The sequence below is a fragment of the Vigna unguiculata genome, chromosome 2 (assembly GCF_037176805.1).
Source record: "Vigna unguiculata cultivar grain cowpea cultivar isolate G323 ecotype 2 chromosome 2, ASM3717680v1, whole genome shotgun sequence".
NCBI lineage: Eukaryota > Viridiplantae > Streptophyta > Magnoliopsida > Fabales > Fabaceae > Vigna > Vigna unguiculata.
In genome coordinates this window covers 33945655-34187687 of record NC_140793.1, presented here as the reverse complement: position 1 = coordinate 34187687, position 242033 = coordinate 33945655, and the positions used below count along the sequence as shown (strand labels likewise).

Here is a 242033-nt window from a genome sequence, read left to right as displayed (position 1 = left end):
GTCATCTTACTGACTTGACATGTGGCACAATACTGACGTGACACGTGGCATGAATAATTTTCAAAAAAAAATTAAAAAAATTAAAAGAAATTAAAAAAAAAATTTAAAAATTTTAAAAAAAATCAAAAAAATGTGGAGTTGACACGTGACACATCTTTAACACCGTTAACTCTATACTAACGGAATGAGTCTAATTGTTACACATTTTAAAAAATATGGACCTAATTGAGACTAAAAAAAATCTTAGGACCTATTTGAGATTTTTCAACAAAAACATGGACCAAGGGAATATTTTAACCAATTATCTTTTCAAAACTTAAAAAGATAATTAAATTGTAAATAATTAAAGAGGTGTGATGGATGAAAGGGATACAGTTCCAGTAATCTATAGTAGTCTTTACAAGATATATAATTATTATCATAATTATTGTAGATCGTCTTTACATTTTTCTCGTTTTAAACTAAGAAAATCCTTAAAAAAAAAATATTTTCACTTAGATGCATATGTTGTTTGTATTTGGTATCACCATCTTACGATATATTTCACTGAAATTGTGTGAGAGTAATTTCTTACAATCAACAATCCATGAAAAACCAATTACTCAGTGTTTTATTCACGTCCATAAATATTTCTTTATGCATGGTATCACTGTATAAGTAGGGTGTGTTTGAAATTGTCGACGACCTCCACTCATGATATATCCAAATGTATTATAAAGAATATATTTTTTATATTATGTACTTTAGAATGTAATTTTTTTATTTTACATACCCACATAAATATATAGATTATGAATTAAACATCGTACATTATACATATATTACAAATTAACCCATCCAAAATATTAGACGAACAATTTGAACATTTTCCACATCCATAGTAATGGAGGAAAAAAAAAACATGTTGATGCAAAAAGTAAAATTTGTATTTTCGAGTACAACTTAAAAAACCTATGGCTATTGCTTCCTACACCCCATAATAAAAGAAAAAGTTCAAATATCCTTAATTATTGCCAACGCCACTACAATACAATCGTATATCGCCGTGCATTTGCCATCATCGTTGCTTGCAGATAAAGAAAAAGAGAGGAAAAATGTTGCAAAAGGAAAAGAAAAAAAAAATACAGAAAAAAACTCATTCCAAAAATTATGTTCCGAAAAATTTATTTCAAAATGTTTTTCATATGTTTCCATGATTTTATTTCGAAAATCATTGTTCTGAAAATTTTGTTTTAAGATTTTCAAAAAGCTTGTTCCAATAAAATTCTGAAACATGAAGTCAATTTCACAGAAAACAAAATACCATTATGAAGTTTTGAAGAGTGTACAAATAAATTGTGGGATGTAGAAAGTTAAAACCTAAAGCTTCACTGTATAACAAGTCTAACCTTTTTAACCATAATACCATCCTAAAAAATAGTATACTTACTCCAAAAAAATATATGCGTTATGAACTAATTTTAGAAATCAAAAGTTGTTAACCATTATAATTATTAATTTAGATATTAATTTATAAAATAATTTTTTTTTGTTATTAAAATAATCAACATTATGAATAAAAAGTTATAATTGATCGCTATATTGGTCACTAATTAATTGGAGACTAATTTATAAATCAATTCTTTTGATAGCAAAAATCAAAGTCGCTAATATTTAGTGACCAGTTTACTTTGTTAGCCAAAACTTTGGTAACTAAATTTTAAAAACCAATTTAGATATCACTTATAATTTTTCATTCATAATAGATTAACCCAACTAAATATTTAGATTAAAAAATTGAATTGAATTTTTTGGATTATCTATATTTGAAAATCTAGATTTAGAAAATAAATATTCAATCTATAAAACTATAAAATGTAGATCAATAAATTTTTGTAACCAATAATTTTTTATTTTGTAAATTGGTAACTAAATTGGCCATTATAATGACTAGCAATTGTTGGTCACTAAAATTAATTACTAAAGAGTCATTTTCTTGTAGTGTCTCACCATCCCTAATCACCTAATCAACAACCGCTCTCGTAACTTTCATCTCTCTATTGTACATTTTCTTTATCATTTGTACAATTATTTACTCTCATGGATACAATTATCACAATTAAACACAAACACAACATATAGAAGGATAAAATAACATAAACAACACATAACCTTCATATTGAAAATTACATCACACATAATATCAAATTATCCACATAATTTCCACAACAATTTCCAACACACCCACAATAACACATACTCATAAGAAAATAATGTCTTAGCACAAAGATGCCAGACTCCTAAGTCATATGTTACCACATAATCTCGTATAAAGTTGCTACCAAACTCTAAACTATCAAATATTTTGCATATGTTAAACTACAAACTATTACTCTCTCTCATAGAGTTTTAGTTAATCGTTCCTACAAAACCATTTATTATTTGCTCACATAGAGCACCTACTCACTCACACAACAAAACTTGCTAGATATCTCAACCTATGTAGGGCTACTTGCTACGCCACCTATGCAGAAAGATTACTTATACCCACACAGACACTTATAGAGTCCACTCGTGCTCACACAGAGACTTGTATAGCCCACTCACACAGAGATTTATATAATTCACTCGTGCTCACGCAAAGACTTACATAGTCCACTCGTACTCACGCAGAGACTTACATAGTCCACTTGTGCTCACGCAGAGACTTACATAGTCGACTCGTGCTCACGCAGAGACTTACATAGTCCACTCGTGCTCACGCAGAGACTTACATAGTCCACTCGTGCTCACGCAGAGACTTACATAGTCCACTCGTGCTCATACATAGACTTACAAGACTCATTTGTGTTGACACAAAGACTTACAATCGTGCTTTGATAGAGATATATAAAGTCCACTCGTGCTCACGTAGAGACTTATACAAGTCCATAATATATCATGGTCCACAAAGGATTTCTAATAAAAAACACATAACACATCCATAATATACAAAGTTTTTCACACAAACACATAACACATCAATCATACAATCATACACACGAATTTTCACACAAACACATAACACACCAATCATATAATTATACCACATATACAATTAAAACACAAATTCCCAAATAACCATTAACAAATTCACTATGTCTACACACACAAAGAAAAAAACCAAAACAACCAACAAACAAGAAAGCAATAAACCAATAATCTAATAATATTAGGCCCCTAACTTACAACCACCATAACACAATATTAAGACATGCACAAACAAGAAAGCAAGTTATCTCCCTTTACAACCACCATAAAACAATTTAAACACAGGCACAAACAAGAAAGGAAGTTTGCTCCCCCTACAACCATCATTAACGCAATCTCAACATACCTTTAGAAGCATAAAAACAAACCAGAAAAAAAAATTTAAATTCCCTTACCTATATTCAAATGTTTGAACTCAACCATTTAACCTTCACTTTTAACTTCATACCTCTTCTTTACGTTTTTTTTTTCAAAATCGTTTCAAAATCACTAAAGTGTCTCTTTAAAAAACCTCCTACATTTCAGTCTTTAAACCACAAAAAACTTTGAATATGAGTGCCTTACTATTATCCCAACTTACATACTTATAGGAAAACTCTCAACCTAAAAATTTATTTATCTTCTAAGAGAATATAAACTAAATAATCAATTTACATATATTTCTATATTTATGAAATATATTTTCGAAATCTAATTATGATTATACAACCCTTATAACTACTTTATCAATTAAAAAATCTGTTTAATATTTTTTTAACTCAAATATTATTCACCAAATTTCATATATTAGAAAATTTATTAAATAAAACAAATCTTTAAAAATATTACTAAACCCTTTTATTTCTTAGAAGATCTTTGAATATAGTAAATATTTTAAAATAATTACTAAACCTTTTTATTTCTTATATTTTTTAAATAAAATAATTCTTTTATCATAATACTTTGAAAACATTTTTTTTAAATTTAAAAACCAAAACAGTTTTAGCATGTGCATATTAGTCAGTTAACAAATTAAGTTAAATCTTAGAGAAATTATTAAATTTAATTTCACATTTTAATAATTATCAAACATTGACATTACAAATTATACCATAATTTTTTTTTTAAATATGAAACACCATGTTAAAATCATCACTATATTAAAATCAGTTATTTTAAACAATAAAAGTAATATTTAAATCATAAAGAAAAATAAAAAAGTTGAATAAGTATTTAAAGAAAAATGTAAAGTGTATTTAAAATTTTCACTTTTTTTGTCTTTAGTATATTTTGAATTAAAAAAAATTATTATACTTCATTCCTACAATAATTTGAACATTGTAACAAAAAGTGAAGTAAAATTATTTAAATACCATTTAAAAAAAACTTATTAAAAATGGAAAATAAAAACATTAAAAATTATAAACAAAAATGAAAAGAATACCATGAATAACTTTGTTTTCTTTATCATTGTTCAATAACTTTCATTTAAGGATAATTTTTTTATAATTTATCTTTGAAAACAACATAGAAATTAATATATATATATATATATATATATATATATATATTAAAATTAGTGTTAAAATCTTTTTAATATAAAAGATTGTATTAAAACATCTTTTTATTTTGATATTAACTATTAGTGTTAAAATCTAATATAACATTAAAATAATACATGACTAGCAGATTAACCATGTTATTTTTGATAGGAAGATTTTGATATGTATCAGTTAATCAAAATCGTACCGTTACAATTTAATGTTTTTGAAAAAGATCAGGAATTATCAAATATTTAAACATTTTTAAAATATAGTAAATAAAAAATAAAAAATACAAACCATATAGAAACACCAACATGTGTCTGTCTACAAATTGATCAGAGCAGGTATGAGACTCTATGAGACTCTTGCATTCCTGATTCTCTATCTCCCATTCCCAATAATTTCATAATTTCGAGGGTTCCTCTAAGTAACCATCTTCATTTCACACAATCTTTGTTTTCGATTTTCTCTCTCTGTTCTTCCGTCAATTTCAATTTTACTGTTGCAGGAAGTCATCAGAACTAAGAACTGCGGCTTTCTGATTTTCGGTTTTCATCGTCCACACTCGTAGGGACCCATCCTTATTTCTCCTCTCAACCAGGGATTTCGTCCAAGGTATCATGTTTTTTATATCATAGCATTCATCTATTTTGCGTTTACTGTATTTTTTCTACTATTATCTCTATTTTTTGATCGTCTTCCTGTTTATCCGCGCATAGATTACAGGGTTTTACTTCAATCTTTTTAGAAGGGGAAAAATGTATCCCCGAGAATTGAAAGTACAATGCAGTGTTGAATGATGTTCAACTGCAATTTTGTACGCCTTTTGTTCCTTTTGTTTGTTTTAGATGACAAGGTTGTGTGCATGAGTGTATTGGTGTGGTAACCTTTCTTGTATTCTGAATACCCGCTATCCCGCACTACTTTTCCACCACTTTTCCACCCTCCGACTTTATCTGCTGACGCTGCTCTCAGTCATGGATTTGTATCCCGACACACTCACTCACAATTCTTAAGAGAGATTGTAGAGGATACAGAAAACTAAAATACTTATTGTTTATAAAACAAAACAAATCTTATGTATAATTCTGGCTTCCAACACAATTTGTTTTCCTAAGCCAGAATTACCTAACAACTACAGGATATAAATTTTGTTTACAAACTCTTTATAATGCTTTTCACTAGAGATCTGTCATCACCTAATTCCTTGCGAAGCATGAATATCCAAACTATTTGCAATCATATCAGTGTCTTGTTCACTATCTGCATCGCCTGAAAGATTCACATACATCTGATCTTGTGCCACAGATATAACATTTAGCTTATCCCATACTTTACAATTGTTTGTGATCTTTATTCATTTTTTCCTACAAAACCAACATCGATCCTTGGCAATCCTTTCACTCACGTGTTTACAGAGTTAAAGATTGAGCAGTTGATCACGTGCAACCTGTTACAGTTGCAGAATGTGTTCCACTCAAAGGAGATTGTTGATTTAAAGTAGTATTAGGATAATTCCTGTTGGGCAAAGAGAAAGATGATCATATCTGTCAGCTTGGACTGTCTTAGGACTATGAACATGGACTGCACTTTCTAACTCTATTCTTAATCCAGACTTATACAAACATTAAAATAGAAGGGCAAATTAGGAAGGCCCAAAAGGTGTACAAGAGGAGAAAATGGAAGCCCATTACTTGGGGTCCACAGACACACACTCACTGATTGGGTTGCAACAAAATTGCCTACGTGGCTGTGAGGAGGGAAGGAGAGAGGATCGGGGGTATAGGAGAGAGAGGGTCATAAAGGAAGAGGGGGCTGGTATTTTGGAAGGAAAACCAGAGTATAGGTTGGTCTGGGATGGGACAAGAGTTACTAGACCTCTCTGTTTTGAGAATATTGAAATAATACATTGAATTTTGTCTTTCAAATTCCTTTTACTGTTTTATTGGGTTCTTTCAAGTGGTATTCAGAGGAAGTGCATGGTGATTACGAGAAACACAATGGAAAAGCGTATGGAAGGCCGAACAACAACTAGTGGAGTTGAGAAATTTAATCATCTCACGTAACAGGTCTCGTCGGTGTTGATCTTACAAAAGATGAAAACATAGGCGAGGACAGAGGAACGATGACGGAGATGGCGAAGTCGAAACTGAAGGTGGTTCGCACTCCACTTCACGAAGCATGAGTGATGAATTGTCCAGACAAAAGAAACTTATCTAATTCTTTTGAAATGACCACCCTAACTAACAACATATCATACTTTTCCAAATACTCTAATAAGTCTTCTTCTTGCTTTAACTTTGCTAAGTTAGCAATAGGATCAACAATGCCAGATCAAAACAATTACCAGCATCTTGAGTAATGTGCTGCTACGATTTGTATTTGTTAGTGGGACTCTGTTTGTAATGTTGCTGCCACACAAAGGCCTTACCATCCATGGATAAAACAACAACCTAGTCTGTTGCACCTCTGGTGTCCGTTCCAGATCAAACTGCCTCAACTTTCCATTCGCGAAAGTTTGACCCATAAAAGTTAGGAAATGGTATTTGTGCACACTCCATCATTGAAGATCCTACAATCGACATCTTTTCTCGGATTTTCTCCTCACTGGATCCGTTCTTGGATGTCTGCAATGCCTGTAAATCCATCAATGGACTTCTGCATTTTTTCATAAGAATCCATGTGGTTTTCCAATTCCTTGATTGTCACCATCATCCCCCAAGCTAATTGATACCAATGTGATAACCTTTCTTGTCTTCTGAACACCCACTATCTCACAGTACTTTCTCCCTGCTCTAACTCTGTGTGTCTGCTCTGCTTTGTCTATCCACCACCACCGTTCTTTCACCCAACACTGCTTACAATTGGACATGGACATGACATGACCTTGGGAGAAAGGGTTGTTTGGGAAAAGTATCATGGTTGCTCATGGTCTTTATTGTGGGTAATTGATGGTCCTCTAAATTATTGAGGTGAGGTCAGCTCCTGTTTGGCGTGCCTTCTTTGTGCAACTGAGACTTGAATCTAGAGCCTTCATTCTACGGAGCAATAACGCCTTAGCGGTGTCTAGTGTTATTAATGAAATGAAAGGGAGAATATGGCTATCCGTATGATGAGATGGCCATATTATTTACAAAGAAGGTTCAAAGAAAGAAGAAGAAGTCCTCTACTATCCCCTCTTCTATCAATATTTTTCATGCCCTAAATGTTTATTTCCAGTCCCAAACAAAATTGTTCAACTTGGAGTTAGTTATTTTTCCCTAACACTTTTCCTCCTTTCTGCAGAAACATGTCAATTAGGTCATAACAGAATTTCCCTGATCATTATCATTTTTTCCCACTTTTGCCCTTGCTCCAATTGGCCTCATAACATTACTCTCTCTCTCTCTCTCTCTAGAGTTTATATTAATTTTTTTACTTGCAACATTGTTGAGAAGTGTCCAACATATCATGAAGGCATGTTGTGTCCAACAAGTATTTGACTTCTTGATAGACTGCTTTTTAGATGTGTCCGTGCTTCCTAAAGCAACTAGTTTAGTTTTTTCTAAACGACCATTTTGCACTTTAATTCTTCCCATGAAATTTATGATTGAGTTGTTAATCTATATGGAAACATTCGTTGCTTTCTTTTTTCTAATTTGAACACTTTTTGACAGTGCACTTTCTATCTCTTGTTGAGAGAATGGGAGTTTGAAATTTTGCTCTATCCGAAGTCATAGAGCGAAATGGCAACTCCAGAAAATAATGGTCACTCGAACGAAGAAAGATATGGCTCATTGATGAAAGGTGGGGCCACTTCCCCCGTTAGGCCAGTGTTTAAGCGGCGTAAAGTTTCCGCCACTCGTGATTTTCCTGATGGGTGTGGACCATATGCTTCAAGGATTGATGAAGTATCAAATATAAATACTGCAGGTTGTGGTCCTATTAATGGTACAATTGTTGAGGTTAAGAATGGTGAACATTTAGCGGGCGTGAAAAGTTGCACCTGTGAAAATGATGTTTGGCAGTCGGAGGTAAAAGGTTTTCTTCTTATGGAGACTCTTGGCCCAACAGCTGACAGTGGTTTGGATAAGGACAACCACATGGTCTCATCTTATCATGTGGATGGATCTACTGCTAAAGATAAACCGGGAATAGTGACTACTAGACAAATAAATGATTGTGAATCTACTGCTGAAGATAAACCGGGAGTAGTGACTAATAGCCAAACCACTGATCGTGGTTTGAACAAGGAAAGCCCTGTAGACACATCTCATAGAGTGGATGAACATATTACCGAAGATGAAGCTGCAAAAGTGACTCTTGGGCGAACAACTGAATGTAGTTTGAATCAGGAAAACCCTGTGGTCTCATCTCATCAAGTAGATGGGTCTACTCCAGAAGATAACCCTGCAGAAGTGAAGCTTGGCCAAACAGGGGACTGCAGTTTGAGTCTGAAAAACCGCGAGGTCTCATCACATCAAGTGAATGGGTGTATTGCAGAAGATAAACTGGCAAAAGTGACTGGTGAGCGAACAACTGACTGTGGTTTGAATAAGGAAAACCCCGTGGTCTCATCTCGTCTAGTGGATGGCCCTACTGCAGAAGATAAACCTGCAGAAGTACCTTTAATGGACCACGAAACTCTGAATACAGAATTTGCAAGAACTGCAAACACTGGAAAATGTGACTCCTCATATGTGTTGGAGTCGTCTTCACCAGTGGTTGAGATGGCTGTGCCTGATGATTCAAAACACTTATTATCCATTGATAATATATCTGCTTCCAGTGCTTGTATGGTGGAGCCTATAACTAGAAGGTATCTTCCACAAAGAAAAGTTTCAGCTGTTAGAAACTTCCCTCCTTTATGTGGACGTAATGCTCCACGTCTGGGTAAGGACAAACATGTGTGTCTAGAGGGGACCTCTTCTTTGAATAACAAGACAGAAGGTCAACAGAACCTGGCTGTAGATGACAATCCGTTGAAAAAAGTAGCAACTACTGATGTAAAAGAAGGTAAAAGTAATATTCAGGATGAATATAATTGCAAGAGAAAGCTTGTTGATATCGATCAACTTGATTCTGAAAGACATTCTGCAGAGAGATTGAAAAAGCTGCGTGCCTGTAGTCCATCGTCTGAGATGAAAAAGTCACCTGAAGTTGAAAGAGAAAAGTATGCATCACCCCCTGAAACAAGTAATCATCATCAGATCAAAATAAATTCTAAGACGGTGGTAAAAGAGAAAAATAGGGATGAGACAAAGCCTTCGAGTATATCTCAATCTAAGCATAAGTTGAAAGGCAATTTTAATAGATTGCAGGTCACATCACAGAGGAAAGTAATACTAGGTTTGATGACTGATTCAGAATGTCCGTGGAGGTCTGATAAAGGTACCTCCAAATTGAAGTTGGTTGCTGGTAATAGTAAAGGCAAGAGAAAGAAAGGGGATTCTTTTGCATTGCCTGATAGTTCTAGAACAGAGTATAGTGGCTTGTTGAATGATTCTGAAAAGAAGCCTTTGAAAAAGAAAAAGGGAAGTCCTGCTTCTGAAGGTATGGGTGAATTAGTACTTTGGGAAAAGGAGGATTATCTTAACCCTAATGAAAATGTTGACCCTCTTCAAATTGTTCTGAGATCAAATGAGTTTGATGTAAACCTTACTCCCTCTTCTCATTCTAATTTCACTGGTGATGAGAATGACCCAAATGTGACCCGAAAAAAAGTGAGGGAAACATTACGGTTGTTTCAAGTTATTTGTAGAAAGCTTCTACAGGAAGTAGAATCAAAGTTAAATGAGCGAGCAAATAATAAGAGAGTTGATTTAGTTGCTTCAAAGATCCTCAAGGAGCATGGGAAATATATCAACACAGGCAAGCAAATACTAGGCTGTGTCCCTGGTGTTGAAGTTGGCGATGAATTTCAATATAGAGTGGAGCTTAATATAGTTGGCCTTCATCGTCCAATTCAAGGTGGCATAGATTATGTGCGACACAACGGTAAGGTCCTTGCAACCAGTATTGTTGCATCAGGGGGCTATGCTGACGATTTGGATAATTCGGATGTATTGACATATACAGGGCAGGGTGGAAATGTGATGAACAGTGATAAAGAACCTGAAGATCAGAAGCTTGAGCGGGGCAATCTTGCTTTGATGAACAGTAGTATTGAAAAGAATCCTGTTAGAGTAATTCGTGGCTGTGAGTCAGTGGATGCAAAATGCAGGACTTATGTTTATGATGGGCTGTATGTAGTCGAGGCAGGTTGGGATGAACACGGACCACATGGGAAGAAAATTTTTAAATTTCGACTGCTAAGAGAACCTGGTCAACCAGAGCTTCCTTTTAGAGAAGTGAAGAAATCTAAAAAGTTCAAAACTAGAGAAGGTGTATGTGTTGCTGATATTTCTCTTGGAAAGGAACGAATTCCAATATGCGCCGTGAACACCATAGATGATGATAAACCTCCTCCGTTTAATTACATAACTAGCATGATATACCCCAAATTCCATCTCCTTCCTGCCGAAGGATGTGATTGTATTAATGGATGCTCAGATGTGGAAAAATGTTCGTGCGTAGTGAAGAATGGGGGAGAGATTCCATTCAATCACAATGGGGCTATTGTACAAGCAAAGCCTCTAGTCTATGAGTGTGGACCTACTTGTAAGTGTCCTTCAACGTGCTACAATAGAGTCAGCCAACTTGGCATAAAGTTTCAACTTGAAATATTTAAAACCCAGTCAAGGGGATGGGGTGTGAGATCCCTGAGTTCAATCCCTTCAGGAAGTTATATCTGTGAATATATAGGGGAGCTTCTTGAAGAAAAGGAAGCTGAACTAAGGGCAGGTAATGATGAGTATCTTTTTGATATTGGAAATAACTGCAGCAACAGTACTCTCTGGGATGGACTTTCGACTCTCATGCCGGATGCACAGACAAGTTCCTGCGATGTTGTGAAGGATGGTGGTTTTACTATTGATGCTGCTGAGTTTGGCAATATAGGGAGATTCATTAACCATAGTTGCTCACCTAATATAATTGCACAGAACGTCCTTTATGATCACCATGACACCAGAATGCCTCACATAATGTTCTTTGCTGCTGATAACATTCCTCCTTTGCAAGAGCTGACCTACGATTACAATTACCAACTAGATCAAGTCCGCGATTCTGATGGTAATATAAAAAGGAAGTATTGTTACTGTGGTTCTGCTGAATGTACTGGCAGGATGTATTGATCAATAGAATCGTGTTTTTTGTAGCCTAGTGCAAACTTCATTAATATCAAACAAATTCCAACTTGAATTTCAGCAACTACTGTTCTTGATGTCTATATCTCTATCCACAGACTCAGTTTGAATAAACAAGTATTTACTAATCAAAAATAAAATAAAATAAAGTTGTTTTATAAATTAAATTACAGTTACTCTAATTATATTGTTATATTAGCAATACCACCACGTTTTTGTTTAGAGGATAATCAATAACAATGCATGCTTGTCTGAGTGTCGGGATTTTTTGTACGGGTAATAGAACAGGGAGATTCACTTACAATGATGTATGAGTCATATGAGATCATAAAGTCACATTAGATCCAAAACTTTTTTTTTTTATTTAATAAGGTTCTTATTTGAACGATTAATTTAAAGATTTACTTAATTTTTTTATTTAATGAGATTGTTAATCACGGAACTCATTCTTGTAATCTTTTGGAGGCATTATATATTAATTTAAGTGACAAATTGAAGTAGCATACTTTGCCAATGTCATATGTGCATGGCCTATCAGTTTAATTTCAACCATAACAATGTTGAAGGAATTCTTATTAACATTAACAGAGCAAGCACTTTTTATTTTTATTCATATTATGAATTCCCACAGTTCTTGTCCCCAACACAAAGGAACATTCTCAGAATTTCACAATCCATAAACAACAAAACACTAGTAATCTAGTCACCATCTACATTGGTGAAATCAGAAAGTGTGCTTTCCTTTCAACCAAGTTGAATTTGTGAGTCATAAACAGCTCCAGCCTCCCAATCAGCAGAGATAACATTCTTGGATTGCACCCAATACTGTTCAGCATTACCACTCAATTGGAACCTTAACTTTATGTCACCCCTTGGAGGGTTCTCAGCATCAAACACTGTCCCAAATGCTCTGCGCATTCGCCTCCACTCTTGGCACTCTTCCTACTCCATTCACATTTCATCAACCCAATTCAGTTTCAAGAAAACTTTATGGTACAATTGTTGTACTTTAAATCCTTTAATATCCAATTTTTTGACATTTAACAATTTTTTCTTATAAATTGAAGTGTCTTTTGAAATATAAAGAAATAAAAAAAATATAAAAAAATGAAAAATCATTTAAAAGATATCATCTTGTAAGAGAAAATTAACAAAATTTAGTTGTTAAAAGATTATTTTACTATTTGTTTATACCTGCCACAACTCAACAGCAGTGACGTCGTAAGTTCCACCAAGATAGAGAATGAGAATGGCCAAATAGTGAGGGTTTCTGCTGTGTTCATGGACCTTCACCAAGAGGTTGTAGCCACCGTATCTACAGGGGACCCTTCTGTATTCTACATCCACTACACCGTATTTGAATAGCTCTGTAGATGCATATGTATTTCTCCCTAATTTTGAGTAGCCACGTGGACTCATTATAAAGCCTGTTCTGTCTCCCTCACCATAATCTGTCACCACCACGTATGCTCCATTCTCATCGCAGAGTTGTGCTATTTTACACCTAACCTGATTATTCATCACCATCACCCTTTTTATATCACAAATGAAGCTGTGGAGATTGTCAAATTTTTTCATTTATATTGTTTAAACCAGTTTGTAAGATGAAGTTTGCAATATAGTATAAATTGATCTTGTGGAACTTTTATCAGATCATTGTATGTGTACAATTTGAAGGATCCAGGTAAGTAATTCTTAGTCTACTATTTCTTTTAAACTGAATATTTTACTTGAAAGAAGCATGTTTTTGAGGTGCTAATATTTTTAAATGAAAAGGCTACAATAGTGTAATTTTTCTTAACTAGTCCATGAAACTAAAATGGTTCATTGAGTGCAGTAACCTGATAACATGCCCCACAGCCAGATCCATTCTTCCATAGCCAGGACACGCCTGCAACACTGCCATCGTTTACTGTTTTTCCATATTCACCAAAGCCACAAGCTCCCCCTAAAACATTACTAATTTATCAATCAGATCATGTGTGTCCAAAAGTAATATAGTGTCTATTTTATAGTAATCATTATGAAAATGAAGAACTTACAGTTTTTATATATTATAAACATGGCACTCAATTAAATAGTATGTAAATAAGATATACTGTACTGTTTATTTATCTAAAATTCTGTAGCACTTGTTCAATAGAAGCTATTCATTATTGAAAATAGCATAACAATATAAAACTGTGCATGGTACATACCATACATGTAGAAGTGCAAGAATAGATAGAAAAGAAGGTTCATACTTGGATTTCCATAACAATCTGGGCTACCATAATAGGTTGCTCTTGAGCAAGTAAAAGAGTCCTGAGAGGAACATAGGGCAGGTAAGAGCAGTGTGACACAGAAAAGGCCAAGTTGGTGCTTAGAATTGAGTTCCATGTTAAAACAGAAAGAACAGAGGAATGCAACAAGTTTTAGAAGTGATGAATGGTAGAAAATGTAGCATATAAGTGAAGCAGGAAGAACTATGAACAATAGAAAGCTTGATGGAATAGAAAGCAAAGGTGTTGAGTGATATATATAGTACTTTTTTTCTTTAACTGGGGACTATGGAATATGCAAGAGGATTGGAATAATGATGTGTAATGTAGACCCTATTGATGACCCCTCACGGGACAGGGTCATCATTTCTTATATTAGAACCAATTTCTTATTACAATGGAAAAAGGCCTAACTTTGTTCTATTACAAACTGTTTTTTGGATGATATCTGCACTTGCAGCTTAAACACAAGGTTCAGAGGAATTTTAACCAAACAAAATAATGAAAAGAAGATATTGATCGATAGAATATTCTAATGAATTTTAAATTTAACTCAATCCTATATTTTTATATATCGCGTTATCTTTGATCTATGTAATTTCCAACAACTCTTTCATGTAATGTATCTACCTTATCACCATAATTTTCTTTCTTCAAATTCCATTTTGGTAATACTGATAGATTCAAAGGATAAACAAGAAAGAGGACTATGTAAACTTAAGCTATGTTCACAATTTACTGCGTGCTAGTTCAGGATCAGATGATAAGGCTTTGATGTTCCCCTTAATTAAAAACAGAACAGACAAAGAGATTGAAAGAATAACAACCTCTGAAAATGTTTATTAATGGTTAATAGAGACGAGTTTTATGGGAGTATTCCAAGACCGGAGTCAAATTTAATATTGCATAGTTTTGCAAGTATTATTGTTAAAATGTCGATTTAAATCTAACCAACTTCATAAAATTGAAATAAATTTTAATAAAAATTTTGATATTATGTTAAGAAGTAAATTTTAAATTTAACTTAATTTTATAACAGTAATAATTTGTAAATATCTATTTATATATTATTATGAAATTATCTTATCGTTCTTCTTACAAAACCTAATATTGATAAAATTTTAGCATTACAAAATGAGTTAATAAGTGAAGGAATGAGATTAATGTGATAAAAAATGGATTAGATTTTTGGTTAGAAGGAAGTGACTTAAATATCAAGCTGCCATGTTTGGTTGTAACGCACCAAGTCCACTCAGAAGTGATTCCTTATTTATTTTATTAAAAGCACAAGTAGTAACTGGATTCAACTTTGGACGCTGTTGGGCAAATCAAATCTTCATAAATATATATACCAAAAAATAATCTTAACCATAAGCATCAGGTTTTGTAGTATAATTCATCTAGTCTCGGTGTTTTTAAATATATTTTATACAGTGACATTATTAGTTAGTACAGTGAAAGAGAGAGTATAATTTTTTATTAATATTTTTTAAATATATCTTTATCTCACTTCAATTCGCAATAGTTACGTAATATTTGATGTAAAAAAAACAGAGGAGTATTTTGCTGTGGGTAACAATAATTTTTCTTAAAGAAAAATAGTCCTTTGGTTTGTTAAATAAGTTAGGTTAATACTTTAAAAAAAAATTGTTAGCTAAAACTGCATATTTTGTCAGGAAAAAGGGAGAGTAATAGCTAACTATTTTTATTTTTTATTTTTATTTTAATTATATATATGCTTTTAAATATTTATAAAAAATGAAAATATTATTTTTTTCCTACTTTAAATATTATTGAACTAATAGAAATTTTTTAATTGGGTTTCTTAATTTTTTTAATTGGTTCCTTAAATCTATATTTCCTTTTAATTGATGTTTCTATCTAATCACAATAACGAAAAATTACCTGTTTGATTTGGTTGTATAGTGAGAATATTAACAAGGAGAAGTGACAATACTGAATTTATGACTAGTTAAGTTTATATGGTTAATTCTTTTAATGACTATTAAATAAAAGATATCATTAAAAATAAATAAAAACATAAAAATCTATTTTAGAAAATAATTTAAAATCGCTCAACCTTAAGAATAACTTAAATTTTTTTGAGTAGGATATAAAGTCTAATTTTACTTTGTTAATTTTATAATTGGTGCAACTAGAGAAAAAGCAGTGGCATGAAGTGAGTGTGCATCATTATCTATTCTTATTATCACTGCTGAGTTGTGGGCATAGTATTATATAAATGGAGTAGGTGCTTCTTAATCCAACCCTATTTCTCAACACTTTTTTTTTTCTCCACCAACGTAAATATAAATAGAGAAATGAACAATGCATAATCTGATGCATCATGCATATGCCATACATAACCTTTGGTTTGAAACATTATTAAATTTATTATATTATTATAAATAAATGTTATTTATTAATTTAAGATCCATATGAATCATGTATTATACAAAATAAGTCATATATTATGTGCAAGTGATGGTCTTTTGATGTATATATATTGGAGAGACATAATAATGATACGTGAATCAAACTTATATAATAGAATAACATTATTTTCGATTCAAACTTTTAACATAACAGATTTATAAATATTAATTTTTATTTCTTATTTCATTTTTTTTTTATTTTTACCCGATATAAAACTTCAATTTATATTTTAACATCTAATAAAAGAGTGATTGATAATATTATAGTCTACCAACTTAACTCTAACCAATTGCATAAGTGAATAACACTTCTTGTCTATTTATTCAACTATGCTATTATCAGTTTTTGTATATAATATTTTGTGGATGTGATTGTGAAGTAGAAGATTAGTGTTGCATCATTATCAAAAGTGGTTTTAACAGCTTAGAGAGCATGACGTGTTCAAAAAGTTCAATCACTTAATTGGCTGCATTTGGGTAAAACCCTTAAATGCTAATTTATTTCATACTCACCTAAATTCTAACCCCACAAATATGGAAATTAACAAAGGTTTTATTTTTACCAAAAAAAGAAATAAACAACTTCAAATAACCTCCATTTTAACATATTAGTAGGTTTAAATAAATGATTTTTAGTTTCATCCACTATTTTCAAAAAAGTAAAAATATATGCTAGTTTTAAATTTATATTTATGTCGTAGTTTTTTATTTATAAGTTCAACGAAGGTAAACTATAAAGAAGAAAACAATTAATCAATTTGATTATAATTAAAAGTATTAAGAAAACGCAGTGAAGGGAAGAAGTTATAAAAAGTCTTATATGTATGAGTTGGGTAAAGTTTGTAATTGTTTTGATATAACCCAAAATTTTCACCACTTAATTTAAGTTTGAATTCAATCTAATCAAAATATAAAATAGGGGAAACGAGAATATATATCAATTTAATCACTACATATCCTTAATTTGTTGAATAAAGTAAATATAAAACTTAAACTAAGGTATAATTTTGTAAATATATTTTAAATATAATAAATTTAATATAAAAACAATACCAATATAATGTCATACATAAACTTCTTTATTAAATAATTATTTTCATTATTAGCATAAAACATTTAAAAATTTATATTTTTAATAGAATACTAAGACAAAATGGGGTTGGGATGAACCCAAACGCAACTTGAACTCTTCCTGAAAAATACACAGAATCCATTTTAAAATTAAAAGTCATCTAAATCAACTTTGGACTGGGCCGACGGGTTCTGTTGGGTCAGGCCCACATGACATGGGTATTTTGAGAGAAATGTAGTGAGCGTTGAAAAGATAAAAAGGGTAGTGCAATAAATTTATTTTTCGGTTTCTGGACTGAAAAAACTCAGAAGTGTAATAAATTTATTTTGCCTTGATTTATCATGATCATAGTGTTTATCACTTTATTTAGTTTTCTTATTTTGAAAGAATTTATATTTTAAGACTCTAAATACTCTAGGCATCAAAAGTAGCGGATCTCATGTGCATGAAATTGTGGCTCTTATTTGAGGTTTCTGTAGGTTGAGATCCAAATCTTTTTTACCCTAACATGCATAATAATTTTACTGTTCCTTTTACATTGACAGTGAAATACAAAATCAAATCATTCAATCGAATCCAATGATAAACACTCGTATCGTAACCCATTATATTAGTTTAGGAATAATTTGAGCAAGGTCTTAAATATTTTAATTTAACCTAAAAAACTATGGTTAAACTCACCTAAATTTTATAATATAAAGGTAAAGATTTACTAAATAAAAAAAAAATCACAGAAGTTAAAAGCAAACCCCAAGCTTTAGTGTATATTCAGTGACATTCAGATGGTCAAAGAAATTCAAATATGAATTTAAGTTTTATAATTAAAAATGAAAAAATGAAAAAGTTGATAAAGATGAAAATTCATAAATTTATTAAAGTTTTTGGTTAAAAATAGTATAACTTCTTATATGAAGTATAAGTTGGACTCTCATTGATGCTATATATTTCGGGTGATCTCTCTCGAAATACCTGACACAAAGCAACCATGTTCGTTTTTAATGCATATGATGACATTTGTGGGAGTTAGCAGTGAGAACAATCACGGCCTCATCTTTTGGTATCATTTGGAACACCTTCATCACTCTCAGACCCAACAACGTTTTCTTTTACCTTCTCAACGAGGTTACAACCTCAGTTTCCTACCTTGTTCTAGTTGACAGTGTTTTGTGTATTTTCCTTTTTCTATTTTTGTTTCTTTAAGAATGAGTACACATGATGTTACTTTCTTATTTTTCCATTGCTCTTTTTAGTACACACTCCCTGATCTAAGTTTTTTTCTTTTTGCATGTAAGAGGTTAAGAGAAAAAAAAAAAAGGCTTGGTGGGGCATGGATAAAAAAGGTTTTATCTTCCTGAAGCTGAACTACTTAATGCTTAGTATATTTCCTTCTGATTACTGTTATATTAAGTTAAGACTAAAATAAAATCCATCTTTCTATGAACTACAATTTGATTATTATGCAGGTCGTGCTGCAATGTTCGGATTTTCAAGACTTGCAGGATGCAGGATGAAGACTCAAGAACTCACAAAATAGATTTGAGAGTTTTCTGATTTGTCTTTCTTGTTTATAGTACGCATAATTATATACTTTTGATCCATTCACTCCCTAGAACTTTGGCTTTTGTTTAAGTTAATTGCTAATGAAGAAATAATGATTTCCTATGGAATATGCTTTCCTTTTACAAGAACTACTTTATTGAACCTTGAAGCATGACAAACTTTTGGTATGGATGCATGAACAATCTGACATAATAATGCATGTTATAGCTTTATGCCCTGTAGCATGAAGACTTAGAGATAGGTTTAATTCTTCCTTTGGCTGGTGATCACAATTCAGAACCTAATGATTACACATTAAAGAGTGCTAAGTTATTATTAGTAGGAAAACATCTCAAATTCCACTCCCCAACCTAGCTATATATAGCTACTACTATTGGGTCCTTTCTCCTAATATAAATATCTCAATATGCTTACCACTTTCTTCAATAATGTTTATAATACTCTCTCTGTCACCCCAAATGCAAAAACCAAAAGTTATCATCACACATCACCTTTTTGTTTTACATAATGCAATGCTATTTAAAGCTAGTTATCTATTGCATAGATTTTGGGGGAAGAGATATAGATAAGCCAAATCATCACCAAAAGCAAGTAATTATCATGTTTCTATTTTTCACAATCAAAACAGTTACTTTACTCCGTCACTGTGCTTTAAGATTTACAATTATATGTATTATTACACCTTTACATCTGTTCATAACAAGATACTCCTTCAAGATATTACTTTAAATATATATAAAATATATATATATATATATATATATATATATATATATATATATATATATATATAAACTTTCTAACGATATATATCTATATGTTGGGTTATATTTGTTTTTTCATATATGATTATAGTTATGTATGAGTTATGGTCATTTAGAGATTGTGGTTTCATATGGTTATATGACATTAGTCTTACACATATAAGGCCTTTAACACCACTTTAACCCCAAAACCTTAATGATGTATTTGGATGAGGTATTTTAATGAAGTAATTCATTTTTTTGAAGACTTTAAATTTCTTTGTAATGAAATGCTCTGTTTGGATGTAGAAATTAAAAAGCATTTCAGATGTAATTATTTTTTTGAAGTATTTCAATTAGCTAAATTAGTAGAAATTCAAATACCCTCAAAATTGATGGAATTTGAATTTCTTTTCACTCAACCTTATCCTCAAAATGACCCAAACAGGTTGGACGGGTTCAATGACCAAGACATATCGGGTGGGCCCAATGACCCAAATCGATCAGGCAGGCCCGACGACCCACATGGGCCGAGCAGGCCAAACAACCTAGAAGTGTTGGCGGGCTTGACGACCCAGACGTGTTAGGTAAGCCTAACGACCGTACAGGCCAGACCAGCTCAACAACCCACATGGGCCCGACTGACCCAACGACTCATATGGGTCCAACGACCCGTACATGCCTGACCAACCCGACAACTCAAACGGACCCAACTAGTCCGCCAACCCGACGTCCTAGACGGGTTCGACGACCTAGGCGTTGAGCCCGTTTGCAAATTTATCATGAACTCAAAACATAATGAAACCTAAAATAAATATTGTTAAAATGAAATTTTATCTCACAAAAAATTCAATTGTTTTATTCAAACAATAAATTGAAATGTAAGGTATTTTAATTTCTTTATCCAAACAAGTTATTTAGAAAATGAAGGAAATTTAATTGTAAGCAATTCAAATACAATGCATTTCAATTTCTCAACATTGTTAAAATATTCCATCCAAACACAAGGTAAGGCAATGGTGTTATGGGTCTTTATTTTTATATAGTGTTTAACTTTGTCTATTCAATCCAATGTGATATCTTGACTCACATTTGGACTATTCTTAACACTATATTATTTTAAAGTATTAGTTATTTAAAAGATGATTATAAGTAAGGACTGGTTTATTTTAAATAGATTTATAGATTCATTTTAACAAGGTGATATATAACTTTATTGCAACGAAATACATTAATAGGGTTGTTCTTACGGATAACTTGGAATAGAGTGAGTGCACTTAAATGTGAGAAGATAGATCCCATGATCTTTTGGAGGTTGAAACGTGAAACTTTTATTGTTAGGTGTGATGTCATCTTCCAAATTGCGATTGAATTGATCATAGCTAGCTGCGGATTAGATTAATTGGAGTGTTCATAGCATGAGATAGTTCTCGTTATCTTGTTCTACAGCATCCAAAACTTGACCTTGTAACACTGATAACGATGCCAATTTTTCAATGATAAAATTAATGATTCAAACGCAATAAGGATTCTGAGGTTTTCCATTGTGACACGTGGTGGAGATATCAAGAGTGATGGACCATCCTAAATATATACACTTCATCTGAGAGTAAGATTCACAGCATACATGAATACTGACCTTACCCTTTTCCTTTTCATACACAAAATGCACAAAATATCTTGCTTGAGTTGAAAGTAAAACAAATTATTATACCTCTAACTGTTAACTGCTATAACCGATTTTCATTTATTTATTTATTTTTCTCAGAAAGTTATCAAGTGCTCTAAGCTTGGTAGTGCACTTTGGATATATATATATATAGGTTGGTTCAACAGGCTAACTTAAAGACAACGTCAAAAGCTTTTTGATAAAGTTCCTTAGGTCGTCTTCACTAAACTTTTTAACCAGAATCAAGAATTTCGTACACTGTAAGTAACTAATAGAAGTGCACATAATAGAATTTCATATGTAATCATCTTCACGAGTGTAATATATATATATATATATATATATATATATATATATATATATATATATATATATCTCAGAATTCGGTGTGGGGTAGGTAACTCATACATTCATGCAGATCATAAATGATCTATGTAATGCAGATCATAAGGATCTGGATTCAGATTCTGCATTCTGGTAAGTCAAATGCCAATTACCAGCATTCTGATTCGCCTAAAATTTTTAAAATAATATTTTCTTCTTTACAACAAGTTGATATATATCGAATCCCAACAGTGCTCGCAAGAAAAATCTTATGACACATTAATCTTTGTCAAGTTACTGAGATTGTTTAAAATAAGATGAAAAGGAATGAAGCATATGAAAATTATCGTTAAAAATCCACGTTAATTAAAGATAAGACGATTTCATATTATATATATAAATAGGTACAAATCTCAAGCTCTGTAATTTAAATTAGGTTTAAAGTTAACTTATATCTAATACCTATAAACCTCCACTTTGGATATGACAGTATAAATCTAGTTTTTGCTAAGGTCTTTACCATTCCATTTACTTCCTAAATAACATGATGAAACCTTTATCCTATTTCCTATTCATTCTAAAATATCAAATGTCTAATCTTATTTTATCCATTTGATTTATCATTAAATTTCCAAAAAGTCAAGAGAATAAGTATATACTTTCAAGAAATGCTAAATACATAAAGGAGATAGGATAGGCCTCTTATCAACTCAAGAAAGAAAGCAATGTTCCCCTCCCAAATGCATATTTAAAACCTTCAACCCACCTACTGCAGCAAAGAAACTCGGTGCTGATACAATAACAATGGCTAACACTACAACCAACAAGACAAGTTTGTCAAGTTATTTCCATTCCCTTTCTCAAACTCCTCAAAGACTGAAAAAGAGAATGCTGGCCACTTGGACCCCTGATCAGGAGCTGAACCAAGTGAGACAAAGGTCTGGAGCAGACATGAAAAGAAGTCTCAAGTGGTATGATCTGGTAGCTCTTGGACTTGGTGGAATGCTAGGTGTTGGTGTGTTTGTTACAACTGGTTCTGTAGCACATCATCAATCTGGTCCTTCAGTTTTCATATCCTATATTATAGCTGGATTATCAGCTCTTCTCTCCTCCTTATGTTACACTGAATTTGCTGTTCAAGTCCCAGTAGCAGGAGGAGCTTTCAGCTATTTAAGAGTAACCTTTGGTATAAAGAACCTTTTTCATGAAGTCTTTTCACTTGATTCTCTTCCTTGTCATTGATTTTACTTCCTTGTCTTTTGTATGGTTGTTGGTGTAGGAGAATTTGTGGGGTATTTTGCTGGGGCAAATATACTAATGGAGTATGTGCTTTCTAATGCTGCTGTATCAAGGAGTTTCACAGAGTATTTGAGCTTTGCATTTGGCGAAAATGATCCAGACGTGTGGAGGGTGAAACTGCATGGATTGCCAAAGGACTATAACATGTTGGATCTCCCAGCCGTTTCTCTTATTCTTCTTCTCACTCTCTGCTTGTGCTATAGGTGCTACAAAATTTGTATAAATTGACTTATTCCCTTTTTGTTCTTTATTATTAGAAAATTGTCCAAAGATTGTGATTATAAAAGGAGTTTTGGTTGATTGCAGTACCAAGGAAAGTTCCATGTTGAACCTCATCATGACAGTTTTCCATGTGATTTTCTTTGGATTCATCATTGTGAGTGGTTATTGCACCGGAAGTGTCAAAAACTTGGTGAGTCCAAAAGGGCTAGCCCCTTTTGGTGTGAGAGGTGTAGTAAATGGAGCAGCTAAAGTCTACTTCAGCTACATAGGTTATGACTCGGCTTCAACCTTGGCAGAGGAAATCAAAGATCCTTCTAAGAACCTACCCATTGGAATTATTGGTTCAGTTCTGATAACCACAGTGCTCTATTGCCTCATGTCTCTATCTTTGTGCATGATGGCTCCTTATAACAAGGTCAGTGCATGAATTCAACAGTTCTCTATGTTACATTGCATACACATACTAGTATAAAAAATGTTGGTTTTTGATGAGATTGATAAGGCATTTATTGGTGTTACTTTAACAGATATCAGATAAATCATCATTTGCTTTCGCTTTTGCTAAGATCGGAGGGATGTGGGAGAGCAACCTTGTTGGGGCAGGAGCAAGTTTGGGAATAGTGGCTTCTCTCTTGGTTGCGATGTTAGGCCAAGCTAGGTACCTTTGTGTTATAGGAAGAGCACGATTGGTGCCATCTTGGTTAGCTAAAGTTCATCCTTCTACAGCCACCCCGTTGAATGCCACAATCTTTCTGGGTAAACTTTTTTTTTTCTTTATTTCTTCTAATTAATTAATCATTATCCTCTCACAGTTTTCTAAAAGATTGAGCGTCACCAACTTTAATGTACTTTGAAAGCAAGTTTTTGAGAAAACATATTTATTTATTTTGGTTGATGTAGGAGTTTGCACCGCATGTATTGCTGTTTTCACTGATCTTGACATAATAATGGAGTTGATAAACATAGGCACGCTGGTGGTGTTCTACTTGGTGGCCAATGCTGTGATATATCGTCGATACGTAATCAGTAGCCACACCCCTCCTTTCTACACTCTCCTTTTCCTATTTCTCTTTTCAGTTAGTGCTGTGGGCTTCTCCCTTTCGTGGAAATTCAATAAGCTATGGTGGGGTCTTCCACTCTTTGGTGGGGTCATGATCACTATGACAGCATTTTACCACCACCAGGTGCCTCAGAACCATGCCCAACATCCTCGTACTACTGATTGGTGTGTGCCATTCATGCCCTGGCCACCTGCCCTCTCCATCTTTCTCAATGTTTTCCTCATCACCACTTTAAAGCTTCTCTCTTTCCAAAGGTTTGCTATGTGGGCATGCTTCATTACCCTCTTCTATCTACTCTATGGTGTTCACTCCACTTACCAAGCAGAAGAGATTCAGATTGCTGCTAATCAAGTCAATTCAACCTCAACCAACGCACAAACCAATAAGGTGGAAGTTCAAGTGCTATAGTTATTGAAGCTTAGTTGGTGTGGCTTTTAAGTTTAATTTAACCCTTCTCCCTTTCCTGCTCTCCAAACAACACTAATATCAGTTCAGTTTGTTAAAAAATTACAGTTAAAATTGTATGGGATTAATCTTCTGTATATAAGTAACTGGTGTGATATAGAAAAAAAGAGGGAATCAATTTTCTTGATTTGATGATATTAGAATGGAAGCTCTTGATAAAATTAACCATAGCATTCCTTAGAAGTGGGGATCAACTCCGAAAAGGATGGGAATGGGCAATGGTGGGGACAATATTGTGAGGAGTGCTGAAACACTTCTTTCATTGTATCTTTTCGGCGGCACAAATCACACATATGGGTGATGGGTCTGTATCTGGGTTAAGACAACTTGGATATGCCAATGCTCAATGTACACATCCACATCAATGTCACTTCAGCTCCTATGATGCCAAATTGCTCATGCGCCGTGCCTAATGAACACTCAACTGTCACTCTCCGATTTAATATTTAGCCTTTAAAATCTAACATAATTTAAAAAGTAATAATTGAAAGATTAGATATACACTGGTTTACTGCGACTAGTTCTGTTCAACCAATTTTAATTTTAAATCAAGGCCAGGTTAGGCTGAAACTTATACAGAGCTCTTTTAATTTGTGTCATACTTTACCAAATGATATCAAAGAATTGAAATAGAATGCATAACAATACCTCCCGTACAAAAAGGAATTGTAAAATTAATTTCATGTAATACTAGAGTAAAATAAGAATACATCAAATTACTAGATCACACAAAAAAGTTATTTAACTTGTATTTAAGTACGCAAAAGGTCTCAGAAGATTATTAAGTCCGTTACGCACTTCATTACTATGGCATTGCCCATAATCTATATGAAGACTCGTCCCGGTTTGACTTCAATATAATTAATTGTTCAAATCAATAAATTAAAAAATCGATTAAATTAAAGTAGAAAAAAGAGAGAAATGGTAATATAAGAGAACAAAACTCAACATATACAACATCCCAGACTGAACGATCTCACATTGTGTAAAGTAATAGTATTAATATTACAACAGAATGAACCACGAGAAAGGGAATTTTTTTTATCACAAAAATTACAACAGACTTGGCCACGGCAGCAAAATATTAAATAACTGAATGGCCTACTATGGGTTGCCCTCGTAACCAATGATGTAGAATCGAAATAATAGACCAATTGAATAAATTGATAGTACCTTTTGTATTAATGAGTCATTCTAATTAGCCTCACAACAAAGTTGGGTATTTAGCATCTAGAAAGTCTCTAAGAGTCCGAGCAGCTTTATGACCACCCATTAATTCCGCTAGTCTCTCCACAGGAAGAAGTGCAAGTTCTGCCAAGCTCTTACACCCATCCATTATGGCCCGGTAGTTTGAGTCTGTAACACCTGGAAGTCGTCTTAGAAACTCCACAGCCGATGTATTGTAATTTTCAGCCCTGTGACGGCAGTAAAATATATATATTGTGACGAACAAATTAATAACTGCATAAAAACTCACTGATTATTGCACAATTTGATACCAAAGACTCTGAATTTGAGCTCTTCCCCTCTCAAATTAATATAAGTAATAATGCAGAGACCGTGCATATTTATAAGCAAATACAGGACCAAGTTGAGCCCTGACAATGCTTAGTAGTTAAAATCAATTCTAATTGAAGTCAAAATGTGTTAACAAATATATGCCCACGAATCTGCGATTAACAATGTCATAAATCCATATCATTTTACATTTCAGACTTGAAGGCTGGAGGTGCGCCAGCATGCCTTCAAAACTATGGAAGAAAACAACTCGTTGAAGTTTTGTACAGTTACAGCACAGTGCGATCCACTACCTAAGAAAACATGTTTTCACTTAACCGTTGGAAGCACATTTAAACTATCCAAAAGAAACTTACCTCACATCATTTTCCACAATGCCTTCTTCTGAGGGAACACCCACTCTGATCGCTTTTGTTTCATCTGGCTCGTCTTGATTTGCCTTCAGTGAAGCAAAAATTTCAGCAGTAGCATGCAAACTTCGAGACCAGATTATCCGTAGCCTGGGGAAGTGTAAAGCAAGCAGAGACAACTTTGATATAATGCTATTTGGTGTCACATCATCACCAATATCACTAGCAGACTGCAAAAGATATCCATCAAAGGTTTAATGCCACTGATAATTTCACAAAAATATTTTATATTGGATTAAGCACTTCAATCAAATTCCAAAAAAAAAAAAATACTTTCTATCAGTATGGCCAAGCGGTAATAAATGTGAAGCCCAGGAATTAATATACATATTTGGACAGAAATATTAATGGCAATCCTTCCCAGAAATGGGCTGCCAGTCAAAACAAACTCCGATCCTCATCTAGACATGCCAGTGCGATTAAATAATACTAACAGTACGGGCAATTTCTCAGACATGGTCACTGCAGGGAAAAGGAGAAGTAGAAGTAGAAGTAGAAGGTAAGAAGAGAGATAGTATTAAGTATTGCAGTCAACAAACCTGGAATGAAAAGCTCTTGTCCTGTGAAAACTCAATCAAGAGTACAGGTATTCTGTAATACCGTACCATTGTCTCGACCTGGTGGTATAGACGACCTGATGTGAAGCTCATAAAGAGATCTTGAATACTTTTTCTTTCCACACAAATTAACGGTGATAAGATATAGTCACCAACTTCTAGGGTCACTGGAATGATGCGCATTCCCTTCTGATGAAGAACATTTGGAAGGCTGCTCATGAACTCCCGCATGTCCACAATAACCTGAGATGTTGAAATTCTTAAATTATAAATTCCGTCACAGTTATATGATCATCATGCATAAAAAAATAATCACAAACCTGCATTTCTTTATCAGCCTCCTTTTTCCCACCTGCTTTTCTGGTTACTGAGTTTTGAGGAGTATTTAAATCTGATTCTAAAGTATAATTCAATCCTAAAGAGTGTTCACCCTGATTCACAGCAGAATAAATGCACCATAATAAGAACAAAATAAGGCAAATGAAATCAGCAAAACAATGGACACAAGAAGCAAACAACAGCATAAAGATGAAAATGATCCAACAAACCTGGTCAACTGGAATCATCATCATAGATTTTTGCCTAATCAAAGATTCAAATGCTCCATTCTCTCTACGTATACTCGCCTCAAACTTCTGAACCTCAGTTGAAGCTTCATAGAAAAGAAAATACACTTTCAACTTTTTTGAGGAATTCTCGGCTTTGTAGACTTCGATTTCCCTGACAAAGGCCATGTCTGGATGGTAAACAATTACTATTGAGGGCTTTAATATATCCAGTATAGGCTGATCACTTTCTAGGGCATAAAAGTGCACTGGTGGTAGTGGCTTCCCAGTTCTTGCTGCAACATCAGGATTAGTATGCTTCCGAAGAACTATGTTCTCCATAGATGTCCCTTCCTCCATGATTTCAGAAAATCTACCAGCACTGACAGTATTACTCTCATCTTCATTGACTTCATTTTTTGAATCAGACATCCCAATTTTATCACTCACTGATTCCTCTTTATCGTTGTTCTGAACTTCCACGCCATCAAGAACAACTGGAACCTTTCTAACCCCCACTCTTCTCTTTCTTTTACCACTTCCCTGTCCACCAATATCAGGCTGTGGAGAATCCTTAACATGGTCATTTTCAGAAATATTTCTTAGTTTTGAGGCAGCTGCCAAAAGCGCATCATGTTCCTGCTTACTAGTGCTGGTTGTTTCTGCATTCTGAGCAGGTGTTATGGGAGTAACTCCATCAAGAATCCCAAAACCTTTGGGTTTGGGATCCTTGGGCTTCTTTTTCTTGTTCACTATGTCACGTAGCTGTACTTTGTTTAGTAAGTACTTCTTCCATTCTTCACGCATGACCTTCACAAATAACAAGAGGAAAACTCGGTTTCTTCAAATCTTGTTCACTACAAAGGAACAGAAGCTATAAAAGGAAATTTAAGCCAGCAAACCCACATCATAATTACAAAAACAATGTTTCAAGCTACATCCAACATAGACATAGCGTGCATGATATAGTAACTTCTAATAGCAATCTATTACAAGAATAACTAAATTCATCGAAACCAACACAAAATCACATCTAAGATAAATATACTGCGGCTGCTTAATTGGTCTTATCTAAATATTAAAGTCAATAAAAGCTGCACAAAGTTGAGTATTATCATGGGAAAAGAAGTGATTTTGTTTGCCAGCCCACTAATATCTTGTAGTAACTTAGTTCTGGTTCTGGCTGTATTTGGTAGCGTGCAGTGAATCTAATGAGCTAGCTGACCATATAAAGTTTTATTACTAATACCTCTTAAACTATGTGAAGAACAAAGTTCACATATTGACATTCAGATTACACTTTATAAGACAACCTATGACAGAGAAGTGGGAGACAAAAACCTTTTCTGGACTGCCGGTGATGCATTCTTCAAGTTGCAAGCATGACATTTCATCTTTACATGCCACTAGTACAATGCCATTGTTGGTGTCTTCACCTTCGGTGAACATTTCTCCCCTCAACATACCTGCCTTTTGTCTTTCCTCTTCTACTTCCTCAAGAACCTCCTATAAAGGTATAATCAAAATCACGCCTCAGTCTAAAATATCTAACAATCATGATTAAATTCAACTTCTTTTCTGCCAATTTTGTTTTTCAGTCTCACATATCAAATCTCATAAATTGAACATGAACCAAAGACTTTCTAGAATTGGAACTCACTAACTCACACGTAAGACCTTCCACTTTGGTGCTTCTTCCAAGACTTCCTCCAAAACTAAGCCGGCATTCAAAGTAGAGTGCGAAGTACCATCAACTGTTACAGAAGCATATTCGAAATAAAATTAAGCTGACAAAAATGGCATGCCTACATTTGGAAAGTTGGCATTGCATATCTCATTTACTCTCTCCCTATTGTTTACATTAGTAATCTATTCAACTAATCACACAACAGATCAAGACATATGCCAGAATAAGAACACCAAACATCATAGTAATAACATCTTACCTTCTTCAATATCTTTGTCATCAGCCTTACTTTTTCTCTTTTTGTTTTTTACACCCTTACTCAACTCATTAAATTTCAAGCCGTCTGATCTCACAAGATGAAAAACACGCTTCTTTGCATAATCAAATATCTTATAGCTTGCCTCTGCAAATATCCAAACAGACCGAAAACTCTCTGACACTCTCAATGTATCCAGATATTTCAAGTAAGTTACCGCATCATACCTGTCAAAAGGAAGTCACACAATCAGTCCCTATTACAACAAAGACATTACATTTTCAGATAAACGTTTTAAATCTAAATCCAACAAGCTAACAACGTTAATATACGAAATTAATAAAGATATTACATTTCGCAACTAAAATCTCCCATGTATATACGCAAATATCAAGGTATTTTATACTCACAACTCACTAATTGAAAATCAAACTTAATATGAAAAACTATAAACATACATCTACTTTTTCTTCCATCTCTTATCAACCAAGTTTTCTTCCCATCTCTTTTCTCATGACATCACTTGTTGCATCTGCCACCCTCCCCTTTTCTTTTCTTTTTTTCTTTCCATTTCTCACTTCTTTTTACATTTACGCAACCCCAACATGAGATGCAAATACTCATAGTTGTAAATAGTCTATGTGATTTATAAGCTGTCATCCAGTTATAATTTGCCATGTATGATAAGTTTCTTGACTTTTAGAAAAACTAGTTTATAAATCAAATCATCCATTATTTCTGATTAACTGAACGTGTAAATTATACTGACGATGCATAGAAATTTAATTCTTATCATAACGCTCTTATTGTAGCTTATTAAAGTCCAAAAGCATGCAACGAAAGACCTGACTAGATAATCCAACAGTTTCCTCAATGTCTTAAGGTCTGAGACAAGCTGCTTGGTCTTCTTCCCTAAAGTGTGCCAAATTGGATCCAACTGTCGCCTCACAATCTCATCAAAAGACTTAAACAACCCATTCTCCACCGTCAAATCCTCCACATCGACCTTGTTCGTCTTCCTCATCTCTTTCAAACAAGCATCCATGACCTCAATAATGGCCTTCTGAATCCCCACCATATACTTGCTCATCGGCACCCTTATATCCACCACCTCCGGGGGGTCCCTCTCCAGCTCCTGCGACACGTAAACCTGAAACCGCGGCCACAGGTGAAGCTTCCGCACGTGCAGACACTTCATCGTCCGCTCCGCCTTCGCGAACCCCGACACCATCGCGTGCGGCTTGTCGGAGAACGCCCGCACATACGCGCTGCGGTTGAGCGAACGGAAAATCCGAACAATGAACGCTTCGGTGGACGTCTCGGAGAGCGAGTGCGCGTTAAGGAGGAGGATACCGGCGATTTTGGAGGTCGGTAACTTGTTAGTCAAGAGGTCGACGATTAGGATGCGCGGCGTGATAAAGAATGCATTGCCGGAGGAGTAGAGCGCGTGGCGGTGGTGCGCGGGGAGGTCGGCGGTGATTTCGGCGGGGATTTGGTTGAATTGTGGGTTTAGGGTTTTGAGGTGGAAGGTGATTTTAGATTTGAGTGAAGTGGAGGAAGGAGAGAGAAGAAGGAGCGTTCCCTCAGATGAGGTGTGTAGAATAAGGAGAGACGAGACGAGTTTAGAGAGAGAGAGGCCGGACGATAGAACCACGAGACCGCCATTGGAATCTTCTAGAAGCTCTGTGATGATGTGTTCGTGAAATTGAACCATCGAATTGCAGGGAATGCTTTTCGCGCCACGAAAGTTCAACTCTCAACTGTCTCTTCTTTCACCAATCAACTGCCCACAAGTAACGACACTGAGAATGTTAATTTGGGCTGACCCGTATTAATTTAGGGCTTTTACTTCCTTCATCCTCACAATTTCTTTACGTACCCCCTAAAGTTTTCAAGATGATATTTTACTCTTCATAAAAGTACTTTTCTGATTTATATATTTCAGATATTTTCTGGAATAAATTTTTTAGAATGAGATTTTCAAAACAAAATTTTTAGAATAAATTTTTCAGAACAAATTTTTCTAAACACATTAAATACATTTTGAAATAAATTTTTTGGAATGAAATTTCCTGAATGAGTTTTTTTTTTTCAACATTTTCTCTTTGTTTGCACTATAGCGTTTTTATTCAGCAGTGCGGCAATAGTAGTGAGAGTGATAGAATGGCGTGGTGTGATATAATGGTGAAGAATGTTTGAGTTTTTTCTTAATATTTTAGAGGCGTAGTTAGTAATTATGGAGGGTGCAGGAAGTAATTATGATCAATTCATTATTTTGTCTTTTTAATCCTAATTAAAATTTGTACCAAATATATATCCTCTTTGAATTTCACACACGAACGCAACGTAAAAATTAGAAGCGTTAAATATGTTTTTTTTGTCTATTAATTTTTAATTAATTTGGAATTAGTGAATTTCGAAATTTTGGATTAATTTAGTTTTCATCTTTCGAAATACGCTGATTTAGTCATTTTAATAAAAAATTATTAGGTTTATTTAATGTTTTATACACATTTCATTTTATGATTATATTTGAGTTGTTTAAAATGTTAAATAAACTTAACCAACTTTAATTAGAATGATTAAATTCACGTATTTCAAAAAATAAAGGACTAAATTGGTCAAAAATTTCAAAATTGACTAATTCTAAAATTGACTAAAAATTAATAGACAAAAAAATATATTTAACACTTCTAATTCTGACGTTGCGTTCGTGTGTGGAAATTCAAAGAGTATATATATTTAGTGCAAATTTTAATTTTAGGATTAAAAAGACAAAAAAAAATGAATCGATCATAAGATAAAAAGTTCAAATAAGTATTAACCGAAAAAATATTAATTTTAAGATAAAAGATGTGCTGCGACCTCGGCAATATTTAATTTTATATGGCTTGCATGTTCATCCAAATATTCAATCAAACTCTTGCTCAAGTTTATTTTCATCAGACCCACTTAAAATATCTTCTCATCTCTCCTGATGTAACTCACCATCACAATAAAAATAAAAATAAAAATATTAAAAAATAAGGCTAAATTAAATTAAAGACTTAATTACATTTTAAATACCTTCTTAATATTTTTAATTGATTACCTACGCAAAAATCAATTATATTTATCTAAAGAATTTATTTATTTATTTGATCTTACTTATATATTCTTTTTATCTTTTCTTTTTCAACTCTTAGGTCAACTTTTTTATTTCCTTTTCAATTTGTTTATAAAAAGAAAAAAATGATTAGAATTTGAGATAAATTTAACGGAAATAAAAATTATACTATCTCATTGATAATAAAATTATATGATAAAAAAAAAATATGTGATAAAAATGAAAAAAAAATAATAATAATTCAATTAAAAGTATCTAAAGTTACGAGTTAGCTAAAGGTTAATTAAATTATTCCGTTAAGCTTTGATTTCTGTACTCACCTAACATTAAATTTTGGCCCCAAACATTGATTATGCTAATGCCATGTTTGGAAGTAATCTACGTTAAACATATCCAACTTTTGTTAAAAGAACATTAACTATAACGTTTTTATTTCTGAATCCCGTACAAAATTTTCTGATGACAAAATCTCCGACAAAAACCTCTTAGCAGAGCAAAATTACTAAAAAAATGGATTCAAATCCTTTTTTTTGTTTTCTTTTGCAGTTTTTTTTTAATGTTTACATTTGAACTGGTTTTTAAAAGCCGTACATAAGATATATTTGGTAAGGTTTAGTGGTTAAGCAACGTGCGAGGAGCTAAAAAAGCACGTGAAAAACAACAGCATTGCTATTGGGTATTTGAGAAGGGTTTTTTGGGTATTTCCTAGGGACGCAAATAACACGTTGTGGAATTTTCAAAGGAAAAGAAAACAGACATCAAATAAATGACGAACGAACCGATGTACCATGCAAGTTGACCTGACAACCCTCATGACCTGTCCCTCTTGCACCAGATGCATGCAGCTGTCCTTCAAAAGTTAAACCACAAAAATTAACATAAAATTACACACATGTATTCCTCGTGCCTAAATTCCACAACCCCTTTATAAATTAAAGAATCAAGATAAGGTTCACTCTCATCATCACAAATCAAGTATTCTCTATCTTCACCTTCTCCATTGAAAACATACCACTCTGTATCTCAACATGGATCCATGGAACCTTTCATCATCTTCCAAGTTTCTCTCTAAACAAGTTGCGTACGCTTCTCATCTCTACGCAGAAGAGATTCGCAACATGGGAAATTCCAGGTACCATTCTTTTGCTTCTTCAATTCATGACTTTATGACTGTTTTTTTTTTTTTTATTATTGAGTAACTGATGTATGATTTTCCATCATCTGTGCTCAGAGGTTCGCAGTTGACAATCTTGTACGATGGCCAAGTTGTTGTCTTTGATGATGTTCAAGCGGACAAAGCCAAGGATATCATATCTTTTGCCAACACAGGAATGTCTCAAAACCAGAACGGCTATGTTTGCTCATACCCTGCTGCAATTTCTGCTAGTTCCAGCAGACCGTTCCCTTTTCTTATGAATATCATCCCTACCACTGCCAACAATTCGGTTCAGGAGCACCCTCAAGCACCATCTAAATCTGTTATATGCGGTAACTTTCTTTTAATCTCTGGTTTTTTTCTGAGATGGATGGTTTTTGTGTTTCTGATCCTTTGCTTTGTTCTTCTTTTTATTCAGATCTACCTTTGGCTAGAAAAGCTTCACTTCATCGGTTCTTGGAGAAAAGAAAGGATAGGTAAGTGGGCTGAGTCACAGAAATCAATGCTTCAAGAGCCTTCAATTTTGTTTAAAATGGGTTTTAATCTTTACATTTAAAAACAGGGATATTGGTCTATGTATTTTCTAAGATATGGTAAATTTAGTGTGGGTTATAAAACTGCAGCAGATTTTGATCAAATCTTGGGGAGAAAAATATCTTCTTATCAGAGAAAAACTACGAAGTTTTCGAGCAATTGATTTATATACCATTGATGTTTTGCAGAATTGCTGCCAGAGCACCATATCAAACAAGCAATCACATGGAAGCCCTTAATAAGCCAGGTGAATCCACGCCATGGCTCACCTTGGCATCTAAATCGCTACAAGATGAATCTGATTCTGATAGCAGCTCCAGCTTTGGGTTATTTTAAGTGCTTTTCTTGGACAAGCTGAAGAAGATTGCACTTTCATATAGCCATCGTGAAAAAGAGGACTTCGTGGTTTTCCTATAAGCTTAGCCAAGAGTTATAAGGGCTTCTCTATAGCCCTATGCTGATTTTTTGGGGGCCAATGATCAATGTTGTTGCTCATGGCTACTATTGTTGTAATTTTAGACAAGAACTGTAAATTGAATTGGGTTAGCATAGTTTTGGTAAAATATTGAAATCAATTCTTCTCAGTTCTCACTATCACATATATTGTATCTAAGGATTATCTATCTCTTCCTACAAGTATGTAAGCTACATGTAATCACATCCCATCTTTTCAGTAGATATTTTATTTTTCGTCTCAGACTCTTGCACATCTTCTCTCAAATTATCTTAGTTCCTGCCATGAACCAATGAACCAGAAAATGAGGTGTAGTGAGCTGCAATATGAACAACAGTCGAAAAAATTAAAATTTGAAACAGTATGTGTGCAATTATCGTTTAACATAGTCGCAAAAAATGTTTCGGATATCATCATTGTTCTTCCTAAGATTTCTTCCAGCTACATAAAAGCTTTGTATTGTATTCCCTCTTTTACAGCCTTTCTCAAATTAAAATTTCATCACCTTAAATTACAGCGAACAAAGATGCAAAAAAGGAGTAATAATGATAAGATGAAGAAAAAGTCTAGACAGAACAAAAGTGAATGCAAACGTTAACTATAAGCTTTGGAACAAAAAAGAATTGCAATCTACATGGTTGCTCAGCGGGTTTCAAATTTCATCTACGTGGCTTTTCTGGATTCTACGAACCAACAGAGGAACAGGTTTTTCCAAAACCGTCACGTTGACATTGTTCCACACATCAGCTATTGTGGGGAGTGCAGAGATTTTCTCTGCAATATGCATGTCTTCTGGAAGAACAGAACCAAATACAGTGTATTCATGTTTCCACTCTGAATGATCAGCAAGGCTAATGAAGAATTCAGGACCAGAAGCAATCCAAGCAACAGAACCCCTTCTAAGAATTGGACAATCTTCCATAGGAAGTTTATTGAAAGCTGTGCCTTGCGCTTCTAGTGTCCCTTGAATTAATGCATAAGGGGGACCAAAACCAGCCTGCAAATCAGGACCATAACCATTTATTTAAGGTTACATATAGTTCTGGTCTTTGAAAATATCATGTATTCTGATTTAATCCTTAAAAATTGTAAAAAGTATGTGCAATAGGAACTCGCATATTATGGGATGTCAAAGCTTCACTTCTGGAAGTATGAGCTTCTTAATTCTTCATTATGGGTAGTTCAGCTTTTTAGGCACGGTTTCTCACGTAATAAATGTGCTTTTAAGTTTCTAGTAAGTGGCGAGGGTCTCAAAAGACACAATTTTGTTAATTTTTAGAAACTAGAAACAATAGTTTTTAAGAAACTAAGAAGAAATTGTCAATGCTTGAGAATGAGGTTTTAATGCAGAAATTCATAACAAAATTTGCATCAGATGTGTGTGTATTCAATCATGCATCAGATGGGAAAATCAGTCTTACATTTTGTATATGGTTTCCTTCTGAATCCCATGATTGACCTCGGCTCTCTGCACGGTAAAATTGGCAGCCAGCACAATGGTTCAAAGACAACAATTCCAGAATGTAGGCAATAGAGTGCGGAGCACAGTCAGGTAAAAGCTGCAGTGAATAAAGAATTATCATAACCAACAAAATTACAACATTGATGCATTTCCTTAGTGCATGTTTCTAATAAACATTTTGTATTCAAATAACAGTTTCACGATCTGCAATTTAAACTAGACATACAATTAGTGGTTCCCAGGACAAGGACATCAAACAAACATAGAAGTACACAGGGTGCTTCCATTTGCCACTAGAACTCTTTTTTCATCAAGTGTACCCTTGTGCTTCTATATGTAATACACAAATACTAACTTTACACAAACATGTCAATAGTGCAACAGCAATATCAAAACATTTGTATTTTAGATGTCGAGAGAAGAAGCACTTACTTTAATATGAAGAGTTCCGTGTTCAGTTTCCAGTCCAATAATACCCTGAGAATAGATGAATTCGAAAGAACAAGGATAAATAAGATAACCCCTCAGAATTTGATAAAGTTCCAAATACATGATACATCAAAACAGGGGTGGGAGAGATATAACATAACTATCTTACTTAACACCACAGTTGTTAAGTAAGACATTTCTACAAAAAGTTAGTGTGTGTAGTCAAAGCACACTAACATAAATAGCAATTGCTCATGTGAACATGGTAGGTGGCTACTATTGGATCTCCTCATTCCTAGTTTCCAATGTACTACCACTATCTATTACCCATTTCCTGAACCTGTCTCTCTAATCAACCTTCCATAACTACTTCAATCAGATCCATATTGTACACATCACAACACAGAATCGACTAAATTGTTCAAGTAGAAAAGAATGGGGAAAAAAACTTGATACAAACAACAGAAAAACATGCATTTTGGAGATAGTTAGCACATTAGTAAAACTATAGACAAATTTGTTTTTGGTTCAGGATGAATTTCTGAGCCATCTGAACAAGAATATCAGATCACACACCAGTTCAATGTAAACACTTCACCAACACAATGTTCATCAAATTGAATTTGCAGCTAAACTGACAAACAAGCAACATTTTAATAAAGATAAAAATGGAAAAACCAAACTTCTCTCTTACCTCTCCTTTCCCAAAGATAAGACCAGAAGTCCAACCAACCACTTCCCCTGGAGGCACTCCTTCTTGCCGTTCAGGTGCCAAGCTGTCCTTCTGTTTCTTCAACCAACACTGAACCAACAAAATCGAATGCTATTATGCTATGACTTCCAAGTTCCGTGTCAAAGTTTTGATCAAAAGAATAATAACTTTCAAAGAAGCCCTCCATTTTTTTATGCATATGAAAGTTATGCACTCGTGAAAGTGGTGCACTCTAACTTCTACGAAAGCTATGAAAGCTATGCAACTCTAGGTGACAAGGACATTTAACTTAAAACAAAAATTCAATACGTTTTACTTGTTATTTTCTTCTGTCATAAATAGTAATAAAGGAGTTTGGCCGAATAGAACTCAAAGTTCGAAGTCAACTCTAAACAGCAAGAATGAATCCAAAAAGATCAACAAAAATGGGAGATCTTCATAAGCTAAGGCAACTGCAAAATTAGCAAACCTGATCTATCATAAACTAAAAATTAACGTATATCTAAGTTAGAAATCATTTTCTAAAACAGTTAACACGAAAAAACTCTGCAAACGAACTTCTTGTAAATAAATTTACCAGAAAAAAGGATTTTCTTTTCTTTTCATCTCCTTCTCCCAGAAAAAGTTTACAGAGAATGTTATCTAATCACACACCACGTAACTTACCTCACCGAACTTGGATCCACAGGCCTTACGATCCCCACAAAAGACCCAAGTATCACAGAGACAAGGTCCATCTTTTCCTGAACACATTGATTTGCATGCGTTGCAGCATCCTTCGGAATTGTTGAACTTAAACTCAGAACCCCACTTCACAGCTGCACCCCAAAGCTCCAAATTTTCAATCCCCCTACAGCACCCTCCCTCGTTCTGCGCCGCCATACCCTCTTCAACCAACCTCCCAAAGTCTGAAACTCTGCTTCTGGCGTTTGCGAGCACCGCAGAGAGAAGCGCGTAGACCAAACCGCCCGAGGCCAAACACACGAAGAGGAGTATCAAACGGTGAGCGAGAACAGAGTTTAGTCCATTGTTCCTCCGACCCATTGGAGAGTTTAGCAGGAAAAGGATAAACTTGTAAGCAATTGAGTCAGGAAAATACCAAGACCAGCACCGTTGACCTTGAAATGAAAGTGGGAAACAACAGTGACAGTGCAAATGAAATGGAAGAGAGAAGGGTCATGCCACGTCGTGGTGATTCAAAAGCTTGGAATGGAAGAAATGGTGGAAAGAGTTTTGAATTGGACGCTCTGGGTTCAGAGTTCAGATCGATGGCATTTTGTCCATTTTCTTTTTGGTCCCAAATGAGTCTTTGACAATGTTACAAGAACGTGTTGTCTCGTTTGTTTGGGATGATTTCGATTCGATGCTGATACCAAACATTAAAGAAAAACAGAAAGTGGTGAAATAATTGAGCTCCATTATTACAAATTGTTATAATATAATAAAATATAATAAAATTAAGGCGTAACTAAGTTTTTGACAGTTGAATAGTATAACTCAAATAATAATGAACCATGTGGGTAAATTCAACGGTTGAAAATTTATTAAAGAGATAATATTTTAGTCCATATGTTCAATTTATTAAATAATGAAAAACAAAAAAGGCTTTTACTTGCACCATACAAACACTTCTATGTGAAGTAGTGCTGACTCTGTTTTCATCCTTCACACAGAGCAAATAAGGGTTCATGCAAAGTGACATATTAGATTTAACTTATTTTGGAAAAAAAATTTAGTATCTGAAAATCATCTAAAAAAAGTATCGAATTTATTATTATCTAAAATAAATTAAATAAATGTTAGAAAAAATATTTTTTGACAGCATTTGATTTAACGATCATTTGACTATTCTTTGTAAAATAATATTAACAAAGAATAATTGTTATATTTCTATAAATAAGAGAAAGTGAATAATAAAAAATAATATTAAATGATAATAAAAAAAAATGTAGTGTCATAATATCGATAGCTGTACGATCATTATTGTAAATAATTGGCTAATTTGAATGCCATACAATACAAGAATGGTATATTTCGGACATGTCAAAGAAAATGCATTTTAATTAAAATAATAAATTGAAAAAATATATATTTCAGTCAAATTTTAGATTTTTTTTGTTTTATTTTTCTGTGATGTAGTCTCTGTTATATCTTCAAAATACACCAATAAACATTTATATTGATGTTTTAAAATATATTAATTAAACAAAATATATTAACTAAACCACACATTTTAATTAATATTGTAATTATAAACAAAATATTTTATTAATATAAAATTCGTTCAATTAGTATTAGATTCTATCATTTAAAATAAAATTGTACGTTTAAATTTTGTAAATGAAAAAGAAAACGTGGTTAAAAGATGATACTTTACTAATGTTGAGTGAGTCATAAATTTATTAGTCTCACACCGATTTAAAAACAAAAATGAGACATTTTTTTTTCGGACTCCCAATATTTTATTCAATATGCGATCCTTCTGTAATTGTCTTAAAAAAATTAATATATTTGGATTCATCTCTTTATGAAGTTATGATCATTGGTTTCTTTTGTATCAATTGAGATGTGGATTTTAACAAGGGTCCAAAATGAAAAATTCGTAAAAAAAAAAACGTTCTAACACCTTAGTTAGTAGACGAAAATAATTAGTACAAAGTAAATATCAATATTGAATATAAATTAGTATAAAAAATAGTAAAAAACTCAATCTAAATATAAATTATTAACTTTGACATTTAGTTTTGAATATTATTAAAATGATTGAGTTCGATATTATAAACCGAAAATAAGTGAATCGATTATAGTTAATAAACTTATAATATAATCTTTAAAGTATACTATGATAAATTTGTAGTTAAGGTATGTAACATTTTTTTTCTCTTTTCATTTTTTTACTTCATGTTATAACTCGATATTTGAGTAAAGTTCAATGTTATCATATAAACTTTTTCAATTTTATATTCTAATTAATGTAATATTTTGTTTCATATTATGTTAAATAAATTATTGTGATGAAGTAATATAAGGAAATAGGTTATTTTGTTAGATTTGATCTATTGAAATAAAATAACTAGTTATTTGAATATATAAAATAATCACTAAGTTATATAAGATACTTAAATGAAATACGTTAATGAAAGCAAGATCATTTTTACACAAAACTTGTTTTTCAATTTGGTGTTTTAGAAAGTGTGAACTTCAATTGGAAGTGATACAAATTGTTCCATACCCAACCTATATACCTCACACACACGAAGTCGTCATAGTAAATTTGGTAAACAAAATTATATAGAATCTGCTCAACCGTAAATTACTCAAGGACTAGATATTTGGCAAAGTGGTCATCAACTTCCTCGTTAGCCTCACCACCACGTACAACGTTCGACGGTCCTGTCGAAGTTTGCTCACTAGTTTGAATCTTTGTCCTTGCTTCTTCTATGATCTGCATTATTTCTTCCACACTCTGGCTTGGTTGGTCCTTTTGTGTTTCCTCGTAACCTCTTCTTTCAGCCTCAATTATCTCCCTCGGTAAATTCTTCCTAAACCAAAGGTGCTGTTTTATCTCCGACATGGTGATCCTCTTTCAACAACCATGAAAATAATACAAATTACTAATACTAATACACTTCAATTATTACAAAACAAATCACTTCAAAAAAGATTAGTCACAAACAAAATGGATAAATGTTTTATATCAACGACATATTGATAACTTGCTAAAATGTTTTCATGACAATTATAAAGTATGAATTTAGTCAGGTACATTATGATATGTAGTAAAGTGTTAGAAACTTAAAGACAAACTAAATGATGCGTCTTTCAAGGAAAGATGTTCAATGGTAATTCACAACATTAATGACACCTGAATCTAACTCTAATAAGGGATTGATTTTTCAATTTAAGATTTAAGACAATAGATATAGAATCTTCTATCTTATATTGTTTAACTTTTTTATTTAATGTGAGACTTAGACTCACTTGGATTTTCAACATTTCTAAGAATGAGTCTCTTCCATACTAGTACACTCCTTCTCAATTGAAAGCATTTCCAATGAAGAGTATTATTTTTTATTTTTACCTAATATGAGACTTAGACTCATACCGTAAACAATAAACATAAGATGTTTTGGAACACCTGATGATTTCTAATTACAAGCTTTTAGCCTGTGTCTGAAGATAATGATTTGTAGTTTTGTATATATGAGAGTGACGGTATTAATGATAGTTACGTACCTTGGCAGGATTGGCAACAAAAATAGAAGAGATAAGATGCCTGCACTCCTTAGAAACACGAACGTAGTCGGGTATGGCGTATTGAACACTCATAATTCTCTGCCAACGAGAGAATCAGAGTTTAATCTTGCTGCTATAGATCAAAGGTATTAATCATAAAGGATCTCTTTTAAGTCAAGTAAGAGTTCACCCCAATACTCTTTCTGAAATTCTTAGGATCTTCTGGATCTTCAAATGGGTATGCTCCAACTAACATCACATAAAGAGTCACACCACACGACCAAACATCTGCAATCTACAGAATTCCCAATTTCAGACCCAAATTCACCATGTTTTCACAATGTCATCATAGTTTCACTTTGCAGAATCATTAAGCACAGTTCACAATACCTTTCCATCATATTCCTTTCGTGACAAAACTTCTGGAGCAATGTATGCAGGAGTTCCAACCGTTGACTTAGGCTGAGAGTGCAGCAAAGCAGACTGCATTTCAATGTTAAATTGATTACCGAATTCAACAGAAAAATATATGAAAAAGGGTTCACTTTGGTGAGATGTTACAAACCTTGGAGAATCCAAAGTCACAAATTTTAAGTCTAGGAGCTGGATTTCCGTCAAGTAGAGTGTTTTCTAGTTTCAGATCTCTATGACATATTTGCTGGAGTAGTAGGATACATAAGATGATATAACTACACAGGGCTTTAAATGAACAAGAAGAAAATTTTCTGAATGCCTATATATACCATGGAATGACAATAGCTAACTCCAGATATTAGTTGCTGGAAGAAAAATCTTGCCTGCGATAAAGGGAATTCATCAAAACCATCACTTGATAATTTTTACTTATAGAGGATCTACTACTACACACACACGCACACACAAACAAATGATCAACCTCATCTTCACTCAATCGACCAGCATTGCATATCCTATCGAAGAGTTCACCTCCAGCAGCATACTCCAAGACAATAGCTAAATGAGTTTGGGTCAGAAATACCTGCAGAAAAAAATCTAACTTCCAGAATGAGAATACAACTTCAGAGAGCTTTCAATAGAACACACCCTATTATGAGTTACACCTGCATTTCTTTATGAGCCAATAACATCAATGAACTACACAGTTTTGTTTTGTTTTGTTTTGTTTATAGTCTAAAATCAAGTCTGAAGCAGAAGCAGTGTTTGTATGAAAGCTGTAAGAGCAAAAAATTCTTACAACTATCACATAAGTTGAAAAAAACAAATCCTAATCAAGGAACAGCTTGAGTACGGAAACAAACTCTTACCTCTTTGAACCTAATAATATTGGGATGCCTTAGAGATCGGTGATTTACTATTTCCCTTTGGACATTCGCATCAATCTGAAACGGCAAACATAACTTACTCAGAGGAATGTAAGATGAGAACAAATTTGGGGAAAAAATTCAGCAAAAAAAAATGTGAGGCTGATCTAAGGATAAGGAGGATCAGGTGAGGTGAGCTAGTTATTTTGATAAATATCTTTCCGACAGAATGAGATCAGCAAAGGATCAAGGAACTGGATTGTATCTGGAAATTGAGGTGAATAGAGTTTTCACAAATCAAACTGAGAATGCAAAGCAGAAGAGAAATCTGAATGAGTCAAATTCAGATTGCTGAAGGAAAAAACTGAATCATCAAATGTTTCATCATAAAATTTCATGACCTTTTTTCCTCTTTCTATGTATTTGATAGCAACAAGTTCCTCTGTCTTCTTGTCTTTGGCCAACCTCGCCACTCCAAAGTTCCCCGAACCAAGCTCCTTCAGAGTCTCGTACCGTTCTTCTTCCATATCCACTCTCACCAAAGCCTCAAAAATCAGACCAAACCTTTTCACAATAGAAAACCCAAATAAGAAAATGGATATGGCTTTATATACTCTTTATCACCTTACATTAAAAGTCCAATGAGGCCAAATATAATAAACAGTTACACAAGGGAAACAAAGAACACTTCAAATTAAATTAAATAAAATCGAAAGCCAAAGCCAAGAGGGAACGAAGCATGTGCAGTTATCATCAATGGGGGGAAGCGAAAAAGAGTTAAAACTCAATAAACTGAACTCACCCTCTTTACCTTTGTTGTTCTTCAACTGTAAAAGCAATTTATGTTCATTATTTTTGGGTATAAATTCTTAGTTCTGAGTACCAAGTACGGTGATGAGGTTTGTTCAAAACAGTGTAAAAGACAAGGACATTTTGAAGAGGCAAAAGTAAAGTTTACTCCAAAGAAATTAGTCGCTGCTACGAAGCTAACTGTGCATTACGACATCCTCGTTCACACCAAAAGATAAGGAGTGCATTTATGTGATTGTTACATAAATAGATGGACAAGAAGATATGGATTCATTACATACCAAAATTTGTTAATGATTGGTAACTGATAATGATGATTACTCCGATCCAAGCAACATACATGTCGTGAGAAAAAACCAAAAAAAAAAAGTGATTTTTAAGTGTAGATGGTAGTATGAGCCATACCCAAAAGAAAATGAGAATGACCAATACTGTCTGATAAAAATTTAGATGAGAGAATTATAAACTAGGTGTGAAACATAATCCTGTGAGGTTTATCAAGTTATATTAAAATAACATTTTAAACATTAAGTGCATAGGTTAAAGACTTGAATTTAAAATTAACGGGTTATATATCAATTTTGTAAACAAACTGAACAACTTAATTGTTATGTATTGTTAAGATAAAAAAATTGCATTATTCTCTTAAAAGGTATATTTAATTTTCTTCCTAGAGTATTTTCAAGTCAGAAAACAAAAACTGTGATAATTGAAAAGAATCTGATTTTTTTCTTTTAATCATGTTAGAAGTGGAATTAACAAAGTCGATTTATAAGGTGATTGTATTTTTTTATATATTGTGAATTAATTTTATCTCTAGTCGATATGGGATTTTCAACACATTCCTTTTCACGTTAAGGTATATTTATCTCATATGTGAGACTAAAAATTAATAAATGATTCGTTAACTGTCCAATTACATATGAAAAAAATCTCGTTAGGATAAAATCTAAAGTGGATCTTAAATAGAGACGAAATTGTGTTGAAATATATAAAATAAAGGAAAGAAATATGTTTTAAGCGTGTTGGAATGGAGGCATTATAAGGTTGCTTTCGCTTTGAAATTTGGAGAATAACGTTCGCGCAGCACTGGGTCCCACCTGATTAAGCTTTCTTCTGCTATTACTTTTCTTACAAAATTGACGTTTTTATTTTATTTTATTTTATTTTAAAAGTCAATGCTAAAACACCATAAATGGATTCATCTCCGCCGTTAAATTTGTTGCAACGTGTTTATCTGAACGGCCCACAAAGCAACTCCAGTTATAACAGTTGTTCTATCTATATATTTTAGTTACAGTATCATGTAAGAAGTATTTTGAATGATTATTTAACTTTTATTTAAAACGCCAAAAAAAAATCTCTAGAGTCATTTAAGTTTTATTATTTTACAATAGTTTCAATAAAATTCCCTTTTAATCCATGTTGTGTACGAAAACATTATTAATAAAATAAAGAGATTAATATATATAAAAAAATGCTTAGCCTTCACCTCACTGGTGGGTGGTTGAGCCATCAAATTAGAATTTTGAAAAATAAAGAAGAAACTGTCTTTGTCTAACTCAACGCATGGCTCACGGTGTCCCGTTTTCTATTTTATTTTTAATCTTAACAGGAATTTTATTGTCTTATACCACTATTTAAAGTTATTTATAATTTTGGATAATATTTTTTTAATTACCGTTCAATTTATAATTATGTTTGTTTAAATAAGGATGTGTCGAGAAAAATCAATTTTTATAGTTACATAAAAAAGACACTCTTAAAAGTTAAAAGGAAGACCGCACGCATACTTCTTTACATATTGGGAAATTGAAAACACCAGTTTGTCCAACAGCTATTATGTTTACAAATTTTTTCAAAAAAAAGAAAAAATAATATTAATATATATTTAGCAACACTTAACCATACCATATAGCACAAAAGTAAATTATGTAAACCAATGTTAAAGTAAAGAAGTACGAAACATTTTGCATAAAACTACAAAGTACGAGAATTGTGAAAGCTATAAAATATAAAATAATTTTATCTATGTAAGATAGTTAAAAATTAAATTTATGATTTAAAAAAAATTGTAATTTAAGAATTGAGTCTAAAAACTATATACCTATTAATAAAAATTAGTGGTTTATGTAAGAATTTCATGACTGTTTTTGATGGACACATTTTCTTACTAGTTTTACTTTTATTAATATAAATCTTTTTTATTATCTTAACTTTTAAATTTTATAATTGTTTTTTAAATTTAATTAACTACTTAAAATAAAAAAAAATAGTTATAATAAAATTATAAAAATTATCTTATTTATTCAATAATTATGATACAAAATATATTTTTTTATTATCATAATAATAGAACTGAATATAGGAACATTTTTTACGCTAATTTGAAATAATGAAAACATGAATTTTGTTGTTGGACTTTACGATGTGTGAAGTTATTGTATAGTTGTCTAGTTTATTTTAAGAATATGTCATTGGTTATATGATTTGTTTCAAATGATTTTGATTGGCATTGCCAACCTTACTTAGGTTGAGGACAATATTGGCACCAACATCCTTCTATATAACCCTTAAATTTCACTCTTAGATTTCACTTTCTTCTCTTTCAATAATAATTTATCTCCTTTCTTTTCTTTTCTTTTCCTTATATTTCCATTAGTAATATTGAACCAATGGCCACATATATTTAGTTAAAACATCAAACGCCAATTTATGTGGCCAAGTTTTGAAGCTGGTGAGTCTTTTCTCCCATGTCATTTTTCACGACATTATGTTTCAACATTTGTGTTCTTTCATGATAAATTAAATGTTTTGTTTAGGGTTTCACGTTCATTGCTATAAGATTTTTTTGCATGCATGATGAAGAGAAATTAGTTTCAATGTCTCAAAATTTAACGGCTTTTCGTTTGACAATTGTATCATATGTTTCCTTGTTTGATGTATGAGTTAAGGATACAATGTTGGTTATGGATCTTAATTTATACAATCTATCGATTAAATCTGTGAAATTGTTGTTTTTATGAGTTTGTTTGTTACATATCCGAACCTTTTGTAATTCAATTCAATTCATCGTTCATACCTTCTCGTAAATATCATCATGATAAGCCAATGTTAAAAACCATATCGTTTCTTGCAATTTTTTTTCTTTTTCAAACAAACAAAAAATTTAAGAGTTGGTCTTCCAGAAATTGTCGTTTTGTGATTAAATATCATGAGATGCTTAATTTATTTTCATTTGCCTCTAATGTTAATTATGTTGATTTATTACTGACGAATTAATTCTTCTTCTTATGATGTTTGAATCTGGGTTTGCAATTGGAAATTATAAGATGTTTTAGCAACATATTCAACTAAAGCTGGAACACTACTATTCTAGTACGTGTTCAATTGCTTACATTCCCTTCATAAATGGGTTGTTTCCACTCCAAAGTAAGGGAAATTCCCATGGAAGATCCCGTTGCTCTTGCGTCAGAGACAGCTTGTAAGTGTTCTTTTTCCTAAGATCATAATGCTAATGATTCTTTCGCAATTGTAACATTGTTTTTGTTTTTGAGATTTTTATTTTTGTGATGTTGTCATAAAGACAAAACCAACCTTTATTTGTGGGAAAATAAATTTAAAGTAACACAAATGATATTGTTACAGCACAAATCAAATGCATATGCTAGTTTCTTTCTAGAGTGAAACTTTAGTCTCACTTGGGTTTTTGTTCAACTTGAAAACAACCAATAACCAGAGCATTTTTTGATGCATCAACAATTTTTACTCTATCCTGGTAGAAAATTTGAAAGATGATCAAAATATCAAATAATTAATTGAGTTTAGCCTATTATGAATGTATTAATGCATTCATTTGAGTCATGTTGCTTGTTATATAATATTTTTTTAAAACAAGACACACTCTCTTATAGCTTTAATCTTATTTGTTAATTTTTTGGTTTCCCAGTTAGTGTCAGTGATGTTGAAGCACTTTATGAGCTGTTTAAGAACATTAGTAAGTCTGTCATTGATGATGGTCTAATAAGCAAGGTAACAAATAGAACCTCCATTCTTTTTACGACAACTTTGTTATTACTATAATTTTCCTGCTTTATCATAATTCTAATAGGTTTCATTTATATGTTGTTTGAATTAGGTTATCACTTCTTTAGTCATACCTATTAAGTAAATTATGAAATGACATTATCACACTTTATGTTAAGTAGTGAACTTTAAGTCTAATTCAATTTCACAAAATCGGCTAATTTCACAAAATTGGTTTTGTAAAATGAGGTTTGCACCCACTTATATATTATGAAATTATCTTATCTCTAGTCAATGTGCGACTTTCTAGACTTTAAAAGAATTTAAATATGCACAACATACTTTGCGTCTAATTAATAAACTGGCTCTCTCTCTCTATATTTATCTATCTTTTTATCTATCTATCTATCTATCTATATATATATATATATATATATGTATATATATATATATATATATATATATCTTATTCAATCATATTTATGTTTGTAATATTTTGTGCACAATTTCTCTTTTAAAAAACGTGTGGAGGCTCCACAATTTGTCTATTTTTGTAATTTTTTAAAAATTTGCTCATTTTCGTAATATCAGAATACAAATTTACTTACATGTGAACAAAAACCTCGACCTTCAAGTACCTAATCCTAACAATGAGAATAAGTATTTTTTTCAGGAGGAATTTCAACTAGCAATTTTTAACAAGAAGAAAAAGGAAAACCTCTTTGCGAGTCGGGTACTTTAGAATATTTATTTTCTTTTTAAAATAATTGTTTTATTATTGTTAATATTGTTTGCAAGCTTGTTTAATTCGCCACATATTGCACTTTTTATAACTTTAAATAGATGTTTTGTAATACAAGTAGTATAATTTTTATTTTTGGAAAATCTTTTTTACAATAATTCAAAACTCATAACTAATCTTTCTAATTACTTAGATTCATTTAATTAAATGGCTAACTTCTAATTACTTCTCTTAACAATTTTCTTTTTTAACATGTAGATCTTTGATCTATTTGATGTAAAGAAGAAAGGAGTGATTGACTTTGGTGATTTTGTAAGAGCACTCAATGTTTTTCACCCATCTACACCAATTGAAGTCAAAATAGCATGTAAAAAGTCGAATTAAAACCTATTTAATTAATTTTAATATTTTGGTTTATTCTTAAATCAAATGATATAATTTCTTGTGAGTTTTCCTACAGTTTCGTTTAAGTTGTACGATTTAGATAACACAGGATTCATAGAGCGTCACGAGGTAAAATGTTAAATCATTTTCTTTCATGCATTTTTTTTTGTATAAATGAAATTATAATCTAAATGTTGTTATATACACAATTTATCTATGTTATGATTGTTGACAGGTCAAGCAAATGATAAATGCACTTTTATGTGAAGCAGAAATTAAGTTGCCAGAGGAAATGATAGAAATGATTATTAACAAGGTGAGTTTAAGAATTTGGATTTTCTGCTGAGTTTTTTTGATGTTGTTTATTTGTTGTGTCTCCATAATACATTAATTACCACTAATTTTGACGTTTTCAAATATATTAAAAAGATAACTAAAAGGCCAACACAATATATTTTTAATGCTTAGTAAAAAACAACACAAAAAAAAAATCAGTAAAGAGTCTAGACTCGTGAGTTTACGTTTGTTGAAAACGCTTAAACTTTCATATTACTTCTATTAATTTCCTCTTAATCTTTCATTACTTGTTAAAAGAAAAAAAACTTATGTTGACTTTTATTTTTATGAGTAGACTTTCATGGATGCTGACCCTAATCAAGATGGGAAAATAGACAAATATGAGTGGAAAAACTTCGTTTATGAAAACCCTTCATTGTTGAAAGTTATGACGTTACCTTTCTTGAGGTATGTTGAAATAACTTTTTTTATTGAAAATTTTCAATCACTTTTGTTGAGAAATTGTAATTGTTATTGTTTAACTCGTGAATTATGGAAATAATGCAGGGACGTGACAACTGCTTTTCCAAGTTTTGTGTTTCATTCAAAGGTGGAGGATGAAATGGCAGAATGAGGGCATATTGTGGTTCAATATTACTAATATAGTGGAAATATTAGTAGTTTAACTTATTTATTTTGGTTGTTGTTTTTCTTTTCTTTTCAATATAATGAATTTAGATGACTATCACTTGTTTTTATTATTTTCAATAAATTGAAATCAAATAATAAAATGTATATTAAAAAATATATTTCTAACACTTTTCTTATATTGTTTTTAGATTTGAAGATAAATTTTAGATAATAGACTTGATTGAAAAATGAGATGAAGACGTGATTGTTTAGATTAGAACAATAAATTAATGAATTTGAGTTGAAAGTTTATGAAAATTATTAGAAGTATAAAAAATGTTTCAAATGATAAAAATAAAAGATTATTACTTTGCACAATGATAAAATAGTTTCAAATAAAATATAATAATAATAATAGTAATTATTATTATTTATACTAATTTTATTATTATTACTTAATTAATTATTATTTATATTATTATATATTATTTTATTATATTATATAAATATAAAAATGATAATATATATATATATATATATATATATATAAATCCAAAATCCATTTTTTTTTTAACTTTTGGCGTGTAACACTATTAAAAAATCTTGTTTCGTGTTAACAAATGTATTAAATTGTAATATCTTGTAGAACTAATATGGTGTAAATTAATGTTATATTTGGAGAATAGTAGCTAAATATGTAACACCCCATTTAATTAAGTACATGAAATTAAAGGAGCGTCATGATAAAGATAACATAAAAGCACGGTTTGGGAGTTTCAAACTCAACTCCATACAACCTATGGCACACCACGATGCCCAAAAGAAACCAGAGTACATAATACTAAGGATGAACTGGTACATGGGTCGTAACCCTAACAAACTCATGCAGTCAAGTAAACTAGTTCACGTGGCTATGCAGCGGAATCTCCATCTCTTTGCTGACCTCTGGAACCTCGCCCATCTGTTCCCATCAATTAAATTGATGATCATCGCAAGAAAGAAGAACCACATACAAGACAACCATGCAATACACAGGGTAAGCTAGAGCCAAAGGCATAATCATCATATAATCAATCATATTTCATCATCCAATATCCATACAACTACCAAGCATGTTATGACTCTTCATTCAATACACTACGACTTGACTCGACTCATCCGGATACGTATAACTTAGTCAGATTCAGTGGATGCTTGCACTTGTGGTGGATACCTCTGCTCGAACCTGAGCTGCTCATCCCCGAGCTATGTGTTACAAGTGTTACGATGAATCAAATCTCCCTCACCACAAGGTTAGCCCTTAATGAATTTCAGGCCTCCTGCTACTCTCACCACAGGAGTCAGTCCGCTCTAAGTGAGACTAACTGGCCCCTTAGAGTGTCAAGATACAGTCCTTACCTTGAATCCTTACTTAGTTATACAGATGGGGCACCACCATGGACACCCACTAACAGGGGCCATGGGATTACGTCCCGACCACTGAAGCGCAACCCTGAAAGTCCCACCTAGAGACCCCAAGAAATTATGCACTGACATGGACCAACGTACATAAACAACCAATAATTTATACATATGTTACACACAAGATTTCAACCCAACACCCATAACAAGATTCCATTTCTCATATGTTGAATCGCTACCAACTCGTTATTCCCAAACATGAGTAAAGTGTTTCTCCTCATAGCATAACCATGCCCCTGGTTTACCAACCATCAAGATTTATTGTTACTCACACTAAACTTGTCACTCCAATTTCATGAATCATCTCATACCGTTATCATGTTCCCGTCACGTCAAAACTCACAACTCACCACTCGCCCGCCACACCATTTATACAGGCAATCCAGTTCATAAATTTAAAGATAAAACTCATACAAGCATGTTGTTCACTTTTTAAAATCCAAGAAACATCGAGACCAAACCATTTTTCGCCCATCATCTCGCTCAGGCAGAAAGGTCTCGCCCAAGCGAGGAGGACCCTCGCTCAGGCGAGCTCCCTTCGCCTAGGCGAGAGCTCGACTTCCAGCCTGGGAACCCTGCGCGCGTTCTCGCTTAGGCGAGACTCTCCTCGCTTAAGCGAGACGTTCGCTCGCCCAAAACGTACAGGGGGTCGCCTGGGCGACCCTTCGCGGAGAAACACTTAGGCGAGTCCCTGTAACTCTCGCCTAAGCGAGACAGGTTCGCCTGGGCGAGTCTATCAGACTCTGCCACTGTTCCTCTCTGCCATCAACACAGTTCCATTTTCAAACAACAAATCAATTCACACCATACATTCACAGTCACATATAAGCACGAAAACCACGAAAATGACATCCAAGCAAGCATTTTTATACCGAACAAGAGGGTTCTAGCTTCCCTTACCTGGGAATAGCTAGCAAAAAGACCTGACGCGCCCTTTATACCGAACACACGAGCACAGCGACTAAAAGAGTGAACGTAAGAGCTGAAAAGGTGGCTGAACAGAAGCACGATATGGTCACTAGGAACCCTAGTTGGGAAAAGAACAGAATGAGCAAAAGAAACAAGTATGGGCTTGCCACAACACTTACATGGAGTAGGAAACAATCTCGAACTAGTTCGAAGACGGCAGAACCCTAACCCTAGCAGAGCGTCACGTGAGAGCAAGGGGATGACGGCTGGTTCTTTTCTGAAAGTGAATGAAATGTGGAATTAGGACAACACTAAGGGTTCTTATATCATGGGTCAGCCTTTAGGCCCACTGTTGCAGGACAACCCTCAGAATTAAGGACAGAGTTACGTAAACAGATTTTTAATGGGTCTTACAAAATATATAAGCAATCATTTCAAAGTTATAATAGTGGCAAATTTAAGTAACGATACCTCACATAAAACTTTTTATTTCATTAAAATCCTCTTAGATTAAGTGTATATTGTGCATTAACTATTGATGAAATCTTGTTTAATTGTAGAACAAGTATTTGAACTCAAACAAACTTAATTACTCAAAAAACAAAAATCTACAATAGAAAAGAAAACTACCAAATATGTTACTTATACATAGTATTCATCCCAAATCTTATAAAATTATGTACACGACAAACTCTGATTGACTAATTTCATAATCAATTATTACTATGTATTCTCAATGCTTTTGTCACTTTCATAATAATTACTTTTATGCAACTTTCTACTGTAGTAGAATAACAAAAGTCATTTTTAAGACCTTTACAAGAGATTTTTTTTTTTTCAAATTTCATGATTAAGAAATTTATTCTAAATTATATAAAATTAATAAATATATCCTAAATTTCATATGCATATTATTAGTTGTAGAATTCAGAATATATTTATAGATTTGAAAATATATTTTAGGTTACATAATTTAAAATAAAATTTTAGAATTTAGCAGATACATTTTAGGAGTGTAACTCAGAGATGTGAAATATATTTATGGATAAGAAAATAAATTGTGAAATATGTTTTCAAATTTTATAATTAAAAAAACTAAAGGATGGCCATTTTAAGTTTTTTAGAAGATGGGTGCAAAAAGCAATCAGTGATAGTACTGTAAGTTGTGGCCCAAATAAAAGAGAGAAAAACTGGAAACGAAGAATGCTTGATGAGCATTGCATCCCACTGAAACGCGAAAAGCGTGCTCAATGGATTTCACGGAGAAGGACCTATTCGGCGAAGATTCCGACAACGACAATGGGTCCCACTCCTCCCCCGCTTCCTCTTCCTCCTCCTCCGCCGCTTCCTCTTCCTCATCCTCGTCGTCTTCCGCCTCTTCCTCTAAATCCAGCGAGGGCGCCGCTGACTCCTCCTCCGCTAGCGGCAGTGGCAGCAGCGGAGCCGAGGACGAGGAGGAGAATGGAGACGTTGTAGACAGCACTAAGGACCGCGCCGATCACCCTCACGACTACGAAGACAAAGATCTGTTTGACTCCGATAACGAAGATTACTGTAAAACCCTCGCCAGAAGTCCTTATCCTATTCCTGGTAAATTCTCTTTCTCTCTTTTGGTTTGAAGTATGCGCTGAACAATTGTTTTTGCTACTTTTTCGTGATTTATGGATTGGAAAATTAATTAGTGTGTGCTAGTCTTGTTGCTCCGTGTGAACGAATCCTGTTATGCGATGATGAATTACTATGTCTGATAGCAAAAAACATAGCATGTATTACTTGTAGAGGAATGTATTGTAGTTAAAATTCGGGTATGAAAAAAATTTGTAGAATGTTGCATGAGGTTGTTCGGGTATGTGTAGAGATAAGGAGTAGACGAATAGAGAGTGAATGAGGCGGAGGACAATCCTATTACTAGAAGTTGAGGGAGACCGAGAAAAATTATGGGCGAAATCATTAGAAATGATTTAGAGGTTAATGTTTGTACGTAAACCTGATATGATTCACTATAAATCATTGTGGGTCGTTTGACTTTTTTAGTCAGCCCTACTTAATAGAAAAAGGTTTGATTGTTTGTTGCCAGGAATTTTAGGTATTCGTCCCATAGTGGTGCTTCTGTTTTTCGGCAGAAGTTAAACATGTCGGTGATTTAAACAAAATATCATTGTTGATTTTATTTCTCAATTCGTTTTATGGCAAGATGTGATTTTCTCTGGCAGTATTGCCTGCCACCCGCAATGCAAATAATCAGGGTAGAGGGGGGTTTGGCCGCGGTCGTTGGCAGCAAGGGTATCAAAATGATAGAGGAGCCGGCCTTCTTCCTCGTCCCGGACCTTATCCTCAGAGGCAGAATTTTGGATACGGAAACAGGTTTCAGAATGGTCGCCATGATGAGCGCTTTGTCTCTGAGTTGAAGCTTTCAAAAAGTGAAGAAACTCTGTCAAGAAAGTGCATTGCTTTTCAGGAGGTAGGGGAATGCTATTTTCCCATATTTAACTGCTGCTGCATCAAGCAATTGATTGTTCAATTTGCTTTGAGAATTTGGGAAATTACCACGAAGATAGAATTTGTGTCAATATTAAATTTTACTTATTATGTTTAAACCGGTGAGCCAAAGAAAATGAATTATTGGTTGTATTGTAGAAACAAATCACTCTGTTTGATTTAAACATTGAAGCTACTGTTTTGTATTTTACCTGTGGTGGTTTCTTGACGCATTGGTCTAGTGTAATGTTATAAATTACCCTTTTGGATTTGTGTTCTGATTACGGCATTATGTTTTCTTGATTATTCTGGTAGCCTTGTGAAATTGCCTGCTATAGTCGTATAGAAGGAGGAGAAGTATACTTCGATGATCGTAGCCTGGTAAGCTGTTTGATGTCCTCAATTATTTTTTTCCTTTTTGTCTCGTTCTCTTTTCAATACTTATTATGCTCATTTAAGTGCTTTCTTTTTCCGGTTGTTTTAGAGACTTTTTAAGCGCCACATTACTGAGGATGTTGGAGCTGATTTGAATGAAGGTTATGATACATTCATTCCCAAAAAAGGCATGTGGTTTGTCTATTAATCTAATCTTCTGGTTTGTGAATTTTTTTGGATTATGGAATGCTACTTGGATGATTTGTGCACAAGAAACAAAGTCTAGTTGTATTGTACACCACTATTTTATGTTACCAATACTTTTGTTCTATTAATTTGTAAAGCAGACTTAGGCTCAGAGGGCTTTGGTGATCTTCTTGCTTGCATTAGAGACAAAAATATCCCTCTTCAAAACATTCATTTTGTGGTAAGATATGTATTATAATCTATATTTTCAAAACATTTTATGTTACTAAATTAATTTCTGATCATTGTGCATCACTCTTGTTTTGTCTTTGCAGACATTCCGTAACAATCTTAACAAGGTAATTTATACATTATGAATTGGTTTGTTTTTGGTCAGAATCTTATCTGATCTTTGATATTTAGAAAACTCTAATCCAATTACTGATAAAATTTGTTGTTAAATTTAATTGCAATGGACAAGTATATGAACCATTTTTTGGTATTGCCACGGGTTTTCCCAAACCTCACTAGGTCAGACACAAATTCCGGTTATGGTACTCTGATCACCGCATATTAACTAATACTTGTCTCAGCAGATACTGGCAACAGCTTATATCCGTCATGAGCCTTGGGAAATGGGAGTGCACAAAAGGAATGGTGTTGTCTATCTTGATGTGCATAAGTTACCAGAAAGACCGCAAAGTGATTTAGATCGTAGGAGGTAGGCTTAACCTTTGAATTTCTAGATGCATGGATCTGTAAATATTTAATATAATCAACAGAGAAGCAATCAAGGTAGATTATTTGGGTATGTTGACTTTGCTAAAGAGCAGTAATCAATATAAAAAAGAGAGAGTAGATGTTAGGGAAAATGGAAAGAATTTCGCTAAGGGGACGTGTAGTATCAAGCTGATTGAAATGGTTTTGCATCCATGTCACACTACCTTTTTACCTCTACATGGTTGGAAATAATTCCTTATATTGTAAAAAAATATGATGTTTTGCTTACTGTTCAAGCTTTAACTGGTATAAAAAATAAAAAATTTCTCCCACCTTTTCACTTTGATTTTATTGGGATAAGCCTTAAACTTAATAAGTTTGGCAATTAGATGTTATGTAGGATATTGTTTTGAGAGCCTTGCCACCGAAGATCCTAGAAGAGCAGATGGAGAAGGGATACATCATGTTGATGCCAATGTTGAATTCTGTTCTGTGATTAAGACAAAATTAGGAGCTCACCGCATCTTAATGGGTGCTGAGATGGATTGCTGTGATTCGACTAATGACGGAAAGAGATTCTATGTGGAGTTAAAGACTAGTTGTGAGGTTCACATAGTTCTGTCTTTCTTGTGTTATACTTCAATTTGGCTCTTATTTTTCTTTTCTAATAACACCTTTATGTTGGCTTAATAATATGAAATTGTCATTTTTGTGATCCAGTTGAATTATCATACTGAGGAAAGATTCGAAAGAGAAAAACTGTTGAAGTTTTGGGTACATTTCCTATATTTTGAAACCAATGCATTTGTTTTTCATCTCCACGTGTTCCTTTTTCAATTTTTATGATATATTCAACAAGACTCTGTTTTTGCTTGCAGATTCAGTCATTTCTGGCAGGTGTTCCATATATTGTCATAGGATTTAGGTAACTGTTGGTTCTGCTTCATATCATTACAAAATCTTTGATTTTCTCCAAACATTGTGTGGGATATTTACTCAATTCAACTAGGTTTTTCTGCTCATTTTAACGTTTTGTTCTTACATCTGGCATGCATTACAACTGAAAATTAATACTGCTAATGGTTTCTACTTTAGTGTTTATATTGTTTATTTTCACTGTGGAACAGGGACGATGCAGGTCGTCTTGTTCGGACAGAAAGACTTAGAACCAAAGATATAACTCAGAGAGTAAAAATGAAGAACTACTGGCAGGTATAACTGCTGCTGTAGGGTGCATGGGGGCTAATCTTTTATGTGGCTTGATACTGCATCATTAGTTAATTAAAACTGCAGTAAGCACACCTGTGGCTCATGGAGGACGTTCCAGATGTTATTTCCTTCTCTAACATCAATGATAAAAAGTACATACTTATACGTGCAATTAATCATTGCATAGCTAATTAAGGATCATTCAATATCATCTTAGGAGTATAAAATATTAGAAAATCCCATTTATATCTGTAAGTTCTGAAGTATGATCACTTTCCTTTTCATCATAATTAACAAAATCTGTTGGCGGCAGGGAGGAGTGTGCTTGGCTTTTGCAGATGAGGTATTATGCTGGCTCTATGGAACAGTGAAAGAAGGTGAGTAGTATACTAGACGTACAACCTCTCTGTTTTTGTTTAGTTGAAGTAATGACCAATTGCTTTTATTCGGTGTGTATTTTTGGTTATCAGATGAAGATTACATTTTGCAGTTTGCTCCACCTTTCAACCGTCTGGAGCTTCTGCAAGCCCAGTCCTGCCCAGATGTAATTACTAGTCATTTGGAGCTGTTGTGAAAATTTTGAGACCTTAGCAGTTATCTCTTAAACAATCCGGTACGCAAAGTAAGGGGAATCAACTCTGGTGTTTTCCCCGCTACTTTGATCATTTCACGAACCTTTTTAGTATATAGGGTTACCCTCTGTGAGTGCTGACAATTGCATTCACAACTTCATAGAATTCTGCTGAAATATTGTGTATGCCCTTGTTTAGTTGGAATATAGTTTTTCATTTTTACTGTTCTCATCTTTCTGCTCTTCCGTTTTCTAAACTTACCGGAAAAAACGTTCACTTGAAGTTTACTTTTTAAGACCTAGATATTGGAAAACACTAACTACATAGAGAATACATTTATATAATTCAGCATACAAATAAATTTTGAATTATATAACTTTGAATATATTTTTTGAATATATTTTTTGGTTTTGTATTTAGAAATATACAATCTGAAATATAAAAAAAATATATATATATTTTAGATTATATATTTTGGAATATAAATTAGTGTGAAAATAAAGGTTGAAATTATGAAAACCTAAGAAGAAATGGCCATTATTGCCACTCAGCTGAATCTAAAATTCTTCCAAATCTCCTTTTACGGAATGGAGTAGTATTTATAGAAAGTTTAATGTTTTATGATAAAAAAATATAACGTTTAGCTAAGAAATTCTAAAAGAAATTAAGTTTTAGAAACCTTATTAGCAGTTGCATTGCTTGAAATTATATATTTTTTAATTTTATTTTAAAATGAAATTTGAAAACTAGTTTATACTCATTTATGTCTCCTCTTTTTGATTATGATTTTTTTCCTATTCTCAGGGTTTAATTATACTTGATGTTAACTAAGATACTGGTATTTTTTTTCCAAAATGTCGATTAAATTTATTTCTAATCAATGTAAATTGGTTATATTTTTCCAACAATATCAACCAGAGCTTTTTTAATCAAGCCTTGATTATAATTCCATTTTTTGTTGATATTTATAAAACTTTTTTATTAATATAATTGAAATTGTTGGGATTATTTTAAAACCATCTAGATTGGGGTTATTTAGTGGTCAATATTGACCAAGAAACCCATATTAACGAACTATTTTTTTGATAAATGTTTTTCAAAAAAATTTATACTGTTGTCTTTTTCAAAACCAACATCACTACTTTCTCTAAAGTTAGTTGTCATCTTTTGTTGTTAATTTGGGAAGTGTTTTATCAATCTTGAGTATAATTTTTTTTTAAACTTTATTAGATCCCGAAAGTCCGATTAAAACTGTAAATTCTAATTAATATTGGTCAAAAATAATTGTGATCAACATAAATTAAAAAAAAAAATAGTTGTTATCAATTAAGAAAAACTCGTATAAAATTTAATTTATTTGAATTTTGTAAAAATTGTAAATATATTAATGAAATGACAGCTAAATTGTTATAAAAGTTTGGTGAAATTTGGTCCTCGATTTGTTGCAAAATCTCAAATTGGTCATCGTATTTTTATCAGTCTCAATTATGTCTTTATTTTTGCAAAATCTCAATTTAGTCCTCATTTTTGTTAATTTGATTTGATTTCAATCCCAAATATTTTTAAAAAATTTTAATTTCATGTGCTCCAAATTTAGAACAAATTTAATTTTTTTATAAATGTAATGATGATACTTTTATTACAAGTGATATTTCTATTACATATTTTTAACAATATTTAATTTATTTAAATTTATATTTTACATTAAATTTTATTTAAATTTTATTTTAAAATTATAAATATATAGATTAAATTTATATTCAAAATATTTGTATAATATTCAATATGAACAATATTTTAGAGTTGGCTTAAAAATAACAATTTTATAAATTCAAAAGTAAAATTTTAAAATAATTTTATAACAAATTAAAATAAATATATTTAAAATTTTAGTATTAAATACAATTAATATTATTAAAATATTTAATAAAAATATCAATTTTAATAAAAATAATTATAACATTATATAAAAGTAAATTTTGGTCTAAATTTGGAGTGTCTGAAATTGAAAAATTTTTAAAAAATTTGGGACTCAAATCAAATCAAATTAACAAATATGAGGGTCAAATTGAGATTCATACAATAATTTGACACATGTCACCATATTAGATTGACACGTGACACACTACAGACGTGACACGTGGCATAAATATTTAAAAAAAAAAGATTTAAAAAAAATTAAAAAAATTCAAAAGAATAAGGAGTTGACATGTGACACCTACTTAACGATGTTAGTTCTTTACTCACGGAAATGACCTAATTGATACTAATTTACAAAAATGAGGACCTAATTGAGACTAATAAAAATATGATGACCAAATTAAGATTTTGCAACAAAATCGAAGACCAACGAAGTATTTTAACCAAAAAATTTTAAAATGTCTAGTGAGAGAGTATCTTTGTCAAAGTGGTATGTTATGTTGTTCTTCCATATTACGTTCGGACTTTAATATATTGTTAATTTCTCTTCAAGTTTATTTAATCCTCACAAATTCTGAAAGTTTCGGAAATGATTTTAATATACATTTATTTAATTATGTAATATCAATTATCATTTTAATAGATATCTATTGAACCGGGATACTTCAGTCCAATAAATATGGGAAATTTATAATTTTTCATTAATGTACTCCAGCAACGATTACAAGCAAAATTATTTTATTATATACCTTAAGCCATTGGTTAATAAAATAAGGCTTACTAATTTATTTGAAAAATTACAATCATCAAAACAAATAAAAGAAACAAAAGATATTAATGTAAAATAAAAAACATATATCTTATTTTGTAATTTTCTAATGTTGAGAAGGGAAGGTGCTGGGGTAAGAGAAATTTTTTTAGTCAAATTTTGACATTACATACTGGGATGGTAATGGGGTGGGATGAGATCGAGTTTCGTTATTTCATACTCATTTTTATTAAAAAAAATTAATCTTCATCCCTATAGCTAAATTTGACAGGTATCAAAATTTTGTCTCATCCTCATCCCCACCGAGTAACGGATATATATTTGTACACATTTCTATACATATACTCGTTTTCTTACTCTTTCAATATTAATTAACTATTTTTTATAAAATAATAAAAAATTACGGTAAAGAAAACATAATATTATCAAATATTAAATATTAAGAGGAGAGTTGTTTCTCTTATATGAAATATTTAGAAACAAATTACAATTGTATGCATTTTAAATTAGAATACCAAATAAAATCTCACGAGAACCAAAACATTTATTAAATTTGCGAACATTAATAAAACCCAGTTGATAATATTTAAAAATATTTTTTAAAAAATATAAAATGTAAACAAATATTCAAACTAAAATATATTTTAAATGTTTGTTTACTTCAATTTTTTAAAATTATAATGAATATCTTTTTTATAGACTACTAAAAGTTGTAATAATAATAAAAGTTTAACATAGATCTTGTATTTTTTGAACTTCAATATATGTTGGAGGGTGATAAAAGAAATCATGACAATTACATTTAATTTTTACATTATAGTAAATAAAATTTATTTATACAATTATAGTGACAAAATTATAGTATAATAATAAGTTAGAAAATAAAAAATAATTAATCTCAAAATAGTATTCTACGTGACAAAAATAAACAACAAATAATAATATTAAAATATTATCAAATGTGTCTTAGAAACAAATTGAAAAATTATTTAATGAAATCGTACAAAGAAAAATAAATATATAATTAAAAGGATGATAAAATAAATATTTGTTAGGTCTATAAGGAGGCCAACACCAATGAAACCTAAGTCTAACCACATAAGGCATTGACACCACTCTCAACCCAAAACCTTAAGGAAGACTCATTTTACCTAGGACCCTTACCAAGAAGACTTTCGATACTAGGACCATACTACACTCGTCTGAGCCGGTTTTAACCATCGGCTCTGATACCACTTGTTAGGTCTAAGGCAATAAAGAAAAAAATAAATGAGAGAAAAATAGACACGGAGAATTTAACATAGTCAATGGTGAGAAATAATAAAAATTATTTTAACGAAATAAAAGAGTTTTTCAAATGAAACAAAAATTAATAGTAGTAGAGTAAAACAGATTTTTTTTTATATTACCTAACAAATAAAAGGTTTATGCTATTGAACACTTCAATCTAGAGTGTTATAAATTTTCACGTGAAAAAAAAAATATACAATAAGGAGAAATATTAAAAAGGAATAGAAACATTCATATGTGAGACATAAAAAACATTTAATTGACATATACCAATTGAATATAATTGCATAAAATTTATGATAAGATGAAAAATATATTAAAAATGTGAATGAAAAAATAAAAATATAAAGTGTGTAATATTATGCCGGATATGAAGACAGGAACCGACCGAATATGGATATTCCCATACCCTGGTAGAAAATGTCATGAATCTTTTTTATCTATACCTATACCGGATTAATGTGAGAATTCCATCTCAAAACAGAAATGAATTTGTTTGACCTAATTACAAAAATTCATTACTGTCTATCTTAACTCTTAAAAGAGGTGTTTTTTTCTTCTTATATTTTGGATTCTCTTTGTTTAGAAAAGAACAAAATATCCTGAACAATAGAGTAAAATCAATTAAAATATATATATAAAGACAACCGGGTGTTGTCCTGTTAAATTAGTGTTCATCAAAGTTTGGATGAAAAAAATAAACAAAGAAACAGCTCAGTTAGTTTTCATCAAAGATCCAATTTTCTTTCTTGCCAAAGCTGGCGCCAAGTCACTAATATAATGGAAAATATTATTTTCACAAATAAATTTGTGATAAAATTCATAGTTATTAAATAGAATACTTTTTTACTTTTTTATAAAAGTTATAAAATAAAATAATAAAATTTTAGAACTTTTTTTATCAAAAAAAATTATTTGTCAAACGAAACTTTATCAAAATATTATTTCCCTTATATAATTCGCTACAACTTTATGTGGAAGTATTCCATTTGCAACTTTATTGTTGTGAAAATCCATACACAATCTCTCTCGTTCCCTCTTTTAAACCTGCGACCTTTCATCTTTCTTATATTATTTAAATACATCGAGAAAAATCTAATGAAAAAAATATCACCATTTTACCCTAAATCAGTTTTAACATTAGTGTGATATATAATCTGAACTTTTTCTTTTCTTTTCAAAACTTTTTTTAGCGAAATAATTGTATCATTAAACTCGTGTTTTTTTAGTGGGAAAAACTGTGTTTTTTACTTATCTAATTTTGTTTTGAGAGGAAAAACATGTCTACTTCAACTTAAATTGAAGTACTTGAATTAATTAAGGAAATGAAGTTAACTGGAGTTGTATATATTTATGAACTTACTATTTATTTATTTATTTATTTATGTTTTATGATTATGATTATGATAAAAAAGAAAATACCTTCAAGAATGAAAAATATGCTGTCCAAAGAAAAGCACTAAATGTAGAAAAGAAAAAAAAAGAAGAAAATTATTTGGAGGGAAAAGAAACGAACCGACGGGGAATCATTGTTTGCGCCTGTAAATTGAAAATTGCACTCCTCTCCCTGAAACTCAACCTCAAAACACTAGCTTCCTGCAACACGAGCCACAACAGCGTCGTTTCAGTAACGTTGTTATGATTAGGTGATTATCGTACCGAACCGAATCAAATCGAATCGCGGAGAGGAAGACAGCACCGGCGTTCGTTATGTACGGTGAGCGAGGAGTAGGATCCAAGTCGGAGGTAACTTCCGCTGACCGGAAGCAAATCAATGACGGCCTCGATAAACAGCTCGAACAATCCTCGCCGTCCACATCCAGAGCCGCCGGCATCAACGGCAAGGACCGCTCATCTTCCTCTTCCCTCTTAGCCTCTGCCAAGGACTCCCGCGCTGCCTCCGACACCGTCCCTATCTCCAAGAATTCCAACGCTTCTGATGGTTCGAGATTTCTCGTTTTCTCTTACGATGTGATCTCTTTTCAGTGTCGCCAATCTCGCCAAACGAATCCTAATTCTTTTTGGAGCTGGCCGTATCTTTACACAGACTTAGGGTTATGTTTATCCGCACTTTGTAGAACTCATGGCTTTGTTTTTGCTTTTTTTTTTTATTGTTGAAATAGCGTAGAGACGCTGAATTAGATTCCGGTAGGATTTTTGAGTCGTCGTAAGGGGTAAAACACGGTGAAAATTGGACGAAAAGTTTAGAGAGATAAAGTTGACGTAGAGTGAATATTGAGCTGTCTTTGTTCTACATGCCTTTTTTTTATTTATTTATGGTTTAGGGTTTAGCAAGAAGTACTTATCCTATTCCTTGTAAATTACCTTTCTCTCTTTTGGTTTAAAGTATGGATTGAACGATTTTAGGAACTTATGGCTAGTAAAATTATATAGTGAGTGCTAGTCTTGTTGCTCCGTGTGAACGAATCCTGTTATGCGATGATGAATTTTTATGCCCGATAGCAAAAGAACGTCGCATGTATGTATCACTTGCAAAAGGAATCTATTATAGTGAAATTTCGGGTAGCTTATGTAGTTGAAAATTTTTATAGAATGTCGCATTAGGTGGTTCGGGCATGTGTAGAAAAAAAAAAAGGAGTAGAAGAATAGAGAGTGAATAAGGTGGAAGACAATCTTATTACTAGAGGTTGAGGGAGGCCGAGAAAATTTATGAACGAAATCATTAGGAACGATTTGTAGGTTAATGTTTATATTTAAATATGATGTGATTTAATATAAATCATTGTGGGTCGTTTGACTTTTTTAGTCAGCCCTACTTAATAGAAAAAAGTTTGATTGTTTGTTGCCGGGAATTTTAGGTATTCATAGTGGTGCTTCTGTTTTTCTGCATAAGTTAAACATGTTGATGAATTAAAAATATATATATATATATATATATATATATATATATATATATATATATATATATATATATATATATATATATATATATCTATAACTATATATAAAGGGGATTCCCTCTTTTGTGTCCACATTTCATAATTCCAACTTTACCCTTTATAATTTAATTATTTATTAAATTTTTAAAAATTAACGGTTACTTTTACAAGTTTTTATAAAATTATTTACTTATCTCTTTTTTCTTTTTTTCTCTTACTATTCATCAACAATTATTTTTCTCTTATTTTTTCCGTACATTTTATTTTATTTTTTATAAATATACTTTTATTTTGTTTATTAAATTAATAACATTACAATATCATCAATTATTAATATAATTTAAAAAATGCGTACACACAGGCGCTATCGCGCCTGTGTTTACACTAGTATATATATATATATATATATATATATATATATATATATATATATATCGTTGTTGATTTTATTTCTTAATTCGTTTTATGACAAGATTCGATTTTCTCTGGCAGTTTTGCCTGCCACCCGCAATTTGAATGATCAGGGTAGATGGGATACCGGCGGCGGTCATTGGCGGCAAGGGTATCAAGATGATAGAGGAGCTGGCCTTCTTCTTGGTCGTGGATGTTATCCTCAGAGGCAGAATAATAGATGGGATTCTGGCGGCGGTCATTGGCGGCAAGGGTATCAAAATGATAGAGGAGCCGGCCTTCTTCCTCGTCGTGGATGTTATCCTCAGAGGCAGAATTTTGGATATGGAAATAGGTTTCAGGTCGGTCGCCATGATGAGCGCTTTGTCTCTGAGTTGAAGCTTTCAAAAAGTGAAGAAACTCTGTCAAGAAAGTGCATTGCTTTTCAGGAGGTCGGGGAATGCTATTTTCCTATATTTATCTGCTGCTGCATCAAGCAATTTATTGTTCAATTTTCTTTAAGAATTTGAAAAATTATCACAAAGATAGAACTTTATGTGTCAATATCAAACTTTACTGTGTTGAAACTTTTGAGCCAAGGAAAATGAATTAATTAATGGAGAAACAAATTATTCTGTTTGATTTAAAAATTGAAACTACTTTTTCTTTCCTGTGATGGTTTTTTGATGCGATGCTTAAGTGAAATGTTATAAATCGCCTTTTTGATTTATACTTTCTGATTATGACATTATGTTATCTTGACTATTCTGGTAGCCTTGTGAAATTGCCTGCTATAGTCGTGTAGAAAGCGGAGAAGTATACTTTGATGATCGTAGCTTGGTAAGCTGTTTGATATCCTCAATTACTTTATTGCTTTTCGTTTCGTTCTATTTGAAATACATTGCCATGATATTATGCTCATTTAAGTGTTTTCTTTTCCCTGTTTATTTAGAGACCTTTTAAGCGCCATATTACTGAGGATGTTGGAGCTGATCTGAATGAAGGTTATGATACATTCATTCCCAAGAAAGGTACATGATTTGTATATTAATCTATATTCCTGGTTTGTGAATTTAATTGGATTATGGAATTCTAGTTGGTCTGTTTGTGCGTGAGAAACAATGTCCAGTGTTACACCACCATCTATATTACAATACTTTGGTTCTGTTTTTTAATTTGTAATGCAGACTTCGGCTCAGACAGCTTTGGTGATTTTCTTGCTTGCATTAGAGACAAAACTGTCCCTCTTCAAAACATTCATTTTGTGGTATGATATGCATTATGATCTTTATTTTGAAAATATTTTAATATGTTTCTAAAGTAATTTCTGATCATTGTGCATCACTCTTGTTTTATCTTTGCAGACATTCCGTAACAATCTTAACAAGGTAATCTTATCTGATCTTAGTTTTTTAGAAAACTCGAACCCAATTAGTGATAACCTTTGTTGTTAAATTTAATTGCAATTGACTAGCATGTGAACTTTTTTTGGCATTGCCCTGGTTTTCCCAATAATCACCAGGTCAGACACAAATTGTGGTTGTGGTACTGCGATTGCCGGGGCGTATGAGTATTAACTAAGTACTTTTGTCTTGGCAGATACTGGCAACAGCTTATATTCGTCGCGAGCCTTGGGAAATGGGGGTGCACAAAAGGAATGGTGTTGTGTATCTTGATGTGCATACGTTACCAGAAAGACCAGAAAGCGATTTAGATCGTAGGAGGTAGGCTTAACTACCTTTGACTTTTTTGATTCTTGGATCTGTGAATATTTAATGTAATCAACAGAGTGGCAATGAAGGCAGATTATTTTGGTATGTCGACTGTTCTAAAAGATAAGTAATCAATATAATAAAAAGTGTTAATTTATCTATTTATATTATTCATTGGTAATAAAATTTTAATTTATTATTTAAAAAATATATTATAAAAATTATATTTGATATTTTTAATTTAAAATTAAATAAATTAAAAATTTATGATTCAAATGAAAGAAATATACAAAATAACAATAATTGTATAAATAAATATATGACAAATTACATTTAAACATAAATTAGAAAATATGATTTAAGTTTTAAAATTACATAAATAATAATAATTTGATTGAGAAAGTGATTTAATTAAAAAAAAAAAAACTTTTGGAGGAGCATTCAAACAATAAAACGCTTAGATCCTATGTTCCATAATCTTCTCTTCCATTTCTCTTTCTTCTCCTTCCTTCCTTTCTTTCATCTCAGAAGCTTACTTTCCATCATAGAAGATGCTTTCGTTATCAACAATTTACAGCAAAATATGTTTTCGTGCGTCTTCTCTAACGTGTCCCCAAGATAAAGTTGCGTCTTTCTTGTGTATCCAAGAACAGGGTAATGTCTTTTTTGTGTGTTCAAGAACAAGGCAATGGCCAGCTCAAAGGAAGGTGTGTCCCCAAGATAAAGTTGCGTCTTTCTTGTCTATCCAAGAACAGGGCAATGTCTTTTTTGTGTATTCAAGAACAAGGCCATGTCTAGCTCAAAGGAAGGTGTTCGATGCGATGTCGTACACACTTTTGTTGTGTGGACACGGAAACAACACTTTATAGCTGCTCGTTGGATTGGAGGATGTTGATAACTCATATCAGAACCAACCCACACGAGGCACGAGTTTCACGACCTCCATTATTGACACCACCGATACACTCTTGATGATCATTGCATTTGCACTGATCGACGGTTGTTGCCTTCACATTCTTCTTCGCCCTCGTAATCCCCTATGATTGTTGCTCTTGTAATCCCATGTGAGTGTCGCTCCCGTTGTAATCGACGCTTTTCACCTTGATCGTTGTCACTGTCGCTGACACTCTTCATCCTCGCTCGTTGCCCTCGCTGCTGCTTATGATTTTCTACTCCGTTTTCTATCCACACCTCTGATACTTCTACTCCACTGCGTTTTGTCTAGGATTAATTTAGAATTTGAAGGCTTTTGCTCTTTTGCAATTTTACTCTTCATTTTGTTCAGTTTTTATGACTCTATAAATTTATTAGTTGTTTTCTATATTGAGCATTTTATGAATTATGAGCTTTTTTAATTATATTACTAATTATGAACTTGTTTTATGCACTTAGTTTTTTTTGTTTATATTATTTTTAATAATACTTCTTTTTTAAATATAATTTTTCATCTGTTCACTTCCTAGTTGAGTTACAATTTTAGAGCTACAATTTTTGTCTCGTTTCAGATCTTCGAGTTTAGCAACATTGTTCATGTTACACTACATGGTCGTTCTTCTTGCACCTCCATCCTCTTGCATCCCACTAAATTCTAAAATCCTCCTTATCCTTATCCTTATGAATTTTGTTCCGGTTTAGGAATGATGGCCAAACCAGAACAATAAGTCTCTCTCTCACTCCTGAGTTCACCCCCCTTTTTTCCTTAATCCCCTATGTATATATAGAGTCCTTCAGTCTTTAAACTGCTATTTTAATGCCAGATCTTTAGCTAACCAACCTACCCACTTCTCCACTATTCTCTCCTGAAATCTCGCATGTGGGTGGTTATTCCTAAAATCCAGTGATATTTGTTCGTTACCTCGGCCACCTCGGCCCAAGTGCTCGTTACCTCGGCCACCTCGGCCCAAGTGCTCGTTACCTCGGTCACCTCGGCCCAAATGCTCGTCACCTCGGCCTATGACTAAAACTCGTTGTTTTATGAAAAATATTTATCAAGTCGGAATCCTGATGAGCACGTTGAGGTCGGCCATTCCTTGGACGGTACACAGTCCTCCAACCTTGAGTCCTCAACTTGCTGGGATGAAAGGTTGTCATAAACTGTCCACATATTCTAGTATAGGACAAGTAAATATATAACATGGTAAAGCTGAGGTCGGTCCGAAGGAGACCTCGACATAAAATAAGTAAAATGATCAAGCTGAGGTCGGCCTAAGGGAGACCTCAACATAAGACAAGTAAAATAAAATGATTAAGTTGAGTTCTCAACGTACTGAGGTATTCTCTCGCTCGTAGCGAGGTCGAATCAAGTTGAATCCTCAGCGTACTGGGGTATTCTCTCGCTCGTAGCGAGGTCGGATCAAGTTGAGTCCTCAGCGTACTGAGGTATTCTCTCGCTCGTAGCGAGGTCGGATCCGAGTTGAGTCCTCAGCGTACTGAGGTATTCTCTCGCTCGTAGCGAGGTCAGATCAAGTTGAGTACTCAGTGTACTGAGGTATTCTCTCGCTCGTAGCGAGGTCGGATCCGAGTTGAGTCCTCAGCGTACTGAGGTATTCTCTCGCTCGTAGCGAGGTCGGACCGAGGAGAGCCCTCAGCGTACTGAGGCATCAACTCGCTCGTGGCGAGGTCGGTCAGGTCGGCCAGCTCTCAGCGTACTGAGGCTTCAACTCTCTCGTAGCGAGGTCGGACCGAGGAGAGCTCTCAGCGTACTGAGGCTTCAACTCGCTCGTAGCGAGGTCGGTCAGGTCGGCCAGCTCTCAGCGTACTGAGGCTTCAACTCGCTCGTAGCGAGGTCGGACCGAGGAGAGCTCTCAGCGTACTAAGGCTTCAACTCGCTCGTAGCGAGGTCAGTCAGGTCAGCCAGCTCTTAGTGTACTGAGGCTTCAACTTGCTCGTAGCGAGGTCGGTTAGGTCAGCCAGCTCTCAGCGTACTGAGGCTTCAACTTGCTCGTAGCGAGGTCGGACCGAGGAGAGCTCTCAGCATACTGAGGCTTAACCTCGCTTGTAGCGAGGTCGATCAGGTCGGCCAGCTCTCAGTGTACTGAGGCTTCAACTCGCTCGTGGCGAGGTCGGTCCAGAGCCTACCTCTCTGTCTAGCATTGTGCTTGTGGGGGAGATTTTAGGCTGACTGATGTCGAACCCCTTCTTGCTCGAGGTCGGCCTAGAGCTCACCTCTCCATTCAGTTTTGTCAAGACTGCCACCGCTAAAACCTCGTTAGAGATCATCATGAGCCCTTGTCGTCGAGAATCAAAAGACCTTTGTCGTCTCTTCTACGTTGCCAACTCCGCCGTAAATGCTTTTCGTGGAGTACTTTATCATCGTGATTTTTTTTACGTTATTATGGTTGGGACCTCGTTTTACCGGGTCCCACGGTGGGCGCCAATGTTCCGGTCTAGGAATGATGGCCAAACCAGAACAATAATTCTCTCTCTCACTCTTGAGTTCACCCCCCTTTTTTCCTTAATCCCCTATGCATATATAGAGTCCTTCAGTCTTTAAACTGCTATTTTAATGCCAGATCTTTAGCTAACCAACCTACCCACTTCTCCACTATTCTCTCCTGAAATCTCGCATGTGGGTGGTTATTCCTAAAATCCAGTGATATTTGCTCGTCACCTCGGCCACCTCGGCCCAAGTGCTCGTTACCTCGGCCACCTCGGCCCAAGTGCTCGTTACCTCGGTCACCTCGGCCCAAGTGCTCGTTACCTCGGCCACCTCGGCCCAAGTGCTCGTTACCTCGGTCACCTCGGCCCAAATGCTCGTCACCTCGGCCTATGACTAAAACTCGTTGTTTTATGAAAAATATTTATCAAGTCGGAATCCTGATGAGCACATTGAGGTCGGCCATTCCCTGAACGGTACAAATTTATATTGAAAAAAAGAAATAATTAGTTGACCTTATCCCTTCTTCTTCCTTCTACGCATGCCTTCACTGAAATCCTTTCTTCGTTGTACGCTCGTTGCACCTAAATCTCTCCACTTTAGGTACTTTCTTCTGCAAACTCATTGCAGTTTGCAGTTGTGATGTCACCAAAGGACGGTAAAAATGCCCTTGCATGTGGGTATATTAGAATAAAGTCCGTCGGTATTTATTATCTATGGATAATGAATATTTTAACACTTCTTTCACGAAAGAGTTGAATGTGAATGTCACAGACTTTTTTTAGTATATGTAAAAAATTAAAATTTAATTCATATTTTATTAAATTAAATTTATATTTAATTTTATTTTAAAATTTATTAAATATATATTTTTAAATATTTGTTAGTATTCATAGATACCGTTACCGTTGTGAATATTTTTAAACGTGTATCGATAGGTAACAGTTAGATTTATTTTTGTTGTGAGATAGAGACTACTTTTACCCGGTCTGACTTGTTGCCGGGTACACATTATCCGTTTCTAACTTTGTTGGCATCCCTATCGATACCGCACCATGTTAAATAGAATGCAAGAAGCCTTCCTCCGCGGGAATGAGTTTACTACAATGGGGAATGTGGTCAACGTCTGTACTAGCACGGGGAATGAGTTTTCTCTCTTGCTCAATATTGGAAACTATGTTCCGTATTGGAACAGATAAAATGAGCACGTTCTAGATTGGCCGTTCCCGAAGACATTTCCGGATCTGAAATTCTGGAATGAGTGTTTTGGAAGATGTTTCTGAATCCGGAACACTCATTTTTTCGTTTTTGTATTTAGGAATGGTAGTTCCGAAAGGTATTTTCCAGATTTGGAAATATCTTTCCAAATAATCAATCCAAAAAATATTAAAAATAAGGTGTAAGTATTTTTATTATACTTTTAATGAGAGATAGTTTGGGAAGTACCACTCTGATGGGGTGCAGGAAGAAAATCGTGGAGATGCAGGAAGAAACACCCTGGTCGAAAATATTGCCTAATATTATTGTAAATAAAATAAGATATTTTGCTTTCTGTGCTTTGATTTTATTGGGATAAGCCTTAAACTTAATGAGTTTGGCAATTAGATGTTATGTAGGATATTGTTTTGAGAGCCTTGCCACCGAAGATCCTAGAAGAGGAGATGGAGAAGGGATACATCATGTTAATCCCAATGTTGAATTCTGTTCTGTGATTAAGACAACATTAGGAGCTCACCGCATCTTAATGGGTGCTGAGATGGATTGCTGTGATTCAACTAATGATGGAAAGAGATTTTATGTGGAGTTAAAGACAAGTCGTGAGGTTCACGTAGTTTTGGCTATCTTCTTTTGCTTTTCTAATAACACGTTTGTGTTGGCTTTATAATATTCAACTGTCATTTTTATGGTCCAGTTAAATTATCGTTCTGAGCAAAGATTCGAGAGAGAAAAACTGCTGAAGATTTGGGTACGATTCCTATATTTTGAAACCAATCCATTGTTTTGCATCTGCACGTGTTCCTTTTTCAATTTTTGTGATATATTCAACAAGGCTCTGTTTGTGCTTGCAGATTCAGTCATTTCTGGCAGGTGTTCCGTATATTGTCATAGGATTTAGGTAACTGTTGTTTCTGCTTCATATCATTACAAAATCTTTGATTTTCCTCAGCATTGTGTGGGAAAGTTACTCAATTCAACTAGGTTTCGAGAAATTGATTTCTGCTCATTTTAACGTCTTGTTCTTACATCTGGCATGCATGCATGACAGCTGAAAACTCATACTGCTAGTGGTTTATACTATCGTATTTATATTGTTCGTTTTTCACTGTGATACAGGGACGACGCAGGTCGTCTTGTTCGGACAGAAAGACTTAGAACCGAAGATATAACTGAGAGAGTAAAAATGAAGAACTACTGGCAGGTATAACTGGTGTAAGGGGCATGGGGGCTAAGCATGTAAACGCATCATTAGGATAAAATATGAGAAAATCAAATTTATATAGAGGAAATTTCACCGGTGAAATCTAACACTAATGAGACTTGAACTCAAGGCATTCACATCACTATTAACCAAAAACCTTAAGACAATGGGTTAATGGTTCTTTATCTTTATTCAATGTTCAACCCAAAACCTTAAAACAACAGATTTCTATCCCATATGGAACTTAGACTTATATTTGAATTTCTAACCGATCTGTCATAATTAACGAAATCTGCTGGCAGGGAGGAGTGTGCTTGGCTTTTGCAGATGAGGTATTATGCTGGCTCTATGGAACAGTGAAAGAAGGTGAGTAGTATACTAGACGTACAGCCTCTCTGTTTTGATTTAGTTGAAGTAGGGACCAATGGTTGTTGTTTCGTTTCGTGTGTAATTTTGGTTTTCAGATGAAGATTACATTTTGCGGTTTGCTCGACCTTTCAACCGTTTGGAGCTTCTGCAAGCACAGTCCTGCCCAGATGTAATTACTAGTCATTTGGAGCTGTTGTGAAATTTTGGAGACCTTAACAACAATTATCATCTAAACAATCTGAGTTTGTTACTGACATAGTAAAGATGATTCGTATTGTGACACCTGGTTAACGTTCTAACAACGTAGTACTGTCATAGACCAGTCAAAGATAATTTTTGAGACATTGGGTTTGGTAATGCCCCACTATCACAATCTGGTACGCGAAGTAAGGGAATAGGGTTACTTTGATCATTTCACGAACCTTTTTAATATAGGGTTTACCCCTGTATTAGTACTGAGAATTGCATTCACAACTTCATAGAATTTCTCCGAAATGTTATGTATGGCCTTGTTCAGTTGGATTATTGTTTTTCATTTTATTGTTTCAGCTTTATGCTCTTCCATTTTCTAAACTTATTTGAAAAATCATTCTCATGGAATTTATTTTAAGAACTAGGTAAATAGAGGACATAGGTATGTTAACTAGATTTTATAGGACATGGACTGACACAGGAAACTGTTGTGTTACATTTATATTTTTGTTGGGTTTGCAAGGATATTTTTAATCAATATCACTGATATTATCTTTTTCTCTAAAGTTGCGGGTAAATTTTACATGTTTGTTAATTTGGGCAATGTTTGATCAATCTGGGTATAAGTATTTTTTGTTTAAATTTCATTGTATTTATATTGAAAAGTTGTTTAAAATAAATTATTACGAACGATGTAGAAAAAAAATAATGATCGGATTAATATTAGTAAAAATAATTAAGATTAATATAAATTAAAAATATATAAATTTTGTATCAACAAAATCTAGTTGATGTGAATTGAGAAAAAATCTTATCAATAAATTAAGGTTTTTACAAATTCTAGTCCCAAAAAAAAGTAATTCTACCAACACCAATAACTCATGGTTTTACATTATGAAATATGTTTCATATTAAAAACATTTAATATTTAGTGGTAACTAAATTTTTTTATCTACATAAAAACAATTTAATTTATTTGAATTTCTTAAAATTTGTAAATATATTAATGGAATTATAATTGAATTGCTAAGTTTTGAAATCTCAAGTTACCAAAATTTCATGAGTCTCTTTACATTCTTCTTTCATGGTTTTTTCAACATTAATCTCTCTCAATCCAATCATGTAAATATGAAAATTTTATTTAATTTTATTAAAAATAGTATTAATGTGTTCTAACAACAGTAACGAGCATTCATTTCATTATATTGGTTAATAATAACGCATACTTGACCACTTATCACTTCGATGTTGTCTAGGTCTTCTACACATTCATGTGATCACGCAATACCTTGACACTTTAGTTTCTCGGACTCAACCACTTGACACCTCTCCTTTTCGACTTCTTGGTCTCTCAAAATAGTAACATGCCCGAACGTATTTTGTTAGCCGAGAAAGTCCTGACATAAATATATCTTCAACCTTACAAATACTACCATTGCACTTTCTTGGCCCACATGAACGAGAAACAAACCGATATTTAACATGACTAAATGGATATAAGACACAAAGCAAAATACAAATCATGATTAGGCCATGATTGTGTCCTCCTTAATCACCTTAAGTGTAAAAGTCCAATAAAAAATGTTATAAAAAGGTAAACTCCAAGGTAAAAAGGTGTTGAGTTTTCTCTAAACTAGATTACCCCTCCGAAAACGAACTACTAATATAATATTGAGTTTAACATCGAAGTGTCTTTCCAAATACTCACACCACTGAGATCGACAGCCGAAACCAAAGACCAAAGATAAAGACAAAGGAAACTACAACTTGTTGGTTGAGGTTCATCCAACCTTGTAAGAACACTTACTAATCTTTTAAAAAATTACAATGATGAAACTAATAAAAAAAAACATAGATATTCATGTAAAATAAAAAAGAAACAGATATATATATTTTTGTAATTTTCTTATGTTGGATTTTGATGGGAAATTACACAGTAAGAAAATAATATCTTCAAATGCAAGCACACCCACAAAATAAGAGCAGAAAAATAAATAAAAACACACAAGAGATCTAATGTTGTTCGGCAGCTAAAAGTCTACATCCACAAATACTCAACAAAAACTATTCTCACTCAAGTGCAATTTTTTGTGGACCAATCACAAACCTTTCATAGTGCAATTTTTGTTCTAATGACACATAACTACCCAAACCCCCCAAAACCATTAACCCTATAACCATATAACTTTATACACTCAAGAGACCTATTGAGTTGTGGTTGTTGGGTTATATTTTTTTTCAGATGGGCTATGGTTATAGACATGGTTATGGTCATGGTCATTGAGAGATTGTGGTTCTATATGGTTGTATGACATTAGTCTTACACATATAAGACCTTAGACACCACTTTACCCCAAAACCTTAAGGCAATGTTATGGGTCTTTATTCTTGTATAGTGTTTAACTATGTCTTTTCTATCCAATGTGGGACTTTGACTCACACTTGGACTATTCCCAACAATCTCCCCTCAAGTGTGAGTCCCTTGTTTTCTTTTTCTTCTTTTCATATGGATATATTTCCCTTCATGTGTATGAGTGACCCCTTTTTGGTAATGGTTATGCGGTCAGTTACTTCGGTGACCCCTTTTTGTTATGGTTATGTGGTTATGCGGTCAGTCACTCTGAACCATCGGCTCTGATACCAGTTATTGGGATTTTTTGGGCTTTTGAAAATATGAGAAATATGAGAGATATGTGTGATATGTTATACGAAGGAACATGTTTTTGTATTTTATTGATATACTTTATATATAGAGCAAAATATAACAAATATCAAGTATAAAATATTTAGAATATCTCACTCCTAATCTAAAATAATAACAAATTTCTAAAACGACACATATCTCTAAAACTGAAATATTTTCTAAAAAATAATTTAAATAAAAAAGATATTAAGTAATATTCTCAATAGTGGTGACAATTCCAAAAACAACTATTTATTTTTATAATAATTTTCTATTGTCCTCTTCTTCATATTATTCTATATGAAACTTTGACGAATACTCACTTAAGAATTAAATAGTTGTTTAGTACAGTCTCACATAACAAGAAAACAAAAGAAAAATACTATAAAAATGAATAGGTATTTTTAAAGTATTTATTCAATATATAAAAGACTTGAATGTTTATGCGTCACACCAAGGTTACAATTTTACTTTTAGAAAGAGTATCTGAGTTTCGTAAAAAGAAATTTGTACTTTTGCAACTTTCGTAAAAAAAAATTAGATAACAAAACTTGCAATTTTTGTAAGAAAATATATGAAAAGTGTATGGTTTCCGCCAGAAAAATTACATACTAGATGATAATACTTTTCTTATCCGTGAAACAAATCTTCACATTAATTAAATTTATGATTTTATTTGTGCTCTTATTTATGAATATATTGGTCAAAAAATTATTTTTCTTTTCCGTAATCCTCCAACATCTTATTTGGAGAAGGGTAGGTGACAGCGAAATTTGATTATAGGCCAAATTGTCATATTACAAAATTTCACCTTAACTCTTAAAAGAGGTGTTTTGTTCTTTCGTATATTTTTGCTTTTCTATGTGTTTAGAAAAGAACAAAATATCCTGAACAAGATTGAAAAATGAATAACGAAAAATATACGAAGACAACTGGGTGGTGTCCTGTTATGACATTAGGAGACAAGGAATGCAAGTTTGATGAAACCAATAACAACAGTAGTATTATTTAGATTTTTAATTATAGAAAAATTTGTTTAACCTCGTAATTATAATGCAAAACTAAAGACTTATTACCCTTAATAAAAGATTGTTTGACTTACAACAATTGAATGCAACTATGCAGCAGAGTAAAGAACTCGTTTAATTGAAATTATTTTCTTACACAAAAATACACAGTGAAAAAAATACAGAAAATGAAAAAAATGCATTTATATAAAATACTAATACAGTCTTAAATTACGAGTCGAAGAAAATAATACTTATTGGCAAGCAGGGTTGGACAATAATATTCAGTAGTACGCACCATTTGAAATTTGCTTAAATATTCTTATTAGGTAGAAACTAGGTCACCCTAATTGTCGAACCTAATGAAAAAGAAAAACACCATTTAACATCAATGTGAGATATAGTGTGAACTTTTTTTAGCTAAATAATTGTATCATTAAACATGAGTTTTTTAGTGGGAAAAACTGTGTTTGTTACTTATCTAATTTTGTTTTGAGAGGAAAAACATGATCTAGTTCAACTTAAATTAAGTAAGGAAATGAATTTAATTAAGTTAACTGGAGCTGTATATATTTTTGAACTTTTTATTTATTTATGCTTTATGATTATGATAAAAAGAAAATACCTTGAAGAATGAAAAATATCTTCCCCGAAAGAAAAGCACTAAATGTAGAAAAGAAAAAAAGAAAATTATTTGGAAGGAATAGAAACGAACCGAAACGGGGAATCATTGTTTGCGTCTGTAAATTGAAAATTGCATCCCTCTCCCTGAAACTCAACCTCAAAACCCTAGCTTCCTGCAACACGAGCCACAACGGCGTCGTATCAGTAACGTTGTTATGATTGGGTGACAATCGTACCGAACCGAATCAAATCGAATCGCGGAGAGGAAGACAGCACCGGCGTTCGTTATGTACAGAGAGCGAGGAGTAGGATCCAAATCGGAGGTAACTTCCGCTGATCGGAAGCGAATCAACGACGTCCTCGATAAACAGCTCGAACGATCCTCGCCGTCCACATCTAGAGCCGCCGGCATCAACGGCAAGGACCGCTCATCCTCCTCTTCCCTCTTAGCCGCCGCCAAGGACTCCCGCTCCGCCTCCGTCACCGCCCCTATCTCCAAGAATTCCAACGCTTCTGACGGTTCGAGATTTCTCCTTTTCTCTTACGATCTGATCTCTTTTCAATGCCAATCTCGCCAACCGAATCCTAATCCTTTTCGGAGTTGGCCGTATCTTTACAGACTTAGGGTTATGTTAATACGCGCTTTGTAGAACTCTTGACTTTGTTTTTACTGTTTTTTATTGCTCGAATAGCGTAGAGACGCTGAATTTGATTCCGGTAGGGTTTTTGAGACGTGGAAGGGGGTAAAACACGGTGAAATTGATTGGACGAGAAATTTAGAGAGATACAGTTGATGTAGAGTGAATATTGAGCTGACTTTGTTTTACATGCGTTATTGGATGCAGAAGAGTCTGAAACAGACAGCGAGGAGTCTGATGTTAGCGGTTCCGATGGTGATGACACGTCTTGGATCTCGTGGTTCTGCAATTTGAGAGGAAATGAGTTTTTCTGTGAGGTTGATGACGATTACATCCAGGACGATTTCAACCTGTGCGGATTAAGCAGTCAAGTGCCTTACTACGATTATGCTCTGGATTTGATTTTGGATGTTGAGTCCTCCCATGGTAAGCTTATGAATATGTGCGTTATACTTTTCAATTGCAAAATATCACTTTGTTTGTTAGTGAAACTATGCAATGCATGCTAACTCCTTGTGATTCAAATTGTGCACTTGCATGTCTGCAGTGTGGATTATGTATTTGATCATTTTTTGTACTTCGGCCCTGTTTGGATAAATTTCTCAATGAACACTTGAGAAGAAATAAGAAGGTAAAATGAATAAGCTTCTTTCATGTGTTAAAATTAAGCTTATGCATAAGTTAATTTATAAAACTCTTCTTATTTAGCTTCTTCAGAAGCTGATTTTAATTTATGCATAAGTTAATTTTAACTTATGAGAAAAGCTTGATTCATTTTATGTTTTTATCTCCTTCTCCTATAAGTACTTATAAGAAGTTTATGCAAACAGAACCGAATGTTTGAAATCTAAATTGGATTGGTGAAATTGTGTAGGTGACATGTTTACCGAGGAACAAAATGAGTTAATTGAATCAGCAGCCGAAATGCTATATGGTCTGATTCATGCCCGGTATATATTGACAAGCAAAGGAATGGCTGCAATGGTTAGACCTCTCTCTCTCACTAATTTCTATCTTAATGTAGTCTCCTTCAGTTAAGGTTTGTATTGTTGATGATATTAGAATTTCCACAGCTGGACAAGTACAAGAACTATGATTTTGGCAGATGCCCGAGAGTTTACTGCTCTGGACAACCTTGTATTCCAGTTGGTCAGTCAGACATCCCGAGATCCAGTACTGTGAAAATATACTGCCCTAGGTGTGAAGACATTTACTATCCTCGGTCCAAGTATCAAGGCAGTATCCTTTTACATATTATATTATTGAATGGGTTTTAGTTGATTATGCATCCACATCCCTCTAGAAGTAACGCTCGTTCATCTTTTCTCTTGGTTTTTACTGCAAATGCATATATTGATCTTTCTAGGGTCTAGGTTTTGCATGTAGATGTCAAATGCCTATAAGAGCAAGGTTGGGGATTCGTGTTACTTATTCTTAAAAGATGACTCTCAATTGAATACATGGCTAATCTACGCAATACTAAGCTGATCTATAATGGAATTGAGTTTAACTTTAAAATATGAATGATTTATATGGTTTGGGGTTTATTATTAATCACTTTACAAGTGATATTAGATATCTGAAAAGTGTTTCGTGAACGTCTGGAAACACTGTTTTGTTTTCTTTTTTGAGAATGTGTCTATATATAAAGGAGGGACCAGGTTCATCCTAGAGGAACTTCATGAGAATAATTCCTTATCGTAACCATTCATTTTCTTGAGATCTATTGATTCTAATGAATAATTAATCTTCACCGTCAGATTTCAAAAAATAAACAGTGAAAATGGGAGTGACTTTCTTGGGAGTAAATTGGTCCCTCCTCTCGCTGTGTGTGTGTGTGTTATATCTTTCAACCTTTACGCCTGTCGAATGTTGTTTATCATAATCATTGAAATCCTAGTAGTTTCCAGGATAAAATCTGCAGAACAAGGAACACTTTAACTGATAATTAAATCGTGAAATGTGTGAATTCAACTAAGATTGCTTGTCTTTTATTCTCTATATATTTTGCAACTTATAATTGTGGCTTATATTAGTAGTGGTACACTATCCTGTTCTCAAATCCTTAATTCTATTTTAGACATTGACGGAGCTTATTTTGGAACTACATTTCCTCACCTGTTCCTCATGACTTATGGACAACTAAAACCACAGAAACCATCACAGAGCTATGTTCCAAGAGTTTTTGGCTTCAAACTTCACAAGCCTTGAAGCTGAAATTTTAAGCTTCCATTAAAGTAAGAGTTTACCTTCTTTCTTAAAGTCTTTCGCAGTAGTTTTGAGCCATGCTGCTGATCATAAACTTTCAGAATCAGTATAATATAGAGTTTCTGTTTTTGCTTTAGGAGCATGTTGTAAAGAGAATTGCAGGCGACCTGTCATGCAAATGCTAGTTTCAATTTCGGCTTGGAATTCAGTGAGCTTCAAGTTCCATGAACAAGTGCTTAGGTACTTCAATGCACTCTTAAGTGCTTATTGCAAATTGTATTCTTGCGGTTAGTTTCACTTAAAGTTGTTTATGATTGTGTCAGATTACAGATACTCAACTATTTTATATTATTTTATTCCATTTGCTCTCTCCACGTTTACGAAGCGTTTAAATATGTGGATTGGACCTAAATGGTTCATACGTATTAATATTATGTTTAATCTAATTGCTATAATGTTTAGTGGGTTCGCCTAAAACGTGATAATGGTCATGGCTATGTTTTGGTAGATGTTGGAAAAGTATTTTTTTGAAATTTCAACCAAATTGTTTTATTTCATATGCAAAATTAAATACGGAAAATTGGTTTCTGGAGTAAAAAACATTGTTGAATTCTTCCACATTATTTCGAACGTGCTCTGTATCTACATCAAATAAGAAATAGTATATAAGGATAATTTGTGCATGCATCATTCAATACTTATGTATGGGTGAAGTAGAGGACTGACATGTCAGTTAGTTGGACCAAACCAAAGGATCTTAGCTGAACAGACAGCACATTTTAACTTTTTTTACTTTATTTTACTGAGTCCATCATAAAGTCTGGGATCTCACTATCCCAGCTAACTCTGTCAACGAGGTTTCATGCTACCCCTTAGCTTCCAGTCAAACATACACAACCATTGTTTATTACTGTCAAGTTTTACTTCAACTAGTCACATGTTTAAGGATTAGTTGTAAAATCTAGATTATGAGAATGTTTAGGTGCAAAGTTTGAACGACTTTTAAAAGGTATATGGAAAAGGTTTTATTTTTTGAAGTAGGCAAACTTCTAAAAGCATTTCTTGCTAGTATCAAAGGCATAACATGAATCTGGAAGACCATGGCTGGATCTTTGATTTGGGATAATGGGGGCATGGTATCAGTAAAAACGGATTAAGCTTTTTCGGCTTACAAAATTCACCAAATTTAGTTTCGACTTTTAACATATTTTAGTAGTTTAAGAGGTGCATGACCTAGTGAAAATTGATGAAAATGGTCATACTTTAACATAGTTACTACTCTTGTTTTTACTACTCTTGTGTACGTTGTTAACGGCTGTCACTTAGAAATCACTCAGTTTTTTAATTTCAAAATTTTAATGAGCACAACAAGATCTTCAAAAATGAAATACGCAGATAAAGTCCAAACTGATCTTCAAGTTTATTAATTATTTATATTTTTGTCTTCGTGATTAACGATTATCACATGGGAGCGGAGCAATTTCGTTTACAGAATACAATTTCGTTTACAGAATTTTATTGACCGATGTTTTTAAATGCAGGAACCCCACCCGTGTGCTTCATGGACAGATTCTTATTTTCGTAGATTGTTGTAATCATAACAATGACCGGGATGATTAACAACTTTTTTGACCAAATCTTCAAGTTTGTTTATATATGATTAATGATTAACTTATATTTTTAATACTTATAAAAAAGGAAGTTTAAATATAAAGCACACAAACTTGAGTGAAAAAAAAATCAACAAAAATAAAATAAAACTTGAACTGATGTCAAAATTAGCGTGAGAGAAAAGGAGATTGGAGAGAAGAAAAGAACAAGTGAAGCTAAATATGAGAAAGGAGACCGAATAAAAGATTGTCTGAAATAGTATAAGGTCTGTCGAAAGCACACCGTTTGTACATTTGAAAAACTGCATACATTTCTCCTAAATCTTGGGTCTCTGTGTCATTTTGTTTTACTTTTAGCTGTAACTTTTGAATAGCAAAAACAAAAGTACATTAATCTAAAAAGTAGTATTTTATTTCAAAATTGCATGTTAATACATAAATTATTTTTGTTATTAGTAATATTAACAATAAATTGATTTAAAGGTATCAAAATATGTTCGAATTAATCAGATTTAATGTAAATTTAAACGAAGTTGAATTGAAAAAAAATTTTTTTTTGAATATAATCAAATTAAGCCTAGTTTACTCCGAGTTAAATGAATTTATGTAGTTAGTTTGCAACCCCTCAACACAATTTTTATAATTTATTTTATCATTTTTATTTTAATTATTTTATCATATTTTAATTATATAGGTTGATATTTTATTTTTCTTAAGACTAATATATTATTTGAATATTTAATTTGTTTATTTAGTTATATCATTTAACACTTATTAATCTATGATGAATACAAAATTCGTCTCACAACAAAAAAAAATGTGAGTGAGTTTAATTGACTTATTTTTAATTTACGCGACTTACTTTCACACTTCTTATTCTATTTGTGAAAAAAAAAATGAAATTAAAAGGTTTTCACATAATTTTACTCGATAAATAATTTATTTTTTAAGAAATTGTAATGTTAATTTGTTTTTTACTTAATTATGTTTTAAGTTCTTCGTAAATTTAAAATTTTTGAATTAAATGATTATTATCTGTTCTGTTATTTTTTATTTCTGTCAACATATCATTTTATTATTTTTAAATTTTATTATTTTAGTTCAAAATTACATAATTATAAACTTATGATTTGAATTAAAAGTTGAAAATTGAAAATATATCATAATTTTATATTTCATTCTAAAAACATAATATATATATATATATATATATATATATATATATATATATATATATATATATATATATATATATATATATATATATCCGATAAACACTCTTCTAATTTTTATGCACTATTTAAATTACATTCATTGTGCTTGTCTACGGCTTCCTTTACATGGTTATCTTAAGATTAATATCACTCAAACTTATATCTTGATTTTACTTTAATTCTAATTCTATTTTAATCATAACAACACTTTTTTAATTTATTCAATTATAAAAGTCTCTTATCTATTTAATTTAATTATATTTGACAGAATAATGTCATAAAACAACAACAATTTTAACATACTTCTGTTTCTTAAATTTTATTAAAATTAAAAAAAAATTGTTACATTTATGGAAACTTGTAGGTTATCCTATAGATTTATATTGATTACAGATCCGACTTTAGGTGATGCTGTGAAGTGATTAAATGAAAAACAAATAAAACATCACTAGATTCTACCTTGTACTTGTAGAAGAAAACCATGTTGTTTATGACTAAAACTGCAATCAAAAGCAAGACCAGACAAAAGTACAAAATTATCGGCATAAATTTTTTTAAGATATTTGCAAGTAGAAATGAGATCATAAAACATTGTTTATCAGCATCACATGCAGTGTAATTTTTAATTTCGAGGCTTCAGTTACCATATAGGGGATAACTTTTAATGGGATAAATATCGAAACTCAAAAGATAATTGCATTAAAACAATTAGGCTTCCTAAACAAAAACGAATAATTTCTCAAATTAATTTACTAAAAATCTTACATCAACCAAAAAGCTCAACCCTCAGTTTGTTCCCTCAACCTCCGGATGGTGCTCCTCACAGTGACAGCACTCGCAGTACTGTGAAAATAGTAAAGAACAAAATCAGAAGCTATCTCAAAGGAGGAAATGATTGAGTAGAAAGAAAGCACAGAAAGAACATTACTTCAAAGTGTAGGCACCACCAGCTTTTACTTTACCGCAGTCTTTGCATCCCCATATTCCCACAGCCTTTCTTTTCACAGCATACTGCAACAAATAACTTCATTATCAGAAGATAAAAATATACATAAAAAATTATGTTTCACTTAACCTACTAAAAAACCATGCTTGGATTTTCATGTGAATTCAGCATTAAGAGAACATGGAGATGGTGTACCTTTCCACAAAATTCACAAAAGAATTTGCTATGCTGACTCACTTCCATCTTCTTAATCTGCTTCCGCAGACTAGCACCATAACGGGTACCTAACATTAACCCAATGAAATAGCTTCTTATAAATTTAACATGCCAGAGCTAATTTGTTACCAAAATTCATGTTTAATGGCCTATACTTAAATCCAAATCTCTTGTAGTGAGGTTTATAGATAATGGTGAGGGAAATGAAGTGAAATAAAATAGAACATGATTACCATTTCATTGTTTAGATATTGTAATGATGGAAGAAAGGAAACAGACATTCGTTTCACCAAAATTACCAAATTACAACGAAAGAAAACAGAGATATATTGGATAGAATAGAACGTGGTTCACATTCGATCCATTATTCAAACAATCTAGTAATTGCAGAGTTGCACTACACAGGGTGCCTAACATAAGAAACAATGACTGGTAACCTAACCCAACAGAAGTATCTGTAGTGTCTTCTCAAATTGCATATTCAATGATCTACACTGAAATCCAAATTCTTGCAGTTATGGTGAGTGAAATGAGTTTATACACTAATAGAACAAAAATTACCTTATAATGTTATGACACATTTATGATAGAACCACCAGAAAAATTATAAAAAAAGACTACCAGAGAAGAAAATAGACAAGGAGAGAAGAATCGATTCCATCCCATATACCCAAATTGAAGTAAAGATAACAAAGATAGTGATCAGAATAAAATTCATTACCATAGCAACAAATTCTTATCTCCCTAAGTGATGGAATAAAATGCATTGCATTTCGTTTAAACAACTGAAGTAATCAAACGTCACATTATTCCACTCCATTATAACCATACCCATTCATCAAAGCATAAAACACTTAATATATAGTGTCCGGAAATTTTATCAAAATTACTCAACTATGATCCTATCCTACCACCGCCTATGCAAAATGCACTTCAAATGGCAATTACTTTAGCAACACTGTCCCAAGTATACATTCAAATAATTACATATACACGGTGTTAGTACCTACACAAATTTGATGAATCCAACACTGTACCATTATTATTGCGAGATGAAATTACCCTTGTTTAGCTTAATTATTGTTTAATAGAAATGTGATTTGGAGATATGACATAATTGATTATAAAACTTACCATATTTTCCGACAATGCCTGCCTTCTTCGTTCTCTTAGTCTGCATCAAGGGAGGAAGGGTGAGGCAGAGAAAAGTGAAACGTTCATCTTATGAAGTCAGAGTTAAAAACTGATACAGAATTCAAATTTTTCTTACAAAGGTTGCCTGAAAAAAAAAAAAGTTACACTAAGAATAAGAAGCATACCATTGTCTCTGAGTCGAAGGAGAAGGAGATGCGGCTCTGCTCGGTTAGTTAAACAAGACAATCCACAACAATCTCACAATCCCTAATCTTTACCTTTCTTTTCACTTTTCTAAAACTAAAATTCTTATAAAACATATGCACATGTAAAATCAGAATTCCGTTGTAGTCTAGTTGGTTAGGATACTCGGCTCTCACCCGAGAGACCCGGGTTCAAGTCCCGGCAACGGAATAATTTTTTCGTTTTTTTGTATGTAATATTATGATAGCACTGACAAATAATTTACCTTCTCTCGTCTACTCATAAACATTGAAAAAAGAATTGCTTGGGCTTTTTCTACTACCAAATCATCATTTACTATTATTTTTTATTTTTTTTTCAATTTAAATTATTTTTACATCGAATATCTCTTTTTATAATTTATTATTATTATATATATATATATATATATGTGTGTGTGTGTGTGATGAAATGAAATACAATACAATGTTAAATGTTTTCTTGATTTGAACTGAAAAAAAAAGACAATTTTATCATTCTTATTAAAGGAGATATTTTATTTTTGACTAGTTAATAATCATCTTACTAAAAACATATTATATTATTAAAAAAATTACTGATAAAAAAATTTATCGATAAAATACAGTAAACATTCATTTAAGTTTTCATTTATTTAAATTTGTATCCCGTATAAATTCGCATTTGAAAAGAGAAAATTTTCAGATCAATAATTTTGTGACTTTATTTTCAGAAAAAATCCATAAAGTCATTTAATGATTGTTTTTTATTCATTCATATGTAATTGTCGATTAACCATTCTATAAAATGAGACTAAAGATAAAGAAGACACTATTAGCTTGATTTATTTAACTGATGATAAATAAGGAAAAACTTTCAACTCACTCACATTGACGTCAATGTTTATAACACTTTCTAATGAGTTGAAGATAACATTGTGTTGGTCAACTTCAACTTCAACTTCGTCCAGACCAATTACTTATATTTTATATTCTGTTACATTTTATTATATATAGAGAGAATATGAATAAAATAAAATAACACTCATAGTATCTACCATATCTCTCATATTTTCACAATCCCTAAAAATTCTCAGTACTCACAATATTTCATATTATAATTATATGACCCGTAATATTTTATAATATAATATAACTTCTAAAATTTCATAAATTTACATCCCAATTAAGTTCATATCAAATATTTCAAGATTGAAACAGTTTTTGGTAATAAGTCTTTTGATAGTTCAAAATTTTTAATATACACACATTTTTGTCGATAGATTTAGTAAAAAAATAATGTCAGAGTTCTCGTTCTAACTTCAACCATGTCACAATAAAATTAGTTGATAATCTAGTAATGATTTTTTTAATTGATTAATAATTGATCTTCTTAAAACTTCATCGATAAATCCGTTATAAATTAATTTTTTAAAATTTTTCGATAATTGTATTTTAAAGAATTCGTCAATAATTTTGTGATTAAATCCTTTAATAAAATGGCTGTTAATTTTATGGTCAAACTTAACTAAATTTTTATTGTAAATTAAATGAAATGAAAAAAGAAGAATGTGAAGACAAAGAGAGAAAGAAGAAATAACAATGACCACAACAACAATACTAGTTGTGACAATATTAATAAAAGAGGAAGAGGAAGAGAAAAAAATGACAAAGTAAGAAGAAAAAGAAGATCAGTATTTATTAAAAAATCAATCAAAATTATTAATGAATATTTATCAAAATTATTTTTATCATCGATAATTATAATTATCAACAAATTTTATTGACAATTATTTTACTTCTAAATTTTTTATTATCAATAAATCATAAATAAATTTATTTTACGGATAAATTGTTATGATTATCGACTAACTTTCGTGTTGGTAATATTTATTTTTTAATAAATATATTATTTTTGAATTAGAAATAGTTTATTATGAAAAGGAAAAGAAAAGAAAGTGATGAATGTGAATGCCTCGCCTCTTCGGCCACTTGCTTTATAGTTTGAACGTGTTCTTAGTTTCCAAACATGTCTGCAAGACTAAGTCACGGCATGGTCATCTTTAGATAACGCAGCGTTGAGTGGCAACAAATGTAATTTTACAGTGATTATTTGACTAATATTTAAAGTATTTTTTAATACTTCATCACTAAATTTTTTACATTTGTGTGAATTTTATTTTCAACTTTCAACTACCTAAACTTTATTATATGATATATTTCTTTTAATTGTACATAAAATTATAATATTATTATGGTGTAGTGGTTAATATGGGGTGATTTTTAGTCTAAAATGGAATGTGTATTCAATTAAAATTAGATAAAAAAAGAATTAAAATATCGATCGAAAAAATGCGTGGTTTCTTCTTTAACGAATAAAGATGTATACTCACTCACTCTCTTCTTCTTCTTCTTCTTTTTTCATTTGTTCATAATGATAAAGTGATTATTATCGTTCTCTCTATAAATTTGCTGGTTGTTGAAGACGCCAGAGTCTCTTCCAAGTTTGAAAGTCTCAGTGCAGTCAATTCAACTCTTCTTATAAAATAATAATAATAATAATTATTATTATATTATATTTTATAGACGTGTATCCACTTCACATAGTCTCCACTTCAATCTTTATCACTATGATTATTTTTTTTTGCAGTTTTTTTTTTTTAAATTCAGACTAATGAAACTCATTTTCTATTCCTATCTTTCACTCAAATTTCATATAAACAGAATTGATGTAGCTTTACTAAGCCTTTTATTTTTATTGTTGTTTTTTTACAAAGATTCATCAAAATAAAGGAACAACTACTTTTTGGTTGATAAAATCTAATGTTTCATTCATTCATTCACACATCTTTATCATCACCAAATCAAAAAGATTTTTTAATTTTTTTTGTGTGTTTTAAGAGTTTTAACTTTGTTGGTGTATAATTTTCTTAATTTTATTTTGGTTATTGGAAAAAGTATGGACGAACAAGTGGGTAGTGTCTATATTTTCACTAGAAAATTTAATAATTCATCTTTAACATAAGTTTCTTTCTTTTCATCACTCTTCATCTTTGACAAATTTGACTGAAAATATACTCCAAACAAAATTGCAATCAACTTTATTTTACTTTGACCATGAATTGGACTAAAGATGTCCCATAACATAATCATCAAATCAAAGATTTCCTTTTTAACTGTTAATCTTGTGTTTTTCTGTATTAGACGCGGATTTTCACGCGGTTTTCCTCTTAATTCCCCTGTTTCTTATTCTTCAATTTCCTTCGCTACACGGAACAAACCCGTTTCCATTTCATTAGTTTTCGCATTTTTGAAACATAACTTGCTTCATTTGTTTTCATTGTCTCTTGAACCCTCTCTGTCTTTCTATACTCTGTTTTTCTGAGAAATATAGAAACTTGGATGTTTAGAAAATGAACTGTTTCTTCTTCAAAAAGAAATCAAAATCCCACCCAGAACTCCCAAAGGGACGAAAGAAGAAAAGCCAGGTTGTGAATGGAGCACCAAAGTCCCCAAGCTCGGTACCATCGCCGAGGAGCATAACAGAATTGTTCAAGGAGAAGGAGCGGAGTTTCAGAATTTTCAGTTTAAAAGAGCTTGTAGATGCAACAAATGGTTTCAATAGGATGCTGAAGATCGGAGAAGGTGGGTTTGGAAAAGTATACAGAGGAACCATTAATCCTCACCCTAAAGATGGAGCTGCTCCAATTGTAGTCGCAATAAAAAAACTTAACGCGCATGGCTTACAGGTATATACACACCCTTCTTCAGATTCCGAAAAAACTAAATGAGAAAACTTGTATTAATCATGGGCGAGTTAATTTTTGATGCGAGAAAAAACTTCTTTTCATGGCTGTTAGGAACTGCTTTCAATGGAAAACGAGTTTCACAGAGTCTCAGTCAATTATGTCATGCTGTCTCTGAATTATGTCAACACTTGACTATTACTTTAAAGATATACTTGGTTTGGTTTCTCATGTTTGTCTTATTTTTTTTTACATTAAAGGGGCATAAAGAATGGCTTGCAGAAGTTCAATTTCTGAGCGTTGCCAACCATCCTAATCTGGTTAAGCTTCTGGGATACTGTTCTATAGACAGTCAAAGAGGAATCCAACGGTTGTTGGTGTATGAGTTCATGTCGAACAGGAGTCTGGAAGATCACCTTTTCAGTGTTGCTCTACCTCCTTTGCCTTGGCCGACAAGATTGCAGATCATGCTCGGTGCTGCTCAAGGATTGTATTATCTCCACAACGGATTGGAGATTCAGGTACATTGTAGTTGAGACATGTTTCACATTTGTAATCGGTTATCCTTTAAGGTAGTTGTTTTAATCGATTATAACCTGGTCGTGTTTTAATGTTTTGTATCGGAAGGTGATCTACCGAGATTTCAAATCCTCAAATGTGTTACTGGACAAAGAATTTCATCCCAAACTTTCAGATTTTGGTCTCGCAAGAGAGGGTCCAATAGGTGATAAGACTCATGTATCTACTGCGGTAAGTTGAAGTACTAAATTGCCTTAATTTTAGTATACGTGAAACACAACAAGAACCAGTGTTGATTATGTGTGATTTACAACGAAAGTGATGATTGTGAAAACTTATCAGGTAGTGGGGACACAGGGATATGCTGCACCAGAGTATGTTCAAACGGGTCATCTGAAAGTTCAGAGTGACATTTGGAGTTTTGGTGTGGTGCTTTATGAGATTCTCACAGGGAGACGAGCATTGAATAGAAACCGTCCAATAGGGGAACAAAAGCTTGTGGAATGGGTTAAACATTACCCTGCTAACAGTAGCAGGTTCAGCACCATCATTGACCCACGTCTCAAGAACCATTACTCTCTTGCTGCAGCTCGGAAACTAGCAAATTTGGCAGATTCTTGCTTGAAGAAGAATCCTGAAGAAAGACCCTCCATGAATCAGATAGTGGAAACCTTGAAGCAAGCATTGCAGGATTCACAAACCCAAAACACTTCACCTAATACCACTTCTAAATCCACACCATCGAGATTGGTTAAATAAATGAAAAAAATTGAGTTTCTATAAAACTGCAGTAGTAGGGGATCTTTAATATCAGTGAATCTGTCTTTAAAATCTGTTTCTAATTGTATATTACCATTCTCCTGATTTAGATTGTAGTTTTGTCAAGCCAAAGCCTTAATTAAAAGTGATTTTGGAGTTGATTACGTCAATGTTTCTTCTTCGTTAGATTGGTGGGTGATGTGTTGTGTCAATGGAATTATTGTCGGAAAACTTTGAAACAATTTCCAAAATTCTGAAGTGTCTGGTTAGTGCGATTTAATCCCAAACAGTATACGAATAAACTGAGGTTTGATTTCAGAGAAGAAAAAACAAAAATAACTCAATCATTGTTAGCCTTGACGTGATCATTCTATTCAATCTAACACAAAAATTGTGTTTATCTTACTAAATTTTTTATTTTTAAAATTATTTTCCTTAATTATTAAGTAGTACACACTTCAAATAATTAAAAGAAAATAATAATTGAGCCCAATTAGGAAATATAATATAAATTTCAATATAAGCACTGATATTAACTATACTATTATTTAAATTTATTTGTTACCCTTCTAAAGTGAATAGATAGAAGTGAAGACAAAATTAATGTACATTGCTTACTTATTTAATGAGTTGACTTTTAATTTCGTTAAAGTCACAGTTTCATTCATCTTAATAATTTTTGTCAAAATAAATATCTAATTGTAATTAATGAATAATAATTGTCAAAATACTCCTGACACGGCACCTACCATTTTTCTTTACGAATGGTTTAATGAACCTCTTTTATATTATTTTTTTATTTTATGAACATAGAAGAAAAAGTATTTTATTATGTGTTTTTTATAATCAGATTTTAATTGTGGTTCCATTATATGTCTATATTCTTTTGTTTCTCAAGAGAAAAAGATATATTATTTTTGCTCTCATATCTTAGTTATTCTCCTCTATTCTCAAAGAAATAAAGAAGAAGGTAATTATCTTTTGTCTCACTTGATAGTGAAATATTAGTTTAATAATTTATTTAATGAGTCTATTGTATATTAATTTTTTATTTTATGAACATAGAAGAAAATGGATTGTACTCTATGTTTTTTAAAATTGGATTTTAAGTGTGGTTTGATTATTCTTTTGGATTTTAAGTGTGGTTTGATTCTCGCTAATGATGTAGTTTATTGTTATACTAAGTTATGTATTCATTTTTACGGTATTAATGCCAATAATTAAATGTATAAATTTTGAATGTATTATTTTGGCTCCCCCAACCATGCTGGTCAAGATCCGCCACTGTTTATAGGTTGTATAATTTGATCTTTTAAGAAAACAAATATATACTGCAATACACTCTTCAAAATAGTAATTTAGACATTAATTTTGACTTTTTGGATTATGTAATTAAAAAATTAATATTATTTGTCGAATTACATGGTTTAAAAGTTATTACTTTGTATAAAAAGATTATTTTTGAATTATGAAAATCGACACTATTATTAGCTAAAAATGTTTTAACTTTATATATATTCACTAAAAAATATGATTTAACTGTTATGTTCTCTTAATAATAAGTTTTAAATATATAAGTTGACACAATTTATTTTTATTTGTTCTCTCGACTAAAAAAATGTACAATAATAATGAATAAAAAAAAGTATATTCAAAACATAATATTCAATAATAAAAAAAAAAAACACATCATAAATTAATTGAACGCGTTTTTTCTTAAATTCAAAGACTTAAGAGTGCATGTTGTGACAACTTATTATCTTTCTTTTAAAATTAAAAATGTATCAAATTCAATCATTTTAATCTCAAAATAAAAAATATTTAATAACTGTTAAAATTAATTATGTGTTTTAATTAAAATTTTAATAAAATTTAAAAATACTGAATGAGTTAATTTGAATGTCCTTCTAAATTATAAAATTGAAAGTTTTGACATATTGTTGTTTTAATATTTTTGTTATCAACATATTTATCAAATTTAAAATAGTAAAATAATAATAATGACCAAAAAAATACATGAAGAAATTAATTAATTAACTAGAAGTACATCTTTATTAATTTGTTTTTCAAAATTTATTAACTTTGGTAATTCCTTTTTTTTAAGAAAATAAATAACGAAAATTTGTAAAAGCTATTTTTTCTCGTATCAGACTTTACCTAATAATAATAATAATAATAATAGTAGTAATAATAGTGATATTTAATTTTTTTAAATAATAAAGTATATTAATATTTATTTAAATTAATATTTTATTTATTTTAAGATGAGACAAATATTTTAAAAATATAAATAATATTCTTAATTAATTATTGATAACCATCTTAATACGTTAACACCTTTTCTATAAGTAATAGATTTCCAAACTTAAAAATTTAATTTCACATATCAACAATTTTAAATGATTTTTTAATATTTTATTGCTTGTTTTGTTTTCCTTTTTTCAGACCTCTACAATTTGGACTTTTTTTCCCATGAAGGAAGAGGTTACCGAGTGCTAAAAGATGTTCTTGCTTAAAGATTAGTGCTAGGAACTGAATGCTGAAATGCCACCGGAACAAGGTTTTCCTTTCTCTTATTCAAAAGTTTGAACATATTTAGAAGAGTGGAACAAACGAACTACATAAGATGGGTTTGTCGGAATTATCCGCACAACACTTCTGGTTTTTTGGAATGAAGTAAAACAACATTTCACTAAAAATCTAAGGAATTTGGCTATAATATATGCCATTTTCCTTGCGTATACCCATCATAATTCTACATCCTTTTCCCCGTTTTCACTTCTATAAAAAACCATGATGCTTTGAATTTAACTACATGTGTTCAAACGAGAGCAACATCTTGAGCCTGTTCTTGCTGCTTCTTAAATCCTGCGATGTGTCCAACGTAAAGACGAGTGCCGCAGGAATCAGAATGTGGAAGGCTTTGTCTCCTACCACCCTCGGACATGTTTTTCACAAACTCCACAAAGCGCCTCCAATTGTCTCCCTCAAACAACTTCTTGTTCATTCTCAGAAAAGTAAATGCAGACAATCCAGAACCAGAGTCACTTGTTGCCAGAACTTGAGAAAACGCACCTGCATCATATCTCTCAAGAGCATTCTCCCCAGCAAGTTCTGCTCCTGCTCTTCTGGTTGCCATCTTCACTTGATGAACCAACCCCTCTGGGGAGCAACTACCATGTTCGGGTTGCTCTTTGTCCCTCATTTCCATGCAGGTGAAGTTCAACACTGCACCATGCTTTGCCAGCATTTGTGCTATTGGTAGGTACCCATCACGAAACCGAGTGTTGTAGTAGCCTGCAGTTAGTTCTGCTGCATGTGACCTTGCCTTGTAGTGCCAATGAATTCCAGCAACTTTCGCAGATAATTTCACCCCACACGACTTGAATATGCCTTTGGCTGATACAAGGATTCTCTCACCATGTTCAACGAGTTTGGTGGAGTACCAATCAAGGAAGAATTTTCCATATTCTGAGTTCCATGTTCCTTCCCTGCTGAAAAATCCAGTTTCCTCAGGAAAATTGTTGTACTGTCCTGAGTCATGAGGTCCACTTCTTCCCCAATGTTTCTTCCCAATGGCCTCAGCTGATGCTTCCAAGGAAGCTCTCATATACTGCATCACAAACAAACAAGTCATTTTAGTAAAGCCAACAAGAAAAAGAGGGAAATTCGTTTCTAGATATTTTGCACTTTGTCACATTTGAGATGTCATTGTTATCACAAAGCCATAGATTTAGGAGTCTAATTGTTATGTAACAGTGGAAATGATTCTTCACCTTGTCGTAGCACTGGAATTCTCCAATGCCAGGAAATCTCCATGTTCCATTGCTTTCAGGATAAGATGGATATCTTAGCTCCCCACAAGGACCCATCCCCACTTGAATTTCCTGCAAATCAATTTACTCTCAGGACTTCATATCTCAAACAAATTCCTCATTTCCTACTTTCCCTGCATCCCCTTCAAACTAGTCTTCTAAATTTATGAATATGGTTGAAAATTTAAGGGTGAGTAAAGAACTAATTTTAGTTACATTTAGCCATGTTTCTTTCATACTCTGACAACAAATTAGCCCCAAAATTGAAGCAGAAATGTGTGTGGTGCTTACAATGATAACACTGCCCAAATAGTGTCTGAATTTGTCACGGAAGCTCCTCATGTAATCAGAGTACACTTGAATTGGTGTCCTTCCCCGCAGAACAGGCATTGAATCACAGCCCAAGGATATGTATTCAGGATTCCTCCTCCCTGATTTGTCTGTGTAAACCAGTTCAGGGTTCTTGCTCATTTCTTCCAGCACCCACGAAGGAAGAGGAATACTACATAATTAGAATCAAAAATCAAAATTAATCATCTTTTCATTTGCCCTTTCATTATTAGAAGTACAAAACAACGTTAATAACTTTTACGTTGTATACAACAAATTTCACGAACTCTCTTGAACAAAAATCAATGTCACAACAATTTATCACCCCTTTCTCTGTTATCACCAAATCTAAATACAGGACCAGTAGTTTTAACGAGTAGCGTATGATACCTGCAGGAGTCTCCGACATTTCCACCACATTGATGGAAAGACATGACAACCTGAAGCTTCAAGCCATGTCTTTGAACCATTTGCACGAGTTCAGCATACCCCTCCCAATTATACTTCAAGGGTTCCTCTTTTTCCACCAAACCCCACCAAGCATCCACCATCACTCCTTCCACTCCTGCACTCTTCAAAGCCATCAAACTAGCATTCATCGCTCTCGGTTTATTCAAATTCCCCCCCATTGTTACAGTGTCCAGTGGCAGCATCACAAACACCGGCACTCTCATTGAATCATTATGACTGTGACCAACCAACGGCGCGTGAAGCTTCTCTCTTTTCTCGTTTTTCATCGTAACTTCGGCGTTGAAGTTGTTGCTGTTGCTGTCTCGTGTGACATGTGTATGTTGCATGGAACTCTTGGTTCGGAGACGGAAAGATTGGTTTGGTTTTGGTTTTGCAAGGTAAGAAACTTTTGTGGAAACGTCTTCTTTGGGATTTTGGAGTCTGGTTTCTTTCTGGTTGACGAGGGAAACCGAAGAACGAAGTGTTAGAGCCATTTTTGTGTGTCTGTGTTTGATAGAAAGGAAGAAAATAATATAGGATTGGTTGCAGTGTTAAGGTGGTTTACTTATGTATCAAAGAAAGCGTTGGTAGGTCCCATATCGAAAAGTGGAAAAGTGCAAAAAATCAACACTTACTTGGCCGTGTATGGCACGTGCTTACGTGTTCCCACCTCTTCTATTCTTATCCAACCAAATTCTGCTTAGGGAAAGATTTAAACGTGATTTGCCTGGTAGAAGTAAAATAAAACCAATGGTATAAATATAAATAAAGAAATAGATAAGGAAAGCAATAACCATATTTGTATATAAATGAGGTACTAAAATCAAATATAAACTTACTTACAAAAATCATACATCGATATATGACCTGAAACAATGATTTTTTTTTGTTAAGTATATGTTAAATACCAATGTAATTTAAGTAACAATATGAATATAGTAAATATTTATGCTTAGAGATCCAAAACTACAAAAGCAATAATACTGTTATTTCTATCCTTATACTTTTCAGACACATAACTTAAATTGATCCAACTTTAATATATTTTCTTAATACGATAGTAAAAATTATCTTGTATCATAAATATACATCTCACATTTGTTTGATAGGTGTTATTTTATCTAAAGATAATGATATTTTGACTATTAAATTTTGACAACTTTTTTTTTTCAACACAAGGTGTCATCTTCTAAGTGATTTTGAAATATTGAGAATGAGAAAAAGGTGAAATGAAAAACTACTTAAATGATGACAAGGTTGTGAGAGAAAGTTGTCAAAATTGAGTAGTCAAAAAATCATTTTCCTTTATCTAATCGAAAAATACATGTTTCGATAGACATTCAATAAATGGGAGTCATGTTATCATCTGACCATAACTTATATATTTGCATAATTTTTTTTTTAAATTTCTTCATTTTTATCCAATTTTAGAAAACTAACCATTTTAATACTTAACCGTATATTGCTTAAAGGGTGAGCGTACTAATTTCAATAAATAAGGGGTTTTCTGTAGATTTAGGATTTTTCTGGTTTGTGGTGAAAATTAGTGTATGAAAATATCTCTTTCTTATAGAATAATTCAAATGTTATTTTTTATATATAATAATTTGAATATTCTCTTGGTTCTTATTTTATTGGAACAAGATAAGAAAGGGTGAAGGTCCATTGTGGAAAGGTAAATGTGTGGTTTGGGGAAAGTCTTTGCTCTCATGAGTCTTCCTTCTGCTAGATTTTGCACAACTCGATTCTAAAAACTACATTGTTCAACTTTTCACACCAAGCCCTTTCTATTTTCCAAGTTAACAAAACAAAAAATAATTAATTAAGATATAAATACACATTTTGTACCCAAACTTTTTCGGAAAGTTCAATTTGGTACCCGAACTTTAGGAATATTTATTATGGTATCCCAATTTTCTAAAGAGATTCAATTTGGTCCTCTCCGTTAAGTTGGAGTTAACACCGTGTCCGTACAGGACACGTGTCAAGCCATTAAATTTTTTTTTAAAAAAAAATTAAAAACTGCCACGTGTCAGTTTATCATCGTGCCACGTGGCAGCTTACAATCATGACATGTGCCGGTGTAATAGTTATTTTCAATTTAGTACCCTAATTTAAATTTTTGGTTAAATTTAGTACCCAAATTTTTTAAAATGATCCAATTTCGTCCTTTCCTATTTGAGACCAAATTAGTAAATAAGCTTAATTATAACTTATATAAACATGTTAAAATAACTGTTTTGAATTTATACATCAAATCACTACACCTAAATATTCAAATTATTTTAATCATGACAAGTGTAAAAAATTTCATGTGTAAAAAATTACAAAGGTTAAAATGTAAAAAATAAAATAATTTAAGTATTTAGGTGAAATGATTTGATGTATATATTAGAAAAAGTTATTGTAACATGTATATATAGGTTGTAATTAAGTTTATTTACTAATTTGGTCTCAAATGGAAGATGACGAAATTGGATGATTTTAAAAAATCGGGGTACTAAATTGAACCAAAAATTTAAATTGGGGTACTAAATTGAAAACAATTATTACACTGCCACGTGTCATGATTGTAAGCTGCCACGTGGCACGATGATAAACTGACACGTGGCAGTTTTTAAATTTTTTGAAAAAAAAATATTTTTTTTTAAAAAAAAAATTAAATAAAAAATAAAAATTTCATGGCTTGACACGTGTCCTGTATGGACACGGTGTTAACTCCAACTTAACAAGAGAGGACCAAATTGAATCTCTTTAGAAAATTAGGGTACCAAATTGAACATTCCTAAAGTTCGGGTACCAAATTGAACTTTCCGAAAAAGTTTGGGTACCAAATGTGTATTTATACCATTAATTAATTATGTTTGTTTGTTTGATTGGAAGATAGCATTGAAAAGTATTTGTACTATCTCAACAAATTGACGAGCAACATTAGATTGGGTCAACTAAATTATTAAATGGAAATTTTTAGTATAAAATATTAGTTAATAATATAAAAAAGTATTTTAACTCAATTAATGTATACCTTGTAATTTCTCTCACGAACATGGTCAAAGCCAACAAATCCTTTCTTCAATTGTCTTTATTAGAAATTCATCTAATTGAAAAATATATTTCAAAATGTATTTTTTATTTTTTAGTATGAAATATACAATTCAAAATACAAAATTATATTACTAGTTATATAGTTTAAAACGTATTTTTTATTTTGTATTTTTGAATATATAAATTATATATTTTTTATATTTTAGATTGAATATTACAAAATACATAATACTAATGTTTGATATTTTAGATTATATAATCGGCAATGTCTCTAGACTACACAATAAGATGGAATTTAAATTGAAAATCCTAAACTATAAAGTCAATTTGGAACTTTTCAAATTTATGGGATGTATTATGGGGGTGCAGAAAGAAATGTCCAAGAAATAGCCATGCAAAATTGAATCATATACAATGGACGGACTGATTGTCTACCGCAAGTAGATATTTGCTCCCTACACCCCTCCTAAACTTTAATATATTATTTTATTTTGATTAAATATATTTTTAGTCTTATCCATTTTTAAAATTTTTATCAAATTTAATTTTAATTTTAAAAAAACTTAAATGTAATCATTTTAATCAAATTTTATAAATTTAATTAACATTTCAAATATATGTGTTTGATAAATTGATAAATTAATAAAATTGATATTATTTTATATAATATCATAATTGTTTAAATTGCTTACATTTTTTTTATTTTAATGTTAATTAAAAAATTTATTTAAAAATTAAAAAAATTTAAAAAAATTTGGTTAAAAAAATTACACATTTATAAAATTAAAAAATTAAATTAAAATTAAAATTAAAAAAAAGAAACTAATATTAATTTTTACCGAAAAAAATATATTTAACTTTTCTAATTTATATATTCATGGTATCTTTTATACATATATAAAAGGGACACGAAAGAGGAAAATAATAACTAAATGACATTAATTACGTAATCGATGTTAGTATTTAAATGTAATTCATTGATCTTATCATTCCAATAAGAAGGTTTGATTTCTCTTTTTGAAATATTTTGTGTATACGTCATTCATTACATCTGTTGCGCCTTCTTTATGTCATGTCATTCATTAATCTACGTCATCATACATAAATAAGCACTTAATATTATTGTTTGGACAACTATTCATATGATCAATTTTTTTTTTCCAAGCTATGGTCCTCTTAATAAAGTTAAGCAAAATATTAATCAATATTCAATAGTTACATGTGCGTGTCAAATGCCATGTATCACGTGAGTTTGCACGCAAATCTCATCAAAGGGTAGGTGGTGAATTATGTTAGGTAAAATGCAACGTTGCTTATGTTTAGATATTTGCTTATGTCTTAAATATGTTGATAGAAAAAATTTAAACAATACTTTTTTTATATTATCATTATTTCCATCGAGTCTAAAGCAGATGAAAATGAATACTTCCTTTTTTTAGTAGTAGAACCGTAAATAAGTTTAGGTTTTCTATTTAGTTTTGTTGGTGTTGTCTTACGTTAAATATTCAAAATACACTAACATTAATACATTATAATTTTTAATATTTTTAAAATGTTAAAATCAATATTAATTGTAAATGCACTTATGAATACACTCATTGTTTTCAACATATTATGACCTATGATGGAAGTTTACCAAACGAAAAATTTTTATATAGTTGCGCACACGTTCAATAGTGGATTTTTTGTGTGGGTTTGGTGCAACCTTTATCAGCCTTCCCCACTTACCAATATCACATTTTTTTGTTGTCATAAATAGATTAATGAAAAATAATACAAAAGTTTAATTATTTCGTATATATGTAGCATCGAATAGTATTTAGCAGACTTAACTATATTTTCCTTTTATTGATAACCTTCAATCTATAATTGTGGTTCATTTATTTGGCTGCACAGGTTTTATCTTATAATTTTTTAAATTAAGTAGTTTTGGTTCACTCGTTAGTGACCTGAAATAATAATAAAAATAAGGTTAATTAATTGGAGGCTATCCATTTTCATTTAGATGTTTCAGTTTTGTATCTGCTTTTAAAGAGGTGTCAATTGAGTTTCGACTTTTGAAAAAATATCTCAATTAGGTAATTTTTAGCAAAAAATTATTAACATCGTTAACGGTATTAATATTTAAAATGACTTACATAATTAAGTATTGATATTTATATTAAAATTTAGTGGTAAAAGTCATAATTAAGTTAACGATTTTAGTCATCTTTGTCTGAAAAGACATGATTAAGACACTTTTTTAAAAATTTGGACTAAATTAACACATTTTTAAAAATTGATACCAAATTGACACATCTAAATAAAAGTGAGTATGATCCGACTAATTAAACCTAAAAATAATAAATAAATAATTATGAATAATGTCTTAAAAAGTTTCAGGTACATGATGCCCCGAACATAACCAAGCTCTGTGCTGGCATAAGTTGACCACTGTATTATGAAATTGATAAATGTGATGAAGAAAATAAAAGATGAAAAGAAAATGATACATTAATGTTGATCACACTTATAATAAAGTTATTAATAAAGGAATATGTTGTTTAGACTCAATTTTAATGCATATCCTCCTTCCCTTACACTCTTACATTAAATAATTAACTTTATATTATTGTTTTTTTTTTTACTTTTTGGGGTGAGACGTTGCGTTATTTTTAATAACACATAGAAACTTTAATATTGTTATTATAATACTATATTGTTATTTTCTATTTTAAGTTTTTCTTTTAGTTAAAAGCAAGGAACATGATGATTTTTTTCATTTTTTATAGAGTAGTTATTAAGCTTATTTTTAATTTTTTTTGTTCGTTTGTATTTTATAATAAATAAATATCATCTGTTTTTAACTTTTTTTGATAAATGTTTAAGTTACTTCAAACTTATAAAATTATGTAGGAAACAAGAACATAATTGGGAAGAATGATTAATTTTATCTTACACTTTAAAAGTGATAGGTAAAATAAAAACAAAAAGATTTAAAAATTTTAATTATAGTAGAGAGTGAATAAAAACTGAGATAATTAAAGAATGGTGAATTTTGATAGCTTCAAAATTCGTATCTACATGAGATTTGTTAAATTTTTAACTTGTGTGGTATTTTTTATCTCTAAAAATACTTAATGACCCATTCTATTAAATTGACATTATACCTTAAAAGTGTCTCAGATTAAAATCAAGATATTTTACTTATCAAAATTCATATCATCAACTATTTTGTAATCCATTTGAATTTTGACACGCGATATATTTCAATTAAATAATAAATTAAATTTGACAAGTGATGCATTTTAATTAAATAATGATCTAAATTTGATAAGTATCAGACTCATAACATAAGTAGTTGAAATTGGAATGGAAGTGTAGCATAGAAAAGACGAATAAGGAAGAGAAAAGAAAATGCATGCAAAGATAGAAAATTAGAAGCAAAAGCCTTTGCTTAATCCTTATCCATGGAACACCGACAAGAAAATTGTAATGGGGTTTTCACATTCTAAGGTTGGAAAAAGAGTAGTTGGAACAAAACAAAATGACGCCAATATTTATACCTTTTCATGTTACGTGTTGGAGGCTGGAACGAGCCAGCTAGCCAATAAGTTATGGTTTGTTTGGGAAATGGAATTATTCCAATACCAAAAGTTGCCAAAATATGTTCTTTTTACAAATATATTTTAATAATTCGTTTTTTATTTTTCTATTCTATAGTCTATTTATATAACATTTTATAATTTTTTTGTATGTCAAATTTCACAAGAGTATAAAATTATAATATATTTTTATGTGAAATTTCACGAGAGTACAAAATAATAAAAAATATGTTTTTCTTTTATATATTTTCCAGCATGTGCCCGAAAAAAAAATATTAGCATATGTATATCTAGTTCGTCAATCCTATGTAATCTGGTCCATTTAGTCCGTCAGTTTAGCAGATCAAGGGTCAGTCTGTTCTGGTTTGTCAACTCGTTTTTTTTTTATGTTTAAAATTAAAAAATAATATTTTTTAATTATATAAATAAATTTATATATATATATATATATAATTAATTTATAAACAAAAATTAAAAATTAAAAATTAAAAAATTAAAAAAAAGGCGGTCCAACCTATGGTCCATCAGTCCATCCTAAGACAGGACAGACAACAATATCCAACCCGTTTATCGGTGGTAGGCTAGCCCGGTCCAGCCCAGTTTTGACTGGTCGGGCCAGATTGACCCATTTTGCCACCCCTAAACTTTTTATTAAATTAAAAAAATAATTTTAAAAGGTGGAACAAAATTAGAAAATAACTTTTTGACTGCTATTATTAAATTCATTTTTCTTGTTATCTAGAACTCCATCTAAAGATTTTATCTCATTAATAGCTGCACATTACACAACACCAAGGATTAGTGATTAACGAATAATTTCTTTTTTGTACCTCAATGACAATTATTTTAAATTATTAATCATAAATATTTTCATCATTGGAAAGAAATCTTTCAATACAGATAGGATTTGATTTCTCTAAAAGTTGTACATATTAATTATTTGAATTTCTATTTACCCCATAAAAATATAAAATAAAATTGAGTTAATTTGTTTGTGAATACAAAATATAATTTTTAACACCATGAACACGTTATAAAATTAAGGAATTATGGACTAAAACTAACATATAGTTTAATCATATTTTTCTAAACATATAGTACTGAGTTATATTAAAAAAAGTCTTGCATGTCAGAGTTATTCATCTTTGTTGCTAAATCGATTCATAATTTTAATGATAGAAAAATTTAATAAGACTTATTATTATATGTTTTCTTACCGTAACTCATTATAGTATGCTAAAGATTTTGAATTAAATATCTTCCAAACACTTTATTTTTGGAATGAAACATTTTTGTAACATAGCCAACATATATAAGTGTAAGGCCCATCAAAGTTGGTTGGCCATTTCTGCCCTAAAGTTAAGGGTTGCATTCTTATGTTTGGGCCTAGGGTTGACCCAATTGATAAAACCCTTTCAGGATGTCTTAATCCTCACTTTGCACTCTTGCAGAAGATCCAACAACCGTCACTCTCCTTTCCCCCTCACAGAACGCTCTGCTAGGGTTTGCCCTAAGGTCCTCTTCGAGCTAGCTCAAACCCAGTTCCTACTCCGCGTAAGTGCCCCTTCTAGCTTGTATGTTTTTTTTCCATTGGCATTATGTCCAGTTAGGGCTTCGTATTAAATTCTCCTTGGTTCTGTTCCTCCACTGTTTTCCAGCTCTTTAGTCGTTCTCGGGACAGTAGTGGTAGCTATCGTGCTGCCAAGGCTTCCGTTAACCCTTCCTCCAGGTATGGGAAGTTAGGGTTTCTAGTTTCCAGTCGTTTTGGTCTGTGTTTGAGTTGGTTGCTGCTTGTATGGTTTAATCTTTGGATTTGATGCGTGGGAACACTCTGTATGCTTGGTTGATTTGAAAAACATGGTTGTTCCAGATAAACCAGTGGCGAGACCTGTTAATCTCGCCTAAGCGAGTCAGTCTCGCCTAGGCTCGCCTAGGCGAGATGAACAGGGAGCTCGACGTTTTGAGCGAGCGAGCATCTCGCCCAGGCGAGAGGGGTCTCGCCTAAGCGAGATCCCGCATGTGCTCCTGCTTCCCTTTTCGAGCCCTTGCCTAGGCGAAGGGGACTCGCCTGAGCGAGCACGTCTTGCCTGAGCGAGACCCTTCGGCCTGAGCGAGGGAATGGGCGAGACAATGTGATGGTTGGTTGTGTGCTTGCTCTCTTATGATTGGAATTGCTTGGGTATGACTGCCATGATGAAATACATGTACATATGTATGGTTATATGCCTAACGAATTGATATATATGCATGACATGATTCATAAATGATGAATAATGGGTATTGTGGGAACTTGGCATGTGAAATGAATGAGTGGTGTGGAACTAAAGGAACATGGTATTAATATGAGATGAGGCCCTAGACTCATGGGGTGGTGATGATCAGAGGTATGAATTTGAAACATGATGCGTATGAGGAATTAATCTCAGGGATTGATATGGAATTGTAAATATGATTTAATATTCTCTTATTGTTGAGTTATGAATGTTGGTCCGTGTCAGCGTGTAAATTCCTTGGGGTCTCTAGGTGGGACCTCCAGGGTCGCGCTTCAGTGGTCGGGACGTAATTCCATGGCCCTTGTTAGTGAGTGTCCATGGTGGTGCCCCATTTGTATAACTAGGTAAGGATTCAAGTTAAGGTTGCATCCTGACACCCTAAGGAGCCCGTTAGTCTCACTTAGAGTGGACTGACTCCTGTGGTGAGAGTAGCAGGAGGCCTGAAATTCATTAAGGGCTAACCTTGTGGTGAGGGAAATTTGATTCATTGTAACACTTGTAACACATAGCTTGGAGATGAGCAGCTCGGGGGTGAGCAGAGGTATCCACCACAAGTGCAAGCATCTGCTGAATCCGACCAGGTTATACATATCCAGATGAGTCGAGTCGAGTCGTAGTGTATTGAATGAAGAGTCATAACGTGCTTGGTTGTTATATGTATATGGGATGATGATAATGTATTTGACTATATGATGAATATGTATTGACTCTAGCTTACCCGTTTTGTTGCATGGTTGTATTGTATGTGGCTGTTCTTCTTGCGATGATCATCAATTTGATTGATGGGAGCAGATGGGCGAAGTTCTCGTGGTCAACAAGAGAATGGCGAGTCCGCTGCTTAGCCATCTGGGCCAGAGTTATTTTATTCACGATTTCTTTAGGACTACGACCCCTATATCATTTTATGCTTTCCTACTCTACATTCTCTGTTAGAATTGTATCTGGTTTATGTTGACATCGTGGTGTACCCAGGTTGTAGGAGTTGTGTTAAGGACCCCAAGACTATGCTACTATATTTTTATCGCGTGACATTTCCTTTAATTTTGTTTAATAATTAAATGAGACGTTACAATAAAAATAGTCAACAAATAAAAAAGCACAAAAATAGACGTAGAAATTACAAGGACTAAATATACAAAAAATACGACGCACGTTTAGAATATGAATAACATCTTTTATGTTCATGTCAAAATATGTAGAAGAAACTTTAAACTCTGCCCTCATTTTCAAGTTTTTCTACAAAAACCTTAAAGATCAACAAGTAATATAAAGATTAAAGATCTTATATTAATTAATCCAACCTCATTTACCTTGCAATAATATAAAAATAACATTCTCCGTGATATTGTAAACACTCTATGAATACGTAGAAATAATTTATTTTGTTGTGAATTCTAGGGTTTTAGGTTCATAAAAATTAAAGATATTTGCGTCTGAAAGCAAGAGAACATGCATGTTTTAAGTTGTGTTGGGGAGGGAAAAGTCTAATACGTAGAATTGAATAAACGTGTGAAAAACTTTAAATGTGTATTATTTATTTTATTGCAAGTAAGTAATAAGTCACATTATAAATCATAATTATTGAAAAAAATATATTAAAAGATTATGAAACTTTGGACCAAGTCTTGAAACTCTTTGTAGTCTCAATAGATAAATTTAAGTGAATTAATACAGTTATATTGAAGGATATGTTCCAAAGAGTTGTCTTCCAACAACGCGTTAATACAAGTGTTTCTAGAATTTGTTTCTTTAATCTCTGATCTTTTCACCATATCAAAATTTAATTTTTCAATTGAAAATATTAAAAAAATCATGAAAAGTCAAAAAACAAATTATATATATATATATATAATTTATTATTAAATATATTCATTTATTAATAATTTTGACTACAATATATATTTATAATATATATTAGGGTTAAATATGTTTTTGGTCCCTTAACTTTCAGTGAATTTTGGAATTAGTCCATTTTGAAACTTTGAACCAATTTAGTCCTTCATCTTTTAAAATACGTGGATTTAGTCCTTTTAATCCAATTTTGTTAAGTTTATTTGACATTTCAAGCACGTTTCACAATAGTATTTGACTTAACATTAAAGCAAAAATGTGTCAAATAGTATAAACAAATGAAATAGAATCCTAACATGTGTACGAAACATCAAATAAACCTAACAAAATTTGATTAAAAGGACTAAATCCACGTATTCCGAAAGATTAAGGACTAAATTGGTCCAAAGTTTCAAAATGAACTAATTCCAAAATTCACTAAAAGTTAAGGGACCAAAAACATATTTAACCCTATATATTAGGCTTAATTAAGTTTTAAGTTGATAATAAATATAGGATTTTAATCAAGTCTTTCTTAAAGAAAAGTTCCTACTAGGTACTAAAAATTTTTAATTTTTATATTTTTTCAAATGATGACATAATTATAATATTTTCTATCATCTTTTTATTTTCTTTTACATGTTAAGTAACATTAAATAATTTTATGGTTAATATAAAAATAACAATATAATTATAATAAAATGATGAATGACTTTTATTATTTTTATTGAAAATATATTTATAACAATTATGATTTTACGATGACTTCCACATGCTCATCTATAACAATCAAAAGATTGTCTCATTATTACTATTGATGTGTTTTTACTATCCAACATGTATTTTTAACAAAAGTAATAAAAGTCACTCGTCCTATATTATTATACAAAGTGATTTCTTCTTTTTTATGTATATATATATTTTTTTCCAATTTTACTTTTTAAATGACCTTTTTTCAAATTTAACCATTTTCTAAATTAATTAAATAAAAATTATCTAAAAAATAAATAAAAACTATCTATAGTTAAATTAAAAAAAATATTTATTTTTATTTTTATCATTATTATTTTTTATTTTTTTATCATTATAAAAAACAAACACGTATGCAAAACATATATTTTCATTAGTTTTATATTAAACATATTTTTTTTTGCATTATGACAAAACAAGATAACAATCATAGCATCCGATTAACAAAAGGTTAAATATTATGAAGTAAAAAAAAAACGTTAATTAAACTTATTTCTTAAACAATAAAATGTATTTACTTATTGGTTATGAATTTTAAAACATTTATCACGTGTATTAGGCATACTATTTTTTTTTTATCCAAATCTTGTGCAAAAGACACTTATTTTAATTTTCTAAAACTAATATTAATCCATGTTAACTTTTGTGCTCAATGAATTAGTGGAGAGGATATAAACCATGGGTGTTTTGTTTTATGTACATATATGATATGATGATGGAAATGTTGAAGTGCCTTGAAAATAGCACCTACTTAAAATAAGAATGGGAAAGTTTGGCAGAGATGTTTGTAGTGTTTTTGAAAATGAAGAATAAAAGTTGAATAAGATGAGTTGGAAAGGGACAAAATAAAAAGAAGATATTGGTTTGGTTTGGTTTGGTATGAAAGGCAATAGCAGCTTCCCTTGTTTGCATCCAAACTCAGTATAATGCCAATTATCACCACAGTCATTCCAAACAATGCCAGCCCATCACATTGCCATGCCTTTTTTTTTTTTCATTATGGATTCTCCTTCTCATCTTTCCACTGGTCCCCATATAAACCAATCATCAACATAATTATCAAACCTACTTATTATTTCCTTAATTATCATTATCTTTACCAACAAATATTAATGCTTCAATATGTCTTCTTCAATGTCTTTAAACATACCTATTTCTTTTCTTTTCTTAAAACTAATACTTGTAATCTAAACTTTAAATATCAAAGTATTTTTATTTAAGTAATAGTATTTATAAATCGGAGATTTTAATTTAATATTACAACGTTATCGTTGGAAGTTCCACGTTGATCAGAGATAAGTCAATTTCATACTTGAATGTAAACCTTATCTTACAAGTCAGTTTTGTAAAGTTGAATTAAGCTTAAAGTTCAATTTTTAACACTATCAGAGTCATAGTTAAAGTTTATCTTAGCGAGATTTGTGCTTTGGTATCAGAGCCATTATTTGTTAGAAGTTTTACCATTTTTAACATGGTATCAGAATTATAGTTAAAATTTATTCTAACGAGATTTGTATGTAGGTATCATAACTATTATTTGTTGGATATATAATTTCACTAATTGTCAGATTATCCATTAGTATCTAGTCTCACTCACACATCTTTCAAATTAATTTTGTAAGGTTGAGTTAAATTTATAATCCGATCTTTAATAATTATTTATAAAATCATGATTATCTTTTAAGTATATATTGTAATTTGGTCCTCTATATATAATATTTAAGTATATATGGTTGCTAGCTAGCTAGGTACAACCACACCAAAACCAAGCCCATGAGAATTCAGAAGATGGAGCAGCCTAGTGTGTAGCAGTGAAATAAATGGTTGGGTTGGCATCATAGTCATGCTGCTAATAATAATAATCCTTTCCTTATAGCAGTAGAAGTCGTTTTCTCTTGTGCGTCTTCGCCCTGAATCATGTTCCTACTTTCTATGCATCACATAATTTGTTTCTTCACCAAGAGACATTGAAAACTCCACACAATCAATTTTAGATTTTCAATCTTTCTCCACATGCTTATCTCTTTGCATTTATATTATATATCCTCACTCACCGTCTTCAACAAAAACCTTCTCTGCCTCCGGGCCTGTGGACGCTCAATATAATTATATTACCAAAATTACAGAGCCATCAAATTTCATTTATTATTTTCTAACCAGCAACCTTTGACTAGACACACACAATAAAACCATAACCACCGTAGTACCATACGCTGTCAAACGTCGTGGGGTATTTCTTAAATTTAAGTAAAATTTGAAAAGCTAAAATGATAGAGAGAAATAAAAATTTAAATGTTTTTTTTTTTTTTCTGTAACAGTTCACAGAAGTGCTTTTTCATTTGCTTTTTTCTTCTTCTTCATCTTCTACTATAGTTGTCTATTTGTGTGTGGACACCGCAGCACGTTCTCTGTGGCATTGCCATTATCATGATCGAAAATGGAAGGCACAGAGCTTGTTGTGGCTGCCAATAACATTATCATCATCCAAAGGGAAACCCAACCACTGTACCTATTAACACATACATTGTTGCCACATAAATTATAACATCACCGACCCTCTCCATTTTCTATGCTGACAACCTCATTAATTTTCACGTACCTATTTTACCATCTCTTTTTCAACGTATCTTGCTTTCAATTTAAAATACATTAAAAAAAATACCTCCATTTCTCCATTTATAAATATGAATATTAGTTTTCTTTTTATGATTATTTTTCATTTTTTTAATTTAATTTTAATGCTAACAAACATATCAATAGTGAATATAATTAGTTTATTATGAACCTATGATAAACGTTAATTGCAATTTATTAGTGTTTTTTCTTTAAAGGATGGGACAGATTCAAATGGTAGTTTTGAATGTTTGAAATCATCCTACGTGAAATCTTCTTAAGATGGAATAAAATTAACATTGAAACAAGTTAATAATATTTTAAAAGGTTGATCAATTTCTAAGACAAAAAAGAATTGTAAGGGAGCGAGTATGTTTATTTCAACAACTCATTTTTTTCAGTCTTTTAAATCAATTTTTCTATTACACGAGTCACATAAAATTTAATATGAACTTCATATTTATTATTTATATTTAAATGAGTGATATCAATTTAACGAGACACGTATGAAAATTATATATATTTAATGAGCGAAAAGTATTTTGGTTGAATAAGAAATAAAGAGAATCTTGATGTAAATTGAAGACAAGGAAGAAATTTATTTTTTATTGGAATGTAGCAAAAAAATCTTACAGAGAAGAATGTGATTTGATCAAAGAAAATTACAAGACTAAAGTTATTTCTCTGTGGTTCACACAATATACATGAACATCCAAATCATAAAATCAATTGCTTTACTGCTATATTTTTATGCATCCAGTATTATTTAAAACTTGTTAATAATTAACCAGAGGCAATGCAATTAGTGGTTATTTGATATTTTATAAAAAATATTAACATAACAATAAATACTAAATCCTCTCCGACCATTGTATGGAGATGCAATCTTAGAATCAATATCAAGTAAAAAATCTTATAGATAAATAAAAAAAATGTCTTAAAAGATATGATAATTAGTGGTTTAATAATATAAAGAATAATAAATATAGAAGTAATTATCCATAAAACTGTAACAGCATGTTCTATAAATAGTGAAATTGAAATTGAGAGATACGTTGTCTGGAAGGAGCGTGTGGCATATATTTCGAAAAGTTCCGACACCTCTGTAAATGAATATGAAACGAGTAATGAATAGTTTACTTAAGCATATACTTGTTTTTGTGTGAAGAAAGTAGAAGGGTGTGAAGAAAGCAAAGGTGAGAGAGAATATCGCAGGACGGAAACCTGCAGAACTATTATTACTGGTCTTATTATTAGTAAATATTGGGATGAAGGGTTAATTAATTATTGTTGATGAGGATTTTGTGAAATGAAAAAAAAGGGACTAAATTTGGGATGTGATGTTAAAATTAAAAATAATTTTGGCATTGGGAAAGTAATAATAGGTGTGAAGGAAAGGCAAGTAAACATAAAACTGAAGGCGAGGAAGGGAAGCAAAGAAAAAAGAGAAAGTTATTGTGTTATTGTTTTCTCTCTCTATCTGTGTTTCTTTGTTGGACTCATTCGCTTCAAACGCATCTATCGCTTCCCCACCTCTTTCTACTACCACTACTCGAATGAGAATGGTGCTGCTTCTGCTCTTGCCTTTGCTGGCCCTTTTCTCAAGAGACACCGTTTCTTCCATTATCTTTTGATTCCTTCTCATCTTATTTCTTCTATTTTATTTTATTTATTTTATTTATTTTTTGTTTTGGTTTTGGTTTTGGTGTTGGTTTTGGTCCACCCTTCTATTGAACACTCCGCCTTATAGGCCTTCCCCATCTTTATTTCTTTCATTCTTGTTCTGTGCTTCTCATTATTATTGCCTTCTCCTTTCTCTCTCTCTCTCTCTCACCTCTGCATTTCTTGTCCCATTAATTCTTCACCTTCGCATTCTCTCAAACACCATGGCTGTGCAAGCTCAATATCCCTCCAATGTACTCTTTCTAAACTGCAGGTTTGCATCTTCTTTTCCATTTCAATTTTTTCATCCATCCACCTTCTTTCTCATTACTATTATCAATATTCATGTATTTGCAACTTGCAACTTGCAACAGCAAAACCGGAAAAGAACCATATGACTATTCTATGGCAGGGGAACTCCTTGATCATCATAATCAATCTCCTATGTTATTCAACAACGGAGGTAGTTTTTTTCCTTTTTCTTCTCTTCTGTGTAACATGAGTGCATGTAGTTCTTATTAGACTATTGTAGAAGAATCACCAATTTCAATGATTCATGAAACAGGTAGTAATTCTCGAAAGAGAGGAAGAGAAACAACAGCAGCGCCAAACCTTGTCAATTCATTCTCTTTACAATCACAATCTCAATCTCAATCTCCACAGTTCATAGACCTCACTCAACTTCATAATCAAAATGTAGTCTCCACAGGGCTCGGCTTATCCTTTGGTGACCAACAATTACAACAACAACAGCATGGGTGTTACTCCTCTTCTCTCCTATCTCTTTTACCCGATGCTTTCACCTTGCAAATCAAACAACACCATGATCAAATCGACCAATTCCTTCAACTCCAGGTACCTTTTTACAACACTTGTACTGTTAACAATGGAGGTTGTGTTATGATTGAAAAAAGGTTAGTATATCGATATTGTTAATTTAAAAGTAGCGATGCAGGGCGAGCAATTGCGGCGGGCATTAACGGAGAAGAGGAAGAGGCATTATCGGGCGCTGCTGAGGGCAGCGGAGGAATCGGTGTTGCGGCGGCTGAGGGAGAAGGAGGTAGAGGTGGAGAAAGCGACGCGGCGCAACGCGGAGTTGGAGGCACGCGCGGCGCAGCTTGGCGTGGAGACGCAGCTTTGGCAGGCGAAGGCGAAGGCGCAGGAAGCGACTGCGGCATCGTTGCAGGCGCAGCTGCAGCAGGCCATGATGAGCGGCGAGGATGGCGGGGGAGGGGTGTCGTGCGCCGGGGGCGAGGCCGAGGATGCCGAGTCAGCATGTGTTGACCCGGAGCGAGTTGGTCCGAAATGCAGAGGGTGCGCAAAACGCGTGGCTTCAGTGGTGGTTTTGCCGTGTCGCCACCTATGCATCTGCGCTCAGTGCAACACACATTTTCGGGCGTGTCCCGTTTGCCTCACCGTTAAAAATTCAACCGTTCAAGTCCATCTTTCTTAATCTTAGTACCCATTCACATGCCTCTCCTTCGCAACTAAACACACCCAAATCAGTATCGCATTAAACAATAATAGTAATAATAATAATAATAAGAAAAAAAAATCAAATGTTTTTATTTATTTATTTATTTTCTCTCACTAGTGTTTATCTTTTTAATGAATCCAAGGGGGATTTTTTTTTTTCTTTCTTTGTTGTTGTACATCACTGAGAAGAGAATTGAGAAGGTTGGGCGACTCATTTTTGTTTTTTTATAAATTCTTAACCCTCCTTGAATTTTATATTTCTTCATTGGAGCACAGTAAATTTATAATTGCGTAGGTGATGTACTTGGATGGCCACATGGTTATTATTATTATTATTTTTTATAAATACAATCCAGTAAATACTTTTATTGGATAAATACTTTAATGTGATGCCTTTCCAAATTCAGAGTGTCTATGTGTTGTTGTCTCCATTTAAATGTCAGAATCTTCCATAATTAGAAAAAGCTTCGTTAATTTGGCATCCATGACACGAATATGATGCTAACTAATTGCACTAGAATTTTTTTCTTTTTTTTTTTTCTGGGGGAGCGTTGAGTTGTGATAATTTGAAATTTGGTTTCATTTGAAGAGTGAAGAACAGTTTCAGGTTCCAAGCACTACATTACAAGGGCACAAAAATTGAATTGAATTATGGGATATGGTTTTCTGGTTGTGGGAAGGGAACGAATTGATTTCTGAATGGACTCAAATGGCTGTCCACATTTCATGGACTCCATTGTCGGGTGGAAAGAGTGCAGTGCACATTAAATATCTTTTTCTCACTTTAAACCTATGGATTTTTCATTTTTCATCTTTCAATTTATAGTTCATGTTTAATTTCTTTATACATAGATATTTTCATTTTCAAAACTAAATCACTTTTTTTTTTCTTCAAAACACATTGTTTTACGAAAACTATTTTTATTTCAACTCTTCCACTTTCTCTTCCACTTTCTCCTGCACAACCACCCTGAAATCTTGAATCGCCACATGGGATACGATTCGATACGACCACTTTCTTGTCATGATCTCTGCCAACCATTTTTCTTAACTTTAAATGCATTTTTTTTTTCTGGCATTGTTTCTTGGTATTGTATAAAGAAGTTTTACCCTCACAGTGCATGTAATTTGTATGTACTTTCTCACTCTGTAATTGGTTAAGATCAAAAGTTAATTAATCGGGATAAAACTTTTTTTTTTTAGTTTTAATCAGTGAAATAACATCCAACTTTTTTAAATTTATATTTTTCATTTCCTCAATAGTACAATAATTGCATGAAATATCTCTTCGTTGCATATTAGCCAAAAAATAAATTGGAAAAGTTGAACATGAAAAGGAAATGGCAGAACTGATAGAGTAAGAGACGTGATATTTTAAGATTTGGTTCTTACAAAATAAATGGTGTACTTTGAAGAGAAAAAATATGTAATTTCAAAAGATCAAGCTTACTTTCCAACAGTTTAACGGTCATAAAGCTAACCCTAGTATCACTTGTCGTTTAGTGCACGGAACTGGGCAATTATCGAGATATTAACTTGAGCAGAAAAGCCCAAAACACGTCATAAAAAGGCCCATGTGAGTTTTGGAGTACTTGTCCAGAAAACATTGACCCCATCGTATCATACATAATTCTTCTCAAATCTCTTTCCAAAAATGTTATCTTTTTTAACACTTAAAGAATGCAGTAAAAAAATAGTGGTTCATGATTCCTTCCACTCACAAATTGATTTCAGATTTAAAATATTTTAAGTCTTTTGCAGTATACAACATGACTAATCCCTGCTTTTCTTCTTTTTTCTTGATTCTTCTACCCAAATCTAACCTTTTAATTAAAGTGAGTTAAAGTAGTGTACACATAAGGACGGAAAGTTCAAGTGATTTTCATGAAATTTTTCTTCATTTTTTTCATCCTCTTTAGCACAAATTATCTAAACTTTACTATTATCTAAGCATTAAGCCAATCCATGTAGTTCAAAGTCAATAGAAAAATGACAAATAAAATCCCTCAGTTTCAACTTCCAAGATTTGAAAAAAAAGAAGAAGCAATCTTAAAATACTATTCGGCCAAACAAGAGAATTTGGACAAGTCTGAGCATCTCTTTTGATGTGAAGTCGTGTATTAAAAACCACTATTTCTATTATTATAAATAAGGGTGGACACACAAAGTTTGAAAGCTTCCCATTTCAAAAATCTTAGTCTTGAAGATGGTGATTAGTATTGTGTAATTAATTATGAAAGATATGGAAGACAAATTGAAAACAAATTGTAAGCCAAAGAGAGAAGAGGGTGGGTGTTATTAATAGAATAGAGTCTAAATTCAAATACGTGTTCGAAAAGAGATTGGATCTTAGGTCTATGTATCTATCCATGGAGCATGTATTTTGTTTTCGCTATTATATGATGATAATACCGAGTGGTTATGGCACTGACTCGTATGGATACTACACAGACACCATTATCAGATTATCACCACATGTGATCACGCTCCACTTTGTCCACGATGCTCCCCCCAAATTAATTATCATTTTTCTCAATTATTGCTGCCCAGATATCATATTATTATAAATCTTTTCAGCATCATTTATACAAAAATCAATATACTACTTTAACGAATGATAAATTTTGACAGAAAGGTTAAAATTTCTTGTTGTGTGATACCTTTTTATTGTTGTTGTTGTGTGAAGAAGATTTGTATCAAACATGTGGTGTGCAAATTAATTGCATTGAAACGGAAGAAGGGGAAAAGATTACATCAAGATGGTTTGGTTTCGGTGAGAGTACGTAACATGTAAAATTGTTTGTTGTGAGTGAAAGGTTTAGATATCAAACAAGTTTGTGGTGTCATGAATACGTGGATTGATGCAATGTCATATTCCTAACATTTCATTCAAGAAGATCATGATTTGCTTTTGTAAAATTTAATTGGAGTGATCCGTATTGATGATTGCATTCAAATTAATCTTAACCAGTGAACCTTATTAAAGCCTTGTCAGATTTTTCCTGTGAGTGAATAAATAAATGGCACAGTTTTGTATGATCTAGAAAGTGGGGTATAGATGGATGACAAGAAAAATATGATATTCATAAAAAAAACTATTTCAATAAGGTAAACTCTTCACGGGAGGACTATGCTTAATTAGAGAAATTAAAACATTATTGATATTAATGCATATTAATGCATGATATCAATAATAATTGGGTGTGTAAGTAGAATCTACATAATTCACGTGTTTTTAAAGTTTTGGGCCCGGCTCTGCTCTGATAAAAGACAGGCTGTAAGTCGATCCATTTATTTTTATTTCAGAAAACCTTACGGGTCTCTCATTCTTTCTCTCAAATTTCTCTCTACTATTTATTGCCTCTCTAACTCGTTGTTCCCAGTCATTCAAGCAGAGACTAAGACTGAGTTAGATCTTCTATTTTTCTCCTTGTAAGTTGAACTCCGAACTTCTATTTTTCTCTTTTTTCAGACCTTGTGTGTTGGTTCAGTTTTGGGGTTTCTTTTAGAACATCATTCTCTTCCCTGTGCCTAATTCTTTTCAGCTCGTTAGCTGTTTCTGGAACAATGGTACTGCTTCCGTAAGGGCTTTCTCGGTGCAAGCTTTTTTTGTTCAGTTTCAAGGTAAGGAAAGCTAAGATTTTTCACGTTTTTTAAGTATCTTACCTGTTTTTGGTTCTGATTCGTGATTAAAATGTTTGGTTGATGTTTGTGCTTGTATGATAATAAACTAGCTGTGATTTGATGTTGATTTCTGGTTTGCATGTGTGAGCAGAGGAAGGATCTGTTATTTTTTCCCAAGCGAACAACCATCGCCTAAGAAAAAATAGCAGAAAATTCACCCAAGCTCTACTCAAGTTAAAATGTTTGGTTGACGTTTGTGTTTGTATGAGAATGAACTATATTGATTTCTGGTTTGCATGCGTGAGCAGGGAAGAGATCTGCTATTTTCGCCCAAGCTAGCAACCCTCGCCTAAGAAAAAATAGCAAAAAACTCACCCAAGCTCAACTCAAGTTAAAATGTTTGATGTTTGTGTTTGTATGAGAATGAACTGTGATTTGATATTGATTTCTGGTTTGCATGCGTGAGCAGGGAAGAGATCTGCTATTTTCGCCCAAGTGAGCAACCCTCGCCTAAGAAAAAATAGCAGAAAACTCACCCAAGCTCAGCTCAAGTTAAAATATTTGACGTTTGTGTTTGTATGAGAATGAACTAGTTGTGATTTGATATTGATTTCTGGTTTGCATGCGTGAGCAGGGGAGGAATCAGCTATTTTCGCCCAAGCTAGCAACCTTCGCCTAAGCAAAAATAGCAGAAAACTCACTCAAGCTCTGCTCGAGTTATCGCTCAGGTGAGGAGCTTCAGTTTTGAGCGAAGAGCAATCTCGCTCAGGCGAGAAGGTCTCGCTTAAGCGAGAACTCGCAGAAGCTCACAATGCTCACTGCTCGAGCTCTTGTCCAGGCAAGAATACTTAGCTTAAGGGAGGGAACCTCTGTCGCTTAAGCGAAGACTTCTAGCTTGAGCGAAACTGGCGTAAGGATTTATTTTCATTACCTCTTTTTTATGATTGGGTGTTTTACCCCTTAAATTTATGATAAATGATGTTGTGTATGTATTATTTGATATTTTGAACTGAAATTGATGTGCTTGGTATTAAATTGAGAATGGATGTGTGAGAATATGTATATGATATGTGCTTGACGTAATTCCATGAGTCTCTTGGAGAGACTTTATGGTGGGGTTATTGTAGTGTATGTAATGAAATAAGGATTCAAGTAAAGTTGCATCCTGACACTCTAATGAATCACTCATACTCGTAAACTGGTTCAAGTGGTGAGAGTAGCATGAGGTCTTAGTCTTTGGCATGATAATAGCCTTAGATAATCATGGACTAACCTTGTGCGTGGTAAGGTGAAACTCATTGAAAATGACTCTGCAAAATAATAAAGACCACCACAAGTGCAAACAACTAATAAATCTAATTTCACTACATATATCTAAATACCAATGTATCACTGAGAAAACTATCAATAAGAATAATTAAACTTAAATATATAAATAACTAAACTAAAACAATATTTACGTCTTATAGAGGTAAAAAAACAAAACTATCTATGTTTATTTACATTGTATAAAATACTATATACAGATAAGTTACATTTCAGTGACAATATGAAATATAACTTATGTGTTTAATAAAATAGATCGGATCTATTAATTATTTTAGCTAGATTATTTTGTTTCAATTTTTTTTTTAATTTTAAATTAAATCGAATGTGGTATTGATCTAATAGATCTAACTTAAGATATGTCCTACTTGATATAGTCCGACCCAACATAAAGGGAACCTAATTACATAAACATTTTGCTGACCTATGTTATAGAAAGTTTCTAATTATGTTGTTGCACTTCAAGATCCTCTCATTCGCTCACTGAAATTAAATCCATGACTCTAATTTTCTAACAACTTGCAACCTATTTTTTTGTCTCACCACCGACATTTTATGTTTGTCTGATCAGTCATCATCCCTGGTCCCCAATGTTACACACTCCAACATCATTTTCAACTTCTCAAGAGTCTTATAGATTTTATTAAAACTATTCACTAATATACATCCATATAATATAATGAAGATCTTAAAATTTTAATTTTAGTGTTATATAAGATTCTAAATTTTAAAATTAAAAAAATAATATTAGTAAAATACTTGTTGAATATAACTAATATTTAAATAATTTTATTTTTAATAATTAAATTAGATTAATTTTTAAGAAGGTGTGGGAAGAAATGACCATTCACGTACACCACCATTCTAGGCTATTTCTTTATGCACCTTCTATTTCCTTCCTGCACACCCCTAACTCAAAGTAAATGACTAAAATACCAATAACTTAAAAGGTATTAAAAATTAAAAATGTAAATATGAGAGTTGTTTTTCCTCCTTAACCTAGCCGTCGCACACTTTGCACCTCCATACACAACAACTTCTGCAACTCCATTTAAAGCTTTTGTGTTTCCATTATGTAAGGCTGCGACAAATTGCATTTCCTCCATTGATGTGTTGTCTATTTCCATTACAGGAGTGTCGTTCTGCAATTCCTTATCTTCGCATCTTCAAGACGTGCACCATTGCTCAAAGCCTGTGAAGAATAATAAGTGGTTTGTTCGAGTCCGACACACATTTTTGGATGTGAAAGATTACTGGATTGGACAATTCACGACTCCTTTATATCCAAAACTGTGTGTCGAGCTCTAGAATCCAGTGTGTATTTCATATCTGAAAACACATTATGGATTGTCTGATCTCATATTTATTTACTATTTGTTTTTACTGCAAATGACATGACGGTCAATGTACAATAATTTTTTTTTTTATAGTGTCTTTGAATTTGCAGCGCATGGTTGATAAAGATTCAGATGGAAGAATCTACAAGGAAGAATCTGAAGAGATAAAGTACAAAATCATACTTTTCAAGTTTGTTCAACATACAAGATGGAGAAGAAAGGAGAAGATGGAGGTGCAGGGAGATGGGTGCAGGCGCGGCGTGGAGAGAAAGAGAAAAATCAGGGTTTTTAATGCTAGGGGTAAAAGAGGTTTTATGAAAGTTAGGTGTGCAGAAAGAAAGAAGGAGGTGCAGCAAGAAATAGCGTGAAAATCAATGTAAGAGCCCGGTAATTACTTGCTATGGGCTTGGGCCGTTTTACATCCTGCACTCTACACTTTTCCTCGTACACCTTATGTACTTTTATTTTAATTTTGCTTTTTCTTTAACACACATGAAATTGTCAACATATTTTGTAGAGTATATATTTTGGTGATTTTTTTTCCATAATATGTCTTATTTAAATTTTTAAAAATTATGCTGATTTTGCATAATTTCGAAATGTACATTTAAAAATGTCTTTTTCTTCATTGAGACATTTTGATTATTCAGAATTATATACTTTTAATTTTTACTTAAAAGAAGTAACATTTTGAAATTTTGTATGCTCTTTTTATCTCTTAAATCTTTGTATCTTGTTTTTATTCTCTTTCCTATATTCAAATTCGACTCAAATATTCTCCACTTAATTCCGATGAAATTATTATTAATTTTTTTTTAGACTGAGAGGTCAGTTAACTTATCATCGTTAACTTTTCTTTTAATTTAAAGTTGATCTTAGCTTTTTCAGCCAATGTTAATTAAGATTAATGTTGTATCAATATAAGTTAATATGTTAATTTCTTAACTCAAGTCAGAAGTTTGTCAACGTAAATAATGTTTTTCAACTAATATCAAACATATTTCTTTTATTGACAAAAACTTTTGAATTGTTTCAGTGTATTTTAGCTACAGTATTTTTTTCTTCTAATATTGACTACAATTATCTTTTGGCCAACATAAATTAAGGTTATTTCTCAACTATTTTCATTATAGTTTTCTATATTAACATTTAAAGAACTATAATTTGATTAATGTCAACCAAGTTTTTTTTATCAATGTCTCTTAAAATATTTTTTTGTTTTATCAGTCAAGTTTTTTTGAGTTGACGTTTTGACAGAAATATTTTAATTTGTTTACATTGTTGTGATTATTTTTTTTATTGATGTGGATTAAAGTTATTTCTCAATCAGAGGAGTTTTCTTTTACTGATATTTGTTGGATTAGTTTTCAATCGTAATGACTATAGTTTGATTTTTTTTTTTCTATCTAACTTAAATAAATATTTTTCTCTTACTCGAGAAACATCGCCTTGAAATAGGACTTAGTCATATATTTTTAAATACTCATTCAATCCATTTTCTGAAGACAAGACTAATAATGTGTTTGGTTCGGTTTCAATTTGACGTATAATTGATTTTAAATAAAAAATTGATGTTAAATTAACTAAAAAATTTAGTTCAATAAAAACAACTAATATTTGATTTTACATAAAAGAAATCTATTCGATCTTTGGGAAGGCGTTACCAAATACACGCTAACTTCATAAAGAGATATTTGTTAATTTTACTTTGAGACAATAACTCAACGCGTAGTGGCAAAACCAAACAAAGGAACCGCAAAACATTCTTCAATGTATTGAAATTGAAATCATATCATGGACTCAAACTTTTCACAAGCATTCTTAAAGTGTTTAAACAAACTACAATGAACTTATTTTTGATAGGTTAGATTTAACTCACTTCCAACTTATTTAACTCACAAATTAATCGAACAAAGTTCAAGTTAATATATATTAAAAAATACACCTTTTACATATTCCAAGTACAATAAATACGTTTTTATACTTTCATATATGCATCAACATTCATTATTATGTTTTCCACCTAGGAACAACTTTGTGCCCATGGCTTTCTCTTCAATTTGAAAATGGTTTTGGGATCCAATTCTGTAGAATAGTAAGTGTTGTGCTTTGGTTGTTGTCACACATGATATGAACAAGCACAATAAAATACAACGTAAAGTCTACAAGAACACCAAAAGGGAAGACAGGACTTAAAGTGGATACTCATTAGCTTTAATTGTTTTGCCTTTAACCGTTAATGATCTTTCAGTGCTACAAACTTTATAATAAATAATTCTTCTACATTAACTCAATTCAGTGCCGCTCTTTAATCATGGAAGAATCTAACAACATATTTTAATATAACAAAGTTTTATTTAAAACCTTTCTTCATATTCATCATTTCTAAACTTTTCATTGTGAGAAAAGTGTTCCTAATACGTTTAGGTTTAGTTTTTGTACTGTATGGTCCATCGATAGATCAGTCTAACGGACCAAGGTCAAGCGGTGGTCCATTGGCAGATCAGTCAAACATATCAAGGTCAAGCGGTCGCAAGCCGCCCGCTACAGGTGAACCTCACATTGGACGCTGAAACGACTGTTCCATCGGAGTCTCAGTTCTGAACACACTAAATCGGTTAACCCGTCGGTCAGACGGATTAAACACTCCCTCCGCCTTCATCTCCAATTGTACTTTGTCTCCACTTTTATGGAGACCCTTACCTATAAGGACACCCGTCAGGCCGAACGACGGCCAAACCAAAACCTGAATCAATCAATTAGACATTAATTAAGATAAAGCAAGTCAGTAATCAAAATTAAAAAGCAATTGGATTATGATTAAGGAACCTTAATCATAGATCCACACCGGAAACTATAAATGGAGGTCTAAGGTAAGTTGATGATAATTTTTAATTCGCATTTATTACAACAGTTATAATTATGTACCGATCGGTCTCATCCATCTGACCAATCAAATGAGAAGGAAGACTATTGAACGAAGGATTCAAGTTAAAAAGAATACATAAAAAGAATTAAAAAGTAACTTAAGTATTGACAGTAGATACTTGGCTATTACACCCCGAAACGGTTTCTATAACAACTTTTTTTTGCCCAATTAGTTAACCACATAACCTTAAAATTAACCCATCTGGTTTTTATATTGGTCTTCCTTTACTTCTAGCAGTGTGAAGAAGAATCCCGATTTTAGAATCTCTATTTAAATCTCTTCTTTTGTTGGTATTTGGTTTGTCTTGATGCGTGATGTAAACACGCACACTTTACATTAACTCCCAAAAATGAAGTATGAGTATATAGTTTGTTCCAACACATGTTGCATCAATAATTGAGAAGTGATAAGAAACTAGGAGCAGTGTACACTGTCCTAGAATGTTCACCGACCCAGGTGAATGGACTAAATATAGCATCTTTACAAAGTAGCTTTAGGTTTTCCTTTTCTGTTGTAGTCTGCATTTTTTTTTATATTATAAGTATTTATTATATTCAAGAAACATTTATTTCAATAAACTTATTTACTAGTTGTTCTCCATACTGACCACACAATAAAATAAAATAATTAATTTAATGAAATGCACTTTTTTTCTCACACTAGTCACCTGACTATTTTATAATGTTTACCCATATTTGGTTTCTATATTTTAATATTTATTTGGTCCTCGAATTCATTTACTCGAATTTATACTTCGTAAACTCTGGATGGTTTGAATTAATTTATTTTGCTGTATAAGAAACAATGACGATGAATATTAGTAGTTGAATATTCCATACGGAGTTAAAATATAATACATTATTAACAACTAATTTTATATAATTATCAAAATAAATTAATCACTAAATATTAACTACCAAATTTTTATTTTTAAATTAATTTGATTAATTAACGAACAATTTAACGATGAATTATAATAATTTTTTCTTTCATTGATATTTATATTTTTTATCTGTACTTTTTTATCCTTTTGTATTGTTTATGAAACCATTCAGCGTTGAATACGTGGTCGAAACTCGCCCTCAATGGTTGCTCTGTAATTTTCATTGATTAAAATTTATATTGAACACCTTCAATCAATCACAGAATTTCAATTTTATAACTGTTTGGTCTGGTCTTATAGGGTTGCTAAGTCTTTCTTTTGTTTGCTTCTGTGTAGACTACTGTTCATGGAAGAAGAAATGGAGAAGGAAGAAAATTGTGCCCAATTTTAATATTTTATCTTTAACTCCGATATTTTGATCTATTAAATTTTTTATTAATAATTTTAATAAATATATTAAATTTAACATTTAATCTGACTAAAACAAAAATAAATCATGTCCACAAATAAAGATGAAATAAAATAATACAATTCTTAAAAAAAAAAAAGACTTGAAAACCAAAATTATAGATAACAACTAAAAAACGTTAACATTACAATTTAGCTTTTAATGTGTAAAATAGTAATGAATTAATTAGAAATATAATCTTGAAAATAACTATAATAAAAACTAATGTTTTTTCGTAGTTTTCAAGTAAAAGATAATAAAAAAAAGTATTTAGGCTATTACGCATAATATGATTTCTTTTTGTAATACGTTAAACATGTTTTTTCAGCTGACATTTGGTGAAAAGATTCGAAAGGTAAAATCGAAATAAAATTGAACTTATTAAGCAATACAACTGATACTTTTTTTTCTTTTTTTTTTTGAGTGAGTTTTATTAAATCACATTATTTTAAAGTACTTTTATAGTTTTTGTTTGAACAAAAGAATCTTACAAAACTTTTATTTTTATAATTTTTAAATTTAAAGTAAAATTTTCATTTTGTATCATGATATTTTGTATAATAGATATAGTTCTGATATTAATCTTTGTCACATCATACTATCTGATATTAATTTTATTAAATCTAAACATTAAATTTATGAACTTGTGACAAATCTCTATTAACGATATTTTCTAAATTCAAGACTTTAATCATAAAAATATATTTAATTAAAACATATTAATCTACACGTAAATCTAAGGTTTTGAATTTTAATAAAACTATAAGTTACAAAATCAAAACTTTAAAGTATAAATAAAAATTATTAAAAATATATTATATAAAGCATTTTATGAAAGTATTTATAAAAAGTAAAATAATGTGACAGTAAAAATTAATAAAATAAAGTAAAAAGTTCACAATGTCAACTTTAACCATAGTTTATCACGCCTTGTCACTCAATCAAATAAATAGTATTATTTCAAAATGATATTTTTTCTTTTCTTCATTCACAGTGAAAGAAAAAAAAAACATAAGGCACAGTAACAAAGGACTTAAAAACGAAAGTTTAGCAAAGGTAAAGAAAAAAAAAGGGGGAATAGATGCAGTGAAATCAGCAAGTCAAGTGGTGAATGATGAGGGTACAAAAGTGTGGTGCGTAGCAGAGGATTATAGCCAGTGTCATAGTTTCTGATTTGTGAAGAATCAGGGATCGGGAAAGAAGTAACGAGGGAAAAGTTACGTGTGAGCATTGGAGGCACGTGGCGGAAAATGAATTGTGATGTGCGGCAGGATGGCCACGTGGTGCACACGTGTTGAAAGTGAGGAGCGGTGAATGATGGGTGTGGAAGGGTGAGAGGGGAACACTGAACAGTGGTGATTGAGAAAATGAGGTGTGTTCAGTTGATGACTCCATTGGGCATATAATAATGGTAAACAACAAATCCCGAAAAGGGCATAGAAACCATTTTAAAAAGGAGCCACGCCATCATATGATTACGCTGTCAGTGTTGGTGGGCCCATAGGGCTTCGAGGTTAGCGAAATTGGGCCCACTTTGATTTACGGAACGAAACGACGAAAGAATCTATAGAAAAGCAGTAGTGACGTTGGAGAAACTGAAGTGAAAAGCAAGGTTCAGAGAAAACGCGGAACCGTGGGTTTGGGTTTGGTTTTGGTTTTGGTTTTGAGAGAGTTTTGGTGTTCTGATTTCCAAAGTGAACGTACACTTGGGCAGTTTGGTGGTTTTGGATTCCACACTCTTCCTCATGGCGCGTGTCTTCCACCACTTCTCTGTCCCTTTGTAAATTTGCACCAATTTGAGAATTATTTACACAACCTAGAAAAAAAAAAATGCAGTTACATGTGGGAGTTCGAGCATTGACATTGTCGAAGAAAGTTCAACTTCAACATTGCCGCTGAGAAACCTGTAGAACTGACAGCTGTTAGAAGAAGACGATCATTGATATTTTAAGAATTTAATAATTACTATTACTATGGTGTAACGAAGATAAAAAGAATGAACTGGTGTCCTTGGTATACTTTGGTCTTGTCTAAATATAAAGAATGAGAATAGAAAAATAACAATACTTTATTAAATTATTTGATGTGAGCACATTGATTAATTAAAGTCTTCAGTTATTATAAATTGAATTTTATGTAAAACTTATTATTTATCTTCAACATATTAATTTGATATTGTAATGTTAGATCATGATGATTTTTTAAAGAATAAATATGTTTACAATTTGTTAATTTTAATGTGAAATTAAAATTGATTCATGATATTTTTATCTAAAATTTAAAAGCTAAATGGACAAATTCAATAATTTTTTTAAATTTTATTTATTAAATAATAGTGTTCAAACTTACGTTTGAGATATAAAAACTTAAATGTTAATTAAAATTACGTAAAAATATAATAATTAGAATTAGAAGAATTATATTTACTTATTTTATTTTTAAAATTCAATGATTAAACTAAATTTGAGATAAAAGCATATTATTTTAATTTTACATCAAAATTGTCTGAAAGCATGTTTATCTATTTTTAAAATACATCATAGATAAAAATATTGTATATAGAGACAAAAGAATTCCCCATTGTATCTTTCCTTAAATAGTAATTGTATACATTATTTTCGGGATGAGATAATTTACTTAAAGTTGTCGGGAGGTATGGATTAATACAGATTAATACACAATCAATAGTTAAATTTTCCCCGAGAAATTAAGTAATTAAATCTTGACTAATATATTATTTGAAAAGTTAAATAAAATTTTTAAACTGCGTTTAATTTTTTTTTTCAGTCAAAGGAAGAGGCTCAAACTCCCAAAACATATGAAATTTCAAATTTGTTATGGTCAACCGTGCTAAGCGCGATTTAAATATGGTAGGTTTAGTTTTTGAAAAACATCACACAAAAAAAAAAAAAACAATTCGTATGTTTAAAATAGTGGGAAATTGAAAATATTGAGTGCTCTGGGTGACCGTTAATGTCAAGTGTTGAATTATGTGAAACTTGGAAAAAGTCAGGAACAATTAAATGTGTTTTTGCAAGTTAGAGAAAAACAAGTCAACTTTAGCATGGGCTAAGTAATCACCCCGTTGATATGTTTTATTTACAATATGTGAGGAAACAATTATAATATATCAATAAAAGTTGTATGCAGTTAGAGAAATAAAGCTCTGAAGTGAAGTCGTAACAAATTAAAAGAATAGGTAAAGTCGTATTTACGTATGTAACCTCTACATTGTCAAGTATTGTATGCAATTAGAGAAATAAAGCTGCAAATTGGGCTTTACATAAATAAATTTAACCTATATATTAAGAAATACTAAAGCCTTATACGTTCTACTAGGTACTATGAACTTTAGAAAAATACGATTTAATCTTTTATTATGAATTTAATTTAAGTTCTCTGGTACGTGTTAATTATATTGGTTATCTTTTTATGTTTAAATAATGCATTAATTCATTAAATGACATAAAATAAATAATATAAGGCTCAAACATAACACTAAGTTCACTAGGTTGTAGTTGAAAAGAGAGATCAAGAAAATTATTTATCCTATATAAATATATCACTCAAACATTAGAGATAATATTTGAGTGATAGAGCGTTGGACATTTAAACGTGACTAAGATGGTCACATGTGTCTTAAACATAGAATTTGAGATATATTTTGAACACATAAGTGTTGGGTTATGTGCTTAAGTTATCAAAGGATGACACATAAAGGATGATGTTTTGGGTTACATTGTTGAAGGTATTGCTCATGCGAGATGGTTGAATATTTCTTAAATTGAAGATGCTACTCAAACAAGTGAGACTCACTCAAATGTAGATATGTTGAAACACAATGATTTTGTTGATGATGTTACGATAGAGTTGATGTTGTTTATTCATGTTGTGATTATTTTGTCATACATATTTATGACGATAATATAATATAAAAAAGTGTAATATGTTATATGTGTTCTAAAGAGATATATAATTGATGTTAAGACTAGAGATGTAATGAATGGATGACATATGTCCTTTTTGAGTGGTCGTATGTGATAGATATTGTTATATTACTGATGACAAACACTCTAGCAGTGGCCAAACACATAAAAGGAATATTAGACTTCATCAAAGATAGCTGAGTCCAACCTCTTATTTTTTTTGGGTTAGTGATTTATTATAACTAGTATAATATGTTTGTTTGTGCCTTGTATAATAGGTCAATTAGTATAAAGTTTTCTTTGAGCCTTGAGTAATACTGTAGGGTTTATGGGCTTATAGTTTGCAATAAATAAGGCGCTTTTCAGGGTTGATCCTAAACCCTAAATCACAAGTCAACTCTCATTCACGCTTAGCTTACTATCCAAAAGTGAGGATATGTTGGTCTCTACTCCCTTCGTGCATGAGACACATGTTATTGCTACTTGGCAAGACACTTTTGGCATATGTGTCTCCCTTGGTTCCCAGGTTAGAGAAAATTAGGATTTTGGTCTCTTTTTTTGTGAGACACCTTTAGAGTTTCTTAGGTTATAATATAAGTCATCTCACAATATAAAAACTATTTTGAGATTAGTAAATAAATGTTGTCAAATTTATGTTATTACTTGTCTTTAAACTCACTTAGGCTAGAGTACTTCTTCTAGGTTTTCTCTAACCACCATTTCTCTTGAGTTGACCCAACCTCTTTTGAGAGCACCAAACACCGACTCACCAACATCATAGTCGAGCTATTTCATCCATTTTCATAAAGCTTCCACACCCACCATAACTTTTACTCCTTGTTTGGAACTTACGACTTGGAGGAGGAGTAATCAATTACTTATATACATGTTTATGTTTTGATTTATATGTATATAATGTTTGATCTGGGTAGTTTTGATTGGATGGTTCCATTACCCTTCATAGGTGATGCATGATACCTAGGGAGGTGACAAACCTTATGTGATGATGATAAATTTGAAAATCACACTAAGAGATTTATCAATTGTATTATTGTTTAATTAAGTAGATCGTGAAGTCATGAGAAGTTGAAAAAAACTTACATTTGATTTAGTAACAAATGTGTCATATCATATGTTTAAGATACGTCAGATATTAGCATTTAATAATAATTATATATAATGATTTTTACAAGTTTTATAAAAGACATTTTGCAATTAGTCTTTGATGATGTTTAGTTAAATGTGTGTTTACTTAATATCACATGCTTATGATATTGAAATATAAATCATGAACTAAACATGATAACAATATATGAATAATAATTACACATGATAATGAAAAGGATGATATATGATGATAATACATACATGATAATATTCATATTTGTTTACATTATCTTACTTTTATATATATATATATATATATATATATATATATATCACTTGTGACAATTATACTTAACACAAAAATCTATCTCATTATAAGTGGTGGTAGAAGGAAGTAAATTTTTAGACAGTGTAATGGTTTTATTTAATTACGTTGAATATGTATAATAGCTTGAAAACTTGTAATCCTAATCTATATATAGTATGTCTATAAATGTGATAAATATAACTCTACATATATAATTTACTTATTCCTTTAACATGAAAATATTTGTGCATGGTGCTACTTTTTAATTTATAAATACATCAAATATAAAATTGTGATGCATGTATTAAATTTTATCTATATATATATATATATATGTGTGTGTGTTAACGAGCCTCAGAGTTTCAATTGTTGATCATATGAAAATATGTGTCAACGAGCGGTCAATCGCCTAAGTGGTGCCAAATGGACCCTACGTTGGCCCTCAGGGTCCCAATTGTTGATCATATGAAAATATGTGTCAATGAGTGGTCAACCGTCTCAGTGGTGTCGAGCGGATTGTACGTCGACCCTTAGGGTCTCAATTGTTGATCATATGAAAATATGTGTCAACAAGTAGCCAATCAGCTTAGTTGCGCCAAGCGAACAATATGTCGATCAAGTTGTGATGTTGGATATATATATATATATATATATATATATATATATATATATATATATATATGTAAATATGTGTCAGAGAAACAACACTAGACATTTATCGAACAAGGTTGTGCAACCATCAATGTCGAATGGTTATTAAGATAAACAAGTTAGTTGGTGGTTAAGGATCAACAAGTCAGTAATCAAATTTTAAAAGTAATTAGGCCTTGATTAGACCAAATAGAAAACTATAAATATAGGTCAAAGATAAGGTTATTGAGACTTTTCTTCTGCATTTATTACAACATGATTTGATATTACCGATCAAATTATTACTGACTTAAATATCAAAATCTCTTCGGTAAGTACACTAATCGACATAAACACTTAAAAAGAAAAGAAACTCGAACGAATGAACGAAACGTGAAATCAAAGACTGAGCAAATTATTTAAATACAAATTATTTAGCTCCCTACACATTGAAACATATATGATATGAGCAAATATAAACCCGTAAATGAAAATCTCCTTATTCAGAAAATTGTGAATTAAGTAAAAAGTGACAGCAAACTTGTATTCTTACAAGCAATTTGAAGAATAAATATGTAGCAATTTTGTATTAATATGAAAGACATTTTTGTAAAAATAATATAAAGTAGTTAACAAAATTAACATTTTCAATTAATTTAACTAATTTAAGATGTGAATAAATCAGAAGAAGTCTTTGAAAGAGGGAGAAAGTATTAACCGTGTCTTCATGTATAATTGAGCTAGAAATTCAATGCGCTCTGAACGCCAGAGGCAGGTAGCCCGTGGTCCCATTAATTAACTCTTGGAAAAACCAGAGTAAGAAAGCAGGACATGGTCACATATAAAAGGTTTTTGTCCTTATTTATTTATTGTTTTAAGAGTTTGGTACAGTATCTTTAATTTTGTACTTATTTATTATTAATATAAATACTTATAATTTTTCAAGAATAAAATAAACTAAAGTTTAATAACCAAATACATAGACAAATTGTACAGAATTATTTTAAATTTAATTAGAAAGCTTCAAATCTTAAAATATATTACAATTTATTGAACTATAAAATACATATATAGGCGTTGAGAGTTACCGTTACTCTTACGCGCAGTGCGCGAGTTTGGGCCCTAGAGCTTACTTACACCCCACCACAATTTGCAAGCAAGAAGAGAGGGACATGTGAGGTTTGGTCCAAACTGGGTCCCACCACTTCTCACAGCGCAAACAAACTGTTAAAGATCTCCTCCATTTCCGCTTCAAACCCTAACATTTTGTTCAAATTACAAAAATGCCACACCATCATCGTTCACCTCTCCCACACTCAATGGCATGCCTGTAATTTTGGCTGCCCCTGGAATTAATAAGAATAACCAAACTTTTTAAAAGCTAGATGCAGGTATTTGGGCCAATGGATGCACCCAGACGGGTTAGTTTTTGTAATTGCAAGTTATAACCTGTTACCTGCCTCTCTTTATTATTGCCCTCTCGTTTCCGCATTCAACGACCAAAACAAAAACAATTTCACCTACCACTTTATAAAACCCTTCCTTTCTCCTTTCCCCCAATCACTCTCTGTTCATTTTGTTCCTTCATTCCTTCCACGAACCAAACCCAGGGAAACACTTTTCCTTTCAGTTTCCGAAGACAAACAAACACTGAAAACAAATCATGGCCGGTTCTTCCAAGAGACATTGTTTCTCCGATGAGGATGGTTGGATTGCTCCCACGGACCCTGGCTTTTCTGGGCACAACTACTCCCATCACAACCAACACGGTTTTGTTTCTAGAACATTGGGTTTTGGCACTTTCTACAACAGAGGGTTCAGGAGCCCCTCTATTCTTTCGCCAAGATCTGGGAGATTTTATGATGCCAGATTCGAAGATCACCAACCGCACTTTCTTGAAGCTTGTTTTCTTTGCAAGAAGCCACTCGGGGATCGTGACATCTTCATGTACAGGTTAATTTTACAGATTTCATCTTCTTGCACCTTCGATTACTAATATATATTACATTCCTCAATCAATTCCCTTTTAGATAAATTAGATTCCTTCGGCCTTCCAGTTTTTACTATGATTCTTAATCTAAATCTTTCTTTCTCTATCTCTTCATTCCTGAGAAATTATTACATGTTTCTTGTTCTCAACAGTCTGTTGCTATGGTTAATTGAGTGATTTGCAATTGCAGTGTCATGAATTTATGGTAAATTGGAAATCTTGATTGCATGTCTTGAAACTTGCGATGCTGGGATATCTTGATAATTTATATTTTTGTTAGAATTTGTACCCTAAGCGTTTTTCCATGTCAGGATCTAATAAAAAGAAGTTTTTTCCTTTTTTCTTTTCTTTCTTCAATGCTTTTGATTAGGTTTGATTTCGATTTGGTAATTTAATTGTGGTTTTCATCTGAATGTGAATTTGAATATTGTTGGATCTCTATGACATGGCTCTGACGGTGTGTGAATTATTTGTACTGCAGAGGGGACACGCCTTTTTGTAGCGAAGAGTGTAGACACGAGCAAATAGAGAGAGACGAAGCCAAGGAGAAGAACAAGAACATTTCTTCTATAAAGGCTTTGAGAAAAAAAGAGCAAAGAAAATCTGTCTCCCCAAACAAGGCCCAGAATTACTCGTTTCGTGCAGGGACGGTTGCTGCCGCTTAGATGAAACTTGTATGCTAATAGAATACAAAGAAAAAAAAAACAGTTAAACCGCTTCAGAGTTCTCTAAAAAGAAAGGAAAAGAAAAAAACAATGAAGAGAAGGAAAGTAGAAGTGAAGTTCGGAGTTTGCTTTCTTTCCATGAAAAAGGGTCAAGAGAGAAGAGATCCTCCTCTGAAAGGATTTTTTGTTCATGAAGCTGTATATGGTAATACGTATAGAGAAGCTAGTTGCGTGTTGGATCCTCTCTACCAAATGACTCATTTTTCAGGATTCTTATTTTTTAAAATATTATATATATATATATATATATATATATATATATATATATATATATATATATATAACTATATATAAAGGGGATTCCCTCTTTTGTGTCCACATTTCATAATTCCAATTTTACCCTTTATAATTTAATTATTTATTAAATTTTTAAAAATTAACGGTTATTTTTATAAGTTTTTATAAAATTATTTACTTATCTCTTTTTTCTTTTTTTCTCTTACTATTCATCAATAGTTATTTTTCTCTTATTTTCTTCGTACATTTTATTTTATTTTTTATAAATATACTTTTATTTTGTTTATTAAATTAATAACATTACAATATCATCAATTCTTAATATAATTCAAAAAATGCGTAATCACAGACGCGATAGCGCCTGTGTTTACACTAATATATATATATATATATATATATATATATATATATATATATAAAGCTATTAGATATAGTATCCTATGTGATGTGGTGGTGTCAAACAGTTTCGAAGTTTTAACGAAGAAACTTAATTGCTACCACATGTATTTCTATAACTTGTTATACTGTTTTCACCTTTTTAAGTGAACATTAAATAAGAATCCATGAAAGGAGAGTTATATCTGCTGTATCTGTGGCCTGCGAAGAATTTGGGATAGTGGAATTTTGAGGTCTGAAACACACTACCATGTTATTGATACTTTACAGAAGAAAAAAATAAAATTTTGGAAAAAAAGAAAAGAAAAGAAAAACCTGCTACCGACCTATGATTTCGTTTAGTTATTAATGATAATTAGGTTTTAAAAATTTTTCCTTATGACTTTAGTTCATATTTTTTAAAATTATTGATCTTAGTTTATTTATACTTATAGAAAAATTCAAAGTCCTCTCTCCCTCCCTCTCCTTTCCTATTTATTAGTTTTTCACAAGCATTTTGCTATTTTTAGATACTTTCTGAACTGGTTGGTATATGCGTTTCTTTAGCTTTTATTACTACTGGTGATCGTTGGTGTATATGTTGTATATATTCGCCATTACAACTATTTTTATATGTGAATTTGGTTTCTTTTATATTACAAAAGTAAGAAAAAAAATATGAGGAAAATTTGATTTTTATAAATATTTTTCATCAAGAAAAGAAGTATGAGATAGTTTTTTTAATCTAAAATTAAATTTGATTTTAAAAATATGTAAATAAATAAATAAATAAATGATGTAAGATATAAAAAATAATAAATACTAATTAAATACTAAAATGGAAACGGTATATTTAAAACAAAGCATGTTTGATTTAGCGATTTTTATAATTTATAATAGAAGTCCTTGTATTGTATTAAACTTGTTCCAAATTTAAGTAATAAGTTTCAATTAAATTTTATTAATATTAACATATTAATTTAAAAATCATTATATTTTAGTGATTTTATAATAATTAAAACATATTTTAAAATTATTGTATTGTAAGCTAGGACATTAAATTGATTAGCTTATTACTTTAGAAAATTATCATATACCAGTCAACTGATGAGAAAGAGCGTTGTAAACATAATTGATCCATATTTATGATATAGTAGAACCTTTTCTATTCTATTGTTTTTTTCTTAATTTTTTATGAGTTTATTTTAAGAAGGCGAAATATGTGTCAAGTTTAATTATTTTATTCTTATTTCAAAGTAAAAATTTACGGGTCTTTCTTCTTTCACTTCCCTTTTTTCCAGATTCAGAATGCAAAAAGATTTCCGAAACAGTGAGGGTAGTTTGGAAATTCCATATTTTTGAACGTACAGGCAGAAAAATGTGGGGTGCAGGAAGAACCATCCAAATTATTTAACAACAATAATACCATTTAGTAGCAGCCCATTCCAAATTCATCCTCTATCTTGTTTATAATTTTCTACACATAATAGTGAAACTTAAATTAGGAGAATTTATAATTCATTGTATAACTTATTTCATTTAATTTTAATAAATAGTAAAACATAAAATTAATGTATAGATGAAAAAAATTTAAGATATTTTTTATATTTCTTCTCTTATTTCTTCTCTTCACCTATGATGTTTATTTTCTATTAGTAAAATACAAACTTGTGGTTAAAAACAAAAAAAAAGTTAAACATAAAAGTATTATTTTTACTCATTCTCACATGTCACCATTCATTAAGAAAAAAAATATAATTATCTATTCACACAAAAAAATATTTTATATCTGTAAAAAATATTTTAAATATAAAGATTTAAATATCTTGTCTTGTTTTTTAAGTTTTTGACACTCTAACTAGTTGAAGTGTAAAAGTATTTATTTTTTGTAAGGAAATTCTTTCTAGGAATTTAAGATGGAGTCTTAAATATTACATGTATTTTTATAGCGATTTTATAACTGTGACTTATTTTTGGTAATTTTTCCTTTATGCAAGCATGTCTCTCCAGCTTTTGGTTATGATTCAACTAGTAATTAATGAAATTAAAGAATTTAAAGAAACGACAATCCTTTTTGTTATAAAAAGAAGTACAAAAATTATGCAATTCAAACTGATCATTAAATACGCATAAATCAAAACTATATCTTTTGATTCGAAAAGCATTTAAAATTATACAAGGCCAAATATATTTTTAGATTATATGATTTAGAAATATATTAACACAATATTTTTTTACAGATTACACACTTTAAGATACATCTCCAAAATTATAGAATACACTATTTAAACTGTATTTATAAATCATCTAATTTAAAAAATATTTTTCAAAATTTACAATTTGATAATATAATTCATACATAATTTAAACTTTTCCAACGAAGAATGCGAAAGAAAGATTGGGCTTAAAGGAAGAAAAACTCTAGAATTTAGATATCACTATTTGATGATTTGATTTTCATTATTTCTGACTTCAGATGTCAGCATAGGCAGATCAAGCCACCTGGCAATTAATTGCATACTTGAAGGGCAAGTGTGTCACACCGAAGGACGACCGCATTGCAAAGCGTATTAGTAAAATGAAAATTAATGCTATAATATTTTTTTTAACATTATTAGTTAAAGTTGCTTAATGATGAAGGGAAACATTAACCAACAACTATAATTTTAATGACGTTCACTATTAATAAAAGATTTCGAATAAAATTGATAGTTTTCGAATAAAAGATATGCTACACTCCTACTAAACAGCCACGTTGTTGCACACGTGACCTCACGTGAGGGGTTTTGTACACGGTCAACTCTTACGATTGAAAAATCGTGTATAGTAGTAACTTTTGGTTTACACGCTAATCTTAATTTTATGCCATGCGATCGATTTTTCTGGGAGTACCTTTCAGAGCAAGGATAGTAGTAATATTAGTAGCATTTTCATTTCATTTTATATTTATATATATTTTTGGGGCCAAAGCGACAACAACGTGACCTTCAAGTTCCGAATCACTCATTCCGTGAGCCGTTTTTCCATCCTCTTTTCCTTCTCATCGCCACCGTCATTCGTCGTGTTTTCGTCTCTGTAACCGCCGCGATCGTCTTCGTCGTGCGGTGTATATGATCACTCCGCCAAGAGATGCTAGAGGATCAGGTGGCGTACCTCTTACAGAGGTACCTTGGCAATTATGTGAGAGGTCTCAACAAAGAAGCTCTCAAGATCAGTGTCTGGAAAGGTTCTCAAAATCTTAACTAACTATTCTTTTTTATTTATTCATTTCATTTTCTTAATCACTTTCTTTACTTTCTATTTAGCTATTTCTTATTTACACTTGATTTCTAGTTGAGATTAGAGTAAGGCTACGAGTTTGTGTTGAATTAAATTTGTCGAATTGAAATTCAAGTGTTCAATCTGCTGGCAGTGCTAGAGCTACCGTAGCGAGTGTGCGTGTGTCGTTAGAGTAGCTAATTTTGTTTGAACTTATTGTTTTCGGTGGTTGTGAAACTTCTGCATTGAACTAATCAACGTAGTTAAACTTCTGCATTGAACTAATCAACGTAGTTATTTGGGCGTTAATATTTGTCGAATTGGATATACTAAGTGTTCAATCCGTTGGTCCTGCCAGGGCTACCGTTTCGATTTTTCGCGAGTGATTTGACTAGCAAATTGTGTTTGGAACTGTTGTTTTTGGTGATTGTGAAACTTCTGCATTGTTCCGATCAATGTGGATACTATTTTCGGCGTTTATGTTTGTCGAATTGAATTTCAAGTGTTTAATTTGTTGGTCGTGTCAGAAGAACTATAGCGAGTATGAGCTGGTGGTTCGAGTTGCAAATTGTGCCTGCAACTGTTGTTTTTAATCATTGTAAATTTTCTGCCTAGTTCTCCAATCACTGTAGCTTTGAATGAGATTGGGAAAAGGCACCGGGTAAAATGATTCTATTATCAACAATTGGCATTTGGCTATATTGAATTTTTTATGTTTCTATTTTTTTTCCTCTTTCCCAAAATGTGTTGGAGAATCAAATGCATAATTTGTTCTAGCTGTCCTAGCGGTGTTCTAATCAATGTGCATTTGTTCGTGAGGTCCATCTGTGCAAACAGATATGCATCTTAGTTACTAATAATCATTATTGGAAGATTGTGGGTACGTTTGAGAGCATGGTTTTGGAGGGGAAGGAAAACGAAGACAAATTTCTTATTTTTAAACGAAGAGAATTATATCATATTTACACAAATAAACTAAATATTACGACATCCAACCTAATCTATCATTTTATTTCTTTCATAAAAAAAAAAAAAAATCAAATTAGAGGATATTTTTTTGAAATGAAAAATTTATTCTTTCTTCCTTTTTCCTTTCAGAATTCAACTCCCAAACATATCCTTATCGAGTTTATGGATGTAGAGTTGTTCGCTTTTACTTTTTATCTTCCTCATTAATTTATCTGAAATACCTACATATGAAACAGGCGATGTAGAGCTGAAGAATATGCAGCTGAAGCCTGAGGCTCTGAATGCTTTAAAGCTTCCAGTGAAGGTTAAGGCAGGTTTTCTAGGATCAGTGAAACTTCAGGTTGGTGGGGGATCAACTGCTTTCTCAGAATTTAGAAATATAATGTTGAATATATATATATATATATATATATATATATATATATTGCTTTTTTTTTTTCATATTGCTTCATATATATATATATATATATTGCTTTTTTTTTTTTCATATTGCTTCCTGTAAGTAAGGTATGTATGCATCCATTGAGTCGGAGGAGACGATCTTTGATTTTACTTTACTTTAATTTTGGTTCTTGACCATTTATGTAAGATTGAATGGCCAAGATTGACTCTCTTTCCTTCTACTGCAAACCTCTTTGGTCAAGGATGGACATAAAGGAAAACTAGACTGAGTTAGAAAGAAATAACAAGAGCTTAGATGAACAAATGGGAACTTTGAGCCTTGATCATGTTTGACGAAGAAATGAAAAGTTGAGATAGCTTTAATTTACACAATAAAGTAGCTCATCAAAAGCACTATATTTGAATTATTTTTTCTGTATAACTTTTCATTTGCCAGCTTTGTTCTCCTATTTGTGTGATTAATTTGTGGTGTAACCAACTGTTTTAGTTCTCATTTTTCTAATTTATATTATCTTATAGATGCAATAGGTGATTCAATAGCATTATTTCCTTTTGATTAACTAAAATTATCTTGTACTTTATGGTTTCTGTTTTTCACAGTTGATAAAAAAGAGAGGGACTTTGGGGATTATTTCAGCTGCATGACAATTGTATAAATGGAATGATTTTTCCTATTTATCTTCTTTGTTTTATAACTTCATGGGCATATTGTAATTGCCAAAGCTGTAAGAGCTGGTTTCTTTTCTATTTATCTATTGGTAGGAGACAAACAAAGTTGCAGGCCTCTTGGTTTGTTTTGGATTGTGGTAAAAGTTCATTATTGAAATATTTTCTCATTCATCATGCACCCATTTAGCAGAAGTCAAAAATTCCTTTCTGCTTGACTGATGGTCACATTTGATGATTGTGTTTCTTTTAAGGTTCCATGGAGTAGGCTTGGCCAAGATCCCGTTCTAGTATATTTGGATCGCATTTTCTTACTAGCTGAACCTGCAACTCAAGTTGAGGGATGTAGTGAGGATGCTGTCCAAGAAGCTAAGAAGAGCCGGATACAGGTAAGAATTCAGAAGTAAGAGTAAGATAAAGTGTATTCACTTTGGGTTGAAGATGATTTATTTTGGGAAGCTCACTTTTCTTCCATTTGGCAACAGGAGATGGAACTGAAACTTTGGGAGAAATCACAACAGTTAAAATCAGAAATGGTACGAATTTCAATTTTATAAATGTCTTTTTTTAAACAAATAGTGGATTTTCACTTTGGATTGTGTCCAGCACGATATATCCACCCAGCTTTATGTTCATCTGCTCAATTTCTGGACATGATTGAAATGGTAGAGCGCTGGATAAATACACAGAATTTTGCTCCCTCCAGGTTTTCTTAGAATTTGGATTTTAGAGCTACTCAGCCCTAAAAGCATCTTGTAAGTTAAGGACTGTGCATGTTTTATTTTAGTGACACATTTAGTTGATGTGGGGCTAAATACCATCCTTGAGGCTACAAATTAAGACAATTTCGAAAGAGGCTGTAACTAAAACGTTGAAGAGAGAGTAGGAGAGAAGTTTCAGAAAAAATGAATGTTATTACGAATGTGTGAAAAGTATATGTTGTGCATTTGATCCTTATATTTATTCTCAGTAGTCAATTAGATAACTTACTAGCTCTAGTCTCCTAATAGAGGGTGCATCTGTCCTAATTCCTAGCTAATTCAACTTAATTGTCACAATAGCTGGTCAGCAGCTGATTAGGCCGCAGCTGAGTTCAAACATCATAAACACACTCAATACTTTCACAGTACATGTACACTCATGAAATATAATACATATCCCAATAAGTTTCACCAGAAGACTGCAAAAACTGCACCACTGTCACAACTTTTGCTTGTTTCTTGTCAAAATCTGTATATGTTAACAATCAAAACTCTCCCAGAGTTGAAGGCAAATTCCAGCCTCACCCCTAAACCCCAAAGAAAGTATTTCGCATGAAAGTTGGTAACAAATTTGCCTTATAGCTAAATGGCGATGACATTTGAAAGTTATCTTTTCAATGTTGTGTTTCATTTCCTATCAGTGAATTGGTAATGTGTGTATAGTTTATTCATGGATTTTGGAATAAAGCCATGTCATATATAATTTTCGTATACCTATGCATTGGATACATATAAGTTTGAGGTTATGCATTCCAAATTCATCTCTGAATCTTTGTGTGAACCTATGCCTGCATGTTTCTGTATGATTAAGAATACCTTATATTAACTCATGTCTCTCGTTCTTTAATCTTAAGAATCAATCATGGTTGGGATCCCTCATTGGCACCATCATTGGAAACTTGAAGCTTTCAATTTCTAATATTCACATCAGATATGAGGATAGTGAGAGGTTAGAAATTTTGGAATGTTTTGTGAGTGGAAATTAGATCTGTCAACTTTTTATACCCTTTTATAGCCTGATATCTTGGTTTGTAGCAATCCAGGGCAACCATTTGCAGCTGGAGTTATGCTGGATAAACTCTCTGCTGTGACAGTTGATGATACCGGGAAAGAGACTTTTATTACTGGAGGTGGACTAGATCGCATTCAAAAGGTTCTCATGTGACTTATATTGGTTGTAATGATGAAATCCTTTTGTACGATTAAGATGCTTGTTCATTTGATAAAGTTTTACAGTATATCTTGCTTTGGAACAAAGTAAGGTTATCTAAATTTTTATTTTGTTTGAATGAATTTTTTTACCTGTGAAACATAATTTTTGAATGGAAATAATGGTTTTGTGTCTGTAATGATCAATACATTTGCTACATGCTAGTGTTTTTTTTCTTTTCGTTAATGTCTTCTTTCTACATTGCTTTGCAGTCTGTTGAACTTGATCGACTTGCAGTTTATCTAGATTCAAATATTATACCGTGGCATATTAACAAAACATGGGAAGATTTGCTCCCTTCAGAGTGGTTTCAGGTACGTATGCCAGAGGGGATAGGGAGGAGGGTTATGGGTTTACGTAGACTCATTATTTTTTTCTTTGACTTCTTTAAAGTCCTTTTCTTTTTCAATATTTATCATGTATTTAAGGAGTAACTTGTTTGGGTATAGTAGTTAGTTTGGTTATCATGATGCTGCTATGTTTATGATTAATGTTGATATTCTTGCTGTGTGAGAGGAGAGGAGTTGTTCCAACTTGGTTCTCTAGAAGGGTAGGGAAATTGGTGGGATTGTGTTCATGGTCTGTCTAAGATGTTTGGGGGTGTGTGGTTCTGCTTGTTTACTGTAATTTCTTAATGACTCGGTGTCACTGTTATTCTATCCTGATCCTTTAAAAAGTGGTTATTTTCTTTTCCTGTTAATATTACTACAACAATAATAACCTTATCCCACTAGGTGTTTCTACTAGGTGAGGTACATTACGTGGTGCTATAAGGCTTCGTTAAAGACCAGATTTTTAGTGATATTGCTCTCCATGATATCCCCCTTTTAAATTATTTTTAAAGTATTTTTCTTGGTGCCTTCAATGACCATTTTTGTTTGTGTTTTAATCATTTCTTTGTCATCTTTCTAGTGACAGTTGTCATGCCAATATTTCCTTGCATGCAATCATCCATTATCATAGTATTGGAGATATTGTATCAGCGGATATTAACTGTATTCTGAATTTTTGCATTTCACTTTCATTTCAATGTTTCACTTTTCTATTATAGTTAGTTACAAGTTAATTACTAGTTGTTTTAGTGCTGACTCAGCATTGAGTACTCTTATAGCTATCTCTGGTGTACTCGATGTTTAAATTATCTGACTCATTTTTGTTGGTAGGGGTGTATTAGGTGATATCATGCACGATACTTAGATCTGTAACAAACTTGAAAAATTCCAGGTTAACATACTCGGTCCATTATCTGACCAGATTCATTTGATGGAATTAAAAAACTGAATTTTGAAAAAAAACATGAAAAAGATGTCAAATGTTGGACAAACTAAGAATTTTTGTTTAATAATGTATGTTCATGTTACAGGATTATACTCACTAATAAAAGTTACAAACCATCTCATCCCATAAACAATTTAGTAACAAGTTCCCCATAAATAAGAAGAATAACATAAAAAGGAGTAGCACCTTTTAATATTGCCAGGTAGAAAGGAAGAACAATGATGCTTATTAACTTGAAAATCATCGCACTGGAAAGACTGAACAATGTAACTTTATTATGTTTTCACTGTAATTTTATTATCTTCTTTTCTTTTAGTTTCTTGGAAGTGATTTTCTTATAAAAACATTCAGATATTTAAGTATGGCACTAAAGATGGGAAGCCAGCTGATAAGTTGTTAAGAAAGCATTCGTACATTCTGCAACCAGTGACTGGGAAGGCAAAGTACTCCAAGCTACTGCCAACTGAAGTTGCTGATAGCCAAAAACCTTTACAGAAGGCCGTGGTGAACTTAGACGATGTTACAATCAGCATATCCAAGGTTCATTTGACTTGTTTTTTATTGTCTTTGGAGATTGTGTTTGTTTTTGTAGATAATCTTTGTATCTTTTTCTTTGTAGGATGGATATGGGGATATCATGAAATTAGCAGACAACTTTGCTGCATTTAATCAACGACTAAAGTATGCACATTATCGTCCACTAGTGCCAGTAAAAGCTGATTCCAGGTCCTGGTGGAAATACGCATACAGAGCTGTATCTGACCAGATAAAGAAGGCAAGGTATTTGAACCATCCGATTATTGTCTTTTGCCAAGCTAAATTTTGTAAATACCAATTTCTGTAGACAGGGAGTGTAACTTGCATAAGTAACTCCAATTTACAGCTTAATTTACTATTAAGTAACTCCAATACTATTCTTGGATTACATTTTTATTGTTTTCATCTTTATGCTGCATTTCAAAATTTAAGGGGTAGTTTCTCAAGCGATACTAGGAAGATGCAGTTCTAAAATTTCCACTCAGCTTTCTTCGGTCTATTTCTCAAGCTTTGTCTTCAATAAGTTCAGAGGATGTTTGGTTTGTTATTTTCTCATCAAACCAACACCCTCTTAAGCTTGCTACTTCGACATTCAGAATGCTGTACTGAAATTTTTGAAATCTAATAGTAGAGCTTTGTGGCATCTATGGTGATAGTTGATCTTTTTTTATCATGTTTAATGTTTATCTTCCATTGACTATGGATATTGTGCTTCTGTCAGTGGAAAAATGTCATGGGAACAAGTTTTAAGATATGCAAGCTTGCGGAAGAGATATATCTCTCTGTATGCTTCACAACTTAAATCTGATCCCACTCAGGTTACAATTAGTGGCAACAAAGAGATTGAAGACCTAGATCGGGAGCTTGATATTGAACTTATATTGCAATGGAGGTACGTTGTTTGTTTTGATGTTAGTATTTAATATTAATATTGAATTAATTATATGAAGAAACAAGGATATGTGAGCCTATAATTGATTCAACTACAGTATCATAACCACAGTCTATGTACATCTGCATACATTTAAAAAAATTTAATGAATCATAGGTTAGAAATTAGTAAAAAGCATTTTTGCAGTTTTCATTGCCATTTTATTAAGAATTATGACTTCTCGATCTGCTTATATTGATTTTATTTCATTTGAGCAAGCAAGCTCTCTTTTTGCCTTGGAACATTGTTGAGTTTTGGTGTGTATGATTTAGAAACTGTATTATTATAAAGAAAGATATTTAGATGCTTCTTTTTTTCACTGTATGAGCATCAGATATCTCTTCCTTCACATGCACTTTTACAACTTTGCAATCCACATATTTGGGATTAATCAAAAGTTTTATGCATGTTATATGTTACTCATATATTAGACCTTGGAACCCTCTTGTTTTGTTCTTTGACCTTGAAGTATCATATATTTGCAGAATGTTGGCTCACAAGTTTGTGGAACAATCGGCAGAGTCAAACCATAACATAAGGAAACAGAAAGCACAGAAATCTTGGTGGTCATTTGGATGGTGAAGTCTTGTCTTAAGATATTTTACTGTATCAGTAGCTAACTAATGAATTTTGTTTTAGTTTTTACTGTGAAGCTCACCTATGATCATGCTACAGGACTAGTGAATCCACTAAAGAAGAAAGTGATGAATTTAATTTCAGTGAAGAGGACTGGAACCAGTTAAATAAAATAATAGGATATAAGGAGGGTGACGATGGACAATTGGCTGTAAATAGCAAGGCGGATGTTATTCATACTTTCCTGGAAGTTCACATGAATCATAATGCTTCAAAGCTTATCGGTGAAACCAAAGAGTCCGTTGCTGAGTTATCATGCGAAGACCTCAGTTGCTCAATAAAGCTTTATCCAGAAACAAAGGTCTTTGACGTTAAGTTGGGCTCATACAAGTTATCATCACCAAAAGGTCTCCTTGCTGAGGTCAGCTGTCATTGACGTTAATGTTCTGCATTTTTTATTTTTATGCACATAATGCAAGTTGTGATATCTGGAATATTTGTTTCACATCCATTCAGAGTGCGACTTCCTATGATTCATTAGTTGGTGTCTTCCATTACAAACCTTTTGATGATAGTGTGGACTGGAGGATGGTTGCCAAAGCTTCTCCATGTTACATGACTGTATGCAGTTTGTCATTTTACCCCTTCCTTTACTTGAGTTTTTATTTTTTCGGTTTGCTTGTTTACTGATCTGTCTTTGGAGTTTGGACAGTACTTGAAGGACAGCATTGATCAAATTGTGAAATTCTTTGGGAGTAATGCTGCTGTAAGTCAGACAATAGCACTAGAAACTGCAGCTGCAGTGCAGGTATTATTTGACTTAACATCTCTTCTATTTGGGAACATGTTAAAATTCAAAGCTGGAATTGTATATTAAGTATGATACCTGGACTCTGTATATTGATTATGAAGGATAAGAGGTGAGACTTTGTGAAAGATGAGAGCACTATTTGAAAAGGGGACATCTGGGTTTACTAATTTGTTACTAAAAAATGTCTGGTGATTGGGGAGCGAGGGAGGAATTGGAATGAAAATGTACAAGGGAAAACTTGAAAAATCCGAAGTCCAAACTTGTCGAGATATTTTGGGAAGTTTCAAATTTGATTCCTATTGTTTTTAATTCTATATATTGGCTATATGTTGATTTAATTACTAGCATATCAATCCCACAATCTCGGACATTTGTTTCCTAGAATAGGCAGTGCTTGTTTCCAAATTTATTTAATTAATGTATATATGTATATCAGATGTATGTAATGAGACTAAACAAGGGATAAATTATTTTCTTCTAAACTTGAGAAAACTCTCTTATCTTGAATGATAGTAAGCTGGGATGAAAACAGGATTCAGTAAAACCATATAGATTTTAGTTTTTCCAGCTTCCCTATATTTCAAGTTCTCATTGTATTGTCTATGTTCATCTTTTCATTTTATTTCTGCTGACATATTTTCTCATGCTAAAAATTTATTTCTGACTTGCTACAAAGTTATGTTTAATCTTGTTGAAAAGGATGTTCTCATTAGCTTGTATTATTATTCCTAGATGACAATTGATGAGGTGAAGCGCACTGCACAACAGCAAATGAACAGAGCATTAAAGGATCATGCCAGGTTATATTCTCTGTCTTGCTCTGTTATGTCTGTGAGCCATAAGTAAGAAACTGTTCTATCTCTCATTTACATGTGCTGATTGGATCCTCTTGGAACTAATGATGTACATCATATATATAACTACATGGACTAATGCCTGCAATGTTAGCTCAAATCTTTACTGATTCTATATGTGGTGTTAGTGATTTGATCCTTATCACTGTGGTTCGATTCCATCTCTTTACTCGAAATTGAAAAGAATCTCTGAATATTATTGCTTGATAATACACAAGATAATATGAAATTATTATTGGATTCTAATCTAGTCTAATTTAAAAAGGATATATTAGAAAATGATGTCGAATAGAACCTGTATAAATAAAATATGCCCTAATTACTGGAAATTAGGTAATAAATTTAAACAAATTTGAACAAGAGGATCAAAATTCAAATCTATGTTAATTATGGTAATTCTTATGACACTCTCTCCATTGGTGAATGAACATACGTTGTTCCTAGCTTGCAAGTGAGATCTTGAAACTGTTATTTGGAAAGTTTCTTGGTGAAGTGTACCAATTAAAGCATTGAAGGGGCCTATTCTATAGCTATGAAACTACTATCTAGTTTCTCCTTAATAAAATGTTGGCACATCTCTGTATGCGGTGTTCTATCTTGTTGAACTTTGTTGCGTGAAATGTTAATTGTGGACTTGTCACAAAGTAGCTTCATATTATAGTGTAGTTATCAAGAATGATCTCTATCCAAATTTCACAAACCCTTTAAGCTATAGCTAAAAATTTAGCCTCCATAATTGGCCTTTCCACTTCATTTTGCTGCTCCATAAAACATGTATATTGGGGTGGATCTTTGATCAATGATTGATCCCCCATAATTTGGATTTGTGTGTATATCTGTGGACATTCTCCCCTCTTTCTTTGTTAGTAGCGTACTTTTTGGGCTTTGCCTTTAAATACTGCAGCATGCATAAATTTACTGAACACATTTATTGGATACGCTTTGTCTGGCCTAGTGGAGAATAGATAAATAAACTTTCCATGAACCTTTTATATTTTACCATTTTCACTCTAGGGTTCTCATTCTCGTATCATATGGTTTTGCACCGGATGATCCAATGGTTTAGCAACCCACTTACCCATTACTTTAGGATTTATTGGTTCTCTTGACTGAACAGATTTATTGCATAAGCTTGTCTGGGCTAGTGTATAATGGATAAATAAACAGTTCTCTCATAATTTCTTATCATATATTTGCACTGGGGTGCTCCAACGGTTTAGCAACTCACCCAACTTAATCATTGGTCTAGGATGTACTGCTTCTATATTTACTTTGTTGTCTATGAAGATGATCTTGTCTATGCAAGAAGTGATTTGGCTTGTATCCACAATCTTAAGTAGGACACCATATTTAGAGAAGAGATTTAGGCATTCTCAATCATTTTAGGGAGTGATTGCTCAATCTAATATAGATGTTTCTATGACTAAATCAAGCATGCTTTAGTCATACTTGAAGAAGCATGCGTGTTGGGCTGCTGACCTAGTGACACTCTAATGGATTCCAATGTAGAACTGCTATCTTGTAGGACGAACCGTTGACCAATCATGCCACATTGAGACATTTGTTGATAAACTTAACCACGTTAAAATGACTCAATTAGACATTACTTTTGTTGTAAATGTGATAAGTTCGTCTTTAATGCTCCTTGTGATTGTTAGTTTGTGTATTTGGTCGCTAGAAATCCCCTTCTAGTAATGAAAACCTTTTTCTTTGAAATGAAACTAAAGGCAACTCCCAAGTTGTTGTTGGCTAATCTGATACTGATAGATTGTTAGCTTTAAGGAATAAGAAATACAATATAGTTGTCAGATCCTTTCACAATGTCACCAATCTATGTCAAACACTACCATATATTTAAAACAATTACTTAAGCAGCTCAAAGTGGGGGATATTAAGGAAATGAAAATGTTTCGTGGAAATTTTTGTAATACTAAATTATTCTGGATTTTCTTTTATAGTGTGTTGTTCCAGCATGTAACCGTTCCTCAAACCAGAGGGTTTCATCTTGAGAAGCTTTTTTCTAATTCTGGTTATTTATCTGTTAGGTTTTCATTGGATTTGGATATTGCAGCTCCCAAGATTACTATTCCTACTGATTTTTGTCCGGACAATACCCATGCTACAAAGCTTTTACTAGACCTTGGGAACTTGATGATTCGTACACAGGTGGACACTCCTGACAATTTTTGTAATGTGTTTTTTTTTTTTTTTTTAACTTTTTTAATCTGTTAACTGTAAAATATTTGTTCAGGATGATCAACAGCAGGAATCAGCCGAGGATAATATGTACCTTCGATTTGATTTGGTCTTAAGTGATGTATCAGCATTTTTGTTTGATGGGGATTATCACTGGAGTAAAGTTTCTCTGAATAAGTCAGCCCATTCTACTAACACTGGTTTCTTCCCTATTATTGACAAGTGTGGAGTCATCTTACAACTTCAACAGGTAAAACTCTTGAGCTGTTGGAATTTCTTTTGATAAGAAGCATTCCAACTTTTTTTCTTCATTGTGGTCAGATTCGTTTAGAGACTCCATATTATCCTGCAACACGTCTTGCTGCGAGGCTTCCATCATTGGCCTTTCATTTTTCTCCAGCTCGGTATCATCGGCTGATGCATGTGATAAAGATTTTTGAGGAGGAGGATGGTGACAGCTCTGAGTTTCTTCGTCCTTGGAATCAGGCTGATCTTGAAGGGTGGTTGTCTCTTTTAACTTGGAAGGTTAAAAGTGATATCTTTCAGACCCTCTAGGTTTGCTTGTTGTCCATGTAATTCCATCATAATCTGTTATACTTATATCATGTGTCTTCTATAAAAATGTAATAGGGTGTGGGAGTTAGGGAGGCCTTGTGGCAGCGGAGATACTTCTGCTTGGTTGGGCCATTTCTTTATGTACTTGAAAGTCCTGACTCTAGATCTTATAAACAGTATACCAGGTACAAATGCCTTTCTTTGTGTCTTGTTATCATACTATATTACTACAATTTGCATCGATTACATTTAAGGATTGCAGTCAGTTTCGTCAGTTAGCTTTGGTATTGTTATTATAATAGATTGTCCTCATAATATGATATTCTGTCAGGAGAAGTCTAAAACTTTTTTCTTAAAAAGTTAGAACTGTTTATATTTGTTGTTCAATATTTGTTGGACATATACACACGAAAAATGATCTCCAGGGACTGTGGGTCCACTGGGCAGAGAAAGTTTTCTAAAGACTTCTCTTTGGGCTTTAGATATCATGTTAAAGGATAGAAAATAGATACAGTTTGAGCAGAAAACTGTGTTAGAATACGATTGAAATGCATAACTATATAGCCTTGTTGTCTTCGTTACACATCATAAGAGGATATTTTTGTTTTCTCCGAAAGAGATATTCCTTCCTATAAACTAAATTTATTGTAATAAGATTCGGAATATTTAATTTGATTCTCGACAAAGAAAAATAATACAAAGGGTGAAGACTTATAAATGTAAGCTGTAGTTACGTGCTGCTGAGTCAGCAACTGGTAAACTCTCTTAACAGAGTAGATTTACTGAAATTACAGTGAAATAACAAAACAAAAATTGTACATTTGGTTTTGTATCTAATAAAGTCTTTCTTATTCTGAAGAATCTGGTTAAAGTGTTTATTGAATTTGTTTTCTGCATCTGCTTTTGGTTTATATATACTATTAACAGCCTATGTAATCTTATTGTCATAGCCTACGAGGGAAACAGGTATCTGAGGTTTCACAAGAACTTGTTGGTAATGTACAACATGTTTTGGTTGTTTGTAGTCCTACACGATCCAACAGTAAGGTAATTATTATTTTTTTCTGTTGTCCAGACCCCAGTGAAGGTATCTTTCTGTTCATTCCATTAAGGTTTGAATTTATACTAATAGTAATCATTAAATGATTGGTTGTAGGTTGTTGAGGACACAAATGCACTAATTATACGTTGTGAATCTGAGGAATCAATGAAAACCTGGCATAGTCGCTTACAAGGGGCTATTTATCATGCATCAGTTTGTTTTCTTTCTTCCCTTTCTCTTGCTCTTTGTGTGTTTGTCTGTGAATGTTGTGAATGTACTTTTTTGTAATCCTGATGTAATTTTAACAAATGGCAAATGCCTGTGTATAGTCTAAAACATATCTGCATTGAGAAGTTGCACGAGCTTACTACTATATAGAAAATGATAGAAGCTGTGTTAAAAATAGAAGAAAACAGAATTTATTTACTGACTGAGTCCATCTTTAATATGATTTTTCTAGATACAGTCTCAATTCTTTTTCACCAAATGAGTAACTTGAGATTGAGAAGGGGTCAGAAGATTATATTTGTGGGATCTTGTTAGGACTTAAGTAGAAGAGGAGAGCCCAATCCAATAGTAGTCCATTAGGAAGCCTCAAAGCTCCCTCACCATATTAAGGAGCTCATGGTCAAGGTGATCATACCTTGTTCATCACACTTTACCAGAATGTTAACTTAATCCACTCTTGGTCTATGTTGCTGATATGATTGTTTTAGGAAATTATAAACATGAAAAACAAACCTCGAAAGAAAAACTTGTTCCTTAGTTTGAGATGAATAATCTAGGAAAATTAAAGTACTTCCTTGGTATAGTAGCAACTTACTTGAAGAAAGACATCTTTATCTCTTAAAGAAAGTATGTTCTTGATCTTCTCAAAGAAACATGTAAGATTGATTGCAAGACCACTTGAGTTCACATAACAAAGTAATAGAATTGGGATTGATAAAGGTAGTTATACTGTGAATAAGAGTCAATATCAAAGACTTATGGGGAAGTTCATTTGCTTAGCCCACACCAGACTTGACATAGCATATGTTGTAAGTGTAGTTAGCCAGTTAACGGGTGATCCAAGGGAGACATTTTTAAGTCGTGAACAAAATCCTTCAATATTTGAAGATAAGTCCAAAAGGGGATTATTGTTCAAGAGGAATGAACACAATGAAATTTGAGGTGTATATTGATGCAAATTATGTAGTGTTTATTATGTCTAAGAAATCCACTTTGGGGTATTGCATTGGGTAGAAATTTGGTTACTTGGAGAAGTAAGAAACAAAATGTTGTTACAAGGTCAGAGGTTGAATTCTGAGTTATGGCACATGGGGTATGTGAATTGTTATGGCTGAGAATTATTCTAAATTACCTGAATGTGGCATGTGAAAAAAAGTATATGATTCTTTATTGTGGTAATAAATCAACTATTAGCATTGCTCACAATCCAATTCAACATGGTAGGATCAGACACAAAGATAGATTGACACTTTAATAAAGATAAATTGGATAGTGGCCTGATCACTCCTTTTTATGATCCCATATGGGCTTCAGTTAGCATGTCTGTTTATAGAAGGTCTTCATATGGAATGATTTCATGATCTCACATGGAAGCTGAGTATGATAGATATCCTTTCAACAACTTGATAGGGGTGTTATTAATAGGATATTGAGTGTATTCTTAGGGGTTGATAGAAGATTCTAGAGATCTTTTGTAATGAATACTTTAGGGTCAGAATTCTCTAATATTGGAGGTTGATGTATTGTTCCAAAGTAATCAATTGAGTAAAATCTAATCTCATTTAGATTTATCGTTTTCAAGTGATGACAGTCAAACCAATTACATTCTCATCATCTATATTTGCATTAATCAAATCCTTTAAAAATGATGACGTAAAAATATGCTGAAATGGACAAGAAGGTTTTAAAGATATTTTTTCCTAATTACTACGGAGTTTTTGAGAATATATTTATCTTCATAATCCACTATTTTCAACATCATTGATTTATTTACAAAATTAGTTTTAAGTTTCTTTCCTGTAGGACCGGTTGATTTTGGTTACTGGTTGAAGCTTTTATTTTCTTATTTAAGAGGTTTCGTAATTTCTTAGTGGGCATTTGGTGACTTGGAGACGTAAGAAACAAAATATTGTTGCAAGGTTTAGTGGAGAGATTGAATTCCAAGCTATGGCACAATGTGTGTCTGAATTGTGTTGGTTGAGAATTATTCTGAATGATCTTAAAGTGACATGTGAAGAGTCTATGATTCTTTATTGTGATAATAATCAACTATTAGCATTGCTAGTTCAACATGGTAGTACCAAGCACATAGTGATAGATCAACACTTTTAAAGAGAAAATCTGCAGTGACCTTATCACTACTTCTTATATCCCATTTGTGCTTCAGTTAGCATATCTATTTATAAAAGATTTTACAACTTAGTGATTTTATGATTTCACATGCAAGTTGGGAATGATAGATATCCATTCACGAACTTGAAGGGGAGTGATGTTAATAGGATATTGGGTGTAGTGTTAGAAGCTAATGGAAGATTCTAGAGATCTCTTTGTAATCAATACTTTAGGATTAGAATTCTCTATATTAGAGGCTGATGTGCGGTTTCAAATTAATCAATTGAATAAAATCTACTCTCATTTAGATTAATCCTTTTCAAGTGATATGAATCACACCAATTACATTCTCATTATCTCTAATTGCAATAATCAAATCCTATAAAATAATGACATAAAAATATGCTGAAATGAATTGGAAGTTTTTGAAAATATATTTTCCTAATTACTATGGAGATATTGAGAATATTATTATCCTCATAATCCACTATTTACAACATCCTCAATTTATTTACAAATTAGTTAAGTTTCTTTCCCATATGATTGGTAGATTTTGGTTACCATGTGAAGCTTTTGTTTTCTTAGTTAAAAGGTTTCGTAACTTTTTATTGGGCATGTGGTGACTGATTAATTAAGGGAAGTAGTTGTTTTTCCCCTTTAATTCTCTGGAAAATACAAAAAGAAAATACTTATTTCTCCAATATAATCAAATCCACAACCATTGTATGATTTGTGTATCTAGTACATGATGTCGTTAAGGTGTTTTAAATGTTGATATTACACTTTTTTTGTGCAGAATACAGCTCCAATTTCTGGTCTATCTGAAACCTCATCAGATCATGAGGATACTGAATCAGAACATGATACTGATGTAGGAATTTCTGAAAGCTTGTTTGTAACCGGTGTTCTTGATGAATTAAAGATTTGCTTCAGTTATAGTTATCAGGTTGACCTTTTGGCTTTTTCTGTCGTAGGTTAAAATATGAATTTCCGCATGAACTAAAAATTTGTGTTGGTGTAGTGTGATCAGAGCTTAATGAAGGTTCTTTCAAATGAAGAAAGACGATTGTTTGAATTTCGGGCAATAGGTGGTCAGGTAAAATATCTGCTTTGTTGTTTTCTTAGCTGGATGCTTTGATCTTCCCTTTTGAGACATTTATATTTAAACAGGTGGAGGTTTCTATCAGAGACAATAACATTTTTGTTGGAACTATCTTGAAATCTTTGGAAATAGAAGATTTAGTTTGTTGTAGTCAACTATCGTCCCAGCCTTGTTTTATGGCAAGATCTTATATTGGGACTGCAGATGAAAATTCATTACTTTATAATAACATGATAAAATGCGTTGAAAGTAGTGTATTGATCCCTACTGAAAGTGATGATCAGTTTTATGAGGCACCCGAGACTTTAGCAGAGAGTGTTGACTATCCTATGCAGTCTCCTCGAGGTACATCAGAATATCGATCTAGTTCTTCCAGTGACATGCGATTTAATTATTCATCTCTTACACTCCCAAAGTTTAGTCGCATTACTGGACTTCTGCCTAGCGACTCTCCTAGTAGGAAGGAGCTTGAACTCAATGACACATTGGAGAGTTTTGTTAAAGCTCAAATAATTATCTATGACCAGAACTCTTCTCAGTATAAGAATACAGACAAGCAGGTGGGTGTTGATGGGTTTTATCAAATTTCCTTTAGTTTGATATCTTTTTACTAAATATTTTATTTTTCATTTCAGGTGATAGTTACTCTGGCTACCTTGACATTTTTTTGTCGAAGACCAACAATCCTAGCCATTATGGAATTTATTAATTCTATTAATATTGAGGATAAGAACCTTGCAACTGCTAGTGATAGCTCTTCAACAGCCAGAATGAAAAAAGATGTTTCAAGAGATGGAGATGATCTACAATCTACTGCTGTTGAGGATCATGCTGTTAAGGGCCTGTTTGGAAAAGGGAAATCCAGAGTTATGTTCAATTTGACATTAAAAATGGCCCAGGCTCAAATCCTTTTGATGAAGGAAAATGAAACCAAGCTTGCTTGTTTGTTTCAAGAGAGTTTGCTTACGGACATCAGGGTGTTCCCTTCCTCCTTCAGTATTAAAGCAGCATTGGGAAATCTAAAAATTAGTGATAATAGCCTACCTAGCAGTCATTTATATTACTGGGCATGCGATATGAGAAATCCTGGGGGCAGATCTTTTGTGGAGGTACCTCTTTCTCCTAGCTTTCAATGTTTCATTTTAAAATGTGACCCATGCATTTGGTGTCATTATTTATTTTAATTTACTTCATTTGGTTAAAAGGGAGTGCTCAGATTTTTAAAGGAATTGTTTTTCTCATTCTTGATCTGCTAAAGATTGTTCACTTGTTCTTTCTTTGGTGCTCACCTCATGGATGATTTTGGAATCTTCTTGGCTTTATTATGGGAATCATGATTCTCACTACCATTCAGGTTCTCTCAGTTTGGAATATATTTTGAGCTTTTTGGGAACACTCATCTCCTTCAACCTTGGATTAAATTTTTGTAAATGGATTTTCAAAATTTGTTGAACATTTTCTTATATTTTGACTGAGTCAGGATGGGAGTTTTGATCTTTTATTGAGGTTACAGGATATGGCTATATGTGTGCGACCTTTCTGTTTTTTTTTTGTCCTTTTAACATATTTTTCGTTTTTGATGTCATATGGATTGGCCAGCTTGGTTGTATTTTTAAGCCTGAGGGTAATTTTTTGTACTTTTTATCTTTAAATAGATATTTTATCCTCTTGGAATCTAGCCTCTTTGATAATTTTCATACTTTATCCCATTTTGTTTTCTTCAGACAGTCTTTGCCTACAAAACGTCTTAAATTGCGTATCAGTATTTTGTTGCTTTGCTCCATATATTTATTAGATTTTTGGTTACTAGGCAAGACTAATTAAAGTATTTACTTAGAAAATCCTTACAAGTGACTCATTCAGTTATATTTTTATTAATGGACATAAAAGAGTGAAAAATGGTAAATCTATGCTTTATAACTTTCAGTGGTTGGTTTTACTATAGTAAGCTTACTGTTGAATATCTGATTGACCATGTAGTTGGAGTTCACATCATTTAGCAATGATGATGAAGACTATGAAGGTTATGATTTCAGTCTTTTTGGAGAGCTTTCAGAAGTGCGCATTGTGTATCTAAATCGATTCTTGCAGGAGGTATTTACCAGATGGTTCAATTTTTGTGATTTTTTATTAGAAAGATTTGCCAAGTCTTAAACGCATGCAGGTTGTTGGCTACTTTATGGGTCTCGTTCCAGACAGCCCAAAGAGTGTCGTTAAAGTAACAGATCAAGCAACAAATTCAGAGAAATGGTTTTCAGCCAATGAAATTGAAGGATCACCCGCTGTGAAGTTTGATCTTTCTCTCAAGAAGCCTATAATATTAATGCCACAGAGGACAGATAGCCTTGAGTAAGCTGAAGAATTTAGTTTTCCTTTTCCCTTATAACCTCTCTAATATATATTTCCATAATTTTACATTAGACGTAGTTTTCTGTATAGTTGTTGTCAATGGGACAGTTAATCTAACAGCATCTGTGTTAAGTAATGACTCAAGTGTGGTTTTCATTCCTTTAATATCAGTTGTTGAGATATTTTTTTGATGCAGTTTTTTGAAGCTTGACATTGTTCATATAACTGTGAAGAACACATTTCAGTGGATTGGTGGAGGTAAAAGTGAAATTAATGCAGTGCACTTGGAAACTTTGACTGTTCAGGTGAGATTGGTTGCTCATAATATGATTGATTTTCAGGTTATGGAATAAAATTAGGATATATTAGAATCAAGAATATAAATGATGTTCTTTTCTCTCTCTGTATATTTTCGTTACACTAGCACAATATTTTTCCTTAGTTTGTTATTAACATTTTCATTGAGTCTATTTTGGTGATTTTGCTTTATAGAGCAGTTACTATAAATGCTTCCTTTGTATTCAGCTTTACACATGATAAAATTCATATAAAATCACATCCCCTTATCTTTTCTATAAGATGGTATCTAGAGCATTCCATCCTCATGGAAATTTGTAAATTTCTAATCTGTACATGGCTACTGCTAATACCACCGCTTCCACATCTTATTCCTTTCCCACTTTCCTTGCTAATCCTACTATTCCTCCACTATATCTCTATGTCCAAGATTATGATGTTGATTGAGTGAATGTGCATATCTATACAAGATGCCAGGAGTAGTACGAGATGGTTCTTGTATGAAAGGGGGATAAAAGATGACTCCAAATATTCAAAAGAACTCTCCCCTTGAAGCAACTTCAGAAACATGGCTAACTTTTGGAGCTGACCCAGACTCGGGAACAAAGATGCCCTTTTAGGAGCAGCTTTAAGAGATATCCATACAAGATGTGCTAGGAGTACCAAGAGTAGTACAAAAGACTCAACTTGAAAAAAACTCTTTTCCTGAAGATGAGGATGTTCGTAAAAAGATTTAATTTCATAAAAAGTGACATCCATGGAGGTAAAAATTTTTGACCCAGGGGATGATAGCAACGATATCCCTTTTTATTAGATACATAGCCAACAAATATACATTTAACAGCTCTAAGATCTAACTTTTCATGGAATTGACTATAAATATGGACAAACACAACACATCCAAATGCTCGATTATGAATACTAGAGAGAGAGAAAAGGAATAGATGGATAGAAGGAAGATATGAATTGAATAGGACTCAGACCATCTAGGACTCAAGAGGGTAATCAGTTAATAAGATAGGCTGGAGTGAGGACAACCTCTCCCCGATAAGATTTAGGGAGATTCATTTGGAAAAGAAGTGCCCGTGTCACCTCAAGAAGATGCCTATTTTTAATTTTAGCAATGCCATTTTGTTGGAGTGTATGCACACAAGTAAATTCATCAATTACACCATTTTTGGAAAGGAAATTTGACATGTTATGATTCTCATATTCCCTTCCATTATCAGAATGTAAACGTTTAATTGAGTTCTTAAATTATGTTTTAACTATATGGAAGAATTTGACGAATAGAATAAAAACTTCAGATTTTTTTTTTCATGAGGAAAATCCATGTAACTAACATGAATGAAATCATCAATAAACGTGACAAACCATTTAGCACTAGAATACTATGGTTTGATGCAGGCCCCAAATGTCAAAATGAATTAAATCCAAAGGATGGACACTCTTTGTATTACTAGGATGATATGTGGCACGATGGTGTTTTGCAAGTTGTCGACATATATCACAATTAAATGGCTCAACAAACTTTTTGGAAAATGAGGAAGGGAACGTGAACTTTAGAACCAGAAAGAAGGGATGTCCTAGATGACAATGGAAAAGCCAAATTTGAGAGGACTCAAAAGTGGTGCAAAATTGGAGGCAAGAGGTACCTGTTTGTGTAATAATACTATCTTTAGATTTTAAGTTGTTAAAACAATACCCTTAATAGTTTCGCTTGTCCTCCTCGTGGCATGATCCTTGAAAACACAATGGATAAGAAAGAAGGTTACAAAATACTTTAGGTCATGGGTAAGTTTTTTAATGGAAATAAGTTTATTAGAAAGGTTTGGAACGTAAAGGACATTTTTAAGGTTGAGGGATGACAAAACGGAAACATTTCCACGTCCAATTACTGGGACATGAGTCCATTGGCAGCAGTAATGTGGTTACCGAAAAGAGAAACATATGATATTAAAAGAGATGAATGAGGGGTCATATGGTCTGTGACATTAGAGTCGAAAACCTAAGAGTCCTTACATAAAGGTTTAGAAACATTAAAAGATGTATTGAAGTTCTTACAGTTAGAGCTAGAGAGGTACTAGAAGGAGACTTACTAGTAGATTCCATCCAAGATTTCAAACATTCAATTTTAGATTCAATTTCAGCACATAGTGCATGTATCTCTGAAGTTAGAAGTACGACATTGCTTAGTGAAGTTGCCACGCTCCAGATGTGGCAGTGGTCACAATTCTGATGATGGCGAAAGCTCCAACAAAAAAGCTCGGCAACGACCCTAACAACTCTAGCGAGGGTCTAACGAAAACTCTGGCAAAGGTCCAGTGAAGGTCCGATGAAGGTCCGACAAGGCTCTAACGAAGGTCTATCGAGGCTCCGACAATGCTCGGGCGAAGGTCCGATGAAGGTTCAGCGAAAGTCCGACGACGACTCTGGCAAAGATTCGGTGAAGGTTCGGTAACAGCTCTGGTGGACAACAAACAAGATGCAAGAATGGAAAGAAAGAACCACGAGTGGGTGCACTTCAGGCAATCCAATTATTTAAAGGGAATGGGTGCACTTCAGGCAATCCTATTATTTAAAGGGTATGGGTGCACTTCGGACAACTCTAAAAGGAGTCATAATTAAGACATGAGCTTTGATACCAACTTGAAAGAATTAATATGAAAGAAAGAAGATTTTATTCAATTGATTCATTGAAACTGCACATGAACTTGTATATATAGAAAACTCAAACCCTAAAGTAATAATTACATGAGATCTCTGCAAGCTTCTAACAATTTCTAAGAACTCCTAACAACTTCTACTAATACATTTAATATCCTACCAACAACTTTTACTATTGCATTTAAATCCAACTAACAGTTAGAATAATAAATATAAAATATATTATTTTCTTTCTTTGTATCTTTCCGTTACACTAGGACAATATTCCCCTTTAGTTTGTTATTTCCACTTGTCTCTTTTTGGTGAGTTTGTTTTGGTCTTTGGGTCATTTTGCTTTACTATAAATGATCCCTTTTTATTCAGCTTTACACATGACAGAAATAATAAAATATTACATCCGTTTATCTTTTCTCTAAATAGAAACCTGGTTAGAAGGGATCTTCTAGTGTTCCTATGCTAATTTTCTCACTTTGACATTATATTTGTTTTGGGATTATTGTGTACTGCATTTTAAACCATTTTGTTTTACTATGATGGGGGTGTAGGTTGAAGAAATCAACTTGAATGTTGGAACTGGATCAGACATAGGTGAAAGCATAATTCAGGATGTGAATGGGCTATCTGTGACTATTCACCGGTCGCTTCGAGACTTGTTAGGTCAATTTCCAAGTGTTGAAGTCATCGTCAAGGTAATATATTTCATTTTCTTGTGTGATATTTTTGTGAAAGCTAGATTGCCTTACTTAAAAATATTAGTTACTTTTTCATTTATTTTCTATTGTTAGTGTGATTTATTATTATAGATTTAATTATTCATTTGGTCTTTATAGTTGCACAATCTTTACGCTTTAGTCCCTAACATTAACAGTACTCATTTAAATGCATAAAGCTTTTAATCCATATTAGTTCGTGTCATCTAAAACTGTGGGAGCTAAAACAGATTAAAAGGTGTATTTGCATGGATTGAATGTGTTTAAAGTTATGTGTAAGGACTAAAGTGAGTTAAAAATATATTTATAGGTACTAACATGAGCTGTTTTTAAAGTCCCTATAGTTACACAATTTTTATGCTTTATTCCCTGCGGTTAAAAGTTTTTCATTTTAATCCATATACTCCTTAATCCTGTTTTGTGTGCCATCTAAAGTTGTAGGGACTAAAGCAAATTAAAAGTGTATGAACTGAGTTAAAAACCAAACTATATTTAGGGGGACTAAAATTAGTTGTTTTTAAATATTAGGAATAAAATGTAAGGGTTGTGCAAGTATAGCCAAATAACTAATTAAACCTTGTTTTTATTGGCTTGCTATATTGAAATCTGTTTTGTATTGGATGTTGCGGTTCTGCAGATCGAAGAGTTGAAGGCGGAAGTTTCGAATAAAGAATATGAAATTATTACTGAGTGTGCTATTTCTAACTTTTCTGAAGTCCCTGATATTCCTCCACCGCTGAATCAATGGTCCTCCATGACATTGAATGATACCACAGGAGGTATTGTCCCTGAGGTTACAAATGGTGTTGATTCAGGGACCACCAATGTTGAACCCTCTCTTCTGCTGAAACTCTGTGTCTCCATTAATCTCGTTGAATTGAGCTTATATACGGGGTTAACTAGAGATTCATCTCTAGCAACTGTACAGGTATTAACAGAGTATATGTGTGCGTATAGTAGCTTAAGGCTATGCTATGTTAAACAGTCAAGAAAAGAGAAAAACTGTAAAGCTAATAGACTATAGTGTTTGTCTATTAGCTTAAGGGAATTATTTTCATTATTATTATTATTATCTACACTATATAGTTAGTTATACACTCTGCTGTGTACATTGACAGCCAGGTTAAATTAGGATAAACTAGGATTGTTTAGATTGATTAATGGAGATTGGGTAAGTGGTGAAATTAACTAGGAAAAAACACTTTTTCTAGCAAAAGCTTTAGGGACTTAATTTCTCTAAACAAAATGCAGTTGACTAAGGTCAATCAAATAAAGAACAATTTATTTTGTATGGCTCATTTTGTGGTTTTCTCTTGTGCAGGTCAGCAATGCCTGGCTGTTGTATAAGTCCAGTACAGCAGGAAACGGATTCCTCTCTGCAACACTTCAAGGTTTCAGTGTGTTTGATGACCGTGAGGGAGTTGAACAAGAGTTTCGGTTAGCGATAGGAAAGCCTGACAATGTTGGAGCCTATCCCCTTCCTACTTCTTCGCATAATCAAAACAAGGATTCAGTTGATGGTAGCTTAATTGAGGGAAATAATTTTGATCTAGTTCAGACAATGCTCATTGTTGATGTGAAATTTGGTCAGGATTCGACATTTGTTTCTTTGGGTGTCCAGAGGCCTCAGTTGCTTGTTGCACTAGATTTTCTGCTTGCTGTAGTCGAGTTTTTTGTTCCAACTGTCAGCAGTATGCTATCTGTTGAAGAAAAGAGGTCTGACATGCTAGAAGCTATCGTCATTGATCAATCTGTTTACAAGCAACCTTGTCCTGAATTTTCCCTATCACCTCAAAAGCCTTTAATAGTTGATGATGATGGTTTTGATCATTTCATTTACGACGGTGATGGTGGAATATTATATTTAAAGGATAGACAGGGTTTTAATCTCGCAGCGGCTAGCACGGAGGCTATAATATACATTGGAAATGGGAAGAAGTTGCGGTTCAGAAATGTTGTTATTAAGGTCGTAGTGTCTCACTTCATCAACTTCTTTACTGAATTGCCATAGAGATAGATAAATTTTGGTGGATGCCCAAAAAAACTAATTACCTTGTTTTTATTTTTGCAGGGTGGGCCACATTTGGATTCTTGTGTATATCTTGGAGCAGACAGTAGCTATTCAGCTTTAGCGGGTGATTATGTGTACTTGGAAGAGTTAGTTGAAAGCCCTCAGTCTAGGTCTTTGAGAGGAAGGGTGGACGAAGTACCATGTCAGAATAATGCTGTTAATAACTCCACAGAACTGATCATCGAACTTCAGGTTAAGTGTTGCTTCAGTTAACTACTCACGGATTTTTGTATGATTGATTCTAATTGAAAGAAGAGTTACTGTGACCCAATGGCCCACTCTATGGAAGTCCTCTCCCACTTCAAAGCTTAAGAATGACACAAATAATTGTATTCCATTCTTAGCATAGGTTCCTTCCATCTAATCCCTTGAAGTACTGTGTTCTCCTTCAAAGAGTGAAATGATAATTGAAAGTGTTCTCCTTCAAAGAGTGAAATGATAATTGAAAGCAGACTAACTAAAGGCATAGTGCAATGTAGGCTTACTTTGATTTTAGTTTTCTGGATTTGGAAGTTTCGTTGTTAGCAGCTTTCATTAGAAAAATGTGAATTTTTTTATCCTGTGGCGCAGAACAAAGTTAATTATAATACCCAAAGTCATTGTTTTCGTGGTCGGCTTTCACATGCTACTAAATTATATTTAAAACACTATAAAGAACCTAGAAGTTGCTCAAGGACTGAATTACTGAACCTTTTCCTTATGTGTCTTCTTTCTCTTTTTTAAATTAATGTTTAGAGAAATGCTAGCATAAATCTCATTTGACTGATTTTATTGGAAGTCAAACAAATTTGTATTCTTATTTGATGAGTTTCACTTGTTTTTTTATCCTTTCCAATAATAGAGTGATTTAGAGAACGTGTTGCCTCAAAGTCAAATACTTACTATACCATCAGAAGAGGAAACATACCAAAGGAAGCAACCTTCCTAATAAGAGAGAAAAATATGTTGTAAAATTAGTTTTCCTTCTTTCTTTAAATGACATTTTAACTCAACCTTTTGGTTGAAGTGGCAATCATCTCTCCTTGAGTTTTGGGAGTTAGTTTCATCCAGTCCATTTCTAATATGGTATTTGAACCGATCTAGTCTTAGGTGTCATCGGTAGATGTCAATGTCTAGTTCTGCAAATTTCATGCTCGAGATATTTTGTTTTATGAGTAAAGGGAGTGTGCTTTGTTGTTGATGTTGTGTGTGTTTGGTTTATGCATGTCCTAAGATGTGATGAAATATATTTTTTGCAGGCTATTGGTCCAGAGCTTACCTTTTATAACACCTCAAAAGATGTAGGAGAGTTATTGAACCTGTCTAATAAACTTCTACTTGCACATTTGGATGCATTTTGCAGGCGAGTTCTCTTTTGTAAATGGCATGCTTCCATTTTCACTAGTTTGGCATACTTTCTATTTATTTAGATTCTTAATGCTGTTTTAGTTTTTCCTAATGCTATATATATATATATATATATATATATATATATATATATATATATAATATAATATAATATAAAGGGCCTTTACCTAATAGATTAGTATATTAAGAGTGCTGGTCATTTGGCGTCGTTTCAAGTCTATCTGAATGGTATAAAAATCTGTTTAGAAGACCAACCTTAATTTTTAATAATGAAGTTAAAGTTCAGCATATTGGGTGGTCTTGTGTCTCCTTGTTTTAAGTTCTAAGAGAGTGTCTTAGAAAATTTGTAATTAATAAAATGATTAAGAAAATGATGAAATAGAGAATTCAAATGGATATAAGGACATTACAATTATTTCAGATAGTAATCAACGACCAAGCCCTCAATCCTAGTTTTGGAAAATGGGTTTTAAGCTTGACACAATTTCACTAAATAAGATTTGCAACTATTTATATACTATAATTTGGCCATATGTCTAGTCAATATGTGATCTCCAAACAACCCTTCATGCATCTTAAAAAGTGGACTATAGGCATACCTCAAACTCACTAGAGAGTGGTTTATAAGATGAGGATTGTATTCATTTATATACTATAATTGACGATATCTATAGTCAACATGGGATCTCCAACAACAAGAAAAAATGGTCTTAGATAAACTGAGCAGAGAGAGAGAAGGTGAACAGTAAATAGAACTGTCATATTAATCTCAGAACAGTAAGTCATGTACAAAGAAACTATTTATAGGAGACTGGTTTTTGTTAGTAATAACAGAACCTTAAAGCTGTTACATATGAAACTATACATGATAATAGAGAAAATATAGTGCTGTACAGAATACAAAGAACTATCAACTCTAGTACTCTAATAGAGGGCAAACACAAACATGATAGAAGTCGAAAAGAAAATAAAGAAAGAAATCAAACCAAGAAGGAATGTTGTATGAGAGTCACAATTTTCAATTTTAAGCCACAAAAATAATACAAGGCCGAGGACACTCTAACCTTCCTAAGTGGGTCTACTTAAATCTAGGGATTATAATGGTGGGTCCAAGAGGTGTGGGGATGGCCACATTTGTGTGGGAAGGTGTTGAAAGGTCCATTTCCCCAAACCAGTATAGCTCCGTCTGGTGCTCTCTGGTGTAGAAGGTGAAGGTGTTCTATGCACCTTCATAGGTGTGGGCCAAACCTCAGTGAGCACCATCTTCTTGAATTCCTACATCATTTCATTTGCTAAAATCAAAGGCCAGTGTTCTTAGGGTCAGGGAGTGCTGCCACCCTACACCCCAAATTTTAAAATTCTTATATTTAGACATATTGAAAAATTTGGGGGAGGGGCATTACTCATTCTGGCTCCTTGGAAGATCTACCTTTGATATCAGAATAGACCTGCGAGTAGCTTAGAGCTGCTACATAGTTAGTTATGACAGTTATGGATTTTGCAACTGCTGTTTGTCAGTTAATTAGATCTAGAGCTCTCCCATATACGTCACTGTAATTACAAGTTAATGCATGAAAAAATTATGTTTATTCTCTTTATAAACAATGAGTTTCTATAAGTTGAAAGATATAATCCCTAATTTTGACCCAAGATTTATCTTAAGTACAAATTTTGTGCAGAGGCCTATTTAATGATTCACTCTATTTCAGGTATGATGAGAATGTAGGATTAACTGACTTTGCTATGTTCTTCTATTGCTAGGCTTGTATTGAAGGGTAACAATACTGAGATGAGTGCAGATGTACTTGGTTTGACTATGGAGAGTAATGGAATCAGGATTTTGGAGCCATTTGATACATCGTTGAAGTACTCAAATGCTTCAGGGAGGACGAATATTCATTTATCTGTTTCCAATATTTTCATGAATTTCACTTTCAGTATCTTGAGACTATTTATGGCTGTGGAAGATGATATTTTAGCATTTTTAAGGATGACATCAAAGAAAATGACAATTGTTTGCTCTCACTTTGACAAAGTTGGAACAATAAAAAGTATGTTTATCATTCTCTTATTTTTTCATTTTGGTAAATGAAGTGACAAATGTGGTTGGAGGACTGGTCTCATTCATTTTTCATTTTGCATGCAGATTCTCAATCTGATCAAACATATGCCTTTTGGAGGCCCCATGCTCCTCCTGGTTTTGCTGTACTTGGTGACTACCTGACACCACTGTCAGTGCAAATTTTTTAATATTTTCTGTCTAGACTGATGCATTTATTCCTTCTCTGATTTGAATGTTAATATGACGTGTTTGCTCGACAGAGATAAACCACCAACAAAAGGAGTTCTTGCAGTAAATATCAATTCTGTTACAGTTAAGAGACCTATTAGTTTCAGATTGATTTGGCCACCTTTAACATCTGTGGGCTTTAAGGGTGAAGAAGTGGACAATTCTGATTCATTATGGAATACTGAGGCAGATAACATTTGTTCCATTTGGTTCCCTGAAGCTCCCAAAGGTTATGTTGCACTAGGTTGTATTGTTACTCGTGGAAAGACACCACCCCCACTATCTTCTGCTTTTTGCATCCCGTCTTCTTCTGTATCTCCATGTTCATTAAGGGATTGTATCACAATAGGCACCACTGATTTGTAAGTGAAAAATTTCTCATGTTCTTCTATAACATGTAGGGTCATTTTAAAATTTTATACTTTAAACTACCGAACTTCTTCATTATCGAGGAGGTTAGTGCCTTTTGCTATGTTTATCATTTTACTTGCTAATGAAACAATGTTATCATTTTGCTTGACTGATTAAGTTTATCTTTTGAGCATTAATTCTGAGGTTGGGTGTTTTACTTGCAAAAATTTACCTATTGCTCAAGCATAAGATCATTGGATTTTTGTCCTCGTAAGCACAATATTGTTTGTGTTGATTGCAGATCACCATCGTGTGTGGCATTCTGGCGAGTGGATAATTCTGTTGGCACTTTTTTGCCAGTAGATCCTATTTCTCTTACTTTGATGGGTAAAGCATATGAATTGCGTTGCATTAAATATGATTATTTGAAGCCATCCTCAGCAGCAGCAAGTAGTCAGGATTCCTATGCTCCTGGTGGGCATCTAGCCTTGCAACCTGACCAGTCTGTTGGTGCAAATTCTAATAGGCGTTATGAGCCTGTTGCTAGCTTTGAGTTAGTGTGGTGGAATCAGGCATCAAATTCAAGAAAGAGGTTATCCATATGGCGTCCAGTAGTCCCAGCGGGAATGGTATATTTTGGTGATGTAGCTGTTAAAGGGTGTGTTTCACTCATTATCTTCCCCTTTTCATTGTATAGCTTCAGATATTAGTTTGTTATCTTTCTCTTTACAATTAATATGGAGCTGATGAAATCTTCTGCTTTTTAGGTATGAACCTCCAAACGCCTGCATTGTAGTTCATGATTCAAGGGATGAAAATGTTTTCAAAACTCCACTAGATTTTCAGCTTGTAGGACAAATAAAAAAGCAGAGGGGAATGGAAAGCATGTCCTTCTGGCTTCCACAAGCTCCTCCTGGCTTTGTTTCCTTGGGTTGTGTTGCATGTAAGGGGAAACCTAAGCAAAATGATTTTAGCACATTAAGATGCATGCGGAGTGATTTGGTAGCAGGTGATAAATTTTTAGAAGAAAGTGTATGGGATACATCTGATGCAAAGCATGTAGCAGAACCATTTAGCATATGGGCTGTTGGCAATGAGTTGGGGACTTTTATTGTCCGTGGTGGTTTCAAAAGACCCCCAAGAAGGTTTGCTTTGAAGCTTGCAGATTCAAATGTGCCAAGTGGTTCAGATGTGACAGTCATTGATGCAGGAATTGGGACCTTCTCAATGGCTCTTTTTGATGATTATAGTGGTTTGGTGAGAATAAAATGCTTAGATTGTAACTTTTGTTAGAATAATAGAGTTCTTAATTTCCTAATTGCTTAAGCTTTGAGAATGAAAGGGTCTATATCAATAGGTATTCTCCAAATATTGAAGTGCTTGTTAGAAATTCTATATAGAAATATGATTAAGTTATAAAATATAAGTGAGTACAAATTTTATCTTACAGGCTGGTTTCGCAAGATTGAATTAGCTTTAAAGTTAGTTCATAAGATGGTATCAAAGTCTATCTTGGCAAAGTTTGTTGGGCTTATCATGTCATCCACTATCGGATCACACACAAATATTTAGTCCCACGCTTTAGATCGGTGTGAGGGGGGGTGTTGGAGATTTCACGTTAATTAGAGATATGATAAAATTATAATATATAAGTGGGTGCAAATCTCACCTTACAATGATTTTGTAAAGAGGAGTTAGGCTCAAAGTTTACTTCAAGAGTGCTAATTGTTGCATGCTTCTAGATTTAATATTAAGAAAATGAGTGTTGTTGACCTTAAGTTACCTATAGGTATAGGTATACCTCATCTCTAAATTAGAGTGCAGAAATTTAATTAAGTCTACACCAAGTATAATGAATTGTGTTAAGAATGAACTTTAAGCCTAACTCAAATCCACAAAACTGACTTGTAAGATGAGGTTTGCAATCACATGTACTCTAAATGGCCTTATCTCTAGCCGATGTGGGACATTTCAACATACTTTCTCATGCCTCATGCTGAGATATATACATCTCGTGCATGAAACTAGACATTAATGGGTGGTCCGATAGCGGGTGGAACAATAGACAAAATAAAATTTCGTTAGGATAGGCTAACCTGACTCTGATACTATGTTAAGAAGTGAACTTTAAGTCTAATTCAACTCCACAAAACCAGTTTGTAAAGTGAGGTTTCCACATACATATATTCTAAATTGGCCTTATCTCTAGATAAGTCGATGTAGGACTTGCAATAAATTGTTTTTTGAAAATAGACAAAGCAAATGTTTCACCATCTGACATAATTTTTCTGTTAAATAATGTAATTGGTAAGTGTTCTTAGTGTGTCAAGGATTTTTATCAATAGGTTTCTTTTTCCTATGTATAGGGCTTCTTAGCTTGTCTATAGCTTCATGCTGACCTGTTTTTTGTTCATGGGTGTTGGTTGGTCTCCTCATGAGTTATGGTATCTTTCTTTTTGTTTTGTAATGATATTTTCATGTGATGACAAATGATACATGTCCTTGGGATGTCAGCCTAGTTGAGATGCCAAAGATCATAGTGATGCCTAACTTGAGCCTTTTATTTAAAAGTGTTCTTAGTGTGCCTTGTAAAATCTTTTCCTAATTTTTTAACATGCCTTGTTGACCATTGAAGATTGGGGTTGATTTTATTATGGTTTTTTTGTCCTTATTACTATTATTGATGTCATTCTTATACGGAACTGTTACTGTTAAATATAAAGCCATCCATGAGCTTTCACCTAACTGCTTAAGCATTCATAAGAGTTAGTTCTTGATAAGTTATTATAGCTTTCTCGGAAGTTTTACTTCTGTGTTGACTGCTTTTCTTTGAATTTGACAGATGGTTCCTTTGTTCAATATATCTTTGAGTGGAATAACATTTAGTTTGCATGGAAGAACTGGGTATCTAAATTGCACTATTGGTTTCTCCTTGGCTGCCAGGTCATACAATGATAAGTATGAAGCTTGGGAACCTCTTGTTGAGCCAGTAGATGGGTTCTTGAGGTAATTACTATGTGTTTATAAGAATAGAATACTTGTGTGAGACATGTTGCCTTTGGTAGAATTCTTGAATGAATGATTAGAGTTTTGGCTCTTATGAGCAGTGGTATAATTTGATTTAGAAAATAAGAACTGAGACAAGAATAGGTCTTGGGTCACTAAATCCATCCTCTTTGCGACAATTCCTATTTATTATGATGTATTGGGAAAAATTCAAGTACCAAATTGACTAACATTCCTCACTACAAAAACTGGTTGAGTTAGGTCTAAAACCATATCCTAAGATGGTATCAGAATTATGGAATTTATCCAAAACTTCTGCAAATTTATCTAGGACAGCCTAATGAAAGTTTCAAAGGGCTAGAATGAACCCTGCTTTGAATTTAGAAGATCTTAAAATTTTCATAAAGTGGAATGCACAATCTGGCTGCCAGCAATGAAACCCACAACAATCAGTCAACCAAAATCGTTACTCTATCAAGCCTGTTTACAACTTGCAGGTGTTGGTTTTGGTTTTGGCTGAGGGAAGGGTTTGGCTTGGTTGGAGGAGGTTGATGATGGCAGCTGGAGCAAGAACCTGAGTATGGTTGAGAATAGGAAATGTGGTTACGTGGGGTGTTTGAAATGGAGGATATTAGAGTACACTGATTGAAGAAGTAATTTTTTTGGTATCGGTCATTTATTTAAAAATGATCATATCTAACTGGAAAACACCTTTGCCTCAATGATGGCATGAAATAATTTGATTTGGTTTAATTGATTTCTTCTGCATAAAAGATAACACAAATGATGCTAGTAGTGGAAAAATTTTAGCCAAAATACAGCAAATGATAGCAATCCATTCACTAGCTTGAGGGAAGCCTTGATTCAAAAGGAAATATAGTTATTAAGCTATAAGCTCCAGCAGGATATGAAGTGTAATGTTAGAAGCTATCAGAAGATTCTACGGGATCTCTTTGTAATCTTTACTTTAGGATTAAAGTTCACTATATATAGAGGTTAATGTACCGTTTCAAATCAATGAATTGAATAAAATCTTTCCATAGTCAGATCAATCCTTTTCAGGAGTTTATTAAATTTGAACAAAAAGTTGTTAAATTATGGATATTTCACGTATAAAAATTGGATTAAACTCCTTTAAATGAACAAATGTATAATCTTTAATCTTTACTAAATTTGAATAACATTAGCTATGCACTTAATCACATTACACCTTCCCTTACTTTAGAAGAGTCAAATCCACTAAGGTTATATTTTTGTTCCAGTTTCTATTTTTGCCTAATTACAGCTACATATAGGTACCAATATGACCTCAACGCCCTGGCTGGAACCTCTCAATTACGTTTGACATCAACTCGAGATCTGAATTTAAATGTTTCAGTTTCTAATGCTAATATGATCATTCAAGCTTATGCAAGCTGGAACAATCTTAGCAATGCTCACGAATGTTACAAAAACAGAGTAAAATTTCTTATAAACCTTTTCATTTTTTCTGTTTTAAGACTGGTTCTTTTGATGTATATTACTTTCTTCATTTCACAGCGCTTGTTTTCTCTTACCAGGATGCATTTTCTCCAACTTATGGTGGAAACTCTATCATTGACAAACTCCAAAAAAGAAATTATTACATAATCCCTCAAAACAAGCTTGGTCAGGATATTTTTATTCGTGCTACAGAAGCTAGGGGTCTCCAAAATATAATTCGGATGCCATCTGGGGATATGAAGGCTGTCAAAGTTCCTGTGTCAAAAAATATGCTAGAATCTCATTTGAAGGGTAAACTCTGTAGAAAGATTAGAACAATGGTTACAATCATCATAGCAGAAGCACAGGTACAATTTTTGTTGCTTTTAGTATACTACTTACATGGTTTTGGCCGTCCCAATTTTCATGTAACCTTCAATGCATGTCATGCTAAATATTCAGTTGCTCATATTTATTTCTTTATTTTCAATACAGTTTCCTCAAGTTGAAGGCTCAGATTCCCAGCAATATACAGTAGCTGTCCGCCTGTCTCCTAGTCAGACAGTCCCTAGTGATGCATTGGTTTATCAACAGAGTGCGCGCACGCGTGGACAAAGGCCACATCATTTATTGCCTTCAGATCTTGAGTCGGTCAAGTGGAATGAAATATTTTTCTTCAAAGTTGATTCCCTGGTATTGATAATTATCTCTGTTGCTTTTACTTGCACTTATTCTAGGTAAGTTTCGTTGTAAATTGTTGCTAGTTATGTTAGTATTTCTTCTAATATTCAAATTCATTTGGAATAGAGTTTGATATTTTTGAAGTCCCGAAGGTTTACTTAAAAACTTGGACTTTGTGTGCTCTGATTGGTGTAGATACCAACCATGGCTTTAGGAGTCTAAATCTTATTAAGGCATAGGGTTATCTTCGTAGCTCCTTCATGTGTTCAGCTCCTGGCTTTCTTTGATAGATACGCAGACTTTATCTTCAATGTTTTTTTATGTTTTAATATTAAGTTATTTTATTTTTTCGAGTTATTTTAGGTTTTTCCCTTTTTGTTTAGTAGATTTTCTATATAAAAATGACGTATGATATTATATATATAAGCAATGTGACTGATTGCTGAGTCAGCTAGTATCTAATTCTGTAACAGAAAAGGACTAGTTTGTTACAGAATGAGATTGAATGAAAATTACAACGAGATGACCGTGTAATGTAAAGGGAAATGTACAAAATGAAAATAAAATTATAAAGAAAATCACTAATAGAGAATAACATGAGTTAAAGCAAATGTATAGATACTTTGGAGTGTAATCTTTCTATTCATAATTTTGGGGGTGAATAATCTTCTGATTTTTATTAAAAACTATTGAATATAGTGAAAATAGGTTTGAGATCAATCTCCCTCTTGTGTAAAAACACATAGGATATTGTATTTATAATAAAGGAGACATGGGTTAAACCTAATATACAAAATAAAGAATAATAACAAAGAAATTGAAGATAGAAGATAAAGATTAGATATCTAATATATCTAACAATATATCTAACACACTCTCTCAACCTAGTGCATACAAATCGTATGTACCAAGCTTGTTACAAATATAATCAATTCTTGGTCTTCGTAAAGACTTAGTGAAAATATTTGCTAACTGATCACTCGAGTTAACGAACTTAGTCTTGATATCTCCAGATACAATTTTTTCTCGAATGAAGTGATAGTCAATCTCAATGTGTTTGGTCCTCTCATGAAAGACAAGATTAGAACTAATATGAAGAACAACTTGATTGTCAAATACAACTGTCATTTGAGTGACATCTCCAAATTGTATCTCTCTAAGCAATTACTTAAGCCAAACAAGCTTAGAAGTGGCTGAGGCCATAACTCCATATTCTGCTTTTGCACTAGATCTTGCCACAACACTTTATTTCTTGCTTTCCCAAGAGATCAAGTTACCACCAATGGACACACAATATCTGGATGTAGACCTTCTATAAAAAGAACACCCTGCCCAATCAACATCGGAATAACAAACCACTCTTGTATGGTTATTGGAACCCATATAACATACGAATGACTGCATTTCAATGACCTTCCCATGGGAAATTAAGAAATTAGTTTACCACACTGACTGCAAAGGAAATGTTAGGACGAGTAACTATAAGATAATTCAATTTCCCAACTAACCTTCTATATTGCTCAGGATTTGACATAGGCTCCCCTTGATTTGGTAGAAGTTTAGTTTTAGGATCAATGGATGTATCAACATATTTTGAATTCATCAACCCGGTTTCCTCTAAAATATCCAATGCATATTGCCTTTGAGATATAACAATACATAGTTGGATTGTTCCACATCCATACCCAATAAATATTCGGGTTTTCTAAGATCTGACAATATTACTTTGACCGTGTTCATCTTAGTAACCAGAGCAAATGTCTCCAAGTAGTCCACTCCAAGCTCTGATGACATATCAAAACTTTTAGAAATAATAATATCCTTCTTCTATATTACAGTAATGAAGTCATTGGATTTATAAATAAATGAGTCAATTGTTTATTTTAGGAAATATAGACGGCTAATTCTAAGGAAACATATCTCTATAATTATGGATTGCTTTTAAATACATAATCCTAGTTTTAATAGCAAGATACACCTGTAACAAACATTAAAAATATAGCAAGGATAAAATTAAAAAGTTCTTAAAATACATAATGAGCAGCTCGGTTTTGACAATTTCAATGTAATATAATTTATGATGCTTTAATTTTCTTGGTGATTCCTTTTTATCTCATTAGACTGATTTAGTCTATCTTTTAGGTTTTATAACTTAAATGTTTCTTTTGACTGAGCACTTGGCCATCTTTTTCTGTTGAGTTTACATTTGATTTTCAAAATTACTGCATCGTCTTCTTCTTTTATTCTAAATTTTACTTTTCCAATTGAAAAAATAACTTATAATTGACTTCTATACTTTTTTTACAGGACTATCACTCTTTAGATTTGATTTTAACGGACATGGGTAAAGGTACTTTCTTGAAATTCCATCCAGGCCTAAGTGACACTAGATGCTGCTGAGTAATGTGCAAATAAATTAGTTTAAGTTGAAATGTCTGCAAAGGAGAAATATTGTGAATACATTAGTGTTTTGAGGACTTGAAAAGTTTCTAACTTTTTGAATGTTCTTTTGGTATTGTAAATAACATAGGATTCTCAATCTTCTTTATTACATTCTTCTCTTCTTTCTTCTAGGTGTTCCGATTGGATTTTTTTCAGCTTCCTTGAATGAGATAGCAAGAACAATTGAGGACTACTCAAATCCACAAAATTTTGTTAAAGAGTTGAACTGGATATCTTTGTGTACAGAAAACTCCATGGTGAATTTTGTTTATGATTTACCTTTTTTCGTGTTTTTCTTTGTTTTCTCTAAGTACTTATCTTAATGGTGTCATGCTGAGATTTCAGGATGGGAAGCCTTGCAAATTACAATGTGCCATACTAGTACATAATTCTGAGATTGAGAGTAACAATCAACTATCTAATTATGATGTGCGTAAACGTGGGTTTATTCAAATTAGTCCTAGCAAGGAAGGTCCTTGGACTACTGTGAGGCTAAACTATGCTGCTCCTGCCGCTTGCTGGCGGTTAGGCAATTCTGTTGTTGCCAGCGAAGCTAGTGTGAAGGATGGCAATAGATATGTGAATATTCGATCACTGGTTTCTGTTCGTAACAACACAGATTTTGTACTTGATTTATGCCTCACTTCAAAAGTTTCATCAGAAAAGATGAATTTGCTGAAAAGTTCAAGTAATTCTGAATCCATTCAAACAGAGAGCTACAGAATTCAGACAGAAGAGTTCTTCGAGACTGAAAAGTTAACACCAGAAATTGGATGGGTGCGCTGTTCAGGTTCTTCTGGGAACCACATATCAGATGGGGGGAAATCCCTTCAGGTGAATGTTAGTAATTTTTCACTTTCCATGAGAAAGTGTTCTCTAGGTGCTTTTGTATTGCTTATACACCTGAGCTGTAGTTTTCTCTAGTAATGAAGGTACAAACTGACAATTTTGCTCATATGATTTAGAATCTCTTCAAGAGGATCAGTCATGTGTAGATGCTTTAAAAAGTTCAGAATAGATCAATCACTCTTGCTGTGATTTTTATACTATCTTTAGAGAAGGGATGTGCTAGGAATTTGATTAGGACTAAACTAGCCACTACCTTGTCATATGCTAACTTCTGTATAATCACTTTTCTTTGCACATGTTGAGGTACAAACATTGCTCAGGAAATTTATGTCGACTCAAAATGTCATGATTAAGAAACTGACAAACCCAAGCCCTCATATCAAAATATTGTCTGCGACACTTTTACAGTCTCCTTAGAAAATCTTATGTTTTCTAGTTTAATTTTATTTTTTTTTTGGAGAAGAATGGTTTATAAGCAGAATACTTCATGCTGATTTATACTTAAACATAAAACTGATTTTTTTAATGATATCAATGCAAGGTGAAATATGTTTTCAAAAAATAAACAGTCGGATAATCCAACAAGAAATATATTCAGAAATAGATTATAAACTGTGATTGACAGTTTTGATTGTTGCACTAAATTTTTATTTTCTGTCGTGTCTCATTTTTTTTTTTTTTTTTTTTACTTTTCTACTATCAGATTTTTCCTGAGATTGATCTACCGCCAAGTTGGGAATGGATTGATGATTGGCATTTGGATACAAAATCTCCTAATACTGCTGATAGTTGGATTTATGCTCCGGATGTGGAGAGTTTGAGATGGCCTGAATCCTTTGATCCAAGGGATTCTCGTAATACTGCCAGGCAGAGAAGATGGTTAAGAAACAGGAAGCTAATAGCAGAGGATCTTAAGCATGAAATATCCGTTGGCCTGCTGCAACCAGGAGAAACTGCTCCACTTCCTCTCTCTGGTTTGACGCAATCTGTACAGTATTTCTTGCAGTTAAGGCCTTGGACTTCAGCAAACTCTTGTGAGTACTCATGGAGTACTGTTGTAGACAGACCTAGGCAACAAGATGTTGGCAGGAAGGGCCAATGCTCAAATCTGTGTGTTTCAGCTCTTTCAGAGTCAGAGGAACTATTGTGCTGCAGTGAGATGCATGGAACCTCTGGTGGCTCCCATAAGTTGTGGTTTTCTGTAAGCATACAATCTACTGAGATTGCTAAAGATATCCATTCTGATGCCATTCAGGATTGGTGTTTGGCAGTCAAATCACCTCTAACAATAAGCAATTTTCTTCCCCTTGCTGCTGAATATTCTGTTCTTGAAATGCAATCTAGTGGCCATTTCCTTGCATGTTCAAGAGGAGTGTTTTTATCTGGAAAAACTGTACAGATATACAGTGCTGATATTAGGAACCCTCTGTTCTTATCTTTGCTTCCGCAAAGGGGTTGGCTTCCCATACATGTAAGATAGAGACCTGTCAATACTTTTGCCTTTTGTGTTTCAGTTACTAGGTCATTTTTACATTGTATTATGCTATTAATATCTCACCCTTTCCCTTTTCCGAACAGGAAGCTGTTCTTTTATCTCATCCTCACGAGAATCCATCCAAAACAATTAGTTTGAGAAGTTCAATATCTGGAAGGTTGTAAAGTTCTGAATGTGGAATAGTTAGAAATTTCCCAATCTATCACATTATTTCTAAATTTTATAATGTTTTGCTGAAATTTTTGCCTCCTTATGTGCAGGGTGATTCAAATTGTTCTTGAGCAGAACTTTGACAAAGAGCACACCTTGCTGGCTAAAACAATTAGAGTATATGCTCCTTATTGGTTAGAAGTTGCTAGATGTCCGCCACTTACATTTAGGATGCTTGATATGTCAGGAAAAAGACATATGCCAAAGGTTGCTGCTCAATTTCAAACTCAGAAGAAAAATGGATTAATCCTTGAGGAAATAACTGAAGAGGAGATATATGATGGTTACACAATTGCTTCTACTTTTAATTTTAATATGCTGGCCCTTTCAGTGGCTATTGCCCAATCAGGCAATGAACATTTTGGACCTGTTACGGATCTTGCTCCTCTTGGTGACATGGTAATATTAAAATTTATGTGACAAACTAGAAGTTATATACATTCTTTTCTAAAACCACTTCGTTTTATCCTTAGGATGGGTCTTTGGATATATATGCATATGATGGTGATGGCAATTGCTTGCGGCTTATTATTTCTACAAAACCATGCTCCTATCAATCTATCCCGACAAAGGTTGAGACAGAAGATCAAATTTAGCATTAAATGTTACTGTGCAGTCAAGATGTAATACTTTTGAATTTCTATTGTCTCTCCAGGTTATTTCTGTTCGGCCATTTATGACTTTCACTAATAGACTTGGTCAGGATATATTCATCAAATTAAACTCTGAAGATGAACCAAAGGTTTTGCGTGCTTCTGATTCAAGGGTGTACTTTGTGTGTCGTGGAACTGGTGGACCTGAAAAGCTCCAGGTTGGTGGAGTTCTTAGTTGATATATTGCTGCAATAATTACATCATTTAATTTATCTTACATTTTTTTCTGGACAAAAAGATTGTAAATTTATAGAACTTCATATTTTGAATTGTCGAAGATAATATTATTGACAAATTTTGTAATTGTGGTATTGATTTGATTACACCATGTTAAGCCTCCTATAAGAATGTGTATTATAGGAGAAACAGAAAATGCTTCAATGTAAGTACGGCCCAACTAGGGGAAGTCTCGTTAGTAATTTAATGGGTTCAAGGTTATCAATAGTGGCTAACTGCCTATGGTGCCTATGGTGGTGAGCAAAAATCTGCCATATAATATGTATGATTTATATGCACTGACTTGAGGGGGGAGTGCTAGATGTGGTTGATATCATTAGATATTATTAGTTATAATATCATGTGTATTTGGGCTTTAGTCCATATTATTTTCAAACTTTTGTGCTCAATCATCATCTGATTGAGTTTAAATGATGAGATGGTCTTTTCGTGCTACATGTAGGTGAAACTTGAAGGTAGCAGTTGGTCATTTCCTCTTCAAATTGTAAGAGAGGACACAATCTCACTTGTCTTGAGGATGAATGATGGTACTATCAAACTTTTGAGAACTGAAATTCGAGGATATGAAGAGGGATCCCGTTTTATTGTCGTTTTCCGCCTTGGATCATCTGATGGTCCTATCAGGTACTGATATGCATGTTTAGACTGGCCTATATATCCTTTACTTGTAGCACGACTAGTGTTCTTATATAGTTCATATCACAAGTAGTGAATGATTGATGTATAGGATCATTCTTACACAAACAGATTTTCTGCTTGCTCCTTTTGGTTATTATGTGTCATATCAAGTTTTTATTATAAGTAGTCATAATTTGCATATGGCTTTTGGAATTGATGTGATGTATAGGATATGGTTTGCCAGTACAAGGTAATAAGAATGATGTATGTATAGGATCATTCTTACACAAACAGATTTTCTGCTTGCTCCTTTTGGTTATTGTGTGTCATATCAAGTTTTTATTATAAGTAGTCATCATTTTCATATGGCTTTTGGAATTGATGTGATGTAGAGTCTTATTTGCACTGTTTACTGCAATTACTTCTCATTTTTATGTTGTGTTATTTGGATTGACTGCTTGAAATTAATCTGAAAGGAGAAGGCATATGATTGACTTCTATAATATGTTTCTTAGAGGGAGATTTTTTTTTGTTTTTCCTAATATTTGCTTCTGTAATGAGGAAAATGGACAAGAAAATTTGTGTACAGGTTCTTCCAGCGGGTTGTGATGCAAAATCTAAATGTAATTAATGAACTACTAAAGTTACATTCTCTTTTCTTTATCATTAGGTGGAGAACCTGATAGCTTAAAAATCTTATTTTACTCAATGTACAAGACTCAACAATATCAAGTCCATTATGAACTGACATTCACAGCAAATTCACTCTATCAAATATTAACCAGATGGTAGTCTTTTCCATTACATTGACAACTTTATTCACTATTAGTATTTGCTATACCGCCCCTTAATCAATCCTATAGGTATTCTTTTCCGCAGCCCAAATGTTGATCAAAAGGCCTACTGAAAAGGAAAGAGAGTCCATCCAAAGGACTAGTGTAATTAGTGGTAGAGTCTAATGGCCTGAGTACCATACTGTGCTCCTTCTACTGAATATGAGACTCATAACAATCATCAATTTCAATCTATAGCAGTAAGTATATACTGTAAAAGAATACAAAGGTATATAAAGAAAAAACACCATCCCCCTCCCAAAAAAAACTACCACCTCCAACCAGAAAACTTAGTAGGGATTGAAGCCTAACTCATCTTCACAAAACTAACTTGTAAGATGAGATTTGCACATAGTACACTGTAAACTGATCTCATCTCTAATCGATGTAGGATCTCCAACATGTCCCCTCTATCTGAAACATTTAGATTTTGAGCGTGAGACAAGATATTTGTCGGTGGTTTAGCGGCCAAATAGCGAGTGGCATGATAGGCCAAACTCACTTGGATAGACTTTAAATGGCATGATAGGCCAAACTCACTTGTATAGACTTTAAATGACTCTAATATCATATTGGGAAGTAGGTTTAAGCCTAATCCATATTCACAAAATTAACTTGTAAGATGAGTTTGCACTTATTTATATACTATGAATTGGCCTCATCTCCGATGTGGAATCTCCAACAAAGTTCATTTCCTTTTACTAGTTATAATAAATCTTTTCTAATTAACTGCTCAAAGTAACTTCTGAAAATTGTAGGAAATATTATTTTTCAGTAAACAAACAATAATTTTTAAATAACTTAAAAGTATCTTTTTCTCTAATTATTATTTTATTAAAAAACATAAACATACTAATTGTTTTAAAATAATTTCTCACTTCATGGGAAAAACTTGAAACAAATTAGTTTGTACTAGGTTTCACATGATAGATTCGGTGTCTTGCCATTATTTCTATGTAAGTCTGACACTGAAGCTTGTATGAGTGTATTTCTTTGGGAGAGAAACTTACTTTCTCTTAAACAGAATTGAGAACAGAACGCCAAACAAGGCACTTATCATTCGGCAGTCTGGATTTGGTGAAGATGCTTGGATTCAGTTGCAACCTCTGTCGGCAAAGAACTTCTCTTGGGAAGATCCATATGGAAATAAGTTTTTAGATGCTAAACTCAGAGACGGTGATAGCAACTCAATTTGGAAACTTGATTTGGAAAGAAGTGGATCATCCTCGGTAGAATTTGGGTTGCAATTCCATGTGATAGATAGGGGAGATATAATAATTGCAAAGTTTACCGATGATAGGATGCCAAGTTCAGGTTCAAATGAAGAGATTAGAGGCCCGGTGACTTCTGGTAAAGGGGGAGTTTCTGGTGCTCAGGATGAGATGCAGAGCAGTGTTACTCCCTTTGAGCTCTTAATTGAGTTAGGGGTGGTTGGAATTTCTTTGGTGGACCATAGACCGAAGGAGCTCTTCTATTTATACTTAGAAAGAGTGTCCTTAACATATTCAACTGGCTACGATGGTGGAAAGACAAGCAGGTAACAGCCTTATCATTTCAAGATGCATATATCCAAAAGGCATGTTTTGATAAAAAAAAGTAAAAATATTACTTCAAATGTCTATATTGTAGGAAAGAGGTGACAATTTTTTTATTTGATAATGCTTTGATTTTTTCTTAGGACATGATGACGGTCTATGTGTGGGACATTTTCTGTCTTTTCCTACATGCCTTTAATGTCTACCATTAATTTCTTATGTATGCATCAAATGACTCGTAAATATAGTATGTTTTTTTTTTCCCGCTCAATATTAAGTAAAATGTGTTGACATGCAGTCCGTATAACAGTACAAGTTATCCCTCTCTTATGCAACTGTTGTGCTATACATGCATTTCAAATCTACCTGTCCATCTGTGTGTGCACATGCCACCATCACAAAAATCAATTAAAAAATTCATAATCTAGCGTGAAGTATCGAGGCCAAACTTTGAACCATACCTCGTTCTCACACCAAGCTCATTAGTTAGAATAATCTCTTTCAGTTTGAAATCTACATCTGTTACTTTTAGTTGTAGAGTTTGTTAGGTCTAACCAACTCCACACAGGTGTTTTTCTGTAGTTCAATAGAGTACCATAATACAAGTTATTAAATAGATTACTGATTACACATCAAAATACTATATGATGGTTTAGTCCCACATCAATTAAACATGTGGCTTAAATAGAGCTTATGAAATTTGGACAATTCTTATCTTACTAGTTAATTTTGTAAAGTTAGTAGATCTGAAGCCCAAATTCTAAGATAGTATTTGGGCCACTTTGCCTTAGTTGCGGTCTCTTTGGGAGCTTACTTAATTGCAACCTCAAGACTTAGTCCCACATTAGATACATGTTTTAAATAGAGCTTATAAAACTTGAGGTAGTCCTCATCTTACAATCCAATCCTGAAGGGTTGAGTGAAGCTCTAAGTCCAAATTCTAAGAATATGCATTCCCTAGAAATTATGCACAGTCTATATTTTCAGTATTGTAAATTGATATTTGGACGTTTTCTATAGGTTCAAGCTCATATTTGGTTATTTGCAACTGGACAACCAGCTCCCTCTAACATTGATGCCTGTGCTCTTGGCGCCAGAACAGACCTCTGATGTGCAACACCCAGTATTCAAGATGACAATCACCATGCAGAATGAGAATAATGATGGAATTCAAGTTTACCCATATGTTTATATACGAGTATGCTATGTTTTGATCTATGATATTACTATGTTTCTTTTGATAAAATTTCAAATGTTTAAATTTTATTATTTATGATCTCTTTAAATTTGATCGACGCCCTAGGTAACTGACAAGTGCTGGAGGCTTGAGATTCATGAACCTATTATCTGGGCTATCATGGACTTCTACAACAATATGCAGCTAGATCGCTTACCTAAAAGTTCAACTGTCACTGAGGTTGATCCAGAGATACGATTTGAGTAATACTCTTTCTCTTTACTTTTTCAAAATATAGCTTTAATTTTGTTCATATTTTTCAAAACATTAGTGTCATTCTTAGGTACAAATTGGAACTGGAAAACTATTATGAGGTTATATTATGCTTCTTCACTGTTTCTGTTTATTTTGTTCTTTGGCTTCTTCTAGGATGATGGCTCATCTTTTTTTTTTCTTTCTTTCTGTAACCTAATTTTTAATAACTTTTTGTGTTTAATACTTATTAAAAATACGTTTAAGGTGAACAATGAGAAAAGCCCCTTACACTGTATAATCTCTCATTCTTTTATTTTGGAGTATTTTCTCTCTCACACCGTTGAATGCACTCTACTTTCTTCCTTTATCCCTGGGAGTAAACAACTGAAAATATGGCTGCAACTTAGCTTAATTGGGGAGACAGGGAGTGTTAAAAGAAAACTAATTTGGAGGGTAATAAATTGATATATTGTTAGGTTTTTGGTTTTCAAATCTTATTGCTGATTCCTAGGTAAGTAGAATTACTCAAATACCGCCAAAGTCTGCTGTTGTGCAGTGCTTATGCGAAGTTTGTTCAATGAAGAATGATCAGTTGCCCAGATAGTTACACATTACTATGTTGTGATTTTGTTTGAGAAACTGTGATTTAATTATGTGATCCCATTAATTTTGCAGCCTAATAGATGTTTCAGAAGTAAGGTTGAAGTTTTCACTGGAGACTGCTCCAGGGCAAAGGCCTCATGGGGTCCTGGGCATATGGAGTCCTATACTTTCAGCTGTTGGAAATGCCTTCAAGATCCAGGTGAGCTATTTGATTATACACAGACACACAGAGTGAAGGAATTACAATCAAATTCAATAAGGATATGTAGTATATCATCCTTTCCTTTTTAAATTCTATGACATTATGTTGCCCTAATCATACTTTTGATACTCTTGTGGACTTGGATGAATTAAGTTACATATATCTGTTGGATGAATTAAGTTACATATATCTGCCAGGTTGTTCCAATCGTATTTGGGTTTTTATCAGCAATCTGGCTTTATATATGATGCGTACTTTTTTTGTTTTAATACCTCAACCATGTATTTTTCTATTGTCCTAACTATTTAGTTTCTTTTTATATGTATTAGAAGAACTCTCGCATTAGTAGGCTAGAAACAAACAAAAGGGTCTAAGAAAGGGAGCCATCAGTTTGGAGGATACTTTTTTCAATGAACAAGCCACTTGAGCTAAAAATACACTTTTGGTCTTGATCTAGTCCCCCTACTTAGTTTGTATTCCTTTTATTTTCTTTATTTTTTAATACATTTAAAATTTTCTGTAAATGATTGATAGGTAGAGTTCGAAGTGTCAACCTAATTGGGATTGCAATCTATATAGTCACGCTTTAGCATTCGTAGTTTTCATTAAAAAGGCTGGAAGCACACTGACTCACTCTCCCACATTCTTGAACATGACCTGCGCATAAACTATAATAAAAAATGTGTTTAGGGCTACAATTAGAAAGAGGATACAGTATCTTTCAAAACATGAAAAGCAAGGTAGAACCATGAAGCATGAATATAACAAGATTGTAAGCAAGGAAGGATGTCAAGTGCGCTTAATGCTTGAAATTACTACTGATTCCAAAGAGAATCATTTTACTTTTCTGTGTTGCAAGGATTGGGTGCGCATGTTGTTTGCTAGTTCTTTGTACCACTGAATGCTGACTGCACGTGGACTATAGAATTTTCTAGTTTGTTACATTTTCCTTTACCATAATGGCATTATTTTGACTAATAAAATCTTGTGACCACTTTTGTAAAATAACTAGGTTATTAACATTGTGACCTATTATTTTAGGTGCATCTAAGGAGGGTGATGCACAGAGACAGATTCATGAGGAAAAGTTCAATTGTTTCAGCTATTGGGAATCGTATTTGGAGAGATTTGATTCATAATCCTTTACATTTAATATTTTCAGTGGATGTACTAGGTATGACAAGTTCAACATTGGCTTCTCTTAGCAGAGGCTTTGCTGAGCTATCCACGGATGGGCAATTTCTACAATTACGTGCAAAGCAGGTGACACTTAATTCTTGATTCTACTTATGAGACCCTTTCATTTGTGTCTATTTGATGCAAGTTTTATTTTCCTAGAATGTATCCTAATTTTTTTCCTAATTATTTTTAAGATTATTGATTCAACCTCTGATAAAAAGATATATCTTTGTTATGTTTTATCTCTTGAACACAGGTAAGATCAAGGAGAATCACTGGGGTTGGGGATGGGATTATTCAAGGAACGGAAGCTCTTGCCCAAGGTGTTGCCTTTGGTGTCTCTGGTGTAGTGAGAAAGCCTGTTGAGAGTGCTCGACAGAATGGTCTCCTAGGATTGGCTCATGGGCTTGGACGTGCCTTTTTAGGTTTCATTGTGCAACCAGTAAGCGGTGCCCTTGATTTTTTTTCTTTGACTGTCGATGGAATTGGTGCAAGTTGTTCCAAATGCTTTGAGGTTTTCAACAGCAAGATTGCATTGCAAAGAATTAGAAATCCTCGGGCTGTACATTCTGATGGGATACTAAGAGAATATTGTGAGAGACAAGCTATTGGGCAGGTAAGTTAATTATACGCATCTTGACAAGTACACGGAAACATTTAAAGTGGTATCTCTTTTGCTGGAAGAAGGGAGGAAACGGGGGACATATTTTTCATCTGTCTAGATAGCTACTTTGGGATCATCTAAACTAATTGCAGAAGTTATAATTGTAGTGTACTCTCAAATCTAGGAGAAATAATAAGATTGCATTATTATGATATACTTCAGATTTTATATATATATATATATATATATATATATAGAATATAAACGAGCCTACTGACTATTTGGGAAATAGGGACAGCTTATTCTAGGAGACAAATCCATGTGATTATAGGATTGCTTCTAAATATGTAAGCCTAGTGTTAATAGCGAGATACAGTAACGATAAAGAATAAAAAGACAAGACTAATATAAAACATTCTAAAATGCATAATGAGCAATATAGTTTTGACACTCTTCCTCAAGCTAATGAATAAATGTTCTCCATTTTCGGCTTGGACATAATTCTTTCGAAGCTTTTATTGTTCAGCTGCTTGGTGATTATATCTGCAAAGCTGATTTTGAGTGGATACATATGGGGAAATTCAGCCACTGTCTAGTTTTTCTTTGATAAAATGTTTGTCCAGCTTGATATATTTAGTTCTATCATGCCACACCTGACTGTGAGCTATACTAATTGCAGATTCGCAATATAATTTGATAGGTTCCTCCCACCTTATCTTCAAATCTTTGAATTTAATTCAGTCGTGAAAGCTCATAAGCTCGTATATTCCTCGTGCATTGCTTGGAATTCTTCTTCACTACTAGATTTGACTACCACAATCTGTTTTTCGTTCTTCTAAGCACTAGGTTTCCACCAAGGAAGATGTAATATCTTGTAGTTGGCCTTTTATTCACAACCAACACCACATACATTCAAATGTGCCTGACTTACTATTATTTCGTTTGAATAAAATCCCTCTTCTTGCTACTCCTTCCCTTCACTAAACCATTCTAAGGGTAGCTTGTGAATGTGTTTCCGTTGCTGGTATATAAATTAGCTAATTAGACTCACAACAAAGGCAAAGTCTGGCCTAGTATGAGATATTATAATTTGGCCTTATTCCTATTCAATGTAAGATTTCCAACACACATCCTTAGATTAGGAATGAACATTTCGAGTGTAGGATTAGATATTTATGAGTGGTCTAATAGGAACCTGATAATTGTGGCATAATATCCCAAAGAACTTGACTAGAATAGTCTATAAATGACTCTGGTACTATTGTAATCAGTGGACTATCATAATAAGTGGGTTTATGTTTAACTCAACCTCACAAAATCATGAGAATTGCACCCCACTTATATATTATAATTTGGTCTTATTCTTAGTCAATGTGAGATCTCCAACATGTACTTTCCCCTTTCTTAGAAGGTCTCCCTTTTCCCCATTACCACTCTCCTTTCTGCCCCAATTCTTGACTTGGTGATTTTCCTTGTAATTTCTAGCACTTCCACCTTGTGTGACACAGCTTGTTGCAGTATGTACACTGGACTCCCTCATATCATGGTTGTTCCTCCTTCAACTACTATTGATGAGCTCTCAGTAGTTTGGGGTCTTTAGCATCAGTTCTCTCATGCTTTCTTTACTCTAGATAATGGCTACCACTTCATTGAGCCCTAGTACTTTTTCCTTTCCTGGAATTCGGATTCAAACCTGCTCATGTTCAAGATTTAGATTAATCATGGACCCTATCTTGTTCAATATATTTTCTAAAGGATTGTTGACTTTTTTGACACTAAGATTTTATAGCTTGGTAATGATCCAGTTCTATTCATAAGGACCGGAGTTGATTAGCATGTTTTGTAAATTATTTGTTTCCTTGTTTGGTAGCCATGGTTTTCACCTTTACATCATTAGATTTGAGAAGCATCCTTGGCTTTAGAATAGTTTTTTATGCCGATTCCCAAATCCATTTTGTAGATGTAAGGAACATGCAAGTATCACTGATTTTTGGGATTATTGAATTCCATAGTTGTGCCATGATAATGGAGTCTTCTTCATCCCATGATTTAGATTTGGCCTCGTTTTCATCAAGGGCATCATTAGTCAGGTGATTGACCTTTCCTTTTCTTTTCAAGGTGGTCTTTAGGAGTTGCGATCATTTTTTCCATTTAATCAATGATCAGAATGAACATTCCGCTATTCTCCAATATTATGGGACTTGTTCCAGTTTCATTTCAGACATCACAAGTAGGCGTGATCATATAGTGCATTAGGATTAAGTTCGCATGGTTATCATATCATGTAGTGTTCATATACTCAATTCATAATTAATCAATTTAACCATTGAGCACTCATAAATGTATTTTCTCCAACAATATGTAGTTGATGTAAACTTCATCCAACAGTGAAAACTATTCTAAGGATGGGGATTTCTATTTGGTGCTAATAATTATTTGTATAGAATGGGTATGAGCCATACTTTTATTTTATTTATTTTACCATCCAACTGTATTTCAATTACTTGGAAAAATCAGTATCTGTAGTCACTGGAAAGATTTATGATGTGCAATGCCTTATTTCCTTTTCTCCATTTATTTGCTGGGTCCAGATGGTGCTTTACCTTGGAGAGGCAAGTCGACAATTTGGATGTACTGAGATTTTCAAGGAACCTTCAAAATTTGCTTTGTCTGATTATTATGAAGAGCATTTTACTGTGCCTCATCAAAAAATTGTTTTGGTAACCAATAAACGAGTCATGCTTCTGCAGGTTAGTCCAAAAACATATCATAGGGATTAGGGATCATGGATTATGCAGCTTAATCATTGGGATTAGGGTTATGTTTCTCTTGTAGAAAATAACTCACTTGTCTTTTCTGTTTCTGTCTAGTGTCTTGCTCCTGACAAGATGGATAAAAGACCTTGCAAGATTATTTGGGATGTACCCTGGGATGAGTTGATGTCACTGGAGCTGGCTAAAGCAGGCAGTTCCCAACCTTCTCTCTTGATCCTCCATCTGAAACATTTCCGGAGATCTGAAAATTTTGTGCGAGTGATAAAATGCAATAGTGTGGAAATTTTTGAAGGAAGAGAACCCCAAGCTATTAAGATATGTTCAGTGGTGCGCAAAACATGGAAGACGCATCAGTCTAACATGAAAAGCTTGATTCTGAAGGTAAGTGTTCAAAGCCTGGTTCATTTCTGGAAATGGAACAGAGATTTAATAGAATTTCACTTCTAGGTTCCTTCAAGTCAGAGACAAGTGTATTTTTCCTGGACTGAAGTGGATAGCAGAGAATCACGGACCCCTAATAGTAAGGCCATTATTAGTTCTAGAGATATTTCGTCAAACAGTACAGCATCTGATGACAGGCGATTTGTGAGACACAACATTAATTTCTCGAAGATCTGGAGCAGCGAACGAGAATACAATGGTCGATGTTCATTATGCAGCAGAAAACAGGTCCTTTACTTACTCACTTCTTGCTAATGTTGCTTGAGTACTAGGGCATGTAGTTGTTAAGTTGAATTGATGGCGTTAAATGTAACATGCATTTTATGTTCTCAGATTTCACAAGATGGAAGAATATGTAGCATTTGGAGGCCTGTGTGTCCTGATGGGTAATTATCATTCTTCTCTACAGTTGTTTGATGTTAGAATTAGTTAAATCTTCTCTACAAGCAAACTTAGCATTTGAAGCTCAAACTAGGCTTTTATTTGTTTTAAAAATCAAATTTAAATCTTTAACTTGGCTTGTTTTTAAAATATGAAAGCTTGAACTCATCTTGTTTAACTTTTTTATGGGTTGATTATTCGTTTCCTGTCATCAAATATATTATATAAAATATTTCAAGTTTATATTAACTTAGTGTTTAACAATGAGCATTTTCATGTAGAAGATAAAGTAAAAAATATAATGAAAAGGACGATAAAGGAATATTAAAATGTTAATAGTTTGGCAATGTAATTGTTTGCATAAAATTATAATATACCAAGCATGCCCTTTTTCATATCTAAATTTAGCATTATCATTACCCCCATACCTTTCCTTCATTGTTTGTGTGCATGTTGACTTATTTTACTTATTTTGTCTTGATATTAATTTAATTAATGTATTTTCATATTGCTTGAACGTATGGGTTATTTTTGTGCATGTCCTGGGAATCTTATATGTTGGGCTTGCATTATCTGTTCTAAACTAATTTGTTTAAACAATTTTTGTGAAATATCTGTTGGCATATGCTTTCCATTAAAGTTTAATGTGTATTCCTATCATTTCACCTATCATATATGCTCGATATTTTTATCTTAGCATGTATTTGGTCCTACCTGAACTGGTTGTACATAGTAAGTTATCTTTACATTTTGAATTTTCTGAAAAGACTAGTACTGTTCATGGCCAATGCTATATTCCAATTTGATTTGGCATGACCTAGTTAGGTTCATTACTTCCTAAACATTAAGAAAGATCAGGGATGTATTCTGCAATTTCTGTTGACTATGTTTTCATCCACTTTGGAGTTGCTGAAAACATGAATTATTCTCATCAACACATCTGGAAAGATGACAATTGTTTTCTTGCATTGATGAAATGCATTCTTGGTCCCTTGTTTAATTGAATTAATTAAACTTGAAAGAGCATGCCTTTATGCCATAGATACTGTACATGTTTATAATGTCAAATTACTTTTCCAGATATATATATATTGGGGATATTGCTCGTGTTAGTCCCCATCCTCCAAATGTGGCTGCTGTCTACCGCAAGATTGATGGATTTTTTGCTCTCCCGATGGGATATGACCTGGTAAGGTTAAAACTATTGTTTAAGAGTACAAATTAGCCTGTTACGACATTCAAATGATAGCAAATTAAGTTTCATAGGTCATTTGAGAAGAAGATTAATGTTTTTCTTATTCCAACCATTAAAAAAAATGAATGTAATATTGGGCAAAAATTCATTGAACTGCTATTTTCTTCAGTTTCGGTACCATGCTATTGTTTGTGTCAAAATGATTGTAAATATCAAACATTTACCGCACAATAGATATAGATTGATTGTACACCCCTTCTCACCAAGAAGGGTACATTACCATCTTAAAAAGTGAGTTTAGGCCTCAGATTTACATATACTTAAATACTATAATTTGATATGTGGGATCTTTAATCATTTCTAAGAAATCCCTGAATTTAAGGGAATGGGATTAAGATTTATTTGGTAGAATTTGTCATTAGGATTACATTTGCCTTTAAATACCCATGTATAGTTGCTTTTGGTATTAAGGAAAAGTAATTCCACAATTATTGCTTACTCTTGATTATGAGTTTTTATTTGGGAAGATTTATGGCATATCTCCTGAGAATGGTTTGACAACCTGTGCAGGTGTGGCGAAATTGCTCGGAAGATTATGTTGCTCCGGTATCAATTTGGCAGCCACGGGCTCCCGAGGGATTTGTGGCTCCTGGATGTGTTGCCGTTGCTGGTTATTCGGAACCAGAGGCTGATCTTGTGTACTGTGTGGCAGAGTCACTGACTGAGGAAACAGAATTTGAAGATTTGAAGGTTTGGTCTGCATCTGACTCATATCCGTGGTCCTGTCATATCTATCAAGTACAGAGTGATGCTTTGCATTTTGTTGCGCTACGACAAAGCAAGGATGAATGTGACTGGAAGCCCAAGAGAATCCGCGATGACCCTCACTCTCAGTTGCAAACACCATAATCTCAAATCTTCTAATCTCCCTTCAATGAGTTGGAACATTATTGTTGCATGCGTCATTATTACTACCTTTCCAACATTCAATGGCGACGCACTCAGGTTGGGGTATTGTATATTCGCTGATTTGTATACTCATCGCTCTCGGTTGCTCGGGTCTTCACTAATATTACACGGTTTTCACAATCTAAACAAGGAGTGGAAGGGCCACAGGGCTCTATTACAAAGATTCGCCTATTTTTTCCATTTTGATAGCTGAATTCCCTGAACCTAAACTCTCTGCACAACAGATTTGTGTATAGCCTTTTTTTTTTCGGTTGACTTCTTAGGATCTATTTTTTCTATAATTTTCTTTTTACAAAAATCTGTATAATTTTAGTTTTATGCTTTGTAATAATTTTTTTATTACTCTTATTTTTCTCTTTCCTTCTTAATTAACTACCCACAATAAAATCATAAAATTTACTAAAATAATTTATTTTTACAAGTGCTCACGTGTGTTATAATTTTAATATAAACTTTAATGATAATTTTTTATTTTAAAGATTATTATGATAATTATTTTTTATTGTTTATTATTAAAAGAATACACACGTTTCCAATGGAATTAGATAAATCATGTTGCATATAATAATCAAGGTGTTCAATGAGCGATCTGTTTCTGGGTCTTCATATACTGGATAAGAATACGAACTTAATGATGTAGTTTATCTTCTCCAAACATAAGGTGCTATTAAATTTTATATATATGTTAAAAGAATGGTTAAATTATTTTCAAGGCTTTTTTTAAGACAGCTTATACTTTATATAAACGGGTTAATTATTTGACTTCGCATTGAACTATTATGTAATTATATTGAACAGTTTAAGTGGTTAACATCGAAATCATCATATCAAATAATTAATTAATCAACATATCAAATAATGAAAGAAACTGAAGTTAAAATCAGAAGGTGGAATAAGCCGGTTTTTTGGCAATGTGCACGAAAAGGTGGGTTTTACTAAAAGAGTGAACCAATTGCAAATTCAAATTGATGGTGTCATTAGCTGTAATGAAGATTTGATTAATCAGGAACAACAAGCTACCTAGGACTTGAATTTTTTTAATAACTAAATTCCTTTATTCATGGAGCTATTAGTAATAAATCATTTCACAAGAAGAATGATGCCTTTTTTTTATCAGAGAAAGAACACATATATTAATAGGAGGTAATTAGATTATCTCAACCTATAAACAATAATAAATAAATAAATAAAAATATTATGACTTTCCTTCATCATTCTCCGCATAAAGTAGTATTTCACAATCATCACAAAAAAATAGAAACAAAGATTACAAGTAAGAAGTAGATCATTTGTGACTATGCTTTGAATACAAAACTTAAACGTCCTCCTCCAATATCATTTATCCTGCAAAAGATGAAGTTACAAAGACACACAAAGACAATGCAAATAGCTAATTTCACAAGATTTTTTATGTAAACCAAACCAAGGCTACAAATAACAGTGAAGGCTACAAATAACAGTGAATGGAATCTACATGCAACAATCACAGAAGTTATATCATGATGAGCCAAAAGATGATAAACCACTCCAGAATTGTAACTTTTAGATCGCGAGGGGGCATGTAATTGGACTCAAACACCAGTCAGAATAAGAGAATGTTTCTGATGGATACTTATTGGTGATCGAAGCTCATGCTTTAGTTTGCTTAAAATTTTCTCCATGTCTATTAATGTATTTTTAAATATAACACCATTTCTATGTGAACAAATATCCCAAATAATAGCCATCCACATACAACCCCACACGTTACTTTATTTGGTATGAAGACCTAAGAATTTTAATTGACTAAAATGAATTTAAGCACTCGTGTGATATACTCTTTATCTCGTTCATCAAGACATTTACCATTGTTTTTTTCCACTCAAACCAACTTCTTCTCCTTGGTAGACACCATTGTCAGTGATCACCGTTCCAAAATCCATATTCCCCTAAAGTTCCTTTCTTAAGAATTGCATTTGTATACAACTTCGGGAATCTTTCCTTTAATGACATTTCGCCATGTATCATTCCAAAACTTTATTTTATTTCCTTTGCCCTTGTTCCATCTTAAGTTCTTATTAAACCAATTATTTTTTGTTCCTTTCCCACAAAGTTTCTTGATATCCCTCCACCACCAAGACTCAAGTTTTGAGTCTTTTGCCTCATCTAAAGCTCTCCTTGATCCATACTTTGAATTGAGAATCTCTTTCCATAAGCTAGGATCCTCCTTTCCAAGTTTCCACTTCCACTTGCCTAAAAGGACCATGTTAAAAAGATTAGTCCTTAACGCCTAAACCACCATTTTCCTTAGTTTTACAAATATGATCCCATTTTATCCATGCAATTTTTCTTCCATCATGACCCTAATCCCATAAAAAGTCCTTTTGAATTTTCCTTATCATTTTCTTCACACAGATAGGCAATTTAAACAATGATAAATAATATAGTGGGATGGTAAATAAGACAGATTTTATTAAGGTTACTCTACCTGCAAAGGATAGATACTTTTCTTTCCATAGTGCAAGTCTTTTCTGTATTTTTTGGATCATATCTTGTCAAAATTCTATTCTTCTATGATTTTCCTCCACCGGGTATACCCAAGTATTTGAAAAGTATCTTCATGATGCTACAATTCAGAATGACCGAGAACCTTTCAAAATAATAGGTAAATATAAATATTATATAGAAAAACCTAGGATTTTTATAGTATATGATTCCTTAATTCTTTATATCGTGTGCAAATTGGATAACATGATAAAGTCAATTATTAATAGTTTAAAGAGAATCCATACTTAATTTATAATATGAATTCATATAAGTTGGAAATGACGGTGATAGATATTTTGTAATTATTTTATTATCTAATAAAATCTTTTGTTGCTTGCATAAAAGAACTAGAATAATTAGATTAGGTGTAAACAAGTATAAAATTTAAAATGTTAATTATTTCTTTTTTCTATTAATTAGGTAATATTTGTCTTAGTTGTTTGTAAAATATTTTAGGTAATTATTTCTGAACCTTCTATTAGATAATCTCTTTTACTTATCTAGTTGGACAATTTATTAAGAATCTTTTAAAAGTGTTTTTAAAAGTTATAGGGTATGTTTGGTTGTGCTGAATCAATTCTCTAACATAAAAGTAATAATTAGTTATTATTCATTCAATGTAATTTTTTTTTTACTCTTTAATTGATTTTGGAAATCAAACATTGATTTTGGAAATCAAACATGTAAGAATTTTGTGTCAGAAAATTAATTATAATTAATTCTATCTCATTTTGACACAAAATTAAACACGCACAAAGCTAAACTTAAAGGTTATTTTCTATGTTCCTTGTAGGTTTGATCAATTTTTTAAAGTTGAAATTATAATAGTCATCAATTGCTATTGAGCTTGACAACAAGAAAAAAAATGGGGACTTTCTTAGTTGAAGTGTGATTTTATATTTTATATTTTTAAGTTTCTTATATCAAACCTATTGTTGCTATTTACTCAAATAAATAATCTAAATAAACTAGGATCTTTATTCACGTAAATTTTTATAGGCACAAATATTATATTCAAAATAACTACGAAGGTTAGTGCTATCAAATTTAATTTACATAACCTGCAAATCCTTCTTTCATACAAACAAAAAATTCGGTAGAAATTGGATACCTCAGAAAAATAAAACAGAATTCGATGTGGCATTACGTAAAATTTAGCGATGGCGCCAGAATATAGAAAATAATTGAGTTTTGAAGAGAATGAGGCGTTGTGAAGAAGCAGGTTGCACCAGCAAGCACAGAGGGTGTTGAAACGGTCACTGCCACTGCACAATAGGTCGATTAATTTACAATTATAGTATTTGAAATGGTAATAGGAATTGGGTGTTTAATTGTATTGGATTACATAGATTCCACGTCAACACAATTCAACACATCACAACCGTGATGCCAACTGTGATGCCACTGCCATGGTTGAGTTGAGCTAAGACTAAATCAAACCGAACCGAATCGCGTATACAGTTCTCTGTCTTTCTCTCATGGCGGAATCGATTGAGCTTCCGAGTCGGTTAGCAATCCTTCCTTTCAGGAACAAAGTCCTTTTGCCTGGCGCCATCATCCGAATTCGTTGCACTTCTCCAACCAGGTTCGTTTAACCACAATCCCTTCATTCCTTTCAATTCTTATATGCCAGGTTATTTCTGTAATAGACTTTGTTTCCTATCGTAACACTAGTAAATTTACGGCACAGATGATATGAAACTTGAAGTGGATTTGATTGTGGAATAGTGCACCTTGGTCTCTCTTTTACTTATTAGTAGTTCCTTAATTAAACTTTTGAGTTACGGGATTGTCTTTCAAGTTCAAAAACACGTGCACGTGGCTGTTTCCTTAATGAATGAATGAATTAATGAATGCAGTGTGAAGTTGGTGGAGCAAGAACTTTGGCAGCGAGAAGAGAAGGGATTGATTGGCATCTTACCGGTACGTGATGCTTCTGAAGTTAAGCCAGAGGGTCCGGTTATACCTCAAGGTGATGAAGTCATCACTAGTTTTGGCTTTTTTTAGGAAAAAGAAATGTTAAAAAATGGTTTCTAATATTGTTTTTATGTTCTCTCCCTTGTAGGGTTAGGTATTGATTCTCTAGACAAAAACTCAAATGTACAAGGCGGTTCGCCAAATTCTCATAAGCTTGATGCGAAAAATCAGTATGTTGTTCATTGGCATAAGAGGTATGTCTAGGGGAACATCTTTTGCGTCACATTAAGAATCAATGATTAAATTACTTGATACTTAACATAAAAACTAACTGTTCATCAGGCCATATGCATGAAGTTGTATCACCAAAATATTTTCTTCTATTGAATTTTGATTAGTTTGCTGTTTCGTTTCTGCTAAATTGACTTTCTCTCTTTCCTATTTCTACATTAATCTTTTCGCATCACACCTTCCTCAACTTTCTTTGCTGCGAAGTGAATAAACTATCCTGTGGTTTTTTTTTAGAAAAAAAAAATCATCAAATGGAGGTGGATTTTAATAGACATTCAATTCCAGGGGAGTAGCTGCTCGAGCACTTCACTTATCTAGGGGAGTGGAGAAACCAAGTGGAAGAGTCACGTATATTGTTGTTCTTGAAGGTCTTTGCAGGTTTAGTGTCCAGGAACTAAGCATGAGAGGAACATACCATACTGCAAGGATCTCATCCCTAGAGACGACCAAGACTGGTAACTCAATCATGTTTTCCTTAACGTGAATTTTTATTTAGGAAGTGCATATTTTATTTTATGGACGTTACTTTCACACATCATTCTGGTTTACTAATGATAAGAATTATCACAATTATAATTAAACAATGAATATATTTAGTAATATGTTCCACTAATGAAAAATTTAGGTTATCACATGGAGTCTCTTTCTTCATCTTACTAGATATAAATATTCTGAGCAACTTTTTTATCTGCTTGCTATGAATGCATAGATCATTAACACTGACCATTATTAGCATACTAGTTCAAATCCGTTATTCTATATGAGAAGCTAACAAGTGTTGATTGCACTCTGAGAAAAATTTAATGTATTTAATTTGACACAAAAATCTGCTTATTTAAAGATGTTGAAGATCAGATTTTATGACAGCAATGTTCAATGTTTCAATTATATACATTCTTAGGATCACTAACCACTATTTTATAAACAATGGGAGGTTGGGGCGCGTGATTTTACAATGCCTTGAAGTAGCTTTATTCTTCTGATGTCCTTATTTTTATTTCAACATTCTTTATCATTTTAGAAACTCAGTTCTTATCTTTGAAGATGCTGAGTTACTTCCATTTTTCTAATCTAGAGATGGAACAGGTGGAGCAAGACCCGGATTTTATAATGTTATCTCGCCAATTTAAAGCAACATCCATGGAGCTTATTTCTGTTCTGGAGCAGGTAAAAGCTTGTGACAATTTAACATCAAAACCTCTTCAACTAACATAATAACATCTATGGAAATGTTGTTTGAGCATTGATCTATTAAATCCCCTAGCATGCCAGTGTAGATGGTTGAAGAATATTATTTGATCCCATGATTGCATAAGGTATTTCTTCACTATATGCAATATTGCCCATGCACCTTTGTCTATAGTCTAATTGGTTATGTGGATGAACTATCATGTTAGTTATATATTCTAGTTTTTTTTATGATATCATGGGCATGTAACAATTTATTTGTTGTATGAGCATTAGCAGCATATTTTTTATTCTTGTACACAGAAACAAAAAACTGGTGGAAGGACAAAATTTCTTTTGGAAACAGTTCCTGTGCACAAGTTGGCTGATATATTTGTTGCTAGCTTTGAGATAAGTTTTGAAGAACAGCTATCAATGTTGGATTCGGTTGACCCTAAACTGAGGCTTTCAAAAGCGACAGAATTGGTTGATAGGCACTTACAGGTAAGTATTAGTGTTCCTGATGCATCATCCTATGGGTTTGGTTTCATAGTATTTATCTTTGATTCCACTACTATTCATGAATGCAGTCAATACGTGTAGCAGAGAAAATTACACAAAAGGTTGAAGGACAATTGTCAAAATCACAAAAAGAATTTCTTCTTCGACAGCAGGTTAGCTTTTTTGCACCATCATTTTGATATATATTTGAAATGTGAATGCAAGGGTATATGGGAAATATCAATAAAGATGAATATATTGAGAGTGAGGCTAGATAAATATCATCTTAGAATGTGGACTTTGTGTCTATCTCAACCTTTCCAAATCAGTTTGTAAGGTAAGATTTGCTCTTAGTTGATGATATCTTTAGTCGGTGTGGGAACTCTAATAGAAATTTTACTTTTAAGTTTGTTAGACATAAGCAGTGTGTCTTTGTGGCAAATGGTTATTGTTGTACCTTCTGAAGTTTAATGGTCTAAGGATTTATAGGAACATGATCAAAACTTTGTTGGCTTTTAAGAATGGAAAAATGCACATTAAACAGCATTTTTAATTGTGATTATAGAAGCAGCATGTAAATGGTGAAATATTAATATTATGCCAAGAATTTAATAAGTTTTGGACTCTTAGAAAGTTCAACTGCAGATGAGCTTTTTACTTCTGTTTCTATGTATTGTCTTGTGTGGCTATTTACCTAATAGGACTGTATTTTGTATTCTTTTCTGTGTATAATATATTTTAGATGAGGGCTATAAAAGAGGAGCTTGGTGATAATGATGATGATGAAGATGACCTTGCTGCTCTGGAAAGAAAAATGCAAAGTGCAGGAATGCCACAGAATATCTGGAAGCATGCTCTCAGAGAGTTAAGGTGCTTTTTTGTTGAAACATACCCATATATGCCAATGACTGGTTTTTCAGAGGGAATTTCTAGCCAAAAATTTCAATAAAAAGGAAATTTTATATTATAAAAATACAAGCCACTTTACTACTTAGTGGAGGCAATTAATTAATTATGCTGTAATTCTCCCAGGAGACTTAAATAAATGCAGCCTCAGCAGCCTGGGTATAACAGTTCACGGGCTTATCTGGATCTTCTTGCTGATTTGCCATGGCAGAATACCAGCAAAGAGCTTGAACTGGACTTAAGAGCTGCACAGGAGCGGCTGGACAGTGATCACTATGGTTTAGTGAAGGTCAAGCAACGGATAATTGAATACTTGGTTGTTCGCAAGGTTTCAAATCCCTGTTACTGTTCCTCCCAGTAAATATATGGTAGTCTGCATCTCAATGTGTGTCTGATATTAATTGTACGTGCATTGCAGCTTAAGCCAGATGCAAGGGGTCCAATATTGTGCTTTGTTGGACCACCTGGTGTTGGGAAGACATCATTGGCATCTTCTATTGCTGCTGCTCTAGGCCGAAAATTTGTGCGCATATCCCTTGGTGGAGTCAAGGATGAGGCCGATATTAGAGGACACAGGAGAACATACATTGGAAGCATGCCTGGGAGGCTTATAGATGGACTGAAGGTTCAAAATCCAACTTAGATATTGAAAACTACCTTTAACATCATCTGATTGTTACGAAATTTGTTAAAAGTTGTAGGCTTTATTATACATGGACTGTTAGCTCTTTCTTATATGTTATTATTGTCAATTTGATAGTCCTAGTGGAATAGACTACAGCTAAGTGAATATTAAGAAGCAAACAAACTCTAGATCCAGATTGCTTATGCATTACGGTGATAAGGAGAGGAGAATGCTGATTGTTTTACAATACAAATTCTAGATTCTATGTTTTAAATAATTGTTTAGTCCACTAGAAGGGAAGTGTCACCGAGTGAAAGCAGGAGGGGCTATAACAGGAGCTTGGTTATTATGTGGTGCTCAGGTCCCACATCAAGTAGTATGGGTGGGATGCTTGGTGGAGTATTTAAGTGTTTGACTCTACTCCCTTAGTGGCTAGCTTTTTGAAGGTTGGCTCTCCAAATACTTGGGTACTTATCGTACTCTAATAAGGAAAGGTCTGCAGAGGGAAGATTACAACAGGATAGGAGTAACTTAGCTTTAGATGGATAGTAAAATGTTCAAATGGATTTTAAGTAGTTTTGCTAAGCGTGCTTACTTGAAAGTTTGGTAATTTTAGTTATCATATATTATGGATGCAAAATAAAAATTAAGATACAGATGGAGTAGAATTCATCTCATTGCTTTCATATATATTATTTTGTAAATGTGAATATTGTAAAAGAACAGCTGTACCTTTTCTTTTCATTTCTTTTCTATACACACGGTAACGCATGCTCGAAGTTTGCAAGGTCATGCAATAAGATTGAACTAAAATAAAAACTCGTGATACATGTTTGATGCTCTGCTTTCCTCGGTATCTGATTTAGATTGATAGTTGCTTTTGTAATTTACCTATAGAGAGTAGCGGTTTGCAATCCTGTCATGTTGCTTGATGAAATTGACAAGACGGGGTCTGATGTTCGTGGAGATCCAGCTTCTGCATTGCTGGAGGTTCTTGATCCCAAACAAAACAAAACATTCAATGATCAGTATCCTATACTCCTCATAATGACTTTTCCTTATCTTGGTTTATAAATTTTGATATTTAATGTCGGTATATTTTTACAAGGTAGAATCATTGCAGTGTTTTCTTCTTTACATATGATATAGTACTATTTTCTGAAGTAACTGAAGTTATTTTGCTTTTTTACTAGGAAGCTGTCGGTCCAAATGTCAGTCACTCAGTCTTGTACATTGCAAATACAAGTATCTTCATTAGATTATTTTCAAGGATAAATTAATGCTAATATCAATCAACACTTTTTGTAAGGAAATCATGTTAATGTTCTGTATACCTGATATATCTATCCTTTCACCAGAACTTGTTCATTTTTGTTGTTACTGCTTTATTTTCTTCTATCCCGATAAATAAATAATTCAAAGTTGTTCCTTAAGTTGGCTAGTTATTTGAATGTTCCATTTGATCTATCCAAGGTAATTTTTGTGGCTACAGCAAATAGAGCACAACCTATTCCTCCACCTCTCCTTGATAGGATGGAGGTCATTGAGCTTCCTGGATATACACATGAGGAAAAGCTCAAAATAGCCGTGCAGCATTTGATTCCAAGAGTTTTGGATCAGCATGGTTTGAATTCTGAGTTTCTTCAGATTCCAGAGGTACAGAAGTTTTTGCTTGAGTGAAAAATTTGTTTTCATTCTCTTGAAGTGCAAATAGTTTGATTTAGAGAGATATAGATGAAGTTTTCGGATCTGTTATTCTCAAGAGAAATATCACTGAAATACAGAATAAAAGTAGTTAGATAGTGCTACAGAACGAAAACAGCCTACCAACTGCAGCTGAACAGAGAGTAAACCGAAAAGAAAAGGAAAAATAATACAGAATAAAAGTAGATAATGCTACAGAGAGAATTTATGAGGGATTACAGACCCTAAGCTCTAACTATCTCTTAGTTAGATAGTGCTACAGAACGAAAACAGCCTACCAACTGCAGCTGAACAGAGAGTAAACTGAAAAGAAAAGGAAACATAATACAGAATAAAAGTAGACTCTAATACATCTTGTTTATTAAACCAAACACCTTAAAAATTAAACAAGCAAACAATATTCTTTGTCCAATCTTTAATGAAAGGAAATAGGAAATACATAACATATTAATTTACCGGAAATGTCCAGAAATTCTAGGTATTAGCTATCCATTCTGTCATCTCTTTTTTCCAGGTTTGCGTGATATTAAAATTGATGCTTGCTATGTTTTCCACCTTCATAAAAAATTTGTTAGTTGAGAATTAGAAGTCCTTCCTTAGTAATCCTTTGTGTTGCTTCCTCTTCTTCTACGAATAAGACAATAGAAAAGATGTAGAGCATACTGTACAGTCACTCTGAAATAACCTGTACGGATTATTATTTTAGAAAGAATATTTGTGGTATTGACTCCTAAGTAGAATCCTTTTTGACGCAGGGTATGGTAGAACTAGTTATTCAGAGATATATGTAGGTGTTTTAAGAGAAATAAAACAGAGGAGTACGTTTCTGAACAAAAGCAATATTTCTGATTGAAGTGAATTTATCATATTATTGAATTGAAGGAGACTTTTAAATACAGAATGAAATGAAACTGTTAAGCTAAATAATAGGAGCTGCACAGAACTGCACGGGTCACAATCCCATGTTTAACAACTTCCTAAAATATCTCCACTACTAAGTTTGTTTGAAAACTGTCAAACAACTTTTAATTAAAAAATTAAAACAAATAAATTATTTTAATGTAAATGAAACAGGCAGCAACTGAAGTATAATCTTTAACACTCCTCCTTACTTTGGTTGCTGCAGACTCCCAGTTTTTCTCTAAGAAACTCAAACTTGCTTCTTGGTAAAGGCTTGGTAAATATATCAGCAAGTTGCAATTCAGATTTGCAATAAATCAAGCTGACAGTTCCTTCCTTTTGCACTTCTCTGATAAAAAATAATTTGATGTTGAAGTGTTTGGTTTTTCCGTGAAAAACAGGATTGTTTGAAATAGAGATCGCAGCTTGATTATCAACAAATAATTCAGTGCATCTCTCTTGCTTCATGTTCAAATCTACTAACACTTTTCTTAACCATAAAGCTTGGTTTACAGCAGTACTAGCTGCAGTGAATTCAGCTTCTGCTGTAGACTGTGCCACAGTATTCTGTTTTTTGCAGCACCATGAGAATGCACATGTTCCAAACAAGAAGCAGTAGCCTGAAGTGCTTTTTAAATCATCAAGAGAACCTCCCCAGTCACTGTCAGAATATCCTTGCAATGAATAATCCTGACTTGGGCAGAATTTGATACCAAAATTTAAAGTCCCTTTCACGTACCTTAGGACTCTTTTAGCTGCAATAAGATGTGTTTCAGTAGCACAATTGGTAAATCTAGATCAGGTCTAGTAGCTGTTAAGTACATTAAACAGCCAATTATACTTCTGTAGAAAGTTTCATCAACAGGTTCAGCTTCATCTCTTTTACTCAGCTTCCCCTTTTGGCACATTGGAGTATCTACACTCTTGCATTCATCCATTCTGAATTTTTTCAGAATTTCCTTAGCATATTTCTTTTGACAGATGAACACTTCTCCATTTTTCTGCTTTATTTCCATTCCTAGAAAATAAGCCATTTCTCCCAAATCTATCATCTCAAAAATTTTCTTCATATCTTCTTTGAATTTTCTCACAAGCTCTTCATTGCTTCCTGTAACCAGCAAATCATCCACATATAATGAGACAACAATGAAATTGATTTCATCACCTTTAATGTAGAGGGTTGCTTCATTAAGACTTTTTTTGAAACCCAACTGCATCAAGTGCTCATCGATTCTGCTGTACCATGCTCTTGGAGCTTGTTTTAGGCCATACAAGGCCTTCTTGAGCAAGTACACATCATCTTCTTGTCCTTTCATAGCAAAGCCTTCAGGTTGCTCAACATAAATCTCCTCCTCCAAAAAACCATTTAAAAATGCTGACTTCACGTCAAGTTGGTAAACTTTCCAACCCTTTTGTGCAGCAATAGCTAGCAACAATCTAATTGTATCTAATCTGGCAACATGAGCAAAAGTGTCAAAAAAATCAACACCAAAAATTTGAGCGTACCCTTTTACAACAAGTCTGGCTTTATGCTTGTTGATTGAGCCATCAGGATTCAACTTGGTTCTAAATACCCACTTCACACCAATCACTTTTCTATTTGTGGGTCTTTTCACCAACTTCCATGTTTCATTTTTTTCAATCATTCGAAGTTCTTCTTTCATTGCTGTAATCCATTTTGGATCCTTTTCTGCTTCCCAGAAATCTGTTGGTTCAAGAATAGCCACATTACACCTTTGATAAATATCGGAAAGTGATCTCATACCTCTAACTGGAAAGTCATCTATAAGCTCATTTTCATCCAGTTGAGATTTTGAAACTTGATCTGGAAATTTTACAGCTTGTTTTTCATCCCAATCCCACTCATCATTCTCCATGAAATGCACATCTCTGCTTATCAACATTTTCCTTGTGTTTGGCTGAAAAATTCTGTAAGCTTTAGAAATTAAGCTATACCCGACAAAAATCCCAGCTTCTGCCTTTTTGTCCAACTTATCACGTTTTGCCTGAGGAACATAAACAAAACACAAAGAACCAAATACTTTAAGATTTTTCAAAGAAGGTTTAAAACCATACCAGACTTCATATGGAGTTTTTCTTATGACAGCTTTTGTAGGAAGCCGATTAAGAAGGAAAACTGCAGTATGTGCGGCTTCTGCCCAATATTCTCTTGGCAAATTTTTCTCAAACATTAAACATCTAGCCATCTCCATAATGGTACGGTCCTTTCTCTCACTCACTCCATTTTGTTGCGGAGTGTATGGAGCGGTGAGCTGATGTTCAATCCCTGCTTCTTCACAAAAATGATTAAATTGTTTGGAGGTGTACTCCTTGCCGTTGTCAGATCTCAAAGCTTGTATTTTATGACTACTTTGTGTTTCAATCCATTTCTTGAATTTCAAAAAAACACCAGCAACTTCTGATTTGAATTTAAGAAAATATATCCAACACATTTTGGAGTAGTCATCAATAAAAATCAAAAAATACCTGCTACCATTAAGTGACAGAGTGCTATGAGGTCCAGCCACATCCGTATGTATTAATTGCAGCTTCTCAGTTGCCCTCCAAGTTGATTGCTTGAAAGGAAGTCTTGATTGCTTTCCTTGTTGACAAGCTCTACGTTCTGGAATTTTTAATTCAAGACAAGGGAGATCTTGAACCACTTCCATTCTTTGCAAATTCACAACTGTTGTATGGTTGAAGTGTCCAAGCCTTTTGTGCCAAACTTCAGTTTGGACATTTGCTGCAGGGAGTGCTATTTGTTCCTCCTTCATTGGATCAAGTGCAAAGCTTTTTCCTTTCATTTTTACTTTGAACACATTGTTGTCATTTGCATCTTTGATTAAACATTGATCACTTTCAAAGATAACTTTGAAACCTTTTTGAATCAACTGGCCAACACTCAACAAATTTTGACTGATATTAGGTACAAATAACACATCTTTGATAAGTTTTGTACCTGACATACTTTCAATGGCTACTGTGCCTTTTCCTTTCACTGCAATGTGTTCTCCATTGCCAATCTTCACTTTGGATGCTACACATGTATCCAGTTCCTTAAAGAGCTCACGATCAAATGACATATGATTAGTGCAACCACTATCAGTAAGCCACTTATCGCTTGAATTTGAAATAGCAAAGCAAGTGGCCACAAAAAGTTGCTCCTCTTCTTCATCAGCAACTTGAGCATCATTTTTCTGATGAAAATTGCTCTGGCAAATTCTCACATGATGTCCAAGTTTGTTGCATTTTTCACATCTAACATCAGGTCTTCTCCAACATTTGAAAGGAGGATGACCCATTTTGCCACAATGCTTACAAGGAGGAAACTCTTTCTTTTTTTCATTACCTTTACTGGTGTTGACAGCTTCTGAACCTTTGAAATTTTTCTTGTAATTCTTCACTTTTTTCTTTTCTGCTTGGCTAACCTGCAGTTTGGCTTGCAGTGCTCCTTCCACCAAAACTTCATCTCTCATTTTGCTCCTTTGTTCTTGGGCCTGCATAGCACTTAGGAGTTCTACCAAGGTAATATTTGATAGATCCTTAGTATTTTCCAATGTAGTAATGGAAGCCTCAAACTTTTCAGGAACTGTTACTAATATTTTCTGAACTATTCTTGAATCAGAAAATTTAGTACCTAGCAATCTTATCTTGTTTGCAATGCCAAGAAGCTTGTTTGCATACTCCTTGATTGTTTCTGACTCCTTCATTTTTTGCATCTCAAATTCTCTAACCAGATTCATTGCTTGCATTCCCTTAATCCTTTCATCTCCTTCATATTCATCCTTGAGAAACTTCCAGATTTCAAATGCAGATTTAATTGTCATGATTCTGGTGAAAACATCTTGTGAGACAGCAGCTAACAACGTAGCTCTTGCCTTTGACTTCCTTACTTTCTTCTTTTGAGTTTTAATCTGAGCAATAGTTGGATTTATTGGTAATGGAAGAATTTCGTAGTCTTCCTCAATAGCCTCCCAAAGATCATTTGCCTCCAGGTGTGCCTCCATTCGTGCTGCCCAGATGTGATAATTATCACCATCAAACACAGATGGTGCTAGTGCTGTGAAAGGAGTTTCAGAATCCATTTAATGGATTGAAGCAAGGTGGGTTTAAATATTCACTCACAGGTCCTTCTAAGAAGAAGGCTCTTGATACCAATTTGTAGGTGTTTTAAGAGAAATAAAACAGAGGAGTACGTTTCTGAACAAAAGCAATATTTCTGATTGAAGTGAATTTATCATATTATTGAATTGAAGGAGACTTTTAAATACAGAATGAAATGAAACTGTTAAGCTAAATAATAGGAGCTGCACAGAACTGCACGGGTCACAATCCCATGTTTAACAACTTCCTAAAATATCTCCACTACTAAGTTTGTTTGAAAACTGTCAAACAACTTTTAATTAAAAAATTAAAACAAATAAATTATTTTAATGTAAATGAAACAGGCAGCAACTGAAGTATAATCTTTAACAATATACCAGGGAAGCTGGTGTACGCAATTTGGAAAGGAATCTTGCTGCCCTGGCTCGTGCTGCTGCAGTAAGAGTTGCAGAGCAAGAACACGTAGTTCCATTAAGCAAAGGGGTAGAGGAACTTTCTACCCCACTTCTGGAAAACAAACTAGCTGATGCTGCTGAAGTTGAAATGGAAGTGATACCCATGGGTGTCAACAATAGTGACATTTCAAACACATTCAGGATCATCTCGCCATTAGTTGTTGATGAAGTTATGCTTGAAAAAGTTCTAGGGGTAATTGCTTGGCAAATTTGCGTGTTTTCCATTGAAGTTTCAAATATTAAAATAATGGGATTAAAGTATATAAAAATATTTGTCTGTCCCTTGGCAACTGGAATCTAATGCTCTCATAGCTTGCCGTATAATTCTGTATTGTATCTCAGGAAATTGTGTTTTAAGTGCAGACAAGTCTGTATGTGTAGTATATAATATAGTCCCATGGCCCTTGTGAATGCAGTGAGCGATATGTTAAAATCCACTCAAGTTATAGCCTAGATATGATACATGAATGAGAGTACTTTGTGCATGAGTTCATCTTGAAAGTGATTTTATATAAACAAATCTTCAATGGAAATTTAATTTGACAATATGATTAAAGGAGAGGAATGCCTAATTTGTTGTTGTCAATTACAGCCTCCAAAGTTTGACGGAAGAGAAGCAGCAGATCGTGTTGCTACCCCTGGGGCATCTGTTGGGTTGGTTTGGACTACTTTTGGTGGAGAAGTTCAGTTTGTGGAGGCTACGACAATGGTTGGCAAGGGTGAATTGCATCTTACTGTAGCTGGGTGATGTGATCAAAGAATCAGCTCAGATAGCACTAACATGGGTAACCGACCGGATCTAATTTAGTTTTAACCCAATTTTATCTTTGATTTATTGATTGAATTTTTTTCTTTATGTTTCGTTGAAATAGATTTCATATTACTTGTAGGCTAGTAGTCACACGCGTCTATGCATATTCCTAAGTGCATTTTTGCCATTATCCTGCTTTACTTATCGTTAATTTCTGGTATGGTATAATTGTTCGTTCCATGACTAAACACTAATGTAATGACACTAATAACATTTCAGTTAAAAGTCTGTATGGAATGAGTGCTACTGTTCAGTGGCCAGCTCAAGTTTGTATGCGTTTAGCACTTGCCATCTCACTATTACTTGTGCATGGCAGTGGTTGCCTGTATCAATTGAAGACTCATTTCTTTGACTATGACTGATTGGTTTGTAGGTAAGGGCAAGAGCTGCTGAGCTAAGGCTAGCTGCTGCAGAGGGCATTAATCTGTTGGAGGGCCGAGATATACACATACATTTTCCTGCAGGTGCTGTACCAAAAGATGGGCCTTCAGCTGGAGTAACTTTGGTAACAGCATTGGTATCAGTTTTCAGTCAGAAAAGAGTTAGATCAGATACTGCTATGACTGGGGAGATGACGTTGAGAGGTCTTGTACTACCTGTTGGTGGTATCAAGGATAAGGTAAATTTCTTATCGTTTTGTGACCAGTGTAAACTTTATACCAGATGCCAATGATTCTATATCCATGATAATGACACAAGGATAATTGTGAATGTGTGATTTATTCTAATCTATCAGCACAGCTACAAAATAATTAGTAGAGCTTTTCCTTATGGAATTGGATTAAGCTAGCATAAACATATCCCATTGTTATTAAGATTAAATTAATTAGCAAGTCCATGAATTATTTAGGAAATTTTAAATTGGTATTTTTACCAATTTAGTTAGCTAAGGAATTTTTGTGCTCTAAACTGCATATCTTAAATACTAATCAGAATATGGATCAACCTGTTTGGAAGTTAGCTACCAATGGTGCTCTGACATTTAATGAAGCATGTTTGTACATTAAATTAAAACTCAGCTGATGTTGCATGGTATAAACTTCCTTGGTCCTCATCTATTCCCACTTCTCGATCTTTCTTATGGCGTTTATTCCATAATCGCTTTCCCATTAATGAGAACCTGCGACGCCCAGGGTGTATTGTGAACTCAAACTGTAGTTTGTGTGGATATGATAAAGAAACCTTGCGTCACTTATTTCTTGATTGTCGTTGTCACTATGCTGTAAAGAAGAAAACGTTTGTGAAGATAAATTAGCAAACTATAGGGTGGATCATAAACATGACTTTATTTGGCAGAACTCTTTACCTAACTTTATTATCTTTATCTTTGGTTTACCTAAGGTTTTGTTTGATTTTACGTGATCTGTGAGTTTTGGCCTGGTTCCCTTCTGTTGAACTTTTCTTCTTTTTTTTTATATTGGATATGCTACAAATGATTGACGAATATTAGATTATGAGGAGAAAAAGGAAGATAAACAGACGAAAATTAATGATTGAGGGGTCCGGTTTATTCAACACCAGTGACGTACAGAAACTTAAGTCTTATTAAGAGACTCTGAAAAGATTTTACAAAAATACACCACACAGCCAATTGCAGAAATGTTACACTGCTGAGCAGTTATTACTGGCTTGATCATTGATCAAAGAATCCCATAAACAGGCAAAAAAAGTTTGAAGGCTTGAAAAATGTGGCATAATCTGATTCGTATCTATTGCAGATATTAGCTGCACATCGATATGGCATTAAGAGAGTCATCCTGCCTGAAAGGAACGTGAAGGACTTGGCTGAAGTACCATCATCAGTACTGGCTAATTTGGAGGTAGCTTTGTTTCCTTTTTATTCCAGCTTGTTTGCACAATTCTGTAGCAGGTTTCGGTCAGCACAGTTTGTTCTAAGACGCATATTTAGCTTCAAAATTTTATCATTGTTTTACCTGCCCAGTCTTATTACAGTCAATACATTTTTAAAGACACCATGGTCTGCGTATTTTTGTGCTCCACATTCTTGTTGTGTCTGTAATACTGGGTCAAACACGAGATCAAGTTTCCTTTTTTATTATTGTGAACAGATATTGCTTGCAAAACGTATGGAAGAGGTGCTAGAACATGCTTTTGACGGTGGGTGCCCTTGGAGACAACGATCAAAGTTGTAACAGCACGTTAGGTGGCAATCCCTGGTATATATTGTAACATCTGACCCATCCTCATATATAATTGTTGCAACATTGGAGGCTGAACACTTGTCTGCCCAACTGTTCGTTATTGAGCACAACACAAGAAGCCGACAGTTATTGAAGGGAGTTGAAATCTGTATTATTATTGAGACTCCACTCTCCACAATCTTCAGTAAGTAATTTTTTAGCTTTCGACCTGCTGTACTTGATCAAACTCAGCAGTAAATGGTATTGGATGATTTTAAAATAAATGGATGAGAATTTTTTTCTATTTTATTTTTTATTTATTTTTCTTTTCTTATTGGCATCTTTCCAAAGTTGTCTTATTGTATATTCCTCCTAATCCTCCGACAACGTCCACACCCACGCCAAACCACCATAAAACCCAACTTGAAAACCTCCATAAGAACATTGTTAGTTGTTGGAGTCTCGTTTTCCCCCTTTAAATATCCTTGCCCAAAAAAATGAGTTACGGAAGGAACCTTTGCAACTGAAACAAGTAATTAATCAGAGCAAAAGATAACCTAAAGAACAGAACAAATGAAAACCCTACCTATACCAAAATTTTCCATCCTTAAAAATAATAAAAGTAAAAAGGTAAACTCGGTTTGTCAAGTTCTATAACACAAATAATAACTAACATTGGTAACTCAATCAAGTTGTGAGTTCACTAATTTGATCTCCCAAAACGCGGGTCATCCCATTCTTATATTTTCTTCTTTCATTCTTCTCGTAAGGTTTATCATTCACTTTGAACAAAGGATTGGACAAAGAAAAGACAAATTTATAAATAAAAGAATCAAAGGATAGCAAACAAAAGGAGGATCTGTCTTATTTGGTTAGCAATTTAGTTGTTATGGATAAAATAAAAACAAAGGATTGCAGATTTACTATTTTCTTTTAAAAGGCTTCTCTAGCATAGAAGCCGTCATGGGAAAAATAATTGCTTTAATTAAGAAAATCAAATTTACAATGAATATATAGAGAGAGAAAAGAAAGTAGTGAAGCTTCAGTAAGTTGTATTAACGGAGAAAGCGTCCCCAAAAAAAAATTAAATTAAAAAATACTAGTAAAAGGTGTCTATATCCCTTGAATCTTTGGAGATTTTTTACAAAGAAGCTAAAATGTGGTACTGTACTTCATTCTCCTGTACATCACTGAATATATTCACATGGCAAGGATGCTGCTGCTGACGCTGGCTCACAACCATGTCAAAACGAAGCACCTTTTGAACTGTTGGATTTATCAAAAATTTAGCATCCAGGTTCACGATCAAAAGCTTTTGTTTCTTTTCTATCAAAAACCAGATTCATGTGCCCAAAATGCATCTGGATCCGGACAAAATAGAGAAAAATCTTCAATTTCTAGATTCGCTATGTGCCAATTGACAAATCGAGCCTGTATCGACTTGAATAGAAAAAGGATGATAGGCAAAAGCCAACATTTATCATCATCCCTGTAAGAGAATGTAATAACCAGACTTCAAAATAAAGTTTTTATAAACAAGAAATAAATAAATAAAAAGAAACGAACAATTATCAAACCCAGCTAAAACTATTTTAGCAGCAAACGACTCCATACTAACACTATAAATGAATGACATGAATATAATCATGTGACTACATGCAATGTTGTCATGCTCTTAATATTTGCCATTGCTGTTTGTGGTTCATGTTAGTCCCTGAAAGTTTACCTATGGAGATGTTTCTTTCAGACTATTTGTTAGAATTAGCCAGGGGTTTGCACTTGTAATAAGTTTATCTATCAAATTTGGCAGGATATTATTCTTCCTCGAACAACAAAACCTCCATGGAGAGGCAGTTCAATGATGATTCATAATTCAATAGGCTATCTTGTTCAAATACAAATAAATCTGATGGCTTTATAGTATAATAGATAAGATGATAATGTTATACATTTTTTGAGTATATTTACTTTACCGCCACAGAAGTAAATTTAAACAAAAAATGTAGGTTGTTTGTGGCATACGCCATTGTTGTTTGAGATAAAATGGTGTCATTAAAAAATTGACAGCCTTACCTCTTAACATTACGGGTACTTGCTTCATCAGGGTGGTGAAAGTGGGATAGTGCATAATGAAGGAGACAACAAATAAAAGCAACTCCCTGCACACATGCCGTACACAAACAAATATTAGATACTAAAAGCTATATTTCAAATGTAAGAATTCAAAATGCCAATAATTCTATAAATGTTACAGGGCATCCAATTCTGCAATTCAAAGTAATTTTTTTGGCATTAAGGCTCTACTTTTAACGTTTGAGATGTAGAATGTATCATAATTTTGATTCTATTTCAATGCTTAAAAGGCTTAATGCAATATCCTTTTACTACAAACATCGTTTAAAATCCTCCACAATAAATTTTTAAAGGTAAATCTAATTAGTAAAACAAGAAGAATTTTTTACTGAATATAGTATTCTTCACATAAAAAATTGTTACTGTTAATAAAGCCTCATTAACAACTTCAATATTCTAAGGAATTGTATTTTAGTTACTAGAGTTTTTTTATGTCTTAACAATATTATCTGCAATTACCCCTATTCTTCTTGAAATAGAAGCACGTTACAGCTATGCATTATAAGCATGATGGGGCAATTTGCTGCGAGCAACTTATGATGAAATGCTCATTATAAACTTTCAGCTTTTTAAGGTTCAATAAGCAATGAATACATTATTGCAAGCAAGTCATTTTTTTCACTTACACATACACCATAGTTATACTAAGTAGGAAATGGAGAACTTACAATATTAAATAAAGAAGTAGCATTCCACAGTGCATATACTCGAAAAAGTGAAGCTCTTCTGGGCTCTTTACTGAATAATGCATTCACACCAGCAGGAAATGGAGAAAGTAGAGAAAGAGGAAGAATTAGCAGAACAGAAAGAAAAGCAGGAAGAGAAATCCAGTAGAACTGGAGCAACATGAGGAGAGTGACAGAAATATCTGCTAAAAGCATCAACGTAATCAGAAACTGTACAGTGTCCTGAAACAAAGATGTCATGCATTAGACAGTGTTCAATTTATAGTTGTGGACAGGTGAAACACCTAAAATAGTTTAACTACCTGACGACCAACAGGTCTAGTATTGCACAACAGGAGAGAAAGTGGGAATAGAAAGTCCCTTTTAAAGTCCAGTGATTTTAAGGTAGCATCATTTATTAGGCCGCCATTAATTCCTCCGGTTATCCTTTTAAGAGATAATGAATTACTCATGTATGGCCAACTATGCTGCAGCTGCTTAAGATTCTTTTTTCCATGTGGCACATTTTTCCTGTCATAAGTAACAAATAAATAGTCTAGGCCTAATAAAATACAGGATTTAAACAGAGTCTGAACAAATCATCATCTACGAGATATTAAGCAATATCAAGAAACAATGCAACTTGAAGGCTAAAAGTAAAGAATTAGTAAGGGTATTAATATTGTGACAGGTCAGATCGTTCTCTTTGATACCATTTGGAAGAGTGAATATATTCTCACTGATACGTAAAACTGAACTAATATAATCAGTGGGTATTAATATATGAATAGGAGAACAATTTTTACATTAAGCCAGCCTGAAAATCAGGAAGATAATTACTCCTATAACTGTTGTAGCATGAAAGACAAATTCTAATTACATCAAAACCTATTATTAATAGCATAAATCAGACAACACTAATTCTGATTAATTTCTGTATATCAAATCTCTTGATACTGTTTTCTTCCTAATTTTCAGCAATAATTCCAAATCCGAATTCAACAACAACAAATGGTTAAAACCACAATAACAGTGAAAACAAAGTGGCATACTAGTTATTGGAAACAGAAAATAAAGACAAAACATTTTCTTTACCTGATTTCTCAAATATTTTCGTAGGCCAAATGTTCATTCCAAAAATATTTTTTAACTAGTTAAAAAATTTACAAACATTCCCTTTTATATTATTTGGTTTCAATTGGCACTACTAATTCTTATAGGACAAAATAAATCCATTGTTCTCATTCCTTGCCATGTTAACAGGATTAATCAAAAGAAACCAAGGGTTACAGTCTGTATGTATAGAGCATTCGGTCAGGATCATAAATTAGTAAATTACCTCACTACTTCATCAGTGCCAACCCAAGTATCAGATTGATGCAACTCAAGAAGGGAATAATCCCCAACTGCTACCACAATACCAAGTTGATAGTATCCAGAAGCTGTTGCTTGGAACCATCCAAGCTCAATTTTAACTCCATGGAACTCAAGTTGGGGGTTTCCATGGCTGTTTATCCAATCAACAACGGGTCCTAGTGCAGTACGGATTGATCCATGCCTTACTGTTCTTAACTGAGCATTCAGTCCAGCTACCAAGCGATTCCAGACAGTTGCTGGGACATGCTGCAGATATCAAGTTTGAGATTAGAATGTCAGCTATGTATAGAGAAAACATAACTGACTAAATCCTAACAACCTTAATAATCAATATACCTGACCAAGGAGGTTTGTCAACAGTGTATCATTGTGAAGATAATAAGGTGCCATGTAGCTCCCATCCCCACCAAAAATTATGCACATGGGAAATCTCTTCTGTATAATTGACACAATGTCTAATCGCTTCTCATCACCGCCAAGAAAAAAATCGATGTACGCTACCATTAAATCTGGAGTTGTCCCAACCTGCATAATTTGTTTCTTAAATTAAAGAAACTAAAAAATGACTCTGCATAACTTAGCCAAATGGAAACATTATTTGCAAGGACATAGATTTTAATAGAAACGAGTGACAATAGAGAAGTTGAAAAGCAAACATTTATACTTCTACATAAATAAAATTAATACCGATGTTTATATCACATTCTTTTTGCTTTTGTGTGAAAATAAAGGAATGCAATCTTGTAAACATAGCATCTTCTGAACTATGATATCGTCATATTGTAACTTGTTAGATGAAATATAAAACCACTTATTCCTTCTAGGAATTCCAAATAGTTCCCAAGAAATAACCAAACAAAAACAATCCATATATTTAGTTCTACTAAAACAATTCTTATGTCTAGGGAGCATGGAATCTTAAGTTAGAAGCTGAAATATTTTATGATTAGAAATTAGAATTAAAAGAGAGTATAATACATGGCTCAAATTTCTGTTATCACACCTATGGTTGTGCCCAAAACACATACCATTTGAATATCTTTATATAAATTTAGGAATCTTTTACCATTAGGGAAGACTAGGTCTTTTGCGGTTATTTGGCTTGAATTGTTCTTTAGAAGTCTCTTTTTTAATCAAAAATAAAGAATGCTATTGCATCACTATACGGGTCACAATCCTAACCAGGTTAGCACTATAGTGTATATTAATCCTATGCAGCATTCTTAATACAAGTATATGGAAAAGGAAATACAAAAGTGGCGGAGGGGGGTTAAATCCAGACCCACTAACAAAATTTAAATTGTGTAAGCCCAAATTTATCTCCACAAAAATCATGTGAAATAAAGGGAGGAACACCATTCCACCACCTTTCCACCAAAATAAAGGGAGGAACATTTATGACTTTTAATACCAAAGGAAACTAGTCTATCAACACATCTATCTCCTTCTCTGAAAATATGACAGACGAAAATACATGTTTTAAAATCTCCATAGAGTTCATCTATCTACGCTTCGATCTCCAAGGAATCAAATCATGTTTAATCATTCTCAAACCATATGAACCGGTCTAATAAGGAATTTATGGAAATTACTCCATCATGTTAAAGGCTTTGCAAGTCAAACCTTCATCCCTTTGTACAAAGCACGTGATCGACAGGACCGTAGACAAGAATGGTCATATTCAGATTTAACATATTCCTGAAGGCGACTGATTTTGACCCTTCGCCTCCAATGCTTCCAGGACCAAGCACAAGGATATGCAACAACCGAAAGTATACTATGCACTGATCCTTCCCACCAATCATATGCAGCAACTGAGTTGATTTCATCGATAAATCTATTAAAAGCATCCTCATACCTGCATCACCATTAGAATATAATTTAATCCAAAATAAATAATAGTTAAAGTAATAAATTTGTCATGTGTTTAGATGGTAATATCAAGAGTACAACAAGATATGTTCAATAGTTAGCAAGTACGTGTGATTTTCAGTTGCATCAAATATTAATGATTTCAATCAATCTAAACTGATACAGTTAACAAGTTGGCGAAATTTTACAATACAGAAGAGTGATGATTCATATCAATATAAATGAATAGCTATTAAGTAGGAATGATTTTTCAGTTAGTGTATAACTCCATTGTATCAAATATGTTGAAAGTCCTATATAGACTAGAGATGAGGCCAGTTCACAATATATAAGTGGATGCAAACCTCACCTTACAAGCCAGTTTTGTAAGGTTAAGTTAGGCTTAAAGTTTACTTTTTAACATAGTATGAGTTAGAGCCTATCCTAATTGTTGTTTGTTGAGTCTATTGTTCCACCTGCTGAACAATTCATCACTGTCTAGTCCCATGCACGAGATATATATGTCTCGGCGTGAGGAGAGGTGTGTTGGAAGTTCCACATCGACTAGAGATGAGGCCACTATACAATATATAAGTGGATATAAACATCTCTTTACAAGTCGGTTTTGTGTGATTAAGTTAGACTTAAAATTCACTTCTTAACAAAATATGTTGGAGATCAGTACTATTAATCAGAATCGGTTGGATATCAGCACATATCAATCAGAATCATCAAATCCAAAATTGTAAAGCCCATAATAGGATTTAATGTAAATAAAATCAGTTTTATTTCCTTATTTAGGGACAGCTCTTATAGGGAGATATATTTCCCTGATTTTCAGGGATAGATTAGTGTAAAGGTTTACTCCCTTATTTTCTACTTATACCTTTCTTTTGTATTTTTCCCAAATCAATATACATCATATTATCCATAGAACTGTTACTGCTATCATTTTGTTTGTTATTATAGAATTGTATATGGTCTAAATGTATTGTGTGTATAATGCAAAGCACACAATATGTATTCATACTATTGAGTAGAATTAATTACAATAAAGACACATAATAATATGGAATCAATCACCCTAATTTACGAGATTATGTAACGGTTGATTTCCTAGATATCTGTAACCGCTAATTATATTTTAACACTCTCCCTCAAGCTAGAGCATATATGTCATATGCACGAAGCTTGTTACAAATGTACTCAATCCGAGAGCCTCTAAGGGACTTGGTGAATACGTCAGCTAGCTGATTGCTAGAGTTGACAAAATCAGTAGTGGTTTCTTCAGAGAGTACCTTTTCTCTAACAAAGTGACAATCAATTTCAATGTGTTTGGTTCTTTATGGAAGACCGAGTGTGATGCAATGTGAAGTGCAGCTTGGTTGTCACAAATAAGCTTTGTTTCATGGATGTCCCCTATTTTAGTTGTAGTAGTAGTTGCCTAAGCCACGTAAGCTCACAAGCCTAAGCTAGTATTACACTCTAGGACAAAACACATGGAACTTGATGTGTTTTTTGTTCAAGAGAAGGTTGTCACCAAGCAACTGGTGGTACAGCACATTACTGCTAGATTTTGTTTTCTTAAGGACAAACTCCATGTAACAGAGCATTCTTTGGTTTCTCAATCATCTTGAGTTTGCAGTGGGGATCTGAGTCTATAACTGCACTGTATCAAATAAAACTGTCACCGTTATTATAGTAGACCGTTATCAGTTTTCTGTAACTGATTTAGTTAGTTAGTTAGTTAGTTGTCCATTACAGCTGTTGTGATCAATTGGTTACAACTGTTTAACCATTAATTCTGTGTATATGTAGTGGTCGTTACAAAAACTTCGATATCCTTTTGTACATTGAATCAACATGTACTATTCATATCTACTCAATATTCAGGAATACAGTAGATCAATGATTTAAGCTAAAATAATTACGCTTCCAGTATTTATCACTACACAACCACACATATAAAGCAATATGACTTCAGGATCCACAACATGCATGTATGCATAATTCATTATGTAGTTGCTCTTACACAATCTCAATTATAGCATGAGGAGGTGAATAAGGAAGATGCCAGGGTTCTCTAAAAGTATTAGGGCCCATAAAGTACACTCTGTGTACATGACTTTGAGTCTCTTCAGCTCTAGCTCCACGAACCTGGTTTTCGAACAACAAAGATATAATGCATCCAATAGTTTCAGAGTCATGTGTTAAGGCTCAATTAATACTGAGAAAGAACTAATTAGCAGACGAAATTTTCTCCTCAGAATAATACCTCGGAGAGGGAAAGAAGATATGGAAAACGGTGATGATTACGGTGTTCAATTGAACTTGAACTATGATATGAACCAGAACCGATCAACTTGATTCTCAAAGTACTTAGTAGCAGAGCCAAGATCAATAAAATGAATGATAACATTACTGAAAAAGGCCAGGGACCCCAAAATGTATAAATGAGCTCCTCTAGAGGTGTATAGCAATTTGGCATCCGATATTTGTCTGATATGCATTTATATGGACAAGACCGTTCTGTAACACCCCCTGAAATGAAAAGAACCATCCTAAAAGTTTGAGATATAACATAATGTTAGGCCTGTATAGCAAAGTCATATCATCAAAAATACCTCGTTTATATATGAAATTTGCACGATTTGGAAGAAGATCAAGAGGACAAGGAATGCAAAGATCTTCCTCAGAACCATCAACATCTTTATAGGAACCAATAGGACATTCCTGTAAAATCACTTGCACAGTTTAACAAATTTTCAGAAAGTAAGCACCCAGTGCAGGTGGAAGAACTATTAGATTTGTGACAGATCAGACAGCTTAAATTCAGTAAATTTTAGAATACAATATGTATGTGACAGTTAACCGAGTCTCTTTCCAATATGTTTTGGGAACAAACATCAGGAAAGAGCTCTAGCTAGATCTAGGAGATGACGATTCTTCCTTTTTATGTAACCCTGTTTTGTTATGGAGTGTTAACACATGTTAGTTCATGAATAATACTATTAAGAAACAAAAATTTGGAGAATAGATGATTCACATATTTAGTATCATTAACGAACCTAATTCTTTTGATGTTTTTTCCAAATTGATTTTTGACCAAATGGAAAAATTAACAAAGATTTGAAATACATGTCAAATCACCAATCCCTTTGCATATTGCTCGTTTAAAAAAAGGATCCCTTATATAGCTAGTGTGTAGATGGGGAAAGGGGTCACAGTGTTGGAGATCATGACCAAAAGAGAGAATGGAATTACCCACAGGGTAACTGACTGCTGAATTGGGAATAAAGAGGGTAGCAAGAGAGTAATTCAGTTTTAGTGGGTGTAGATTGGGTAATAATTATGAGGGGGAGACTAGGCTAGGACATCAAGGAGACTTAACACTCTAATTAACTAGTCTATTCTTCTTACCTGTTCTGTAATTCTTTCATTAAGCAGATTAAAGGTAAGGTTATAACCATGATACATGCCAGAAATCTGCTGCAGTGAATCTTCATCTCTCTATGATTGGTAAATATCTCTAACATTCTAAGAAAATCCAAGAATGCGAAGGAAAAAAAACAAGAAAAAACTACAGGAGCAAACCTCGCAGAAAATTCCATAAAGACCTTTAGGGCATGCTTTCCCAGTTATCGTACCCTCTTGTCCATGATGACCATCATTGTCCCCCGCACCTCCACTGTTTAAAATCATATGAAGAAAGAGATGATGTTCCTCAGCAAAGTTTATTAAAAGAAAGTGTAAGTAACCATTTTACCCTGATGCTGATTAAATTATTCACAATGACCATGTTTCAACTTTCAAGTTCCTTAAAAGTGAGCCCAGAATTTGGTCCTCCAAAATTATACCACCACAATAGTCCTCTAACTACATGGAAATAGCATTTGGCCCAAGAAATAACAGTAATAATCTATTATGTTCCCCAATTCTACAGTCATTAATAGAGACATGATTATACATACCTGTTATTCATGGTGCCAATAATACTTGCAACAGGAACATATTCTTCCTCCACACCAATCTTTGACCAATGAAAATGGATTCTACCTCCACCTCCACCACCACCACCAACAGGGCCACCATTGCCCCCAACAACAGACAAGGATGAATTCTCCAAGAGCCTAAGTTCTTGAAGGAATAGAAGGACTGTTCCACCAGAACCTCCACCTAGACCCCCCACTAAAGAACCATCACTGCTTGTTATTGATTTGCTAAAGCTTTCACCATCAGCCCTCAAGGTTCCATATAGGTCAAGTCTCAAAAGTGGCCACTGAATGGATCCCATCACTAGACAAGATTAAACAAAAATTAAGTGATCAGAGAATATAACAAAAAACAAAAAAAAATAGGCATTTGCCTTTGTATAATGAATAGAGGCACCAGCAGATATAGCATTTGTAGCCATCATCATCCATGTGAATAAGCCAGAAATAAATTTGAAGAATCCTTTACATGAAACATAAAAAGTCAAGTTACGTATTAAACTAATTACCAATCATCCCGCCTCCAACAACATGCCCATATGACTCATTTGGGCCCTCAGTTCCGCTGCCCAGTTCACATGGAAGAATAGCATTTCCATAGTCATTACCACCAATACTTTCTCTCCCATTGAAATATCCAGATCCTCCTTTTCCACCATGCCCAGCACCACCACCAGCTCCATTCAAAAAGTTTCCTTTACCAATACCTTCAGTGCAACCTGGAAAAGGTCCCTATCTAATCAAAATCTTAATACTATCCTTTCGTGGTAATTAGCATTTTTACAACCTAAGTAAACATTTTTAATTAGAACAGAAATGTATAGAAAAAAAAAAATCTCTTCAACATTTTAATTACCTAATTCAGATGCAGTAATCATACCATCTGTATCAACAATCACAGTTCGAGCCCTGTGAATGTGAATTATGCTTCCCATCATAATGCCATTTACAAGAAGATCCTCAACACGACATATCTGCAAAAAAATTCATAAGAATTCGCCATGATATTCAACTATAACAGCAATATTTTGCATTTATGTCGACCCGATCACAAAATTCCCAATAAAAGTAGATTGAATTAGAAATAGTGGCAATGATACAAAGATGTTATTTCATGCAATAAAACTCAGAACTTGCATTAAATGCAAAATATATGGGTGGGATTAAAATTAGTTCCAACTTAATTCCAAGAGTGTAAAAACATAAGAAAATATATTAATTTTTTAAAATTAAATACATCTAAAAGTAGCACTTTTTACTATAACTACACAAAGGTTGTACCTTGGTCTATTAGAGGTCGTTGGAGGAAATGCATTAAGTTTTGTAGTGGAATTGATTTTAAGGTAACCCACTTTCCGAGAAGGAAATTGTTAAATATAGTGAAAAATTATGTATGGGATTAATCTCCCTCGTGTAGAAAATACACATAGGGTACTTTATTTATAATAAAGGGAATATGGACTAAGCCAAACATACAAATAAAGAATAATAACAAAGCATAAGAAGATAAGTTACATAAGATAAAAATGACTACATGATATCTAATAATCTAATATATCTAATAGAAATCATTGTGTTGATAAGATGGCGAGTTTAGGCCTTTCTTCTGGAGAAGTGTTTAAATGGTATACGGTTATGCCAACTTTTATAAGTTTGGACTTTTATTATAATAGGTTTCTTTTTTTTATGTATAGAGTTTCTTAGCTTGTGTATAGCTTTATAGTTGGCCCGCTTTTTGTTCATGGGTTTTGGTTGGGTCTACCCATGAGTTCTTTTGTATCTTCTTTTTGTTTTTGATGATATTTTCATGTGATGGCAAATAATGGATGTTCTTGGGGTGTCAACCTAGCTAAGATGCCAAGGATTATACTAACGCCTAGCATGAGTTTTATAAAAAAAAACAAAAACAAAAACAAAGCTTACTTGTAGTGAGAACGAGAGTGTATAATTGACATGACAATCGTCAGGTGGCGTTATCAAATCCATTGGACATCTCTGCGTGTCACAAAGATGTTTTGTCACCCTACAAACATAATTATAAAAAAAAAAAAAAATAGGATTAAATTTAGAGTTTCCCAACAGGCCAGACAGAAACTGTTTTAGTCAAGCAATGCAACCTAGAAAGTGATCATACTTACATGCCTCTACTAGCGTCATCATCCAAAGGAGCTTGAAGTAAAGAACCTAGACCAACCTGTCGCAAGAGCAACACTGTCAATTGAAATGCTGCATCCAAATGCAACTTCAAAGGGGAAAATTCATGAATTTGAGAAACAGTGACATAACACAAATTTGTCTTGGTCTGAAGGAATTTAGATACAATGAGATATTACAAAGGCAGCAAGACTTCCCAGGAGATATGATGCAGATTTGGTTTACTTGACGTTTATGTATTTATATCAGATTTTATTTGAATCTATGAAGAAAGCCTATTTTTTCAGAGATCTGCTGTAAATTATGTAATTAGGATCATACTTTAGATATAGCTTAATTCTTTCAATTTTTTGGTTTTAACTTGTATATATATATATATATATATATATATATATATATATATATATATACATTCATGTATAATTATTAAAGTTTAAATCAATGACTGATCAAAACAAAACACATTCTTTAGTCATTACTTCTAATTTAAAGTTGGGATATAAAACTTGTTGAGAATATCAATTAGAGATACAACTAAAGTAGTACTTATAATGTTTGGATAATTCTCATGTTACATACTGGTTTAAAGGAGTTAACTTAGACCTCAAGACAAAATTATATGACGGTATCAGAATTTATCTTAAATTCATCACCAAGACACCCATGCTTATCTATGCTCTACACACCTAATCCTAAGCATGAGATGATGTTATTATTGGACCACCTACACTGATCCACACTTCAAAAAACTCACATGTCCATTTAGGGTATTGTTTGACTCGTTAGGGTGGGGTTGAGATCCTATATCAAATAAAGATATGGTCATTCTAGTCCTCATAACCAGAATACTCCATAAAACCGACCAACCCATAAAACAGGATGGAATCGAGTAACAAAAATTGAAGATAATAACTATAATTAAAAAATTGAAAATAATAAACTATAACTGAAAACAATATCCATCATTAGAAAAATGGAAAATAAAAAATGAAAGTAATATTATTTTATTAAAATTTATATATCAAATCACTATATTTAATAATTCAAATCAATTTCATTCATGTGACTAAAATTTAAAAAATACATATTTTATTCGAGATCCCACATCTACTATAGATATGGTCAAATTATAATATATAATGCAGACATATACTTCCAAGTCATTTTTGTAAGATTGAGAATTTTAACTTTTAAATTTAGAATTATTTTTTTCTTTATTTATTTTCTTTTAAATTAGGCTAAAGTGACCCATTGACCTGATATAAGGCCTGGATAGTCCACAAATTACTAGCCAATTTGTAGGGTTGAGTTAAGTCATGAGCTCAAGTTACAAGATGGTATCATTATCTGTCCTATATATGTTATTAGGCCACCCACATCTGCCTACACTCCACTAGATATCTATTCCTAGGCACAAGAGGTTCTGTTGTTGGACCACCCACATTTGTCCACACTCTAGATATTCAATCCTAGACATAAGAGATTGCTGAAATCTCACATTGATCAAAATTATCAATATAGTCCTACCAAGGCTTAAGCATCCTCATCTTATAAGTTAGTTTTTGTGGGATTGAGTTAGATTCTAAGTCTGAATTCTGAGATAACCAAATTGTAAACAAAAATCTGTCGAAGAGTAAAACCATCTAGATATTTTCTTCCACTCACAGCACTTCAATCAACTTTTGATATTATCATCCCTTGCTTAAGGGAGAGTCCTAAAAATCATTTAAATCTTTTATAACCACTTCAAAAAGTATAAAAACTACAAAAGTCCTTGTAAAGATAATGCTTACAGTTACATTATAGAACAGAGACAAGGATAATCGCTCGCCTTTGATAGCATCGCCTTCACCAGTCAATTGTAGTAGTCCTTGACCATATAAAGCCAAGTTTGAATTTGAACTAATGACAGAATTTTGCTGTGAAGGAAAGAAACTAGTATTATAATGGAAGTTCCAAACCACCAGGAACAAAATATGGTTATATAACCAAGAATTGTGCGTAACTTCAAATAAATAATAAAGAGTATTATACCCTTAAAACAGCAAGATTTCTCACTTCAAGCACTGAAGCAGTCACAACTGTAGTTTCACCACCATCAATTTGCATTGTGGAGTTCCACATGAGTAGCATTTTAACAGAAACTCTAAATGCACCAAAAACCTTCATATATTAAAGGCAAAATTGTCATATTACATGTTGATACTACAACTCAAACAAATAGTAGTTCAAAATAATTGACACATATATGAATTGATAACGGAACTAAAGTTATAACAGAAAAATACATTAAATCACAAAACATACCTTTATGATAGAATCACTCAATAAAAGCTCTTCTGCAACAAGCTCAAACTCAGAAATTGGATAATCAGACAACCCAAAGATTAAGCTTCCTCCACTGTATACACTAATTTGGCCTCTAACCTTCATAATTAGAGAATTCAAACAAATATCAACCATTTGGCTCCAATGGTTAAACATAGCAATGACTAGTATAGAAAATAAAAAAATATATCAATGAAATTGTTTTCAAAGACAAAAGATAATGTAATATCACAAGAAAAAAAATTCAGGCGATATTTTTCTTAATAATTTGTGCAATAAAACTATTGCTACAAAATGCTTTAGCAGATCAGAACAGTCATGAGCTTAAGCACTCTATCATATAAAGAATTTTCTAAGGCACGAGAAATATTAAAAAGGTAATGAAATGGTGACTCTGTGATCATGATTGTTTGTGGGTATAGTACGTAATGAATGTAATTCTCTACCTGGACTCTGGACCACACAAGCGGAACCAACACTTTTGCATTATTTTCCACATAAACATTTGACCATAAAGGGCTGGTTGAGAAGTCAAGCAAAGGAGTCTCAGTTTCTGTTGTGACATTATCATTGCTAACTTTCAAACTCAGTAAATGTGCATTGAAATATGTTCCAGCTGCTCCAGAATTCCCAGGACAGCCAATACTCAAACCTCCTGTCACAACAATTGCATGTATTATGTATAAGCTCCTTCTTGTTATCCAGATGAAGAAAAACAGCACCCTTGCAGGTTACTTGAGTTGAAAATTTTGAAGATACAACGATGTCAACCAAAAATACTTTATTAAAAGAACATAAATTATCAAATGCATATTCTCACCACCACCAAAAAATTTAAACTGTGTGCCTGTAATCAGGAATAATGACAGATAGATTCCAAAATCTAAATCAGGAGAACAATTTTCCAAAACATAAAATTCTTTAGTAAATCTGAGAAGTTGGGAGGTTTCCTAGTTGAATAGGTTCTGGACACTATCTTTTAAAGTAATAACAAAAACAGGAAAGGTTTGCTTATGTTCGCACTGAAAAGTGAAAACCTTTATTTGTTCGAAAAAAGATTTTAATTTTTTGTGCTTCGATTTACATAATTTGACCTTAACACCCTTACGGTAGAATAAAAGATTAAGCAGGAGTCATCATTGGTATAATTACCATGTACAGGTGTGAAATAGAACTAACCATGAACCGTAACATTTAAATCTTCTTGTATGCTATAACAATCCAGCGATATTCTTCCTCCACCCCCTCCACCCCATCCTCTCCCACCAGCGGCACTGATGGTACCATACCCCTTCCTACACTCCACAAAAAATAAAGTTGAAAAGAAAAGTTACTAGCACAATTCACTATATAACATGTATTAGTTCCCCACAAAACCTTCAATACAGATATGGCACTTTCAAAAACTGGAAAAAACTCAAACCTTCATCAAGAACAAGACATTTCCAAAAAACATCCACATTCTTCGAAAGAAAAAGATTACTACCTCTGCAATTGTAATTGACCATACCAAATGCCAAGACAGATCCATCTAAATAGAATATTAAGCACTATGCCATCATCAACAAAAGCTACAAATCTCTGCCATCAATATCATTTAAAAGTATTACCAACATTTGCTATTTTCTCATCATCTAAACTTCGAAAACACTTTACATGTAAAAAAACTATTAGCTATGATGTTGTAGCAGTTCGTAGAAGTGACTTAAATGCCAAAAATAAACAGCATTTCTCTCTTCAAATAATAGCTATGGCCCCCTAAACAGTCATTTGGAAGTCGTCAAATGAAAAAACATGTATAAGTTTATAGACTAACAAGCAGATCATACTCACAGCTTCACGGCATGAACCAATATACTTCCACCAGAACCACCTCCCCCATTAGAACCTCCATCTCCTCCTTCTGCAATAATAGATCCATTTACATATAAAGTGTCCTTCACTAGAAGCTTTACACGTCCTCCACCATTCCCTCCATATTGTTTTATATTAGATTTTCCACCACCCTTGCTCCCGTAACTCCATGGTTCAGACAATGTAGACCAAGCATAAACATCACCACCCCAGTTTGTCTTATTATTTTTTAAACAAGATGCACCACGCCCACCATGGCCTCCACCAGCTCCGTCACTGCCAACAGGAGTGCCACTAGTTTGGGAAGGTGGTAACCCACCTAAAGATGATGAGTCTATATAAGAACTGTATTCCATAGTCAGATTGGCTGAAGATAAAACCACAGAACCAGCAACAATAGATGCATTTTGACCAAGTTTAATGTTGCCAGACACATTTACTGATATCATGCACCCTTCCACAGGGCATAAAAGCGACACATCAGAAAGTAGCTCCAGGTTTCCAACACCATAAATGTTAATATCAGATTTTAAATAATGAGTTGAGCTTAGCAAGCATGTGGTATTAAAAGATCCTACACCTTCCAAGTCCTCGCAAGAGACTAAAACATTCAATGGGGATGACAAAGTTGATGTGTCAACAAATGCAGAATCATGGAGTTGAGAATCATCTAGCACAAGTGACTCAGAATAACCCAACCACCTCGCTAAGCCAGTACTCCTATTCAGGTGCTGTCCTGAACTAAGAGAAATACAATATACATGAAGATATCCCAAAAGAATGCAGCACCAGAGGTTCCAATGCATCACCACCTATGCCAAGTATTCATCAGTAGAAATCAGAATAAATGTAAAATTTCAACCGCTCAATGAAAAGTACCTAGGAATTTAATTCAGAAAGCTACCTCCATAGGGATTGATCCTGAAGGAAATCACTCTTATACATTTATTCTGCAACTAAATACAAAAGAGATATCAAAAATAAGAAAAAACAAGAAGGTTAGAGTACCACCTTAGCTTATATGTTTTCACTCATTAAGGACTTCATGTAGAAGATATGTATCATGAAAGAGATAAATTGGGATGTGAAGCTAGTAAAAGTTGAAGTTAAATTCTTAATGTTCACAAAGGAAATTATATCATACTTCAAAAAATTCACTGCTAACTTTTCCGATTAAGAAATTTGCAAGCAAACCATGAAATAAATAACACATGAAAAATGAGAAAGGATATTACTCTACTTCAGCCTTTTAAATTATAAGAGTGTGAGTGGCTCAATCTAATGTGTTTAGTAAAGAAAATCCCTCCTCTACAAGTTTTCATTAAATCTGTATATCATATATATCTAAAATTTATAAACAAGAAAGCACTGTGGACAATGATTCCAAAATAAAGGAATACGATGCACAGAGAGAGAGTAAGAGGGGGGACACTAGTCAATTTGATAGTTACGCTAAAATGCATAAAATGCGACAAGGGTAATATAGTAGTATATATAAAACAGTAAACAACAAATCATAATTTGAGTGACTAAAATCCAATTTAACTATTGTAACCATTATAAATTCTGGAAAACCTAAACTAAAAGGCATCACATTGCTGCAAGGTTTTGATAGCAAAAATGGCCTTTATCAACTAAAATCTACAACATAGGAACCAAATATTTAAACCTAATTATAATTCATGCTGTCAGTCTGTCGTGTATCTTAAACCTATCACCAACCTTATTTTTTCCACAAAAACTAGCATAATATTATCTTCATCACAACATAGATAAGTGCAGTTAATTACTTCAGACTGCACTGTCCCCGTAAAAAAAAAATGTTTCCATGTGTGACCAACACCATCAGTCTTCAACATTAATTAAGATTAAAACACACTATACATTAAACACTCTACTGTTTATTAACATCTGATATGGCAAATTATTTCTAGAGGAATATAAAAGTGAACATCATCAGCAACATATTCGAAAGCCTTATGTTACACAACACAAGCATGCATGTTCTGACAACCTAGCGTGTCATTTTCCAAGCTATAAATACCTCAACGCCATAATATTTTCTTAACTTGCACACTTTCCATTACCTCCGAATCCTCACAATTCCAAAGAATTACAGACAACACATTCACAGTCATCTAAACCGCTTTGAATCAGTGTAAAAAGCCGTACCGCAGTGAAATTCAACTCCAGTAGCGAAACTCGATGACGAATCCGTTAACAGAAACACAATCTCTAACAACACAACTCATGCAATGCTTTCCGAATTAACTAAAAAGGAAAAAAGGCACAATAAAACCTATTTCTAAACCTATCAATCAATCAGTAATCGAGAACGATGGAGAAATTAAAAGAAGAAAATGCAGAGATGAGAGAATCGGGAATGGAAAAAGAAAAATCGCAGAAGAGGTGAAAAAGTGAGAGTGATGTAGTGAAAATGGAGTGAACTAACCGTGGAGGTAGAAGAGTGAGGAAGAAAATGAGTAGGAGAGTGAATCTTTGAGGGTTGAATTATGGTAACAGTTGATGGTCTAAGTCAGAACATGGCGTCTTTGTGGCATCTTTTGCTTTTACTTTGTTGCTTTTGTTTGGTTAATAATAATAAATAATAATAATAAAAAATGAGAGGCAAAATTTACAGTGGAAGCTGCTTTAGGTGCGGGGAGAGGAGAAAAAGTCTGTACGAGTCCAACCTACGTTTATGTAAGAGCTGGATTCTGACCTCTGATAAACACTCACGCCAGTTTTTTCTGAATGATTGCACCTAACTCTTCATCTACCCTCTCTTTTCCTCTTAATTTCCATAATACCCCCACTTTTTAAATTAAATCATGTTGAAATTTATTTCTAAATAATTTCCTAAGTACTTAAACATACTAAAACTCTGCTTTACTTAATAATACGTGATTAACTTCTGTGAACACACTGAAGTTTTTTTTATGAATTATACTTCTATGTATATATAGTGTTTTGTGCTTTACTTTTTCATTTTGTCTTAAATATAGTTTAACTAATTTAAGTGAGTTGTAAAAAAATGTATTACAGGTATAAAAAAATTCTGGTCAAAGGAATGTAATTTAACCGAAATTGTTTTTGCGGACCTATTAGATATAAATGTAAGAAAAGTACACTATCATCAATCAACTATAAATCATTGTAATAAAATTTTAAAAATCCTTATTATAAAATTATAAAAAAAAAACTATTATATTATGTTGTGTGAACAAATAACTATATGAAAAGTTATTCGTTGTTGTTTGTCAGTAGTTAAAGATTATTGGTAATATAATTTTAAAATTAATTATTATCATGTGATAATATATGAGATTGTGGCTTAAAATGCGTACATTATCTTTCTTAATATAATATAATATATATATATATATATATATATATATATATTTGGAAATATCACGTGTATTTTTCTTTCTACCAAAATTAGAGTAACTTCCAGGAGTTGGCTCTTACGTTGTGTTTAAAATTTTAGATCAATTTTACGTCAAACAAAAACATTAAATTCTCTACTATTTTAGTTTTAAAATGAAATATGTAAATGTCATTGGTTTTAATCCAAAATTATAATTGATTAAATTAAATCTGCCAATACAAATTAGGAGAGTAATGATAAAAAAAACAAAAAAAAACATGTGTTAGATTCCTTTGATCCTGTATTTGGTCTAGTCACCAGACAAAATATGAACAACCATTGATTCAGTAGATGTTTCAATTTGATTGGTAAAACTGTTTCCAGTGTAGAATTGTAACATCATCGTAATTTAACATGTTACTGAACTTTTCCATATGGCCAAAAAAGTTCCTCCAATAGAAGCCAATACTCCTCTTTGGTGAAATAAATTACTGATCCCGAAGTTTCGCATAAAAAAATTGCAGTGATGTATAAATACTTAGTTAAAAGTCTGGCATGAAGTATAAATAAAGTCAATTTATAATAAAAATAAATAAAATGCAATTCTTACTTATAAAGTTATATATAAGTTTTTTTTTATTAATTGTGCGTTCTATAATTTTTTCAGCAGAACTTAAATGAAGAAAAAAAAATCTTGAGACTCTTTAACCCTATACCAAATATCAAATTTTGTATTTCTTATCTTTTTTTACTATATCATAAATTGTAGCTATATTTGATGAGCTACTTTATTAATTGCAATATTATAAAGTATAATATTGAACTACTATTGAAAATCTCTTGTTATTGGAAGACTACACTACACTACACGTGCGTGTGGGACACTCATGAATAAGTGCCAAAATGATAGTAAATTAATAAATACTAATAATAAATATTAGTATTATTTGTTTATTTTGTCGAAACACCAACATATAACAGTGAGGCATGTGGAGGACAGATGGTCTCGTTCTCACGCGTTACGTGTTGTTCCAACTGAATGAGACTAATATAATTTTTTATTACCATTCAGATTAATTTGGGTATTTTCTTTTGACATGATGTTTAAGAAAATTTCAACCACTTTTTCATTTCTTTTGGGTACAATTTATCAATTAAAAAATATGTTTATTTTATTTCGTTCCTATGCTTTAGTGGACACGACTTGTGACAGTTTCATCATTTGCCTTCTTTTTAGTAGATTCCTACACTTGGCGCTTATATTATATTAAACCCGTATAATATAAAAAGATTTCTTTTTAAGAAAAATTTCAGTGTTCTATAAAATGAATGGAGAATCCCGGTTTTAATTATATATTTATCTTTACAACTAATAATTCTTTTTCTTCCGTGTATATTAACTAATTTTAAGACTTTATAGAACTATATATGTATACGTACAATTTAACAATTAAATGAGCAAATGCAATTTTGTACAAATAGTTATTAACAATAATAGTTTTACTAAAAAATATTTAAAATAACTTGCATTTCTTCGTAGTTATTAACAATAATAGTTATTATGCACATAAAATAATAATAGTAATATTTAATTATTGGTTTATGTGCATAATAAAATATTTCTATTAAATAAATAGAAAACAAACAAAGTAACTACTTCTTTGTGCACCTTTGCTATGTTTTCTTAAAAATAAAATAATAGTCGGATCTAATTTCCTGCGTTAAGAAAAAGTAATATGAAAAATATAACTAGATAAAAGGCTAATCGTGCTAACATCTTTCTATCTATTTCTTGTATCCTTCCCCGGCATTTTGTTCATTTTCTTCGTATATAAAACTTGCTTATCATAACAAATATTAACCTTTAATTAGTTTTACTTCAGACAAAGCTACTTTCTTTTCAATAGATAATTGATGAATTTTGGCTTTAGGATATTCATGTAAATCTGTTAAGCTCTAATGGAAAGGTTGGTTGTCAGAGACAAATATAAGTAGGACACAATAAAAAAATAAATGGAGAATTGCGTATTACTTTTCGTACAATTTTTTAAAATTTATTAATCAATCTTTTTTTTACCATACAAATGAAATTTATGTATCACGAATTTGATTATGAGTTACAAATATCAATCTTTATTACTTGCACTAGGTGGCTGGCTTAAAGAAAAAAAATAGCACAATCCAGATAGACAAATGAATGAACAAAAATAAACAGTGAACAAATATGTGGGAAGATGCTGGTTAGTTTTACGTACAATTTTTTAAAATTTACTAACTACTCTCTTTTTTTTATCATATAAATGGATATACATATTATGTACCATAATTTTTTTTTTTAAAATTCATAAAAATCAATCCTTACTGCTGTCACTAGGTGATTGGCTTGAAAAAAAAAAAACAGACTACCACTAGGTGATTGGCTTGAAAAAAAAAAACAAGTCCAATCGTATAGACAAAATAATAAATAATAATAAATAAATAAGTTGGAAGCAGCATGTTATTTTTTCTACCATTTTTTAAACTTTACTAATTAATCTTTTTTTTATCATCTTATAGAATGTACTTTTTATGTACCGAATTTGATCTTATTATTTTCACTAAGTTAGAAAAAAATAAGACAATCTAAATTAAAAATAAGATGGACACAATGAACAAATATGTGAAAAGTTACTTACCATAATTTTTTTACAATTCACAAAAATCAAGCCTTTTTACTGGCACTAGGTAACTGACTGAAAAAAAAAAAAAAAAACAGGCCCAACCGGAAAGGAAAAAATGTGAACATAATATTAAATTATTATGCCCACATTCCCACATTTTTCTACTTACATGGTGTTGGAATGTATAGGATTTATTTATACCTGTAAGTAGGGATATATTATGCCCACATTTTTCCCTACTTCCAAGTATAAATAAATCCTTTGAAGGTTTTGCTTAATTACTACTCGAAGCACTCAGATGTTGCAGACAATAGATATCTTAAGATTTGTAAATTCCAACTCCAGGAAGCTGTTAAGTAGATGATTGAAATTTTACTTAATTACTAATCAAAGCACTCAGATGTTGCAGTTTTAAGACAACTATTTTACATGGAAAACAACTATCACACTTTTATAAGCCACAGAAAATTCCGGGTGGCGGCAGTTGCATAATATAACTTTCAACATGTCATGTGTTTATAATATCGAGTTTAAATTACATGTCAGGAAGAGCTGAAAGGGTTCACTGCATCCCTGCCTTCTGTACAATAAGTTCCTTGGCGATAATTGCTGCCGTATGGATTACTATATTCAGTATTTCACCGACATGGAAAACCGCCCCTTCCGCTTTAAGATCGTAACCCTTTCGACAAAACCGTTCCATGTAATGCTTTCTCGAACATTTTCACCATAATCCCAAACAATACAAAACTTCAGTAAGGTAAAGGGGGTTATCTTATCATTTTGCAGCCCGGGATGCGCCTGCTTGTATCTTCGTAATGCCCCAAAACTCCATCAACTCAAATCATATATACCAATCCCACGGTATAGCTATCCCAAGGCAATCCTTCGGATGTCTCTTGCAAACGTCAGCACAAAAGACAGGCACAGACCCAGTTGTTGATTGCAAAGACTATAACCCATCAAAGCCACAATAAGCTCCCAAAGTTCCTCAACCGTTATAGTGGATTTTCTGATTTTGGGAGTTCTGAGCCTGAGACTGCTGTTGTGAAGCCTGCATGTTAAGCGGCTGTGTGTTGTAGTGAGCAAAAGGCTGGGAGTAGAGAGAATTCATCTGTACAAAGAACCCACAGAATTTACTAGGGGGAAAAACAACGGAGTTGAGTAATTTAAACGGGAATGACAAACAGCAAAACAATCACAGTATCAAATCACTTGTAAGAGAAAGGTTAGAACTACAAAAACCTGGGACTGAAGAGGGTTGGCATTAGCCACACCGAAATGGCTTTGAGTTGAATCATCTTGCAACGGGTCATTGAATCCCACCTGAGTAAAAAGACCTTGAGATCCATGGCCCATGTAGTCCTATGAATTAAAAAAAAAGGAAAATCAGAAAAGATAGGACAAAGCAACACATAGAAGAGGTGGATGCTAATTACTAGAATCTTCAACAACCTGAGACATAAAGTCGTTTCCAGAACCGAAACGAGAATAGCCAGCTTGAGAATTCTGGTTAAGAAAATTCCCAGGGAATCCACCTTGTGCTCCTTGTGTAGCAAAATCAACAGCATATCCACTTTGAGAAGCCTTAAGGAGGTCAAAGTGTCAGTAGAAAAACAACAACTGAACATGAACATCTAACTGATAGGATTTAGTCAATGGGAAGGACAAAAGCCCTGCACCCAGTTTTGCTGACTAATAAAGCAAATTTAATTCTAGAGAACATAAATAGTACTAAAATATTATTAGTTCACAAACCTGAGTAGAGAAATCAGTGACATTGTAAGGAACATGAGATCCCTGGCTTTTGAAGTCATCGCCCAAAAAGTCCTGATTTAAACCAAAATACACAAAAATTACCCAATTTTACATTGAAACAATATCAAGCTTTTTTACCAAGTCACAATAAATACCTGGGACATTCCAGGCATAGAAAATTGGTCTCGAAAGGACTGGCCAGCCCCTTGAACTGGCATCTAATATCAAACAGAAAAAATAGTCATAACACGGACAAAAAATAAAACCTGAAGATAGAACATATTAAGCTAGCATGGCGAAACAACGTACATTATTTGCAAACCCAGGTTGAGATAAAGGACCGCCAACAGATGGCTGGCTGTTAGGATTCTCTAGAGTAGGGAAGTTAAAGGTAGATCCAATATTCCCAATCGGCTGTTGGGTGCCTTGTTGGTGTGGAAGATGATTGCCAATTGGAGCACCAGAATTACCTCTACCAGCCCCAAAGCCTCGACTCCCAGGAGATGGAACATGAGGAACTGCCCCAACAGGTCCATGAACGGCCCCACGTGAAGGAATGGCATATGGTTGAGATTGGGGACCACCATGGAAGGGAGGCAAGGGAACCCTTGGCACAGGATATCCAGCAGGATGCACTCCAGGCTTATGACTTCCATTTGGTGGACCAGGAGGTATATAAGACCCTACAGTGGCAGAAAATTGTTGTCATACATACGATCTAAATTAAAATATCAAAAACCTCCATGAGGCATGTATAGGAAATGATAAAATTAAAAAAAATTAACTTCATCGGGACATAAAGATTATAAGACCACAAGGTTGACCTAAAAGTGTATTTGGAAAAAACAAAGACCCTATCCAACAAGAAAATACATACCCCTTCCTCGACTGCTCCTCCGATCTGAACTTGTTCCAGCTCCAGATCCAACAGAACCAAAATTATCATTAGCCGCAATTCCAGGTCCACCTCCATAAAAAAGCCTCCTTTCATTATAAATCTGAGTCAAAATAAACAACATAAAAGATATGTAACCATCTCAATAAGCAAATTCCTCACTGGAAAAGCACCCCACCTGAATGCATTAACAGACCCTTACCACATGCACAAAGCAAATAAATGAAAACCATAGCATCCATGAGTACCTACCTTCTTGGGTTTCTGAAACTGAACCATACTCTGTTTCAAATTGTTTAAAGGCCCTTCAACTAAGCACTCATGTTCCTGTTTAGACAAAAAGGAAGAAAAGTGCAACTTATTTAGAAAACTAAAAAACTACAGAAATAGGAGATCAATGTGAAATCACTCGTGAGAAAACTCTTTTATCAGAATTCTACAATTAGCACAAACATTTCAAATTTAGTTCTAACGTCTGCTATGTCCCACAAAGCTTTTAAAGAAGTAATAAAATCACAAAACAAAAGAACTACCTTGTAGTGAGTCAATAAACTATTCCACAGAGGCTGCTTGCTCAAAACTTTAGGGTTTCCCAAAATAACAATACCATATCTTGCTCGAGTCAAGGCAACATTGAGCCTCCTAGGATCATTCAGGAATCCAATGCCCTACAGAAAAAGTATAGAAGTCAAATTAATCATTCTAAACAAAGGGACAAAATGAAGATATTTGAAGCATGAAAACTTTGAAAGGCAACAAACAAAGGATAAGTTCACCTACCTGATGTTCATTACTTCTAACACAAGAAAGAATGATGTAGTCTTTTTCCCTTCCTTGAAAAGAATCGACACTAGCAACCTGAAAAGAACAAAACAGATGTAGCAACTGCAACAAGAACAGAGATTGATCATAGAAATAAAGATATCTATCTAAAACCTCAATCTCCTTGTAAAGCTGCTGCCTGAGAGCACCATTTCTTGACATATAGTTCACAATATAAGCTCTTTGTCCTTCATAAGGTGTTATCACACCAATCTGTCAAACGTTTTAAGAAAATATTAATATAATATGAACTTTAACGGTGTTCGTGTAAACCCGTTTACAAAATATACCTGACTTGGAACCACACCACTTTTTAAGAAAGTAGTTACAATCTTTTCAACATTTGCAGCCTCAGTCCTATTTAAATAAGATGTTCCACTAGCACTTATCTCTTCTTGTCCCATCTACAAAACAGGTAGATACATTTCGGCATGAACAAGGGAAAAATGACAAGCATAAAAGAAAAGAACAGCAAAAAATGATAAGATGTCGTTGATTATGATAGGAACATTTCGACTTAACAAAAGAAATAATATAAACACACACAATACATGTCTTAACAGTACCTGAACATAGAAAAACATAGGACGGTTTGGAACTGGCCATGGAAAATCAATTCCTGATGATTGCCTTTCATTAACAGTGACTCCATTTTGCAGGGTGCCTTCATAAAAGCTGTTTGAGGGAAATTCTGAAAGACATGGATGCATTCGGTACTGAACCTGATGTTTGAGATAATAAAACAAAAAAACTCAGTCAGTATAGTAAAAAAATTACAAAAATAAGCCAAACTAAATAATTCAGCATGGATCGTTACAGGCTCTTATAAAACCAATGAACAATACCTAAAAGGTTCTTTACCTGCAACCTAATTGGTTTAACACCAAGTAGAACAAGTCGTTCAAAAAGTGACTGAGCTAATCCAGCGCGAGCTGCTTTCTTGCACATAATAACTGGACCAAGCTGACAATGATCACCAACAAGAACAACCTAAACAAAAACAACCTGTTAAAATTATTGACAAACAAAGGCCACACAACTGCATGTGCATATTTAACAAAATACCTGCTTTGCTCCTAGAACCAAAGGTATGAGGCACTCAGGTTCAGTTGCTTGAGTAGACTCATCAATAAGCACCTGCAAAAAAAAATAGAAATGATAATAATGACTAATAGTGTAAAAAGTGAATGCTAATGAAATTTATGCACTATAAGAATTTGTATGTCAACCTGACGGAACCTAAAATTTGCTAGCCGAGGATCTCCAGCACCAACACATGTACAGCAGATCACATCTGCACTCTGAGAAATCTCCCTCTCAGTTGCTCGCTTAAGAGCTTTGTATTTTTTCTCATCACTGCTGGAAAGTTCACCTGGTGTGATGAAATAAAACATGGCATTGTTAGTAACAAACAAATGAAGATTGAAAGGCAGAAAACGCACTATTTCTAAATAATCCTCTGCAGATTAAAACTCGGAAATAGATTGATAACACTTCTCAATCCTAGATATTAAAAATGCAAAAATTAAAAGTCTTGGCAGGGAGTGTTTCACACAAACTAGATAAGAGACAACCAAAATCCACATTTGGATAAATCAGGATGTACAAAAGTTAACGAAATCAGGATGTACAAAAGTTAACGAAATCAGGTTCTAAAAAGGCACCAATACCTTGCTCATCCTTCAGCTGTTGCAACTTATGAAGTTCACTCTTGTCAGACGTGTCAAGATGTCGAACCTACAATTACAAGAGACACCATTAACATTCACATGCATCATACAGTGATTAAATATTTAAAATGCATTATGCAATAAGTATACTGCATATGGACATGACATGAAAAGAATATTAGTGGAAGGCACTAACCTGATAGTGGAGAGTTAAATGCTCAACAGGAGAACTAACAGCTTCCCTAGATTTTGCACAAAGCCTCACAACCTTGAATGTAAGATTTGCATATTAGACAAGACCTTCACTTTTTTCATATATAACACAATTAACATTGACTATACCTTTAATCCAGTAGCACTTATCTTTTCAGCTAGCTGGTCAACAGCTACATTACTGGGTGCACAAACCAAAACCTGAAAAATAAGTTGAGGGATGACAATTAGTGAATAGAAACACAGCAGAAAAACAAATGATATCTAGGATGCATTTAAGAATATACCTGTCCCTGACCTTGCTTGGCCATGTGGTATACAAGTGCTGCAGAAGTTACAGTCTTACCAGTTCCAGGAGGTCCTTGAATCAAACTTATAGGCCTCTGAAGAACACTCTTGACAGCAAAAACCTACAAACATTGATGATCAGTAACAATTTTTACGATTTTACAACACAAAATAATAGAGGAAGCAGACAAAACCTTTCATCAGTTTTATTCAGGTTCTTTAATACTTCAAAATTTATAATATGCAATAACAATATTGTTCCCAAAAATAAAAGTAACAAATTATTATTAAGCTATACATCAGCAAAAACCTACAAACATTGATGATCAGTAACAATTTTTATGATTTTACAACACAAAATAATAGAGGAAGCAGACAAAACCTTTCATCAGTTTTATTCAGGTTCTTTAATACTTCAAAATTTATAATATGCAATAACAACATTGTTCCCAAAAATAAAAGTAACAAATTAATATTAAGCTATACATCAGAATATTAAAATAAATATATATATATATATAAATATAATGGTCAAAATACATTTTTCCAAAACATTGCTGAAATTCAATGCTGACACAATAGTAAATTAGTAAAGAAGTGCAACATACTTGAGATGCGTTCAGCTCAGGAAGGCCAGGTGCACCAAAACGACGAGGCAAAGCATTTCGCACCATCTGAACCTCAACTTCGTGACCCAGTAAGTGGTGATAAATATACCTACATAATAATCAGAAATTGTAAAAAAACATCAAATAAAGAATCATAGTCAATTAGTTAAAAGTTAAAAAAAACAAAAATCCTGGTAAAATTCAAAGTTTGTTAGAAATGGTGACAGAACCAAAAGGAAGTGAGAACGACCTTCACAGTTCTGTTATAAAGAAAAGGCAAAAATGGGTTAAATTGTAATAAGTTATAATTGGGTAGTTATTATACAGTTTGGCTTAATAAATAGGTCTCTGTTGGGGTGGGGTTTTTTATGAATATATGTTACTCAACTTTCTCATTTCAACTCAATGTGTGACTTTCAACTTATACTTAGATTCCTAAAAATCTTAAGTGTGAGCTGGATTTTACTATATATATATATATATATATATAGACAAAAGGAAAACGAAATACAAGGCATCAATTTTAACCAAGGGAAAACTCACCCACTAACACTTGTCTCATCCACAGCAAAGGTTTTCATAGCTCCCTGCATCCTATCAAAGCTTGTACTTTTCCAGACAAAATCAACACTGAACCCATGGTTAACATCAACAGGAACACCCTGATAACAAGAAGAGGAATAACCACCAAGAATAAAAAGCATAAAAGAACGACACAAGTATCACAAAGTAATGCTAAATTCACCTGACTAGCACGGAGCTCCAGTGCAACCTCCTCTTGCGCAGTTAGCTTAATCTGAACAATAGAACATGAAGCATCTTACACATCATATAATCAAATAATTTAAAGAAATAGCCAATACAATATATCACTAAACAAGTGAACAATAGAACAAATAAAATACAAAAATCAACAATGCTTCCTTTACTTCTTGAAAAGGAGCAATGTGTATTTGGGTATTGCTCAAAATATAATTGGATATGATATGAGCATACTTGAGAGACAAGTTCGGACAAGTTTAATTATTTGAAAATAATTTTCTTTATTATATTTATCAGCCCATATTCAAGTATTTTTTTTAAATTACATACATTAACAGTTTTAATGATAGCATAAAGACAAAATGTGAAGACTAAAACAACCAGAGTCGTTTTTGAAAAACTACGGATAGAGAGGAAAAAAAACATTCATCCATACCACATGACCAACTGACTGCCATGCAGGATGAGCAGCATCACCAGAATAGCGGAGTCTTAACTCATCACCAGGTACAAGCCGCAACTCATTATCCTCCTACAATATATGGTTTATCGTCACACAAAGAGTATAAATGCAAAAGGACATTTAGAATACAAACTATGAAAAACATAAGACAACATGACATATGCAACGTGCAAAAATAGCAATACATTGGAGACTAAGCAAAAGATATACCTTTGGAAATACAAAATAGGCAACACGCTTCTTATTAAGACCAATATCCCATCGAATAGTGACATTGTCCTTACTTTGTGATTCTTTCATCATCTACAAGAATATATAGCAAGATGTGAGGAAAACATAATGCAATCAAAAAAATTTCTGCTTAGAGAAGTTCCAAAAATACATGCAGAAGAAAAAAGGACAAAAAAACTATATAGAACGTGTTGCAGTGGAGTAAAGAACAAATATTACCTTATCATAATCAGCTTCAAGCTTAATAAGAGGTGCAAATACATTTTGATACTAAGACAAAGAGACAAAACGAGAAATGTATTAAATAAGACCCGAGTTTATACCATAAAATTGTAAATGTGAAAGTAAAAAAATAACAAGAAATCCTGAATACACACCTGATATGCATCTTCATATTTCAAAGCCACAGACTGAGGTTCATCATCTACACCAGGCTTCTCAAGGTCCTCAAAAGAAGCATCAGGATTTGTCTTCCACAATTCCTCCACCTTATTTATTTGCTGTGCACTTATTTGGCGAGCTCTTAACTGCTCCTGTTCAGATGGGATCTGCAGCAGAAAACAAAATGTATCAAGGATGGATCGACAAAATATGTAAAACATTATATTAATTAAACAAAAAGTAACATAGTAACCTTCACAAGCCACTGCAAGAAACACCTATCATCAATCAAGGGACACCATTGACTAAGGTCCCAATTCATGTCCTTCAAGGCATTAACACTCAAGCAAGGTTCCCGACATAGTAAGACAACTACACTTTCCGTCTTTGCAGAAATAAATCCAAGGAGAAAAACATTGCGACATCCACAATTGTAGCATTCAAGAATTGTTTCTCCCAACGGACTATCTTTGTGTAGACAGACTTCCTTGTGTTTAGCCCGAACCTACATTTAAAAAATGTATCATAAGCAACATTTGCTCACCAAAGACCAATATAAATTATCGTCATTACACAAGTAAAAAAGAAAGAATTATCTGTCAAATAAACAAATTTTCCCGAAAAAAACAATGATGAAGCTTGCATCAGAAATTCATAAGATGCCCAGAAAATCAGGTTTATTGCTAATCAGTAAAACATGTAAGGAAAATTACAAGTTCTTGAATCTCAAACTTAAGAAATTCAAGCTGCAACATGTAAGATAAACCAGCATAAGAGAGAAAAATTAGAAGAGCCAGGGGAGACAGCAAAGATAGAAGCTATAGAATTTTTATTTTATCTTAATGTTTTTCTAGCCTCCGAAACTGGGCCACCAGCCACACTTCCCCCCTTTTTGTTCTAAAAGCATATTTTAACCATTAAGACCATACACCAGATAAAGGAGAACATAGATTTTCTTGTTCATAAAAATAAATAAATAAATAAATAATCAAAGAAACATAAGTAGGTAAGAAGCAAACAAGCGAATGCATAAATTAATTTCCTGTTTCCCTTAGCTGTTTTTTTTTTCTGCAAAAACAGCATTTTACACAAGTAACTACCATACAAATATATACACAACAAACTTGAAAAAAGATTCAAGATAATGAAGACTAATACTAGAAACACAATCACAATAATAGATAAAAAATAACAGCCTGACAACAATAATTACAGGGAGAATAGCAAAATTACACTCAATCCTAGCTTAAAATACTAAATGAATAATGACTCGGCCAATTCAGAAGGATACCTATTACAGAGATTATATTCTGTTGAGTAGCAGCAGATCCAGTCAGGATCTTGCCGAACCAAATGGAAAATGACTTGTTTCGGCTACTAATTTTTTCGACCAGGTAAGTAAGTACTTAAGGTCATGACAGAAACTAAGTGCTACATAGGAGATTGACTATCAAATATTATAGAGGACCTTTGTGAGTGAAAACCCTGAAAATGCTAAAATACCAGCTGTCCAACTACATCTGCTATGAATATGTGACCTGTGCTTTACTTACGACTAACTATTGGAATTCAACAAAAAAAAAAAAAAAAAAAAAAAAACTATGAATTAAAGCCAATATCTCATGACAATTAATGACTAAATCAAAAAATCCTGTTACTCATCAAAAATAACAACAATGCTCAAAAAACTGTGTTTAACAGAATAAGAGAGACACAAAAGTAAATAAAAAGTGATTATAATTATAATAATAATAAAAACAAATAAACTGCACATATGATGAACACCATCTTCCTAGAAACAGCCAAGTGGGTAACTTAACACAGATTGTGAGATTCGAGGAAAAGCAAAAAACTTCAAATTGCCTTCAAATAAGTTTTTGTTGTAACTATTAAGTAGATTCATTAATCTAAACTGACTACATTAAATAAATTGATCACTAAGTTTGATAACCCCCTCCAAAAAAAATTAAATAAATAATAAGTAGAGTTTAATAAAAATGTGACTGGTAATCTTCATTAACCTTGGTTTTTCAAATAAGTATTTAGCATATGGACAGAAAAGATCACATACATCAATTATTGCCAGAGAACAAGTAACCCATGCCCATCAATACATTTGGGGAATGGATTGCATGCTCGTGTTGTAAAACCAATAGGTTGGATTTCTCAAGCTTCAAGGGCGATTCTTGACCAACAGCCCACAAGCATAAATTCTTCTAGTTCAAGAACTTCAACCTTTCCATTAAAATGGATTGAAACATAAAATAATAACCTAAGGAATCACTCGCTAGGGCCACAAACATGCGCGTTGACAACTTCGCAGTTACAACATGCTCACTAAATATCAATCATTTATTCTGGACAGTCTAATTTCGACTACTGCATGAATATCTAGGATCCTCCCCGTAATTTGAATGGAACAATAAAAAATAAAACATGTTACTACCACACGCCACATAATCACGAGCCACGGTACTCGATATGTAAACAACGAATCACACCACAAATTAAAACGCCAAAGAGAAAATAAGTATATTCAATATCAGACAAGATAAGAAAAACAACAAGGAAAGGAAAATGCAGTTACGAGAAACAAACCAGGTGATTGACAATATGTGATCCAGAAGTGTTCCCCCGTGAATTACAGAACCACTTACGACACGAAGGCACATTGCACCTCACAACACAAGCGGGATTGGAAACACCGCAATAACGGCAAGCGTGTTCAGTGAAATCTCCTTTACCATACTCATAGTTATCATCATCCCCAGTGTCCTCAAAATTCAACCCACTCATCCCCGCGGCAAGCGCATCCACCATCTGGCTGTTGTGCCCACCGCCGTTCCCCGACCGGCCGCCCTTGGTGGCGCTACCAGGAGCCGCGGAGACAGGTGAGGCATCGGACTGGTGATCGGAGCCGGGTCCCCCAACGGCGCCGCGCTCCGACGTGTCCGCAAGCGAATCGGACGGAGTTGGCCATGCTACCGGCGACCTAATCGGGTCACGGAATTCAGGGTAGTCGAAATCCTCGCCCTGTGTGTTAAATTCAAGAAAGGTGTAGGCGTCGTTGCCGGTGTCGGGCTGCGAAGCGGTGTCGAATAGATTGCTCTGTTGCGAGTCCATTATTAGGGTTTTCGGAATCAAGAAGAGGAGCGTCCGATCCTTTGAGTGTCGGAGCTAGGGTTTTAAGCGAACGCGTTGTGAATGTCAGGCTGGAAATGGATTCTGAAATTTTGTGATTAGGGTTAGGGTTGGGTGTGGGAATATGGAAGAAGAGAGAGAAGGACGAGTCACTCTGAAAGAAGGATGAAAGTGTGAGACACATACACAAAGGGTGATTGAGCGTATTCGCGCGAGTGCGTAGAGACGTATCTATGAACATACGGATACACTGATTCCCTAAGCTTCCACGCTCTATGCATTATACTATTTTATTTATTTATATATTGGCTAGGTCTGACCTCCTTAAACATGGTCATTACAAGATAGAGGGTTAAATATCTTTTGTACATGTAATTTAAAATTTTAACTTTTATCAAATTTTAACTGAATAATTGAGTCTTTTAATTTTATTTAAATTAATAATTCACTTGTTTGATAGTGTAACTAAAAAAACATTGCATAAAAATTTCATTGGTATTTAATGTTGGTTGTTGACATGGATTTAATTATTGAGGGTTAGATTTTGTAAGATCCTCAAAAGTGATAATAAAATAAAAATATTTTTTTAAAATGGTTAATTATTTATTTTGTTTAAAAGATATATAAGTAGTTATTATAATATATTTTTTTCAAAAATAAATAAAGTAGTTATTATAATATAAGTAAATTATATATAAGATGGTTATTTCTTAAATAGATTTATTAAAAAATATAAGATTTATTATGTGTGTGATTTTTGTTATGTATGATAGATTTAAAGAAATTTTTTAAGAAATAAAAAAGAAGGTAAAAAAATAAATATTTAAAATTTTATGATTCTTATAATGATCATTTAAAATATTTTAGGAGTATCTAAGGTTTTAAGGATATTTAATATTTTATGTAATTTAAAATTTAAGTTTTTATCAAATTTTAATTGAATAATCCGATCTTTTTGCATTTTAAAATTAATAATTCACATGTTTGATAACGTAACTGAAAAAACATTACATAAAAATATCATTGATATTTGATTTTTGTTGACAAATATTTAATTATTTAGGATTAAATGTCGTATGATCCTCAAAAATTATAACAGAACTGTCAAAATATATTTTTGAAATGGTTTATTATTTATTTTCTTTGAAATATACGTAAGTGAATATTATAATATAAATATTCTGAATTATACGTAAAATTTATTATGTGTGATTTTCGTTTTATAAAATAAATTTAAAGAACTTTTTTAAGAGACGTAAATTAAAAGATATAAAAATAAATATCAACTATTTCATGTTATTAGAAGGATCATCTAAAATTTTATAAGAGTATTTAGAACTTTAAATATTGGAGTAAAAACTATGGAAAAGAAAGATAAATACATTAGAGGTATATTTGGATAAAGTATTTTAACGAAGCAAATCATTTTTGTAAGAATTTAAATTTCTTTGTAATGAAATGTTTTGTTTGGATAGAGAAATTAGAAAGTATCTTAAATGTACCCTTTTTTATGAAGTATTTCAATTTGCCACATTAGTAAAATTCAAATACCCTCAAAATAGATAGAATTTGAAATTCTTCTTACTCAACCTCACACTCTAGACTCTTAGGTAGAATTGTCAAATTGGTCCAGTCCATAAATGGGCTCGATGAACTAGGTCGACGAGCCCGACGGGCCGGGTGAGCCCAATGACTATAGACGGAGCGGACGAGCTAAAAGATATGATATAAGAGATAAAAGATAAAAGATAAAAGATAAAACATAAGATATAAGAGAATAAAAAATAAGATATAAGAGATATGAGATATGAAATAACAAATAAGAAATATGAGAAACGAGATGTAAGACATGAGACGTGGGACGTTCGACGTTCGACGTGGGACGTGAGACGTGAGACGTTCGACGTGAGATGTTAGACATGAGACGTAAGACGTGAGATGTGAGATATGAGATAAAAGATAAGCGATAAGAGATAAAAATATAAGAGATGAGAGATAAGAGATAAAACATAAAAGATATGAAATAAGATATATGAGATAAGAACTAAGAGATAAGAGATAAGAAATAAGAGATAAGAGATAAGAGATGAGAGATAAGAGATAAGAGATAAGAGATAAGAGATAAGAGATAAGAGATAAGAGATAAGAGATAAAAGATAAAAGATAAGAGATAAGAGATAAGAGATAAGAGATAAGGGATAAGGGATAAGGGATAAGGGATGAGAGAATAAAAGATAATATATAAGAGAATAAAAGATAAGATATAAGAGATATGAGATATCAAATAAGAAATAAAAGAAATGAGATGTAAGACGTGAGACGTGAGACGTGAGATGTGAGATGTGAGATATGAGATAAAGAAAAGATAAGAAATAAGAGATAAGAGATAAGAGATAAGAGATAAAAGATAAAAGATAAGAGATAAGGGATAAGAGATAAGGGATGAGAGAATAAAAGATAATATATAGGAGAATAAAAGATAAGATATAAGAGATATGAG

The 242033-nt window shown here is 32.9% G+C and overlaps 20 protein-coding genes, 1 long non-coding RNA gene and 1 other non-coding gene across 30 annotated transcripts; 14 read left to right on the top strand and 8 right to left on the bottom strand.

Annotated features, from left to right (window-relative positions):
- Positions 1 to 4870: 4870 nt before the first annotated feature.
- LOC114173754 (uncharacterized) lies at positions 4871 to 11822 on the top strand. Its single transcript, XM_028058336.2, has 3 exons — positions 4871 to 4959; positions 5041 to 5147; positions 8189 to 11822. The coding sequence occupies exon 3, from the start codon at positions 8258 to 8260 to the stop codon at positions 11744 to 11746; it is 3489 nt and encodes a 1162-aa protein (XP_027914137.2). The 5' UTR covers positions 4871 to 4959; positions 5041 to 5147; positions 8189 to 8257; the 3' UTR covers positions 11747 to 11822.
- Positions 11823 to 12327: 505 nt separating this feature from the next.
- LOC114171106 (expansin-like B1) lies at positions 12328 to 14269 on the bottom strand. The gene is made up of 4 exons (XM_028056332.2): positions 14002 to 14269; positions 13600 to 13706; positions 12953 to 13267; positions 12328 to 12700 (listed from the first exon to the last, which is right to left on the bottom strand). Exons 1-4 carry the CDS (start codon positions 14135 to 14137, stop codon positions 12503 to 12505), a joined length of 756 nt encoding a protein of 251 aa, XP_027912133.1. The 5' UTR covers positions 14138 to 14269; the 3' UTR covers positions 12328 to 12502.
- An 8243-nt stretch (positions 14270 to 22512) lies between these two features.
- LOC114174197 (cationic amino acid transporter 6, chloroplastic-like) lies at positions 22513 to 25001 on the top strand. Its single transcript, XM_028058986.2, has 5 exons — positions 22513 to 23008; positions 23102 to 23324; positions 23428 to 23758; positions 23871 to 24099; positions 24244 to 25001. The coding sequence occupies exons 1-5, from the start codon at positions 22627 to 22629 to the stop codon at positions 24810 to 24812; spliced, it is 1734 nt and encodes a 577-aa protein (XP_027914787.1). The 5' UTR covers positions 22513 to 22626; the 3' UTR covers positions 24813 to 25001.
- Positions 25002 to 25821: 820 nt separating this feature from the next.
- Positions 25822 to 31607, bottom strand: UVH1 (Restriction endonuclease, type II-like superfamily protein). Its single transcript, XM_028059129.2, has 9 exons — positions 30688 to 31607; positions 29846 to 30069; positions 29568 to 29653; positions 29241 to 29405; positions 27903 to 28709; positions 27675 to 27785; positions 27337 to 27597; positions 26744 to 26967; positions 25822 to 26284 (listed from the first exon to the last, which is right to left on the bottom strand). The coding sequence occupies exons 1-9, from the start codon at positions 31554 to 31556 to the stop codon at positions 26074 to 26076; spliced, it is 2958 nt and encodes a 985-aa protein (XP_027914930.2). The 5' UTR covers positions 31557 to 31607; the 3' UTR covers positions 25822 to 26073.
- A 2279-nt stretch (positions 31608 to 33886) lies between these two features.
- Positions 33887 to 35335, top strand: LOC114173478 (protein TIFY 10B-like). 2 transcript variants are annotated; one of them, XM_028057918.2, is made up of 4 exons: positions 33887 to 34080; positions 34180 to 34436; positions 34523 to 34580; positions 34827 to 35335. In XM_028057918.2, exons 1-4 carry the CDS (start codon positions 33977 to 33979, stop codon positions 34972 to 34974), a joined length of 567 nt encoding a protein of 188 aa, XP_027913719.1. In that variant the 5' UTR covers positions 33887 to 33976; the 3' UTR covers positions 34975 to 35335. The 2 variants fall into 2 exon arrangements, with proteins under 2 accessions (XP_027913719.1, XP_085523837.1); XM_085667711.1 differs by having other exon boundaries at positions 34180 to 34580.
- Positions 35336 to 35438: 103 nt separating this feature from the next.
- LOC114173477 (uncharacterized) lies at positions 35439 to 39028 on the bottom strand. Its single transcript, XM_028057917.2, has 5 exons — positions 38362 to 39028; positions 37678 to 37785; positions 36987 to 37031; positions 36514 to 36651; positions 35439 to 36089 (listed from the first exon to the last, which is right to left on the bottom strand). The coding sequence occupies exons 1-5, from the start codon at positions 38737 to 38739 to the stop codon at positions 35745 to 35747; spliced, it is 1014 nt and encodes a 337-aa protein (XP_027913718.1). The 5' UTR covers positions 38740 to 39028; the 3' UTR covers positions 35439 to 35744.
- Positions 39029 to 40846: 1818 nt separating this feature from the next.
- On the bottom strand, positions 40847 to 44222 carry LOC114167767 (serine/threonine-protein kinase SRK2A-like). Its single transcript, XM_028052812.2, has 10 exons — positions 44014 to 44222; positions 43613 to 43775; positions 43215 to 43289; positions 42827 to 42928; positions 42675 to 42728; positions 42497 to 42589; positions 42322 to 42414; positions 42122 to 42226; positions 41932 to 42030; positions 40847 to 41278 (listed from the first exon to the last, which is right to left on the bottom strand). The coding sequence occupies exons 2-10, from the start codon at positions 43736 to 43738 to the stop codon at positions 41009 to 41011; spliced, it is 1017 nt and encodes a 338-aa protein (XP_027908613.1). The 5' UTR covers positions 43739 to 43775; positions 44014 to 44222; the 3' UTR covers positions 40847 to 41008.
- A 2390-nt stretch (positions 44223 to 46612) lies between these two features.
- Positions 46613 to 50191, top strand: LOC114174292 (calcineurin B-like protein 1). Of its 2 annotated transcripts, XM_028059108.2 has the most exons (9): positions 46613 to 46758; positions 47354 to 47505; positions 47971 to 48053; positions 48721 to 48780; positions 49048 to 49156; positions 49250 to 49302; positions 49409 to 49489; positions 49805 to 49917; positions 50017 to 50191. In XM_028059108.2, the coding sequence occupies exons 2-9, from the start codon at positions 47433 to 47435 to the stop codon at positions 50081 to 50083; spliced, it is 639 nt and encodes a 212-aa protein (XP_027914909.2). In that variant the 5' UTR covers positions 46613 to 46758; positions 47354 to 47432; the 3' UTR covers positions 50084 to 50191. The 2 variants fall into 2 exon arrangements, with proteins under 2 accessions (XP_027914909.2, XP_027914910.2); XM_028059109.2 differs by lacking the exon at positions 48721 to 48780.
- A 3457-nt stretch (positions 50192 to 53648) lies between these two features.
- On the top strand, positions 53649 to 58220 carry LOC114174134 (NAD-capped RNA hydrolase DXO1-like). Its single transcript, XM_028058902.2, has 13 exons — positions 53649 to 54039; positions 54663 to 54910; positions 55243 to 55308; positions 55412 to 55490; positions 55650 to 55729; positions 55824 to 55847; positions 56085 to 56209; positions 56598 to 56814; positions 56929 to 56982; positions 57087 to 57133; positions 57336 to 57420; positions 57731 to 57794; positions 57888 to 58220. The coding sequence occupies exons 1-13, from the start codon at positions 53700 to 53702 to the stop codon at positions 57989 to 57991; spliced, it is 1533 nt and encodes a 510-aa protein (XP_027914703.1). The 5' UTR covers positions 53649 to 53699; the 3' UTR covers positions 57992 to 58220.
- Positions 58221 to 63678: 5458 nt separating this feature from the next.
- LOC114173222 (NAD-capped RNA hydrolase DXO1-like) lies at positions 63679 to 73659 on the top strand. The gene is made up of 13 exons (XM_028057487.2): positions 63679 to 63910; positions 65361 to 65710; positions 66033 to 66098; positions 66211 to 66289; positions 66446 to 66525; positions 66623 to 66646; positions 66858 to 66982; positions 71952 to 72168; positions 72259 to 72312; positions 72416 to 72462; positions 72681 to 72765; positions 73068 to 73131; positions 73230 to 73659. Exons 1-13 carry the CDS (start codon positions 63679 to 63681, stop codon positions 73331 to 73333), a joined length of 1527 nt encoding a protein of 508 aa, XP_027913288.2. The 3' UTR covers positions 73334 to 73659.
- A 4037-nt stretch (positions 73660 to 77696) lies between these two features.
- On the top strand, positions 77697 to 80860 carry LOC114173752 (casein kinase II subunit beta-1-like). Its single transcript, XM_028058334.2, has 6 exons — positions 77697 to 78159; positions 78486 to 78704; positions 79153 to 79262; positions 79352 to 79517; positions 80359 to 80515; positions 80624 to 80860. The coding sequence occupies exons 1-5, from the start codon at positions 77928 to 77930 to the stop codon at positions 80487 to 80489; spliced, it is 858 nt and encodes a 285-aa protein (XP_027914135.1). The 5' UTR covers positions 77697 to 77927; the 3' UTR covers positions 80490 to 80515; positions 80624 to 80860.
- A 3128-nt stretch (positions 80861 to 83988) lies between these two features.
- Positions 83989 to 85902, bottom strand: LOC114173200 (large ribosomal subunit protein eL43). The gene is made up of 5 exons (XM_028057456.2): positions 85792 to 85902; positions 85607 to 85646; positions 84452 to 84540; positions 84239 to 84321; positions 83989 to 84153 (listed from the first exon to the last, which is right to left on the bottom strand). Exons 1-5 carry the CDS (start codon positions 85792 to 85794, stop codon positions 84090 to 84092), a joined length of 279 nt encoding a protein of 92 aa, XP_027913257.1. The 5' UTR covers positions 85795 to 85902; the 3' UTR covers positions 83989 to 84089.
- Positions 85903 to 85947: 45 nt separating this feature from the next.
- Positions 85948 to 86020, top strand: TRNAE-CUC (transfer RNA glutamic acid (anticodon CUC)). The gene has a single exon. It is a non-coding gene; the product is annotated as a tRNA-Glu (tRNA).
- A 3048-nt stretch (positions 86021 to 89068) lies between these two features.
- Positions 89069 to 91000, top strand: LOC114167115 (putative serine/threonine-protein kinase PBL19). Its single transcript, XM_028052078.2, has 4 exons — positions 89069 to 89555; positions 89813 to 90073; positions 90180 to 90302; positions 90414 to 91000. The coding sequence occupies exons 1-4, from the start codon at positions 89220 to 89222 to the stop codon at positions 90828 to 90830; spliced, it is 1137 nt and encodes a 378-aa protein (XP_027907879.1). The 5' UTR covers positions 89069 to 89219; the 3' UTR covers positions 90831 to 91000.
- Positions 91001 to 93375: 2375 nt separating this feature from the next.
- On the bottom strand, positions 93376 to 95955 carry LOC114170091 (beta-amylase 3, chloroplastic-like). The gene is made up of 4 exons (XM_028055577.2): positions 95366 to 95955; positions 94937 to 95147; positions 94607 to 94717; positions 93376 to 94443 (listed from the first exon to the last, which is right to left on the bottom strand). Exons 1-4 carry the CDS (start codon positions 95917 to 95919, stop codon positions 93652 to 93654), a joined length of 1668 nt encoding a protein of 555 aa, XP_027911378.2. The 5' UTR covers positions 95920 to 95955; the 3' UTR covers positions 93376 to 93651.
- Positions 95956 to 111133: 15178 nt separating this feature from the next.
- On the top strand, positions 111134 to 113043 carry LOC114168835 (BOI-related E3 ubiquitin-protein ligase 1-like). The gene is made up of 4 exons (XM_028053800.2): positions 111134 to 111456; positions 111557 to 111645; positions 111748 to 112037; positions 112138 to 113043. The coding sequence occupies exons 1-4, from the start codon at positions 111407 to 111409 to the stop codon at positions 112633 to 112635; spliced, it is 927 nt and encodes a 308-aa protein (XP_027909601.1). The 5' UTR covers positions 111134 to 111406; the 3' UTR covers positions 112636 to 113043.
- A 2892-nt stretch (positions 113044 to 115935) lies between these two features.
- LOC114171889 (uncharacterized) lies at positions 115936 to 119493 on the top strand. The gene is made up of 4 exons (XR_003601729.2): positions 115936 to 116090; positions 116204 to 116282; positions 116917 to 117192; positions 118741 to 119493. It is a non-coding gene; the product is annotated as an uncharacterized LOC114171889 (long non-coding RNA).
- An 11119-nt stretch (positions 119494 to 130612) lies between these two features.
- LOC114168117 (FCS-Like Zinc finger 2) lies at positions 130613 to 132102 on the top strand. Its single transcript, XM_028052844.2, has 2 exons — positions 130613 to 131128; positions 131647 to 132102. Exons 1-2 carry the CDS (start codon positions 130839 to 130841, stop codon positions 131828 to 131830), a joined length of 474 nt encoding a protein of 157 aa, XP_027908645.1. The 5' UTR covers positions 130613 to 130838; the 3' UTR covers positions 131831 to 132102.
- Positions 132103 to 135374: 3272 nt separating this feature from the next.
- LOC114172411 (pleckstrin homology (PH) domain-containing protein) lies at positions 135375 to 188220 on the top strand. Of its 2 annotated transcripts, none has more exons than XM_085667653.1 (63): positions 135375 to 135728; positions 136966 to 137069; positions 138052 to 138186; positions 138283 to 138333; positions 139413 to 139507; positions 139594 to 139711; positions 139981 to 140082; positions 141398 to 141586; positions 141666 to 141826; positions 142305 to 142475; positions 143000 to 143092; positions 143190 to 143511; positions 143607 to 143711; positions 143803 to 143898; positions 144634 to 144701; positions 146801 to 146921; positions 147007 to 147201; positions 147273 to 147476; positions 147582 to 147691; positions 148457 to 148553; positions 148663 to 148761; positions 151685 to 151834; positions 151910 to 151984; positions 152059 to 152550; positions 152626 to 153099; positions 153971 to 154084; positions 154155 to 154339; positions 154536 to 154644; positions 157849 to 157992; positions 158651 to 158941; positions 159335 to 159979; positions 160085 to 160276; positions 161323 to 161426; positions 163193 to 163482; positions 163578 to 163662; positions 163754 to 164083; positions 164374 to 164730; positions 164840 to 165329; positions 166915 to 167078; positions 168374 to 168536; positions 168638 to 168907; positions 169035 to 169232; positions 171528 to 171570; positions 171795 to 171919; positions 172008 to 172496; positions 173215 to 173982; positions 174090 to 174163; positions 174267 to 174615; positions 174690 to 174788; positions 174872 to 175027; positions 175549 to 175730; positions 177582 to 178094; positions 179113 to 179290; positions 179396 to 179532; positions 180200 to 180326; positions 181371 to 181592; positions 181765 to 182124; positions 184704 to 184862; positions 184983 to 185267; positions 185334 to 185555; positions 185661 to 185713; positions 186789 to 186897; positions 187474 to 188220. In XM_085667653.1, the coding sequence occupies exons 1-63, from the start codon at positions 135632 to 135634 to the stop codon at positions 187810 to 187812; spliced, it is 13044 nt and encodes a 4347-aa protein (XP_085523779.1). In that variant the 5' UTR covers positions 135375 to 135631; the 3' UTR covers positions 187813 to 188220. The 2 variants fall into 2 exon arrangements, with proteins under 2 accessions (XP_085523779.1, XP_027912702.2); XM_028056901.2 differs by having other exon boundaries at positions 172008 to 172502.
- Positions 188221 to 191490: 3270 nt separating this feature from the next.
- Positions 191491 to 206229, top strand: LON2 (lon protease 2). Its single transcript, XM_028058831.2, is given in 18 exon segments — positions 191491 to 191983; positions 192258 to 192370; positions 192464 to 192569; positions 192892 to 193061; positions 193682 to 193773; positions 194098 to 194277; positions 194364 to 194447; positions 195017 to 195144; positions 195307 to 195508; positions 195599 to 195805; positions 196703 to 196833; positions 197248 to 197461; positions 202862 to 203161; positions 203561 to 203706; positions 203708 to 203753; positions 204153 to 204398; positions 205498 to 205599; positions 205849 to 206229. Coding segments are annotated over 18 exon segments (2658 nt in total). The 5' UTR covers positions 191491 to 191876; the 3' UTR covers positions 205933 to 206229.
- Positions 206230 to 206952: 723 nt separating this feature from the next.
- Positions 206953 to 224964, bottom strand: LOC114170917 (MraZ). 6 transcript variants are annotated; one of them, XM_085667649.1, is made up of 24 exons: positions 224727 to 224964; positions 223179 to 223230; positions 222254 to 223086; positions 221600 to 221715; positions 220867 to 221075; positions 220400 to 220519; positions 220127 to 220255; positions 219886 to 220011; positions 218077 to 218132; positions 217862 to 217961; positions 216819 to 216912; positions 216448 to 216657; positions 215918 to 216242; positions 215541 to 215634; positions 214571 to 214679; positions 214222 to 214487; positions 213979 to 214103; positions 211719 to 211953; positions 210432 to 210620; positions 210058 to 210341; positions 209042 to 209249; positions 208722 to 208961; positions 207994 to 208079; positions 206953 to 207409 (listed from the first exon to the last, which is right to left on the bottom strand). In XM_085667649.1, exons 2-24 carry the CDS (start codon positions 223182 to 223184, stop codon positions 207250 to 207252), a joined length of 4320 nt encoding a protein of 1439 aa, XP_085523775.1. In that variant the 5' UTR covers positions 223185 to 223230; positions 224727 to 224964; the 3' UTR covers positions 206953 to 207249. The 6 variants fall into 6 exon arrangements, with proteins under 6 accessions (XP_085523775.1, XP_027912119.1, XP_085523771.1 ...); XM_028056318.2 differs by having other exon boundaries at positions 216795 to 216912; positions 224727 to 224963; XM_085667645.1 differs by having other exon boundaries at positions 216795 to 216912; positions 219892 to 220011; positions 224727 to 224963.
- Positions 224965 to 228658: 3694 nt separating this feature from the next.
- LBA1 (RNA helicase) lies at positions 228659 to 239792 on the bottom strand. The gene is made up of 29 exons (XM_028056528.2): positions 238991 to 239792; positions 236646 to 236897; positions 236389 to 236559; positions 236231 to 236281; positions 235991 to 236083; positions 235754 to 235849; positions 235301 to 235351; positions 235099 to 235217; positions 234556 to 234664; positions 233947 to 234069; positions 233789 to 233860; positions 233643 to 233714; positions 233447 to 233513; positions 233006 to 233148; positions 232842 to 232913; positions 232638 to 232766; positions 232343 to 232498; positions 232067 to 232180; positions 231891 to 231989; positions 231735 to 231812; positions 231488 to 231622; positions 231207 to 231281; positions 230937 to 231057; positions 230369 to 230742; positions 230215 to 230277; positions 230060 to 230131; positions 229757 to 229888; positions 229547 to 229666; positions 228659 to 229415 (listed from the first exon to the last, which is right to left on the bottom strand). Exons 1-29 carry the CDS (start codon positions 239513 to 239515, stop codon positions 229293 to 229295), a joined length of 3807 nt encoding a protein of 1268 aa, XP_027912329.1. The 5' UTR covers positions 239516 to 239792; the 3' UTR covers positions 228659 to 229292.
- Positions 239793 to 242033: the final 2241 nt, after the last annotated feature.

Coding starts and splice junctions, on each gene's coding strand:
- LOC114173200 (XM_028057456.2), bottom strand. Junction 84,541..85,606: donor AGGCATTGTCGGAAAATATG/GTAAGTTTTATA, acceptor GGTTAATGTTAG/GTACCCGTTATGGTGCTAGT. Junction 84,154..84,238: donor GGTGGTGCCTACACTTTGAA/GTAATGTTCTTT, acceptor CTATTTTCACAG/TACTGCGAGTGCTGTCACTG.
- LOC114168117 (XM_028052844.2), top strand. CDS start 130,839: ATGGCCGGTTCTTCCAAGAGACATTGTTTCTCCGATGAGGATGGTTGG. Junction 131,129..131,646: donor CGTGACATCTTCATGTACAG/GTTAATTTTACA, acceptor TTTGTACTGCAG/AGGGGACACGCCTTTTTGTA.
- LOC114173478 (XM_085667711.1), top strand. CDS start 33,977: ATGGATCCATGGAACCTTTCATCATCTTCCAAGTTTCTCTCTAAACAA. Junction 34,081..34,179: donor CGCAACATGGGAAATTCCAG/GTACCATTCTTT, acceptor ATCTGTGCTCAG/AGGTTCGCAGTTGACAATCT. Junction 34,581..34,826: donor TTGGAGAAAAGAAAGGATAG/GTAAGTGGGCTG, acceptor GATGTTTTGCAG/AATTGCTGCCAGAGCACCAT.
- LOC114170091 (XM_028055577.2), bottom strand. CDS start 95,919: ATGGCTCTAACACTTCGTTCTTCGGTTTCCCTCGTCAACCAGAAAGAA. Junction 95,148..95,365: donor AATGTCGGAGACTCCTGCAG/GTATCATACGCT, acceptor CTAATTATGTAG/TATTCCTCTTCCTTCGTGGG. Junction 94,718..94,936: donor ATTTGGGCAGTGTTATCATT/GTAAGCACCACA, acceptor ATTGATTTGCAG/GAAATTCAAGTGGGGATGGG.
- LOC114173752 (XM_028058334.2), top strand. CDS start 77,928: ATGTACAGAGAGCGAGGAGTAGGATCCAAATCGGAGGTAACTTCCGCT. Junction 78,160..78,485: donor GAATTCCAACGCTTCTGACG/GTTCGAGATTTC, acceptor TATTGGATGCAG/AAGAGTCTGAAACAGACAGC. Junction 79,263..79,351: donor GCAAAGGAATGGCTGCAATG/GTTAGACCTCTC, acceptor GAATTTCCACAG/CTGGACAAGTACAAGAACTA.
- LBA1 (XM_028056528.2), bottom strand. CDS start 239,515: ATGGACTCGCAACAGAGCAATCTATTCGACACCGCTTCGCAGCCCGAC. Junction 231,623..231,734: donor TTAGAAGTAATGAACATCAG/GTAGGTGAACTT, acceptor CTTTTTCTGTAG/GGCATTGGATTCCTGAATGA. Junction 231,058..231,206: donor AGTTTCAGAAACCCAAGAAG/GTAGGTACTCAT, acceptor ATTTTGACTCAG/ATTTATAATGAAAGGAGGCT.
- LOC114174197 (XM_028058986.2), top strand. CDS start 22,627: ATGGCTAACACTACAACCAACAAGACAAGTTTGTCAAGTTATTTCCAT. Junction 23,325..23,427: donor ACTCTCTGCTTGTGCTATAG/GTGCTACAAAAT, acceptor GGTTGATTGCAG/TACCAAGGAAAGTTCCATGT. Junction 23,759..23,870: donor TGATGGCTCCTTATAACAAG/GTCAGTGCATGA, acceptor TTACTTTAACAG/ATATCAGATAAATCATCATT.
- LOC114167767 (XM_028052812.2), bottom strand. CDS start 43,738: ATGGAAGAAGAACGGTACGAGACTCTGAAGGAGCTTGGTTCGGGGAAC. Junction 42,031..42,121: donor ATTTCAGAAAGAGTATTGGG/GTGAACTCTTAC, acceptor TCTCGTTGGCAG/AGAATTATGAGTGTTCAATA. Junction 41,279..41,931: donor TTGTTGCCAATCCTGCCAAG/GTACGTAACTAT, acceptor GGTTGTTGAAAG/AGGATCACCATGTCGGAGAT.
- LOC114171106 (XM_028056332.2), bottom strand. CDS start 14,137: ATGGAACTCAATTCTAAGCACCAACTTGGCCTTTTCTGTGTCACACTG. Junction 13,268..13,599: donor GCTGTGGGGCATGTTATCAG/GTTACTGCACTC, acceptor ATGAATAATCAG/GTTAGGTGTAAAATAGCACA. Junction 12,701..12,952: donor CTGCTGTTGAGTTGTGGCAG/GTATAAACAAAT, acceptor TGAATGGAGTAG/GAAGAGTGCCAAGAGTGGAG.
- LOC114168835 (XM_028053800.2), top strand. CDS start 111,407: ATGGCTGTGCAAGCTCAATATCCCTCCAATGTACTCTTTCTAAACTGC. Junction 111,457..111,556: donor GTACTCTTTCTAAACTGCAG/GTTTGCATCTTC, acceptor AACTTGCAACAG/CAAAACCGGAAAAGAACCAT. Junction 112,038..112,137: donor ACCAATTCCTTCAACTCCAG/GTACCTTTTTAC, acceptor GTAGCGATGCAG/GGCGAGCAATTGCGGCGGGC.
- LOC114170917 (XM_028056318.2), bottom strand. Junction 210,621..211,718: donor CTTTGTACAAAGGGATGAAG/GTTTGACTTGCA, acceptor CAAATTATGCAG/GTTGGGACAACTCCAGATTT. Junction 209,250..210,057: donor GGCACTGATGAAGTAGTGAG/GTAATTTACTAA, acceptor TACTTATGACAG/GAAAAATGTGCCACATGGAA.
- LOC114174292 (XM_028059108.2), top strand. CDS start 47,433: ATGGGTTGTTTCCACTCCAAAGTAAGGGAAATTCCCATGGAAGATCCC. Junction 48,054..48,720: donor ATGATGGTCTAATAAGCAAG/GTAACAAATAGA, acceptor TATTTTTTTCAG/GAGGAATTTCAACTAGCAAT. Junction 49,303..49,408: donor GATTCATAGAGCGTCACGAG/GTAAAATGTTAA, acceptor GATTGTTGACAG/GTCAAGCAAATGATAAATGC.
- LOC114173222 (XM_028057487.2), top strand. CDS start 63,679: ATGTACGGTGAGCGAGGAGTAGGATCCAAGTCGGAGGTAACTTCCGCT. Junction 66,099..66,210: donor ACTTTGATGATCGTAGCTTG/GTAAGCTGTTTG, acceptor CTGTTTATTTAG/AGACCTTTTAAGCGCCATAT. Junction 72,169..72,258: donor AGTTAAAGACAAGTCGTGAG/GTTCACGTAGTT, acceptor TTTATGGTCCAG/TTAAATTATCGTTCTGAGCA.
- LOC114173754 (XM_028058336.2), top strand. CDS start 8,258: ATGGCAACTCCAGAAAATAATGGTCACTCGAACGAAGAAAGATATGGC.
- LOC114174134 (XM_028058902.2), top strand. CDS start 53,700: ATGGATTTCACGGAGAAGGACCTATTCGGCGAAGATTCCGACAACGAC. Junction 55,491..55,649: donor TACATTCATTCCCAAAAAAG/GCATGTGGTTTG, acceptor TTTGTAAAGCAG/ACTTAGGCTCAGAGGGCTTT. Junction 56,815..56,928: donor AGTTAAAGACTAGTTGTGAG/GTTCACATAGTT, acceptor TTTGTGATCCAG/TTGAATTATCATACTGAGGA.
- UVH1 (XM_028059129.2), bottom strand. CDS start 31,556: ATGGTTCAATTTCACGAACACATCATCACAGAGCTTCTAGAAGATTCC. Junction 29,406..29,567: donor CAAAGTGGAAGGTCTTACGT/GTGAGTTAGTGA, acceptor ATACCTTTATAG/GAGGTTCTTGAGGAAGTAGA. Junction 26,968..27,336: donor ACAAGAGCTTTTCATTCCAG/GTTTGTTGACTG, acceptor TATCTTTTGCAG/TCTGCTAGTGATATTGGTGA.
- LOC114167115 (XM_028052078.2), top strand. CDS start 89,220: ATGAACTGTTTCTTCTTCAAAAAGAAATCAAAATCCCACCCAGAACTC. Junction 90,074..90,179: donor ACAACGGATTGGAGATTCAG/GTACATTGTAGT, acceptor TTGTATCGGAAG/GTGATCTACCGAGATTTCAA. Junction 90,303..90,413: donor AGACTCATGTATCTACTGCG/GTAAGTTGAAGT, acceptor AAAACTTATCAG/GTAGTGGGGACACAGGGATA.
- LOC114172411 (XM_028056901.2), top strand. CDS start 135,632: ATGCTAGAGGATCAGGTGGCGTACCTCTTACAGAGGTACCTTGGCAAT. Junction 141,587..141,665: donor TTACAATCAGCATATCCAAG/GTTCATTTGACT, acceptor TTTTCTTTGTAG/GATGGATATGGGGATATCAT. Junction 148,554..148,662: donor CTACACGATCCAACAGTAAG/GTAATTATTATT, acceptor GATTGGTTGTAG/GTTGTTGAGGACACAAATGC.
- LOC114173477 (XM_028057917.2), bottom strand. CDS start 38,739: ATGGGTCGGAGGAACAATGGACTAAACTCTGTTCTCGCTCACCGTTTG. Junction 36,652..36,986: donor ACGGAACTCTTCATATTAAA/GTAAGTGCTTCT, acceptor TATTCACTGCAG/CTTTTACCTGACTGTGCTCC. Junction 36,090..36,513: donor AAGGAAACCATATACAAAAT/GTAAGACTGATT, acceptor CCTGATTTGCAG/GCTGGTTTTGGTCCCCCTTA.